The sequence below is a fragment of the Littorina saxatilis genome, linkage group LG17 (genome assembly GCF_037325665.1).
Source record: "Littorina saxatilis isolate snail1 linkage group LG17, US_GU_Lsax_2.0, whole genome shotgun sequence".
NCBI lineage: Eukaryota > Metazoa > Mollusca > Gastropoda > Littorinimorpha > Littorinidae > Littorina > Littorina saxatilis.
The window spans coordinates 35,311,041-35,538,791 of record NC_090261.1 but is presented as its reverse complement, the minus strand read 5'-3'; the positions used below and the strand labels follow the sequence as shown (position 1 = coordinate 35,538,791).

The 227,751-nt window shown below is 41.7% G+C and overlaps 6 protein-coding genes across 9 annotated transcripts; 3 read left to right on the top strand and 3 right to left on the bottom strand.

The window, feature by feature from the left end:
- Positions 1-17,740: 17,740 nt before the first annotated feature.
- On the top strand, positions 17,741-80,929 carry LOC138953544 (cell division control protein 42 homolog). Of its 2 annotated transcripts, none has more exons than XM_070325385.1 (4): positions 17,741-17,978; positions 26,522-27,270; positions 53,510-53,568; positions 75,552-80,929. In XM_070325385.1, exons 2-4 carry the CDS (start codon positions 27,123-27,125, stop codon positions 75,951-75,953), a joined length of 609 nt encoding a protein of 202 aa, XP_070181486.1. In that variant the 5' UTR covers positions 17,741-17,978; positions 26,522-27,122; the 3' UTR covers positions 75,954-80,929. The 2 variants fall into 2 exon arrangements, with proteins under 2 accessions (XP_070181486.1, XP_070181487.1); XM_070325386.1 differs by lacking the exon at positions 17,741-17,978 and adding an exon at positions 19,781-19,881.
- A 16,479-nt stretch (positions 80,930-97,408) lies between these two features.
- On the bottom strand, positions 97,409-155,599 carry LOC138953537 (poly [ADP-ribose] polymerase 1-like). Its single transcript, XM_070325376.1, has 26 exons — positions 155,352-155,599; positions 152,770-152,914; positions 151,742-151,851; positions 148,896-149,035; positions 148,365-148,445; positions 137,689-137,776; positions 136,765-136,881; positions 120,642-120,724; positions 120,109-120,228; positions 119,422-119,520; positions 118,339-118,493; positions 117,964-118,112; positions 117,523-117,589; positions 116,919-116,996; positions 116,474-116,609; positions 115,464-115,662; positions 114,667-114,792; positions 114,066-114,149; positions 113,311-113,556; positions 111,983-112,081; positions 110,315-110,467; positions 109,133-109,260; positions 108,446-108,507; positions 107,651-107,768; positions 99,025-104,814; positions 97,409-98,286 (listed from the first exon to the last, which is right to left on the bottom strand). The coding sequence occupies exons 1-25, from the start codon at positions 155,469-155,471 to the stop codon at positions 104,742-104,744; spliced, it is 2,976 nt and encodes a 991-aa protein (XP_070181477.1). The 5' UTR covers positions 155,472-155,599; the 3' UTR covers positions 97,409-98,286; positions 99,025-104,741.
- On the top strand, positions 155,596-169,541 carry LOC138953543 (protein YIF1B-like). 2 transcript variants are annotated; one of them, XM_070325384.1, is made up of 9 exons: positions 155,596-155,937; positions 159,522-159,659; positions 160,684-160,823; positions 161,413-161,517; positions 162,103-162,181; positions 162,941-162,998; positions 163,484-163,639; positions 164,663-164,756; positions 165,425-169,541. In XM_070325384.1, the coding sequence occupies exons 1-9, from the start codon at positions 155,910-155,912 to the stop codon at positions 165,584-165,586; spliced, it is 960 nt and encodes a 319-aa protein (XP_070181485.1). In that variant the 5' UTR covers positions 155,596-155,909; the 3' UTR covers positions 165,587-169,541. The 2 variants fall into 2 exon arrangements, with proteins under 2 accessions (XP_070181485.1, XP_070181484.1); XM_070325383.1 differs by having other exon boundaries at positions 155,596-155,955.
- Positions 169,542-169,637: 96 nt separating this feature from the next.
- Positions 169,638-210,103, bottom strand: LOC138953542 (vasodilator-stimulated phosphoprotein-like). Of its 2 annotated transcripts, none has more exons than XM_070325381.1 (10): positions 209,656-210,103; positions 206,354-206,519; positions 205,498-205,663; positions 204,832-204,964; positions 194,371-194,423; positions 191,059-191,342; positions 189,282-189,446; positions 187,537-187,664; positions 183,561-183,694; positions 169,638-176,614 (listed from the first exon to the last, which is right to left on the bottom strand). In XM_070325381.1, exons 1-10 carry the CDS (start codon positions 209,658-209,660, stop codon positions 176,586-176,588), a joined length of 1,263 nt encoding a protein of 420 aa, XP_070181482.1. In that variant the 5' UTR covers positions 209,661-210,103; the 3' UTR covers positions 169,638-176,585. The 2 variants fall into 2 exon arrangements, with proteins under 2 accessions (XP_070181482.1, XP_070181483.1); XM_070325382.1 differs by having other exon boundaries at positions 204,832-204,946.
- Positions 210,104-210,277: 174 nt separating this feature from the next.
- LOC138953546 (signal recognition particle 9 kDa protein-like) lies at positions 210,278-217,656 on the top strand. Its single transcript, XM_070325388.1, has 3 exons — positions 210,278-210,481; positions 213,930-213,998; positions 216,527-217,656. The coding sequence occupies exons 1-3, from the start codon at positions 210,410-210,412 to the stop codon at positions 216,620-216,622; spliced, it is 237 nt and encodes a 78-aa protein (XP_070181489.1). The 5' UTR covers positions 210,278-210,409; the 3' UTR covers positions 216,623-217,656.
- A 163-nt stretch (positions 217,657-217,819) lies between these two features.
- On the bottom strand, positions 217,820-225,228 carry LOC138953545 (NPC intracellular cholesterol transporter 2 homolog a-like). Its single transcript, XM_070325387.1, has 4 exons — positions 225,058-225,228; positions 224,587-224,700; positions 223,885-224,060; positions 217,820-219,440 (listed from the first exon to the last, which is right to left on the bottom strand). Exons 1-4 carry the CDS (start codon positions 225,140-225,142, stop codon positions 219,354-219,356), a joined length of 462 nt encoding a protein of 153 aa, XP_070181488.1. The 5' UTR covers positions 225,143-225,228; the 3' UTR covers positions 217,820-219,353.
- Positions 225,229-227,751: the final 2,523 nt, after the last annotated feature.

Genomic DNA, 227,751 nt, shown 5'->3' with positions numbered 1-227,751 from the left:
TATTTCAAATGAACAAATAAATAACAATATATAAAGATTCCGATTCCAGCAAATCATTCAAATAACTAATTACACAGATATACACTTGCGCGGTGTGTGTTAAGCTTCACACCACGTACGACCATGATAACCACTCACATGCAAATACATCTCAAATCCCCAAAGATATTTCCACAAAACTTCATGTCAAGACACACAAAATTCACACTTTTCATCTTAAAAATGTGAAAAATAAACATTAAAAAAACCCGTGATTGCTGAGTTTGACCACTCCGACTCTACATCGTAATTCAAATAAAATTACTTCAATTCTGCAGAACCGCACGGCATGTAACTTTCACACCACATGTAAACGGGGCAAAAAGTTTAACTTTTGTCTAGCGCCTGTGGCTTCGATAGAATTTACAAACACGCGTGATGCACGCACACAGAGACGAACGGACAGCATTTGATTGATTGATTGATTGAGCTCAAGTGCAATGTCATTCAGTTATATTGATAAAAAAGATTTAAAAAAAATACTCTCGCTTTGTCATCGTGCAGTAAAAGTCAACGGGTTAATTGATGGGCTGAAACTGCGTATGTAACACACACACTCGCCCACGCACGCCGCGCACGTAGTTATGGACAGGAAATTCGTCCGTATGATAAACGGACACCGTCTTGAATGCCTTAGATTACAACAAACCATACTAGGAAATATATATTTATTGCAATGAACGAAAGTGTTACTGTATGCTTTGTGAACGAGTCTGACATGAGCCCGAAGACATCAAACTGTTGAAGTTTCTTACCTTAATTTCTTCTCGTGTGAGCTATCAAGTATTGTACACTGTGAGAATTTTGTGCTGAACTTATTTTTCAAATAGAAAAACTCCATTTTGAATTAATTCAACCAAACCTTCCTACCCTGCACAGAAAACACCCAAGTTGTTGGTTTTTGGTGTGTATCCAAATGGAATAACGTTCGTTTTCAATGCAAAAGACTTGACAGATCTGTCGTGGTATGATAATTATGCATGATTGTTTACAAGGAAAGGAAGGTACCTTTCAGTCAAAAACAGACAAAAAGACAGACAGAACTGATGACAGGCAGAGAGAATTGAATTGAATTGAACTTTATTTTACAAGGATTTAGATTTAAGGCTACGCCTTTTCTTACAATCTGTCCTTGGGACGCATAGACACACAATTATATAATAAAAAATAAAAAAATAAATAAAAAATAAAAAAATAAAAATTAAAAATTAAAAAGTTAAAAAGTTAACCAACAATAGGAGGTCGGAAAACGTGATAATAAAGATGACGATGATGATGATGATGACGATAATGATGATGATAATGATGATGATGATGATAAAGATGAGGCATGAAGATCATACATATGTGGTTATTCATAAAATCAAATGCATACTATGCAGGTAATTATATATACAAGCTGGTGGCAATCGAACATGTAGCAATAGAGTAACAAAAATATGTTCAGAATATACAATGCACAGCATATTTTTGACGTAATACTAAGTTTGGTAAGTCAAAAGGCGTTAAACTACTCAGACATTAAGTGGTTTTTTACACATTTTTTAAAACTTTTTAATGACTTTAGGTGCTTAAAGGATGATGGAAGTGAATTCCAAACTGAAGTACCCGAAAAAGCAAGACTGGTCTTATACAGGTCAATTCGTGGAATTGGTGGGATCAAGTTGACCGACCCATATCTGTGGGTAGCTTTATTAAATAATGATGTAATGTAAATCGGCACTTTACCGTGATACAATTTATGCATGAAAATGGCTTTGTTTAACTTGAGATGCTTTTCCAGTGGAAGAAAGTTAAGCATTTTTAATTTCATATCTGTTGAGGCATTATCCTTTACGATGAGTTTGGCCGAGCGACGATAGAGAGAGTCTAACTTTTTCAAGTGGACATCACTGCTGCCATCCCAGAGCGTCGAAACATAATTAATGTGAGGCATTACATGAGCATGGTGGAACATTTCCAGAGTCCTTCTGTCGGTATATAGCTTTAACTTGGATAGGAGGAAAACGTTCTTGGCTACTTTCTTGCAAATATGCTGTATTTGTGCCTGCCACTTGAATTCACAATCAAGAATTACCCCTAAAACGCGATGCTGTTGAACTTGTTCAATTGATTGCGTACCAATAGTAAGATTTAGTTTGAGTGGAGAAATCTGATGTTTTTGTCTGGTTGCAATTACCATACTTTTAGTTTTTATTGGATGGACAAGCATAGCATTAACACTACACCAGTTATTTACATCGTTTAAAGCTGTTTGAAGGGAGGACTCTATTACTGTAACAGACTTTCCACTTGAGTGAAGAGAAGAATCGTCAGCAAAAAAATCACTTCTTACATTACTGTCAGAAATGTGCAGTGGCAGATCATTGATATACAGACAGAACAAGATCGGCCCAAGCACTGACCCTTGAGGCACCCCGCATTTCACAGTCTCCTCAGTAGATATTTTACAGTTTAGGGCAGTATATTGAGATCTGTCCTGTAAATAGGAAGCAAAAAAGTTACACACTGAACTGTTTCTGAGATACAACTGTAATTTCTTCAGTAAAATTGAATGATCAACAAGATCAAACGCTTTTTTAAAGTCGAGAAACACAGCACCACTGATTTCAGATCGGTTTGTTGCAGACAACCAGGTGTCGCATAGCGTGGTAAGGGCGCTGTGACAAGAGTGATTTGTTCGAAAACCAGATTGAAATTGATGGAAAAGGTTTCTGCTTTCTATGTACGCGAGCAAATGTTTGTGAATATGTTTTTCCAATGGTTTGGATAAAATGGGTAATAAGGAAATGGGTCTAAAATTATTTGGGTCGGATAAATTTCCGCCTTTATGGAGTGGAATTACTTTTGCTCTTTTTAGTAAACTAGGTACAGTATTTTGCTTTATGCAGAGATTATACGCATAGGTGAGTGGCTCCACAATATATGGTAGAGCTAATTTGGCCAAGTAAGGAGGAATCTTGTCAGGACCCATGGACTTTTTATTCTCAAGGCCTTCTAGCGCCTTACCTACCTCATGCACTGCTATGTCTGGAATAGTAAAAAAATCGTCCGGTTTACATTTGTCATTGCAAAAATCATGTAATTTTGTGAGAGAGACTTCAAGGTCAGAATCAGGACTGTCGCATTTTGCAGATTCATTTAGCCTATTGGCAAGGGACAAAAAATGGTTATTAAAATCTTCAGGGGAGATGGTTGTGGCAGACCGATTTGAGTTCTGTTTAGATTTACCTAATATGTTATTAACAGCACGCCAAACAGTTGCAATATCTTTCTTGTCCTCGATTAATGTATTAAAGTAATTTGCTTTTGCTTGACGTGTTAATTCTGTCACTTTATTCCTTTGTTTCTTAAAATCAGACTTCATGTTGTTTGCTTTGTAAAAATCACGCAGGGACATGGCTTCTATAATCTGTTCCGTCAACCATGGGGGAAGAGATGGATATTTCACTCTGTGGTGACGTAGTGGGGCATGCTTATCCACTATAGGATAAAATATATCTAAAAGGGCGCCCAACGCTTCGTCAGCAACAACATGATTAAACACAGAGGAAAATGGTGCTAAACTGAGATCAAAGAAGAATTTAGTTTCATCAAACGTTTAAAAGCTTCTATATTCAATAGTTGTATGGCCCTTGTGCACCGGCTTAGGTAACTTGAACGACCAAGAACAAAATAGTGAACAATGGTCACTGATGCTTGAAGGTACAGTTTTCACGTTTGACACCATGGAAATATTATTAGTGTAAATGTGGTCAATCAACGTTGATGTTGTATCAGTCAATCTGGTTGAGGTGTTCACAAGTTGATGGAATCCAAAGAGAGATGTAACTGAGCGCCAGGCTGTCTGGGTTTTATGCAAGTCTATGTTAAAATCACCAAGTAACAAAACATTGCGATTATTACATTTGATGTTATCCATCAAATCAATAAAATCGTCAGACCAAGCTGAATTGGATGCGGGATTTCTATATATACAAAACCGAGGAGAAAAGAATTCGAATTCTTATAAGAAATTTCAAGCCAAAGGCATTCAATACTTTTCACTTCCAGATCAGCCCTGCGCTTAACAAACTTTGCAATGGAATCATGGACATAAACAGCAAGACCAGTATGTTGTACTTCCATACTGTCGCGTCGGATAACAGAATAGTGAGGTATCCGCAACATATCATCACAGATGCGTGAGTCCAGCCTAGTCTCTGAAATCCCAAACAAATGGGTTATGGGAGAATGTTGATTTAATAACACGCAGAGATCAGGAATTTTGTTCAAGAGATGATAAATGTTTAAGTGTCCGATATTCAGTCCTGCGGCTGGAGCTAGTGCCGACATGCTTATAAATGTTAAGAGTACACACAGAAGCAGACACAATCCGCACACACTGGACGTTGTAGAGTGAAAGTTCAAGATTTGCTAGAAAAGGCAAAGTCCTTGTCGTCTACGAATTACACAATAGAGTTCTAAACAATGTGCTACGACGGGTCGATCAGACGATATGGAGAAGTGCTAGAACCGAAGGGAAGGAAACACACTCTTTCCTCAGTGTCCACGTCAGAGAGAGAGAGAGAGAGAGAGAGAAGTCGAAGTCGATTTTTATTGCAACAAACACAATATGTATGTACTGGGGGGAGGGGGGGGGGTTAATAATTCACAAGAATTAAAGTTTTCGCCAACTTGACCGTTCAGAAGCAAAGCTACCGAGAGAAAGAGATAGAGAGAGAGAGCGAGAGAGTGACCCACGTGTTGGCGAGTTCATGTTGGCGAGTTCGTGTGGACGAGAAAAATAGACGTGAAGAACGAAAAGATCAGTCAGTTTTGTAGCTATCTGGGCAGTGCAAATCCTTCAACTTAGCTTCAGTTCTGTCGCTGGAAATAATCACATCCTCGCGTGCACAAAGCAGAACTTTTCAGTCAATTTGTATCAGCCAGCATGCAATCAACCGATCATTTGCAGCGCTTAAAAACTTTTTAAGGGTCCGTTTTTTGTCAGCCACGTGCAACAAAGCATGAAAGCTCGCCTGCCCGGCTTTAACTTTTAAGTCTTGTTTTGTAGAGAGCAGCGCGAATCGGTTGAAAATAGCAGCTTTTCTGGATCTATTCTGTCTTTCTATAATTAGGGTTTTTATACAGACATCGTGATCGAAGGCTTGGTAACACTGAAAGCTCAAACTCATCCTCTGAGACACCGGGGATGCATGCACACGCTGTTAGTCGAGGAACCCCCGATAGCTTAGGCATCTAGCTGTGTATGACTGTGTGGCGAGGGACGTCTCGTGAGCAAAGTTTGTAGCAACTTTGTGTATGCATTTTTTTTGTGCAGCGTTTCACACACACAGACAGACAGACGGACAGACAGAAACTCACTTACACACACACACACACACACACACACACACACTGACACACACACACACACACACACACACACAACGCACTTGTCACGTTTATCTTATAGGGCGGTTTTTATCCAGAAGTAAACGCTCGTGTACAGTAGTATTGACAATTCCCACAGTCTGCAGAGAAAGTATTCCAATTACCTCTGTGCTTTTATGGCTGATTTATATTACTGAGAGAGAAAAATTTTAACTATGTAGGCTACACCTGTAAGAGTAAATAATACCTGTCATATCTGTCAACTTAGCAACGCAGCCATGGAGAGAACATTCGGGTAAGCTTCTATACCCAAACATTGTCTGTACCATGGACCCATAAAAGCAGTGTTGGGTCGATACCAAATACCTATGTTTCCAACGAACACAGAAAAATTGGTGTTCGTACTTTGAGGTTTGAAAGATAATCATGTAAAGCTATACACCTTCCTTCCTTCTAGTCTGGGCTACTTGTGTGGAATATCCAGTACACCAGCACAACAATTCTGTTCTGGAATTAGAGTTCATCATTCCACTTGGGCACATAGCTTAAAATCAACAGCTTGGCTGCTTTTCGTGTCGTCGTCGTCGTCGTTGGTGTTGTTGTTGTTGTTGTTGTTGTTGTATTTTTTTTCTCTTTTTTTTCATATTTTCTTTTTCTTTTGAAGATTGACAGTATCAGCACCAGTCACAATATTTTGGGGGCAAACATTCCAGGGTGAAGGATGTTCTTTCTCTGTATACTAATACAGTTGAACCTGCCCTGGTGACCACCTCATGATAACGACCCCCTGTCAACCAGGACCACCCACAGTGGAGATCAGTGGACCCTGATACGAGTTTCTTTCCATATTATTCACCTATGACGACCACTTTTGTTCGGTTCATTGGGAGGTCGTTATTAACATGTTCGGACTAATATAATAAGACGGATTCTGATGAAGAAAATTAATATGAAGGGACGTTAAAAACAACGCAACCCCCACCCCTCAGCACTACCTACATAGCCGTATCGGTTGAAGGAACGTTTTTAAAAACAGCTCTCTCTCTCTCTCTCTCTCTCTCTCTCTCTCTCTCTCTCTCTCTCTCTCTCTCTCTCTCTCTCTCTCTCTCTCTCTCTCTCTCTCTCTCTCTCTCTCTCTCTCTCTCTCTCTCTCTCTCTCTCTCTCTCTCTCTCGTCAACTCTTCTCTTCAAACAAGTGTGGATGAAATCACTGAGTGGTGCGTTTCTAATGCAATGATCATTCATCCGATTAAAACAAAGAGTATGGTGATAACCACGAGACAAAAACACCAATTAAGTCCTTTACAATTACAACTGTCAGTTGGTTCAACTCAAGTGCAGCAAGTTAGGGAACATAGATTATTGGGTGTTACCATTGATCAAGAGTTGAAATGGCAAACTCATTTGAGTAATATTTGCAAACTAGTATCAAAAAATTTGTACCTGTTATCAAAATTAAGGCATTACGCTGATTCTGCAGCACTCAAAATGTTCTATTACGCCCACATAATGCCTCATATAAACTTCGCATCGACACTTTGGGATAACTGCAGTGATGTTCATTTAAAAAGACTCAATTCCCTGCATCGCCGAGCTGCAAAACTTATTCTGCATGATTTGAATAGGTCCACGGATGATAAACTAAAGCTCTTGAATTTCCTCCCCTTGAAAGATCAGTTGACGTTAAACAAGGCTGTGTTCATGTATAAAATTCTAAATGACGACTGTCCTAAATATTTGCAATCACATTTTCAAACATGCCACAAAAAGATATGGGTCCCAAAAAATCATCCCTCCCATACCTCGCATAGACCTCTACAAATCGAGTTTAGCCTTCTCGGGAGCGTTTCTCTGGAACTCCTTACCCCAACAGATAAGAAATGCAACTTCAGTGAAAATGTTTAAGAGACAGTCTCGTTCACACATCATTCGTGAATGAAATGTCTTGTTCGATTGTTATTTTGTTAAACATTTTGTACTAATGTTAACGGATGTGTAGCTGATCGGAGCAACTTATTCCCAAATGAAAGGTATAACTATGTCAATGTAATTTTGTAATTTTTTTAGTTCTCCTTATGTAATTCCTTAAATGCACATTGTGTTGCATTCTGTACAATGTATTTCTGTATTTTATATGATTGAATTTATATTTGTAATGTGCGTCTGTCTTTATGTGTTGTATAAAGGACAGGTTGGAAGAATAGGCTTTGCCTAAAACCTTTATCCTTTTGTAATAAAGTTCTGAGTCTGAGTCTGAGTCTGAGTCTCTCTCTCTCTCTCTCTCTCTCTCTCTCTCTCTCTCTCTCTCTCTCTCTCTCTCTCTCTCTCTCTCTGTGCCACCCTCTCTCTCTCTCTCGGTGCCACCCTCTCTCTCTCTCTCTCTCTCTCTCTCTCTCTCTCTCTCTCTCTCTCTCTCTCTCTAACAGCACTCCCCCCCCCCCCCCTCACAGCACTAGATATCTACCTATCTAAACATTAAAGTGCAGAGGTGTCGTAGCTGTGAGTATTGTTGATCATAATCTGTTCCTCGTTTCTCAGTATAGCGGAAAAACAGAAACAGACAGAAAATCTTGAAAGAGAAAGATTTCTTTTTAATTTTGTTTCTTGTTTCGCCTACATTAGAGTATCGTTTTAGCTCAACTTATATTTTGTTCGAAATTTAATGACAACTGAACGAAATCCTCTCAGGTGTTGGAAAACATACTGAGAATGAATCGCTGCAAAAGTTGTATTTCACAACTTTTTCTCAAGGCCAGTTTCTTTCTCGGGTTGCAGGTCTAATTAAAGCTCGAACCTGATCCCTCATCGTAGGATGAAGTCTCTATTTTCGGACCCTCTCCGGAGATGTATGAAGGTAAGTGCATGTGTACTATTTTTTGCTGAATCTTTTATTCGCCTTTGGTAACTCTTTGTTGTTGTTTTTCTGTGATCATCTTTCTGCCTTCACTCTTTTTCCCTTCACTGAGAAAAACACACACAACTTGAGTTCTGTTATTTGCGCATTTGTATTACAGAAAATTGTATTTGGTCAGGTTTATTCGCATGTTTTGTGTTCTGTATCTAGCGTCCACCCAAGATTTGTGATTATTTCATAACATCTTGATTCCGTTAGACTATAGATAGATAGATTACAAAACTCTTTATATACTTGTCGTCAGACTCATTGACCTGTTTTAAACGGTAGATAACCCGACTTTCGCTATACCTGTTTTGAACGGTAGATAACCCGACTTTCGCTATACCTGTTTTGAACGGTAGATAACCCGACTTTCGCTATACCTGTTTTGAACGGCAGATAACCCGACTTTCGCTAAACCTATTTGAGTGTCTCGTGCTAATCATTTAGCTCTGATTTCTCAACATGATGGCGCAATAACTGACAAGGCGTGTGCTTAACTGGCTGACATTAATTAGAATGTTTGTGTCTTCATTAATCAGCTCATGACACATCCTGACCTCAGGTCAAAATGAGTTCGGCTCATTCTCTCCCTGACAGGAGAAAATGTCGACTTGTTTTGACCTTAGAACGATGTCTTTATCATAACTGTGAAACCCCGGGAACATACTACTTCCAATTCAGTAGGGGGGCGACTATCCTCAACCCGGCGGGTCCCCAGGTGGCGGATAGGGGAACGTATCTGGGGGCCAGCTGCGAATATAGAATAAGCAGTCCCGGACCAACTAACGGTGTCTCTACCGGGACGGGGTGGGTTGGCAGATGGCACTGACTACCCTATAAATGCCCTACGCGTCCGATGACGGTTACACCATGCGGGTAAGAGCCGCATTAAAAGCTCTAGCCCCGGAGTGGGACCCCCGGTAAGAAATCCCCCATGTGTTCCCAGGGTTAGGTTTTTGAGCCAGGAACTAAGGGCGGGGTAACCCCGAAAGAAACCTAAGGGCTGAAGTCGGAGGATCTGGGCCAACAGGCGCACCTTAACCAACCACAGATCCACGCAAAAACGCAAAATGAAATGTTAACAGCGAACGACAAGAAGAAGATAACTGTGAAGAACAGAACGGAGATCACTGTCGAAGTCGGTCAATCTGCAATCATTTTCGTCTCGCGAACACTGCTCGTGAACAACATATGGGAGATCACTCTGTATTCTGGTTTTGATAGATTCGCGTAGGACTGTCGCGTCCGGTCAGAGAGACAACTGGCGATAGCCGTGGAGCGAGGATTATCAGAATGCTCACGACACGGATGGTTAAAGGGATAGAGTCAGTGTGGTTGCTGCTGTCGTCTGCTAGCTATGGGTTTATACATGGTGTTTGTTCTTATATCAGCACTTACAATGCACCATGAAACACAGCTTTGGGGGACGGGAAAAGATATATTCAAAAAATATATCTAAGAAATAATCACAAATTTCAGACAAGCACACCATAAGAAATCAGCAAATATAGCGCAGACCTTTTAACAACACTCAACGTGTGCCTTTTATTTTATTTTATTTTTTTGTAGCAGTTATATCCTGTATTACATTCATAATTTTTTTTGTACCAGGTTTTGTCATCCTGTTTGTCTTGTATGAAGTTTGGAACTTAAGAAAGTTTGAAGCCGTGCACATGCACCTGTGCTAACCTTGCGTACGGGACTTTTAACTACTTTATTGTCCTGGTCAAGTCAATCATCTGACAGATTACAAAGGTGAATACCCGCTTGGGACTTGAATCACTAAAACGCGCAGAACGTCACTTCTTTTTCATCGAAAAGATCCCATCTGTTGACCTCGTTTGGTGAATTTTTCGTTCGGCGTTTCCGTAACCTCTCTAGCGGCGGACAGCACAAGCCGACAGAGGAGAATATCCGCAGGGCATTTCATCCCTGAGACGCACAAAATGCCACTTCTTTACCACCGGAACCTTGACTGAACAGAAAGATCCTATCTACTGACTCTTTCTTCGTGTACGGGACATCGTTCGGCGTCCCAGCAACTTCTCTCCAGGCCTGGTCAAGTCAAGCCCTGAACAGCTGATAGAGAATAATACCCGCGTGGCATTTAATCCCCGAGACGCACAAAAGGTCACTCCTTTACCACCGGAACCTTGACTGAACAGAACGATCCTATCTGCTGACTCGTTCTTTGTGTAATGAACTTCGTTCGGCGTTCCCGCAACTTCTTTCTAGACCTAGCCAAGCCAAGCCATAAACAGCTGATGGAGGGGAATCCCAGCTGGGTATTTAATCAATAGGACGTGCAAAAGATCCCATCTTAGCCACCAGAATCTTGACTGAAAAGGAAGACTCTATCTGCTGACCTAATATGCGGGACGTCGTTCGGCGTTCTCGTAACTCCTCAAGTCCTGGTGAAGTTGAGCCCCAGACAGCATCCTGAACTCAGGTCAAAATGAGTTCGGCTCATTCTCTCCCTGACAGGATGCCTTGAATTTCCTTGTCTGGCAAGGAAACCGATTTTTTTTTTACTTATTTAGAGCTTTTTATAATGTATTATTAATATTTATAAGCAGATTCGCGATCGTCGATAATGATTTTTCATGGTGTTTTGTAATGTTTAAATTACAAAGGAATTGATATGTAGGACAGTTTCAAGCGAGTTATTTTTCGCGGCTGTATTTACTGTGCAAACAACTCTAAATATGGCAAAAGTGTCACGTGTCGTGATAATCAACCGTTTGGTTTCGGCGCTCACTGGAGCAGACGATTTTTTTCTGTAACCAGTTGACAGTGATGAAACCATTATATTACGGTCTCCTTCCCGGCTGCAGTCCCAAAATTTCGACTTGTTTTGACCTTAGAACGATGTCTTTATCATAACTGTGAAGAACAGAACGGAGATCACTGTCGAAGTCGGCCAATCTGCAATCATTTTCGTCTCGCGAACACTGATCTCAAATTTAGATCAGTGCTCGCGAAAAACATATGTAAACTCTGTATTCGTGTTTTGATAGATTCGCGTAGGACTGTAGCGCCCGGTCAGAGAGATAACTGGCGATAGCCGTTGAGCGATGACTGATCAGACTGCCCCAGACAGATGCTAAAGGGGAATCCCCGCTGGGCATCGCAAACCCTGAAACGTGCAAAATGTCAGTTCCTTACCACACTGACGAACCTCGACAAAAAGAACGACTGTATACAGTGGACAACCTACTTTAAGATTTACAGATTTAAGGCCTTCCCCCTGCCCTCCCCTTTTTAATAAGATCTTTTCTTCAGATTTTCGAAATTTACCTCCATTTTTAGACTCCCTCCTTTTTGAAACCTCATTAGTTTTCTCAGATTAGTGAGAGTCTTAGAAGGGGGTTTCCACTGTACCAGCAATTAGCATTGCATGTAAAGAATCTTACCTGAAAACTGTACGTGGCTTGTGAAAGTGCTGGTTAGAAGGGGGTTTCCACTGTACCAGCAATTAGCATTGCATGTAAAGAATCTTACCTGAAAACTGTACGTGGCTTGTGAGTGCTGGTTAGAAGGGGGTTTCCACTGTACCAGCAATTAGCATTGCATGTAAGGAATCTTACCTGAAAACTGTACGTGGCTTGTGAGTGCTGGTTAGAAGGGGGTTTCCACTGTACCAGCAATTAGCATTGCATGTAAAGAATCTTACCTGAAAACTGTACGTGGCTTGTGAGTGCTGGTTAGAAGGGGGTTTCCACTGTACCAGCAATTAGCATTGCATGTAAAGAATCTTTCCTGAAAACTGTACGTGGCTTGTGAGTGCTGGTTAGAAGGGGGTTTCCACTGTACCAGCAATTAGCATTGCATGTAAAGAATCTTACCTGAAAACTTGGCTTGTGAAAGTGCTGGTAGTACGGTGAAGAAAAATACATGCACTAGGACTACGTCAGCTGTGTCAGTTATTCTCTTCATTTTATCTGCGGCCTGAATTGTATAGTTTCTAACTGGTCAGTCATGACTAGGTCATTGATAGGCGCTAGACCAAAACCGCTGACTTGAAGGAAATTATTAGTTAACAGCATTGTCTATGACAAACGATACTTGAGAAAGCAACGTCAAAATGTTGGTTTTAACCAATCGCCTACACACATGAGGCTTTTCTGTTTTAACGAAGAAAGACACCCCCACCCCCCATCCCCCTCTCATCCCCAAAGAATTTGTATGTGATGTTAGTGTAGTTTACTTTTTTTCTTTTTTTCTTAAACTCAAGAAACACACTCGACACCAAATTATCGGGAAGCATAGCTTATAATATTTTATAAGGTGCATATTTTTGCTTTAAACAGTAAGTACATGGACACAATAGAGCGCTCCTGTTCTTGGAAAAGACAGGTTTGGCAACCTGAGCAATCAACTGTTCAGTCACTGACTGAGTCACACACAAAAAGTAGACAGTCTGGTGTTCGGACAGGTGTACTGAGTCTTGTGTAGTGTAGTGTGCAGGGATGGACGGTAAGTCCCCTTTCCTCCAAAAGCGTGAGCAGGTAGGCGTACGTTGTTCACCTGTCGATTGTCCCTATAATGCACTGTATAGTAGTACTTAGAGGTGGGAACAGCGGAAATGAAACTTGACTCGAATCACGTCGTAACAGTTTGACACATCGTCTAAACATTCAGCCACTGATGCTTTATCATGCTCTTCTCCGCGTATCATTCATTCTTTTATTTCATGTATAGTGTGTACGTGCGGGGGCCGGTGTTTGTGTGTGTGTGTGTGTGTGTGTGTGTGTGTGTGTGTGCGTGTGTGTGTGTGTGTATGTGTGTGTGTGTGTGCTCTCTTCATTTTCTATCAATTTCTCTATGGACATCCTTTATTCTTAAATGTAAATAAAGGTGCAGAAAAGTAGTAAGGAGATCTGAGTTACGGCGCGATGGTGAAAATGAGCACCTGCCGTGTGATGTGAGTGTATCAAAACATTACGGCCTTTGGAATCATGGCATGCACAAACTGGCTCCAGGGTGCGATATGTCGATGATCCAATCATAAACTTTGCCTGCTATTTTTTTCTCTTGTGTCTGCGCGCTTACACACACACACGCACACACACACACACACACACACACACACAATCCAGGGAGAGTGAGAGCGAGAGTGTGTGGCGCGAGCGTGTAAGAGAGAGAGAGAGAGAGTGAGAGAGAGAGAGAAAGAGAGAGAGAGAGAGAGAGAGAGAGAGAGAGAGAGAGAGTGTGTGTGTGTGATGGGGGGGGGAGTTATTGTTTTATTCACATCCCTACAACCAGAGAGGGAGGCATGGAGGAAAAGTAATAGAGAGAGACAGGGACAGAGAGAGTACTGTGTGAATATTAGGCCTACACTTAATTGCCGAATAACTTGAAAGAAAAAAAAAGAAAAAAATAATAATACCTGTAAGTTCATAAAATACTGGAAGATATCATTATGATTCGAGGTCATGTACGTGCATATGTGCACGACGCACACTTTTCACTTTTGCCACACCGTCAAAAGGAGCACCTGAGTACTAGGTTAGAACATTAATACGCTCGTCAGTACCTGCACGAACTCGTGACCCATACCTACTTGACCATCCTGTACTACCAAAGGCCTGGGATACATATGCAGGTAATATGTGACTGTATTTAGGACATGAGGAAATAGCGCGACACGATTGCATGAGGTCACCCGTCAGGTCATAACCGTTGTCTGCACGTAGTGCGTATTTCAACGATTGTTTTGTTTTTTGTATGTTTTTTATTCACCGCCCCACCTTCTTATTTTGTTCTTTCTTTCCTTCTTTCTTTCAGCTTTTTTCTTTCTTTCTTTCTTGTTTTCTTTCTTCCTTTGTTGTGAAGTATTTTTCCTCCTTTCAGTGATGCCTGTTTCCGCTCCGCCCTTTGTGTAGAAGACACACGAAGGAGACGACGGACATTTTCGAAATTCTCTCTAATTTTCTTCCTCGTCTGTTATGTGTCAATAATTAGTATTCAGTATGCATGCGACATGTTCATAAGAGCACATCCGTACGCCAAGTAAACCAATGAAGTCTGAAGTTTCTCTTTCATTCTCTCCAATGCACATCCTTCGAAACAAGCAAGATTTATTTCACTAGGTGATCATTTAGCCCATTTTAACATACCACGTCTCTGTATTACATGTCGCCGTTTTAACATAGGCTACACGTAATTAAAACAAGAGGTGCATTTATTTTGCTTCTTTGAAGATCTGCTTTGCATATTTAACCCAAGTGTTGTCAAACATCAACCAAGTATTTGTAGACATTTAGCACAGTGAACCGGACTTCGACTTCCTTCCCTATTTGAGACGATCAAAGAACTTGAATGAAATCATGTCTCTCATAATTTGTGTGTCTGTAGTCACACTTATCTGGCGGTAGACTTTCCACCCTATCTTGTACGTATAGGAGGAGAAAGTCAGTGACTAAGACTTGAAGAGGGGATGTGTGTGTGGGAAGGGGGGAGGTTAAATAAGGAGGTAGTTTTGTTTGACGAGACCTGGTGACTCGGACACAAAAAATCCTAATCGTGTGTAGTAAATTCGTCCCTCCTAGATTAGTGACATTCCATTTTGGGGACCTATTTAATTACGTTTGACACCAGCGACGTCGATGCGTTCAGTGTCCGTCTGTACTTTTTTTTTAACTCTTGGTGGCTGTTTATTTTTCGGCATATGCTGTTCTGTAACTGGTTCCGTGTCCCTGTATTATTCTGTCTGTTAGTCTGACTGGCTAGCGGGCGCTCTGTCTCTGTCTCTGTCTGTCTCCTCGACTCTCTCTCTCTCTCTCTCTCTCTCTCTCTCTCTCTCTCTCTCTCTCTCTCTCTCTCTCTCTCTCTCTCTCTGCGCGTACGTGAGTGCGTGTCTGTGTGCGTGTCTGTGTGCGTGTCTGTCTGTCTGTCTGTCTGTGCTTGCATGATTCTCTGTGTCTATGTGTGTCTGTGTATTGTCTGAGCGGCATCTATCTAATCTCTAAGCCCCGAGTTCATTTGTAGCCTGCCCGTGAATCAGACCATCTACGCGGAAACTGCATCAATCGTGTTAGCCTACCTTGAGTGTCAGTGATTGTGTGTGCAGCAGCAGCCCGTCAGTGCAACTATAGTGCGCAATAAATCAAATAAAAAGTGGCTTTGTTGTCAAGTTTCTGTTGGCGTTCTGTCACTATAAATCAATAGCCAAATATAAATAAGACAATATCTTTCAAAGAAGAACAATAGCGCAAATACACGCATGAAAACAAAAAAACAGACATTTGTAGGACAATTTTTAACAAGCGCTTGTGAGTTACTTAAGCATTTCGTTAATTGAAACATATCACTATCGCAACGTAATTGGCTCGACAAGTACATGGCCTTGTAGATCAGTGACAGAAGAATATACACACATACCTACAGACAAACAGACGGTCAGACAGACTAATAGACAGAGTGGAAGACAGACAGACAGACACACACACACACACACACACACACACACACACACACACACACACACACACTCTCTCTCTCTCTCACACACACACACACACACACACACACACACACCGTAGTCCGAAAGACACACACACATAGATGCGCGCACGTCACACACGCACACACAAACACGCACATGCACACGCACACACTAACACACACACACACACACACACACACACACACACACACACACACACCCTTACCCGTCCTACCCCCCCCCACACACACACACACACACACATACACATATGAAACAATCAACCTGCGGACATACGTGACTACGTGCTACCCCTTTGTTCCTTGAAAACTGTCACTCGTGATGATCAACGAGTTGCAGGGTACAGGGTTAAATTAAGGAAACCACCCAGCTCGTGCATATGTACATGTAGACCCATACAGGTACATACAGGCTCGCGATTTCACTGCACAGATAGTAACTTCTGTGGACAGAGAGGCCCCCACTGGCAAGACTATATAACAGTACAGAGACGTGACTCGAGGCACAAACTGTCTCACTCACGATTCAGGCAATTGTCCTTTTTTGGCCAAAACATTCCCTTGTCAGGTTCACGAAGAGCAATATAGCTGAACCTGTCTGATACTGCCTTCAATGCTGTGGGGAATATTCTAAAAACGTATGCCTTGAAACAGCTTCTTTTTTTTTTAAAGTCCAGTTATAAAACAGATAGACATTTGTCGCAGTCGCGCTCGGTTGAACCTTCTAGTCAGTTCAGGCAGTTTGGTACTAGACTATCGTTTGTCATTGGGGGAAAACACCCACCTGAAATAATTAGCTGGTGAGGGGGGAGGGGGGGCGGGGTATTTTCACTTGTAATCTTTTAGGAAACTCACAAAAAAATAGGTGACGAAATGCCACAATCATTTTACATCTTTGCCTGTGTGTACTGTGTGTGTCTGTCTGAAATTTCTCGAACTTCATCTCACAGTAACAAAAACAAAATTGCATCAGTTCACTATCTGCAGGTTCCATCTTTAATCACTTTTCTTTCCTTCGGATGAAAAGTCAGCGACAATTAGCGCAATCGTGACACGCGTTTCGTCATCTCTGCGCGAGCCACTGACATCAGCTTCTCAGTATCCGGTCAAGATCAGTACGCCGCTGTTTTACGAGGCTTTGAGCTTGGGGCGGCGTGCGCCGAGCCAGCTGATATTAGCATGTTAAAAACGGTAACAGAATCAAAAGACAGTTACGTGTGACGTCAGTATGTGTATGCATACCAGCGTGTGTTTCATCGCCATTTTTTTCCGAATCGATCAGCTAAAGAAAAGTCGCGGTTAATAGATTTCCTCTTATATCTATACTTTTTAAGATAAACATTTTGTAGTCATCTTGATGGGTCAACAGTGAAGTACTTTTCAGGACAGAACGGTCTTCAAGAACTCTCAGGCAAGACCTATCCATCCTTATGAAACATTCTATGCGGGTTTAAGAAAAGCCTCAACGATGAAATAATCACACATTTGCATACATCCTAACCTGCACAGTCTCATTTACGTAATCTCGGGAATGTGCATACTTGTCACATTATTTACACTTTAACTATGTTTAACTTTCACTGCCACTGATTGAGCACATTTGTCAGTCAGTTGTTCTTTGTTTCCCGGCGAGGTTGCAGTTCCAGAAGAGAAGTAGAAATGCTAACTGTCTGACTTCATAGTCCAACGACTGTTGCAATGCTTGGTTGATCTGGTATGACATTTCATTCTGAACATCAAGCTTACGCCCGGAACACAAATCAACGATAAACACGTCGGCGTCGTCACAACGTTCTGGTTTTTAACTTCCCAAACATGGGGGATTCCCAACCGCCGCTACAAAAGTGTACACGCACTGCAAGCACCACCCCTCCGCATACCTGCTGTTGTGACGTAGGTTTCAATATAAACATTGCCTTACCACCTCCCGCGTGCGCCGTCAGAACGCCTTAGCTTTTCCTCTCCGCCAGTCACTCTCAGGTAATACTCGTGCTTCCAACCGCGTGTGTGTGTGTTTGCTTGTGAAGGACTCAGTCCACAGAGATATATATAGACTAGTCAGTCACTGACCTGTGGTAGTTCAGTGGATTGGTGGACACTGCAGAAATCAGGATTGTGAGTGGAAAGCAGGCTGCAATTGTGGATAAAGAAGGCCACAAACAGGAACAAGAACAGAGGAAAATAACTAAGGAAAAAGGTAAGGAATTAATTAGAAAAGAGACGATAAGACGAGATGAGATAGAATAATTCCTTGTTTAACGATCATAATACGCCCTAAGATAAGGTCGTTTTCAGTATACCTAGTTATCGCATCCATACGAGAGAGGGTAGGAAGACCAAGAAAGAGAGAGATGGATGAAACTGAGAAAATAAAGTATAGGGAAATAATATAAGAAAGGAGAGAAAAACCAAGCAAAAAAGGTAAGATGGAAAGAGACAAGACAGCAATAAAGACAAAGACTGACCAATCAGGATTGCTTTTTGTCAAGCAACAAGCCACTAAGAAAGTAACACGCATGCAGGAAAAAAAAAATGGGTAGCGCCGTATACTGTATGGCAGCTCGCTTTCCCCAGGGAGAAAGCAGCCCGAATTTCTGTGAGGTTACCCTCATGGACTATATAAAAATCTTATCTTATCTTATCTTAAGAAAGAAAATAAAATAAGCAAAGTAAAGACAACGACTGATAAAGAAGAGGAAGAAGAAAAAATCGGATAACTTTTTCGAGCAGCTAACCGCCAATTCCCTTGAGCTACGCGCGTGTGTTGGCATCTCGTCTGCTAGGCTTGCTGAAGAGGGGGGAAAGGCAAAGGGATCAGCTTAAAAGTTCAAGTTGACTCCGATCGAGGACACCAAACATCCACCCACCCATACGGCATACCCACCTGTCCTGTGGAACTAAAAAAATCGACTCCCCCCCCCCCCCCTCCCCCGAAATAATCAACAACAAAAACACCCTCTAAACATTCCCCCAACCCATCATCACCATCATCTACTCTCCCTACACACCCCCCCCCCCCCCACAAAGACGTCCCCCCCCCCCCCCCCCATCATCTTTGTCCCTTGCCCTTTCCACCTCTCCCACTCCCGCCCCCACCCCACCCAATCCCTCCCAATGCCAACCCTATCAACCCCAACCCTAAGCCCCAGCGAAACACACACACACACACACACCCCTCCCTCCCCTCTTCGCCTCCCCGCCACAGAGAAAACCTCACCCGCTTTAGCCACACAAAGCCTGTCTGGTGATCGATGATGAATCCGGAGGACCGATCAGCTGGCTGTTGGAGCGAGTTCTCCACTGTCTTCTGCTCCCATTCACTGTGTTGGGGGAGGCGGGGAGGAGAGATGTTGACGGCCTCTGTACAGTGACTCAGTGACGGAGCCGTTTTGTGAATGAACTGAGAGACACACACAGAAGAGACGAGGTAGGAGAGAAAGTGAGAAAGAGAGACAGACAGACACAGACAAGCAGACAGACAAACACAATCAGAAAGACAGACAAAGGATGCAATAAAGAGCCAAGTAAACTATTGACTGGCGGAACCGTTTTGTGAACTGATGAACCCAGGGAAACAGAGAGAGGGGGGAAGGGGGAGAGAGAAGGTACCCTCCTGTCAAGTGTAGCCAAGTCAAGCTACCGGTTCAACTGACGAGCCGTTTTGTGAATGAAAGGAGACAGGAGAGGGGAGAAGGGGAAAGAAGAGGAACTCCAGACAGTGTAACCAAGCCAAGCTAACTGACTGACGGTGCCGATTTTGTGAATAAATCCACAAGATGGACACGAGCGAGACAATTAGGGAAGTGAGACAAAGACAGACAGATAGACAGAGAGACAGATAGACAAAGAGAGAAAGAGGAAGAGGATTAACGGTCCGCATTATATCGCGTGGCATAGTCATTCACGGACGGAGATGATTCAATCAGCACTGCGGTTTCCGTAGATCGTGTCCGAAACCGCATCGACTAATTGCCTCTGCTTTGCCCAGATTTGGTGTGTGTTAATTGTGCGGCATCCTGCTGCAGTTGTTGTACAGCGATGGAGTCAGTTTTAAGAGCTGATTTTCCGCAAGCGTTGGAGATTTCTAGTTTTTGGCTCACGTAAGTGTAACCTATGTGATGCTAACTTTTGTCTGTCTGTGCGTGTGTATATGTGTGTATGTGTGTGATAGAAACTTTAACATTTGACTGAACTCCGAAATACTAATTTTACCTGGTTATTATCCAAGCAACAGCTTCAAAGTATTGAAGCAATGATCAACATTTCGTCGGCACGTATGTAGTTAAAGTGTGTATCCAAAGAAAACGGGTGGTGGTTTTTTTTTTTTTTTTTTTTTTTGGGGGGGGGGGGGAAACAGGTGACTGGTTTGTGTCGTGTGTGGTATGTAGACCAGGTCAGGGGTCAAGGTTAAGTCAGATCGCGTGAAGGATTGTGGTATAGATATAGTTCTCACCCAGCTGCAGTTCGCCGATTCGGGGAAGACGATTTCACATTGTTCGGTTTCGTAGCCCCAGAAAAATAGATAAAGAAGATACCAAAGGAGATTTCCTACAGGTTGATCTGCACAGCGTGTTTCCAGTGTGTGCGCGAGGAAGCGCTGTCGAAAGCGCAGTGTCGATCTGGTAGTCGTGTCCCCGTAAGTAAGCTACATACAGACAGATCTAGATCTAGTGTCTCCCACTCTTGCACCGTGTCACCTATGCTTACTGTGTGTGTGTATGTGTGACGGAGTGAATGAGTTTGTGTTACTGTTTGTCGATTTCTTACGGGAGCCTTGAAGGCTTCGCCTCTTGTTTTGTTTGGTTCCAGTGAATTCCTGCAGTTCATGGTGTTTCAGCGAAACCCGGGAAGTGACAACTATCCACTTGATTAATTATGACTGTGTTATTTACTGAAAAATTGATTAAGACATCCTGAAAAGACTGATCCGACGAAGTGCTGATAATATCAAACAACATCATTTGTGAAATAATTCATCTTCTCACTCCCGCTGAGAATAACCGAGACTCTTGCAATTATTTCTCTGAAACCATGACTGACGTCGAATGTGACATCCTGCAAAACTCAGAGTCGTCGAACTTCTATATGCGGGACGATTGGTTTCAATACTGAAACAGGCATAGGAAAATCTATGTCACGGTCAGGCTTTGTGCAAACATAAGCAACTGACTATCATGTGAATACGTGCTGAAACTGATATCGGAAAATCTACGTCACGGTTAGGCTAAGTGCTAAAATAAACTGATTTCCACTGGTGTTGTGTCTTGTGAATTAAGTGCTGACACTGACATCTCCATCCTGTGACACTTAGTTGATCAATACAGTTGTAATACTGAATATCAAGGACTATCGCTGCTGAAACGATGCTGAAACGATTCTGAAACGATCGTATGATATATTAAAGTGTGATATCAACGCGTGAAACATGGCTGCCGTGTGCTGACAAAACCGAGTAAGTCCACTGAAGCTAGTTCTGAGATAAACGACTTTTTCTGTTTTATTACATTTCTCAAAAGTGACGATTATCTTGATCAATCTACAGAGATAATAAGATAAATAGCATTATTGTACGTTTACAACCCGAGTTTGATAATGATCTGATGGATGGTTTTTGTTTTGTTGGGCATTTTGTGGACTTACTTGGTTTTGTCACTTTTTTCCATTATATCAGATCTAAAAAATTTGACAGATCTAAGCAAGTGGACTTACTTGGTTTTGTCAAAACATTTGGAAGAAAAAGTAGTGCTTTTTTTGAGGATGAAAGTCGCTTGTTCATTTCAATGCGTTATTCTCTCAGGTGCCAGGAGAAACGTTCCGTATAACTCTCGCTTACTCTATTACACATGTCGTGTGCATAATTATAGAGCGCTTACTTCCCTTTGCTTATTTGATCTCTGAACAACGCTCTGGCTCATTTCGGTACGATTCTCACAGATACTTTCGAAGCGAACCTGTAACAATGTGTGCGTTTGTGTGTTTGTTCTGATTAAAACCAGTCTTGATCTAAGGACTATGTCCAGTCAAGAATAAAAGATGGTTCTTGTGTATGACTGTGTACGTGAGTGTTAGTTTGAGTGCCTTGGAGAATGATGAGCATATCAGATTGCGGCGATTTGCTAAAATACATATTATTCACGTACAATTGTTCAACCTACACAGCATGTTTTTTTGTTCCAGTAATGTTTTGTTGTTGTAAGTTTATGTGGTACGGTTACTACTATAGTTACAGCCTTAAATCACATTATTTGAAATACAAATCAAACACTATTTACCCGGGTTTGATGTCTTAAAAATCGTTTCTTGAAATTGTTATTACGAAATATTTCTGGACATTAAAATGCTAGCACAGGCACGAAAGTGATTTTATTGCAGGTGTCAATGTTTCCTGAATCTATTTATAGATGTGTTACGTTTGACTTGATATTAAGCAATTCAGGTGCCGTGTGGACATGGTACGGAAACATTCACTGTCCCGATTGACGGGTTTTAACAGCGAGGACGCAATTTTTGTAAAGGCGTTTTAGTTCTGCTTCTTCTTCTTCTTTTGCGTTCGTGGGCTGAAACTCCCACGTACACGTGTGCTTTTGCACGAGTGGATTTGTACGTGGATGACCGTTTTTACAAAACCATTTAGGCAGCCATACGCCGTTTTCGGTGAAAGCATGCTGGGTATTTTCGTGTTTCTATAACCCACCGAACTCTGTTTTGGACTGCACAATCTTTTCCGTGCGCACTTGGTCTTGTGCTTGCGTGTACACACGAAGGGTGATAAGGCACCAGCAGGCCTGCACGTAAGTTGACCTGGGATATCGGTAAAATCTTCACCTTAATTACCCGTCAGGTGCGGCCGGGATTCGAACCCACGACCTTCCGCTTTGGTAAGTCTTTTTTTTTCAAAATGATATTTTTTGTCCATCAAAAAGAAAACAAGAGGCGAAGCCTTCAAGGCTCACGTAAGAAATAGACAAACAGTAACACAAACTCAATCACTCCGTCACACATACACACCCACACACACAGTAAGCTTAGGTGACACTGTGCAAGAAAGAGAGACACTAGATCTAGATCTGTCTGTCTGCATGTAGCCTACTTACAGGGACACGACTGCCAAATAGTCTCGGCCCGCTCAAAATAACAATGACTGAGAGTGAGACCACACACACCACGCGAGAGAGAAAGACTACAGGGAGGCATGCCGTCATGATGCATTAATTGACGTCAAACACTTTTGACCGTGACGTAATCTTATGCGAGCTTTATCCATAGTCTTGGATAACCACTCACACATAGACTCGGAAATGTTAAAGTTTCTACCACAGACATACACACGCACAAACACACACACACACGCACACACACACGCACAAACGCACAAACGCACAGACAGACAAAGTTACGATCGCATAGGCTACACTTCGTGAGCCAAAAATCAATGCGCATCTTGTGTGCTAATTTCTACTTTTTAGAGTGCTTAGATAAGCAGATATGAACAAGTAAGTCCACAACCAAAAACAACTTTTTAAGTGTGCATGAATGTTTTGACAAAACCAAGTAAGTCCAAGGGGTTCCCAATTTTCCTATAATGATAGTTTTAAAATTCTTGTCAGACGACCCATACAGAAAATACGTCATTTTAAGTTTAGAACTCACAAATGACGTCATTTAAAGTTTAGAACACACAAATGACCTCTTTCGAAAAGGCGAGACATAATGACGTCACCTTATGACGTTTTATTTTAAACATTTTTCTTCTCTATCTATATATAATACTCCTGACGATCCTTGTCTCTCTCTCTCTCTCTCTCCCTCCCTCTATCCCTCCCTATCTCTCTCTTTTCCTCCCTCCATCTCTCTTTCTATCCCTCCCAACCTCTCTCGCTATCTCTCTCCCTCTCTCTCTCTTCCTCCTTCCCTAATTTCTCTTTCCCTTTATTTCTCTCTCTCCCTCCATCCCCCCCCCCCCCCCTCGACCCTGATTTCTTTCCCCTCTCTCACTCTCTCCCTGTTTAGTCTCTCTCTCTCTCTCTCTCTCTCTCTCTCTCTCTCTCTCTCTCTCTCTCTCTCTCTCTCTCTCTCTCTCTCTCTCTCTCCATCTTGTGCAAATTCGTAATGTTAACGTTATTTTCACTGTTTTGTCATTTATCTTGACAACACTTCTTCTTTAGCAGCCATGCTTGCACCAAAACTAGCACCCCTACTAACAAGTAAAATGCCGCAAGAATATTCGGATTGACTTTGACGTCATACTGGCAAAAACATTGCATTCTGATTGGTTATAGCGTCATAAAGGCTCTTGTGATTGGTGGATGGACTTACTTGGTTTTACCAGCAAATTGACATGTAATTTTTTTGGAGAAAAGTTTGAAGTTGTGGACTTACTTTTCTATATCTCCTTATCTATTTATTTTACAAAGTCAAAATTTACACACAGGCTGCTTCTTGATTTCTTAGTTTTGATGAACAAAAAGATATCATTTTTGGGAAAAAATGGACTTACTCGGTTTTGTCAGCACATGGCAGATGTACTTTAAACAGTTTTTAAGGTGTGGACTTACTTTTTTATATCTCCTTATCTATTTATTTCACAAAGTCACAATTTACACATAAGGTGCGCCTTAATTTCTAAGCTTTGATGAACAAAAAATATCATTTTTGAAAAAAATGGACTTACTCGGTTTTGTCAGCACACGGCAGATGTAAAGAGAAACTTCAGTAATACACGACTAGTTGTGAAAGAAAAAGAAAAACAATGAAAACTGGACTCGCCTTTACACTTTCAGCTGACTCGATACACAAACAAAAATGAACGGTTCGATTGGCCTGAAGGTCTTCTTCGGTGTTGCAAGCATTCGGTAGATCTTTATGTATCGAGTCAGCTAGCTGATAAGGTGAGTTCATTTGTCATTGTAACTGTTTATAAAGAGGAACTAAATCAATGTCTATAATAAGTGAAAGTGACACCTTCTAATTGCGACAGCTTGACACTGACATTCAATAGAAATTAACGTGATCCAGCTAGAGTAATGTAATCACAACACATCCATTAAAATGTGCTGCACTGTAATACATTGAATGTGACAGTTGGTCGAGACACACAGCTGGCGCTATGTTATCGAGCGTCACATTATTGTCGTGCAGAGATCAAAAAGGAGATTGGGTTAATCACGGACATTAATTAAAACACAGAGACATCAACGTCAGTCTTAGTTTTATTCCACTTCCGCGAAATACACAACAATTTGAATATACATGTCCTGTAACTGACAACACACAGCCTTGCACGGAAGACAAAGTTTTCACTGCGGTGTCAGTTTCAAAGAGCAACCGAATTACACAGAAAAGACATAGGAGGTAAAATAAAACAAGACCTACTTTGGAAAGTTAGACTTTTAATGAACGGCGAGTCTCCGACAAAATTGAGCGCGGAAATTGAGATGAGCCGTGGCTTTGATCAGATTAAATTGGATCGGGCTGAGAGAAAACACGTGCCCCAAAACGCTGTCGAAGGATCATTAATTTTTCGTAAAGACGATCGAGTCATTCGAAAGATAGAAGAAAAAGCTTAATTTGCAGTAAGACTTGGCCTCCTTGTTTGAATGTTTTTATCTGTTCTGAAAAGGATGAAGCAGTAATGATCAGCTTTACTGCAGAAATATATAGGCTTACGTACGCTTACGCAACATCGCTTATTTTTCTTACATTGTTTGTTGCACCTTTTTTCAGTGCGTTTAGAAAAACCATGTAATGCTTAAAATTCTTTGACGTTGTTTCCAGTAACTTCGAGCACAATCATGACCTTGACATTTCTTTGTCTTTCAAAGTAGACATGCCTTTTGATATGTTGATATGGGCGGGGATGTAGCTCAGTCAGGGCGGGGATGTAGCTCAGTCAGGGCGGGGATGTAGCTCAGTCAGGGCGGGGATGTAGCTCAGTCAGGGCGGGGATGTAGCTCAGTCGGTAGCGCGCTGGATTTGTATCCAGTTGGCCGCTGTCAGCGTGAGTTCGTCCCCACGTTCGGCGAGAGATTTATTTCTCAGAGTCAACTTTGTGTGCAGACTCTCCTCGGTGTCCGAACACCCCCGTGTGTACACGCAAGCACAAGACCAAGTGCGCACGAAAAAGATCCTGTAATCCATGTCAGAGTTCGGTGGGTTATAGAAACACGAAAATACCCAGCATGCTTCCTCCGAAAACGGCGTATGGCTGCCTAAATGGCGGGGTAAAAAACGGTCATACACGTAAAATTCCACGAACGCAGAAGAAGAAGAAGGATATATATGTTGATATATAACATGTATCCACGCAGAGGCCAACATAAAATTGATATAGACATGCGCATGAATTGAGGTAATCAAACGGATATATAATATCATCCCACGCATGTAAGCTTACATCAGACACTCTTGCTTTGCATTTGTCTCGGAATGTTCTGTGTTGTAAACGTGAGGAATCCTTGGTGAACATTTTGCCTCTAGGTTATTTGCATTTTTGTAGACTGCAGTTCTTCGAGTTCACCTTGACATTTTGGCACTAGACTAAATTTTTCCCCCCCACTCCTAGCGATCAGGACGCAAATCGTTCTTGTCTGTTGTGTCGTGTTACTTTGTGTATGTTTTTTCTTTTTTAATTTACCTTCAACGAACTATACGCCTGATCGACAAAGGCTGTTGCAAATGTGAAGCATTGCAATAACGTGAAATGTAACAACGTGTATTGACGTCTTCGTATTCTTTGTGCAGGTACAGCATTGAAACCTAGAAGAAAAGCTGTCGACTACTGCTTCTACCATGACTGAAGCTGTATTTTGAATGGACTGCGTAAGTGAGAACTCTGGATTTCTTACCAATCACGCTAGTTCTACTTGAATATCTAATGTTTAGGAGACGATAAAAGCAAAGCCGCCAGACGAATTGTTCATTACAACACTGTGGATGACGTCGTGAAGTTATGAGCAAGAAGGAAATAGGAAACGGGCGAAGACAAACAAAAACAAACAAAATTAAAAATCGATAACAGTTACTACTGCTGACTGAGGTCGTGACGAAGATTTTACTGCTGTTGTTCACGTTTAAATCAAACACTGGACTTCGAGGATTTTGAACACTTCCATCAACTAGGACCATTGTGATAGCGAGACCTACGTCATCTAAGGGAACCGTTAACATACTGCCCTTTTACGTCATTTACAAGACGTAAGCTGCGCGGCTGGAAGAAAGGGTCAGCATGTTACACCGCATGCCATGAACACTTGGTGACCTTTTTAACAACAACGACACCGACAACATTCTGAACTGGCTACGTAAACCGTGTGGGAAGAGTGGTAGTGGTTGTGTGCAGACGATGACGATGGTATTACGTGGAGGAGGTTGTGACGTGCGCTGTGTGGTGGTGGGTGATGACGCAGTGGGGAAGACCAGCATGTTAATGGGATACGCAACCAACCGCTACCCGACGCAGCACGTGCCGTCCGTCTTTGACAATTATGCAGGTCAGTTTGGAGTCAACTGTTTAATTTTTTTTAATACAGTATATAAACTGATTATTAATTCTGTTATGACGTCTGTCTGTGTGCTTGACTGCCTCTCTGTCTGTCTGTCTGTCTGTCTGTCTGTCTGTCTCTGTCTCTCTCTGTCTCTCTCTCTGTCTCTCTCTCTCTCTCTCTCTCTCTCTCTATCTATCTTTCCCACCCCCCGATCTATCTCTCTCTCCGTGCCATTTCGATTCTCAGTTGCTTTTACAGCTCAATCACTCGTTCTTTTAGTCGGGAAATCAACACATTACCCACCCATTACTTTCTGCCAGCAGCCCTTCCTTTCGTCTTATACACCTTTATGTCATTCACTGAGAAAACTCTCCGTTTTAATTCAAACAAATTTCGTCCGATACACAATTTAACACCTCAAAGTCTATTCAAGCAGAGCATTTTGATTTAACTGACAAACTCTCTGTTTTGACGAAGATGGACAGCTGCTCTCAAATTTCGTCTGAAACGTCACAACTCTCGCGGTTTCGATTACAAAAAAAATCTGCTCTTAATTCTGTCTGAAATTGTTAATTAAAACCATTCAAGTTCCTTGAAACCCGCATTTACGACTCAAATCAACGGCAGCCGACAGTTTGTCTTGTGCGCTGACGCTTCTCAATGTATCCAATCAGAGACTTACCGCTTTGACTGACTCAAATGAACAGTAACACTCAAATTTCGTCTAATACATCGAGATGTCTAAGATTTAACTGAACGTCAGGCCTCATTTCTAACTATAGCACCATGACGCCTCTCTGTTTATTCAAGCAGAAAAGGCCTACTCGCCGTTTCGACTAGGATAGACAGCAACTCTCAAAATGTGACTGATAAGGTGACAAGGCTCAGTTCATTCAAATAGCAGAAACTCGCGGTTTCCATTTCTTGAATGTCATTTCACTGCTTGAACTGACATCTATCATTCTGCTCTGTTGCCCTAAACCTGACGTTTAAATCGAAGTCGTGTTAGTTTCAAGTTCGCGAGATCTTAAGAGGGAGGGGAGGAGGGAGTAGAGGGGGGGGTGGCGCAGAAAATCCATGAAAGCAGGGGAGAGTGTTTTGCATGAATCAACACACGACATACGCCCACCCTCGAATGACGGAGACCCCAAAATAACCGTCATCGGTTTTCTTGGGTTTTGGGAAATACGTGTAAGGCGACGTTAGCCTACTAGGTGTGTCTGTGTGTGTGAGAGAGAGAGAGAGAGAGAGAGAGAGAGAGAGAGAGAGAGAGAGAGAGAGAGAGAGAGAGAGAGAGAGAGAGAGTTGTCGCATGACAGCAGTGTGTGTGTGTGTGTGTGTGTGTGTGTGAGAGAGAGAGAGAGAGAGAGAGAGAGAGAGAGAGAGAGAGAGAGAGAGAGAGAGAGAGAGAGAGAGAGAGAGAGAGAGAGAGAGAGAGAGACCTAATTGTTATGTACCTGTCATTTCGTTTACCACCTGTGTTTTGAATTTCTCGGGGTTTGTTTAAAGGGTGTGTACTTACTATTCCTTTTCTTTTTGCTGAATGCGGCTCTGACCTTTCGGGGGGGGGGGGGGGTCAAGGGGTCGATGGTGTGTTTTTTGGACGGAATTGGAGAGGGGCGAAGGAGAGGAGCTAACTCTAACACTGAGGGGGAAACGGATAAGCCCAAAAGGTATAGCTTCCGGGCTTTGGCGGCACAGACGCACCTATAGTATTATGTTACAGCTGTTCTCTTTTTCCAGGTATGTGTGTGTTTGTGAACCGAATTTCTTTCATTGTAACGGAACGACTGAAGGAGTGTGCCGGAAAGAAGAGAGGGTAACATTTCATGAGTACCAATACAGGGACAGGTATAGCACCAGTGCTCAGCAGCCTTACCATGCCAATTATTTCAGCCGCAATAGGGCCTTGTTTTCAGTCTCTTTTTTTGAAGAGAGAAGAACGATGGCGCCGAGACTGGCAGATCATGAATCAAAAGTTCCTAGGTATAACTATAATTACCTCCCCTCGTCCCCCTCACGAATACGGAGTATGACTGCCTTAACGGCGAGGGGGGTGGGGCGGGGGGGGGGGGGGGGGGGGGAGTGGACGGCCATACACCGGCCCACTCGCGCAACAACTACAAAAATAACGAACGAGTGTACGTAGGAGTTGCAGCCAAGGAACGCAGAAGAAGAAGAATTACGGTTCAGATAAATTATTAAGTTTATTGTTTGGCGACGTGTTTTTCCATTTCCATTAGTCTAGACGCGTCTGGTTTTTTTCTTGTTGTATTTTTTGTTTTATAATATAATAATAATGGACATTTATTAATCGCCGTTTCTCACAAGAGCTCACGGCGATTTACATATTAATTTCTGCCGTGTGAGATGGAATTTTTTACACAATATATCACGCATTCACATCGGCCAGCAAACCTCAAGCCTATTAGGGCGAGCATTCACATTTCACGGCCTTTATTCCAAGTCACACGGGTATTTGGTGGACATTTTTAGCTATGCCTTTTCAATTTTGCCAGGAAAGACCCTTTTGTCAATCGTGGGATCTTTAACGTGCACACCCCAATGTAGTGTACACGAAGGGACCTCGGTTTTTCGTCTCATCCGAAAGACTAGCACTTGAACCCACCACCTAGGTTAGGAAAGGGGGGAGAAAATTGCGGCCTGACCCAGGCCTGAACACGCAACCTCTCGATTCCGAGCGCAAGTGCGTTACCACTCGGCCACCCAGTCCATAATAATAGTTTTTTACACCTTCACCTGGACGGTTCACGTAGTTGTGTTTAAACACCTTTAGTTTTCCCTGTTATATAAATTTGCAAATTTATTACCTTACCTGTGAGGTGCAAGAAAAGCTAAGATCGGGGGGGGGGGGAGGGGGGGGGACTAGGTCGCTAGGTTCTTGGAATTAAACACTACAGTACTTTAGCAAGTGTTGTGCCTAAACTGATTTTTTTTCTCTGATTCTGTGTGAGATTGAGCAATCATGAGCGATGGGCGTGGGAGGAGTATGTGTGTGTAAGGTGGAGGGGGGGGGAGAGAATACAAGAAGGACCAAGGTCTGAAAACAGGTAGGAGGGCTCCGGAATTTTAACAGGACAGGCAGTTCAGTTTTACATGTTTTGTTCCCAAACTTATCTTTTCTCTCTCCTTGTACGATTGAGCAATCAGCTTAGGCACCGAGGCCGTGAGAACAGGTAGGAAGAAGCGTCGCTAAATGTAGCAAGCAGAGATAACTTCGTTTTTCACCTGTGCTCTATGTTGCCCCTAGGGGTGTGTCTGAGCCGACTTTCTTTCTTCTTGGCGGTTGATTGCAAGGGGAGGTTTTCGTTTGACGGAGTGGGGGATAGGGTGGGAAGAAAATGCCTTTCTGTAGCCGCTGTGTACAGTGGAACACACATTTTAAGACATCCCCCCCCCACACACACACACACCCACACACACACACACATTCTGATAAAATCAGGTCTGAAAAACGAAGGACTCTAATTTTAAATTGGACGTAAATTAACACACACACAAAATTTGTAAAAGGGGCTCTAGAGGGGGGAGGGGTGGGGGGTGGGGGGTGGGGGGGGGGGGAGGAGGGCGTCTTAAATTGGGGGACCTGTAAAGGGAATTCCCCTGTAGATAGAAGTGGTGAAGTGCTCTGCAGCAGCACCTTTCCCGCGGTGGTCGTTAAAACCGAATTGATGCGTGCCTTGTGTAGGGACAGGGATAGAGGGGATGAAATGGTACATTGAGATGTCTCTGTTTTCAGACGAAACAGCTCCCTGTACAGCACAGGCTGCGAAAAAAATTATGTGAGAGAAGCAGAAGGCAAAGTGAAAAGTTCACACACACACACACACTGACACACGCTGGGGACTAACAAACACTTAAATTACAAGCACAGCGGCCACGCACACCGTTTGGCATGCACGATCATCCAAAAGCGCGTACCTAACACGTGAGCTGTCAGTTAAACATGCTTTGTGAAGGCATGCTTATGCAAAACGTTTATATATTTCGAACTCACAGAATGAAACTGAACGCAATGCAACGCAGCAAGACCGTATACTCGTAGCATCGTCAGTCCACCGCTCATGGCAAAGGCAGTGAAATTGACAAGAAGAGCGGGGTAGTAGTTGCGCTGAGAAGGATAGCACGCTTTTCTGTACCTCTCTTCGTTTTAACTTTCTGAGCGTGTTTTCAATCCAAACATATCATATCTATATGTTTTTGGAATCAGGAACCGACAAGGAATAAGATAAAAGTGTTTTTAAATTGATTTGGAACATTTTATTTTGATCATAATTTTTATATTTTTAATTTTCAGAGCTTGTTTCTAATCCAAATATAACATATTTATATGTTTTTGGAATCAGGAAATGATGGTCAAGTAATCTTCGACGAAGCCCGGGGTTCGGTATTGCATTTCAGCTTGGTGGCTTAAAAATTAATTAATGACTTTGGTCATTAAAAATCGGAAAATTGTAAAAAAAAAATAAAAATTTATAAAACGATCCAAATTTACGTTTATCTTATTCTCCATCATTTGCTGATTCCAAAAACATATAAATATGTTATATTCGGATTAAAAACAAGCTCTGAAAATTAAATATATAAAAATTATTATCAAAATTAAATTGTCCAAATCAATTTAAAAACACTTTCATCTTATTCCTTGTCGGTTCCTGATTCCAAAAACATATAGATATGATATGTTTGGATTAAAAACACGCTCAGAAAGTTAAAACAAAGAGAGGTACAGAAAAGCGTGCTATCCTTCTTAGCGCAACTACTACCCCGCTTTTCTTGTCAATTTCACTGCCTTTGCCATGAGCGGTGGCCTGACGATGCTACGAGTAAAATGGCATTGCGTTCAGTTTCATTCTGTGAGTTCGACAGCTACTTGACTAAATATTGTATTTTCGCCTCACGCGACTTGTTCTCTTTTTCTCTCTGACACAACCACATACACGCTCACATGCAACACCCCCCCCACACACACACACACACACACACACACATGTACACTCGCGCGCACAGACATGCTGAAGCAGTTTCTTCCCTGTAAACGCTGATTGCAAGAACAAACAGAAAATTGAACTGACTGAACTTATTCATTTTTGCAGTGGACGCTCTCTCCGTCTCTCTCTCTCTCTCTCAGTCTCTCTCTCTCTCTCTCTCTCTCTCTCTCTCTCTCTCTCTCTCTCTCTCTCTCTCTCTCTCTCTCTCTCTCTCTCTCTCTCTCTCTCTCTTCGAGTGTTGCGTGCGGAAATGGAATTGAAATAATTTACAGTCATCTTATCGCTCTCGTAAGAGGTAAAAGGCCCCTGTGAGAGGGACAATCCGTTTCGCCTGGTTCTTGCGTCTGAGAAGTCGGTCTCTTGCAATAAACACTGATTTATTTTCTTCGAAACAGTTCTAGCTGTCGAACTCACGGAATGAAACTGAACGCACTGTATTTTTTTCACCAAAACAGTACAGCTTCGTCAATCCCCGCGAGAAGGAAATCGCTCACCTCCCACGTTCAAAACGCAGTGATCTGCACACGCCAGAATAGCGCGGTAGCGTATTGTTCTAAGAAGGAAAGCGCGCTTTTCTGTATTCGTGTTAACCTTCTGAGCTTGTTTTGAATACAACCTATCATATCTATATGTTTTTGGAATCAGGAAACGATAAAGAATAAGATGAAATCATTTTTGGATCGATTTCTTACATTTTAATCGTAAGACTAATTAATCTATTTTCGTTAATTGTGATCACATTTTAAGAGTAAACATGACATATGTATATATATATATATTTTAGATTCAGAATGTCATGAAGAATACGATGCAATCAATTTTAAATCTGTTTGCGAAAAATCGATTTTAATGACAACTTTAATGAGCAAACTCATTAATTAATTTGTAAGCCTCCAAGCTGAAATGCAATACCAAAGTCCGGGCGTCGTCGAAGATTACTTGACCAAAATTTCAACCAATTTGGTTTAAAAATGAGAGCGTGACAGTGCCGCCTCAACTTTCACGAAAAGCCGGATATGACGTCATCAAAGACATTTATCCAAAAAATGAAAATAAACGTCTGGGGATATCATACCCAGGAACTCCCATGTAAAATTTCATGAAGATCGGTCTAGTAGTTTTCTTTAAATCGCTCTACACATACACACACACACATACACCACACCCTCGTCTCGATTCCCCCCTCTACGTTAAAACATTTAGTCAAAACTTGACTAAATGTAACAAGTCGCGTAAGGCGAAAATACAACATTTAGTCAAGTAGCTGTCGAACTCACAGAATGAAACTGAACGCAATGCCATTTTTCAGCAAGACCGTATACTCGTAGCATCGTCAGTCCACCGCTCATGGCAAAGGCAGTGAAATTGACAAGAAGAGCGGGGTAGTAGTTGCGCTAAGAAGGATAGCACGCTTTTCTGTACCTCTCTTTGTTTTAACTTTCTGAGCGTGTTTTTAATCCAAACATATCATATCTATATGTTTTTGGAATCAGGAACCGACAAGGAATAAGATGAAAGTGTTTTTAAATTGATTTCGACAATTTAATTTTGATCATAATTTTTATATATTTAATTTTCAGAGCTTGTTTTTAATCCAAATATAACATATTTATATGTTTTTGGAATCAGAAAATGATGGAGAATAAGATGAACGTAAATTTGGATCGTTTTAAAAATTATTTTTTTGGGTACAATTTTCAGATTTTTAATGACCAAAGTCATTAATTAATTTTTAAGCCACCAAGCTGAAATGCAATACCGAAGTCCGGGCTTCGTCGAAGATTGCTTGACCAAAATTTCAATCAATTTGGTTGAAAAATGAGAGCGTGACAGTGCCGCCTCAACTTTCACGAAAAGCCGGATATGACGTCATCAAAGACATTTATCAAAAAAATGAAAAAAACGTTCGGGGATTTCATACCCAGGAACTCTCATGTCAAATTTCATAAAGATCGGTCCAGTAGTTTTCTTTAAATCGCTCTACACACACACACACACACATACACCACACCCTCGTCTCGATTCCCCCCTCTACGTTAAAACATTTAGTCAAAACTTGACTAAATGTAACAAGTCGCGTAAGGCGAAAATACAATATTTAGTCAAGTAGCTGTCGAACTCACAGAATGAAACTGAACGCAATGCCATTTTTCAGCAAGACCGTATACTCGTAGCATCGTCAGTCCACCGCTCATGGCAAAGGCAGTGAAATTGACAAGAAGAGCGGGGTAGTAGTTGCGCTAAGAAGGATAGCACGCTTTTCTGTACCTCTCTTTGTTTTAACTTTCTGAGCGTGTTTTTAATCCAAACATATCATATCTATATGTTTTTGGAATCAGGAACCGACAAGGAATAAGATGAAAGTGTTTTTAAATTGATTTCGACAATTTAATTTTGATCATAATTTTTATATATTTAATTTTCAGAGCTTGTTTTTAATCCGAATATAACATATTTATATGTTTTTGGAATCAGCAAATGATGGAGAATAAGATGAACGTAAATTTGGATCGTTTTATAAATTGTTATTTTTTTTTTACAATTTTCAGATTTTTAATGACCAAAGTCATTAATTAATTTTTAAGCCACCAAGCTGAAATGCAATACCGAAGTCCGGGCTTCGTCGAAGATTACTTGACCAAAATTTCAACCAATTTGGTTGAAAAATGAGGGCGTGACAGTGCCGCCTCAACTTTCACGAAAAGCCGGATATGACGTCATCAAAGACATTTATCAAAAAAATGAAAAAAACGTTCGGGGATTTCATACCCAGGAACTCTCATGTCAAATTTCATAAAGATCGGTCCAGTAGTTTAGTCTGAATCGCTCTACACACACACACACACACACACACACACAGACACACAGACACACGCACATACACCACGACCCTCGTTTCGATTCCCCCTCGATGTTAAAATATTTAGTCAAAACTTGACTAAATATAACAAGTCGCGTAATAATAATAATAATAATGCAAACTTTTATAGCGCTATTCTAGAAAAAATGTCTACTCTTAGCGCTTTACAATACATACATCGACCAAGCATACTATACACGCACAGGCAAAGAAACCGACCAAACATAACCAACAAACTATACATGCACACTGACAGGCAAAGAAAACGACCAAACATACAATACACGCACAGGCAAAGATAACGACCAAACATAAACAAACATACTATGACCAATCATAACCAACATACTATACGCGCGCAGGCAAAGAGAACAATCAGCACATGTAATAATTACTGACAACTAATGATGCAGGCATACAATGACAATCCAATACACAGCCTAGGCACAAGAACCACATAAGGCTACTGTATAAAAACGTGTCAACAATACTATTTACACACACATAAACAGTGCTGACACAAAGCGCAGAAAATATATATACGCGTTATTTTAGGCACTAGGTAGGGGGTGAGGTGGGGCGGGATGGGGTGGGTGGGGGCGTAAGGCGAAAATACAATATTTAGTCAAGTAGCTGTCGAACTCACAGAATGAAACTGAATGCAACGCAACGCAGCAAGACCGTATTCTCGAAGCATCGTCACTCCACCGCCCGTGGCAAAGGCAGTGCCCGTGGAATTGACAAGAAGAGCGGGGTATTCGTTGCGCTGAGAAGGATAGCACGCTTTTCTGTACCTCTCTTCGTTTTAACTTTCTGAGCGTGTTTTTAATCCAAACATATCATATCTATATGTTTTTGGAATCAGGAACCAACAAGGAATAAGATGAAAGTGTTTTTAAATTGATTTCGAAAAAAAAAATTGATAATAATTTTTATATATTTAATTTTCAGAGCTTGTTTTTAATCCGAATATAACATATTTATATGTTTTTGGAATCAGCAAATGATGGAGAATAAGATAAACGTAAATTTGGATCGTTTTATAAATTGTTATTTTTTTTTTTACAATTTTCAGATTTTTAATGACCAAAGTCATTAATTAATTTTTAAACCACCAAGCTGAAATGCAATACCGAAGTCCGGGCTTCGTCGAAGATTACTTGACCAAAATTTCAACCAATTTGGTTGAAAAATGAGGGCGTGACAGTGCCGCCTCAACTTTCACGAAAAGCCGGATATGACGTCATCAAAGACATTTATCAAAAAAATGAAAAAAACGTTCGGGGATTTCATACCCAGGAACTCTCATGTCAAATTTCATAAAGATCGGTCCAGTAGTTTAGTCTGAATCGCTCTACACACACACACACACACACAGACACACACACAGACACACACACAGACACACGCACATACACCACGACCCTCGTTTCGATTCCCCCTCGATGTTAAAATATTTAGTCAAAACTTGACTAAATATAAAAAGGAAGTTTTCCTGTCGATAATCTGCTTGAAACAACGCACACGTTAATATTTTAGAGCTCATCTTTTGGTTGAAATTACATAACTACATCAAGAAAAACGTACATCAGTCAAGTAAGCTGGAGGGTGCGTATAATGTCTGTGTTTATTGTATCTGTCCTGATATTTGACTTCATAACAGGCGTGGTTTCCCCCCCCCCCCCCCTTTCACTTCCAGTCAGTCAAGCAGGACTTTGTGAGTTCTACCCTTGCTCTGCACGTCATTTCTCTTTGAAACAAAAGCAAGCCATTCCTTCTTTTGTAAGGGTTCAACATCGTGGATCTGTTCAGTATTTTCACACAATAAGAGCATCCTTCAACTTAATCACGCATCGAAAATCTACAACCTGGCTGCTTCCTGTATGTGCAGAGTGGGATGTACTCGTATATGTGTTGAATTATTTGTGTAAGTGAAAGCATTACAATTGTGCGACTTTTAAAAATAATTCAGAAAAAAATCCACTCTACACAGATAGCAGCCAGACTGTTGATTTGTGATAAGTGTCCAATTGGAAGAATTCTTATTCCACGTAAAAGTCGGTCTGAACAGATCTGTGGAGGCAAATACGACAGGGCACGCGGACAGGACGGTAATATGTCTTTGTACCTTTCTGTTTGACTACTACCTGCACATACACCAAAACATGCATATCGTTATATAGTTAACGCTGGTTATTGAATCAACAGCCTGTCTACACAGCTGTTGTCAAAATACAATATGCATGTTTTCTTTGGCTCAACACACGCATGCGAATGTTCATCTTTATGTTTTCGTTTCACCTACATCATTGCAGAAATGTTTTGGTTATAACCGTTTTAGCCCCCCCCCCCCCCCCCTCCGGCCTCACACACACACACATTTTAAGTCTCTGACTCGCTTGCTGTCCGTCTATCTCTCCTTGTTGATGGCCGCCCCCGCGGAGTAGTCTTCCTTTTAGAAAATGTGTACTCTGCCTTGCAGATTAGAAGTTTGTGCTGTCGGGGCTGGGTAAGAGAGGGGTTAGAGAGACGAAAGAGGAAACTGGACAGGGAAAAATCACTGCCTGAAGCATTCAATAAAGCCACACAAAAAGAAATTACGACAGGCAGGTTTTCAATTCATACTTTTGCAAAGTATCTGCACAAGCATGTGTGCCTCTGTGAGTATGTGCGTGGCTGCTTTCATGGGGTGCCTGTATCCTCAGAAATTTGAGGATTTTTTTATCTCTCTTTTTCTGACACCGTTGACTTAACGTCATTTTTACAGGACAGGGTTTTTTTCCTTTCAGTTATAAGTTGTAGTAGTTTGACCTTATTGTTTTAGTACAAGTAGAGCTCGTTCACCAGTAGCAAAGACTCGCTCTCAGTCCGTCAGTGTGTCTGAGTGTGTGTGATGGGGGGGGGGGGGGGTGGACCTCTCCCGTGACCGGACACCTGCAATGTACGGACAGGTTTGCACTGGCCCAAGGGTGTCCGTTCATGAGAGGGACTGCTGTAGCAGTAAAACTAGTGTGATACATAAGTAATCAATGTATCCACTTGGCTATATTCACAACAGGGACTTATCACTCTTCTTTGCATGTTTTTAATTTTATGCCTACGTATTTTCAAATACTCAGCAACACATGTAACCCAAATACAACATGTGCCCGTACACTACCGCTTCTTTTATGAAAACATTGCTTCGGCCATGTTGATTTTGATCAACCAATTTTCTTGTCTGTCTCTCTCGCGCTGTCTTTCTCTTTCCCTCTGTGTTTCTTTCTCAGTCTACGGCTCTCTTTCCATCTGTGTACTCACTCTCTCGCTCGCTAGCTCTCTCTAGCTCTCTCTCTCCAACTCACGTGTGCGCGAGCGAAAGCGTGCGTGTGTGTATGTCTGTGTGTCTGTCTGTCTGAGCGTGCGTGCGTGTGAGTATGTGTGTGTCTGTCTGTATTTTGATCTGTATGTCTGTCTGTCTGTCTTTTGATCTGTCTGTCTGTCTGTCTTTTAATCTGTCTGTCTGTGCACGCTTTTGATCTCAGACTCTTCAACAAGCTTGAGTGCAGGAACAATCAGAAGGACTACAGAGCGTGAAAATGTTCTCTCTGTGTTTCAGTTTTTCTTTCATTCGGTAGCTTTACTTTCCATGTCATGTTTGGGCCATGGGGAATTCTCAGATAACATGATCTCCGATATTACTGATCGCGCTTGCAAGGAGTCTTATGCCAGATTTGTTCAGCATTTGCAGCCAGGTTCACTGCGTTTCAGGGGGGAACTGAATGTATACCCTCTCTCTCTCTCTCTCTCTCGCTCTCAGGGAACAGGGATTCCCTGTGTACCATTACATAACCAAAGAGCTACTTCCCCTTGGGATAGGGGAAGCTCTTTGATATAACCGTCATATTTATATATATATTATAACAGCATATAAATCACCTTTTCCAACAACAGATTTGTTTCCAAGATAGACATCTAGGTAATCAGAGAGAGTGGGTTGGACACTAGAAAGAGAATTATAGCATGTCAGTAAGTAAGTGCGCCTGCCCGTCTGTGCCAGTCTGTCTGTCAGTCTTTGTGTCTGTGTTTCGCGGAGAGGGCTGTTTATAGTCACTGGTCGGTGAAGCGTGACACAAAAGTACAGGGACACTGACGGCGTTGTAGCAACTGAAATAGCAAGCAATGAACGTCTCTTCGCATTTCTTTGATCTTTGCACTTCAAAGAAAACAAAATGTACCGACCAGACTAATTAAGAGAACGAGACGGTCTGGACACATAGTATACACGCGGACTGAAGTGGGTTTGACTTAATGGCGCGTGCTATTTCACCGATGTTGTATACGTCCCCCGTCCACCCCCCCTGTCCTCCTCCTCCTCTCTATCCCTCCCTCCCCCTCCCCTCCCTCCCTCCCCCTCCTTTATTGTGGATGGGAGCAGAAGTCAGTTGGTGCAGGCTGTTTATAAGCTGCATGTAATTTAAGAAGTTAAACAGTTCTCTTTGTTCTGTTATATAGTCCACCGTATTACTCGTTTAGTATTTCCCCCAGTTATTGATACTTGAGTGAATGCATGAACGTTTACAAAATTGAATGGTGCACCCTTTTCTGGTTTTGAAAAATCTGCTTGCACATCTGTCCGAGACACGAGACAAGCAAACGCAAAAGAGTTTCAAAGGGAAAGAAACGAAGTAAAAAAAATAAAAGATGGAAATAAACGTTTTGAAGCAAAATGAAAAACTAAAGACAGAAGGGATCAAACAAAGGAAAATAAAGAAAGAAAAGAAGAAGCGATAAACTTGAGAAGGAAGAGAAACAGAAGAAAATAAAGAGCGAACTAAGGACAAATACGGTATAAAAAAGGAAGGGGACACAAAAGTAGAAGAAACATAGCCTACTCCTCAGAAGACAACTTTCTATCTGTTTGCGATTGTTGCACCCACACAGCGCTCGGCCGTACCCCAAAGCTATCATCGATTCCAGGAAATGAAAAATTAGAGCTGTCCAAACAACCGGAACTCCGGTGCCAATGTACACCCCACGGGGGCGCCACATTACACAAAAGGCAGAGTTTGATCACAAGACGATGTGGGCTATCAAGAAAATGATAAGAATACATTACAACCCTGCCACATCCTAACATTTGGGTTGGCAACCGAAATCAAAACACTTTGGTTGCTGTGTTTGTTTGGAGTGATGTTCTCGTCCTCTGACAATAGCACTTGTGAACATACATAAAGGCTCCTAACTTGTTACTGTCCAAAAACAAGCTTTGGAAACGTCAACGATTGTCAACAACATATGTGAAAACAACATTTTATTGACACAAATTCTCTTTTGACTTGTGATAGCTATGTGCATGATGACCTTATAACTCCCAGGCAACAAACAATGTTATTTGCTGAGAATGACTGCCGATTTGGTAGAATATGGATGTAATCGTCAAAAACGCGGATCATTGCACGCGCATTGACATTTTCTGTAGTTATTGAGGGAATTCTTTCTGGAATCGTTTACAATTTGTGTCCACGGAGAAGTCGGAAACTAAAGTACAGAATCGATAATGTGTGCCTATAGTTGTGCCAGGTGTTTCATGACTTCTTCGCCGCTGCTAGGGACGCTTTTGTCAGGCCCACCAGCCATCTGTAAGAACACCACCAACAACCCTCGAGCTCTAGTAGAACAGTACTGAGGAGGCTGGATGGCCAAATGATCACCCCGCGTCTGACAGCCACCAGTCTGATATATATGATCACTGCCACCTTATATGTTTGACTGAGCATAAGAAGTTGTTGGTAGTCTGTGTCGATCATAAAATGTTTCAGACAGTCTCTCTGCAATAACGAGACTCTGTCCATAAGGACTGCTATTGGGACTATATATTGATGTTTTGCAAATCTCTCTCTCTCTCTCTCTCTCTCTCTCTCTCTCTCTCTCTCTCTCTCTCTCTCTCTCTCTCTCTCTCTCTCTCTCTCTCTCTGTATGTCTGTCTTTCGGTCGGTCTCTATTGTTGTGTCTCTGTCGGTCTCTCTCTGTATGTCTGCCTCTCTATCACCCTCTCTCGCTCATTCTGCCTGTCTCTCTGATTCTTGTTTCTGTCTCATCCCCACCCGCGTCTCTCTCTCTCTCTCTCTCTCTCTCTCTCTCTCTCTCTGTCTCTCTCTCTCGCTGTCTGTCTCTCTCTCTCTCTCTCTCTCTCTCTCTCTCTCTCTCTCTCTCTCTTTGTACTTTTTCACTAATTATGTATTCATGTAGTAGTAGTTATTATAGTAGATTTAGTCCCTCTTTAGGGCGAGGGCCAGATGCAAAAAAGTATTCCTATGCTTATTCTGTTACCCTCGTAAAATAAAGAATTGTCAGAATTGTCTTTGTCTGTCGGTCTCTCTATGTCTGCCTGTCTCTCTAATATCTCCCTCTTTCGCTCATTCTCTCTGTCTGTCTGTTTCTGTACCACCCCACTCTCTCTCTCTCTCTCTCTCTCTCTCTCTCTCTCTCTCTCTCTCTCGTCTCTGTCTCTGTTTCTGTACCACCCCACCCTCTCTCTCTCTCTCTCTCTCTCTCTCTCTCTCTCTCTCTCACTCCTCTCTCTCTCTCTCTCTCTCTCTCTCTCTCTCTCTCTCTCTCTCTCTCTCTCTTTTCACTACGACTTGAGTAGGCCTACCCATCGTGCATAGCTTCTGGGCCACCCCACAGACGCTTTTCGTGGGCTCACCCCTGGACTGTCAGACGCCCCGACCCTAAAGCTATAGCAAAAGCCTTGAGGCAGGATGGCCAAATGATCGCCCCGATCGTCCTACGTCTGGAAGCCATGGGCCTGATATATATGTGTACGCGCTACCACAAGTTTTCTGCCCACGTTTCAGACGTCCCACGTTTTCTGAGATTACGTTCAGCTATGGCGGGAGATCAATGCCAAAAGTACAAATTACGCACAATTATGGCGATACTATGTGTTACTGTCGCTCGCGTTTATGAAGTACATTGCCTAACTGCCGATACATTAAAAGGTAATATAATTAACTGTTACAGTTATGGTTTTCAGGCTTCGCTATGCCGCCAGAACGATGCGCTGAAAGCTCTTAATACAAAGTATACGGCGAGCTCACAAACCTACGAAGAACATGTTCTATTTACACATAAAACTGTCTTCACGTGTGATATTTATACTTCTGGCTAACGACTGTTTGCAATTCTCTTTCATTATAACAAATATCGACGTCCTTTTTTTAAATTATCATTTACCTTTGTCACATTTTTCTTTGATTTATGCTTGCGTCTTCCCTGTCATTAACCAAAAAAAGATGTCAGCAATTCATCAGTGTTGTTTCTAATTGCCATTTATAACCCCAAAAAAAATAATCACTGTGATTTTGGTGATGTTGGTCTCATCTTCCCGCCAAATATTAAGTTTTGTCGGCAGTGTTCTTTCAAATTATAAGTTGTGATCTTTGCAATTTTGACTTTTGGCATTAGCTTGTCGTCATTCATGTCTGTCGACATTTCGATTTCGTCACGTTATCTGAATTTACGTTCACTGCATGAAGAATCTAGCAGAGCCGCCGGCTGTTATTGCGAGTGTCACTTTCTGTGTAGACGTCTGCGCAATTTGCACATATTTCCTCTTGTCTGCTTATATTATCGAATTCGTCATTTCGATACGGCAAACACAGCATGATGCTGGAAAACAAGGTTCTCCTTCGCATGGAAAACAAGCTTCAATATGCATGTTTTGCTGAAACATTGTTTGAAGACTGTTTCCTTCTTTTTATATTTAGTCAAGTTTTGACTAAATATTTTAACATCGAGGGGGAATCGAAACGAGGGTCGTGGTGTATGTGCGTGTGTGCGTGTGTGTGTCTGTGTGTGTGTGTGTAGAGCGATTCAGACTAAACTACTGGACCGATCTTTATGAAATTTGACATGAGAGTTCCTGGGTATGAAATCCCCAGACGTTTTTTTCATTTGTTTGATAAATGTCTTTGATGACGTCATATCCGGCTTTTCGTGAAAGTTGAGGCGGCACTGTCACGCCCTCATTTTTCAACCAAATTGGTTGACATTTTGGTCAAGTAATCTTCGACGAAGCCCGGACTTCGGTATTGCATTTCAGCTTGGTGGCTTAAAAATTAATTAATGACTTTGGTCATTAAAAATCTGAAAATTGTAAAAAAAAATAAAAATTTATAAAACGATCCAAATTTACGTTTAACTTATTCTCCATCATTTGCTGATTCCAAAAACATATAAATATGTTATATTCGGATTAAAAACAAGCTCTGAAAATTAAATATATAAAAATTATTATCAAAATTAAATTGTCCAAATCAATTTAAAAACACTTTCATCTTATTCCTTGTCGGTTCCTGATTCCAAAAACATATAGATATGATATGTTTGGATTAAAAACACGCTCAGAAAGTTAAAACAAAGAGAGGTACAGAAAAGCGTGCTATCCTTCTTAGCGCAACTACTACCCCGCTCTTCTTGTCAATTTCACTGCCTTTGCCATGAGCGGTGGACTGACGATGCTACGAGTATACGGTCTTGCTGAAAAATGGCATTGCGTTCAGTTTCATTCTGTGAGTTCAACAGCTACTTGACTAAATATTGTATTTTCGCCTTACGCGACTTGTTGGGATATTGAAATCGCTTTGGATGACTCTCATTACCCCAGAGAAAGTGACATTATGATGAATATATTTTTGTTTCCTGCTTTGCCTGAGATTTGTACAAGTAGTTTCTTGCTCTATTTTGTCTGTGGTGGAATGTCTTGTTGTTGTTTTTTCTTCAAAACTTTCTTTGATAGTGAAATTGCGCCCGATGACTCTCATTGCTCTAGACTAAGGGAGACGAAGCTTGATTTATGTTCGTGTCCTGCTATGTCTGATATCACGTTGTTCAGCAAGTTTCTTACTTTTGCCCGAGGTTTTCTGCATAAGGCGAGGCAAAGATATGCCCCACCCCCCCCCCCCCCTTTTCTCTCAAAGAAATGCTGCACATTGTGTGTAAGAGCTCGCCTCTCTCTCTCTCTCTCTCTCTCTCTCTCTCTCTCTCTCTCTGAAGACTGGTCTGAATCCATCATTCACCCTCTTCATAAAAAAGGGGATATTAACAATCCAGACAATTATAGAGGCATATCATTACTTAATATTTGCAGCAAACTATACAGCTTTATCATAAACAAAAGACTAACTAGCTGGGTAGAATCCAACAACCTATTAAATGAAAGTCAAGCTGGCTTTCGTAAAAAGTACAGTACGACCGATCATATTTTTACTCTATTTGCTATGGTACAAAGACAGTTACTGTCACACAAAAAGCTATACGTTGCTTTTATTGACTTCAAGAAGGCCTTCGACTCAGTAGACCGTACAAAGCTGTGGAAGGTGTTGCAAAGCAAAGGAATAAAAGGTAAAATGTACCAAGCCATACTTAGTATGTACAACGTTGTTAAAGCAAAAGTTAGGGCAGGAGCAGAGGTCACTGACCTTTTCATGTGTCCGAGAGGCCTGAAGCAGGGAGAAATAAATAGTCCAATTTTGTTCTCACTTTTCATTAACGAATTGGCGGACGAAATCAAGCGAAAAGGACGACACGGTATACAACTTATCCCAGATTTTATTGAGATATTGATTCTCATGTTCGCAGATGACGTTATTTTGATTTCCGACACTGTGTGTGGGTTACAGAACCAGATAAACGTGCTATACCAAACTGCTTGTAATCTTGGCTTGACTGTTAATTTAGAAAAATCTAACATAGTTATCTTCAGAAATGGTGGTCACATTGCAGCGATTGAAAAATGGATGTATGGCAATATCGAAATGGAAACTGTGAACATGTATAAATACTTAGGAATTTACTTTTCTACAAGGTTGACATTTTCTCACACGCTGAACGATTTAGCGCTGCGTGCAAGAAAGGGTGTGATTGGTATCTTTAAGGTACTGTGGACTCTAGGTGAAAGATCACCAAACATATTCTATAAACTATTCGACTCCCAGATCCAGCCCATGCTCAATTATGCGGCAGAAGTCTGGGGCCTTGATGCAGACCATTCACCTATCGAAAAGGTGCATCTGTTTGCCCTTAAGAGGTTTCTGAACACAAGCATGAAAACACCAAACACACTTGTGTATGGAGAAACTGGCAGACACCCGTTATTTGTCAACACGTTTGTTAAGTCCATACGATTTTGGTTGCGCATCCTGAAAATGCCTAGTCATCGATTGCCACAAAAAGCTTATAAAATGCTGCTTTATTTACACGAACAAAATAAAAGAACATGGGCGTCATCAGTTTGCTATGTGCTGTACAAATACGGCTTTGACCAAGTTTGGATTCAACAAGGCGTTGGAAATGAAAATGCGTTCATAACGGAATTCAAGAACAGACTAGTCACATTATACAAGCAAGAGTGGATAGAAACAGTACAAAGTAAAGAACGATTCCTTTTCTATAGCACTTTCAAGTCAGCCTTATCTATGTCTTCATACTTAAATGACCTGAAGCACGTCAAAGCAAGAAACTGCCTGATTAGGTTAAGACTTGGTGTCTCGCCACTCAAAGTACATCGATTACGACACACTCGGTCGTCAACTGCTGAAGATTACTTGTGTCCATTCTGCGCAAACGAGACCGAAGATGAAATTCACTTTGTTTTGAAATGTCCAAAATATGCTGGTATTCGCGAGTACTACATACCTGCAAAATATTACAACCGCCCATCAAGCTTTAAACTGGCGCTACTTCTAGCGACACCAAACAGATCAATATTACTTAGACTTGCAACCTTCATCATGAACGCGTTTAAAATACGCAGTGAGTGGGGACAGTGAATATGAGATATTGCACGATCTTGTTTTATGTGTATGCTATTTTTGCTGCTTTCTGTCGATTGCTTAGAAAACAGTAATAAAGTTTTGTCCTTTTTGAAAACGTTAATGTGATGCTATGTATCAGAGATGCAACGATTATGCATATAACTGCTTGCAGATTTGCGTGTGAAAGGGCATGTGAAGGGATAGATGGAGTGATGAATAGATGGATGACGGATGAATGGTTGGACAGTCAGACGGTTGATTAGATGGATGGAGGACAGAGGGACACGAGATGGATAGAAGGATGGATGGATGGATGGCTGGCTGGATGGATGGATGGATGGATGGATGGACGGAAAGAGGACAGAGAGACATGAGTGAAGTGCGACAGAGACTGGATTTTGTGCTGATGCTTACTGTCCTTTTCCAAACGTTTTGCTGTTGTAAATGCCTGTTTCCACAGTCGTCATGTCGACTGTCATTACGATGATGATGATTTATTTTAGTATGATTAATATTACAATGATTATTTTTCATGAAGCATGAATGATGAAAATGTGTACACCCCGAATTGAAATGGGCCCAAGGCCCAATCAATAAACCATCCAGACTCCAGACTCCAGACTCTCTCTCTCTCTCTCTCTCTCTCTCTCTCTCTCTCTCTCTCTCTCTCTCTCTCTCTCTCTCAACAAATCAATCAACCAGTCAATAAATCCATCCATCAATCAGTCAATCAGCTTACATTGTGTCAGGTGTTTTTTTATATCTTTTTCTCTCGACTACGGTCATCTGTGAGACACATCTGATTCTCACCGCCGTTTCTCAGTGTGGCGACACTAACCTCTCAGCAGAGGGCTCCCTCGCATTAACCACGATTCAATGATCAATATTTTAGTCTGATGCAGCTCATTATCCCCGCCCACACTCTCACCTACTTTCTACTTCTCACCGTCTCCAAGAAACAAGTTCAAAAAAGTTTATTTTTCCGCCTTTTTTTAACAGTAATTTTAAGTTGAACGAGTGCTTAAACATGAGTGGTGAAGTAGTCATGATTTGCTCACGTGATGTGGATTGAAAACTGATGAGATGCTTCTTTTGTCTACTCTGTCTACTGTTCGTTAACGTTTTATCCCGAGTTGTTCGTTTAGATTCTTTCTTTTGTTGCTTGATCGTGGCTAATAATGAAGACAATCGAAATTCCTCTCTTATTGTGATTTTAGTTAATGTGTTGTGATTCGTTTGCTGTTTTGAATATGTCGCGTAGTACTTTAAAACGTGTGCCTCCGCCCGTTCTTCAACCCCCACTGCTAACACCTTCACACGCAACAAATCCACGCCCACCCCCCCCCCCCCCCCCCACCCCCCCCTCGTGCTTCCACCAACAGCAACAACAAAACCCCAAAGTTCGCTCATAATTTAGAAGTTATATTTGTTTGCTAATCCTCCACACGCGGGAAAGATCGTGATGGAAAGTACTCTTAGGATACACAATTTGCTGTAGAAACACCGCTGCTTTAATAACAAGCGCATTACCCGTACACGACCGTTCGATGAAGTGAAGTCAATATGTGGCTTCCAGACTCTTAAATGGGTCTTGTGTTGTCTGTCACAAAAACTTTTGAATTACCATTTCACTACTTTTTGTGTGTGTTACAATATCAAACCCAGCTTACTGAGGCGTCATCAGCATACGGGTGAGGAAAAGGAAAGTACTTTAAGGGTACACAAAATGCCAAAGACATAGTTTTACGGCCATTTTGATTGGTGATGTGTATTGCCCCTACACGATCATTCAATAAGTCTTCATTTTGGCTTCCAGACTCTGGGGAAAATGTCTCATTTTGTCTGTCTCAGTAACTTGAACATTTGTTTACAGAGACGTATCCCCATGCTAGCGAGGAAATGCAAAGTATTCTTAGGGTACACACAATGTGAGAAAAACATGGCTGCATTTGTGGGTGAAACGTATCCCCCCTAAAAGGGCGTTCGATAAATTGAAGTCATCGTTTGGCTTCCAGACTATTGCAAATAGTGAAATTTCTCATGTTGCCTCTTTCAGTAATTGAACATTTCAAAGTTTTATTTACGAAGACGCCACCGCATGTGAACAAGGTAATGGAAAGTACGCGTACGGTACATAAAGTACCAAAGAAGCATGGCTATTTTTTTTTCTCGTATTCACGTACACGAAAGTCATCGACCATGTGGCTTCCAGATGCTACTGAGAAGTCACGAGAGTGTACATGTGTTGCGTTGTCAGTCACAGAAACTTTGGTATGATCTAAACATTCTATGTTTTGCCTCGTCCTCTTTTTTTCTTCTAATTGGCTTTAAGGTTGTTGTGTATCCTTGAAACTTGATGATGTCATCGAGTTGAGTTTGGGTTGATGTTCATGATTGTTGTCGTTGAGGTTTTTTGTATTATTTGTTTTATCAATTCATTCTTTTCTTCGTATTTATCGAATATTCGTCTTTTCAAAGATAAGTATTAACTTTTCGAAACTTTACGAGTCATTGTAAATCTTACGCAGTTATACTTAGTAACTTTCTGAAGAGGTGAGGGGGCGGGGGGGGGGGGGGGGGGTTGGGGGGCGCGCAGAAAACGGTGGAATGATGCGAGGTGGCGCGGGTAGCGTTTTATAAGGCCAGTTATCGTTCTTAAAATAGTGGGCAACATCCTTTCATTTCTAGCCTGCCTTTCCGTTGTCGTATTATGACTGCAAAGAGCAACTTGATGCTTTCCTCTTCTGCCGATTAGATTATTCTCAAGGGAGCAGTAAACGTAATGAAAAACCAAGCGTTTCTGTTTTTGTAATTTCTTTACAAGGAAATAACAATCATGTTCTGTTCTACGCCGCCTTGGTGTTCTATAAATTTATGCTTTTTCCTCGTCTCATTCTCTTCCGAATTTTTTCTTTTTTCTTTAGGGGGGGGGGGGGGGGGGGAGGGGAGTTCGGGAACGCATCACTTCACAACTTGACAGTTTCTAGTGTAATATTCACTACCGTTATCAATTTTACTTCCCCGTTTTCTGGGTCTTATCCTCTTCAGTTCCTTTCCTCCTTCTTCAACATCGCTACCACTATCGCTTTCCGGCAGTTGTCGCGATTATTCATTTTCAAAGATGTATTCACATTGCAAAACGTGTGTGTGTGTGTGTGTGTGTGTGTGTGTGTGTTTGTGTGTATGTGTACGCGTGCGTGCGCGTGCGCGCGCGCGTGTGTGTGTGTGTGTGATGTTTTGTTTCTGTTTTCGCAAGGGGTTGAACTTATTCTTGTTTTGCTGGTACATGTACATGTATGCTTCCAGGTTGTTGTTTCTTTCGGTGGCTAGTTCGCTAGACACGTGTTTCGCATGCTTTAGGTTGCATAATGAATGTTTCATCGATTGATTGACTGAATGATTGAGTGAGTGTTCGACTGACTGAGTGATTGACAGATTAATTGGAAGAGTTTTATTATTTGTTATTTACATTATAAACATCTTGTTTAGCTACAAGTACGCGTGTGAAGTAGAATGTGTTCTACAACTGTACGTGCTACATATGAAAAGCAAATCAGCAAGTGCATGAGACCGTATTTCGTATTCATCAGGAAGTTGTGATATGTTGGAAAGATACGTGCCTGAAACATCGTATTTTCAATCCAAGCTGCACAGGGCCGGACTACCGGGGGGGTTATGGGGGTTGCGCAACCCCCCCCCCCTCCCCCCTAGCCTAAACATGTACCTCACTTATTTAAAACATTATTTATTATTGTTTATTTTATGCTGTTTCATGCAAGGAGCGACCATTTTCCTATCTCAGAATATGACCTACCCATCAGCTTCAGGGGGCCCCACAAGGGGCTCTGCCCCTTGACCCCGCTGGCAACATCCCCCTGGACCACCACTGGCAACCCCCCCCCCCCCTCCTCTTAGCCTAGTCCGGCCCTGCTGCATATCAGTTTTTGATAAAGTAAGCAATAAATCACTCTCCCACTGAAACCGGCGACATGTCGCGTGCGATACTTGATTAATTGTGTATGTTTTAAAACACGCAGCGTGGGCAAATGTGCATGTAGGCCTACCGTGACCCCAGCTCCTGACGCAAGCACAAAGTACACAGATCCGCGAAAATAAACATTATGCTTGAGTACTTATCCAAATATCAGATGTGTACATATGTCACACTTATGCAATGAAATTTAAGTTTTGTCAAAACCCCAGAGCGTCTAATAAAAACATAAAGCCGATTGCTGTGGCCTGGCGGATCATTTTCAGGAATAGTGTCCCGGTTACAGGAAGCTGTTGCGACAGATGTACCTTACTTTGCTGTCGAGCAAAACCGTGGCAGTGTGTCAAAAGGCAAGCAAAATCGTTGTCAAAAGCGAACACTTTGACTGTAAAATTCGATTCAGTTCCTTCCGTGAATTTTATTCTTGTGTTCAAGAGAAGTAACTGCATGGCGGACTGTTGACGGATAGAGTTAGTAGACGAATGACAGAAATAACTCTGTCGGGTTGAGCTGTGGAAGAGTTGTATTTCTTGGAAGTGGAGCAAGGTAACTAGGATCTAGGACTGTTTCCGAACTATTTGAGACATGTTCTTGAATGTTACCATCTGTGTTGTGATCAAACACAACTACGAAGGACGCAAACACTTGATATGCAAATAGCAGGTCCCGTTCAGGTCATGAAAATAAAGACAATAATAACGACCTTGACTCGCTCCAGGGTCTCCTACGCTTAATCTGGTGCAAATATGATCGAAGTACAGAATGACACACACTTGTCTGCTGAAGGGGGTTTTAAACGACCGGTTCAACACCTATATATCACGCCCTCGTCGTGTACTGTCATCCATTGAACGCTTTCATGTTGAGTGATGATGAATGATCATGACACTTCGTTTGATTTTCTAATTGCATATATATCTTAATAAAGATAATCAAATTGCGTAGGCTGATCTGAAAATACCAGTTGATTTTTGATATGAGATCCAAAGACGGTTCTAATCAACGACCAACAAACCCGCATGCGCGATAGCTTTCGTCTCGGGTCTTTTGTTCGAGATTGCCGATACTGCGCCCAGATATGTAGATGAGCCTTACACCTCAGAAAGGACATTGAAATTACGGAGACAGGCACCACTTTTAACTTGTATTTAGAATGCCTGTACTAAACTAAACGCAGCATACCTGTATCTGTGAAGCTGACTTGAGCAGCGGGTTACACAAGTTATCGCAGTGTGACCTGTTATTTCACAGTGTTCCCGAAGTTTGCCATGTATCATCACACCCACGCAGTCATGTGTTGTGGCAACGGAGCCGCGCAGTTAAAGGGGAAATCCACCTGAGAATAACTCCAAGGCCTGATCTGAACCAAAATGCATCTAGGTTTAAAAACATACGCTACTGGCTAAGGTTTTCCTTAAACGAAAAATGACGCTCTGGTCGTAATTTGTGTATATTGAAACCTTTGTAGTTGAACCCTATACTTAACTTTGCATTGTCAAATGAAAATGTTTTGTTCTTCGTTTCAAAATTCACTAGAGGAATACAAATCAAGCATTCATGTCGGTTAAAGTTGAAGTAGAAAGTCCCTCCAATGAGAGAATCTCGGGTTGACTTCATCGGCTGTCAAACATCTTAACAATATTAGTTGAAGGAAATCATTACATTACTTTTAATTTGTCGTTGTGAATTTTGGACACAGTTGAACACTTTCAGGAGAAGGATTGTCGCTTTAACTCTCATGACATCAGATTTAAATTCTGACACGTTCCACTATCTCAGTCAGCGTTTGGTTGTGCCGTGCGTGGCAGCATGTCTGCTCAAGTCAGCAAAACAAACTGCGCAGGTCTGATTATCTCCGAGTTTGCTAGCTGAGTACGTTCGAAGCACGACAAAAATGCTGCCCTTTTAAAGGTGCAGTGTAGGCTGTTATTAAAACTATAGGACACCAACACATGCACAGCTTATCGGGAAATAAATGTTGCCTTGTCTTTCCTTGCTAAGGTAAGGTTACAGGTGACTATTCCTTTGTTGATGTGACCCGGTAAAACTGTCCATTAAACTTGATTTCCGAACTGCCTTTCTTGCTTTATTTTCGCAACAGACAATCTAAAGTAACGGAATTTCTCCAATAACTCTGTGGCACGTTGTTCGTTTTACTTGTTTTTGATTTTGTTGTGTTTGTTGTGGGTTTTTTTATGTTGTTGTTGTTGCTGTTGTTGTTTTTGTTGACATCAGACTTCTTATTTTTGAAAAGAGGGTCAAGCCTTGATGTCTCCGTTTGTTTAATTGTTGTTGTATCTTCTTAAATCCCTGGTTCTATGTACAACAGTGCTGCAAGTTAAAAGTGCCCGACCCCTGGGCTTCCTGCGCCAACAGGCAAAAGGCGAGAGCGCTAACCAGTGAACCTGGCTCAGATATAAAACGTCGCAGAACAAAAATGTTTCCGCTAATACAACTACTGTGTACTGACATCTGGTTTAAAGGGGAGAGCGCTAACCACTTCGCCAACGCTATCAGATATAAAACCATTAATGGAGGGGCGCTGGTTCTGTGCGACGCTTAGTTTTCGAGATAGGTGTGACCTGACGAAGAACAGGACGTCACATTCCTAATGAAAACGAATATATTGCAGGTGGAAGCCGATGAGGCTGCATTTCTTCGGGGGGGTGCCCGCAAAAATAGATCTACACGGTTCGAGCGGGACAGTTGAGCCGCTCGGAACATGTTTGCATAATAGAGTGGCTTCCCTTTGTTCTTCTCGTGATAACGTTATTTTGTATGAATACGATTCACTTGCAAAATAAAGTATACGACTTGGTGTTTTAGTGGTAAATGTAGATAGAAATCTGTAATACAGACAAAGCAAACAAATAAACGTGGTTTTTTTCGTGAAAATGTTGCGTTGTGTGGGTGTTTGGGTGGCCACGTGATGTACACAAAGCAAGGACGGACTCTGCTCTGTGCTGTAACACTGGCAAGTTCAAAACACGAGAAAAACGATTTCGTTATGCGGGCAGCCACGGGAGATGTATGTATTTGTCAAATGGTCGTACAATAAGTCTTGTATTTATCATCGTACTCAGGCCCTGTTCTTTTTTTCGTCACACCTAAAACCGTTATTTCTTGTGAGCGGCCCAGCATTACATGCAATAAAATGTTTCCGCTAGTACAATCATTGTCCACTGACATTTTGTTTAGTACACCGATCGATCAGTATAAGAGCACCCGCTGACTTGGCCTTTAGACGAATCTGGACCTTGTGTCGTGCTCAGAGCCCGTCTGAGGGGATGTCATAAAGGCCTGTGACTAATCCGCAATGAATTACTTGCCCGGCTCCTGGGGGATATATGAAGTTAAGACATCTCCGGATTGTCGTTGACTATCGATAGTAAATCTCACATTACGCCTAAAACTGATGGTATCCGTCTGTTCGAGTTCCGATTGCTTTTCTCACAGGAGAAAATGTACCCCTTTCCATGCAACGCTACCCCATCAATCCCTACCCCATCGCCCACGCAACACACCATTCTGTTATGCATTGATTGTCTCTAATTCATGTCTGCCTATGATTTGTGTGTGACAGGTTCAGTCAAGGTTGCAGGCCGGTCGTTACACCTTGAAATCATCGACACACTGGAAGAGGTAAGTCAGCAAGCTGCATGCCACAAAACTGAAGAGTGTACCTCGCACTTAACACAGAAAACAGAAAAGAAAACATCCACATCGCTTCACGCTAAAACTGTTGCGAATTTTGCAGCGTGCAAATAGAGTACGCTTCGAGCACGCAATATCCATTTTATTGCAATAAATGAACTTCGGAAACTCTGTCGGGCTTATTATGGGGATGTGAAAGAGTGAATATTCTTGCTTTTATTGAGGCAAACTTTTCACTCGTGTTCCTTGTCCACATGCTTCAGACACACCCTTTGCTAGTTACTCGCGCATAATATCACGTGGGAAAGTTTGCCTCAATAAAAGCAAGAGAACTCACTCTTTCACAACCCATACTGGCATACAAACCCGACAGAGTTAATTCCGAGCATCGTCTATTTCCGGTCAAACTATGAAAACCAGTTTCATGCAACAAATCTTAATAGTGTATATTGTGCATTTCGGCAGTAACATGTTATAAAACACCGGCACGGTTGGCCTAGTGGTAAAGGCGTCCGCCCCGTGATCGGGAGGTCGTGGGTTCGAACCCCGGCCGGGTCATACCTAAGACTTTAAAATTGGCAATCTAGTGGCTGCTCCGCCTGGCGTCTGGCATTATGGGGTTAGTGCTAGGACTGGTTGGTCCGGTGTCAGAATAATGTGACTGGGTGAGACATGAAGCCTGTGCTGCGACTTCTGTCTTGTGTGTGGCGCACGTTATATGTCACAGCAGCACCGTCCTGATAGGGCCCTTCGTGGTCGGCTGGGCGTTAAGCAAACAAACAAACAAACAAACAAACAAAAATGTTATAAAACAGAGCAGAAAAAAACTGTTCCGAATTTTGGAGCGTGCAAAAAGAGCACGCCACCATCACGCACAAGACATTTTCACGCAATTTCGTGTCAAACTGTGAAGGACGACGCAATAAAACTCAAGCACCCATCACATGCTCTGCCGTGACTGTATGGAAAATCAATAAATCTTATAAACGTGGAAGCTAGGCATTCTGCTATCTCTCTCTCTCTCTCTCTCTCTCTCTCTCTCTCTCTCTCTCTCTCTCTCTCTCTCTCTCTCTCTCTCTCTCTTTGTCCTTTTATTGTCTTTATTTTTATGTCTTAGTTTAGCAGGGACAGATTGTAAGACTAGGCGTGAGCCTAAAATCTCCATCCTTGATTAATAAAGTTCGTTCGTTCGTTCGTTCGTTCTCTCTCTCTCTCTCTCTCTCTCTCTCTCTCTCTCTCTCTCTCTCTCTCTCTCTCTCTCTCTCTCTCTCTTTTCAGAAACTCTTCTACCGTAAATTCCAGCAGGCTCATGTTTCCCATGAGAGCGATTCCCGAAGCTTGAAGTCTTCTTGTTTTTTTCTTGTCCGTCATGCTACCAGGCAAAGAATTTTTCTTTTGCCTTTTTTTCGATTGATTGAACATGACACACACAACACGTTCTTTGAAATGTGTGTTGCCACAAGGCTACTGTTATTCAGCTGCTTGAAAACAGAATGTCCGTGGAATTCGTTTTACTTAAAAATTCTTACAGATGGGTGAAACTTTTTTTCATCGAACTTTAATGGCGTGTCCAACGAGTCTGTCTAATTTAAATGTTACTGTCTTTGTGCGAAGAAGCAATTAATGAATTTGTAGGGTGTAAGTTGTGGGATGGATATGACTTTAAAAATTCTAGAAATCACAGCAGCATCCTACAGAGCTAGTTCCATTGGCCTGATTGTAAGGAATCTGTGTTGGCATCTGGCTTTGTCCCCTAACTTCTTCATGCGTGGAGAAGATATTTCCAAAAATGACAGAAAGCTGTTTGATAAATTACGTTGTCATGAGCCTTGTTGCGGTTCGATTCTTCGCTGGCATATCGACAGCAGACAGCTGGCATCTGAATTCTTGGAAATGAACCTTGAAGGATGGGGGTTGGGATGTGATGGGGGATGGCGTAGTTTGAAGGGGGGCAGGCGGGGAGAGGGATGTGCGCGGAAGCTGAAGGAATATGAAATAACTCTTCTAACTCGGCTTTTTAGAACAGAATGATTGAGCGAATGGAAGTTGGGTTTGGATGGAGGAAATAATTTGGCGTTGAGAGGAATGGTAGAGGAGATTGCAGGCATGTACAATGTGCAGAACAGATTGAATAGATGGGGATGGGAGGGGATGGAGGGGGGGGGGGGGCTCGAGGAGAGAATTTGGCGATGAGAGGGGTGGTAAAGAAGAATGCCGGCATGTAAAAGAACACTTATAATCCTGCTGTGCACAACAGTTTCGAAGGACTGGACTCGAACTGGTAACAGTGGGGAGGGAGAAATGCTAGGAGGGTAGTGAGGGGGGGGGGGGGGTGTTGCAGGGGCGCACAAGAGCTCTCCTAATCCTGCTGTGCAGAACGGATTTCTTTCTTTTGATTCCCGATTGATGCCTTACCGTTTACGTCACGGCTTCGACAGGGGAGGGAATTCTGAGAAGATGAAGGAGAAATAGCAGACGGCGTATGTCAATGGGTTAATTGAGTTTGAAAAACAGGGATTGCTTTATTCCCCGGGGAATCTAAAAGAATAAGCTTTTAAATCGCTGGCAATTCTGAAATGCTCATTCACCGCAAAAATGTAAAAGTTTCACTTCTCTGCTCTGCATCAATTTGTCGTTCGACAGAAGATTAAAGACGACAAAAGGTACCATGGCGATTTATCTTCTCTATTATCCTCCCCCTTCCCTAATCCATGTGGCTGCCTGTCTGTCTGTCTGTCTGTCTGCCTGTCTGCCTGTCTGCCTGCCTGCCTGCCTGTCTGTCTGTCTGTCTGTCTGCCCCCCCCCCCCCCCCCCCTCTCCCTCTCTCTCTCTCTCTCTCTCTCTCTCTCTCTCTCTCTCTCTCTCTCTCTCTCTCTCTCTCTCTCTCTCTCTCTTGTTATAGGGTTGACCCTCATTAGGCGAGGGCCGGATGAATAAAAAGCATTATGTCTGCATGCTTATTCTGTCACACTCGGAAAACAAAGTCAGTTGACTTCGGTTTCCTAGCAGGTGCTCCTCTTGGCCTGCTTATTATACAGGTGTTGTTTGCCAGTGTTGACCAGTTACCTGTAACATTTCTGTCTGTGCAGGTTGAAAACAATAAACACTGGCAAACACTGTTGTTTATAAATAAACAAAGTAAACACACTCGCGATCGACCGACTTTGTTGTTATAATCCAGTTCTGTACCGACAAGTTTGCAGTCCCCCGGAGAAAACATTGCACACCTGTTTCTGTGCGCTGTTCGTTTTGCGTTGTAGTTTTACTGTATCGTACTGATGTTTTTCTATTTGCGTTGCTGTATTTTTGCACAGGCTTATCTATGTGAACAGAGAAAATGACCAACTATACGAACAACTCCAGAGATCTCCGACGGTGTATTTGTTGTTGTTGCTTGTGCTGGGTTTTTTTCATATCTGCTATTGCTGTCGTAGTTGTCGTCTTCTCCTCCTCACACGTCCTCCACCCACAACCCCCAGGCCCACCCCACCCGAGTGCTGGATGTAAATAAGCACCTGTTTGCTAATGCCATTACCCTCGTTAATATAGAATTTGTTCTTGTTCTGCCCCCCTCCCTCCCATCCACACACACTTCTCCTCATCCATCACCGTCTTCCTCTTTCTCCCTTTATCCTTAACCATTCCTCTTTCTTCTACTCCTCCTCCTTCTCATCTTGCTTTTTCTACTTGTTTTGTTTTGTTTTGTTTTTCTTCTTGTTTTCTTAGTATTCTACATTGTAATTAATTTGTCCGCGCAGTGCGGTCCTTGAACTAACAGTGAACTCACAATAAAATAAAACTGGCTATAAAGATCACAGCATTCTCCTGTGCATTAAGTGGCCTTATGACGGCTTCTTCGCACTCGATCGTGACATTTTCAAGGAAAACTTGACAAAGATGCTGGCCAACGCATTTTACGATCGCGTGAAAAGTAGGTCGTCGCAGGGCGTAGATATAGATTCTGAACTCCAATGACAGCGCGCGCGGAAAAAAAGGTTTATATTGGATTTTTTTGTTGTTGAAAATGTCAAACTCCTGACTGCACTGTTGCCATGAAATCATGTTAACGGGAATTTATCTCAGAATGTACGGAGTTTACACAACAAGTTGCGTAAAGCAATATCAAAACATTTAGTCAATCGACCTAATAAACATCAACAAACTGAACTAAAAATTCTCCACGGAGGCTATGTCCTGGCTGACCGAAACGTTTACGAAATTAATTTATAAAAAATACAAAATTCCCACGGTTCATTGACAGCACAGAGGCAGTTAATTTTGGTATGTGACCCGTCTCAGGAAGAGTGATGGTCTTACCCCATGAAAAAAGGCCTGGCCAGATCTAAGAAGGTAAGGCGAACTGTTTTCAAGGGTAGGACTGTGTCTGTAAAAGTTCAGAGTCGCTGTGTTACAACAATAAAACGAAAGATCAGAGTTAATATCGACCTGTTGAATAGGAAATCTGTGGTATTTCACAATCCTTCCGATTTTGTGTTACTGGTGTTGTCTTGAAAAGTAGCATTGTTAGAAGCATTCTCATGTTTTCTGATGCTCTGTTTGCAGCGATAGCAACGGCAAGTATAAGGACAAAGGATTCTCCCGCTGAACGACGTACGTTCAAAAAATAACGTTTGTCAGTAAATACTTTAGCGGTGTTTGGTTTCAGACAGCTATAGACAACCACTTTCTGTATTGCGAAATCCTATGGTTTTTCCCACCCCCAGCCTTAAAGGAACAGCTATAACATCCACATCTCATTAGGAGACCCGAAGGCGTTGATTGGGAGCACAGAAACAATGAGAACGGCATGGTGTTTTTGTGTCGCACACATTTTTAAACTTATAGTTTAAATTGCTCAAACTGTGAAACTTGCACAAACACAAAACATAAACAACCACAATCGAACAGCACACACACACACACACACACACACACACACACACACACACACACACACACACACACACACACACACACATTCCTTCTGAAAATATGTTCACTGTTCGATCAAAGCATTCAATCGCAACATCAGAGAGAAAGTACCCCCGTCAGGTTTGCAGAGACAGACATCTCCGTTTCAATTACTCATGATATTACAATTTTCAACTTCTTTGGTTGTTTTGAGTTAAATGCAATCGAATCCCATTTATTGTTGCGCTTTAGTTTGCTTCCATCGGTTCCTTAATTAACACGTGTCCCCTTTAAACGCGGTGGCTAAAGGGGGAAAGGAACACTTGAACCAAACGAACAGGTGGTTGCTCATGCCAGAACGAAATGGCTGTTTCATCGTCTGACCGTCTCTCAGCGATACAACCTCCAGTGCTGCTATAATCTGATGTGACAGTTTGACATTTAACTTACCAGTCGTTGAACCGGACTTTTTACTTCATTCCCGTCCTCCGTTCCCTTATAACTCTTTCAAGAATCGAAGACAGGTCGAAAACGAACCCGGTTTTTGTTTTGTGTGCGTGTGGGTTTTTTTCTCTCTCTCTCTCTCTCTCTCTCTCTCTCTCTCTCTCTCTCTCTCTCTCTCTCTCTCTCTCTCTCTCTCTCTCTCTCTCTCTCTCTCTCTCTCTCTCTCTCTATTTTACTTTGGGTTTTTTAACACTTTTTTGCCAATGTAATCTGCGCCGGATAAAAAGGTGCTGCGCACTCTAAAGAGGCTGATCCTTACTTATATTTTGTGTGAAGGGTTCATAAGTATTGCTTAACATTTTAGTGCGGGCAAGAAATCGTAAGTACGCAGCACTCATACAGCAGTGTTTGTAAAGAAAGATGTCAGCCATGCACACACACACAGACTCACAGACGCAAACACACACACACACACACACACACACACACGCACGCACGCACGCACACAAACACTGCGTTAAAATGTGCTCCTCCCAAAAAACTGGTGTTACAAGGTGCTGCCCAATAAACCCGCGTACCGCGTCATTGTTGCTCAACCTCTTGTGTCCTTACCACATCAAAGAACACAAGGAGCTAGCACAGGTGTTCTTTGTTGATCGATGATAAACACACTAAGGGCATGTTTAGTTTGTGAAAGGCTGGCACAGGCAAAACGACAAAATGAAGGAACAGATGAAAGCTGGTGAAAGATTTATTGGACGGAAGCAGGTTGTCTGGCAGCGTAAAAAAATCCCGAAAGACTGAAAAGTGAAGGTCGACTGTAGTTTGAAAGAGGCGGTGCTTGTCTCACTGACTAGATAAGCCTTTACCATTCTTCCTGTGTGAATGATCAACTTATAAGAACATCCTTCATTTGGACACATATAAAAAAAAAACTCAATAAGCTGTCCGACTGTGTTTTGTGTGTAGATTCAAAATGTGTTGCTGGCTTAATTTCTCCCAATAGAGTCAGTACTGTAAAACCTCCCTATTCAGACCTAAAACGGGTCTTTTAATGGAGGGAGTCTAAAATGGAGGTAAATCTTGGGAAACAAAGTCTTAAAATGGGGTAAGTCCTAAAACGTGTTTTCTTAAAAAATAAGAGGGGGGGGGAGGGGGGGGGGGGTGCAGGACCACTATTACGAAATTAATTCTGCAAAAAAACAACGAAATAAAAAAAACCACTGTGCACAAAAAATTGCTACACTACAATTCTTTGGGTATGTGTCCAAATATAAGGATATACCCCTGGCCCTAACGCATGTAAAGCCGGGCGGTTCTGTAATAGTTACATTATGCACGGGATGGGCGGTACTTTAAAGTAATTTCGTTTGAAAACAGACTTAGTCTCTCTAACGTTACCTCAGTCTCTGAGCCACAAATACACTATCGTCTTTGTTGATGGTTGATAAACTCGATGAAGGCTAGTTTTTTAAGGGCGGGCACATGTTAACAGACGAAGAGTACAAACCGATGTGAAAGGTGATGAAAGATTTACAGGACGGAAGCCTAAGCTTCCTGGGGGCATACGAGGTGGAATGGTGAGAGAGTGTAAGAAGACAATCGAGTCGCAAATGTAAATGTTGTGAATGTTAGAACAACTTGGCACACGTTGTTCAAAGCCCCTTTTTATTAGTGAGGGTGGTGTGTGGGTGTGCGCGAGCGTGCGTGGGTGTGCGCGAGCGTGTACGTGTGCGGAACAAGTGTTATTCTGTTTTGGATTGCATATGCAGATCGCATACACTTGATCGCTTATCTGTGTACGTATTGTAATCCTTTGTCGCGTGTATTTTTTTCTCTCCTCAAATCGACATTGTGTGTGCAGGCGCTTTAGACAGAATTCAAGAAAGACACCTGCAATTTTTTGTTCTTGTTTCCCTACAGGAAGCTCATGATTACACCAATCGTCAATTACTTTTCAAAAATAGCAGCAGAACAACACGCACAAAGAAAACAATATTAACCCAAAACGACGCCGAGCAAGAAGCAGCAAGACACCTTCCTGAGCATAACACAGACTTTCCCAGGAATTTGGAACTGTTCCAACCAAAGAGCCTCCACGTATATCTGAGTTCATCCGGGCGATTAAAGTGTTTTGAAGCCCCTGAGCTATTTTGGCGTCTAAACTACAGGGAAGCTTGGTTGTGCGAAGTAATGAGCAAGTTATCGTCGGTGTCGTTAAAGGCAGCGAAAGATGATGAGTTATGAGGTCTAAAATTGCCTACTAATGAAAGGCACTCTGTGTTCTTCTGTGCTACGGCGGCCGCGGCAGGTGTTCGAGTTAAATAACGTGTGGAAACTTGGTTATGTTTCGTTAAGGAGTCACCTTACTTTACGTGAAGGAGTAGTGTTATTAGGCTTGTTTTCTACGTGTACAGTATTGTTCTAAGGCCTTGGTCTTCGATTACTGACGCATATTTATTTTATCCGACGCATTGGTATGAACCATGGCCGGTCGACCGTCCGATAGTTTTGACATGCAGGAGGTTGTCTGATAGAACGATTTCAGTTGTTGTAGCCAGGAAACTTAGACCCGCATGACAGAAATAAAGTCCTTTCTCTTTTGTAGAATTAACTTAAGATAACTGTGACAGGGGAGGCTACCGCTCCTTTCACAGCAGACTCTGCACCCGACTTGTTGGCCTTTAAGTCAACACCGGTTGATTGTGGAATTCTCTTTGTGATGAGGTCTGGTGGTTTCCGAGTGTCTGTATGTTCATGGAAACCTTCGGGTTTGCATAACAGTTTTTATAGGGCTAAGAAATTGGCCCTAACATTTTCAATCCTGTTTGATTGCACTTCGCCTCCCGAGGTGATCGTAGTGTTTCGGCACTCGGTTACATCTGGCGCTGCGAGCAGGATGGGACTCGGCATGATATGTTCAAATAATGGCATAATATGACCACTGAACATTTTCGTGCTGTTCCCATTCTGCGAACTTGGGATGGACAGTGGTCCCCCGGTTCGGAACTTCGGGACGAAGTTCATTCAAACGGGGGCGATTGTGACATGGGAGGCTACCGCTCCTTTCACAGCAGACTCATAACTCATAACTCATAACTCATAACATTTTATTGATCCAACAAAGGAAATTAAATTAGTCATCAGCACATATAGGTCATTAATTAATAACTATAAAAGAATAAAAGAAGAAAATTCATAAAACCCATGATATAAAAATACCCTTTTTTCTTGCACACCTGACACACCGACACACCAATACACATGCATACATGCCTACATACATACCTACATACATACATACATACATACATACATACATACATACATACATACATGCATACATTCCATGTTAAAATATAGTTAAGAACATCACAATAATTATATCATTGTTTGGATTAACAGATAAGTTTTTATGTAAATGATGATAACAACAATCCATAATTAACGCTATTGCACTACCAAAGAAGAGACCAACCAAACACATAAAAACCAATAACAGTAATCATCATCAGTTATCGCAGGTATCACAGTAGATTAGCCATCAGGTAGTTAGACTCAATTGGGCAAAATATAGTGTCAACACCATCACAACAAAGCTAGATCTCATTTTCACAGCACTAGTTATGATCAAAGGTCAAACAGTCATCAAATCATATTAAATCTATCACTAAGAGGTACATTTAAAAGGCATCACTGATAGTCTGTGGCCAGGACGATGGCTCGGTTGCTGTTAAAATGTCTCGCAGCTGCAGGAAGAAAAGAACGCACCCGAGTTGTTGGCCTTTAAGTAAACACCGGTGTATTGTGGAATTCTGTTTGTGATGGGGTCTGGTGGTTTCCGATTGTCTGTATGTTCATGGAAACCTTCGGGTTTGCATAACAGTTTTTATAGGGCTAAGAAATTAGCCCTAACATTTTCAATCCTGTTTGATTGCACTTCGCCTCCCGAGGTGATCGTAGTGTTTCGGCACTCGGTTACATAACAATAACAGAAAAAATGTTTTTCTCAACATTTCAAGCAGAAGTTTCGTGTGACACAGTACCGTAAAAGGGTTTTGCGTGTGAGAGCCATTTTCTGTGTATCTCTGTGGTGAGAGCCCGGCTTTCGTGCTTTTGCTAAGCAACTGAAATGCATTGGTCTTCTCTTGCTGAGTATTCAAACGCATCGGCATCCCGACAAAGACTAAAGATATATCAGGGAGGCAGAACAGAACCCACCAACTTACTTGAACACTCCTTCCTGTGACCTGCCCTATCCCCGTTACCCCCCTGGATTTGAACCTATCCTTTGTCCACTTACCTACCCGAACAAACACTCCACACCAAGTCGCACTAAGTCACAAAACCGACACACGAGATTGCAATGAAAGTAAGTTAAATGTTAAACACCCACGCTCCTTAAATAACGTGATACCGCACTCACTACAAGACGGAAATTAATAAGAAATCTGCAAGAAGTCACCTAACGTCCCGATATTTGAAATATCCATCAAATTCAAAGCTTACGTTCAGGAACAGTTGTTTTCTTTATACTCTCGAGAGTGACTCGCTGGCGAGTCAGAATTATGCGGTAACTCTTCTGAAATGTGATTGGAATCTGTTCTCAGTATTATTCTGTTCTGTAAAATTAATCTCTCTCTCTCTCTCTCTCTCTCTCTCTCTCTCTCTCTCTCTCTCTCTCTCTCTCTCTCTCTCTCTCTCTCTCTCGGTGCACCCTCTCTCTCTCTCTCTCTCTCTCTCTCTCTCCCTCCCTCGCTCTCTCTCTCTTACTCTGTCTCCCTCCCTCTCTCTCTCTCTCTCTCTCTCTCTCTCTTTCTCTTTCTCTCTCTCTCTAGCCCTCCCTCCCTCTCTCTCTCTCTCTCTCTCTCTCTCTCTCTCTCTCTCTCTCTCTCTCTCTCTCTCTCTCCGAGAAATAGTGGAGAGGGGCTGCAGCCAGAAGAGGCTGCCAGAAGCAATATTTCTTTCTGAATCTCACCTTTTATAGTGTGGTTTGCGTGATCCTTTTCGCGTGCAGGCAAATGACACGCGCCGAATTTTTCGATTGTCTTTTCCGTTCTGGGACATACTTCTATTATTCATGGTATAGAGGCGCAAATTTGAAGCACCGAGAAATCGAAGCGTTGGTTGTCACTTCAACGTGTGTGTTTTTGTTCGGTACGACAGTGCTGCCAGAACAGTGCATAAAGACGGAAAAATCCAAGCATATAAAACAACGATAGTGGAGTATTTGACAATCAGTTGAACGTAGAAGACCGTTTGGCTGGGGAAATGACAGCCACAGTTTAAATCAATATATAATATTAGAGACAGATACCAAGATTGTAGATATTGTGTTGTTTTGCTGGTTAAACGGACACACTGCTCTCGCAGGGAAACCATCCTCTAATGTCAACGACGAGTGAAGTTAAAGGCACAGTAAGCCTCCCGTAAACCATCACAGATACTGTCAGGCTTTTACACACAGTACAAACACCCTTCCATTTGAACGCTCACCGAACGGGAACATCCTAGGTGCCCTACGTAAAGCTAAAGAGCGAGCAATTTTCAAAGAATTAATTTTGCGGAGAGAGTGTCAGAGACAATCGGACCGTGGTGGGTTTTGGCGCCAGACCTAACTTTTAAAATCTTAATAATAAATTGACAGCTTGTTACACAAACATTCTTAAATCATAAAAGAATTCTTTTTTTATCAAGACAAGATCAGTACAATTCGAAGTTTTGAAAGTTTGAAAAAAGAAAAGCCCGGAAGCAGGGTCACGCAAGGTCGTGGTTCTCGTAGCAGACGACGGTTTATACCTATCGCCAGTTCCTCTGAACAGTCAAAAGCCATCGCTAGAGTTCTTGTGAACCACAGCCGTTTGTTTCGTGCATAGTCAGAGGTACTTAATAACGTGCTATTGCAGATAAGCTCAAAGCGAGTCGCATTCAAATTACTAACCGACGACTACATCGTGAAAAAGGGAAACTGGATCACACGGGTTCACGATGGCTCAGGGGTAAGATAAACCACGCAAAAATAAATTCTTTGAAAATTGCTCGCTCCTTTCGGAGGGCACCCAGGATGTTCCCGTTTGGTGAGCGTTCAAATGGAAGGGTGTTTGTACTGTGTGTAAAAGCCTGACAGTATCTGTGATGGTTTACGGGAGGCTTACTGTGCCTTTAAAGAATGAACCTCACACACACGCAACACCTGGTCCAGTATTTGGACCTAAACGACATTAGGGGGAAAAAGGCAGGGGCAACGTCATCACTTTCTTATGGCGAAGTCTCAGTAATGATGTTTACCGTGTAGAAGAGACAATCACAGCAAGGCTTGCCTCTGGACATCCGTACGGCTCCACGGATTTGGAGTTAATGTTGGGGTGGGGTGGGGTGGGGGCGACTAGGGAGGGCCAAGAGAAAGAGGAATCCAAGATTGACAACAAAACACGAAGGATGAGGGAGGGAGAGAGAGAGAGAGAGAGAGAGAGAGAGAGAGAGAGAGAGAGAGAGAGAGAAAGAGAGAGAGAGAGAGAGAGAGAGAAAAGAGATGGGGAGGGGGGTAGAGGGTGCAGGGAGAATCGGGACCCTAAGGAGGAGTTGTGTTGAGAGCCGATGGGGGTGGGGGTGAGTAGGAAGAGAAAGAGGAAAGAGAGAATGATTGACGAAAAGACAAGAAGAGATAGAAAGCGGGAGGATGTCAATGGAGGTTATGGGAGGAAAGAGAAAAGACAGACGGATGAAGACGCAAAGGATGAGGAGGGAGAAAAAAGAAGAAAAAAGATAACCCCTAGAAGATACGGTGTCAAGAGCTAGAGCGAAGTGGGGTGTTAAGAGCAGGGGGGGGGGGGGGGGTAAGAATGAGCTGACTGTTGCACGAAGATGCGAAGAATGAAGGTGGCCGCACGGTTAGGTGGAAAGACTCCCCGAGGGAACGGGTACCCCTGGTTGGAGGGGGAGGAGGGTTCAGGGAGGAGGCCAAGAAAGGATGGGTGCTGCATGGTGGGAAGGAGAGCTAGGCTGGATCCGGGCGGCACGAGGAGGACAGTGAATGTTGACTTGTTGGCCCTCAAGAAGCTCACAAGTAATGAGGTCTGTCTGGAGCAAAAATCACTGATCGATAGGCGTGAAGAAGCAGAAAAGAGACCAGAGAGAGGCACGGGACGGCGAGACGCACGTGCAGAGTTGCCCTATACCTGTGGGCATTGTGTGACGACCGTCACTTCTTCTGGCACTGCGGCAGAAAAGAGACCAGAGAGAGGCACGGGACGAGACGCACGTGCAGAGTTGCCCTATACCCGTGGGCAATGTGTGACGACTGTCAGCCTGTACTTCTGGCACTGCGGCGTCTTGTTTCGGTCCACGATGTTGTGCTGCTGCCTGTCCGCCCTATTAGCTGAACTTTTCTGCTGCAGTGCTGCAGGGCTAGGGAAGACAGCATATATATCACAGGAGGAAGGGCTCAAGAGGTGATAATGGGGAGGGGTGGAGAATAAGGGGGGGGGGGGGGGCGAGAGAAAGAGATAAAGAAAAGTCTGTTCGCACTGGGAAGGGGGAGGAAGGGGACACAAGACAGGGAGGGGGGGGGGGGGCAGAAAAGGACAGATAGAGACATACAGAGACAAAGACGGTGTGAGAGAGTGAGTCACAAGCACACTTACACACACACACACACATACACACACACACACACACAGATGTGAAGCCGCAACATAATATCCTGTCAGCGAACGAGCAACATAAAACCTTGCCTATGTGAAGCAAAACCTTCCAAAGTTTGAGTTCATGGCCCCTCCACTAGGCTGATTGCGCAAAGAGTCTCCGGGACTGATATGATTTATAACGTCCTCTCAGGTTCAGCTTGGATCAAACGAAACGAGGAAAGTCTGCATGCCACGAGCACAAAAGCCTGGAGGCTAGAATAGACTGAGCCTGTTAGAACAGCGATGAAAGTCTTTTTTTCAGGAGCAAAAGCCTGTAGGCTTGAACACTCGGAATATGCGTGGAATGACAACTTCAAGGATCGAAGCATCAGCAAAAACCTTTGACTGGAATAAAGACTCGACGCCAAATGTCAGTCCCAGTTACTCCTGAAAGGCTGTGGCCAGCCTAGAAGTCCTGATGCGTCTGGTTCCCTATTTTGCAGAACATGGGTCAAAGGTGAAAGTCGGGTCGTGAATACGGAGATGTGAGGGAAACAGGGAGAGAAAGATTAGGGGGTGAGGTACATATTCGTAAGTAAACCGAAAAGGGTCAAATGAAATTGTCTTACAAATAGGAACGAAACTGAAGGAGTCAGTGAGAGAGAGAGGGAGGGGGAGAGAGAGAGAGAGAGAGAGAGAGAGAGAGAGAGAGAGAGAGAGAGAGAGAGAGAGAGAGAGAGAGAGAGGGGAAGGTTACTGGCGGTTCAACAACAGTTATTTGAAAAATCAACATTTTCTGGAACAAATGAATTCACTTCTGGATGTTTTGGTTGAAGAAGCCGAGAATGATGCCTCAGCAATAAACAGATGGGAATTGGCAAAAGTACAGATAAGAAATTTCTGCATTGAATTTGGTAAAAATACAGTCGTGTAATAGGAAAAATGAAGAAATCAGGCTACAAACCCGCCTTAGAGAACTGGAAAGATTATTGATTAATAAGATTGAAAATAATGGGTTGCAAACAGAATTACTAAAATTGAAACAAAAGTTAGAATTATTAGAACTAGAAAAAGCAAGGGGTGCACAGGTTAGAGCTAGGGTGAAGTGGATAGAAGAGGGGGAAAAAAACACAATTTTTTTTTGTAACTTAGAAAAAAGACAAAAGAAGAAAAACATTATGTCACGCCTCAGCACTTTAGCGAGTGAAACAATAACCGACCAGAAATTGATTTTACAAGAACAAAAAGAATATTATACACTTTTGTGTAGTCTGAAAACTGATTCTGAAAATACGGTAAAAGATAGTTTGGATTTTTTGTCGCAAGAATTTGTTCCACGCCTTAGTGAAGAACAGTCACGTTTATGTGAGGGGTTAGTAAATCCCGCAGAAGCAGCCGACGCTCTGTGTAGCATGAAACATGGCTCGGCCCCCGGAGTTGATGGAATTTCTATTGATTTCATGAAAGTATTTTGGAGCAAGATAAGCAGATTGCTTGTTGATTCATTTAATGAATCATTTGAAAGGGAAGAGTTATCATATACGCAAAATCAAGGGGTGATAATATTATTGCATAAAGGAAAAGATTTGGATAGAGAACGATTAAGTAATTGGAGACCAATTACTTTAACTAATACTGATTATAAGATTCTAGCTAAAGTTTTGGCAAGAAGAATGGGTTTAGTAATTAATGAACTAATCAGTGTAGATCAGGTTGGTTACCTAAAAGACAGAAATATATCAACAGTGATTAGAACGATTGACGATGCGGTTAATTACTTTAATGTTAGTGAAAAGGCGGGTTATCTGCTTGCCCTGGATTTTAAAAAAGCTTTCAACAGTATATCAAAGTCACTACTTCTTCATGTTTTTGACAGATTTGGATTTGGATCTAGTTTTAAAAAGTGGGTGGAGATTTTGATAAAAGGTACTACAAGCTGTATAAATCATGGAGGTTGGTTATCGGAGAGTTTTAACGTATTTAGTGGAATTCGACAAGGTTGCCCGTTTTCGCCGTTGGCTTTCGTCTTGGCGGTAGAATTGTTGGCGATTAAGATAAGAAACAGCCCTATAGTTGGAATAATTACACCGAACATGATTAATCAGGTTGGTACGGTCATAAAGATAAAACAAATGGCAGATGATACAACCCTGTTTTTAAAAAACCAAGATGATGCTAACATGGCAATGAACATATTGAACCAATTTAGCAAAGTCTCAGGGCTACAATTAATCTTAGATAAAACGAAAGCTTTGAGAATGGGGAGAGAACCAACGGAACCTAATCTGCCTTTCAACGTTGTTAAGGAGATTAAAATTTTAGGGATTAAATTTAGTAGTTGTAAAATGGCAAAAGACATCGAGGAAAACTGGAAATTCAAAATGGAGAGTCTTGATGCCATGATTAAACAGTGGAGTAAAAGAGATCTCAGTATACAGGGAAAAATAACAGTTATTAAAACGTTTATGACTTCCCCATTTGTGTATATTATGCAGTCTGTTGGTCTTCCAAAGCAAGTTCTCACACAGCTAAACACGAAACTATACAAATTTGTATGGCAAAAACAATATAGTAATAAAAAAGCTTTTGAAAAGATAAAAAGGAAAATTATGGAGTCTGAATATGAGCATGGTGGATTGAAAATGATCAATATGTTTGATATACAGAAAGTGTTTTATTTAAATTGGATTGGACGGTTGCATGAAGCAGGTCGAGAAAATTGGAGTGCAATCCCAAAATGGCACATTCAACAATTAACAGATTTTAATCATTTGGCAAAAATTAATTGCACACAAAAGGAATTACAAGGAATCGAAAAAGTTCAAAATGATTTTTGGAAAGAGGTATTTTTGACATATCTTGATAATAAGAATAAAGTAGGTTTAGAGGAAGTTGACAGAAATGATGTTGATAATCAACTGTTATTTAATAATAGACTGATTCAGTTTAAAGGTAAAGTGTTGGATTTTGTAAAATGGCGCCAGAAAGGTTTTAAGGTTATAAATGATTTGTTGAATGTTGAAAGAAATCAGTTTCTGTTATGTGAAGATGTACAGATCACTCTGCAGCAAAACCCTGCAATAACCTTTTTTGAATACAACGCTGTGATGAATGCAATTCCAAAACAATGGAAAGATTGGATTGTAGACAACCCAGCACATGTAGTTAATGTAGATATGATTGATGATGAATTGAATGTGTTTAAAAGCAAACCCAAGTTAATTAAGTTATATTTAAAGAAAAAACGGAATTATAGCATTGAAAAATCTCATGCAATCGATTTTTGGAAAAGAAAACTAGATTTTGTTTTTGTCGAACAGACGTGGTTGTTGCCACGACAGGTGACAAAAGAAGTGCGCCTGCGTGTGTTGCAATGGAAAATTTGTCACAATTTATATCCCACCAATATTTTATTACATAAAATGAAAGTAAGTCAAACAAAAAACTGTAACGAGTGCCCACATATTTTGGATGTCATGGAACACTTTTTCTATGAGTGTCCACGAATTAGAAGGTTTTGGACTTGTATTGAAAAAATGTTGAACAGTCTGACAGGTCGGGCTTTCTTATTGTCTACTACAGATGTATTATTCGGAATCGAAAAATGTCAGGAATCAGCGTTAATTAACCATGTTTTATTGATAGCAAAAATGTGCATTAGCAAAGTTAAGAAAACTAAATCGCATATTCCATTGGAAATTGTATTTCAACAAGAACTTGCGCTACGAAAGGTTTATCCCCATTGTCCCTAGTTAGATTGTTGTTGAATTAAAAAGTAATTTAATGGAAATTGAAAAAAAAGAAAAAAAAGACCAATGAAGAAGGATATGCTCACCGCCCAAAAAGAAAGAAAAGAAAAAAAAGACGAAAGAGGCAAAAAAGATGGGTTGAAGCAGCCTTGCATGCAACTGAGGTAAAAAAAAAAAAAAAAAAAAAAAAAAGAGAGAGAGAGAGAGACACACACACACACACACACACACACATACACACACACACACACACACACACACACACACACACACACACACACACACACACACACACACACACACACACACACACCCGACAGACAAAGAGACACACACAGAAAGACGGACCAGCAGGCAAACAGAGGGCAGCTTTTTCAGTAAGAAAGAATATCGAATATAATATTCTCTTCCCCTATCCTACATCTTTTTCATTCAATTCAACCCGTTACAGGTAGTTGGTGTTACCTGATGAGCTACGATGTTCATAGATCTTTATTTTGTTTCATTCCTGCTCATTTAATTTACACATGTTTTGCGGGTTTTTTTTTCTTTGTCTGTTTTTTTTCCCAATCATTATTTTATTTCTTCTTCAAAGAAAATGTGTTCTGTTTAATGGCGACATGGCTAGCCATTGCAGTGTTGCACCAGATTTATCCCAGGCTGATCTTGACAGATACAATTTTCTTCGCATATACCCATCATGAAAAGTAAATCAAACAAGAAAACTGACTATAAGGTTACAGCAAGAAAAGACCACAAGAAAAGCAACAGAAAGAAACAAAGAAAGAACGATAGAAAGAACGGAATAAAAACAAGTCGCGTAAGGCGAAATTACTACATTTAGTCAAGCTGTGGAACTCACAGAATGAAACTGAACGCACTGAATTTTTTCACAATGACCGTTGTCCGCCGCTTGTGCAAAACGGAGTGAAACTGACGAGCCTGTTCAGCGCGGTAGTGGTTTCGCTGTGCTGCATAGCACGCTTTTCTGTACCTCTCTTCCTTTGAACTTTCTGAGCGTGTTTCTAATCCAAACATATCATATCTATATGTTTTTGGAATCAGGAACCGACAAGGAATAAGATGAAATTGTTTTTAAATCGATTTCGGAAATTTGATTTTGATAATAATTTTTATATTTTTAATTTTCAGAGCTTGTCTTTAATCCAAATATAACATATTTATATGTTTTTGGAATCAGAAAAGGATGAAGAATAAGATGAACGTAAATTTAGATCGTTTTATAAAAAAATAATTTTAATTACAATTTTCAGATTTTTAATGACCAAAGTCATTAATTAATTTGTACGCCACCAAGCTGAAATGCAATACCGAAGTCCGGCCTTCGTCGAAGATTGCTTGGCCAAAATTTCAATCAATTTGATTGAAAAATGAGGGTGTGACAGTGCCGCCTCAACTTTTACAAAAAGCCGGATATGACGTCATCAAAGACATTTATCGAAAAAAAGAACAAAAGTCCGGGGATATCATACCCAGGAACTCTCATGTCAAATTTCATAAAGATCGGTTTAGTAGTTTACTCTCAATCGCTCTAGATACACACACACACGCACACACACACAGACACACATACACCACGACCCTCGTCTCGATTCCCCCTCTATGTTAAAACATTTAGTCAAAACTTGACTAAATGTAAAAAGGGATGAATGAAAGACAAAACTGAGAAAAAGAGAAGCTGAAACAAAGAAAGAACGATGTTGACAGCGACGAAAGAAATTAAAGAGAGGAGACGGAGGAGTAGAAAATAAGAAAATGGAAGAGGAGGAGGAGGAGGAGGAGGATGAAGAGGAGAGACTATTTAAGGAGCTAAGTAGGAAAGCTTTGCATTCATTTAATTGTTATTTCTTAACCTTTCGGCCATGACTGTGTCAAAGACTGTTTTAATAAACAAAATTAACAAAAAGTAACAAAAATTGTACACAATTTTCTAGGGCATGGGAAAAAGAATAAACACTGTGTCTCCACAGCACAGAAATTATAGGTCAGGGTCATTGTTTTGGACTGTTTCTGTTTCTGTTGCTTGAAATATCTTTATCAGAAGAAAAGCCGGCCACAACGCAAAACATAATAATTATATACATTTGAAACAGCAATACAGTATAGTAGTCATTACTTTCTGAGAGAAGTTAATCAGCTGAATTACAGTTACAAACAATGCATTCAAGTGAGTTTTGGTTTATTTTGATTATTTGTTTTATTGTCGCCCGAGTTATTTTCATCCCTTGGCACTCTTGGTTATTTCCAGCAAAGTGTTCCTAAACTGAGTTTAATAGGCGGGGGGCCATTGTGTTTACGTTACATTAAAGCCTCGGGTTGAAAATAGAATGCATTCATGCTGCTCTGGAAAAAAATTGGAAAATAAAACACTCCACAAACATAAGCAAAGAAAACAACTTACAGGTCTACATACAGCGAGTGCAGTGTTTTAGATCAAAAACGCGCACATGCAAAATGACGCGTATTATCTATTCTGTTCCGCAACAATTCTAGCAGAGAAAAAAAATCTTGACACTCAGGACAATTCACCACAATGACCACGCGAATCATCTGTTCTATTCCATAACAATTCTAGCAGAAGAAAATGCTTCGCAAACAAGACAATTCACCACATGGGCGCAAATCATCTGTTCTGTTTCACAGACATACTTTCAGAACAAAATCCTTCACAAACAAGATAATTCACCACAGCAGAATGACAAAAGCCCCCCCCCCCCCAAAAAAAAAAAAAAAAAAAAGAGATCGTAAAAAACCCAGAACACCGTAAAGCGGTAATTATGCAACAGAAGGGAGACTTTCCGCTCTGTATAAATCTGTTGGTGCAAATGCCAGACCCAGAACACAGACACAAGACACAAATTACTGCAACGAAAAAAAGCGTAAAAAAAGAAGAAGGAGACTATCAGTCCTCCACAAAAGAGACAAAACACCAATTACGGATCGCAGGACGGATGCAAAAACATAAATTCCTTGCGGTAAGGGACAAAAATACACTGGTCACAGTAATGGCGGAAAAGAAGGGGAGAGAAATTTGTTACTGACGTCACTGACAGTCAAGAGGCACCTCGCTAATACGATTTAAAGCTGCCTGTTTCCAATGACTGCAAAAGAAGGGGAAATCATCCTAAAAGTTTTCTTCCGGGTCTGTTGCGGCGTATTTTACAAGTTATTTCGAGTTCTGAGGTTTAAGAAATCAATTCAGCAAAACCAAATGTCCAGACTTGAAACGATGTAGCTACTATCTCTCTCTCTCCCTCTCCTGTGTCTTTTTTGTTGGTGGCGTTTATGATTGCAAGAGGTTTTATGTGCCATATCTGCAATTCAGTGGTCAAGAAACACTTCGCGTATTGCCATTTAATGGACAATTTGTGTTTGCATTACCGTTGGTGTGTGAAGGGGCAGAGGGAGGGGGAGGACACTTTGATTTGCAGCAGTCATTTATGATCTCTCTCACTCCCTCTGTCTCTGCTGTCTCTGTCTGTGTGTGTGTGTGTGTGTGTGTGTGTGTGTGTCTGTCTCTCTCTCTCTCTCTCTCTCTCTCTCTCTTTCTCTCTCTCTCTCTCTCTCTCTCTCTCTCTCTCTCTCTCTCTCTCTCTCTCTCTGAGCACGCACACATATACGCATGTTTGTGAATTATCGAATGATTCCTTTTCAGAATAGATCTGTCCGAACTCTTATTTCAGATTTGTGTTTGTTTGTTTGCTTTTTTTTTGGGGGGGGGGGGGTTGCTTGTTTTGTGGTTCTTTTGTTTGCTTTCGGATGGGCATGCCACATTCTTCGGCCCAATTCTTGTTTTCCCTCTCCAGTATTGTCTCCGCATCTTAAACGGCGACACCGTTAACTAAGCTCCTGTTTTCCAACTCTTTTATCCGACATCCATCGTTTTTGTTTTCACATGCTCAAATGTCCAGACCAACTGGCCAGGAGAAGGTCACAAATACATCAAGGTGTCCTTAAGGTCAAGGAAAGAGCTCGCCATGTCACTTTGAGATGTTTTGATAATCTCTTGTTACGGCCGTAGTTATTCTTGCCCCGGTGTCACGATTTCATCTTTCGCCTGTGTACATATTTCCCCTTCGATATATACTCAAGACTGAAATGTTGTTTCCTGGTAAAATTAAGAAGTGAAATTATTTATGGACGAAAAGCATGTCAGTTTCTTGCATGTGAAGAAAATTGGTGGTGAAATGTAATAGATTTCACCCCCCAAATCGATTTATTCGAAAACGTGTACCGAGTGGTTACGTCCCTTGAGTAAGAAGGGAAACATTTTTAGGATGAATCAAATTTCTAAGTTAAATTAAAAAAAATTGGTTAGACAAATTTGGCCCCATGAATGTAAGGTACACAAGGTCGCTCATCAGTACTATCGAAGGGTGTTTTTTTGTTCAGTGTAGAGTTTATACTAGATCAACGAGGCCGAGAATCGAAATATCACCACGGCGAAAGATGAAAACGTCACACCGGCACTTTTGTTTGTTGGGTTCTTTTTTGCATTCAAATTATACCGGGCGTTCTTGAAATGGTCTTGACATATTTGAAGTCGTTCTTCGGGGTTAGAAATGTGTTCTGCTTTTCTTTTCCAATCTCTTCGTTTATTTGTTTTCATCTCACGTGACATGTTTGTGAAGATAAGATGAGTTGTCAGTTTTGAATGGGTAACTTTTAACAACAGCAGTTTTTTGTCTGAAATTTGGGAAATCAGATACAGTAAACTTACAGGGTAATCTTGAACTTTAGCGTGTTAAATTCATAGCTCAGTATCCAGTGACATTCTTGACTTATTTTTGATACAAGTCCATGTAAGCAAGCCAAAGAACATTTGTCGTGAAATTAATTGACGGATTGAGCTCCAAACTTAAGCATAATTAATTAATTTGGTTGTTCAATCGACGAAAATGCACCGAAAATGGCATACGTTGTCAACCATGGGACATCATTTACACGAAAGAGTTGTCTCCCTTTGCCCGCTCATACGGATAATTCCTTCTTTGACCCATGTAAACGAAATGCATTCGTACAGTTCATCGGAGTTCATTCCGTAACTTCAAAGGGATCTAAAATGACTTGTTATGATTACAAGTGCAGGTTCTACAAATTTGGAGACTTAAATGTCTCTGAATTATGAGCTATGAATTTAACACACTAAAGTTCAAGATTACCACTTACAGATTAAAGTCCTTTGACTAATATTTAGTAACAATGGCTTTGCATTTTTCAGGACGAGAGCCCCTCAATACGGCTCAGCGAGTACCCGGGCACCAACATCTTCGTCGTCTGCTTCTCTGTTGTCCGACCGGAAACGCTCTCGCACGTGGAGGACATCTGGCTTCCGGAAATTCGCGCGCATGCACCACAGACGCCGTTCATTCTCGTAGGAACGCAGGCGGACTTGCGAGATTCGGACGAGATCTGCAACATGCTGAAGGAGAAAGGTCAAGAACCTGTGTCACCAACGCAGGGTTCTGCGGCAGCGCGGAGGATAGGAGCCGCCTGCTACATCGAGTGTTCGCCAGGAGTGGAGAAGAAGCTGAGGAAGATCATCAACTCCGCCATCGCTTCGGTGCTGAAAGTTCAAGACGTCCACCACGCGACACAAGCCAGCATGTGCTCCATTTTGTGATTAAGTGTCTTGTCGAGTGTGAGCCGCGCGGCGTTCTGATTTCCTGAGCCTTGTGAAGTAGTCCCAGCTGGACACGGAGGGCTCTGAGTTGTGTGCGCGGTGTGGTCCCACTGACCGGATACTGGGGTGTGACTGAATGGTAAAGCTTTAATGTGATATCGGCACATTTGTCATCTTGACGTGGTAGACTTGTGCACAGCTCATAACATTTTCTTACTGAGACGCTTTGCTCATTTGTGCATTTTGGCTTCCTACACAAAAGTGAGACCACATGATCGAGTCAGATGCACTGTGATATTTTGTATGCGTGAAAGAAACTTACTCCGGGTGCAAAGTGGGGTCGCTTGACTCATTCGTAAGTCGTGTCACTTACTGTAGGTTTCTGTGAGGCTTCAAACACGGATTACGTACATTATATTCTCTTTTGTTAACATACATACCAAAGAACTGCGACATAAGCTGTGACCAAGGACTACTACTAAGTCCTTCGCTGTGACCCATTCAGCTGAACAGTAAACTTTCTGCCCTAAGCCAAATTGAATGTCATCGCAGTTTAGCTGCATTATATGCGCGTGTTACCATAATACTGTTTGTTTGATAGCAAAAATTGAAAGAGCTGAGAATCAGCATGGCTGGGGAAGGTGTGGGCTGTAATTTATTGGAGTAGTATTCTGGGATGAGACATAAATATCGGCCAGTGGTAAGGGTCAGAGATACACGGGTACTTGACGTTGTCATGAATCCAAAGACTGTACCGACATTTTGGAAAAAGCATCGATTATGCACTCTTCTTTTCTTTCTCTGGTCATCATAACTTAAGCTCAGCGAGGAATAACCTCTACAATACATTCATGAATTCGACGGAACGCAGTCTTCATCTGCATATGTTCCTGTAGAAATGTCATTTCTGGTCATTATAACCTGCGCTCAACCGCAAGTCATTCATGAATTCGATGGAACACAGTCTTCATCTGTATATGTATACGTAGAAGCGCCATTTCTGGTCAGCATAATTTGTGCTCAGCAAGGATTTAAACTCCACATGGCATTTGTGTATGCGACAAAACACAGTCTTCGTCTTCATATGCATATAATTATGTATAAATGAGTTGTCATAGTTACAGAGGGGACCACCGAGTCGAAACTGTCTTCATCGTGTTAAAAACCCACCACTTTCCATCAGTGATGACGTCAGACGGAGTCAGTGGTAAACGCGTTCGTAGAGACAACGTGTAACTAGCATAATCTTAAACGAGCTTGTGTCATTAGTGTGAAGGAAGCTCCGTTGTATCTAATGTAATCTGAAATTGCTCCATGTCTTTAGTCAGCATCAGTTGTATAAAGAGCAGTTAACTTATTTGCACAATATGTACTTCAGCTTTGCCAATATCTGTACATAAAATGTGAAGGATCGCTCAGTAACAATGTACAAAGAGAAGTTAACTTATTTGCACAATATGTACTTTAGCTTTGCCAATATCTGTACATAAAATGTGAAGGATCGCTCAGTAACAATGTACAAAGAGCAGTTAAGTTATTTGTGTGTGAACCTTCAGTATGTGTACGTGAAAATGCGAATGATCCCTAAGTAACAACGCACAAAGAGTAGTTAATTTATTCGCATGTGAACCTTCAGCTAGTTTAACGATGTCTGTATACATGAAAATGCGGAGGATCCCTCAGTAACAATGTACAAAGAGTAGTTAATTTATTCGCATATCTTTTACCTTCAGCTTTGCCAATGTTTTTTACCTTCAGCTTTGCCAATGTTTGTACATAAAGAAAGCGGAGGATCGCTCAGTAACAATGGACAATGAATATATACGCACAAGACTGGTTTCCCTCCGACAGAACAGAAGAGAAAGGCAGGAAGCTTTTCGCTCAGTCCCTGCAAATGTTGTGTACTTGTGTGTGAATTTTCATGCAGATATAAAACATTCCTTTCATGAAAGAATCGTAATCTATCTTTAAAACTTAATTCCCTTTGTTTCTTATATTCATTCATTCCTTTTATGATGATTTTGAGCTGTGTAAAGATCCCCCTATCCCTCTGAGATATATCAGAAAGAAGCCGAAAGCAGTTCAATGTAATGATCGGGAGGATACATTTTATACTTTACCTCTTCCTTGCCATATCATGTAAGCCTACTTGTAAAAGATATCACTTTTTGAACATATAGTAGCCATAAAGAAGAGTTTTTTTGGCTGCAGGTCAACGCTTGAGTTTACCCTCATTATTTTCTACAGTGGTCAGCTGGAACTTTCTGGCTTGTATTTATTTAGATGTCATCTTTTCTTCTTCTTTTTTTTTTTTTAATCGGAATGACACACCTGTGACTGAATATATTCTCCTTGGTGCTACTCCCAAATATAAATCCCTACAGGCTAGACAGAGAGAGGGAGAGAGGGAGAGAGAGAGAGAGAGAGAGAGAGAGAGAGAGAGAGAGAGAGAGAGAGAGAGAGAGAGAGAGAGAGAGAGAGACACACACACACACACACACACACACACACACACACACACACACACACACACACACACACACACACACACACACATTATACGCGCAGACTACTATTACATTTTCAAACCTTGTAACCTCTTGAAATGTGATGCTGATAACCGAGTTTTGAGTTTTGAGCCTAGAATTATGCTTGTAGCTATGCTGCTATTCTTTAATTATTTGTCAGCCTTCACCCCTGAAGATTGTGTTACCTCGTATGTGTGGGGGGAAAACGCGATATGCGTTGACATAATTATGTGCACGCATGCTGCAATAATTTATGTATTTGTGAGCTCCCACAAAAATCAAACAGACAAGCCTTTGTTTTGTTATTCGTATTAAACGTATTTTCTAGTTTTAGACATCGTGTGTGTAATTTCAACCCGACAGGTCTTTCCGTATGTTTGCATACTTTTTTCCATTGCGATTTACATGGCAATTAACAAATATGTGAACGCCTCTATATATAGATCATAGAGAGCATAGTGTTTTGTTTATATTTATTTATGAGGTCTTTATTCAGGCCGCGTTAGCTGAACGGACAATCAGAGGCCGTGGTATCTGTTATGTGGGTTTTTCCCCTGCAAGGTAAGACAGTGTATGTATTATCCAAAGACGGAGCACAGCTTCCTATGTGGCGGGTGATTGAACACACATGTTCTCTTTACGTTGACAAAGACATCTTCTCTGGACCCGCGAGTGTTGAGCGCAAGTTTGCTCAACAAACAACATCACAGTGTCTGTAACTGTTTGTTCGTGTAAACCTTTTTTCTACTTCGCAGCGACGAAGTTCGAAATTCATTTATAATCATCACGCTTCAATCAGCATTTGGCTGTGCATTACTGGCTGCCATGACCTTTTATTTTGGGAAATTAGGGGTAGGAACTTCCACAGGAACGGTATGGCTATGACACCAAATATGCGTTTGTTTCGCTCAGCTATGAAATGAATAAATAAAACTTTGATCTCCATATTGAAGATAGAAATAAAAATATTAAAATAGCATTTATACAAAAAGGGTGTGGGAGGTTACTAGGAGGGCACACGAAATATTTCAAAGAAGATAACAAGAAATCGATTTTCCGTGATTGCCTCGACAGTTCCAAATTAGCACTTTCATGGTTGTTTATAAATCGGAGGTCGGTAATAAAATGCACAATCGACATTTTCCCAAGAAGCTGTATGCTTTTCAGGGAAGTTGTCAAAGAATATGTCAGGCAGCTCTAGAATTCAAAGGATAAGTTGAGGAGGAAGAAGTTGGAGCCGGAAAAGGAAACAGAGAGAGAGAGAGAGAGAGAGAGAGAGAGAGAGAGAGAGAGAGAGAGAGAGTTGAACTGAAACTTCTGGAAATAAATTACCAATCGTATTTTATTCAGTGAAAAAGTTTCAGATTCCGATTTTAAACATATTTTCCAGAAATGTATTGAATTTCACAGCTTCTCATGCAATAGTAATTCTATGGCCTGTCACAGTTTGTGCATTGATGGTTTTCACGGGCACATAAGCAAGTTATGGATATACCCTCGGTGTCAATCCGTCATCCTTCCTGTCCACCCCCTTCCTTCCTCTTCTCTCACTCTACACACACACATCAATCAATCAATATGAGGCTTATATCGCGCGTATTCCGTGGGTACAGTTCTAAGCGCAGGGATTTTTTTTAATTTTTTTTTAATTTTTATTTTATGCAATTTATATCGCGCACATATTCAAGGCGCAGGGATTTATTTATGCCGTGTGAGATGGATTTTTTTTACACAATACATCACGCATTCACATCGGCCAGCAGATCGCAGCCATTTCGGCGCATATCCTACTTTTCACGGCCTATTATTCCAAGTCACACGGGTATTTTGGTGGACATTTTTATCTATGCCTATACAATTTTGCCAGGAAAGACCCTTTTGTCAATCGTGGGATCTTTAACGTGCACACCCCAATGTAGTGTACACGAAGGGACCTCGGTTTTTCGTCTCATCCGAAAGACTAGCACTTGAACCCACCACCTAGGTTAGGAAAAGGGGGAGAAAATTGCTAACGCCCTGACCCAGGGTCGAACTCGCAACCTCTCGCTTTCGAGCGCAAGTGCGTTACCACTCGGCCACCCAGTCCTCATATACACATCCCTTCTTGCAAAAGAGATGAGACTGAAATCATATTTCTCACAGCGAACGACAAGAAGAAGAAGAAAATCACATGCCAACCTCCACCCACCAGATCGCAAAACAGAGAGAGAGAGAGAATTGAATTGAATTGAACTTATTTAACAAGGATTAAGATTTAAGGCTACGCCTTTTCTTACAATCTGTCCTTGGGACGCACAGACACACAAGGATAAAATTGAAAAATTAAAAATTAAAAAGTTTACCAACAAAAGGAGGTCAGAAAACTTCAGCACGTGATGATAAAGATGACGATGATGATGATGATGATGATGATGATGATAATGATGATGATGATGATGATAATGATGATGATGATGATGATGCATGAAGAGCATACATAATTATGTGGTTATTCATAAAATAAAATGCATAATATGCTCTCAGAGAGAGAGAGAGAGAGAGAGAGAGGGGGACGAATAAACAGATCTAGAATCAGAGAGATAGAGAGAAAAGGGTGGGGGGTGGGGGGGGGGGGGGTGGGCAGACTAAAAGGAAACGCACAGGGAGACAGACAGAGAGGATCGAAGAAGAGAAAGATTCTAACAAAGATGAACAAATAGAACAAACAAATCAATCAAATAAACTTGAATAACCGCGCAAATCTCTTATAAATAAATGTCATATCAAGTAAGCTATTTACTCATTTGCCATCTTGGTATATCCACTTTATGTGTGGTATATGTTTCACAGCGATGAAAATTTCTTCATGTTTTTACATTTAGTCAAGTTTTGACTAAATGTTTTAACATAGAGGGGGGAATCGAGACGAGGGTCATGGTGTATGTGTGTGTCTGTCTGTGTGTGTGTGTGTAGAGCGATTCAGACTAAACTACTGGACCGATCTTTATGAAATTTGACATGAGAGTTCCTGGGAATGATATCCCCGGACCTGTTTTTCTTTTTTTCGATAAATGTCTTTGATGACGTCATATCCGGCTTTTTGTAAAAGTTGAGGCGGCACTGTCACACCCTCATTTTTCAATCAAATTGATTGAAATTTTGGCCAAGCAATCTTCGACGAAGGCCGGGGTTTGGTATTGCATTTCAGCTTGGTGGCTTAAAAATTAATTAATGACTTTGGTCATTAAAAATCTGAAAATTGTAATTAAAATTATTTTTTATAAAACGATCCAAATTTACGTTCATCTTATTCTTCATCATTTTCTGATTCCAAAAACATTTACATATGTTATATTCGGATTAAAAACAAGGTCTGAAAATTAAACATATAAAAATTATTATCAAAATCAAATTTCCGAAATCGATTTAAAAACACTTTCATCTTATTCCTTGTCGGTTCCTGATTCCAAAAACATATAGATATGATATGTTTGGATTAAAAACACGCTCAGAAAGTTAAAACGAAGAGAGGTACAGAAAAGCGTGCTATCCTTCTCAGCGCAACTACTACCCCGCTCTTCTTGTCAATTTCACTGCCTTTGTCACGAGCGGTGGACTGACGATGCTACGAGTATACGGTCTTGCTGAAAAATGGCATTGCGTTCAGTTTCATTCTGTGAGTTCGACAGCTTGACTAAATGTTGTATTTTCGCCTTACGCGACTTGTTATATTTCATATGGCCTACGTGGCCTTTAACCAAAGAGAATGCGCTTGAAACATTTACATTTACTGTTCCCAATAACATGTCACAAAGTAATCATAATAATTTAAACTTGTCACGGTATTCACCTTGTACATAACACATTTCATGCGTTCATTAGCTATATAAGAGAGATGCAGTTATCTGAGACAAACCAGACTGCAACCATATCTGTGCACGTGCAATATCGATAAATCATCAGTCATGTGCACGCGCAGCTTTGACGCAGGTTTTTGTGACAAACGATATTGGCTTTTGTTAGTATGACGCAGGTAGGTATTGTAACTTAACACCAGAAATGCACACTAAAATGAACAATGCGCCGTCTTAATGTGACAGCTGATACGACAGTGCTAAACAAAGTGACAGACGCCGTTAATTAAAAGTCGTAGAACAAAAACGCAGCAAAGCTTAACACAACGTGTTTTATGTAATGTGTGACAACGTGTATAATCGCTCAGTTCATACAGCCTTTCACGTTCCACTCAGCACACGGCGAGTTGTATTCAAACTTCATTCAAAACAGGACGAGTTCGATTTTTATACGAACGCTGAATAAAACGCGCGCTTAATGCGCAATGCTGAATGCCGGATGTGGTGCTCAGCGGACCGCAGATCAGTAGTCGCATGCAACTGTTTCATGCGACGGTTGTATGTAGCCAGTTGCGTTAGCTGTGTCGGGTATCTTCAGCTTGATTTGGAGAATCAACAAATTTCAGGTCGTCTTGAGTTTCTGAGTGAAACGCACATTTACACTCATCTCACAAAAGTGATTTCCGTTTCTTCTCGTTCGCCTTTTCAAAAGGCTTTTGTTTCGAGAAAGGAGAGGAGTAACATCTCCCTTCGCACCCACCCACCCCCATCCCAAAACAAACACACAAACAAACAAACATATCTCCTTACCTTAATTTGTCCAACATATCTGAAGCACATGGTGACGTGACGTATTCTGTAATACTTCGGACTCGCTCGCAGCATTATTGGAGGTCACTCGTAAAGCAGCTAAATGGCTGTCCCGGGGGTCTCGTTCCACGACATGCTGCCGGTCATGTACTTAAACTGATGCGGTAAATTCGTTTTGCGCTGCATGCATCCATTTGTTTCAATTATTGTCCCCTGTATTTTGACCGGGACTCTGTGGAAGCCTACACATGTGCATGATGACTCCTGAATGGATGTACAACACGTGTGGTCTTCAGGCGAGACAAATGCAAACTCTGTGATCGTTATACAGACAATACCATCGTTATTTGGGGAAATACTTGGCTGCAAACGCTCAAAAGTGCACGTCAAGTACCTCATTAAACTTGTCACTGTTTCTGTTTATATTCACAAACACTTTTGCTGTTCAGCACCACTAAGGGTAGCCCAGCTTTAAAATGAGTTTGATCGTGTTCTTCAGGCTAGCATGGAGTGCCCCCGGATACTGACTTGTCCATTTTTTGCTGAAACTTTTACCTCTCTAGTTTTACACATACGTTGGTTTACTATCCATCGCCAGTGTAATGTGTAAGATCACTCTTTTCATGACCGCCAACAGTCTGTTGAATCTTTTCTCTGGACATACTAAGTCATTCTCTATTTGATATATCCGTACTTTCTTTGAAACAACTCACTTTAGATGAAGTTGCCGCTTAATTGTCCCTTCACAAAAATACTTTGACAGATGCTACTTCAACTCAATAGGTTAGAACATACATGTGGGCGGGGATGTAGCTCAGTCGGTAGCGCGCTGGATTTGTATCCAGTTGGCCGCTGTCAGCGTGAGTTCGTCCGTTCCCACGTTCGGCGAGAGATTTATTTCTCAGAGTCAACTTTGTGTGCAGACTCTCCTCGGTGTCCGAACACCCCCGTGTGTACACGCAAGCACAAGACCAAGTGCGCACGAAAAAGATCCTGTAATCCATGTCAGAGTTCGGTGGGTTATAGAAACACAAAAATACCCAGCATGCTTCCTCCGAAAACGGCGTATGGCTGCCTAAATGGCGGGGTAAAAAACGGTCATACACGTAAAATTCCACTCGTGCAAAAAAAACCACGAGTGTACGTGGGAGTTTCAGCCCACGAACGCAGAAGAAGAAGAAGAACATACATGTGATGTTTCTCTGCTTTCCTTTTTTCACGAGACTTGAAAAAGCTCACAGACACGCTTGTTAGTAAAATTCTCATGTCTTTTAAATATCCGACATATGGGTTTGTTTCCGCATGATTTGTTCTTCGATAAGATTGTACACTTTCTAAACAGTAGATGGGTTCAGGTGAAATGTTTTAACACATCTCTCGGTGATAAGTGATACAATATTCTGCAAATGTTCTCCAGAATGTGGCTATTCCTTTTCACACAAAATGTGCAAACTCCAGAAGACAAATTATGCCAACCTTCTCTCCCTCAACAAACAAAAGAGTGACATGAAAATAACATTGAATACGGCTGTGGTGCAAGCGTGCTGGTTAGTGCCTAGAAATTGAATTCAATATCGTGGACTTACTTGCTGTAAGAAAAAGTATTGATGTTGGAGAATCAGGGGTTTTTTTCAGTTGATGTAGTTCAACTTAATTGTGTACGGGGGTTGATCTGACATGCCATTGCTCTAATTATGGTGTACACATCAACGTAATAAATCGATCTGAAAGTTAGCAGTTGGAAATATAATGTGTGTATTGAAAACAAAGCTCGTAGATTTGACAGAACATGCCATAAAAAAGCAAACAATAAACAGCAAAATGCGTTTTAAATAAAAAGAATGGTTTCGCTTTGCACACAACGGTACTTGTCTATGTCTGGCACTTGGGACACATTTCCTCCAATGCCTTTGAGAAAATGTGTACATGGTCTCTCTGAAGTGAAATAAGCTAAGTGCGTACCCTTGTTCTCGACTAAAAACGTGAGAAACTCTATCCGGAAAGATATTTGATAGGCTACGGCAAACGCATATATGACATTGGCTTGGGTGTGGTGAAGGTTGGGGTGGTGTTGGATGTCTGCGGCGGTTTTCTAATGCTTGCTACATCTACATAGCATGCATAACGTTGAAGATGCAGTCAGGCCCTGATGGCCACAACCTCTACCAACACACGCACACACACACACACACACGCACACAAAATCCCTGTGCCATGTCATTGTGGACTCCATGTCGTTTGACATTACGTTGCTAATGCGTCCATTCTTTTTTCTTTCGTTGTAAAAAAAAAACAAATCTACTTTAAAACTTTAAAACAAAATGTATTTACTTACTGTCTTTTAGGAATGTAATACCTAGTCGCGCTACCCAGACTTATGATAAAACTGACTGTTTCTTCTCTGTATGCCAAAACCATAATGTTGCCATAGCTCTATCCCCTTTCCTCCCGTGTCTTTTTTCCCCCCCACCCCACCCCTACTCCTTCCCCCACCCAAATGCCTTCTTCCTCTTTCCGAGTCGGTACCACTACTGCCAGTAATTCATGTTTTCCTACCAATCAGCAAGTGCCTTAACACATGTTTCAGCTTAAACGGAAAAACATAGTGTACATGTTTAAAATGAAGTGACGCTTATTTCGAAATGGAGTTAATAGTCGAACTCGTCCCCCCGCGGGTTAGGGGGAAGAATTTACCCGATGCTCCCCAGCATGTCGTAAGAGGCGACTAACGGATTCTGTTTCTCCTTTTACCCTTGTTAAGTGTTTCTTGTATAGAATATAGTCAATGTTTGTAAAGATTTTAGTCAAGCAGTATGTAAGAAATGTTAAGTCCTTTGTACTGGAAACTTGCATTCTCCCAGTAAGGTAATATATTGTACTACGTTGCAAGCCCCTGGAGCAATTTTTGACTCACATGCGAAGCAAAAGTGAGTCTATGTACTCACCCGAGTCGTCCGTCCGTCCGTCCGTCCGTCCGTCCGGCCGGCCGGCCGGCCGGCCGGCCGTCCGGAAAACTTTAACGTTGAATATTTCTTGGACACTATTCAGTCTATCAGTACCAAATTTGGCAAGATGGTGTATGATGACAAGGCCCCAAAAAACATACATAGCATCTTGACCTTGCTTCAAGGTCAAGGTCGCAGGGGCCATAAATGTTGTCTAAAAAACAGCTATTTTTCACATTTTTCCCATTTTCTCTGAAGTTTTTGAGATTGAATACCTCACCTATATATGATATATAGGGCAAAGTAAGCCCCATCTTTTGATACCAGTTTGGTTTACCTTGCTTCAAGGTCAAGGTCACAGGAGCTCTTCAAAGTTGGATTGTATACATATTTTGAAGTGACCTTGACCCTGCACTATGGAAGATAACTGTTTCAAACTTAAAAATTATGTGGGGCACATGTTATGCTTTCATCATGAGACACATTTGGTCACATATGATCAAGGTCAAGGTCACTTTGACCCTTATGAAATGTGACCAAAATAAGGTAGTGAACCACTAAAAGTGACCATATCTCATGGTAGAAAGAGCCAATAAGCACCATTGTACTTCCTATGTCTTGAATTAACAGCTTTGTGTTGCATGACCTTGGATGACCTTGAACTTGGGTCAAGGTCACATGTATTTTGGAAGGAAAAATGTGTAAAGCAGAAGGTCAAGCATGTGAGTCGTATGGGCTTTGCCCTTCTTGTTTTTATTAGTGCTTTTGTGAACAAGAAACAATTAACAAGTGGCTCTATCCCATCTTCCCCCCCCCCCCCCCCCCCTTTCCCCGTCGCGATATAACCTTCGTGGTTGAAAACGACGTTTAACACCTAATAAAGAAAAAGAAAGTCGAACTCGAATCTGCCGGTGAGTATTTTCCCATGCTGATCGATGCGTTGCTTTCATGTTGTCTGTGAGATAAATTGTGTCATTTTAGAAGTAGGGAACAGTGAATAGGTGGAGTCTGGCCTAGCGTCTTTGCCGTTTTAATGTAAGGATTGTGTATGCAGACAATACCGTCGCACTGACGCGTTGTTAATGGTTTTTGTGCCGGAACATCAGTGTCCGTCTGATTAGCTTAGATCGATTTATTTCTGTGAAGAACACCAATATTGTCTTTCAAGAAATGAATAGCCATGTGCTTTTCCTGTTGTGCACAAAATGTTACACGGATATAGTAGAAAAAGAGAATAAACGGTGTCCTATAATGTGTTGTATGTTTTGGGCGCTTGCTTCCAGTGCAATGGTTGTTAGTCAATATTATTGAATACATCTGTGTTGGTTAAAGATGCTAAGAATACCAGCAAGATATTATTGTGTTTAGATTTTTCGAAAGCTTCAGACAAACTGACTTGGAAAAACTGCGAGCTCTTAAATGTGTTTAGCTTTGTTGATAGCTCCGAAGCCTTGTGTGTTTTGTGACCATGTTCAATGAACAATAAGAACAATAAATGATGGAACGACTGAGCTGGGTGCTTAAGAACTAATGACAAGACGGCATTATTGGCCGTTGCATCGATCCAAATAAAGCTGGACTTTTGGACTGAAAATGTACTTGTCTGTGTGCCCGGTGTGTGTGTGTGTGTGTGCGTGTGCAGTGTGTCTGCGTGCGTGTGAAAGAGACAGAGTTTTCTAGGTTCAAGTCTGACTTCATCCCTACCAGGAAACCTCACCAACTCGAACGCTGATGTACAATACAGTCTCTGGCTACAGCAAACCACGGGCCGCATCGGCAAAGCCATGATGACTTGTTGGCACTGAGGAATAGCAGTTCTACAGGAAGCTCCAGCGACAGAAAGGAGGAACTCCACGGAGAAATACAGAAAGGTCACTCTAACTGCGGGCCAACCCACCCAGACATAATGGTCAACCCCCCCCCCCCCCCTCACCCCCCGTATACAACTTCCGACCACGAGGCTATAGAAAGATAGCGTGTGGAGCTGCTGTGATGTGTGGGTGAAAGGTGAGGGGTATGGGGGATGGGAAGTGGAAGGAGTCGACGTGCGAGTGTGTGTGTGTGTGTGTGTGCCCGTGTGTACGTGTGTGTGTGCGTGCGTGTGTGTGTGTCTAGGCAGATATATATGTTGAGAGTTAAAAACACTTATCACTATCCCTCCCTGTTCATTCTTCTTCTTTACGATTCTGTTCCCAATACTTTAATATTTTCACAATAACGTACGTTTTAGGTTCCAAACACACCCCGAGACCCCCCTCCCTCTCTGTGCTTGCAATACAAAATAAACAGCTTATGAAAAACAAGAACTCTTTTCCCCCATTTGGTCGTGACAGGATAAAACTAATCCTCAAAAATACTTCACGCACCCACAGCACCTCACTCATTCACGTATTGTGTATGCCGCGGGTTAGGGGGAAGAATTTACCCGATGCTCCCCAGCATGTCGTAAGAGGCGACTAACGGATTCTGTTTCTCTTTTTACCCTTGTTAAGTGTTTCTTGTATAGAATATAGTCCTTTGTACTGGAAACTTGCATTCTCCCAGTAAGGTAATACATTGTACTACGTTGCAAGCCCCTGGAGCAAATTTTTTATTAGTGCTTTTGTGAACAAGAAACAATTGAAAAGTGGCTCTATCCCATCTCCCCCCTTTCCCCGTCGCGATATAACCTTCGTGGTTGAAAACGACGTTAAACACCAAATAAAGATGCCGCACCACCCAGTGTCCTCACGACTGAAACAGCTAGCAAACTGTTGAGCACGTACTACACCGTCAGCGGTCGATGCTAGGCCCGGGAATAGCTTTCCTCGTATGTGTGGTTGTCCGGACAGAAAGGTCGACCGACCATTGTGGTAGTCAAACGTGGTTGTCTGGACTGAGAGGTCAACCATTGTGGTAACCGTCAAACGTGGTTAGCTACCAGATATTGAAGAGCGTCTGAGTGGCAGCTGAAGGGAGAGCGCTTGTGACTGACGTCCCTTGGTTACTCTCTCTCTCTCTCTCTCTCTCTCTCTCTCTCCGTTCTGACATCGCTTTCTTTGGTTGTATTGACCGTTTTTCCTTGAAGACTTCCTTTACCGACCTGTCTTTGTCTGTGTCTCCCCAGTATCCTTCTCAGTGTCTTTGATTAGGCATTATATTTTCTTCAAGGAAGAAGTTCATAAAGAGATCCGATGACTGACAGTCGCTTTAAACTCAGAATGACTTCGTCTGGACGGGGAACAACTTTACAACACTTCGTCTGGGTCAACTTTGTTCCTTCGATCATCGCATCCTGTCATAAACTTGGCATAGAGTCAGTTATTTCTATGGCTTTCAATGATTATTTCTTTCAGATTAAAAAGCTTTACAAAAACAAAAATATAACACACATGTAACCGTCTCGCACTCATGCAGACAAGGCGGTGTGATGATAGTCCGACTTCGCTTTTTATTCACCATAAGGCATAAAGAATCACATGGAAAAAACCCTGAAACACATGTAAATAAAATAATGTAAACGTGGTGTTCCAGTACAATAAAGTTCTAAGATTGTAAATCAATAAATAATTAAATAGTTTACCTCATTTGATTCACATTAACATTAAAACAAATTACGGCTCTCACAAGTATACATATACATCAAATATTTCATTTAGTTCAGCAACATTGCTTCACTGAGAAATCATAGAAAACGGCATATACGTAAATATTATATGTATACAATGCAACCAATTTACAACATCAACATGTGAATCTGACATGCTGAGAATATGAACTCCATTCTTAAATAAAGAATGTCACACCGCAATAATAAATATCGCATACCTCAAAAATACTGTAGTTGTAGTTATGAGGGTTTCTCACTCCTCAGTCTGGCCAGGGTATAACCTACAAGCATTACATCAATTATTACTATGTGCACATCATATATGTAGACAATGAAATTAAATATCAAACTCAGGTATTACACAAGACAACTCTTTGTTTCCAATAATAAAAATACATCATGTGCCTTCTTTCAGTAGCAATTGAGACTGACATTTCCCTAGACACATTATTCAAATAGAAAGTAACTTATGAACAACATGAATGCCATCAAAAATAAGGAAGCTGGCTCCAAACTAGTTTATGTTTACATTCCTTCTTTTCAACTAAATTCCAAAGCATTCAAACTGAACTAACTAAACTGGCATACCGTTATAATAAAACAATTTCATTCAGCAGTCCTGTCATTCAATTCATTTAAGTCAATCTATTTACTAAAATAAAGCATTCATACTAGCATGATCTCACTTACCAAAACAGCAAAAGGAGTCTTGTACAGACAGGTTCAGGTGGTAACAATGCAATGACACTGACAGGTGTCAGCATACCAAAAAATGCAGTGAGCTTAGTTCACTCAAAAAAAGTAGTCTTCCAAGCCAACATTGGCAACTAAACTGCCAATGAGAGTACAGTTTGCATTAGCCAATAAAAACTTGCCATACAAACAATAGGCACTTCAATGAAGCATATTTTAACAAATAATAAGCAGGCAACTGATTCCTGCACAGGCATATGAAAAGATTATTCTTTTAAAGGACACAAACAAATGAAGTTATAAGTCAAAATATACTGCCTGCCACACACACACACACACACACACACACACACACACACACACACACACACACACACACACACACACACACACAAAACAAGAAAGGTAAGTCTATGGAACATTGAATTATACACAAAACGAAACTTTCACGTCACATGATAGGACCTCTATTGATCTTCAACGGCGTTGGGAGGACAAGATACACCGCAACAGACAAATAACAATGAAGGAGGATCACTAACAGGGGCGGACGAGGGGGGGGGGGTGTTTCTGGGGTTTCCGGAACCCACCCCCCCCCCCCCAGCCACACCAAAAAAAAAATTATGTGTTTTTTGGGGTTGAGTTTCAATTTTTGGGGTATTAATCAGTGACAAAATCTGCTGCCTGAAACTGGTAATGATCATCTTCAGAATGCACCAGATTGCACCATTTTGCATCCTTTTTTTCAAAATTTTCCGGGGGGGCACGCCCCCGGACCCCCCTAGCAAACTTGGCGCTTCGCACCGTCGGCTCGGCGCTTCGCGCCTTCACACCCATATCTTCACAATATACTTTTGGAACCCCCCCCCCCCCCCATAAAATGAACTGATCCGCCCCTGACTAAGGACGTTACTGCATCGAAGATGGCAAGAGTCGAAAAGCTGATCAGACTAAAAACTGCAGCGCACGATGCTCGTGCCGAGACAATGCGGGCTGAAGCTTTCACAGTGTGTTAATTGAATTGCCAGAACAATATGTCAACGACTGTCGGTGGCTCAAAAATGTCATTCGGGCTGCTATAGTCATTACCGGTTCATTGTCACTTTTGTCATGGCGTGTCACGATTCACTTTGCAGTTCTGCCAGTTTTTCCAAGCTAGGTATACATAATAGATGCTTAAATGCACAGTCTTTTCTTGTGTCAACGATTCGGCTCACCATTTCAGAACTGACCAGCTGGCTCTTACATAGGACAACTTCATCTCTCAACTTGGACACATTCCAAAATTCAACACTTACGCTGCTTTCTGTGCTTAATGGAAATTGATCTCAATTCATTCTGCATTTTGGCACTGGTGTCCTTTAAAGAAACTTTTTTTTATTAAAAAAATCCCACTCTGCACAGAGAGCACACCGGCTGTTGATTTGTGTTATGATTATGTCCAGTTGGAGGGATGTTTGTAAATGTAAAGCCTGAACAGATCTTTGGTGGCTGACATGGGAAGGAATGTAAGCCTACCGTTAAGCTATTTTCAACTTTCTGTACTCTCTCTCTCTCTCTACTTTCTCTCTCTTACCCTCTCTCTTTTACTATATCTCTCTCTCTCTCTCTCTCTCTCTCTCTCTCTCTCTCTCTCTCTCTCTCTCTCTCTCTCTCTCTCTCTCTGGGAGCACGCATGTTGTGAAATAGGGAGTCACAGGTACACTTACAAAGAAAATTCGAGCATGCTCTCAGACAGGCTATTAAGATATTTCCACCACCAGTTTTGTAACTCCAGGAAAAAAACCGAAGAATGTGCAGCTCTCAATACATTGCGCAACAGGTAACAGGTAACCTTCAGCGTCTTATTTTCTTTCGTTTACAATATACATAAAAACCTGGTGCGGTGCAAGAACCCGTGATGGAACGAGAATGTGCAAAAGAGGGCTCTGTGATAATTTACAGAAAAAATGAAAAGAAAATAGAGGGCACAAAGACACCCACAAACCTACGAAATTATGAAAAGCAGCTTTGGTCCAAATTAATGTAAACTTGTTTAAACTCATTTGTGAGGTTCGGCGAAGGCAAAGTTTTGAAACGCCCCAAGAACCCAACCTTAATTGATTTAAAACAGTTTTATTCGGCTAATTACAAATAATAATGCCGCATACAATCAATGAAATAAATGGAGCACAACAAGCAAAGCTTATCAACGTGCTCTTAAAAACATTATACTATTTGAGTTGGCGGACAAGTATAACGTATGTCAAAAGGATAGGGGGATTTGTAAAAGGGAACAAGTAGGAATTGTTAACCTTAACTCTTGACAAGTCACAAAGGTTTTTATGATATGTTTGGATTGAAAACACGCTCAGAAAGTTAAAACGAAGAGAGGTACAGAAAAGCGTGCTAACCTTCTCAGCGCAACTACTACCCCGCTCTTCTTGTCAATTTCACTGCCTTTGCCATGAGCGGTGGACTGACGATGCTACGAGTATACGGTCTTGCTGCGTTGCATTGCGTTCAGTTTCATTCTGTGAGTTCGACAGCTACTTGACTAAATGTTGTATTTTCGCCTTACGCGACTTGTTATTATCTTCGGTGACGTGAGACTGGTTCCGCGTGTCTATATAGTTTGCGCGCTTACTTGTCTTCGTTATTTGATCTTGTCACTATAGCGTTCTGGCTTATTAATACATGTATATTCCAGACCAAATACCACTGACAGGCTACACACACACACACATATACTGTGGTCTTAGGCTAGAACAGTTGAGAAAGTGGAGCATCAGCACAAGTATCAGTGGTATTATACCGGTGGATTCCGGAATAAATATTTCTGGAGCTCTCAGAAAGAGCACGAAACAGCTGAGCGAGACAGGAAGCAAATGTTTTGCACGTGCTGTGCGCATCGTTCTGGTATTTTACCCCACTTTTTAACCTATTACCTAGTGATCGACAAGAAGAAGAAGAAGAACCTATTACCTTGCTTCTCTTTTTACAACTATTTCTCTTTATCGTTACTGACTGAGCACAAATGCAGGTTTGTGCTCCATTGTGCACATTAAGCGCTCTTTCTTTCTTCGTTGAGACAGAATTAAAGAGTGAGAGAGAGAGAGAGAGAGAGAGAGAGAGAGAGAGAGAGAGAGAGAGAGAGAGAGAGAGATTAGGAAAAAATGTCCGGTTTTATATGTGAACGGAAACAATTCGTCAGCCGGTCAAATCTGCCGGTTTTAATTGCATTTGATAGGCGGTTTTTTTTTCGTATTCCAACACAAGCAGAAGAAACATTCTTTTATAAGCTTGCGATTCCAGCGATTGCTTGGTGCCAACACCATAGTTTGGCTGCTTGCTGTGACCAAGTGACGGGCAGAGAGAGAGAGAGAGAGAGAGAGAGAGAGACTGAGTTGGGGGGGGGGGGGGGGGCAGGGAGAGAGTGGCAAGGGGGGTGGGGGGGGGGGGCAGAGGCGGAGGGAGAAATGGAGAAGGGAGGGATTGAGAGACAGAGATAGAGTGAACTTTGAACTTTATTTATTTATCGAGGGTAACAGAATAAGCAATGTATACATGCTATTTTTCATCCCGCCCTCGCCCATTGAGGGTAACTCGATTAATAACAAGAAGAAATAGAAGTTTAAGTTAATTACAATACAATTTATAGATAATTAACATGTCAAAAAATTAAAAAGACATTTCAAAATGCATTATGAAAATCAAACAATGATGAATATCATCACAGAATTATTTACTTGTTTCCAAGAGAAACAGCATGTGGAGTTCCTTGAAGGAAGTTTCACTGAATTGCATTTTAATTAAATCAGGATTGGAGTTCTACAATAAGGCGCCAGAATAACAAAGACTTGATTTGTAAAGGTCAATTCTAGGGGTTGGGGTAATTAATTTGTTTAGTTTTCTTGAATTATTCAGTTTGAAATTTGAGGCAATGAATGTAGGTGCATTCTCTGGCATTATTCTATGCACCATTGCACCTTTGTTATAGGTAAATCTTAATTTGATAGGAAGAATCTTTAATTTTTTATAATCAGACGTAGAGAGAGATGCATTGTTTAAAAGAATTAATTTAACAGCTCAAGTGTTTCAAAGTGTTTGCACTTGCAGAGTCCCACACTGTGGACGCTTAATCAATAGTTGATAGAACATAATTATGCCTGAACATATGTGCGTAGGTCCAGAAAGTGTTTAATTTTTGATAACTGATATATTTTTTTAGAAGTATTTTTACAAAGTGTATCTAAATGTTTTGACCAAGACAGATTATTATCAATGGTTATTCCCAAGACTTTATGGTTATCAACTTCAGTTACATCTTGATTTTATATTTGTAGTTTAGGAAATTTTGATGATAGATTTTGTCGTTTTTGTCTAGTGGTTAGAAGCATGCATTTAGTTTTATTTGGGTTCAGTGACATATGGTTTAGTTCTGACCATTCCAGCAATCGATCAATGTTTTCTTGGAGGACTCTTGCTAGCTGACACTTAGATCTTTGTGACTAGAATGAATTGTGGTATCATCTGCAAATAGTTCACACATACATTTAACAAATAATGGTAGGTCATTAAGGTCCCAGTACTGGCTAGATTTTCTTCAAAAATCGTTTTTTTTCGTTGTTGAATGTAAGTGTCATGTCTGCATGCATAAAACATTGAAATTTATTGTGTAGTTTATTTTTTGGGTCTAGGGCACCTCATTCCAGAGATATTTAGGTTCAAAGTAGGTGGAAAGGGCTGGAAATTGCCAAAATTCCTGCGTAAAACACGTGTTTGAGCTTAATTTTACATTTTTGTTTCATGTAGGAAATACGAAGCTACTCCCTCCCAGCAAAGCAAATAATGAACACTCAATTACCTCCCTTCCATTGCAAATGGCTCCCTTCGTGTGTACCGCGTGTTGAGTGTCGTATTTTAGAAAGTTTGAAAGTTTCTGCTTGTGTTTGTGGCCACGATGTCTTGTGATCCAAAGAGACGTGGGAAGAGGGCTCGAAAAAGGACTTTTCATGGAAATAAGTGGACTAAAAAGCCTAAATTGGACTCAGAAGCAACAGAGAATGTGGTGTATGATTCGTGTTCTGACTGGAGATGAACTTGATACCGAATCGAACGTTGTTTTGGATCAAGAGCGAACAGACCAACCCCCCAGTGCCACGCCCACTCAAAGTGAGGTAAAACTGAAAAACTTGTATGATTCTGTGAAAAAGAGCAATAAATGCAGTGATCAGTTTGAGTGTAACAGCAGTGACAGTGATGACAGTCAAGATGAAGAGGATGCTGAGAGGGAGGGATTCCCATACTTGGCAGGGGGTCACTGAGGCTCAACAAAGACTAGGGGTATGTAGATATATCTGTCAAACCATGTTTTGTGGGGTCCGAAAGTTGTCCGAAATCCAGTGTTTTCGTCATTTTTTTCATCATATTTTCTTCAATTTTTAAGATACAGACTTGGGATTTGGCATGCACTGTCTTTGTGATCACTTCTTAGTTTTGTTCTCTGGGTTTGTCTGTATGTCAGTTCACAGTTGAGTAATATTTTTTTATATAGCCATTTTTTACCCCCAAAATTCTGCGTTTTAGGTAATCTGTAGCGGAGAAAATACTGACCTCTAAAGCTTTATCTTAGAACAAAACCAAAATAAAATACTGATGTACATGATATAAAAAACCATTTCTTTGTTCCTATTGTTGGAATCTGAGAAATCTTGTAACAGTATCTCGAAATTTGTCCGTTCCATATTTGGCATTTTGCTCATAAATTATTTTTTATAACAGTTGTGTGCCATTTATGATACTCTCCTTATTTTTTATCAATAATATTGTCATTTATCTACTTTGTGTCAAAAGGGCATAACAATAGAGCAACTAGAAGCTTCACAACAAAAATAAACAAAAATACACCCTCCGCCAGCCAGTACTGGCGCCTTAATATAGATAGAAAATAGTAAAGGACCAAGAATAGAACCTTGTGGAACTCCAAACCTTACTGTTTGTTTACAAGAGTATGATTGATTCAGATAAGTACTTTGCTGTCTGTCTGACAGGAAAGATTTTAAAATGTTAACAGAATCAGTTGCCAATCCATTAATCTCAAGCTTTTTGATAAGGTTGGTTGGTTGGTTTTTGGGGTTTAATGTCTCTTCAGCAGATGCTAGCTGCTATTCGAGACCGTTTTGATAAGGAGTTTATGGTCAATTCGGTAAAAAGCTTTAGCAAAGTCAACAAACAGAGCAGCACAGAACTGGTTATTATTAATGTTGTTTAGCCATTGGTCAACTAAGCTGATCAGCGCTGTTTGACATGACTGATGAGTGTTTTTGCCTAAAACCTGATTGTTTATCATGTATTAATTTGTGGTTCTCAAAGTGCAAAAGAAGTGCTTATTGATATGTTTTTCAAGAGGCTTTGAAAGGATTGATAGAATTGATATTGGTCTGTAATTTGAAGGATTTGTAGTATCTTCCGATTTAAAAAGAGGAATCACTTTAGCCTGTTTGAATTTACTAGAAAAACAGCATTGGTCGATACATATGTTTGCGCCTTGGGTCGCCTGTTGGTGAGACATGTGCGCGTTACAAATATTCGTGTTATTATTATTATAATATGAGTGTGCATGAGTTGTTAATGCGAAAGAATGTGTATGAGTGCGCCTTGAGTCGCCTTGTGGTGAGATATGTGCGCGTTATAAATTCTCGTATTATTATTATTATTAAATGAAAGTCAATGTATCTGTGATTATTGGAGCTGCCATTTTTATAATTTTTGCATCATATATATAGTGAGAGCGAGGGAGGGGACGGGAGACAGAGAGGGGGAGGCAGTGGGAGAGACAGAGAAGGGCAAGGAGAGAGAAATGAGGGGAGGGAGGGAGAGAGTGGGAGAAAAGGGGAGGGCGAGAAAGGGAGGGGGGGGGAGGGAGATAGAAGGGAAGGAAGAGATAGTTGGGATGGAGAGAGATTGGGGTTCTGGGTTGGGATAGTTTGCGTTTGCAAATGACTAATGTGTTTGTTCACGTGTGTGCCAATGTCAAACTACAGGTCAATCCGAACAAAAGCAATGCAAAACGATGTTAATAAATCATAGATTTATTTTTGGACAGTCGTAACAATCAGATGGCAGATTCATTTCACTAACAACAAAATAAAAGCAAACATCCTTCAAATGTGATATAGAAGCGGAACAAAAGAAAACTGTCCACTGGCTCACATACAGCAAACCCTGCAACAGACCATTAAATCAAGAAAGGGTTTGCTTACAACGGCTGCAAGAAATCAACCATTTTTCCCTGCGTGTCACAGATTTATTCCAACGTTTTGGCCAGTTATTCCTTATTATTTTAATTCTTGCTGTTAATGCCTTCTGGTTGGGTGTGACCTTTATCACCGGTAGCTTACTAGTCGCACTATATTACTGTTGATTCAAAATCTCCTGCCTAAGTTCTGCCCAAAACGAAATACATTGCGTGAGCAGCATTTGTTCTGATTAGATCTTTGATTAGGAGGACACAAGTATGGCACAATCTTTACAATCATCAACCCTTAAAGCTGTAAATGCAAACTGTCTTCTCAGTTCAATACATATTATGCTGAGCTCCTCACCCCTATTTTTACGAATCTTGTCCTCGTTTTTTCCTCTGTAAATGAACATAATCAAAGCATGAACTATTTTCACAATACAGTAGACTAGTCACTGCATGTACTGGTTTATCTCAAAAGCATTTATATTGAAAGCACAAGCACAATGATTGTCCCACATTTGAGTTTTGCGCCTTTCTTTCTTTCTTTCTTTACTTTATTTGGTGTTTAACGTCGTTTTCAACCACGAAGGTTATATCGCGACGGGGGAAGGGGGGAGATGGGATAGAGCCACTTGTCAATTGTTTCTTGTTCACAAAAGCACTAATCAAAAATTTGCTCCAGGGGCTTGCAACGTAGTACAATATATTACCTTACTGGGAGAATGCAAGTTTCCAGTACAAAGGACTTAACATTTCCCTTCCATTTCCGGCCCTTTCGTGGGCGTGAACCTACCCGGAGCGGCCAGCTTTCCCATGACTAATGAGTTTTCCTTCTATAATTGACTCCTAATGGCCGTTAACCTGTCTGACGCGGTCAACGGTCACTGATTTTTGCCCTAAGGTGCCCCTCTTACTCGACAGGAGCGGCCACTTAACGGCCACTTGTCACTTTCGCGGGCGAGCGCCTGTGGTGTGTGTGTGTGTGTGTGTGTTGTGTGCACAGACGGCACAGCACGAGCAGACGACATGAATACTTACGCATATGCGCATGCGCAAACTGTAAATACAGACATGCGCATACATGTACATTTACGGCAGTCACTTCCGGATCGATCACAGCTGATGTGAGTTTGAAACACTTGTTTATCTGACACTCAAATACATATATATAATAATCCAAACAACACACATAGAAACATACGAAACAATAGCTTAGCCAGGACGATCGAGTTAAACACGCAAATAATTAAGATGTATAAACGAAAGCAAAACTAACAGAGACAATGAATCGGCGGCTCATGGATGATCGCTTTCTTTTCATGAAAACTTGATCCTGTTTTGGGGTTTTTTTTGGAGGAGGAGGGGGCCTGTAATGGACGGCCACCTGATATTTGCGGTCACCTTTGCAATGACTAATGGGTGACCGGATATTGTAGGTACTACTGTACCTTACTGGGAGAATGCAAGTTTCCAGTACAAAGGACTTAACATTTCTTACATACTGCTTGACTAAAATCTTTACAAAAATTGACTATATTCTATACAAGAAACACTTAACAAGGGTAAAAGGAGAAACAGAATCCGTTAGTCGCCTCTTACGACATGCTGGGGAGCATCGGGCAAATTCTTTCTCGTCCCAACCAATATGGGACTCCCCCTAACCCGCGGGGGTGGGTTTTGCGCCCACCACCTCAGTTCTGGGAATGCAACAACATACATGTATAGTTAAATGCTAGCATCTGAAGACTTTACCACCATAGGCATTTTAGCGCCTATAACGAAAAATTAAACAAAAGCAAAGCAACACGTTCAGCTTTTTAACAAACAAACAACAACAAAAGAAGAAGAAACAAGTCGCGTAAGGCGAAATTACTACATTTAGTCAAGCTGTGGAACTCACAGAATGAAACTGAACGCACTGCATTTTTTCACAATGACCGTAGTCCGCCGCTCGTGCAAAAGGCAGTAAAATTGACGAGCCTGTTTAGCGCGGTAGTGGTTGCGCTGTGCTGCATAGCTCGCTTTTCTGTACCTCTCTTCGTTTTAACTTTCTGAGCGTGTTTTTAATCCAAACATATCATATCTATATGATTTTGGAATCAGGAACCGACAAGGAATAAGATGAAATTGTTTTTAAATCGATTTCCAAAATTTTATTTTAATCATAATTTTTATATTTTTAATTTTCAGAGCTTGTTTTTAATCCGAATATAACATATTTATATGTTTTTGGAATCAGAAAATGATGAAGAATAATATGAACGTAATTTTAGATCGTTTTATAAAAAAAATAATTTTAATTACAATTTTCATATTTTTAATGACCAAAGTGTTTAACCCTTTGACCCTCAGCACCCAGAAGGAAATTTCCCCAAATCTGGGGTACTTCATTAGAAAAATCATATTAATTAATCTAGACCAATCAGATGTAAACAGGATAGTCCTTGTGTACATGTTCATCCATAGGTCCTAAATCAACACTTTCTGCGACCCTATCATGTCTAGCACATTCACCACCACCTCTGCTTTGAACACGACCACCACGACCACGCCCTCTCGGTACTGATGTACTTGTCGAAGGTATATTCTCCTCAGAATAGTCAGAATCAGACTCACCGTTGTCAGGTTGTTCAACATAAACATTGCCTTCTTCGTCGGAACTTTCCTCATCGCTGACATCTCCATTACCACATCAAATATAAAGCGATGAACGTCTTCCACATCATACCTACGCACAAACCTCGACGCCATCTTGGATCACATGAAAAAATCCTGAAGAAAAACCTCAAAATACACACTTTAAAATCGCTTTTCAATAACACATGGAGGCAGCCATTTGTAGTAAACTCACGTGACTGACCATGTGATAAAAGTCATGTGATTTGATCATGTGACTAGCGTGAGGGCTGTATTTAGAACAGTGACCTCACAGCCGCGCGTAGATGCGCGGCTGCTAGCGAAAGGCTTAAGCCTCCAAGCTGAAATGCAATACCAAAGTCCGGCCTTCGTCGAAGATTGCTTGGCCAAAATTTCAATCAATTTTATTGAAAAATGAGGGTGTGACAGTGCCGCCTCAACTTTTACAAAAGCCGGATATGACGTCATCAAAGACATTTATCGAAAAAATGAAAAAAAACGTCTGGGGATATCATACCCAAGAACTCTCATGTAAAATTTCATAAAGATCGGTCCAGTAGTTTACTCTGAATCGCTCTACACACACACACACACACCACGACCCTCGTCTCGATTCCCCCTCTATGTTAAAACATTTAGTCAAAACTTGACTAAATGTAAAAAGAAAGAGTGAGAGGAAAAAAAGAAGAAACCTGCTGTCTGAACCATTGTGAAAATGAATAAAACTAAACAAGGACATCTCACTCAAAAGATTCTTATCAACAACCCCTTCCCCCTCTCTCTATCCCTCAAACAAATCATACACCATTTTCAAGTCATGCCAAACGTTCTAACCCTGTGATCACTCTATTTCAACAGTTGACAAGAATAGCATAATAGCCTCTTCATATTGAACCCAAGAACTTACAAACTCTTTCACTTTCTGACTTTCATGATGTTAAAAAAGAATTAAACTTTTCTGCAAAGCTTAAGCAAGCGGTGGCAATACATCCGACTAAAATCCTTAAAAAGAGCAGAAAAAAAGCATATACTTGTGAGTTGTTCTTTGCTACTGGTCACAAGTGGGAGTCAGCTCACACGGACGCATTTTTTCAATACAGTCCAGGGGAGAAACTGGTCACAAAGCACCCAGTACATGCCAGAGAAATAGGAGAATCGGCACAATCAAAGAAAATACCAAAATCATTCAATAGATATGGAAATATTAAGATTTACTGTGAAAATGCCAGCAAAAATGGCATCCAAAAACGGGAACGCACACTTGGTGCGTCTTTGAAGACTTACCTCCCGTTCTGTGTTGTTGATAATAGTCGTGTTTGTGCTGTTGTTGTTGAAATAGTATCTAATAAAACTGATGCAGTTCTTGAAATGTTGCAAATTATTGTTGTCTTTGTGAAATGCGAGTGTTCTGAGGCGTAATCTGCATACGGCTGATGTCCCACATAGGGTACCCCACTTCGATCAGCGTATCACTCCAAATGAGCTTCATAGCAGAAAAGCAGATACACTACCAACACACTGCATAACAGATCTACAAGTCTGAGCCAGAATCATTGACATTTACTTTCTGTATAAAATATTGCAATCAAATTTGTTCACGATGTCCCACAAATAACGCAGGTTACCCTCGCCTTCGATTCAAAGTAACTCCAATCTGACTTAATTACAATCGAAACGCAGATGACGAACTGATTCACCACAAATTTGTGGTATTTTACACACAAATTTCAACTGTGTTGTTTCGCGATAAACAGCCATAAACAAACAAATGTGGCGCCGTCACGTCGCCTTGGAAGGAATAACGCAGGTGACCAAGGCTTGTTTCCGATACCTGTCTGATTAAAATCATCGTTTTTTCACGAATGACGGCTCTTTGGCAGATCTGGTGAGTTGGAAACTGTCTATGAATGTTTCATTTAATGTCAAATGCGTACATTCTTGTCGATATTGTTACCTTTGGGCTCATAAATTAAGTCAATCGTCGTATTGTCCGAAAGAGACTTTTGTCAGCATAGAACTTACTGTGCTTTGATCATTGACTGAGAAGAATCTTCCGATGACACTAGTTCATTTCACTACGCGACTGCAGATCTGCAAGGAAACTTATGGCAGGGGAAATAAGCTTAACTGAAGACGAATAAGCGGAGTAACTGTTCTTCAACGGATTGCTCTCACTGATCTAAATATTTAGATCTTGTCGTCTGCGTAGTCTTCGGTCGTGTGAAAGTCACATCTATTTCGACTGTGTGCATCGATCCGTGTAGTGAAATGTTGATCTTTGATGATTTGGCAACATAACTTCGCTAAATGTGCTTCGAGTGTATCTCCCCGTTAACCGCATTTGAAAACGTCTTTTAACAAGACCATGTTTCGACAGCCCAGACGGGGAGGATCCTCGATAGCTCACAGGGTATATAATGTTTTCCGCCGTTTTTTTGAAGAATCCTTTCAAATTTGCCATTCCAAAAGTACCCTATGACACGACTCGAGTGGCAAAGAACATTCTCTGCAATTCCTGTCTCAGTCCGTGCAGCCGTTTCGGGTCCTATCGTTAGCATACAAACATACACACAGACACACAAGAACCAGCTTTAAAAGTTAGATTATGTAGGAACCATGTGAACCAGTGATTTTTTCTTATGTACAACAGATACTACAGTATTTCTGCTTTATGAAAAGCAATATTTCAAAAACAAAACTAGAGATTTGAATTTTGACCACTTTTCCCCCTTTCTGTCACCAGTACTGAAGAACAACTCTGGTACAAAAGCTCTATTACATACTGCATATGTATAGACCTAATGGTGTAACATAACAAGAGAAGCATGCACTAATATGTACCACAAGCGTTACATTATAAAAGAATACAATGCTGCAAATAACCATCATCTAAAAGAGAACAACTACTGAATTCTTTCTTTCTTTATTTGGTGTTTAACGTCGTTTTCAACCACGAAGGTTATATCGCGACGGGGGAAGGGGGGAGATTGGATAGAGCCACTTGTCAATTGTTTCTTGTTCACAAAAGCACTAATCAAAAATTTGCTCCAGGGGCTTGCAACGTAGTACAATATATTACCTTACTGGGAGAATGCAAGTTTCCAGTACAAAGGACTTAACATTTCTTACATACTGCTTGACTAAAATCTTTACAAAAATTGACTATATTCTATACAAGAAACACTTAACAAGGGTAAAAGGAGAAACAGAATCCGTTAGTTGCCTCTTACGACATGCTGGGGAGCATCGGGTAAATTCTTTCTCGTCCCAACCAATATGGGACTCCCCCTAACCCGCGGGGGGAAACTACTGAATACCACTACTTTCAGAAACAGAAACTTCATCAGCACAGTGATGCTTTTAGCAGTGATTGTGCCATCAACTTTCATAAACTCTGTAAGAGTCCTGAGCAAAATATTGAAAGGCTCAACTCCTACTCAATCTCAGTATATATGTTCAAAAGAGAAGACGACGGAGAAGAGTTTGCAACTACTAGGTCAATGGTCTATTCCTTCTTCTAACAAGCACTATGCAATATAATATCATACACAAAACTAACCTTACAATTTCCTTTTACAATTTGTTTACAGTGATTCAACCCTGTTAGTCACAAAAGTTTAGAGCATGATTGAGTTATACGTGTTTACAAACATCATTTTTTTTGTCATTCTGTTTAGCACAAACACAGTAACACTTTTTTAGCTCATAAAGGGGGCATTGCCCTGAATAGACGATTTTCGGAAATAACTCTTGTTTTGTATGGGTTGTGAAAAAGTGAATACCCTTGCTTTTTCTCGGGCAAATAAGTTCACGCGTGCTCCTGTCCACGTGTTTCAGACACACCCCTCGCTAGTGATTGGCCCCTCCAATGTTTGTCCGAGTAAAAACAAGGGTATTCACTCTTTCACACCCCCTACAAACCTGAAAGGGTTATTTTCGGAATTTGTCAATTAACCATGTAAAGTTAGCGTCACATACTGAAGGAGCAACTGTTTGAGATTCACCCCAAAGAAATCGTGAACCTCACACAAGGCAAAATTGGATGTACTGCCATAAAGGGAAGGATTTTTACTTCTAAAACAGTGTGTCTTTGGTCAAAATGGCAAAATTATTAGTGTGCCTATCACAAAAGCACATACAAAAATAAAGCAATAACATAGTAGCAAATATGAATATTTTTGTTTGAACAACTGCAGACACACAGCAAAGCATTTGAACACACAAACCCTTCCACGTCTTTTGTGTAAAAATTAATGCATAGATTTGAACAAACCAGAAAAATCAAGAACACAATGAACAAATGCTGATTCACTGAGGAAAAAAGAACCACAATATTACACATTCACTAGAACAACTTTATGAAAACAAATTGTGTCTTCCATCAAGAAATCATTATTATACTGTCAATCTTTCCTTCCGAGACTAAAAATTGGAGAAACAAACGTTTTCATGGAATTCCAATTTTGTTCAATTGTGTGGTTCTCAAAAAAAGCTTGCGTCAGGAAGGGGCAGCAAGAGGACTCGGCAATCACCACTTGAAGTCGAACTTGGTCTTCAGCAGGTACCGGATCTTGATTTGTGCAACATCGTACACAATGTATCTTGGCAATGGTCAAGGAAAGAAAACACTGTATTTGCTTAAGGAGGGGTGGGGGGTTGTTTTGAATAAGGTTGCAAATAAGAATGAAAATAAGGTGAAAAATCTGCCAAAGGAAAGAGAAAGGTTGACAAAACCAGCATAATATTTGAAAACGCTTTCAACAAATGTCACTTTTTGCAAAATATTTCCACAGCTATTGTTCAAAGTTGCTCTATACTAGATTTCTTAAGCACACCGACATCTCTCTCACTCTCTCTCACACACACACTAACACACACTCTTTTTACATTTACCGTATTTGACGGACTACAAGCCGCGACTTTTAAAAAAAAAAAATCGCATTGCGGCTTATAAAAAGATGCGGCTAAAACGTTACCTAAACTTGAATAGCATTCACCTAATGGAAGTCGCCGCGGATTTTCATTTCGCTCGATTAGTGATTACCGGTACTTTATTAGCTCTCTACTCAACTCGGCGCTTTTCTCTTTCTTTCGCGAATCTTCGTTTGTCAATAAGTCGTCGTGACAAGATAGCGTACAGAGAAACACCGAATGTATCAGGATCTCACGCGCGCGAGATTTCGTTTTTTTTGTGTCTCGCGATAGTTGGAGGAGCGAGAGCCGCCATGTTGTGTTTTCGTCTGCTCGAAATGTGCGCAAAAGTCGTAAATCATCCCAAAAAAGCTTATTCTGGGCGGGACTACATGTGTGTGTTGGTTACAAATTGTGTGTGTGATATTTTTCTTCAAACTTTTTCACTTTTCTTCTTTGTTTCACTTGTTTATTCTCGGAGCCGATTTCGCCAAATACCGTACTTTTGTTTGCCTGGTTGTTTTGATTGATTGACATGATCTGATTATATTTTTTTCAACGGCGGCTAATATAGTGACGCGGCCTATACGTGGCTCGTCCCAATTTTTTTGTTAAAAGTCGGGGGTGCGGCTTATAAAACGGTGCGTCTTGTAATCCGTCAATTACGGTAGTCCAGTTTTGACTAAATGTTTTAACATTGACAGGGAATCGAGACAAGGGTGGTGTGTATGTGTGTGTGTGTGTGTGTGTGTGTGTGTGTGTGTGTGTGTGTGTGTGTGTGTGTGTGTGTGTGTGTGTGTGTGTGTGTAAAGCGATTCAGAAAAAACTACTGGACCTGATTTTCATGAAATTTCACATGAGAGTTCCTGGGTATGATATCCCCAGACATTTTTTTTCCATTTTTTTGATAAATGTCTTTTATGACGTCATATCCGGCTTTTTGTGAAAGTTGAGGCAGCACTGTGACACCCTCATTTTTCAACCAAATTGATTGAAATTTGGGTCAAGCAATCTTCGACGCAGTCCGGATTATGGGATTGAATTTCAGCTCGGCAGCGTAAAAATTAGTTAATAAGTTTGCTCATTAAAGTTGTCATTAAAATCGAATTTTCACTAACATATTTAAAAATCATTGCATCATATTCCACAATTTCTCCTGAATTCGAAAATATATACAGTAAAACCTGTCAAATAAGGACACCCTTGGGACAAGACAAAAGTGTCCTTATTCTGCAGGTGTCCTTATTAGACAGGTGCAAGTAAACGGGACAAAGTCAAGTTGAGAGAGAGAGAGAGAGTACTGCACATGTACATTTATAAGAAAAACAGAAGCTGTTTAGATTAAATAACTCAACTCAACTCAAATTTATTAATCCATATGGAAATTATGTTGTAACAATACTCATTTCCAATCAAAAGAATAAGAATGCATACTAAAAAATAGAGAAACATTTAATATTGACTGTTGTAAAACAAGTCTAAAAACTTGTGATAATGCATGTTTCAGCTACTAGGTACTGCCCTGCCTTTGATCTGGCCGCACACACAGATTTTCACTCTGTTAAACTCGGTCACTGACCGGTCACTGACCCCGATGCAGGAAGTGTTTCCTCTCTCAGATATGACAGGGGAACCACCTCTCATGGCAAAAACTGGGTCATTGACCCCTGGGAAGAAGGTCGTGTCTTTTAACAAGGCCACCCAGCTATCACAATGCCTTTGATCTGGCCGCACACATATTTTCACTCAGTTAAAGTCGGTCACTGACCCCGATGCAGGAAGTGTTTCCTCTCTCAGATATGACAGGGGAACCGGTATATGACTTATTATGGACCCAAAATACGTGTTTTACAGTGTAAAGCAGTCCGTGCCGAGACTGACTGTCCGTATTCTGCGAGTGTCCGCTAAGTCCAGTGACCGTATTTGACAGTTTTCACTGTACATATGTCATGTTTACTCTAAAAATGTGCTCAGAATTACAGAAAATAGGTCAAGTAAGTACTGCATTCGCACGCTACACAGAGACGAGCGTGACCCGTCTTGGTCTTTGGCTCTGGTCAGTCAAGAATATCTTATTATGGTCTCGACGATGACTGTTTTTTGGTGTTAATCTGTTACATGTACTTTGATGCCGACAGCTTGACTAAATGTTTTATATTGCTTCACGCGACTTTTTCCCTCTTCTTCTCACAAACACATTAAATTATGCAAAGACACATGCATGTACAGAAGAAACATGTGCACTAGATACATGTGCGAATGAGAGACTGCTTGCACCAGTGATCTGAAAACAGACAAAGAGGTAGTGCATGATACAGAAATAAAGAAAGAAAAACAAGAAACAGAGGGTAAAAACCAGAAAAAGAAAAATACGAGAAGAGCCCCCCCCCCAGCCACACACACATAAAAACAAAACAAAAACAAACAAAGACAGACAGGAAAAGAGAAAGAACGAGTAGAAAAGAAAAGAAGGTTCCATGCAGATGCTATCTTCTCCTCAAATAGTGACTTTTTCTCAAAGGATACTCATTGTACATCAAACTGGAGTAGGGGATCTTTGCTTTGCTGCTGGTTCCCATAGGAACCAGAATACCATCCTTTGTGGTGTAAAAACCGCTTGGGTCTGGGGTCGTCATACCAATACCTGTTGGTACAATAAAACAAAAAACAGTCATTATCAGTCACACAATGCATGCTGATTAAGCAAAAGTAACCCTTGGGTCTGGCGTCATCATGACAATAATACCTGTTGGTACAAAGCAAGGCATGTTCATTTTGCAAAAAGAAGGCATACCATTTACAAACTCCACCAACTAGAATCTGTCTCCATCTGTTTATGGGACCGAACTTCAGCTTTTTGACAGTTGTCAACAATGCACATCTCTGCTTTTAACTCATTGTCTCCCAGGTACGGATATATTCGTACCCACTCATATGGCTCTATCTGACCAGGTACGGATATATCCGCTCAGACGGTTAACTTCAATCGCTTCCTGTAACATCGATCTAACGCCTGCATTCCAGCGTGTTGATACACAGTTAATACACAGTTACTACAATTCTGAGTGACCTGCTGCAGCACAGCTGGTCTCGACCAAAAAAACCTTGGTCAACATAGGCGGGGTAGAAAGTGTTATGGACAAAATTTCAGTGCTCTGTTTTCTCACTGATTCCAGGCACTAGTAAAGACTCCCCCTGGAAAATGTAAATAAAATGGATATTATGAACAGGACAAAAAATTGAAAATCTCATGTCATGATTGTTCACTTTAGCAAACCTTAGACCTGGTGTAAGGAATGTAAGACAAATCAATGCACTTACCCTTTGTGCTGTGTTTTCCCTTGGGAAGTTTTTCGATGTAGCTGGCACCTGTCAGCTCATGCCTGCAAACAACGCCCATTTGAATGTATTCATTTGAAAGAAAGTGAGTTGAGAAGTACATGTTTGTTATCTTCGACCAAACTGTCATCATAACAGATTGAACAATCTTTCAACTCCAATGGATAAATACTACGATTTAAGTACATTCATAAAGGTCAAAACACTTGTTTACTTCCCATGCCAACTATCAAAACACTTGTTTACTTCCTATGCCAACTATCAAAACACTTGTGATTCCTATGCCAACTATCAAAACACTTGTGTACTTCCTATGCCAACTATCAAAACACTTGTGTACTTCCTATGCCAACTATCAAAACACTTGTGTACTTCCTATGCCAACTATCAAAACACTTGTGTACTTCCTATACCAAATGTCAAAACACTTGTGTACTTCCTATGCCAAATGTCAAAACGCATGTGTACTTCCTATGCCAAATGTCAAAACACTTGTGTACTTCCCATGCCAAATGTCAAAACACTTGTGTACTTCCTATGCCAAATATTAAAACACGTGTGTACTTCCTATACCAAATGTCAAAACACTTGTGCACTTCCAATGCTAAACAGAAACACTGTAATGCACACTATGTCACCAAAAACAGAGTAGAATTATTCTAAACTCACATATTGCCCAGGGCAACTTCGCAGAGCAGCAAGACACCAACAGGATCCGACTTGGATGTGCGACAGTAGTTAGCAGATTTGGACACCATGTCTGCGAAGTAGGCTCCCTTGCCGAACATGTAACCAGTCTGAAACAGAAGGCATGTTATAGTTAGATACCCAATGCTGCATACACTGTGAGCTACACATGTAACCAGTCTGAAACAGAAAGCATGTTATAGTTAGATACTCAATGCTGCATACACTGTGAGCTACACATGTAACCAGTCTGAAACAGAAAGCATGTTATAGTTAGATACTCAATGCTGCATACACTGTGAGCTACACATGTAACCAGTCTGAAACAGAAAGCATGTTATAGTCAGATACTCAATGCTGCATACACTGTGAGCTACACATGTAACCAGTCTGAAACAGAAAGCATGTTATAGTTAGATACTCAATGCTGCATACACTGGGAGCTACACATGTAACCAGTCTGAAACAGAAAGCATGTTATAGTTAGATACTCAATGCTGCATACACTGTGAGCTACACATGGCTCTTAAATAGAGAATGAAAACATTTCACCACTTATCAGAATTGTTTCGTCAGAACTGACCCTTCAGATAATTTGCTTTTCCAACACACTCTTCACATTTCTTTCTTTGTTTTCATACTTTTGTTATTCAGTGATGGTCCTTGCACACGGCCCTCATGACTGACATGTGAAAACCTCTGAACACATTATCCCAAAATATTTGACATTATATTTCTTATTTTGTTGAGAAAAAAACAGCTCCTGTTTTTAAAAGACAAATATGTGGTGTGAAAACAATCAAATCTTGTCACAAAAGCAATGCACAACCAAAACTACCCCCCGCCCCCCCCATTCTTTATTAATAACCTAAAGCAAAACCAGGGATGAAAGCTGGTAATTTTCAAGATCAGGAAAGCTGGTTCGCAGTTAAAATGGTCTACTAAATGAAAATTAGTGTATGGATGTATGAGTGTTTCCAAACTAGGACTAATACCAATGGCATGCATGCTAAATGGCGGATTAAATTCTTGTTCTTGTTCTTTTCTTCAGGCGGCGTCTCCTCTTGGGGATTTTGACAATTCAGAAAACCTAACAGGCCATAATGTTTTCAATCACAAATTCTCATTTCCTGATGAGAACAATCCTTTTACTGCTAAACTCACCACAGGCGCTTCAGGCGGAGCGATACGCAGACCCTGTGACAGAATACCGGCGTAGTTAGTGGTGCGAGATCCGTGCCACAGCAGCTGGCGGTTGTGCAGTGCCTTGAACGGCTCAAACCGCTCACTCTCTCCTTCACGGTCAACCTCAAAGATCTGTGGACAGGATGCAAAATGAAGAACAAATACAGTGGAAACCCCAATTTAAGACCTTTGTTTGTTTGTTTGTTTGTTTGCTTAACACCCAGCCGACCACGAAGGGCCATATCAGGGCGGTGCTGCTTTGACATATAACGTGCGCCACACACAAGACAGAAGTCGCAGCACAGGCTTCATGTCTCACCCAGTCACATTATTCTGACACCGGACCAACCAGTCCTAGCACTAACCCCATAATGCCAGACGCCAGGCGGAGCAGCCACTAGATGGCCAATTTTAAAGTCTTAGGTATGACCCGGTCGGGGTTTGAACCCACAACCTCCCGATCACGGGGCGGATGCCTTACCACTAGGCCAACCGTGCCAATTTAAGACCTTCAAATTTCCAAGAAAAGCAGGTATCAAAAGGGAGGAAAATGGAGATAAATTTAGAGATGTTATGAACAGAAAATCTAAGAAAGTAAGGTCTTAAAAAGGGGATAGTCTTAAAATGGGGGGTTCTTAAAATGGGAGGTTCTTAAAATGGGGGGTTCTCAAAAGAGGGGTTCGACGGGCGCAATGGCTTGGTGGTAAGACGCCGGCCTCCAAAGCGGAAGGTCGTGGGTTCGAATCCCGGCCACGCCTGGTGGGTTAAGGTGGAGATTTTTCTGATCTCCCAGGTCAACTTATGTGCAGACCTGCTAGTGCCTTATCCCCCTTCGTGTGTACACGCAAGCACAAGACCAAGTGCGCACGGAAAAGATCCTGTAATCCATGTCAGAGTTCGGTGGGTTATAGAAACACGAAAATACCCAGCATGCTTCCTCCGAAAGCGGCGTATGGCTGCCTAAATGGCGGGGTAAAAACGGTCATACACGTAAACATCCACTCGTGCAAAAACACGAGTGTACGTGAGAGTTTCAGCCCACGAACGCAGAAGAAGAAAAAAGAGGGGTTCCACTGTAGCAAGACAGAACGCATCATAACACAGTGTCAGCTCTGCTGTACCTATAAGATCTATATATGTTTGCAAATGATCATGAAACGCTGATATGAAACACATTAATACACATGGGGCTCTGCAAAGCCTATACGATCTATGGATGATTTGGAAAATGATTATGAACCGGGAATATAGAACACGTCATTAATTCTTGTGGTCAGATTATTTGCATTGCAGGTTGTCTCTCTGGTTTAATGCAGGTTAAAATCAACATGGAGCCTGCTAGTTATTGAGAGAATGGGAACACAGACACTTTCATTTTCTCTTGTGACACAAAATCATTTGACCCTTGTCATACATGGTATTCAGTAAACAACAACAAAACAACATGCATCAAAACTCAAATAAGGAGAGTTACTTGAAGAAAGAGCACACACCTACCTAGCTAACCTCTCATTCCAGTTCTTTTCTGTCATCTGTAGACGAAAATCTAACAGGCCCCACTACAAGCCAGAAAACTGGTGTCTACATCTATAAAGACGCTCAACAGTATGACAGTCAAAACTAAGCAAATAAGTAATCAGGCCTTACATCAAGTACATCCAGACTGTACTGTGTATGTGTGGCAGCGTGTGTGTTCTTGGCGTAATCGCACAGTCGTTTGTAGAGTTCTTCAGACTTGTCCATTGGCTGTGGGGAAAAAAGAAGCAAGTTGTTTGGATCTGCATTCATTTTTAAGCAACTTTTAACACATATATATATATATACATTGATTCCATGCGCCTATGATCCCGCGCGTCACATTGTGACGTAATGTGATATGAATAGAGAGAGAGAGAGAGATAGAGAGAGAGAGAAAGAGAGAGAGAGAGAGAGAGAGAGAGAGAGAGAGAGAGAGAGAGAGAGAGAGAGAGAGAGAGAGAGAGAGAGAGAGAGAGAGAGAGAGAGAGAGAGAGAGAGAGAGAGAGAGAGAGAGAGAGAGAGAGATTTGTTTTGATATTGTCGTCCTAATCTGGAATATTATGAGTGGACTATTTGCGCCTCGATATTTTATTTATGTTCTTACGTTTTATGTTGTTTATTGTAATGCTGTATACACCACACCTAAGTTTCTCCTCGTTGAGATAATAAAGTGTTCTATGTATATGTCAATGTTTAAGTTCATCAGCTCACAAAATGCAGACTAATAATTCCACTCTTGGTAAAAAAAAGCATCTATCATATTTCTTCACTCCACTTTTAACCTGTTCGCTGCCAGAAAATGTTTGTATACAAAGCATTACCTGCATTTATCTGCTTTGACAACTTACAGTGTGCCTTTGACGTATAAATGAATACACCACACACACAAAAATTGTTTGTTGTTTTTCTTCTTCTTCTATTGTTGAGTTAATAAATGTTGTTTTACGCCCTCATGTTACCTCGACTTTAAATGAGATACACAGGTGTATGCCTGTTAAGGCATAACCAGCCACTTGCACTTATGGCAGTTGGAAAAACAGAGATCTTTTATGTGTCACTGTGGTGACACAGGGTAGGGACATGGATACCGTCTGAGTCTGCACATAAAGTTGACCCGTGTCCATCCCGGCCGGGATTCGAACCCATCACCCTAGGATCACAAGTCCAGTGCTCTACCCACTGAGCTACCTGGTCCCCCATACAGTCATCTTCAGTCTAGATCATAGCCTTGTCTCCTCAAAACTCACCTCCAGTTTACAATGCAGTTTCTTGTAGTGACTGCCAACAGAAGACTTTTCCCTCATACAGTCATCTTCAGTCTAGATCATAGCCTTGTCTCCTCAAAACTCACCTCCAGTTTACAATGCAGTTTCTTGTAGTGACTGCCAACAGAAGACTTTTCCCTCATACAAAGTCATCTTCAGTCTAGAACATAGCCTTGTCTCCTCAAAACTCACCTCCAGTTTACAGTGCAGTTTCTTGTAGTGTCCGTCAATGGGATCTTCGCCTTCATCCCCGCCTCTCAGCAGGCTGTAGGCCACCTCGATCTCCAGGAGATTGTCCAGCATCTCCGTCTTCATCCTGATGGCTTCTGCAGTGTCCAGAATTTTCATCTTTCCCATGCCGAAGTCGTGGGGGATCAGTGTGTAGAATCTGTTGGTGGCGTCCACAAACTGTGTCGGTGTGCCCTTCTTATCCACAAGCTGTTCGGATGAAGATGATTGAGAAAATGAAGGAAAAAAAGGGCAAAACTTCTTCCTCCTTCATTTATGGGCACAAACTCCCACGTTTTTTTTACGTGTATGACAGTTTTTACCCCGTCATTTAGGCAGCCATATGCAGCTTTCGGGGGAGAGAAGGTGGAAACAAATAAAAAAGAAAGGGAAAATGCACTCAACAAATCATACATGCTATGTATAAAGCATAATGAAAATGTTTGACATCAGCCCCTTTTTGAAAGCTCAGGAGTATTTGATAAGAACTGGCACTGTTCTTGAAGTACACCTTGGTGAAAGAAAACGCAAATTAAACCTAATTCTCTCTCAGGGGAAACAGATGTTTCTATTATTTGTCACTTTCTCTATTTAGTCATGATAAACATGGTTGTAATCTTATCAAAAGGTAGATTTTAAATGAGACAAGTTAAGCATCAGAAGACTTGAATCTTTCTGTGAAAATAAACACACTCTGTTGCAGTAACTTTAAGCCTTACCCTTTGTAGCTCTGTGAGAATTTTGTAAGCAGATTCAATCTGTCGCTTTGACAACTTTCCAAGAGGCATCTTCTTCATGTCAATCTGAAACAAACAAAAAACAAACCCATAAAAAAATTGCATTACAGAACCAGCACACTCCTAATGCCATGTCACATGCTACTGATCTGATACATTTACTCAAAATCATTTCTATCAGTTTGAGATTGGTATAGATAACAACTGCTGCGGACTGTTGCACAGTATGCATACCCAAGTAACATTGTCTTATCTATTATTTCCTTTTTTCGTTCAGAGAAAAAAATTACTGGCACTTTTGGAATGACAGTTAAGTAGACTAAATACAGACAGAATTGCAGACCAACAAAAAAAGTTACTTTTTCACGTCCAGTTAAAATGTCACCTCCCCTCCCCTCCCCTCAGTTTGTTACTGAACATTGCAACACATCACCCTTTTCAAATATGAACATTAAGAATAAGCCACACATACTTAGCCTCTGCATATTCAGCAAGGCCACTTACTGACTCAAGGTATGAGTTACAACTAAAGACAGCATTGGCCGATAGTAAAACAAAATTTGTTCGCTCCAAAGACCCATACCTCAAACTCCAACATGGCTTTCTTCATCTGGTCGACGTCAAAGATCTTACAGATGAGGTCTTGCAAAGACTTGGGTAGTTTGGACTTCGAACCGGTCATCGACAACTTCTGGATATCATCTTCTTCCTATAATCAAACAAGAAAGAAAGAAATTGGTGTCCCATACATGATGCTGTAACTTTTGAATTTCTATCAAGAGATTTTTAAAAGACTAGCCTCTTGTTTTCTGAATGCTGAGCTTTCCTTATTTGTATTCCAGGATACAAACTGAACTCCGAAATGTTTTCACCATGGAACAAACAATCCCATTTATAACAGCGCTTCTTTGGTCTTCTCTTGACATCTTTGCGGTCTGACCAGAGTCACTATTAATGTAAAGAAGAAACAAGTGCTCAGGTCAATGAGCTAAAACAATATTATTTTATAAAAGTTTGAGACATGACATAATTCACGAACACACATCAACTAAGAGCTAAAAATGTCTTTCAAAACGTATGGACTGTCACTGACAGCCTAAAAGGAGGACTTCTAAACTCTATAAACTTAATCAAACATTTCTTGTCTCAGGGTTACATTTCAACATGTACTGCTTCAAGATTTTCAGCTGATCATGCAGACAACAAAATCACAGACTCCCAACCTGTCCATAATCAATTTGACAACAATAACACTTATACCCCATCTGCCCATAATACAACAAGAACAGTGACACTCCACCTATTCATAATCAATTTGACAATAAAAATGCAGACACCCCATCTTTCCGTAACCAGACAACAAAAACGCTGACACCCCACCTGTCCATAATCAATTTCCAGAGGGTAGAACTTGCTGGGTTTCTTCTTGAAGTCTTTGCGGTCTGCCCAGTCATTGCCAGTCTTCTCCAGGTAGAGTTCTTTGAACTTGTCAATGGCGCTGTTCTTGGACCCGCACCGCTCAACCTTGGTGCCTCCAACCGTGGTTCCCACTCTTCCCCATGATCGGAACAGCCAGTAGCTGTACAGAGAGATTGGACAAGAAGAACAAAGAAGATTAGCGCTTTTTCAGAACTTTTCATTGCCCTCACACCAACACACCCACTAAAAATTGATTTCTGCCAACCCCCTACACCTTTAACTGCCTTGAACTCATTGTCTCCCAGGTACGGATATATCCATACCCACTCATATGGCTCTATCTGACCAGGTACGGATATATCCGCTCAGACTGTTAGCTTCAATTGCTTACTGTAACGTTGATCTAACGCCTACATTCCAGCGTGTTGATACACAGTTACTACAATTCTGAGTGACATGCTGCAGCACAGCTGGTCTCGGCTAAAAAAAACTTGGTCAACATAGGTGGGGTAGAAAGTGAAAAAACAATTTCTGGTTTCTCGCTTGTCCTGTTCTCCAATCTAAAGGTTTAACTGTGAACAACTGACGGGCGCAATGGCCAAGTGGTTAAATCGACAGTGGGTCAAGGGTGGAGATTTTTCCAATCTCCCAGGTCAACTTATGTGCCGACCTGCTAGTGTCTTTTCCACTTCCGTGTGTACACGCAGGCACAAGACCAAGTGAGAACGGTAAAGATTCTGTGATCCATGTCAGAGTTCGGTGGATTATAGAAACATGAAAACACGCAGGACACACCCCTTGAAAGAGGAGTATGACTGCCTTAATGGCGGGGTGAGGGGGTGGTGTGGAACGGTCATACACCTGAAACCCGCTCATGTAAAAACACGTGTACGTGTGATTGCAGCCCATGGATGTAGAAGTTAACAACCTTTAAAGAAAAGAACCCCTTAATGAGGTGTGCAGTCACATACCTGTTGACCTTGTCTCCTTCCAAAGCCTGCAGTTTGTAGAAGGAGTTGGTACCACGGGAGATATCCACCAGTCCCAGCACAGCTGTGAACAGTTCGTCTCCCTTGCCCTGTATCACGTGAGCCGTTTCTGCCAAGCCTGCATGTCACGTGCAAACAGAATTATGTTAGTATGGACAGTTCTTAATGCTTCTTTTTCGACTGGTCCCTATGCTTTTACAAATGCTAAAACATATCAACAGTTTTGTTAACACAGGAGCAGTTCCCAACTAACACCCAAAGCCAGTTTTCTTGTTTCTTCCCAGTCATCTTTCTTGCATTCTTCACATTTTACGATAAGCACAATGATGAGTGACTGGCCCTGCCACAATTCCGAACTCCCCCTTGTTATCTGAGAATGCATCTGATGCAATTAATAACATTCATTAATTGTAATACAGAAGCTCACCTGACTCTGGATCAACTGCAGCACCCCCTTTCACCATCATCTTAATCTTGGCTGGAACACTCTTCGTGAACCGTTCCTCTGAAACATATCACTGCTATATTACCATAAGATAACTAACATGGTGACAGTTCCATCTACAATCATCTTCACCTTGACTGGAAAGCTCTTCGTGAAACATTTCTCTGAAACATATCACTGCTATATTACCATAAGATAACTAACATGGTGACAGTTCCATCTACAATCATCTTCACCTTGACTGGAAAGCTCTTCGTGAAACATTTCTCTGAAACATAACACTATTACATTACCATAAGATCAACTAACATGGTGACAGTTTCATCTACCATCATCTTTATCTTGGCTTGAACGCTCTTCGTGAAACATTCCTCTGAAACATATTCCTGCTACATTGCCATAACTTGATGAGATCAAATAACATGGTGACAATTCCATTTCAATCATCTCCATTCACAACTTTGTTTTTACGGATGCTTTCACAGACACAGTAATTTTTTAAAGACACAATGTGCAGTGATCTACATCAAAGAGCAGACAGACAGACAGACACAGACAGAACGCCGTAATGCATTTTTCTACTTACCATCCTTCTTGGACATTCCACTCTTGGGAGCACTCTTCATTGGACGCTTGCCAACTCTCTTGTCAACCTAAGGTCAGAGAAAAAAAACTCACATCAATGAAACTGTCCTCCAAATTATACACAAAATGGTCACTCTTGGAGCCTTCCAAACACTGGAAAGCCTCCGTGTATCTTTCAATAAGCAGAATGAACCTTGTAAATGGTATAAAACTTTAACAGCCTGGTCCACCATCTAGCTGATTTAGGCTAATAACCACTGTCATATTGTACAGACAAAAGCAGTGTTATGAGATGGAATCAACTGCTTAAAAGTATTCTGCCTTCATCCTTTTTGTAGCAAACACACAAATAACAAACCAAACCAAAAAAAGCCAAAACAAACCTAACAAAAAAAGGTTTGAATTAACCTAGCACACAAAAAATGCAAGGGACACTACTCACATCACCCCCCCAGGAAGCCAGGTTCATGGACTTGATGAGGTCCGCCACACTGTCCCCTTCCTTGACCTTGTCCAGAAACTCTTCCGGAACCACCTGAATGTCAGCCGCCTTCACCTCCTTCATGCCTTTGCTCATCTTGTCAACCTCCGCTGTAAGTAGTTGGAAAAGAGAAAGAGTAAATACAGTGGAACCCACTTTTAACACCTAAAAAAAATCTCGGAAAATCAGGTCCGAAAAAGGAGGGAGTAACACAAAGAATAAGTCCTTTCCTTCACGCCTTTGTAAAGATCCATAAATTCAACAGAGTACACAAAAACAAAAACAAAACAGAACAATTTTACCATACATTCAAAATCTGATTTCAACAGCTCATACCTTTAGTACTGATGCAAGCGGCAGTCTTTGACTCTGGCTTGGAAACCACGACACCGCCCAGGGCATGGATTACCTTGGTCAGCTCACCCTTGGTCTTGCCGGTCTTTCCGACCAGCACAAACCTCAGGTCATCCAGCAGCTTGCTGGTGCTGGGCCTTGAACACAGTGGGAGAAGCAAACGTGACCATTAGGAACACAAAGATATGAACAGTTTGTTTCTGATGACAACGCCTACAGAGGTAAGGACGGTAGGTCAGTTCTTTTGGTGTTGTTTTTGTATTATTGAATTTTTTTTAATTTTATTTACCCAGGCACATGTGGCTCTTTATTAGCAAGAAATTGTGTAAGCTGTGTCCCATGGATGTTAAAGAAAAGTAACTTTCCTGTTAAAGTCTGCAAAATCGAGTTGTTTTTAAAAAATATTTTTAAAACAGTTTTTTGGAAGGGTCTAACAAAATTCTAGAGTCGGTCAGTGAATTGGAAACATTGTGGTGCAATGCGGTACCTGTGGTGAAAGGACACTTTTAGGACCAGCCAAAATTTCCCAATCACTGCAGGTGACCTAGCTGACATGACCAGAATATCTTGGTCAAAATAATAGACAAAGGGACAGGAGAAGGTGTCCTCTTGTTTAAGGTCCACACATTGCAGGTACACTATAGATGCACTCAGAAATACTACCAGTTGCTTGCTGGTGGTAGGCATATGAACACAAGGTGCAGATAAGGCCAAAAAAAAAAATAGGTGTGGTTACGGTAACATAGCCAAAAAATATAGGGTAGGAAGGTAGGCAATCACTTTTTATTTTTTTTTACTTTTTTTTTCTAATGTGTACAAATTAAACCTACTTGACAGGGAAATAAGTGTGCGACTCGGGCGCTATCGCTTTCATTGCGTTTTCTGCACTCGTTTTCTTGTGTTTTTTAAAAAATTTTGACAAATGTAATAAAAAGTTATAGGGTTGGCCCCTAAAAATAGGGTAGGTCGGGTTACCGTAACCACACCTATTTTTTTTTTAGGCCTAAACAGTGAGGAAAATACAACGGTACGGAACACGTTTGATTAGAAACTGTACAGCCTTACCCATCAGTGGAATCCGTGGAAGAGCTGACTGGCCCCACATTGGCTGTGATCGTCACTGTTGGGAACGCACGCTCTCTCTTCACATATTTGTAACTCTTTCTGAAAACAGTAGCAAATACTTTTGAATAATTCAAACACACCATGGTTCACGGGGTACCATTAATACATTCATTATTAGAGTGTCACTGAAGAAGAAAAAATGTCAATAGAAGTGTTTCAATCGCATACTCTAACTCCAAGAAAGAGATTATAAAATCATGACAACAGTGTTTAAACAGCTGACAATAAGAAGATCCCACTGACTCTACAGACCAAGGATACAAGTACATGTACAGGTCGATGCAGAAGCGAGTATAAACAAAGTCATCAGTAAATTTCTAACAACAAGTGATGAAGTCTTCTTCAGATGTAGGACTAGGAGGGAGATGGTAAAGTAAAAACTCACCACTTAACACCAAATCTTGTTTTAACATATTAGACTCTAAAGCTAAGTTACATTCATCTCATATTAATTCTTTGTTTGTCTGTCCACTATAAAGACCATTGGTTCCTTGTACATGTGAATGTTTCGTTTTGTCAAAAATTAAGTGTTCCAATAACCAACAACTCTTTTTTTCATTTCATTTTCAACATGTTAGAGGTAATAATTAATTCAGATTCTGAATGTAGCCTTCCGTGTTGACTTACAGGAATGGCACGTCGTGGAATTCTTTTGGCACTTTGAACGCCTTGCGTTTGGGAACCTTGGTAATGTGCATGCACTTGGTCCACTCTGTTACGTTGCCTGTGCACTTGTAACCCTCAGACCTACAATGAAAAAATTAAAAATGAAACATCTTAACCATGCTCTTGTTACTGAAATATCTTTAGAGTCTTTTTTCCGGCACTACCCATATCACCTTCAACAAAGACTGGTAGAAAATGAATTGAGAGTTCGTCCCATGTAAAAGAAAGAAAGAAAGAAAGAAAGAAAACAAGGAGAAAAAAATGTATCATACAACCTTTTACAGCAATAGTTTTGCTTCAAATAAAATCCTAACTTTGGTTCCCTACTTCCTCCCTTTCTTGAAGTTTTCTTCCTGTTTTGCTTTCCGGTGATTTACATATTTTGGATACTTCCACTACAATCTGAACCCTAAGGTCTCTTGAATTTGATCCAAAGATGTTGGACAGCACTACATCCCACTTTACTAATGTACAACATTTTTTCACAGACTCACGAGTACACAAGCTGTCCATCTTTACATTCAGAGCAGGGGTCAAGGGCACCAAAAGCCAGACAGTCTGCAGCTGCATCCAGCAACTGCAAAAGAATGAATTATGCATTAAGCTGACATGAAGTACACAATCTTCCACTCTCATAGTAATAGCAATTCTAAGGCAGGAGTAGATACTTCTCCTAAAGTGCCCCAGGTGCACTGAAAAATGATAGAATTGTCGTTTAATTGTAACTTCACAAAAAGTAGCTTCATCCCATTTCTTCTTCTTCTTGTCGTTCGCCTTTCCCACTCGAATTCCAGCTCTGGAGATAAAGCTGGTGGTCTTCTGCAGAGCCTCCACTGGTACTTCATCCAAAGATACCATGGGGGACTTACTCAGATTGGAACTGTTGCATGCTATCTTAAACATGAGGCAAAGGTTTTCTCATAAACTTAGCATTAGAAAAATGTATTTTTTACAAGTAAAATGACTATTTCTAAGAATACTCACCTCAATTTAACTAATAGGAGTTACCTTACTTACGAGTGCTAGACTGAGAAGCGTCCTATGTTACCAGTACTAGACTGTAAACAAGGTCGCTAACTCTAGATTTCCGTCGGTATACCATTTAGGGGAGTAGTCTCCCTTTGTCGGTAGTACCTCTCTGCGCATGTGCCAATGCCCATAATCCCCAGTTTCAATTCGAAGCTATTAAGTCAATAGCGGGGTTGGTGGGAGGGTCTCTGGTTAAATTGAGGTGAGTATTCTTAGAAATAGTCATTTTACTTGTAAAAAATACATATTTCTTTCGAATACATCACCTCAATTTAACTAATAGGAGAATAGATAACAGGCTGGAGGGTTGACTTTCGATCGGTAATCTAGTGTCACCTCACCCGACTCAGCCCATTTGTCCGGAATCCCCCCTGTAAAATCGGGGGAAGAAAAGGATAGATCATCGGACTGAGAAGCAAGAAATCCTGAGTCGGGCGAGTGGCAAGTTGCATTGTTGCCACTGTGTCAACTTGCTCCAGAAAGGGACAATCGAAAGAAAGTCCCACCTGTCAATGTAGAGCTGGTTTCTACTCGATGGTCGTTACTATTCCTCTGATCACTTGTCTTTATCAATGTTGGGTTATGGTTATGACTTGCCATTATGCGCCTTGAGCGACCCAACTCCCCAGCAACGTAAAGTTCTGCAGGCGGATCAGGTGAACGACCTAAAAGATGAGGAATGGTCAGAGATAACAATTCCTCTAATACCTTGAACTTATCACCAAGGTGCGTCTCTGCGACTGATCCTCCATTTAAGGGAGATTGACAGAGTTTCCAGAGATCCTGTAGAATTCTGGTCTGAGGCACCACTTTCCATGGTAGGCACAGATACCAGTGTAAATTCAGGCTGACTTAGCTGTTCCTCCTGCGTGACAGGAAGTAAGCGCAAGTGCGCTCAGCAGTACGGTCACTGTCTGCACCTTTCCTGTGCCTGTCTCAACGCATGTGGGGGCTATAAGCCTACCCTTAATGGTTATAGGTACCATTTGTCCTAGAATAGCCAGTGAAAGACAGCCAGCTGTATTGCCTTTACCCAAGGGGAAAACCTGCTTCTTACTTTGAAATTCCACACTTATAGCGTGAGGGGGTCCCCAGTGACCATGGGCATCTCTGAGCCCTTATTGGCTGAATGACCGCTCTTGTCTTACTCAAGAGGGTGCCATGCCTGGCATGCAACTCACTGAGAGGTCCCATTTGTGATTTCAGCAGGACCGTTTTCTGGCTTGATCAGCCAGGTCCTTGATCTAGGTTTTCTGTAAACATGGTTGTAGGTGGCATCTGCTGGGTTGTCTGCCCAGCATAGGTTTTGTGGGTTCTGGGACACTCCAGATTTCTGTAGAGCTCACAAGTTCTTAGATGACTATGCAGTGATGTTCTCCGGCCTATGGCCGAAGGTGCACTATCTTGGGCTGATGCAAAGTTCTGCCCCCTGGTAGTTGAACTCACAAAGATGTCTTATGTTGTGATCTCAGTAGTACTTCTGCCTAGATCACCCAAGTCCATATCTGGATTTTCAGTAGGCGTGGCTGCGAGCGGCAAGTGTTGCATTGTCTGACCAGCATAGCTTTGTGAGCTCTGGGGCACTTCAGCTGTTTGTGGAGCTGAGCTCTAGGGTGACTATGCAAAGTTGTTTTCAGGCCCCTGCCTGAGGCAGGAGGTGTACTCTCTTGGTCTGATGCATAGTTCTGACTTGACAAAGGTCTTAGTCAGCACCCGAGTTGCCACGTTTCTCGCCCAAAAACGACGCGTAGCCGTAGACTGGGAGTGAGTGAGATAGGCTGGTGTGGTATTCCTGGCTCCAGCTAGGATCTCACTGTGTCTCTACCTCAGGCTCTTCGAGCGAGGGAGAAAAGGCTGGTGTGGTATTCCTGGCTCCAGCTAGGATCTCACTGTGTCTCTACCTCAAGCTCTTAGAGTGACACAACTTATACTCACCCAATAACCTTGTGTCACCGTAGACTGGGAGCGAGGGAGATAGCCTTGTGTGGTATTCCTAGCTCCTGCTAGGATCTCACTGTGTCTCTTTCCTCCAGCTCCTTTAGCTTTTGAGTCCAGGCATCTGAGAGTCTACATATGGATGGGATGGACACATTCACCCACTGTCAAAGGTATTGCCGCACTCATTATGCCTTTCGGGGGAGGAATACCTCTAGGTCTTATCTCTGTGGTCCAGGGATCTTAGAGCTCCAGTTGTAAGAGGCAAACGAAGCTTGTCCAATTCAAGGTTCGGTTGGAAGGGGTGGCTGAGCCTTCCCAAATCCAAGTGTGTCTGTGGCCGTACCCAATACCCCTAAAGGTAGAGGAAGCTCTACTTGTTCCAGGAAAATTTGACTCAATGATGGAGGGACGTATGGTTTACCCAGTCCAAGATGTCTGGCAGCACTAATCAATCCGCATGGGCTGAGAGGTCCTCCTTGATCTATGAAATCTGGCCCATGGATCTCATAGTGCGGATGGCTGGCCAGACCTCAGACTATCTCTCAGTGTCCTTCCTGGAAAGTCCATGGAAAAACGGGCGGAGTCACCTCGGGAGACATTCCCTCTTTAGTCAAGTCTGTCCGTCTCTGAAGCATGACGTAGGTTGAGTGCTGTCCCTGTTGAAGGGTTTTGCCTTGACTTGGTTTGTTTGTTTGCTTAACGCCCAGCCGACCACGAAGCGCCATATCAGGGCGGTTCTTGACTTGGTCCAAGGATGATAACCATGAGGTTTAGTAGCCTAAGGACTGCCTGACCCTGGGGTAGGTTGTCTTCCAAAAGCTGCTGATCATCTCAGGGGCACCTGCCCAGTGATCTTAAACGGCCCATCCCTTCTCTAGGACGTCTACTGTCGTCTCTCCTGTTGATGCTTCTGCCAGAGTTGTTACCATTATCAGTCGAGATGTGACCTGTTACAGGTGTCGGACATCCTCTGTTGAGTGTCGACTGTACAATCTGACATTTCTATCATCATCCCCTGGCTGATGCGGGTGTCAGATGACATTCAGGAAGAAGGGGCAACTCTTGCAAGTTGTTACGCTGAGTCCGTCCACAGGTCAAGAAAGCATTCTGAACTTGACGATCTCAGAGCACTTCTTCCCCCGTCTCTGCGTTATCTCCAACAGCTCCCCGCCTTGTGATGTAGCCTGAACATGCTCACCCGTGTTGCCCGACGCTTGTATGGCAAGATTCTTGGGCCTGTTACCCTGTTGAACAAGCTCCACTCCAAGTGTGAGTGATCTTCAGAGTCGTTTCCTCAGGCAAATGTCTTGAGACACTTTGATTCCTCTTATCTTGGTACGCAGTGTCTGTCTTGTAGCTGTGTATCCGAAGGAGACATCTAGAGACCTCAAGAGCTTGCAGTATGCATGGAAACTGATGTGACTACTATACCCTGTTCAGTTGTCCACCGCTGTTTGACTGGTGATCTGTATGCAGATTGCAGGTGCCATCTTGTTACTGGTAGGGCGGCTCCCCGGTGTGAAGGTTGTAGCCTCTAACCATTAGCTCTCCATTCCAGGTGATGAAGATAACTAGGAGGCTCTAGGCATTCTCCTCACACTCCCAGACTTCTGTGTAGCCGGGCACTGCTGAATATGGTCCGGCGTGAAGTGTTGGTCTAGTTCCAAGAGCGTTAAACATTAGGTCTTCCTCAGTCCGTCAGGAGGTGGTAGACAGGCAATGGGGGGCGGGAGCTGTCCTTCCGGTGCTGAAGCATCGCTACAGGCAGTTTGCAGCACTGAATCGAAAATTTTTAATTAAATTTTCATTTGATTAATATACTTACCCGAATCACATGATTAGCATTGACACACTTGGAGATGCCAAGGTCTGATAAAAGCTACCCGTCTAGGTATAAGGGAAGCAACCCCAACTAAAAAAGTGACAGCACCATAGTACTTGCCACACTAGGTTGCCTCCCCTTAGGGTGAACTACGTCACTAATGGTGCCTGGTCACATGATACACAGATCAATCGACTTATAGAATACTAAGAAACTATAAAGCGGGGCAGGCGGGAGGGAATTACCCATGTGATTCGGGTAAGTATATTAATCAAATGAAAATTTAATTAAAAATTTTCGATTAAATTACATATTCTTACTCCGAATCACATGATTAGCAGATAACTCCAACAAGGCGGTGGGTAAGATCAAAAAGTTCAAACTCACTCTAAAGTTCTGGAGCGACATACTCCAGCTGCCACCAAGGCAGTAATGGACCGAGATCCATACTGCCAGGCGGCAGCCAGGTCTCCCTACGAAAACTGATAAAGACAAAAGCCGAGCGCCAGTAAGGTGTGCGCAGGACGTCGTTCAACCTCCTAGACCGTAAAACGGCCGAGGAGGAGGCCCAGGCCCTGGAAAATGAGCTCGGGCCGCGCCTAGGGGAAAAGATAGCAGATAGCTATGCCAAGGCGGAGGGAAAGAAAATCCCTTGCCAAAAACTGGCCCACTGCCAAAAGTCAGGAAAGGACCCGGTGAGAAAGAAAACATCCAACTCACTCTAAAACCCTTGCCAGGAACTGGCCCACTGCCAAATGACAGAAAGAGGACCGAGAACCATCCTGATTGACAGCCGCAATGTCTCTCAGGCAAAAAATGCGAAAGACAACATCAGAGAGCCGGTAAGCTGTGCCCAGCACTTCTTCCAATCTCCTGAACCGTAAAACAGTCCGGAAAGGACCCGAGCCTTGAAGAAACCCGAGCCGAGTAGAGGGAAAGACAAGCTGACCCCCCCCCCCTTTCTATTGGAAGGAAATGCTAACGGCCTGGAAATGCTCCATGAGTGAGAGTCCCACTCAATGAGAAAATCTCAAAAGGAGACGGTCACCGGTCGTCCTCTACCGGTCCCTGCGAAAGCAGAGAGAGGGGTAAAAAGAGGAAGCAGCGACCTAAGGTAGTGCGTAAGCACCGGAAAGCGGAAACCGCCGTGGCCAAAGCTTGATGTGACCAGTGACCCTAAACAAAATGACAAAAAGTCAGTGTTCGCAGAGCAGTCTGCTTGTAGGTAATTGAATGAAACTCAAAAACCTAAACCAGAAAACAAGACTGGGAAGGAAAACGGAAAACCGTGAAGCCAACCAGCCTTAAGCCTCCCTGAACAAGAGTTCTCAGGGAAAAGGCCCGAAGTAAAATTCGCGGCAGACCGAACCCAGAAAGAATTCCTGAGTTTAGCTGAAAAGCCAAACGCGTCTGATTACCTCAGAACCGAGCGTCAGACACGGAAAACAACTGGCAAGCGTCCGTAATAGTTGCAAGTGGTAGAAGGAAGCCTTAACCGGCAACCCAAACCACCGGAAGTCGCCCCGACTCGTCTCATGCCAGGATGAGGGAGAAGAGGGAGACGCAGATTCCAGGGACACGGAGACCGTAGTCGCCCGTGCCAGTCAAGAGACTATTACCCGGGCTAAGGCTGAGAGCCGTAACGCCCGTAGACCGGCCATAAAAGATGCTGGACTAAAAGCCCGCACCCAGAAAACCGGAACATTGACTAGACCTCTGCCGAAAGGAGAGGGTTAGCCAATAAAGCTGAGAAAGTGATAGGCCACAAGAAAGGCTCCTCACCATGCATTGCCAAAACCAATGCAAACTCAGGAAAATCTGAATGTAACTTCCGAGGCCAACTCAAGTAAACCTTAAGTTTGGACGAAACACCAGAACAAGTCCGATCGCTAGAGAAAGACAGAGTCAAACTCGGCGAAAGACCCACTAGGACCGAGTCCATAAGAGCAAACAACAACCACCACCACCAACGGATGGAATGGCTGTTGCACCAGCCGAGGCTAAAAAACCCGGATGCCCTAATAGTATTAGTAATACCGGCTGTTGTTCTAAAAAACACAGACTATGACGTCTGTGAAAGAAAGAACCTCTCCGGATAAACCTGAGCTGAGGACTTAGCCTGAAAGGGCTGAGTCTGCTTTAGGTAGAGCCTGTTTTGCTGCTTCAAAGCTTGAAGAGCAAAAGAAGAGACCTGAAGGTCCCTACAAGTCTTTATCTCCAGGGAGGCCAAGAGGCCAGGGAGGCCTTAGAGGCCAGGAGGCCTTAGAGGCCAGGAGGCCTTAGAGGCCAGGAGGCCTTAGAGGCCAGGAGGCCTTGGAGGCTAAGGGAGGCCTTAGAGGCCAGGAGGCCTTGGAGGCCTGGAGGCCTTAGAGGCCAGGAGGCCTTGGAGGCCTTGGAGGCCTTGGAGGCCTTGGAGGCCTAAGAGGCCAGGGAGGCCAGGGAGGCCTTGGAGGCCAGGAGGCCTTGAAGGCCAGGAGGCCTTGGAGAGACCCATCCACCAAGGGTGAAGAACTAAGGGTGTCTCTCATTGATTCCTCATAAACTAGGAATGGGCGAGGAGACCGCATGAGCATTGTGCAGAGAGGAAGGCCAAGGCCTCCTCTGTTCTAAATTCGCCCTAGCAAAGGTGGAGAAAGCATCCCCTGCGTCCTGCTCTTTACTGAGTGTAAAGGGCGCCAAGGACTCCGTAAAGGAGTGTCTCCGAAATGGAAGCAAGTTCCAAAAGCTGTCTGCCCACTTCCTCAGAGGGGAAGAGAGTCTGCTCAGAGAGCAGGGGACCCGAATCGTTCCCCAAAGAAGAAGTTCCGGCGTGACCGGCAAAGGTGCACGCGGAAGGGCAAAAGACGACAGCAAATTCCGGGACGTCTTGGGCAAAGGTAACTTCCGCTGAGCCGCTAATGTCCCGAAAGAAGAAGCCTGCGCAGGAGAGGTTTACAGACGCTGAGCGGGGGAGGCCCGAGCCTGAAGCCCCTTTTCCGCCAGTCAACGGCCCAACCTCACCCCTGACTAAGAGGAGGATGAGGGGCATCGAAAACCGAAGGCCAGGGAGTGAGGGGATCAGCCGAACCCACCACCAAAGTGTGTGGCAGCTGCTGGCTCGCCTGAGGTCAGAGGCCCGTATGCCCGAAGGGCAAACCGTGTCCAACGTTCCCTGACGATCCAGAGGAAGCTGCAGGAAATGAACCGGAAAATCCGTGCAGAGTCGGAAGGGCAGCTGAAACAGCAGCGCTATGCCAGATCTGTTGCTGCACAGAGTGAGGGCTGAAGCCCAGAAACCCGTAGATATGACCTTGAGTCAAACCGAAAGTGACAGTAGTATGTGCACTCGAGGAATGACCTGTATGACCTTCAGTCAAACCAGAAGTGACAGTAGCCTGTGCACTCAAGGAATGACCTGTATGACCTTGAGTCACCGGGAGTGACAGTAGCCTGTGCACTCGAAGAATGACCTGTATGACCTTGATTCAAACCAGAAGTGACAGTAGCCTGTGCACCCGAGGAATGACCTGTATGACCTTTAGTCGAACCGGAAGTGACAGTAGCCTGTGCACTCGAGGAATGACCTGTATGACCTTTAGTCGAACCGGAAGTGACAGTAGCCTGTGCACTCGAGGAATGACCTGTATGACCTTGAGTCAAACCAGAAGTGACAGTAGCCTGTGCACTCGAGGAATGACCTGTAAGACCTTGATTCACACCGGAAGTGACAGTAGCCTGTGCACCCGAGGAATGACCTGTATGACCTTCAGTCAAACCCGAAGTGGCAGTAGCCTGTGCCCTCAAGGAATGACCTGTATGACCTTGAGTCAAACCAGAAGTGACAGTAGCCTGTGCACTCAAGGAATGACCTGTTTGACCTTAAGTCAAACACCTTTTACTTCCGGCCGGAGCCAGAAGCAGCTGCCGCGGACGACTGCTGACGTAAGTCGAAGCTCGAACCGGACGTGACAGTAGTCTGTGCACTAGCCGGTGAACCTCTTACTTCCGGCCCAAGCTGGAAGCAGCTGTCGCGGACGACTGCTGACGTAAGTCGAAGCTCGAACCGGACGTGACAGTAGTCTGTGCACTAGCCGGTGAACCTCTTACTTCCGGCAAAAGCTGGAAGCAGCTGTCGCGGACGACTGCTGACGTAAGTCGAAGCTCGAACCGGACGTGACAGTAGTCTGTGCACTAGCCGGTGAACCTCTTACTTCCGGCTAAAGCTGGAAGCAGCTGTCGCGGACGACTGCTGACGTAAGTCGAAGCTCTACCGGACGTGACAGTAGCCTGTGCACTAGCCGGTGAACCTCTGCTTCCGGGAACCGGAAGAGCAGCTGCCGTAAACGGCTGCTGCAGACACTAACCTTGCTGTGACCGGATCCCCGGAGGGACATGCACCGTTGCGCTACCGCAAGCGGAAGGCAACAAATGCCGGCCAGGAAGAGGAGAAGAAGGTCCCCGCGGGACCGTCCAGAAAAGTCACGGCGGACAGCAGCCTGGTCCATAGAAGACCCGGAGTCTGAAGGCACAGGCATCAAAAGACACCAAGGAGAGAACGTCGCCTAACCCCCAGGCGGGGGGCAGAGCTGGCGACGATGTCCGCCGCGGCAAAGCCTCGCGAACGAGGGAATCTATTTCTGGAAATAAGCAAAAGATAAGATTAGACCCCAGAGCACTAGACTCTGGAGCCGAAATAGTCGTAAAACGACACTGAAATTCTCTGTATGAGATAATAAAGTATTCGTATTCGTATACGTAAAGCGACAGCCTAGAGGCAAAGACTGAGGCAGAGAGCCTGACGGCCAATCGTCCGTAGCAGAAATAGGCACAGAAAAACGTAAAAAAAATTCTTAAACCTGTGCCAAAACGACAACGATAGAGTTCTTCAAAAGAAGAGGATACTGAGGATTAGAGCTTAGCAGTGCCCAATCCCTAACCCTCAGCCTTAGCTCCCTCTAATTCTCATAGACGGCCATGTTAAGGCCGAGAGAAAAATAAACAAACAACTGAAACTAGCAAAGTCCGAACGGACACAAACATTTCAGAAGCAAGCAAAGAGGGCAGCTAAAACCGGCTTAGGAGCTACCAAAGGCAGCTAAACAACAAGCTATACAAAGAGTTAAGCGTCCGAGTACGGACGAAAATAAGCATAGCAAACAACAACGTGCTAGCGAAAGATGGCGACCAAGAAGGAAGCCACAACCACTGAAAATAGCTAAGTCCGAAAGGACGCAAAAAATGGCAACCAAGGAGGAGCAAACAAGCTAACACAAGCGTTGTAGCCGCCAAAGGCAGCTAAACCATACACTACAAAAGCGTTAAGCGTCCGAGAACGGACGAAAAAACGTCAACATAGCAAACGCCACGTGTTAGCAAAAATGGCGACCAAGAGGAAGCCAACAGCCACTGAGAACTTCAAAGTCTAACAGACGTAAGAAATTCTCAGCAGAAGACAATAACAAGTCAACGAATATAAAGGAAAGATCTCACCAGCTGCAAAGCCAGCAAGAAGACGGGCGCCGAGGCCGGTGGGTGTCAGCAGACACGAAAACAGCCAGAGCAAAGCAAAACACGACCTGTCCTCTCAAGTGATAGAAGTCGATTGATCTGTGTATCATGTGACCAGGCACCATTAGTGACGTAGTTCACCCTAAGGGGAGGCAACCTAGTGTGGCAAGTACTATGGTGCTGTCACTTTTTTAGTTGGGGTTGCTTCCCTTATACCTAGACGGGTAGCTTTTATCAGACCTTGGCATCTCCAAGTGTGTCAATGCTAATCATGTGATTCGGAGTAAGAATATGTAATTTAATACTGGTAGTCAAAATGCATGAAGCCACCATCATGATGGGGAACCCTGGCAAAGATAGTGGTGGGAGGGGCCCAGTCCTGTCAACAGCCGTGTTTCGGGGTCACCTCAAGGGAGAGGTTGCAGACGAGGCTGTAGCTACCTCAGGGAGATTCTACTCATGTTACGCCCAGTGGACATCTTGCCTGACAGCTGGAGGGTCTGTCAAAGCTGTCGCAACGATCCTGGGAGTTATCAGGGCGAAAAGGAAGCCTGTCTCTTCCTGTGCTTACTGGAGGTATTCCCCCAGAGCGCCCGACATTGTCTGTTTGGTAATGTCTACATATATATAAATACATGTCAATATGACTTAATTCCCCCTCGTACTGATAACGGCATGGATGTGCCAAGAGTTTATCCAGTACCTTTCTCATGAGAGTAGCCGCTCTGTCTAGGAGGCATAGTTAATTGTGTGTTGTAACAACATCCGTTTAGCAAATATGTTATATTTTCCATAATATGAAATGATAAACATTGTATCCCTTGTATGAACCTGACTAGAGCCAGTGTTATTTAAGGGCGGCCTCTTATTGTTAGGTCCTGTTGTCTACTTCTGAGAACCTAGTCGTAGGATTAGGTGACAACAGTAGAGATGTGGCCTTGTTAAAGGTCAAAGGCTTAGGTTTTGCCTACGAACCAGGAATAAGTAGAGGCATGACAACATTATAGGAAGCTCCCCTGTGAGTATTATTCAGAGCCTTGCTCGATCTTGCATGTTGTGAAAAAACTCGGCTGAGTGTAATACTCATGTGTTAACAACCAAGTTTATTCATGCCCCTAAGGCATGGTTTCAACTGTATATTATTCATAACATGTCATTCAAGTGTAATGTACATCAATTGTGCACTGGAACAGAACATAAGTATATATGTGTGCCTGTTCTAATTGAATTTGAAGAGCTGTCTCCTGGCACTGTGGTATCAACAGATTTTAGCTGAGTGTAAATCTCAAAGTGTAAACACTTGAGTTTATCCATAAGTTAAATCTTTTACCACTCAGATAGCTGATTTAAACACTCCATGAAAATGGAATTTGTAACATCAACTGACTTCTTTGATACCCTTTGCCAAGAATAAAAGGATTATATCCCAATAAAGATGTCCCATCTGTGTTTGCATACACTTTAATTCTTCCTTGTCAATTTAAAAAAATTTTTATTTTTTTATTTTTTATATATATATATAGATAATGTGTATGTATGCACGCATACAAGTTTACAAGTTAATCAAGTTAAGTTGGCAAGGAAAGTATTCTTTATCCAATTTGAAGAAGTACCACCACGTGGTCTCTGTGAGTCCACCATGATCATCTGATAAAAATACCAAAACCATAATCTGCCAACCGCAGAAAACATCGTTTCCCAGAAACATAGGAGAGAGAATTACTTGCCTTTCTCTGAGAGTAAAGGAAGTTCCCTCCGTAATATTCCCGGAGGCGCATATCTCAATCTCAGTGTTTGGTTTTCTTTCCAAGCGGGCGAGGTTTGTTGTTGTTATTCTTCGATACAACCCGCTTTCAGTTCAATCAGCGTTCAAGCGTACTGCATTCCGTATCTACGCTGCCCGCAAAAGTCATCGCAGTTTGTAATGACCGAAGTATTCATACGCCGTATGTAACATTCGCGGGCGCTCTGTGCCTTCAGTTCAATCAGCGTTCAAGCGTACTGCGTTCCGTATCTACGCTGCCCGCAAAAGTCATCGCAGTTTGTAATGACAGAAGTATTCATACGCCGTATGTAACCTTCGCGGGCGCTCGGTACTTTGTACGCCTAAAAATTCGGATCAGAAATGCGCTTCCGGTCGGGATAACGCGCATGCAGTCGCTGTAGTCGATAAAAAGCTGTTAAAACGCAAAAAACTTCCGGGTAATTTCGAAGTTGAAGGTCTTGTTCGTATTCCTACATTGATGTGTAGGGTGACCTGCCGTTGCTTTCCATTGAAAGCGGCAAGGTAAGTTATCGTTCGCGGAGTTCTATTGCGCCAATGAAACCGGTCCAACCGCTGTAAATATCTGTTCGACATTCGTAACGACTGAGTAAAGAATAGTTGTCGTTCAATTGCATGTTCACTAGTTAAAAAAGACAAGTAACGGAGCCTGTTAGGCTCTGTGTGTCAACAAGGTATCATTGATGATTGAAGTACCTTCTACTTATGACCAAGTAACTTTGTTACATTTTTAAGCCGTTTCACTTTCATTTTCACGGTTCGTTACGTTGTTCAACGTGATGAATCATTGAATGTATACGGGCGTAGTAATCGCCCTTAAAAAGGAAAGCCCAAACCGTGATTGAAGGTGAATGTTGTAGTTCCTGTGAAGGAAGTCTTCTTAGACGGGAAAGGTCTAAATACACGTCTAGCTCCCCGTAGCAAGAAATTGAAACTGGGGATTATGGGCATTGGCACATGCGCAGAGAGGTACTACCGACAAAGGGAGACTACTCCCCTAAATGGTATACCGACGGAAATCTAGAGTTAGCGACCTTGTTTACAGTCTAGTACTGGTAACATAGGACGCTTCTCAGTCTAGCACTCGTAAGTAAGGTAACTCCTATTAGTTAAGGGAAGCTTCTAGCATGAAAATCGACCAAAAATCACTTCAAATTGCTCTTCAGTATGATGCCCAAATAACTTGAATTTATGTGTGTGTGTAGTCCAACTATTGAAGATTACAAACATAAAAGGGAAATTGGCCTCAGGTATTTTATTTAATTTATATAAATATTTTAAAATAGGGTATAAATACGGATTCGCAAAAATTGATGTTTGGCATTTCCCACATAATTTGGTCATGAAAGGTAATACAAACTTAAAATTTTGCATATACAATTCTAAATACATGAACTACATTATCACATAGGATAAAATGTATAACTTGAAATTTAGTCGCAATTTTTAGTAACGGTTTAACGCCAAAAAATCTAAAAAATGAAAATTGGTTTAAAATGATTGCATCAACTAAATCCTATGTGGGATTATAGCTTTATGTGTCCTGAAACACTGTACAAAATTTTATAAGCATATCTGCAAAGGTTCATGAGATATTCAAGAAACGGTCGGTCAAAATAAACTGAAACGCGTTTTGAGAAAACGGTCAAAATGTAAGCTCTTTACTTCAGAAGAGGAGATGCATGCATATATATATCTGTCATGGACAAAAGTTTTTACAGGACATCACATGTGCATGTGTACAACAATCTGTGACTTACCTAGTCTATTCATGAGCCCCAGATAAGTAATATTCCTCCCCATCTACATTCTGTTCAGCGGCATGAAGGGACCGAAGTCGACGTGCAAACTGCACAGCCTCACTTGCTTGGATTTGTCCAGCTGACACTCTGCTTGCATCCACTTTTTTGAGAAATTGTCTTGTCCATGTGCCAGCTTCCATCCCAAGAAGAGGGAAAATATCCAGCCTTCCACATTCTCCATCATTATATACAATAGTTGCGTCCGCTACAGCTAAGCAAAGTCGCTTTCGGCCGACAAAAACAGTCTTCGGACATCTTTGCCAGATGAGATTGTGGAAGCTCTCATTGGTATTCTGAGAGCCCCCATGAAGACATCTTTCCAGCAGGCTATCTTGGGTCAGGGTCACAAAAATTGGACGGATGGCTTCGCACACAAAATCTGGAAAGGCATTTTTGTCTGGATCTCCTCTGCCAGTTTTGGATGGACACCAGGTCCCACAGTTGTCATGTTTTTTATTACGGTGTTGCCAGATGGCCCAAATGTCCTTTTTCATCTGTCCTAAATTGCCAGAATTCTTCCTTATAGCTGCACCAAAATGAGCTTGAATTTTGAGTATTGCTTTTTTTGTCAACCCACCCCCCTTTCCGCCTATGCCTTTGACAGATTTGCCGTTCTTATTGAAAGTTTTGTTTTTTAGTTCATTCACTTTATTCAAAAGTTGGCGACCCATTCTTTTTTGCACATGCCCACAGCATTCTAACTTTTCTATTCTAACTCCCTCATACACAGGTGGCTCAGAATTTTTTAGACAACTATATGTCTTGCTGTCCCCGTCCCCAAGAAAGTTGACATATCTAAGACCATGTAGCTCCTGTGACCTTCTAAAGATCTTCAATGCCCCAGCAGGTTCCATAGCTGCAGCACTCCCCTCGTGGTTTTTGTCACATACATTTCTCTGTCTGTGTTCATCTTTCCAATCCAAAAGTTCTTGTCCTTGTTTCTTTTTCTCTTGTTTTTTACAGCTGTCACAGTGATTAGACAGCACCTCGGTGTCTACAACTTTTGACTTTTTACCATTTACACTGAGCACAGTTACCACTCCATTTTTGCTCTGAAATCCCCGTCTATGATAGGTGCCATCCCCAGATACAGTCACATCATTCCCCTCACAGGCCTCAGAAACCTCATGTGCAGCAACAGATTTGCTGATATCGGCTACTTTTTCTGTGGCCTTCCTGATCTGATTCTTGTGATTGGCCCACGTGCTATTGTTTAGTGAGCATGGTATGTTCATGTTGCCAAGGAATCTCTTAGCAGGTGCTTGGTCCCGACCGATAACAAACATAGAAAGAGGGAACCTTCTATTTACCTCAAAAACTTTGTTACATTTTTTAGATGTAAACAAAGTCATGTTGTGTTGACAACCACACTCGAATTTCAGTTCAGATGCAAGATCTGTCCTCACCTCAGTCACAGAAGAAAGCCGCGCAGCACCGATCGGTCGTTTGCAATCAGGACACAATAATCCGTTGATGAATGTGACTAAAAGTTCACAGTCAACGAATCTAAACCCAGTAAGTTCATCTTGGCTGTCAAAAGGCACAGATTCTTCTTTATTTGTGTCCAATTTTCGCAGTTTGGCACTCGATGCACACAAATGCAGAGGTGCAGACGACGCTTCTTCCTCTCCACGTTTTCTCTTTGCAGGCCGCCGACACTGATCAGGCACATTTTCCACAGTTGAATTGCTTGCATCCAAGGGAAGCCTAGCCAAAACATGTCGATTCCTTGGAGGTGTCTTTGTCTTTTTCTTGTAGCAATCCTTTCTTTTACCCATTGTAAGCTATAAACAAGTTTTGATGGCAAACACACTGACCCAATCGAAAGTAGCGTGGAAGACACAGACAGAGGCTGATTTGACCCACTTCTCAACTGGGTGGGCCGCAGCCGAAGCCCTTTTAGAAGAAGGCTTGTGATTGGTTTGTTTTCAGGTTGGCCTTCTTTGGGCCATTTGCCAAACAACCAATGAAAATCATTGTAATGGAGTTTGTTTGGCGTTTCTAAACGGGGCTAGAAGGGATTTTGCTGTTCATATCCCAGTTTAAATTTTGTTTCTATGTTAGGTAGAAGAGAAGATATGGCCTTTCAATTTTTTTGCATAGTTAATGAGGGGTAGACTGGTGTTGTTTTTAAAACATTTACCTCAGAAATAAAATAAATAAAATATTTAGGGTTGCAGAAATAACTAATACGGTTGATAGGGGGGTTGGAAAGGGTTTATGGAAACAAAATCACATGAAAACTCAAATCACACCAAAAAGCGTTTTTTGTCATTTTTTCATGCTAGAAGCTTCCCTTAAATTGAGGTGATGTATTCGAAAGAAAAACAAACAATCTTTGCACGCGTAGCCCATATCATTAGCTAACTTTAACAGCCATCAACAACAACACAGATACTGTAAAACAGCTTCAAAATTGCTCGTTCAACAGGTCACAATGCATGCAAAGCTGACAAGACAAAGGTTGGTGTTTTATGAGCAGTTTTCTACTCCTAGTCCTACTCACTTCTACACATTTTGAGAAGGTGTGTTCCACTTGCCAGAACAACAAGAGCGCACAATAGTATGCATTTTCTTGTCTTAAAAGTAAAACTGTGTGATTTTAATTTCAATCAAACCATAAAACCTGATGAGGTTATTGAAAAACAAACAACTACTTTCCAAACATCAAATACACAACCCTGCATGTAAAAGAACTTTTCCCTGAACACACACTTTAACTTTTACAGCAAGCAAAACAAAAGATTATAACATACCTTGCTTCCACCAGGGGGTATCTTTTGCTTGTTCAGTTCCAGCAGAACCCTTAGAGCCTCATTTGACACGTCCTTCGACAGCGAATCTCTGATCTTCCAGATAATTTGACTCTGCTCCTGTAACAAAACATGAAATGTTAAATGCTTATGCACGTTAACAAAATGATCACTATAGTGAAACTCTCCTGTTGCTGTTAAAGAGATTTAATAAACAAAGGGAAGTAAGCGCTCTAAATGCAAACGACATGTGTCATCGAGTAAGTGAGTGTTATTGAGAACCAGTCTCCTGAAAGAATAACAAGCATTGAAATGAACACGCAACTTTCATCCTCAAACTTTATTGCTGTTAAGGCTTACTCTGACACTTCCTCCGGTTCTATTCCTCTAATAAGGTTTTAGCTTCTTAGCATTGTATTAGCGATGTTCTTCAAATACATGATACTGATGAATGCTTATCTTATTGAATGTTTATGTTACAGAATGTTTACTTTGAACTGAGAAACAAAGGGACATAAGCATTCTAAATGCTTATGATACGTGCAACGAAAGTGAGAGTCGTGCGGAACCAGGTTATATGAAGTCTTATATCGCGCGCGTATCTCCAGACTCGGACTCAAGGCACAGGGATCTATTTATGCCGTGTGAGATGGAATTTTGTACACAATATATCACGCATTCACATCGACCAGCAGATCGCAGCCATTTCAGCGCATATCCTACTTTTCACGGCCTATTATTCCAAGTCACACGGGTATTTTAGTGGAAATTTTTTATCTATGCCTATATAGTTTTGCCAGGAAAGACCCTTTTGTCAATCGTGGGATCTTTAACGTGCACACCCCAATGTAGATAATAACAAGCATCGAAATGAACAAGTGACTTTCATCCTCAGGAGTTTCTGCCTCATTTGAATAAGATTTTTACCTTTAACAGTTTTTCCTCCTCTGATTCTTCTTTCTTGACCTTCTTACCACCACTAGCATCCTTCGCTTCCGGCGCCTTCCTCTTCTTCCTGCAACAGCAAACATGAGCTACCTGTACTTCACATACGCTATCATCACTTCCTCCCTCCAGTTCTGCATCACGTTTCTCTCTGACCGAGACGTGCAAAAAAAACTGTGATTAAACTCAAAAATCGGCCAATGTGACATTCTACCCTTTCTGTTCATTTCTCAGCCTTTGAAAAACAAAAACAATGTTAATATTACAATACAGTGACTTCATGCAGGTTAATTATTATGCATTCAAAATTCCCAACATTAAGCCTCAAAATACCCATTTGTCTAAGGAAAATACGAAGGGAGATAATTAAAAATTTTAGTAATAAATTTTCATTTGATTAATATACTTACCCAACTCACATATAGCAATTAACCCTAGTTCAGTGCCGGTAACGCTGTACGCATCCCCTTGGTAACCAAGGGAAGCCCCTCTAAAAAAAGAGTGACCAATCCCATAAGGCCATATTAATACATACTTCCGACTTCCGTATGCGCGCGCATACGCCTCCATATGCATCATTCCAAACGAAGCCCAACTCACACCCTTTTTTAGAAACCCACAACCCACAGCGGGGAGGCGGGAGGGAATAAACGATGTGAGTTGGGTAAGTATATTAATCAAATGAAAATTTATTACTAAAATTTTTAATTAAATTACATATCTTACCCAACTCACATATAGCAGATTGCTACTATAGGTGGCGGGTACTCACCCTCTCAAGTACGAAGAACCTGCCCAGCAGCCACCAGAGACGGCAAGGCAGACGAGCCGTCCTGACGACAAGAGGCAACATCCCTCAAGTAGTGGTTAATGAAGATGTCCTCTGATCTCCAATATGCCACCGCAAGAACCTCCGAGAGGCGTCCTGAGCGGAGCACAGCCAAGGACGATGACCATGCCCTAGCCTCATGTGTTCTGGCAGAGGTAAGAGGCAGAATGGCTCTAGCATCCCCCGACTGGGTCTGCCACCACATATAAGCCTGCCTGATTGTCATCGACACCCATCTGGTCAGGGTAACTTTAGAAATGTCTTTACTTCTGACAGTATTGAGTGAAATAAAAAGAAGCTTTTGAGTTTCCGAGCGAAGAGGAGACGTTCTAGACAAGTAACTGCTGAGGGCACGAACCGGACAGTTAAGAGCATCAGGATCTCCTGGAGCCAGCACAGCGCTCAAGGGGGGAATATGAATAACCGGGGAAGCATGACCGGGCTTTTGATTCTTTGCTAAAAAATCCGGCCTAAACTTCAACGAAAAAGAACCATCCTTCTCTAAAGAAATATCACGCGCCAAACCCGACAAAGCGTGCACCTCACTGCCACGACGAGCTGTGGCGAGCAAAACAAGAAACAAAGTTTTCCTCGTAAGCTTAGCCAGACTAGCTAAGTGCAGGGGCTCAAAATCGTCCGATGCCAAAAAACGCAAAACTAAAAACAGATCCCACGCCGGGAGCTGCGTTTTGGACCGAGCTGAAAGAAGGGAAGCGCCCTTTAGCACACTCGCGATCACGCCACTTAAATCAATTTTGCGTCCCAGCTGTCTAAGCGTCGAAGATATAGCAGAACGCCTCACACGCAAGGAAGAAGGCGACCCCCCCCTCCCTGCCAACCAAGATAAATGATTGGCAACTTGCATTGACCTGGGAGAGAGAGGGCTAACACCATTTTCAGCGCACCATTTTGTCCACGCAGACCAGTGCGAGGAATAGACCGACTTCGTCGAATCTCTATGCGCTTGCTGTACCAAATTCAGAGTTGACTCTGAGGCACCCGCCCGGAGCAGAGAGCCTCTGATAGAACCCAGCCGTGAAGCTGCTTCTTCTTCTTCTTGGCGTTCGCAGAGGTTACACAATCAGTCCAGCACTGGTGATAAATGTTGTCGTTTTCTCCAACTCCTGTCGACTGCCGTATAGTTTGGTCTGCAAGGGAGTTGGTGACGGCCACACTTCTTTTCGTTCCTCATCTAGTAAGGGACATCGCTGTAAGATGTGTTCCGCTGTTTGGTCCTCTTGACCGCAGGCACAGGTTGGTGATGGCGCCAGCTTGAACTTTCGGTTCATGTGAGCATTGAGCCTGTTGTGGCCAGTACGCAGCCTGATGAGGTTGACTTGCTGCTCTCTGGACATTGTGTGGTAGTCATCTCTGTTTGTCCTTGGCCTCATCAATGCCTTGATGATTGTCTTCTGCTCACTAAAGCTGACACTGTTTTCAGGTTGGTCTTCCACGGCTCCTTCTTTTGCCAGCTCATCTGCCCTTTCATTTCCTGGTATCCCACAGTGTGCTGGTATCCACTGGAGGACAACTCTTCTGGTTTGTCTGACCATCTGTAATGCTTTGGCCAGCTGTGGGAGTTTGTCGTTCTCTAGGGCCTGAAGGACTGAAAGGGCGTCCGAGAGGAAGACAACTTGGTAGCAAGGGTCTGCGGAGTCCTGAACGAAGGAGGCGGCCTGCATGAGAGCTTCTGCTTCTGCTTTATAGTTTGTGCAGTGTTTGCCAGTGGCAACGCTGGATGTAGCTGTATGTCCCCCAGGGAACTGGATGAGAATGCCTGCACCTCCATTGAGCACGGCGTTAGTTGCTGATCCATCGGTGTATACATGGATCCACGCCTCTTTTGGGTACTGTTCGTCGATCAGGGCTAAGGTGAGTGCCTGTCGAGCTGTGTCATTCTGATCGTCTCCTGAGGTAACATGTGGAACACTGGTGCAGATCTGGATGCCTGGTTTCTCTGTTGCCTTGGGGGTTTCCTCTTCTTCTTGAGTCAGAGGTAGAGTGTTCTGTGGAAGGACTTCCCTGTACTGTCGAGAAAGTCTCTTGCTCTCGTGTACAAAACTGCTCCGTTTAAGCCGGTTCTTGGTGAGGTTGCTCAGTCTGTGCTTCATGGGGTGGTCGGGTAGGCACTTGAGCTTCTCGGCCTGTACCATAGTCTTGGCTTCTCTTCTCTGACAGAGGGGTTGGATGGTGGTAAGCTTCTCCATTTCCTTGATGGGCGTGGATTTCATTGCACCGGTGATGAGTCGGAGGGCCTGGTTTTGCACACGGTCAAGGGTCTGCAGGTTTGTCTTGGCTGAGGTTGACCACGCTGTGGAGCCGTACTCGAGGTGGGGTCTGATTGTTCCCTGGTATACTGTCTTCAGTATCTTCTCGTTCGCTCCCCAGGTGGTACCTGCCAGCTTCCTGAGTATGGCTAGCTTGCGCCGGGCCTTCGTCTCTGCCTGTGCAATGTGTGGTTTCCAGGTCTGCCGTCTATCAAAGGTGACACCAAGGTACGTTGCTTCTTCATCCTCTCTCAGAGGAGTTCCACCAAGCCTAATGGTTCCGGCTTTCTGCTTTGGCGACAGTGTGAATAGGGTGGTGGAAGATTTCTCCTTGTTGATGGAGACGCACCAATCTTCTGCCCATGCGTTCAGCCTATCTGCCGCTTGCTGCATTCTGTAGGTGGCAGTACTTGCGTGCTCCTCCTTGCACCAGATCACAAGGTCGTCTGCGTAGAGAGCAGCTTTGATCCCCTTGGGCATCTCAGACACCAGATCGTCGATGAAGAGAAGGAAGAGTGTGGGGGAGAGGACTCCGCCCTGAGGGACGCCATGACGAAGGAGGAACTTCTTGCTTTTGGTCTGGTCGACGTTAACTCTTGCCCTGCGGTTATAGAGGTAAGAGCGAATCCACTGGTACATGTTGCTGGACACGCCTTTCCTCAGCAGTTTTAGAAGGAGTCCATCTTTCCAGACCTTGTCAAAGGCCTTCTGAAGATCTATCCAGGTGACGAAGACCAGCTTCTGTTCCTGAAAGGCATCTTCAACTTTTTGCGCCAGGTAAGTGACCTGATCTTCAGTGCTGCGGAACTGTCGGAATCCAGCTTGTTCAGGGGCGAGGAGGTTCCTGGATTCCAGGTACCACCTGAGGCGCTCGTTCACAATTCTCTCCAGGGTCTTCACAACACAGCTGGTGAGGCTGATTGGGCGATAGCTGGTGGCCTTCTTTGGATCCTTCCCTTTTTTTAAGATGGGGATCATGATCGCTTCTCGCCAGAGTTGTGGTAGCGATCCTTCTTGCCAGCTGCTGTTGAAGACCTCGAGTAGCTTGTTCTCTGCTGCACTACCAAGGTGGGTTAGCATCTCGTTGGTGATGCCGTCTGGGCCAGGGGACTTCTTCGCCTTTGACTTTTTCAGAGCTGAGTGCAGCTCGTGGAGTGTGAGTGGTTGACTCATGGCGTCCACTGTCGACTGTCTGGCAGGTCTCTCTCTTTTCTCTCTTCTTGCTTCTCTCTGTTTCTCGGGGCTAACATGGAGGTTGCTCTCAGCTGCATAGCTTTCAGCAAATTGGTTGGCAGCATGCTTTCCAGTTAGCACCTTCCCGTTCTCTTCTAATGTGATCTTTCCTCTGCTGGTGTTCTCATCATTCAACTGCTTGGTGAGCCTCCAGAGCTTTCTGCCATCCTTCTCAAGGTTCAGAGAGCTTGTTTTCTCTTGCCAGCTTCTCCGTCTTGCCTGTAGCTTCTTTTTGAGATATTTGGCTTTGGCTTCCTGGAGGCGGATGTTGTTGTTTTGTGACGGGTTGACTTCTGCTTCCCTTCTGGCGTCTGCCAGATCATCATCCAGTTCCTGCAATTCATTGCTCCAGTAGGGCTTATAGTCTCTCCTGGCACCCCTGGGAATGGACTCACGCGCTGCTCTGAGGATGCTCATGTTGAAGTCCTTCGCCACCATGTTGATGTCTCGACCCTCGACTCTGATGTCTTTGGTGAGTTCGCTGGTGCGGTGTCTAAAGAGGAACCAGTTCGCTCTTTTGTAGTTCCACCGTGGGAAGGAAGCTTCAGTGCAGGACTCCATGCCCAGGGTCAAAAAGACTGGCCGATGGTCACTTCCACCTAGCTGTTCTCCGACCTCTCTGCTGGTTAGCTGGTGCATGTCTTCCGTGCAGAAGGCTAGGTCAGGAGTGGATGTAGTGTGCCATCTTCTGGAGTAGAATGTAGGGCAGTCAAAGGGACTGTTCAAAAGGATGAGACCTTTGTCGTCCTGCCAGTTCTCCACCTCTTCTCCTCTCCGATCCAGGTGGTCATATTCCCAACTCTGTGAATGACTGTTGAAGTCACCCACCACGATGAAGTTGGAGGCCTTTGCGGGGATCGTGTCAAGGGCGAGGTGTCTATCATTGGGGCAGTAGAAGTTGACAAGATGGAATTCTGATGTCTTCGTCTGAATTCGAATCACCTGATATTCGGAGTCCTCCATGTGCGTTTCTATCAAACAGGCATTGATGTTGTTCCTGATGAGGGTCAGGATTCCTCCTTTGCTTCGGTCTGTTCTGTCGGACCTAAGGCATTGGTAGCCTCTCACTTTGAAGGACTTTTGGGGTGTCAGGTGCGTCTCCTGAATACAGCAGATGTTGATGTTCTTCTCATGCAGGATATGCTCCAACTCTGTCTTCTTGTTCAGGATACTTTCTGCGTTCCAGTGCATGACCTGAAAAGGTCGCTGCTGACTGGGTTTCTTCCTGGTTGTGGTGGTGCCAGTCACTTTCCTCCCGCGTCCCCTGGCGTGACAAGACAGACGGGAGGGACCTCCAGTAGTTGGGGCTGGGTCCCTTTGAGGCATGGGACCCGACGCTGCTCCACCCTGGGGGGTCCTCAATGGGCGAGCGCCATTTCCATCTGTGCTGGTTGATTGTGTCATCATTTGCGTAAGTGCGTGTACCCGTGGTTTGTTAGAATGCGCCGTGCGGCCCGGGTCCTCCGTCTTCAGCATTCGGGGTTTTCTGTCGGGGTTACCTCACCCTTAGCTCATGGCCCGTACGTCCTACCCTGAGAGCACAGGGGGGAGGATTTTCCGGGATCCCACCCGGAGCCAGTTTGGTCCGCGGCCGCAAGCGGCTGATCTCCATATCTGAAGATCGTTCCCCTATCCGCCACCCGGGGACGCGCTGGGTTGGGGGTGGTCGCCCCACTGAAAATCCCACACTGGGTTAAGAAAGATCAGCCTGTCCCAGCCGTGAAGCTGCAACGCCTGCGGGTCCCCGTGCGGAATGCCCGACCTGGGTTGAACCAGGTCGCCCTTTCGAACACCTAGAGGAATGGGTGGACGAACCGCCATGCGCACCAGATCTGGATACCAATGTTGACTGGGCCACCGCGGGGCCACCAGAACCAACGCTGGCTTTTCTATGTCTGCTTTCCGCACCACCTTGCCTAGCAGGCAAAACGGAGGGAAGGCATAAGCCTGCAGACCCGACCAATCCAGATCCAGCGCATTCACGGCCCAAGCTAGAGGGTCCGGAAACGGAGAGACAAATAAGGGGAGACGAGCCGAGAATCTCGTTGCGAACAGATCGATGGGAGGCTTGTGAACCTGCACCCAAAGACGATCCAGAGCCTGATGGGAGAGAGTCCATTCTGAGTGCAGGACCTTGCTCCCCCTGCTGAGGGAGTCGGCCAGGACATTGAGAGAGCCCCTCAGGTAAACAGCTGACAGCCGAATGTTGTGAGTGCTGCACCAGACCAGTAACCGACACGCGCTGTTCGACAGAACCTGAGAGCGCGAGCCCCCCTGGCGATTTATGTAAGCCGCTACCGTCGTGTTGTCCGTGTGTACCAGAACATGACTGTTTGCCAGCAGAGGCAGAAACGAACGCAGGCCGAGTGCCACAGCCTCCAGCTCCAGAACATTTATGTGCAGAGAGGCCTGACTGGCGTCCCACACCCCTGAAGCAGTCTGGTCTGCCAAATGAGCCCCCCAGCCCGAAAGCGAGGCGTCCGTGAAAAGATTGTTCTCCGGTGCAGGGAGAACAATAGGGACACCCTGTGACACCCAGGGGAGAAGCCATATGCTCGTTGTACGACTGAACCAAGCACCCAACTCGATCAAGCAATTCCAGCCTTGAGTCGCTTGGTCCCACTGCGCTTGGAGCGCTGCTTGAAAGGGCCTCTTGTGGACTCTTCCCAGAGGGACAACAGTGGCCATGGATTCCATCTGCCCTAAAAGGGAAGTCAACTCCCGAGCCGTAGACAGATTCTTTCCGTAAAGAACACGGATAGCCTCCTGCAACTTGTCCACCCTCTTTCGAGCAGGACGGACTGACCAGTTCAGTGTATCGAACTCCATCCCCAGGTACGTGAACTGCTGGGAGGGCACCAACTCCGACTTCACTAGGTTGGCTGTGAAGCCGAGCTGAACCGCTAGACTGAGCACCCTCTGAGTGTGCGTATTGCAAAGGACCTGGTCTTGATGCAGAATCAACCAGTCGTCCAAGTAGGCTCTCAGACGCACACCCTCCTGCCTCACGAGGGCACAGAGCTGACGCACGACCATCGTGAAAATCCAAGGGGAGAGAGACAGACCGAACGGGAGCGCCCGAAACTGAAAGATCCTCTCTCCCCAGCGGAAACGAAGCCATTTTCTGTCTGCCACATGCATCAGCACGTGAAAATAAGCGTCGGTAAGGTCTATAGACGTGACCCAGTCCCCCGGCCGAAGGGCTTCTCTCACTGAGGCAGGCGTTTCCATCGTGAACTTCACGACACGCAGGAACCTGTTCAATGGCGACAAATCCAGAACAGGCCTCCACGCACCCGAGGCTTTGGGTACTACAAACAACCTGCCGTAAAAGCCTGGGGACCTGTGATCGATCACCTCCTCGATCGCGCCTTTTGAAAGGAGTGCAGCGACCTCTCCCTGAATAGCTGCTTTGGCCTCCGCGTCTCGCGGAAACACAAAAGGCGGCGGTATCCTGGACAGCGGTGCCTTCCCGTCTGCCCAGAGAAGACGAAATCCCGAACTGATCACCCCCAAAATCCACTGGCTGGACACCAAACGAATCCAGGCAGCGATGGCCCTGGAGGGGCCGCCCGCCACCACCAAGGTGGGGGCTAACGGGGCGATCTGCTCGGGAAGACATCATTGGGGGTGAGGCTTACGCCCCGACCCCCTAGAACCACCAAACGAACCCCTCTTCTGATAAGGGGCGCCACGCCCCCTGCCTCGAGAAGAGGAGTTCTGGTTCTGACTCTTGCCACCGCCCGAGAACGAAGGCTGAGCCTTGTTCTGCTGCTGAGGCTTACTCTGTGGTTTTTGAAAGCCCTGATGGGCGATCCTGGCAATCGCCAAATCCCTGGCGTCCTGGGTCTCTTTTTGCAACGCATCAAGAGACGAACGACTTATCAGTGAGCCGTCCTCAAAGGGAGAGAACCTCAGACTATCGATAGTTCCCTTGTCCCTGATCTTTGAGCCACTCAGAAAGGCAGCTCTGCGCGAAAGAATCGCATGAGTGTACAGCTTGGCTGAAAGCCCCATTTGCTCACGAGAGACCCTGGCTAAGGTAGCCAACAGCGTTGTAACGTCTTCAGCAGAAGCGTCATAACGAAACTCAAAAGGCTCAAGACTTGACGCAATCGACCTTGACAAAGACCGTTGCAGTGACTCAGAGACCGAGGCCAATTCTAAAAGAGATCTCCCTGTCTCCTCTAGCGCCAACAGAGAGCCCTCCGCGTAGGGCACAGGCCTGTCTTTGCTATAACCGTCTTCCCTGAGAGACGCCAGATCCGGCGTAACAGGCAGAGCCGCTCTAGGAAGAGCAAAAGACTCCACCAAGTCAACAGGCTGCGGCCCCAGCCTGAAATTGCGGAGAGCCGCTGCACCAGGCACCACTTGACCTGTCTGAGCCAGCCACGACGTGGCCGAATCAGGTGCATCCCCATGTTGAACCAACAAAGGCATCGGGGCCACCTGACTATGCGACTGAGAATTCTTCTTCAAAACTTTCGACATCTCATACGCAACAGCGGGCGATTCGAGAAACTTGAAAGAACATTTCTTCTCTTTCGCACTGCGAAAGTCTCCAAGTGCAGAGGGAGGAGGAACCACAAAAGACTTAGATTCCACCACCCCCTCTTCAAAATATCTTGAAGCCGTCTCAGCCGCAGATGCCACTGCATCAGAAAGCCTAAACGGAATCTTGAATTCGGTACCTTCGACTGCTGCGGAAGCACCGTCTTCAGAACAGCCATCCGGCAAAACCATGCCATCCGTCAGCTGGCCCCCTGCTTGACTGCCATAGTCAAACAAAGAGCCAGCCACACTGCCCCCTTCCTGCCCCCCGGGCGGAAGCGAAAGACGCGCACCCGTACCACAATCTAAAGAAGCGGTTGGTTGCGACAAATCTTCCGTTCGCTCTCCAAGGTTCTTGACCGCCACCGACCTGCTGCCAATGCAGTCAGAGCCAGCCTCAGCTTCAGAACTTTCACCCACAAAGCCAGAGCCCGGAGTTACTTTTTCTTGGAAACGCTCTACCCTTTCTCCGGAGAACCCGGATACTTGGGTAGAAGACATACCTTTAATGTGGCGAGAACCACCAGCAGCCGGGCCGCACGCCACCAGAGTAGGCCTGGTACCATCCTGAGACGCATGAACCTCAGCCCGAGTAACAGTGGCCGAAGGCAAAGGGCGAACGTCGGCCAGAGACGACACACCAGCCACACCCGCAGGCAGAGACCGGAACTCCGCCCGCGTGGACGCCACCTCCTCCGCCAAAGACGAGACCTGTGAGCTTAAAGAAAGTAACAGAGACGCCACGTCCACAGACGCAAGGCCGGGAATCACAGACACCGAAGCCGCCTTAGCGGGCTTATCAGCACGAGACAACTTGTCTAAAGTTTTATCAGTGGGCTTATCAGCACGAGACAACTTGTCTAAAGTTTTATCAGTCACATTCGCCGAAGTAGGCATGTCAATCAAAACATCGGTAATCTTTTGCAACGACGGTTCCAGAACCGAAACATGTGCCTGGCCGGGAGCATAAGCTTTCCTAGGCGTTTTCTTAGAAGGCGAAGACTCAGCAGCTACTTGCTTAGACGAGTGCCGCTTCTTGGCGCTATCCGCCATGACCAAAACAACTCACGAAAAATTTTGTAAACAAGAAAATTTTCACAAGTTCAAATTACAGGTCAAAACGCCCACAAACACAAACAAAAAACAAGAACGACCTCACCTCAATATGTAGAGAAGCGAAGACAAGCTAGAAGAAACCAAGAGGTAAATGACCAAGTCCGCAGACGAAGTGTCAAAAGGCTGAACACAGCCAGAGCGTACAAAAACGCGACCAGTCTCACTGCTCGCTGAGTATGGAATGATGCATATGGAGGCGTATGCGCGCGCATACGGAAGTCGGAAGTATGTATTAATATGGCCTTATGGGATTGGTCACTCTTTTTTTAGAGGGGCTTCCCTTGGTTACCAAGGGGATGCGTACAGCGTTACCGGCACTGAACTAGGGTTAATTGCTATATGTGAGTTGGGTAAGATATGTAATTTAATTTACTTAATAAAATGTACCAAACACAAATGAGAAAGCATCGTTCAGCTGTGAGAATAAACACATTGATCAACTTTACAAAACTTTGATAAAAACCCACCATATAGTTTTTTTTATTACAGTCAAACCTGCCAATAACAACCACCGAAGGGACCAACAAAAATGGATTGTTATAGACCGGTGGTCGCCATGGAAAGGGAATTATACTGAAAAAACAACTCCTCAGGGATCCTTTGGGGTGGGCAGAAAGTCGTTATGGAGAGGTCGTCTCCACGGCAGGTTCAACTGTACTTACTTCCCATCTTTCTCTCCCTTGCCCATTTTCTCAATCAGCTCATCCTTGTCTTCTTGCTTCAGGTTCTTGAAGCCAGTGACTCTGAAAAATGGAGACAGATTTAAATTAAATGAATACATTAATTGACATGTTAAGGGATTACTGGGGGATGATGTACAGCTTACGAAAAACAACATCAATAGCAAACACGCACCGATACAGCAGTGACACTAAAATATGTTTGCTGTATCACGCTCCAGTGAAAACACAAACCAAAGAATGGGACTAAATTTAGACCAAATAATCAGATAGACTGCCAAATCAAGACACACAAAAAAAGAAAAGTTCACTGGTATTGATCAAGGCGACTACTACTGCGTACTATGCACATTATTCCAACAAGGTGACTATTTCCACAACGGCGAGCTGTTAATCAAATCAAGCACTTCGCTCATGTTTGAAAAGGCAACATCGACATCATGTGGCGCGGGGAGCTGTTGTCTAATACTGTCTCTGGGTAGTAGCGGGTTAAATTTATAGTTCAAAGCTTACTTGTCTGGGTTGAGGTCAGACGTGAACCCAAGTTCATCTCTCTTGTCCACAAAGCAATCTATATGATGCCAGGCTTCCTGGGGTCCATAAAGCTTGGACCTCACTGAATCGTAGTCCTTCTTGGAGATTCGGACGGCATCCTGAAAAACACCAGTTCAATACATGTACAGTGGAACCCTCTTTTACGACCTTTAGAAATCTGAAAAAACAAGGTCTTAAAAGGGAGTTAGTCTTAAAATAGAGGTAAATTTACAGAAGTTATAATCAGAAAATCTGAAAAAGGAGGGTTTTAAAATGGAGGAAGCCCTAAATTGGAGGGTCTTAAAACAGGGGTTCCTTCTCAAAGTCATCACAGCCAACATATAATCTACATGGAGTCTTTTTCTTTCTAACTTTCATGGCATTCTGAAAGGTGTCTGTCCTAGTGGAAAACACAGTCATGTCCAGTTCAGAGTTATCAACAACACGTGCAATACAAAATAACAGCAAGCAGCAAAACAACAAGATAAATAAAACGGCTGTTGCCTTTCACAAGCGTCGCCACTGCAGCTCAAAAAGGAAACGTCCATATTTGTTCGACTGTACCAGATACATATATATATTTATATATACTGTTCAAAAAAAGAAACGCATAGTTGCTACTTGCCAAATTTGTTTTATTTTTCGAAAAAATTAACAGAAAATCCAATATTTAGATTATTTGTTTGAAATTTGGTATGGACACAGTTGAATGCACACACAGTTCATTTGCATCTTCAAATCAATCAGTCAATCAATACGATTGGGTGCCGAGGCTGTCAAGTCAGTAGGGGGTGTGACTGCCTTGAGCAGCAACAACTGCCCGGCACCTTCTGGGCATGGACTGGATCAGATGCCGGATATCTTGCTGTGGGATGGTGTCCCACTCCTCCTGAAGTGCCTGCAATAGATCGCGGTGATTTGCCGGCGCTTCTTCTCGCCTGCACACACGTCTGTCCAATTCATCCCAGAGGTGTTCTATCGGGTTCATGTCTGGCGACATGGATGGCCAGGGAAGCACCTGGACATGGTGGTCGGTGAGGAACTGGGTGGTGAGTCGTGCTGTGTGCGGGCGAGCGTTGTCCTGCTGGAATATGGCATCCTGGTCAGCCAGAAGAGGAAGGGCGTGTGGGCGCAGAATTTCCTCCACGTATCGCTGGGCAGTTATGCGCCCTTGGACGTGCACCAGGGTGCTCCTTCCAGCGGTATTGATCGCCCCCCACACCATGACGCCTCCACCACCATGAACGGGTGCCTCATCCACACAGTTGGGCGCGTAACGTTCGTTTACTCTCCGGTAGACCCTCCTCCGACCATCATGTCGCTGGAGCAGGAAGTAGGACTCGTCGCTGAACCACACGTGTCTCCAGTGATTCCGGACGGTCCAGCGAAGGTGCTGGTTGCCCCACTGCACTCGGTTCTGGCGATGGCGGCGGGTGAGGACAGCTCCTCTGTGAGGTCTGCGAGCTCTCAAACCAGCTTCATGCAGGCGGTTCCGCACGGTCTGGTCAGATAATCGGTGTGGCCCGGGGAGAGCCTGGACAGAAGATGAGGCCGACAGGAAACGATTCCGGAGGTGGCGGAGCTGTATGAAGCGGTCGTGAGCAGCAGTTGTCGCCCTTGGTCTTCCCGCTCGTGGCAAGTCAGCAACGGAGCCAGTGGCTTGAAACCTGACCCACAGTCTACTGATGGTGCCCTGGGACACGTGGAAGTGCCTGGCGATTGCACTTTGACTTTGGCCTGCTTGTAAACGACCCAATGCAATTTGGCGGTCTTCTCTGCTCAATCGGGCCATCTTTCGTCGCTGAATTGTCGTCTGATTTCTTTGTGGCGAACAATCCGCTTTTATGGGTTTTGGAAGACATGGTGAGAGCTCAATATTCCCCGAGTTTCACGAGATTACACTGAAGCATGACGAGTGGTCATGCCAAATGAGCAATTTTGACATTGTAGCCACTGATAACGCATGCGTCACGTGCAGAGCTCACTTGTGGCAATGGACGAAAGGTCGACGACCAGATAAACATTTTCTGCAGTTTGGTGGATATCCTTGTAGCCATATAACTAAATTAACCAAATATTACAAGCTATGCGTTTCTTTTTTTGAACAGTATATATGTAATACACAAAAAATACATGAAAAACTTTTATTCATCTTTAGTTTAAAGGCACAGTAAGCCTCCCGTAAACCATCACAGATACTGTCAGGCTTTTACATACAGTATAAACACTCTTCCATTTGAACGCTCACCAAACAGGAACATCCTAGGTGCCCTAGGTGATCAGAATTGTACTGATCTTGTCTTGATGAAAAAAGAATTCTTTTATCATTTAAGAATGTTTGTGTAACAAGCTGTCAATTTATTATTTAGACTTTAAAAGTTAGGTCTAGCACCAAAACGCACCACGGTCCAATTGTCTCTGAGCAATCGGCACAAAATTAATTCTTTAAAAATTGCTCGCTCTTTACGTAGGGCACCTAGGATGTTCCCGTTTGGTGAGCGTTCAAATGGAAGGGTGTTTGTACTGTGTGTAAAAGCCTGACAGTATCTGTGATGGTTTACGGGAGGCTTACTGTGCCTTTAAGAGAAGAATATGACTTCCTCGGACAATAGTAGCTATCTCCAGATGACCTAAAATTTTAAAAAATCTTGTGTATAACTAATTTGGTCTCATTCATCTTTAGTTTAAGAGAAGAATCCGAATTCCTCTGACAATAGTATCTCCAGATGACCTAACATTAAAAAAATCATGTGCATAACAAATTTGGTCTAATTCTAAATGGAAAAATACAGAATTACATTAATCTCTTTGTAGTGGTGTCGTACCTTCTCTATTTTTGACTCACAACCTCGGCAGGTGCTGCGACTGGACTTGGCGTACTCCACAGTGAAATCTTTGTAGTAGTCAGGGTCAGCATCACCAGATGCACCGGCCCCTGTTGAATACATTGACATGTAAACCTCAGTGAAAACAATTTAACAATTACAAACATGTATCAGATTTGTTTTATAAATATGCAGAAAATAATACAGTGAAATCTTTGTAGTTGGCAGGGTCTGCATCACATCAAAGAGAAATATGGTGGCATGTAATCCACAGTGAATACAAACATGGCTTTCTTCATGAAAGATTTCAATACAGTACATGTACTCCGAAAAGGCAACATGTACTTTAGCTAAGATGTTAATCTTCTAAAAAATCAAACATAATCTGGAAAATAAATATTAAACTACAAATACAAAAATAATGACACATCCCTCCCTTCCCCCAAAAAATTACATAAAATGTTTCATCAAACAAGTTTTCCTTAATAACAAGAACAGGACACTTATGCTTGCCCCTGTGACCTTGTATTGTGGGGAGCCTGTATCAGTGTATGCCATCCTGTGATTTATGATCTGAGAAACAAGGGGAAGTAAGTGCTCTTAAGGCCAACAAAAAAAATAGGGTAGGAAGGTAGGCAATCACTTTTTTTTTTAAACTTTTTTTTCTAATGTGTACAAATTAAACCTACTTGACAGGGAAATAAGTGTGCGACTCGGGCGCTTTCGCTTTCATTGCGTTTTCTGCACTCGTTTTCTTGTGTGTTTTTTGACAAATGTAATAAAAAGTTACAGGGTCGGCCCCTTAAAATAGGGTAGGTCGGGTTACCGTAACCACACCTATTTTTTTTTTTAGGCCTAATCAATGTACACAACATGTGCTACAAGAGTAGGTGAGAGTTATGCGGAGACAATCCCCTGGCAACTGAGAGAATAACAAGCAATGAAATGAACAAGGGAATTTCTTCTGTGATTTATGAATCTCATAATTGGTTCTTAGTTGGATAACATATATTGCAGTAACAATTTACCTCCAAGATTTTCCTTGACTTTCTGCTGGTCTTCCCAGCGCAGGGAGTGAAACCCATGGATCTCGTCTTCACTCTGAGGACGGCCACGCTTCCAGAAACACTTGAAGTGGAACCAGTTAGGCACTTTCCCGTCAAAGTGGGGAGACTGATAAAAGGGGAAAGAATGTCTTTTTACACAGTAAACAATGATCAGCAGAAATAACACAAACAAACGGGTACCTATAAAGGGCGAAAAGACAACTAAAGACGGCTAAAGACAGCTAAAGACAACTAAAGACGGCTAAAGACAGCTAAAGACAAATAAAGACGGCTAAAGACAGCTAAAGACAACATGAATTATTTCAGAATTTGTGTGTAGCTATTTTTTTTAATGTTTTCCCACCCCTCGATCGTTCTTATTCATTTATTTATTTTGTGTGTGTGAACTCAATAAAAAAAAAGTCTTTTAAATTTGTCATTTTGTTGTTGATTTGAGTGAGTGAGTGATAGTTCACTCAAACCAGAAGGAAAGAAAAAAATGATGGTACAACTTTCAGTTTGGAGTGGAGTGCTCAGTCTGATGACACCTGTTCACTCAAACCAGAAGGAAAGAAAAACAAGTCGCGTAAGGCGAAAATACAACATTTAGTCAAGTAGCTGTCGAACCAGAGACTATAGAGTATACTCTACAGTCTCTGGTCGAACTCACAGAATGAAACTGAACGCAATGCAACGCAGCAAGACCGTATACTCGTAGCATCGTCAGTCCACCGCTCATGGCAAAGGCAGTGAAATTGACAAGAAGAGCGGGGTAGTAGTTGCGCTGAGAAGGATAGCACGCTTTTCTGTACCTCTCTTCGTTTTAACTTTCTGAGCGTGTTTTCAATCCAAACATATCATATCTATATGTTTTTGGAATCAGGAACCGACAAGGAATAAGATGAAAGCGTTTTTAAATTGATTTCGAAAATTTAATTTTGATCATAATTTTTATATTTTTAATTTTCAGAGCTTGTTTTTAATCCAAATATAACATATGTATATGTTTTTGGAATCAGAAAATGATGGAGAATAAGATGAACGTAAATTTGGATCGTTTTATAAAAAAAATAATTTTTTTTACAATTTTCAGATTTTTAATGACCAAAGTCATTAATTAATTTTTAAGCCACCAAGCTGAAATGCAATACCGAAGTCCGGGCTTCCTCGGAGATTACTTGACCAAAATTTCAACCAATTTGGTTGAAAACTGAGAGCGTGACAGTGCCGCCTCAACTTTCACGAAAAGCCGGATATGACGTCATCAAAGACATTTATAAAAAAAAAAAATGAAAAAACGTCTGAGGATATTATACCCAGGAACTCTCATGTCAAATTTCATAAAGATCGGTCCAGTAGTTTAGTCTGAATCGCTCTACACACACACAGACAGACAGACAGACACACATACACCACGACCCTCGTCTCGATTCCCCCCTCTATGTTAAAACATTTAGTCAAAACTTGACTAAATGTAAAAAGCAGAGTGCTCAGTAACCACTGAGTACATCAGCCAACAAGTCCCAGCTTAGTAGGCATTCAGTTCAAATGACCAGCATGGCCAGCAGAAAGAAGAAAAGAGATGATAGAGGCGGGGAAGGAGAAGGAGAAGAAGTGGTCGATTTTGGTTCCCAATGCAGGAGGCCGGAGACAGGTAGCAGGAAACGACATCGGCGTGATCTGTCTGTTGATGATGAGATACTGGACATAAATTATAATGTTGCTTCAGTTGATATTGTTCGTCATCAAACTGCATCGCTATTATTTGAAACATTCTTAGACATTGTTTTTTATCATGTCTGTCGACTCTGAATTCGATTAAAAAAAGCTTGTTTTAGTTGTCTTTAGCCGTCTTTAGTTGTCTTTAGCTGTCTTTAGCCGTCTTTAGTTGTCTTTAGCTGTCTTTAGTTGTCTTTTCGCCCTTTATAGGTACCGCAAACAAACAGAAATTAATAACATCAGTTTTGACTTGCATCAATTAATGATAATAATGAAGCTCCCATACATGGCATGGATGGATCATAGAATAATTCTGTGCTTTCCGTGCTGTATACAAACTTAGTTCGGAACTAGCCTATACTTTCAGTTTCATTTGTGGGCGCTCATGCCCACGCCTGTCAATGTCATGCTGTTTAGTCTTTAAATGTCAAGGTAATCTTGTCTTGTCTTTCCATTACTGCCCACAATCAACAGTAGTGATTATTTCGGCACTTGATGGGATGTTGCGCAAGTCCAATAAAGCAGCGTTTCCAGCATCCAAAAGTCCATTAAGATTCACAGGTTGGGGAGTATGGGGGGGAGGGGACATGAGTCACAGTGGCTGCTGGTTTTAGTGCGAGGCGCGCGACACAAAGGTGTCGACAGTGCGGGCCTCGACGACAGCTGCTGGTAGAGAGTTCCAGTCCTTCACTGTGCTGGGTAGAAAAGCGGCACTCCGATACTGAGTGCATGATGATGTACAAAATAACAAACAGTAACTAGGAAAAACAACTTGGTGTCCACACCATGTCATAACAGCAGATTAGATCTAGGAGCGAACAGAGTGCCTCACTGACTCAGCCTACCTGAACCATCAACGCCAGTCTCAAGGAGTCTTGGGGGATGTTGTCTTTGCAAAGCTTGCACGATGCTCGTCCACTCTTGGCATACTCTGCCTTGAAAGGCAAATCGGTGTGGTCCGACATCTTGTCACCGAAGTGTGCAGCAACAAAAGTGCCAAGGCTGCAGATTTAAGACCAGAATGGAAACTGACGAATGCCTGGAAAGATATAGCTCTAGCCGGTGTGGCGGGAGACGTAAACAGTTTGCACACGACACGTTTCCTGTCACACGATTTCAGTGCTGTCCCTTACTTCAGAACACTTTTTCTGGCAGAAAACACATATAGTTCGGATCTTTTGGGAAGCAAGCGGTACCTGCTACCAGTCTTTTACAAAACAAATACGAATTAAACCAAAAAGTATCTCAAATTGGAAAGCATCTTGTTCATTGCCTACTTTCACTTTCACTGTGGAGTCTTGGGCAAGCCGAAACCACAAATTTGACCGAGACTCGACCGGAAGCAGTATTGGGTTTCGTGCAAACTTCACGGTTCTGGTGGTTTTCGGACTTCAAACTTGATTATGGACACACCGTCCAGTTTTCGACAGCGTAAGTGTGTTCAATCAGGTAAATTCGGCTGTTGTAACACGTGAGACCTGCATGGAGTCTAGTGTTGCTGGTCATTGTTGTCCTGATCAGTCGTTTGCAGTCGTGTCGTCTGTTAGCTTGGAAGACGTGGCATTTGCCTCTTACAAAAAAAGTCTGTCTTGGGTGCTGTGCCGTGAGAGATTAGTTTGCCACACCTTTGCTTTTTGTTGCAGTTACTTTTTATTTTTGTCAGAAAATGAGTTGAATTGTGTTTATATGTGAATTAAGAAGAGCAGTGTTCCTTCTCCTTGCTTCAGACTTGTGCCAAGTTGTGGTTTCATAGGGCTGCTCAGTGTTCATTTCTTTTAATTAACTGAACCACTTTAACTTCTAACAGTAACACCTCATTGCGCTTTGTATGACTAGTTTGAACCTTCTAGTTCTACTAGTTATAGCATCCCCCCAGTCCCCATGAGGGCCCAGTATTTATAATTCTGTTTTGCTACTGCTAGCCCATCAACCTCACCTTATAATTATTTATTAGGGGTATACCTTGGGTGTGTGTTTTTTTTTTAACCTTTACAGGAACTGTCCTTGATAATTGTTTTTTCCTTCTTCTTAGAATATATATGTGTTTTATTATCAAACACACACACACATGCATGCACGCCTGCACACACACAGAAACTGCTGGTACTGATATGCATATGGGTGCGTCTCAGAATCTCGTCCTCTGTTTGTGACATTATCACCAAAAGTAAAATCTTCCCAGAAAACTTTGATAATACTATTTACACACTTCTCAGGGTGTACCTTTTCAGTTTAAACAAGAAAAAATATAACATTGCCTTTAGTTTGCCATATATATTGAGCATTATTTGGACCATGTGTGCAAAATCACCCGTGTAACATGGAAACAATAAAAGACAACAAAACTGCATTTATAAGGCTGAAAACGACTTTTATTCAGTTATTATTGTTGAATCACAAGCCATTATAGAGTTCAATATGAAATGACTACATGCAAACAACAAAATAATGGTTTTTTCAAAGTTCCATGCATTCGTCAAAATTTCAATACAAAAATGAAAATTAATTAATGATATCCTGATCAGAACATGTTGATACATGGCATTCATTCAGTCTTATTGACATTTAACCTTCACAATAGCATATATATATACAAAGATTTGTTGCTCTAAGACAAAATGTTAGAAAGTTATCCCAAAAGAATGCAAAATGGTCACCGATGTAACATGGAAACATCACTTTTGTAACAAAGAAACGGTTATGCTTTTTCCAACAAACTTTACTAAATGAAGCTAATTTTGCAACCAGATTCTTCTTAGGTAAAATGCCAAACACTAAAACAGGAACAGAAAGAAAAAAAGCTGGACAAAATCAAGCAAACTTTGCCCCAAAAAAGAGAAACATTAATGAAAAGTTCATCACCGACGTAACTCGGAAACGTAACTCGGAAATTTAATTTTGATCATAATTTTTATATTTTTAATTTTCAGAGCTTGTTTTTAATCCAAATATAACATATTTATATGTTTTTGGAATCAGGAAATGATGTCAAATAAGAAGAACGTAAATTTGGATCGTTTTATATATAAAAAAAAAATATTACAATTTTCAGATTTGTAATGGCCAAAGTCATTAATTAATTTTTAAGCCACCAAGCTGAAATGCAATATCGCAGTCCGGCCTTCGTCGAAGATTGCTTTACACAAATTTCAATCAATTTAATTGAAAAATGAGGGTGTGACAGTGCCGCCTCAACTTTTACAAAAAGCCGGATATGACGTCATCAAAAGTATTTGTCGAAAAAAACGTCCGGGGATATCATACCCAGGAACTCTCATGTCAAATTTCATAAAGATCGGTCAAGTAGTTTAGTCTGAATCGCTCTACACACACACACGCACAGACAGACAGACACACACACACGCACAGACAGACAGACACACACACACACATACACCACGACCCTCGTTTCGATTCCCCCTCTATGTTAAAACATTTAGTCAAGTTTTGACTAGGTGAAATCGAAAGAAAAACTATTATTAACAAATGTTTAGCCTAATTTTTCACTTCATAAAATATCATAGCAGCAAAAACTCACCTTTTTCTCAAGAACCTTGGGTGTTGATCACTGTCGTAACAAAATCACAGACTTCGGAAACATTCTCGAAATCTTTCTTCGCTGCTGGAAGCTGAACTATTTCTCTCTGTAACTGCGCATGCGTAGTCACCCGCACCTCTAAGTCACTACGCGCAAAATAGTTCTAATCTTTCTTCAAAACTCTGAACATTATTTGCAAAACCGTTCACCATCGTAACTGAATTTTGAAGAAGCATGTCATATTGCGCAACTTTCAACTTAGTTTGCAGATGCAATTTTGAGAAAATAATACTTAAATAACATTTAGCTTAGCGATTTTCTATGCCCTTTCATGTCAAGATCGTGTTGAAGATGAATATGCAAATTCTAAAGTTCAAATTTAGGACTTGTTGCTGTTGCACGCGTGTGGAAACCTATGTTACGACAGTGATGGCAAACTTTCAAGCGATTAATTTCGTTTAAAAAAACAATTCTGTGGACAAAATAACATTTCAACTGTCAAGTACACTTAAACCAAACACACATAACAAGAATAGCAGTCCTTGGACATTCTAAACGATTCTTGTAGTGAGGTGCAAAACTAGTTGATGGTTCATGTCACAGATCAGACCTCCATTTTTCACGCATCCAATCATTTCTTTCGCAAAACAACCTTCATAATAATCATGCAAAATACTCAGTTTTGTTTGTACTATTTCTTTATTCATTTTACTTCTCAAAAATACCAATATCATGATTTAAAATTCAGTATGTTTCAATTGTGGGCTAATTTGATTATGGCACACACAAAAGGTTCAGTTTCTGAGACGCACCCAGGTATATTTGTCCATGTACTGGAAAAAGATCATTTTTGGTCTTCACCTTTGATATTTTGTGTGTTTATTTATGTTTTTAACATGAAGTTTATGTTACAACTTACATGCCCAACTATTTATTGTGTTCCACTTCAAGTGCATATATATGGCTTTATCAGATGTTTAAATTATGCTGTTTTTGATTTTAAAATGTATACTTTAAGTTGGTTTTGGTGTCAAATACCTTCCAAGATCATACATTGATTTTCAGGTGTGTGTGTGTGTGACAATTAATAAAACTCGCAATATTTCTCCTTTGGAACAGTATAATTACAAAACTGGCGATGTTTGATGCTTAAATACCCGTGTGACTTGGAATAATAGGCCGTGAAAAGTAGGCTATGCGCCGAAATGGCTGCGATCTGCTGGCCGATGTGAATGCGTGATGTATTGTGTAAAAAAAAGTTCCATCTCACACGGCATAAATAAATCCCTGCGCCTTAAATATGTGCGCGATATAAATTGCATTAAAAAAAAATTTAAATAAATCCCTGCACTTAGAACTGTACCCACGGAATAAGCGCGATATAAGCCTCATATTGATTGCTTGATAAATGAATGAGCCTGACCAAAGCAATCATTGCAATAAATGAAGGAACTGTCAAGTGCAGCTTCTGTTTCAGCGGGGCAGAAAAAACGAGGGAAAGCGAGTAAGGGAGGAGGAGGTGGTTCCCGCCCCCAGTTGTTTGAAGACACAAGCAATAGCCAGCCTGTGCCGCCACCACAGGGCTATGGAATGAACTATGGACAACCACAGTATGGTAAGTGTTATGTATGATAGTGTATGACTATGACTGTTTTTGTTTGTCAATTAGATTATCTTTTCTCACAAAAGTCATTGTTTGTTTCTGGCTGAGACTGAGTAGTAAAAAGGTGAGGATTTCAGAGAAAAATTCTTAGCACATGTATGCAAGGCTTTTTTCTGTCAACCCATTACAATGTGCATCATGATCAAGTCATTAAAAGTTGCATCATTTTCACTAATATCAAAATATCAATCCATGTAGTTCTCATTTGTGACAGTCACAGTCAAACAAATTGTAGTATAGTCCTAATACTATCTATAGATACTTAGGATTCCTTTCTCATTATATAATGATACAGTAAAAATTCAGCTTTCGGCCAAAAAAAAATATTCCTCTGAATATGAATTCATGCAGTTCGTATTCCGAATATTCGTGATCATCTGACAGTCAAAGTTCAAAAAATGGTAGTACTATAGATGATAGGATTCCTTTGTCATTATATAAACTGATACAAATTCAGCTTTCGACCAAAAAAAAACTTGTGTATAGAATTTTCCTCTATCAATTCATGCAGTTCTCATTTGTGATCATCTTACTGTCACAGTCAAACAAATTGTAGTACAGTACTATCTATATGTAACCGAGTGCCGAAACACTACGATCACCTCGGGAAGCGAAGTGCAATCAAACAGGATTGAAAATGTTAGGGCTAATTTCTTAGCCCTATAAAAACTGTTATGCAAACCCGAAGGTTTCCATGAACATACAGACAATCGGAAACCACCAGACCCTATCACAAACAGAATTCTACAATACACCGGTGTTGACTTTAAAGGCCAACAACTCGGGTGCAGAGTCTGCTGTGAAAGGAGCGGTAGCCTCCCCTGTCACATATAGATTCTTACTCTTAGGATTCCTTTCTCATCATACAAATTGATTCTTCTTCTCCTGCATTCCCAGATACAAATTGATCAAATTAAAAATTCAGCTTTCGACCGTATATCTAGACTAAAGGGGATTGTCTCTCTCTGTGCTACAGGCTACGACCCCTCAGGAGGGTACCCCCCTCAGCAAGGCCAGTATCCAGGACAACAGTTTTTCCAGGACCCGATGGCCAGCATGGCCATGCAGTACGGAACCACCCTGGCTGACCAGGGCAAGGATTATGTGCACAAAAATGTGAGTTTTTTTAACAAAATGTTGAAGTGTTTGGTTTTATAATGCGGTCATGAATTGATAAAGCTGGGTTGCATTGAGGTGGAACTGTAAGTTTGGGTCAAGAAGTATAAAATCATCGTCTCTTGAATATTAGTATTATTGCTTTATGAAATAAGAGTAGCAAATATTTTGTGTGTGACGAAAGGTGATTCGTATAAGCATGCACTTTTCTTGTTGTTACAATGATAGGTGCTCAGAACTAGTATGGGATTTTAGCCATGAAAATAGCCTTGTTATTATTATCCTCTCTTTACAACATTTTTTCACGGGGAGTTAGTGGCAGTTTCCATTTGGGTGTGCTAGGATACAAGAACAAGTTTTGATATTTGCAATCATTTTTGCTGGCAGTTTTCCATTTTGGAGGGTGTTCAGATTAAAGTACAGGTCTTGAACTAATGGAGTACAGTGTAGTTCTGCATTCTAAAGAAAAGGTGAAGAAGGCAATACAAAAGAGAGTTACTGAGAAAATGGTTGGTAATATTTTTTTTTCTAATGTAGGACATTTTTGTCGTTGATGAAAGCTTTTTTCATGGTAATGTCTTCTTTGCAGCTGGAGAAATACGTTGCAACATCAAAACTCAAGTACTACTTTGCAGTCGACACAGCATATGTTGGGAAAAAATTAGGCCTGCTTATCTTCCCTTACACACACTCAGTGAGTACAATTCTTATGAAATATGGCCATGTTTGGGGGCGTTTTCCTCTCAAATTTGTGCTTGTTATAATTATTGTTTGAGTTTGGGTTTTTCCTTGACTGACTAAATATCGTAGACAAAAGCATTACATGTGCCTTTCTTAGATAATTAGAATAGCAGTGACGTTAAGTCCTTTAGCAAGTCATTATTCCCATATCTCCAAAAAAATTGTCAGTTCTGGAATTTTGTCTGTTTGTTTGTTAATTCCACTGGAGCAAAATGTTTTGTGTGTGTGTTTTTGTTGGTTTTTTTTTTCTCTCACTTCCTAACTCATACCCTTCAGCTAAATGTTAGTTGATGATTCTCTCTGTCTTGTTTGTCTGTTTGTTTGTTAATTCCATGTTTGTTAGTTCCATTGAACCAAGAGGTTTTTAGCACTTCTCTTATCATACCCTTTAGCTAATTAACTGATGATTCTCTCTGTCTGAATCATACATTCTGCCAAATTTACTGGAATGATGAACGGCAGAATATGAAAGCTTTAATGATGGAGAGAGTCACTGCTATGCCATGCATGCATAATTTCTTCCCCATGCTTTTTTCAGGACTGGTCAATACAGTACAATCAGGATGACCCCATAGCCCCCAGATATGAGATAAATGCACCTGACCTTTATATACCAGGTAACAACCACTGCATTTTGCCCTGTTGGTTTCTTTTTGTGTTGTTTGTTTTGGCAAAGATGTATTCTCTTGGGAATGCTAGTTCATTTAGCTGTTTGAATCCCTTGTAGATTTGAACCTTTTTTTGTGCAATGAATCACTGTGTTTTTGTTTTGGCAAAGATGTATTCTCTTGGGAATGCTAGTTTATTTAGCTGTTTGAATCCCTTGTAGATTTGAACCTTTTTTTGTGCAATGAATCGCTGTGTTTTTGATAAGAAAGGGTTTGACAAAAAGAAAGAAAACATCAAATGCACAATATTACCTGAATTATGTTCTGTTTTACTGTAGGAATGTAATTTAAAACATTACATCAATAAAGAAAAATGTACCGGTACCTGATGCATTTCCTGCAGGAATATGATGACAGAAATCATGTGTCCTGATTTACTTTGAGTTTGTGTGTGTGATTTATGTGGCAATTTCATCTCTGATACAGTAACAGCTGTTCATAGGTGGTTTCTTTAATTCTGTGAAGAATTTACTTCCAAAATTTGTCAACAGATTGCCTTTGGTTTTGCTTGGGGGTAGTAGGTAGAGCGGGGAAGTGTGCTTGGGGGTGGGGTCAAACTGTGAAAACTTCAGCTTTTTCATTGTTTGAGATTGGCTACAATGATCAGCTGTGACATTGTGAGAAGGGTGGATGATGATACATGTTGTTTAACGCCCTCACGGTTAAACGAGAAGGGTGGTTCATATCAATGTCTTTTGTCTGTTTCAGTCATGGCATTTGTGACATATATACTTGTAGCAGGCGTAGTAATGGGTACACAAGCAAGGTATGTTATTATCATGTGAATTATTTCTTGTTTAAATGTAATATATTCTGATGCTATCCTGCTGCGTGAGAACTTATTTGTTAAAATGTGCTGGGAGCACACCTTGGAGTAGATCAAGGGAAGCAATTCCATCATGTGTCTGTGTCTCTTGAAGCTGGACATAAATTTGCCTGTTCCCTGAGTTCTAAATCCATCACATTTTCTAAAAGTTTGCTTAATTTTCACGACAAAATGATTGATTTATTGTATTTGTGAAACAAGATCAGTCAGTTAATATCTTGAATGACAAAAACGGAAGAAACATACTCCACAGATGAATGATTGTGGAAGTGCACCTTTTTTATGAACACGGTTGAAAACTATGTGTGAATTTCAGTTTGTGTATGTGTGTGAGAGAGAGATGTGTGTGTGCATTTGTGTGTGTTGGAAAAACGTGAAAAAATTGTTACAGGGCATAATATGCAATTTAAACAAACTTGTTTTAGGTTTACCCCAGAACAGCTTGGTATTCAGGCCAGCACAGCCCTGGTGTGGATGATCATCGAGTTGCTTGCCACTCTCTTCAGTTTATACATTATGAACCTGAACGCTAATCTCAACTACACAGACTGCCTGGCGTACTCTGGCTACAAGTTTGTGGGGTACGTTTGCTTTAAGATTGATACGCTGTGGTCCCTCTGTGGTTGTTTTTTTTTTTTTTTTGGGGGGGGGGGGGGAGAGAGAGAGAGAGAGAGAGAGAGAGAAAGAAAAGAAAGTTGTTTTTGTATGTCGAAAAACAAAAGGGATCTTTACCCTTACCAAGACAAAGAGAGCACAATTTCGAGGTTTTTGAGGTTTCTTCAACACCACATTTAGGGACAGGAAAGTGTGGGTTTTTTAAACCAAAACATAGAGGGAAATAACTCCAGTCAAAAGAAAGAAGAAAATTCAGGCAAGGAAGTGGTTATATTTAGCATGTTTTGAAAAAGAGGGAGACTTGAAGATACGGGTAAATATCACAGACGTCATGGAGAAAAAATTGTAGCAGAGCAGATGGCAGAGATGTTAGAACAGAGACTGATAACAGAGATCTTCCCATAACAGAAGTGTTGGGTCCTGAGGTTACGTTCATTTTGCGACTGAATGATGCATAACACATAAGATAACTTATTGTCCATACAATTCAACAATGGATGGAAAAATGTGGTTCGTCTGCTGTTAAAGATATGAAAACAACCAAGAAGTAAAAACATCCGAAGTACTGCAGATTGACACGCATGCCTACACACACACACACACACACACACACACACACACACACACACACAAACCAACAAACAAACAATTTAACATACCCACATATTGAATAAATATAAATGCATGAATGTGCTCAGTCAGTGTGCGTTTGTGAGAAGAGACTGGTATGTGTGATGCTCACAAATCAGGGGATAATTTAGTGTGGGTGGCTCTGAGGGATGAATCGTGAGCTGTGTTTGACTCGGTGCTTGAGTAATGCGACTAACTCATTTATTAGTTTTTGTTTCTTTTGTCATTTATCGTAGATAGTGAGTGGTGCAACTAACTGGTTTAGTTTTTTCAGTTTGTGTTTGACGTCTTTGGCTTATAACAGTATTTTTATAGAAACTCATTCATTCCTTAAATGAAGTTTTTTCTGTCTTTTTCAGGATGATTTTCAGTTTGCTAGCTGGTCTAGCTTTCCAAGGAACAGGATATTACATTGCTTTGCTGTGGTTTGGGGCTGCTCTTTCCTTCTTCATCGTGAGTTCATATCCTTGTACATGTAGTTAACTTGTCAATCGAAGGGTGAACGGATATTCAAAATTGTGAAAAACTAAGATTTATGCACATGGTGAAAAGCTGGAGATTATTCAGTAATTGTGTTTACAGTGGAACCCTCACCCCTCCTTTGAAAAAACCCAAAACCTTAAAAAGGAGAGAGTTTTAAACTAGGGTTAAATTTAGATAGCTTATGTTCAGAATTCCAAGAAAGCAGGGTCTTTTGAAAAAAACAGGGGGGAGGGGTGTCAGTCAGTCTTAAAAAGGCGGGCCTTGAAAGGGGCATTCCACTGCGCAAAGATGAATCAATTGCGTAGATTTAGCACATTAAAATGCCATTTGCGAAGTCAGTCTAGGCACCACCTGGTGATAAAAATTAGATCATGTTCTCCTTCATTTATTACAATTCTTAACTTCATTGAAGATACAGACAAACCTGCCCTGGCAACCACCTCTCAATAAACAACCACCTGCCCACAACAACTACCCTAAAGCATCGTCAAGGATTTTTTGGCTAAATAATTCACCTTTCCATAGTAACCACCACTTGTGGTCAGTCCCTTGAGTGGTCATTATAGACAGGTTTGACTGTAGTTAAAAGTCTTGATTTCTAGTCTGTTCTCATCAGCACGTTTTCATTTTCTGTACAGGTGCGGACACTTCGGCCCAAGGTGTTACCCCACGCCACTAACGACGACGGCTACACAAAAGGCACCAAACGCAGCCTATACCTCATCATCTCAGTCGCGCTCGCCCAGCCAGTGCTAATGTGGTGGCTTACATCTCACATCATGTTCGGCCGATTGTTTTGAGTCGCCAGTCATCAGTGTCGATCGTCACCGGGTTTTTGTGTCTCTAGCCCTGTCGGTGTTCATGTGATGACTCACAGTTTGCATTTGGGTGGAGGCACTGAATGTTTATTGTGCATGTGAAATAATGGTTATTTTTTGGGTGGGGTGATGAGACATGGGGTGTCATCGATTGAACACGTCACGTTTTGTGGGGAATCATTAAGGCAAGCCTCTGTGTCTTCAGACAAATTTCTGGTTAGGTTGAAAAGGTGAAATTTACCTTTTACATATAACCTGTGCATTTCAGATTTTGCATGAGAGTAACATGAAAACCTCTCTTCTGAATGCAACCATCATGAGAGTTAAGTTTTGAATAAAATCATAACAAATCTTGTGAATAATATTTTTGGTCAAGCAGCTAGCCTGATTACGAATCACATTTTGTTTCTGCACAAGATGTTGATCACTTTTTATCTGTGCTAGATCTAACCTGATTAGGGAACAGCTTTTGCATTGTCTATTTATTTTCTTATTGTATTTATTTATTTTTTGTCAACATACAGAATATCATCACCTTCAGTGTAAGTTTGAGTCTCCGAGAGGTTCTTTCTATCTGTTGCACTTTATTGCAGTGCTGATGCTTCTCTAATTGTTAATCTTGTGAAGGGTTGCGTGGTCAACTGAGTGGTAGTTGCTGATACTGTAAATGCAAATAAACCACATGATTTTGACAGGAAAAGTAAAGTTACAAAAGAGCATTGTAGGTAAATGCCAAAGTAACTCAATGTTGTTGATAACTTGAAACGGCCAGTCACTTCATATTTGATTCATAGGTTTTTTTTCCATGGATTGTTTCTAAGTGCAGTAGGCATATATATATATCGTATTTTGAGAAAACGACTTGAAAAAGATTAGCTTGAGATGCTGTTGATGTTTAATGAAAGAACAACACTTTGGCCACAGCAGATCCGTCATTTTCTTCTTCTTTAAACAGAAAGCTTTCTGTTGACTTTGATTTTTATTACTGTGACAATGTTTTTGATGCTGGGAGAAACCCCCCGCAGGTTAGGGGGAAGAATTTACCCGATGCTCCCCAGCATGTCGTAAGAGGCGACTAACGGATTCTGTTTCTCCTTTTACCCTTGTTAAGTGTTTCTTGTATAGAATATAGTCAATGTTTGTAAAGATTTTAGTCAAGCAGTATGTAAGAAATGTTAAGTCCTTTGTACTGGAAACTTGCATTCTCCCAGTAAGGTAATATATTGTACTACGTTGCAAGCCCCTGGAGCAATTTTTGAGTCACTTGAGAAAAAGTGACTATGTAATCGGTCAGTGTTAGTCTGTCCGGCCGGCCGTCCGTAGACACCACCTTAACGTTGGACTTTTCTCGGAAACTATCAAAGCGATCGGGCTCATATTTTGTTTAGTCGTGACCTCCAATGACCTCTACACTTTAACGATGGTTTCGTTGACCTTTGACCTTTTTCAAGGTCACAGGTCAGCGTCAAAGGAAAAATTAGACATTTTATATCTTTGACAAAGTTCATCGGATGTGATTGAAACTTTGTAGGATTATTCTTTACATCAAAGTATTTACATCTGTAGCCTTTTACGAACGTTATCAGAAAAACAAGGGAGATAACTAGCCTTTTCTGTTCGGCAACACACAACTTAACGTTGGGCTTTTCTCGGAAACTATAAAAGTGACCGGGCTCAAATTTTATGTGAACGTGACTCATTGTGTTGTGAATAGCAATTTCTTCCTGTCCATCTGATGCCTCATATAATATTCAGAACTGCGAAAGTGACTCGATCGAGCGTTTGCTCTTCTTGTTTGATTAGTGCTTTTGTGAACAAGAAACAATTAACAAGTGGCTCTATCCCATCTCCCCCCCTTTCCCCGTTGCGATATAACCTTCGTGGTTGAAAACGACGTTAAACACCAAATAAAGAAAGACAGATGCTGGGAGAATAGCAAGTCAAGCACTTTAAGACGTGTTTAATGTGGAATTAAAAGTATGCTTTGTCTCCGGTTATGGTTCTTTAATCTGTTGGAGAAAATGTGTTTATGTACAGAACAAAATTAAAATGAAGAGAATGTGTATGCTTGAGGAATGCTTGAAATTAAGTTACTTGAAAGACAGTGTCATGAAAGCGGACGTATGACATTTTGCTTTCTGTGATTTGTGAATGTATGCTGATTCTCTCCTTTTCTTTTATAACATTTACTAACCCTTGGTTTTTATGAATTTTCCATGATACTTGTAGAGTGATATAGCGTAGCATGTGATCTCTCACCTGTGCTAAGAATAGTCCTTCCGAGTACAAGTCAGGTAAAACTGTAGATCAACTTCTTTAGCGGACGACTGTGCGTCAACATGTCAAGTCAGCGCTTTATTTCACTGTTGTTTGTAACCCCTACTGAAGCAAGTGATTCGACTTGTGACGTGAGTGAATGGTTGAAAACACTAACTATATACATGCAATAATATGGCTGACCAGGGTTTAGTTAATCAAGTTCCTTAGAATAATTTAGGATCTTAGATGTTTATTTTGTGAATGTTCAAATAGCTTTACTGTTTACTCAAAATAACATTACAATATGGGTTAGAATTGCAGTTTTCTGGGAGGACATCTTCCATAATTGTATAATTCAGAAGTTGTGAAACATCTTTGCTTTGGTTTTCCAGACATTTGCTCACAGTTCTGTAACTCGATTATTATGCCAAAGAAACCCATTATGCTCTTATTTTATTTCGTAATCTTTATTTCAGTTTAGCTGCTTGTTGGTTAAAATCACTGGCTTAGTATATCAGTTAAACCTTAAAAAACAAAACGGAGTAAGAGAAACAGAGATTTAGTAAGCCAGTGTAATGTGCATAGTGCAATTTGAGGTTGCATTATGTTTTGAGAGTCATTCGCTTGCTTTATTTTCTGTTCGAATTGGTGATACATGTACTCTTGATGCTTTTCCAACACTGGCAACAGGGTACATATTTTTGTTTCAGTGATGTTTAGTGAAGAAGTAAAACTACATCTCCGTATTTTTGCATGGTTTGTCACCATATTGGAAGCTTTTTGGCTCACATAAGTGTAGCCTATGCGATGCTAACTTTTGTCTATCTGTGCGTGCGTGCGTGCGTATGTATGTATGTCTGTGGTAGAAACTTTAACATTTGACTGAACACCGAAATACTAATTTTACCTGGTTATTATTCAAGCAACAGCTTCAAAGTATTGAAGCAATGATCAACATTTCGTCGGCACGTATGTAGTTAAAGTATGTATCCAAAGAAAACGGGTGGTGGGGGGTTTTGGGGGGGGTAAAAACAGGTGACTGGTTTGTGTCGTGTGTGGTATGTAGACCAGGTCAAGGGGTCAAGGTTAGGTCAGATCGCGTGAAGGATTGTGGTATAGATACAGTTATCACCGAGCTGCAGTTCGCCGATTCGGAGAAGACGATTTCACATTGTTCAGTTTCGTAGCTCCAGAAAAATAGATAAGGAAGATACCAAAGGAGATTTCCTACAGGTTAATCTGCACAGCGTGTTTCCAGTGTCTGCGCGAGGAAGCGCTGTCGAAAGCGCAGTGTCGATCTGTCCATCTGGCAGTCGTGTCCCCGTAAGTAGGCTACAGACAGATCTAGATCTAGTGTCTCGCACTCTTGCACCGTGTCACCTATGCTGTGTGTGTGTATGTGTGACGGAGTGATTGAGTTTGTGTTACTGTTTGTCGATTTCTTACGTGAGCCTTGAAGGCTTCGCCTCTTGTTTTGTGTGTTGTCACTAACTTGCCTTTGAACAAGTGAAGAGAGAGAGCAGACACCACTTGCTAGAGTTGCTTCCCTTTTGTATAGCAGAAGTTTTCAGTTACTGACATGTTTGGCAGAATGGAAGATGAATGCATTGATGCAGTTGTGGCTTTGATATTTTGTGCATGCCTGCTCATATTTAATATGTATGTGTGCTCAGAATGAGTCTTATTTTGTTTGTTTATTTGTGTGTTTGAGGCAAAAATTGTGACCGAGAGCATGGTCAAGTCTATCGGTGTCACAGGCAAACCAGTCACTCGCTTGATTTTCTAATACACAGATTTTATTATGAATGATTAAAGTACAAATACACAATGGCATACATTGCATCGACAATGTACTAGAAGTACAATCTTGCAGGACAACCCATGACAACGTTAACATGTATTGAAAAATTGGTGGTGGTAATATTTCTGTATAATTCATTACAGTGCTTGTGTGTGGATAAATAAGAGAGGGGGGGGGACAGGGGTGGTAGAAGGATCTTGGGCACAAAGTACAACTGGCACGTCAAATTAGGGATGCGCTCCACTGTCACATTTTTTCCACCTGTTAAAGAGTGGTTGGGGTCGAATTTTAAAAAACCAAAGTGGGTAAAGTAAGATGCTGAGCGAAATCTTTACTTGAGGGGGAAAAGGGTCAAGAAACTTTTTAAAACAAAAGATAAAGTGTGTTTGTGAAGGGAGGTGGATGAATTTCAATGGGATGACATGTACATGGGTGCAACCTGGAAAATTCCAAAAACCGGCAAAGCAGGGTTCCTGCAGGGCAGAGCTGATACAATTCAAGGAGTTTTCAAGGACATTTCCAGGACCAAATAAATGCTTTTCAAGGACATGATTTTCCCCAAATTAATGCATTTGACTTTGCTATGACGTTGAAGTTCTGTGTGTGTTCAGCCTTTTCTGCAAAAGCATCTGCGCTTTTGAGCAGGTCAGCCGCACAATCTTCGATCTTTCTTTTCTTTGCTTGGAGAGTCTGAATCTCATCCATGTCAGCCTTTCTTTTTTGCACATGTGTCTCGTTCTTCTTCTTCTCTTTCTCTGCCTCCAAGTACTCAGAGTACCTTTGCCGAGCACTAGGCAACAATTTGGAAAAATCAAGTACTTTTCAATGACTATTTAACAAAACTCTATTTTCAAGCACTTTTCAAGGCCTGGAAAAGGTTTTCCAATTTTCAAGGAGTTTTCCAGGGTTCAAGGACTCTGTACGAACCCTGGGCAAAAGTTGGGGTCCAAGCTTTTTTAGTATTTAAAATGCCAAAAAAAAACTCTCCTGGAACAAAAACATCGGCAGCCGATAAAACCGGCAGCCGGCAGAGTTGCACCCATGCATGTACGTTGGTGAAACCTTGGAAGAACAAAGTTGAACTAAAACTGAGCAGCGTCAGCATTTTTTGTGCAAAATGAAACAAATCAGCTGTACAGTTTCTCTGTCAGAAAATTATCCTCAAAGCAAAGTGGCAGGAACAAAAAAAGAAGCAAAAATTCGTCCTAACAAAATGTACTCAAATCTATACCAGGCTTGAACTTAGCAAAAGCGATAATTATTGGCATGTTAGGATTTTTCAGTGTATCATACAGAGAAAAAAATAAAATCCTGCTTGCAATGGAAAGGGATGAGCAAAGCAAGATTAATTAGGGTCTGTGTATTTTGGCCAGTTTATGAATCAATGGGCAAGAAGTTTAAGTGTTCGTAAAACACGCACAAGTTCATTTACGCTCAATTTTTACAGTGTGTGTGCAAACATCACAAAGAAAGATTAAAGAATTTGATGCTACACTCTTTGATTTAGAACTGATGAAAGAGGGGGGGATTTATGTACAGGTTAATACTTTGGACAATGCAAGCATAGATGAAATGGATGAATGAACAGTAACAAATAAAAATAAAAAAGGTCTTTGAATAGTTTCAAATAAACAGTATCTCCTTCTACCAAGTACAATCCAAAAGACTTTGAAGCACAAGCAAAACAGACCAGACTGTACCCAACACAGAATCATGCACACAACACAGAAGCCAGCTCATATAACAAAAACATTTAAAATCACCGTTATATATTAGCAAATCACATCGTATAGCTATTCCAGCCTTTCTCCCTGCAACGCATTTGCACTTACATTGCACCGTACAGAACTGCATGTTTGCATGTGGTTTGTTCATACTCCCAAATCCCGTAACAGTATTCCAAACCAGGTGTTGGGTTACTCAGTGGGGGAATCAAAAGAAGAAACATTGCTTTTGACAACATATTTTCGAATGTTATATATGAAGTCTTATATCGCGCGCGTATCTTCAGACTTGGACTCAAGGCGCAGGGATCTAATTATACCGTGTGATCTGGAATTTTTTACACAATACATCACGCATTCACATCGACCAGCAGATCGCAGCCATTTCGGCGCATATCCTACTTTTCACGGCCTATTATTCCAAGTCACACGGGTATTTTGGTGGACATTTTTTATCTATGCCAATACAATTTTGCCAGGAAAGACCCTTTTGTCAATCGTGGGATCTTTAACGTGCACACCCCAATGTAGTGTACACGAAGGGACCTCGGTTTTTCGTCTCATCCGAAAGACTAGCACTTGAACCCACCACCTAGGTTAGGAAAGGGGGGAGAAAATTGCGAATGCCCTGACCCAGGGTCGAACTCGCAACCTCTCGCTTCCGAGCGCAAGTGCGTTACCACTCGGCCACCCAGTCCGAATGACAGATAAAAGAGCATACCAGAAGGAATATCTGATTTGATCTCCTCCTGCTCATTATTCATGAAGCTTCAGTCATTCTTCTTCCAGTCCTCTCTCCCCAAAATCTTTGTGTACTTTGAAGAAAATGAGTGTGCTCAACATCGATAAATTTCACCTGTAGTGTAGCAACAGAAATAAAACAAAAGGAAACAAAACTATTCTAGGATCTTTTTCGCTAATTTCAACCACCCATAATGTACTGGTTGTATTTCTGAGCACAAACTACTGCACACATTTTTAGAGTTCCCAGGTCTGTTATGGTTACAGAAATCCTAAACTTCTTGTGAAAATCACCGCATTGGCATGAGAAACCTGGTAACAGATGTGAACCACACGCACCCTGTGAGAACACTGCAACTGGATTCGGTACATTTAGTGCACGTGCCCACCAAGCCAATACCCAAACTCATGAATGCACAAATGGCTATAATACAAAGCATTCAACAAGGACTAGGAAAACCATAAACAAACGAATGAACAATGCACACCAGTTGAGCAACAAAACAGAAAAAGCGGCCGATACTTCTATTTGTGTTAAGACTTTATTGTAAAGCTATCACACGCGAATGCATTTCTTTGACTGGTTATGTGCAGAGAGAAAAAAAAAGTTGAAAAGAAAGCATGGCAGAGAGATATAAAAAGAAAGAGACATTGAGAAAGAGAAATAATGACAGGAAGAGATCTCACATTGAGCAACAATCAGCAATCGCAAAAAAACAAATCTAAAAATAAATGAACAGCAATTGGTCTTAATATAAACCAAAAAGCATACAAACACAAGTCATCAAGTGTAATACTTGAAAATACGCAAATTAAAACAAAAATGCATTCATCAAAACACATCCATGGTCTTCTTCCCATTTGAATCAATCAAAGTGTATAGTAATCCTGATGAACTCTTGATGCAAAAGTACATTTCTCAAAACAAAAAAAGTCTATTCAATCTAAATAATCTGTCGAATACAGCGAACTATGTGTTATCAATCATTGTAAATTTCACTATGTTACACAATATTTATTCTACTTTAAAATCACCTGCTTAAACTACCTGGAAATGAAAAACGCTAAGCAGAAAAATCAAACCAAAATTGGTAAATGCATCACGCGCCTTATTATATATGTACATTATGTGCTATACACAGCCTCAGTCATGCATACTAAATATAATCAAAAAGGAAAGTACCACCTCTTCTCAAACACAAGGTGTGCAAACATGAAAAGTTCGTTTGATTTTGAAAAGCTTGACACCTGGGCCACCTAAACAGGACATACAATAAACAAAAAGTTACAAAAAGACCTGAACTTTTCAAAAGCATTCCCAAAGATGTCAACAAATGCCTTCAAGGTATAAAAAGTACTGGTTATTACAATAATCTTCAGGAATAATTGAGACAGAAAATAGACCCTTTTTAGCAAGTGTTCCAACACAGTTCAGATCACGTTATATCCATCTCGCTGTTGATGAAAATCAGAAAAACACATTGCTTTGTTGCAACAGAGTACAAGATAGCAGTTCCACCCTTAATGCAAGATCAGTGAAAAGATGAATAAAGAAGCTACCAAGTTTCCATTCATACAACATTACATGAACACACAGACATGAGCTAACACACCCACACTGCACACGCACATTGCATTCATTCATACACACACACACTGTTCATTCACTCACTCGCTCACTCTCTTTTATGCTGAAACTGGAAACAGCTGCAACTTATCATCTCAACTCAACTTAAAAGAGAGACTAGCTGACCTTATAATTCCAATACATGTACTACTGTCATCATGAACACTTCAAAATTTCATAGTCGATCTGTAGCAAACTGTATACATTTTTTTTTTAAATAAACAGAAAAAGGAAAACCTTGGTCAAATTAAAATAAACCCGAAAGCTCAAAAACACTTTGATCCCAAATAAAACATGACATCTGATTGGAAGGTAGACAATTCTGAAGAAGACACTATTTAAGCTGGTAATGGTATGGATAGCCTTTATGACATGATTAGCATATCTTGTATTTCTTTTCATAATCAGCATCTCAATGTTTATAAAGACTCAGAAATGATACTTCATGATAAAAACACCATTGTTCATTCAAAGCAAAATACAACTTTAAATCTTTGTTCTTCTAGGGCACAATTAATCTCAAGTATATGTACACACTGACAAAATGTGAACATGAATAATGGTGAACCTGAAATCAATTAATAATAATGATAATAATTTAAAAAAAACACAATTGTCTCATTCTTGATGAGGAATTTTTTTGCATTTCTGTTTGTGTACCTAAACATTGGTGCAAACAAAAGCATACTCAATCTACTACATGTAGTTAACATTTGCACAGTCTCTTAATTTTGTTTGTTTGTACTACATTGCCTATAAGACTGAGAACTACGATCAACATGATTAACTCTACTAACCTGGGGAGGAATTATCAACATGTAGAGTCAGATCTTCTTGCTGCTGGTTAATTTGTACTCCTGCATTCTCTATTCACACCATTCTGCTGGCATGCTAAATCTTGCCTTACATTTTCAACACCCAACAGCGACAAGGTGAATGATGTACACTCTTTCAGTTTCTTTCCTCTTTGGCAGGAAGTATGTCATTTATCATTTTCAATGAATGATCACACTAAACAAACCTGGCTCTAGTTGCTTGCATCTTTGTGAGATGGCCAATGTTTGGAGAAAGTTTTGCACAACAGGCGCACACCTCATGGGTACTTTATGGCCAAACAAACTTGCACCCACTACTGACAAGCAAGCAAGGCTGGCTCTAGTTGCTTGCATCTTTGTGAGATGGCCAATGTTTGGAGAAAGTTTTGCACAACAGGCGCACACCTCATGGGTACTTTATGGCCAAACAAACTTGCATCCACTACTGACAAGCAAGCAAGGCTGGCTCTAGTTGCTTGCATCTTTGTGAGATGACCAATGTTTGGAGAAAGTTTTGCACAACAGGCGCACACCTCATGGGTACTTTATGGCCAAACAAACTTGCACCCACTACTGACAAGCAAGCAAGGCTGGCTCTAGTTGCTTGCATCTTTGTGAGATGGCCAATGTTTGGAGAAAGTTTTGCACAACAGGCGCACACCTCATGGGTACTTTATGGCCAAACAAACTTGCATCCACTACTGACAAGCAAGCAAGGCTGGCTCTAGTTGCTTGCATCTTTGTGAGATGGCCAATGTTTGGAGAAAGTTTTGCACAACAGGCGCACACCTCATGGGTACTTTATGGCCAAACAAACTTGCACCCACTACTGACAAGCAAGCAAGGCCTGGTTATCGTTTCAATGCAGATGTGACAAATATTTAGTATTTATCTGTCTTCTAAAAGCTACTGAACCAAGCCTGCAGATGTAAAATAGGTTATCGTTCTTTCTGCTAAAAGTCACACGCAAAAGATTTCCGAATTACCAGAGATGAATCCTTCCAGATGAAAACAAATGGAAGAATGCAGGTACAGTGGTACCTGCAATGAAAGGACACAAGCCATACATTGCAGGTGGCAACAGGAGGTGTCCTTTCCTGTGAGGTGTCCTGTCATTGGAAGGGCCTTAGATCGCAGGTACCTCTGTAATGTAAACTCTGGCTGAAAAGTTTTGGGAAAGCTCTGTATCATGAATTTGTCATGACCCTCTCTTGGTTCAGATCTTTATTTTCTTCCAGCACACTGCCTGCAAATCGCTAGAATTCAAGCTTCACGCATGGCCACATGCACCAATGAACATTTTTTTTCTCATTTCTACTTCTATTTTTTACTATTTCTACTTCCTTGTCAGTAACTCAGCGAGACACACCTCATCCCTGCTCTCACTGGCTATAACGTCAAAGTGTCAAATGTTTTCACCTGGAGTTCCACAAAAGAGCTTTACACACTCCATGTACCTCGGTTTATCAACACCTCCAAGGCAGAACACACAAAACAAAATCTACTCTACCTATCCCCATACAAAACCATCATAATTCTGATTCCCTTACTCTTTTAATGGTAATTGGTACGGTACATTTCTGCATATATTAGCAACCTCAGAGACCAGCTGCGTGGGAATTACTTCAATGAAGTATCTTAGCACCCTGGTGACCAGCCTAGCTCTCAGCTAATAGATACATGTACTACATACTTAACGTCAAGTCTCAATAACAACAGAGCAAAACCAATAGTGCTGCAGGTGTGTGCATACGTGTATGCGTGTGTGAGCACACAGACATGCATAATGTGCGTGCATGTGTATGCATGCGCGTGTGTGTGAGACCGTGAAGAACCAGGGGGTAGCAGTTCAGATGTGATGATCGCTCCATGTCGTGAATAAATGCTCCGACTCTCTTTTTCTCTGTCAGCTGGAAGAAGTTGCTCTTATGTCTCTTTTTAGAACCGGGTGATGTCCTCCTGTTGAGCCTTCTTGAACTTGAAGTCTGTGCCTTCAGGAAGCCACAATCCCAAGTTATCTGTGGCCTAGCTCCTGTCGTATAGCTGCAACACAAACAAGACATTTGAGCGAAAATAAAATATGGTCAACCCTGTCTATAACAACCACCCAAAGGATCAACCAAAATGTGTCATTATAAACAGCTGGTTGCTATGGAAAGGTGGATTATATACATCAACAAAACCCTTGTTGGGGATCCTTTAAGATTGCTGTTTTGGGCAGAAGGTTGTCATGGAGAGGTGATCGCCAGAGAAGGTTCGACTGTACAGTAGAACCCCCTATTTACGACTTTGGAAAAACCTTGAAAATTAGGTCGTAAAAAGGGGGGGTCTTAAAATGGGGGTTTGAGTTTTTGGCCCGGGCGGTCATGAATTTGGTTGCAGTGTACGTACTGTTATGTACTGTCATGTTTACACACAAACACACAGTTGCAGTTTACTGTCATATCAACACACACACACACACACACCCAAACACATTACAGCAGAACAACTTTAACTCAAATTTCAAAGAAAATTTACTCATGGCGTAATGCTCGCTCCCCGCTGAGTGAAGCACATTTGACATTGTGGCGCAACCAGTAAAATCCGAATGTCCTAACTCGATAGAAAGCATAACGACTTTTCTCCCGAATTATCTTTCCGCTCACATGAATGTTTCTTCGCCTTGCATCGCTAAACTTGTCCCATACACGATCGTTGAGGTTTTAGCACAGGCACCTCTCTTTGCGTACTTTCGCTTCACTGTCCTTCTCGCCATCTCGATAACACTGAGTCCTTATCATTGACGATACACAGGATTTGCGTCTTCCCGACTCCTAAGGAAGTCGCCGCGGATTGCCATTTCGCTCGATTAGCGATTACTTTATTAGCTCTCTACTCAAGAGTCGGCGCTTTTCTCTTTCTTTCGCGAATCTTCGTTTGTCAACAAGTCGTCGTGACAAGATAGCGTACAGAGGAAAACCGGATGTATTAGGATCTCGCGCGTGCGAGATTTCGGGTTTTTTTCTTTCTCACGGTAGTTGCACGAGAGCCGCCATGTTGTGTTTTCGTCTGCTCGACTGAAAATGCGCGAAAGTCGTAATTCATCCCCAAAAGCTCGGTCGTAAGTCGCGTTTTGGGGTGAGTCGTTCACTGGGGGTTCATTATATAGTAGAACGCATCCGTGGTAGAAAAATCAGTCGTAAAAAGGGGGTGGTCGTAAACCGGGGGGTCGTTAAGGGGGAGTACTACTGTACCACCAAGAAGCAAATACAAAAGTGTTTCCATCTATTCTAAACCTGTGTTTTCTAGTATGAGACACAAACAAAAGCAAAGCTAACACAGATTTGAGCAGAATACTTTCTGGATGATCACTAATTTTGGTAATCCTACTTCATCAAATACATAATTTGAGATCAGACAAAAACATAAATAACATTCTTTACAGCAACATGAACTATTTGGAAAGTCAGAAGGAACTTAAAATATTACCCCTTCGTGTCTTTTGCTTGGTATTCTATCAAGAGGTGGTTGCCAGGGCAGGTCTAACAGCATATATATAAGGTCCCCCTTGAGGAGGGTCTGAAGCTCCCAATAGGCTGTCTGTGAAGGGATACCTATTTCTCTCTCTTTCTCTGCTGAGAGATTTTAACACATCTTGGAAGAAAGTCTCTGCTGACTTTCAATTGTTTCTTTCACAATTTTTGATGTTTTATAATGTGGTCACCGTGAAAGTTGCGTCCCCCACAAAGGGACTTTGCTCTGTAACTCTCGGTCCCCCTTGAGGAGGGTCTGATGCTCCCAATAGGCTGTCTGTGAAGGGATACTTATTTCTCTCTCTTTCTCTGCTAAGAGATTTTAACAAATCTCGGATGAAAGTCTCTGCCGACTTTCAATTGTTTCTTTCACAATTTTTGATGTTTTATAATGTGGTCACCGTGAAAGTTGCGTCCCCCACAAAGGGACTTTGCTCTGTAACTCTCGGTCCCCCTTGAGGAGGGTCTGAAGCTCCCAATAGGCTGTCTGTGAAGGGATACTTATTTCTCTCTCTTTCTCTGCTAAGAGATTTTATTACTAATTCAGTGCCCCATATGGCTTTTTGACCAATCAGGACGGATTCTAGGTGACCTGTTAAATGTTATAACGGTCAGGCAGGGACCCTTTTTGTTTATCAAGCTAAAAATTGACAAAACAAATTAAAAATTTAAATCAACAATATCAGCGTGATTTATTCTACAGAATGACACTTCAAATGCTGTCAGATAATACTCTCTTTATCTACAAAAATACCGATAAGCGAGTTTTGTCGGTGGGTGCTTTACGGAACAGCAAGGTACCGCCCATCCTCTGAGTGTGAAATGCCGACCCGCTCACTTGAAATCTAAATGACCTAAGCTCGGAAAATCAAGTGAAATTGCGTCACTCGCGTTACGTCAAATGTATCTTTACGTCATTTCCCATCCGTCTTGAGTCGGTTCTAAATCTGTCGCTCTCTATTCAACAAGAAAAGCGAAGCAACCGAAACGCATGTTGAACATGGTTTATCTTGTGAGATTGTTGTGTGTCAAACGCATTTGATCTGTGAATATTCATCACGTCAGGAGTATTACTCTGATTGGCTGACCCAGGTCACGAGAATTCTTTGACTGACAGGCATAATCAGGTAGGAGCGCTCAAGTTCCAATTTTGGCTGTTCTGTCTAATTCGCGGGGTTGCTTCGAAATTTGTTTTGGTCGAATTAAACGGTAATAAAACCGTTATTTCTAATATGCGGACTGTTAGCAAATGATAACAGTCATGTCTCACAAACGATATCAGCATTCGCCTAAAAGGCTCATGCTTGATATCTTTTTTCTCGACATGCCTGTTATCATTTGCTAACAGTCAGCATATTAGAAATAACTCATATTAACAAATCTCGGAAGAAAGTCTCTGCTGACTTTTAATTGTTTCTTTCACAATTTCTGATGTTATATATGAGCCTTTGCCAAAAGGTGCCATTTCGGACCCATGTATTTTTGGAAAGCAAGTGTAATTAACTGGATTACCCCAACATGTTTACATGTATTGTGCTTTGAAAAAGGGAGTTTGATGAATGCTTTTTTTAATGTTTTGAAGCCTGTTGTTGTTGTGAATGTTAAATAAAAAATAAAATGTTTTAAACATACACCAGAAACGGCCCCGAAAAATTTTGGACATTTTGGTGTCCTCGGGAAATTTTCGATTTTTCATGGTCTGCATCACTTTATCGGTTTTAATCAGCGTATTTCATACAGTCTAAGCATGCAACTCTTAGTAGAATGTGCAACAATCGTAATTAGAACCAGAATTTACCGAAAACCTCGCCCAGTAAATACCCGGTTATTTTCGAAGGCCTCATGTCCGCAGACCAACTTGTTTACAGATTCGATTTTCGCCGGTCTTGGTGCTTTGAATGGCCGCCATTTTGGATGAAAACGATAGTTTCGTGTTCGAGGAAATAAAAGCAGTGTGTTGCATTTGAGTCAGAATTTGCGAAGTTATTGTATCTAGCAGCTAAAAAGAATCGATGGAGTTTAATGTCCGAAAGTAACGTTTGACACATTTTGTTATTTTTGCAATTTTCACAAAGAAGTTTCGCGAGTATTTTTTTCAAAAGCGTGGAAACCACTAGCTTTGCTTCTTTGGCGTTTCCGGTCACCGATTCGATTAAAATCATGGAGACGACGAGCCGTAAAGTTGAGAAAATATTGTACTGTCTGTTCAGGGTAAGGTGTAGATCTATACGTAACGTTTGACACTTTGTAGATCTAATGTTTGACACTTGCCCATAATTCTTCTCCCGACGAATTGAATTAGCTTATATTATCCCATGACCTGCCTCTTTATCTCTGTTAGCTGAGGAGGTGATTATTCTGAATATTCCATCACAACCATATGGATATCCTATGGATATCCCATCACAACCGAGTTTCGATCTCAACTGTCATTGGTCATTGTCTTTGATTTCAGAGTACAATTGAATAATTTATGGAGGTCATCTGCATATTCAGAGTTTACAGATGGACTACTTTTTACAATTAGTCAAGTTTTGACTAAATGTTTTAACGTATAGGGGGGAATCGAGACGAGGGTCGTGGTGTGTGCGTGTGTGTGTGTGTGTGTGTGTGTGTGTGTGTGTGTGTGTAGAGCGATTCAGACTAAACTACTGGACCGATCTTTATGAAATTTGACTTGATAGTTCCTGGGTATGATATCCCCAGACTTTTTTTCTTCATTTTTTCTTATAAATGTCTTTGATGACGTCATATCCGGCTTTTCGTGAAAGTTGAGGCGGCACTGTCACGCTCTCATTTTTCAACCAAATTGGTTGAAATTTTGGTCAAGTAATATTCGACGAAGCCCGGACTTCGGTATTGCATTTCAGCGTGGTGGCTTAAAAATTAATTTATGACTTTGGTCATTAAAACTCTGAAAATTGTAAAAAAAAAAAAAAAGTTTTTATAAAACGATACACATTTACGTTCATCTTATTCTCCATTATTTTCTGATTCCAAAAACATATAAATATGTTATATTTGGATTAAAAACAAGCTCAGAAAATTAAAAATATAAAAATTATTATCAAAATTAAATTTTCGAAATCAATTTAAAAACACTTTCATCTTATTCCTTGTCGGTTCCTGAAGAGAGAGAGAGAGAGAGATAGAGAGAGAGAGAGAGAGAGAGAGAGAGAGAGAGAGAGAGAGAGAGAGAGAGAGAAAGAAAGAAAGAAAGAAAGAGAGAGAGAGAGAGAGAGAGAGAGTGAGAGAGAGAAAGAGAGAGAGAGAGAATGAGAGAGAGAGAGAGAGTTTGTTTGTTTGTTTGCTTAACGCCCAGCCGACCACGAAGGGCGGCCACACACACACACACACACACACACACACACACACACACACACACACACACACACACACACACACACACACACACACACACAAAACCCGACCGACTGAATATGTAAGTGATCCACGTGTGAAAACCAAAACATAACAGCGCGATGACAGCCAACATTTCTATCCCCGACTGACAAACAGTAACACTGCATGCAAACTGACTTGGGTCAACGATCAAACCAGCACGGCCCGAACTGAATTTGTTGCGCTGCCATTATCGTGCGCAATTCTGGTAAAAATATAAACCCGGTATGCCGAATTGAGTATAACGAAAGTCGATGTCATATACATGATACACAAGGATATTTTAAAATGACTTTCAAAATGTAAAAGCAGATAGCAGACCTTTTTATAAGCAATTTGAATGACTGAATGTCTACATACAAGTCGAATGACGCCGTCCATTATGCTGACAAATGGGAACTAGCTATGCGCATGAATTCATTGACATGAATTTCGACTGCGGAGGCTTTTGGCAAGCTGAAAACAGGCACGGGCAGGTTTTAGTGGAAAAAGTAAGTGTTTTTAATGAAAACGTCGGAGTAATGGGATAAATAGCTTACACACTCCGAGTTCTGATTATCTTGCATATTGTGTAACCTATATACAACTGCTTGCTACTTTTGGAGGCAAATTTGATTGAAGAAAAATTCGATCCTCTGTTTTTGTTAATATCCGTGTTACGATTCAGGAGGATACGTTCATATCCGTGCAACGATTTAGGAGGAGACATATATGTCCTTGTAAATATTGTAGCCAAAGCTGAAAAAATGCTTTTGGGTTAGCAGGGGGAAGGAATATTTTCATGAGATTGTTTTAACACCACCCCCCCCCCCCTCCCCAACATAAAAAAAAATCAAAGTTTTTTTTTTTTAAATTTGGATTTTGCTAGGATTTTACGTACAACTAATTAAAAAAATTCGATTTGATTGAGAACCTTGTTCCAGATGTACATAGACATTAGGTTAAAACTGTATTCTAAATGTCTGTTTGAATATTGTAGTTATTTTTGACATTTTCATTGATTTCATGTCCACTGACTCCATGTAACACGTGACAGGTAGAACGCAGATTTGACCTGTTTTGAACATGATGTTACTTTTTTTGTGGTGCTTTGATGTTCCATAATTACCTAATCTTCAAAATATGAATGTATCCTAAAGGTCTATTTAATATCACAGTTGTCATTTATAACATTTTGAATAATTTCATGTCCACTCACACAGTGTAACATGTGACACGTAGAATGCTGTTATGACTTGCTTTTAACATGTTTTGCTATTGTTTCTGTTTTCATATTCCATAAATAACCTAATCTTTAGATTGTAAATGAAAAGTTAGTGTATGTATAACATTCTGGTTGTTATTTCAAATATTATGAATATTTTCATGTCCATCAATATTTTTGTAACACGTGACACCTACAACAACATGTTTAACTAGTTTGAGCAAACTGTAACAACTTTTAGGGATATTTTTAACATGTGTCAGTGTTTCTGTTGAAGTGTTATATTTTATTTTAGGGTTTATACTTCTTGTGGTTACTTAGCAGAAAGTATCAGTTTTGACTTTTATGATGTTTGAGCGTTTTGCGACATTACGTGACACTGCATTCAAGATTTGGCTCCAAATGTACTTTTAAAGACTGATAATGCTTCTGCAGGGTCTGTTTACTAGAAATAAATCATTACCAGTTGTATGAAATGATATTAATGGCTTCTGTGGTCAGTTTTGTTGCACATGTGGCTTTTCTCAAAATTGGCGTTTTATGGCATATTATCAAACCGTACACATTTCCCAAATGCACAAACCATTCTTTTATTACACAAATGTGTTCATCAAAGACTAATGTATCACTTAAAACACCAAAAAAAATCAACTGAAAAGGTTTAGTTTGTCACAAATGTCCAAGCACCCCCCCAGCACCTTTTGGCAAAGCCTCATATATATATGTTTTGGCCTTAGCAGAACCAAAGTGTGATTACTATGCTTACACTCGTAAGGCAATATCTTTTTTTTACAACAACAACAAAATGCTGTGGTAAACTGTAACCATCTTTGCTGCCAACATCATGCTCAAAGCCTCAATCACCCACCATCAATAATCTCCACTTTCATGCGGCCCATTTCTCGACGCATTTCTGTGAGAATTTCCTGTTTCAAGCTTTCAAGGTCACCTCCTCCGTTCACTGGACCGACTGCCTCCTGCCCTGTCAAGGATGGATTTCGTCTGCAGAAAGAAAGAGAAGTTGTTACTCTACAGGTACAAATGTATTATCAGTGATACTTTGGCAGTGTTGATCTGAGGCCGAGGCCTTGGTCACCAACGCATACTTTTTTGATTCAACACATTGGCTGCACAATCATACAATTAAGCGAATGTGTATGAAGTGGTCTGGAAAGTTTCGTACTTTCCCTGTACTAGATAGCAGAGACAACTCTAACCCATCCCAAAAGCCCCTCCACCCTTACCCCTTAACTTCACAGTAGGTTGGCAACTTCCTTTTCATTTTCATAACTTTATTGTCCCATCACAGGGAAAATTTGGGTCACTTCCTCAAAGTGGAAAGCTAGCAGCAACAGAGTCGCGCTACCCATGTGTGTGCGTGTTTAGGTGTAATCAGCCACCTGCACTTATGGCAGAATGACCGAGGTATTTTACGTGCCTGAGTGTTAACATGCGGGTGGAACATGGATACCGTCTCTGAGTTTGCACATATGTTTACACGTGCCCGGCCCGGCCCGGATTCGAACCCGTGACCCTCGTATCACAAGTCCAGTGCTCTACCAACTGAGCTACCAGCCCCCCCCCCCCCCCCCTTTAGCCGACTATGCTGCTCTATAACAAAGATAAATCTGCATATCACAGCATCCCCAGTCCTCTCCTCTAATTAAGCATCACATCAAACCTCCATTCAACCCACTGAACCATGTAATCTTCCCTCTTTTCCACAAAAGCCACAGCAATGGGGAGATAGCTCAGTCGGTAGCGGCGCTGGCTTTGAAACCAGTTGTCGCTATGGGCGTGGGTTTCCTCAGAGTCAACTTGGTGCAGACTCTCCTCGGTTACTGATCATCCTCGAATGCACGCATGTGCATGATAAAGATTCAAAGGTCACAGCAAAAGTCTCAGGCCTTGGAAAGCACGAATACATGCATACAGGGGGGACAAATTGGGTACTATGATTCTGTGGCCGCAAGCTATCCCTGGGATAGCAGCCCGAATTTCGAAGAGGGAATTCCCCAAGGACAATGATATATGTATCGATTGGAGATTGGATTTCCCTTCTTTGAGTCATGTGACGTCAGAGGCCTACAAAACTTTATAATTGGGTGTTTCAGGTTGACCGAAACTTTAAAGGAACTACAAAACACACGTCATGTGTTTGATTGCATGTGTGTGTGCTGTTCAATGTCAAAACAACAACAAAGTCAGTACATGACGTGTGTTTTGTAGTTCCTTTGAAGTTTCGGTCAACCTGAAACGCCCAAATATGAAGCTTATGTGTTTGATTGCATGTGTGTGTGTGCCCGGGCTCGTTCAATCGTCAAAACAACAACAAAGTCATAGTACCTGAAAGGAATTCGATCGATACATAAATGTTATTTGCGTTTTTGACCAAAATATGACATTTTACACAGATCGAGACAGTCATTGTTCACCTCGACCGCTATCGCGGTCTCGGAGAACAATGACTGTCTCGATCTGTGTAAAATGTCATATTTTGGTCAAACACGCAAATAACGTATAATATATATATATCATTGTCCTTGGGGACGACTTGTGTCTGTCTGGGGACGACTTGTGTCTGTGTGTGTGTGTGTGTGTGTGTGTGTGTGTCCGCGATGCACGGCCAAAGTTCTCGATCGATCTTTTTCAAATTTGGAGGCCATATTCAGCTACATCCCGGACACAACCTCATCGATGAGATATTTCAACACGTGCTCTCAGCGCGCAGCGCTGAACCGATTTTGGTTTTTCTCTGGATCCACTCCCAGTAACTCTTCCTCATCTTCTCCAGTGTTTTCAGCATTTATCTCCCTTCCTTCGTGTGGCGTCAATCCATATTCCCGTTACTACTTTTAGAATGTCACTGCACTGTCCAGAACGCTTTCCTTGCACCCGCAAGTTGTCCTTAGTGTAAAAGTGAAAAGGTCGAATCAATTTATAGCCACGCGAAAAATACACTGCCATCTATCTCTATATATTTATAGATATAGATATACATATATATATACGGCTTCTCTGTGTGTGTGTGTGTTTGTGTGGGCAACACCTGTGGATTGTAGAGTTCTGTTTGTGATGTGGTCTGGCGGCTTTGGTGTGTCTGTATGTTCAGGCCTTCCTTCGAGAAGCCATAACAGTTATTCTCAATCCCGTTTGAGTGGACTTCGCCTTCAAAGGTGATTGTGGTGTTTTGGCACTCGATTACATTTGGCGTCGTCGACAGCGATGGGACTCGACATGAAATGTTCAGGCCACTGAATCATTTTCGTGCTGTTCCCATTCCACCTGGGAGGGACCAAAGCTTGGCGGGTCCATGGTTCAGAACTTTGGGGACAAAGTTCGTTCAAAGGGGGTCGAGTGTGACAGGGAGACTACCGTCGCCCTTCACAGCAGACTCTGCAGAGTTGTTCGCCTTAGAAGTTGTGGGCTTTCCTTGCATGTACCCGTAAGTTGTCATCACTGTAAAAGTGCAAAGGTCGAATCTATTTATCGAAAAATCCACTGTCATCTATGTGTGTGTGTGTGTGTGTGTGTGTGTATGTGTGTGTGTGTGTGTGTGTGTGTGTGTGTGAGCATGCAAAACCCACCAACCGGGTTTATGTATATGTTTCACACAGTACCAACTGGGGCAATTTGACAAGTGGGTTCCAAATTTTGAAACCCAGTTGTTTAAACGTCTTTTTTGACGGAAAGAATGTCATAACCATGTTCAAAATGACATTCTTTCCGTAAAATAAAAAAATAAAAACTTTTTTTTTTAACGGAAAGAATGCCATATTCAAGATGATGACACTCTTTCCGTCAAAATTCCGTCCCCTATAGGCTACGAAATAGGTCAAATTTTATGCCTTTTTTAGTGTCAAATTCGTCCATGCCGGAGCGGATACTGCAGTCAGTGCGGTTGTAGTGCAAGCGCACTACAAAGACACTGCGCGCAGTGCCGTTGTAGTCCAAGTGCACTATCGGCTAGGAACCCACTTTGGGGGTTTTGCGTGCGTGTGTGTGTGTGTGTGTGTGTGTGTGTGTGTGGAGGCAACACCTGTGGATTGTAGAGTTCTGTTTGTGATGGGGTCGGGCGGCTTTTGTCTGTCTGTATGTTCTGGCATTTGAGAAGCCATAACAGATAATATAGGGCTTAGAAATAAGCTCTAAAATTCTCAATCCCGTTTGAGAGGACTTCGCCTTCAAAGGTGATTGTGGTGAACCGCCACGCTGTCTGTCTCTGTCTCGCGATTCACCCCGGCAAAGCCGGATATTTCTCTAGTATATATATATACTAGATGATTACCCGCTTCGCCGGGTACCGGCTTCGCCGGGAAGAAGTAGAGCCGAATACCAGGCTGCGCCTGGGACCCGGCTTTGCCGGGTGTACGCCAGCTTTGCCGGCGCACGAAGGAAAGGAGATAAACGCACAAAACACTGGAGACCTTCTAAAAATAGTAACGTGCAGTGACCTTCTAAAAATAGTAACGTAGTAACGGGAATATGGATTGACGCCACACGGAGGAAGGGAGATAATCGCGGCTGAAAACACTGGAGAAGATAAGGAAGAGTTACTGGTAGTGGATCCCGACAACAAAACAACAAAAAAATCCGTTTAGCGCGCACAGCTGAATGAGGTTGTGTCCGGGGTGTAGCTGAATACGGTGTCCAAATTTGAAAAAGATCCACCGAGAACTTTGGCCGTGCATCGCGAACAGACAGACAGACACTAGTCGTATATATATATAGATACCAAATAACAGGTCTCATCCACAAAGTGTATACATACATGAAATTGTCACATTTTTCACAAAAGCCACAAACAGCATCCCGTAAGTATAAATAAATGAAAATAATCTCACTTTCTAACAAGCTTGGGAGACTGTGACTGTGATCCATTAACCTGAGCTGGACTGGGGGTGCTCTGTTTCTCCCACGGCCGTCGCACTTCCGCCGGGGGAGGCGGGCCCGCTGACTGGGGGTCTGAATCCTGGAATATCAACAGTCAGTCAGGTCTAAAAGCAGGAAGTAATTTACTGTCACACTGTTTGTTTTGGGGGATGTCATGGAGTAGACAAACAAGAACAAGTACTTAACTGTCTGCCTTTACAAAACAGAAATTTGCCTTAAGGCCTGCCTCACAATTACAGAACGATATTGCAGAGGGACATATAAAGATTGAACATTAGATTAGACATCGTGTATCGTATTTGAATACAGTGTAAAATATTCCTTCTCCTCTACAAAGAAGTAAAATGATGTATATCATTGTGCACTCTCATACAATCTTTCTCAAAATAACAAGAAAGGAAAACTGTACTTTGTTTATACATTCCTCTGACCAAAAAAAAAAAAAAAAACCCAGAAAGGAGGAAGTGTTTTGTCCATACAAACACTTGTTAGAAACAAGAAGGGCAAAGCCCATACGACTCACATGCTTTACACATTTTTCCTACCAAAATACATGTGACCTTGACCCAGGGTCAAGGTCATCCAAGGTCATGCAACACAAAGCTGTTAATTCAAGACATAGGAAGTACAATGGTGCTTATTGGCTCTTTCTACCATGAGATATGGTCACTTTTAGTGGTTCACTACCTTATTTTGGTCACATTTCATAAGGGTCAAAGTGACCTTGACCTTGATCATATGTGACCAAATGTGTCTCATGATGAAAGCATAACATGTGCCCCACATAATTTTTAAGTTTGAAACAGTTATCTTCCATAGTTCAGGGTCAAGGTCACTTCAAAATATGTATACAATCCAACTTTGAAGAGCTCCTGTGACCTTGACCTTGAAGCAAGGTAAACCAAACTGGTATCAAAAGATGGGGCTTACTTTGCCCTATATATCATATATAGGTGAGGTATTCAATCTCAAAAACTTCAGAGAAAATGGGAAAAATGTGAAAAATAGCTGTTTTTTAGACAACATTTATGGCCCCTGCGACCTTGACCTTGAAGCAAGGTGAAGATGCTATGTATGTTTTTTGGGGCCTTGTCATCATACACCATCTTGCCAAATTTGGTACTGATAGACTGAATAGTGTCCAAGAAATATCCAACGTTAAAGTTTTCCGGACGGCCGGACGGACGGACGTCCGGACGGACGGACGGACGGACGGACGGACGGACGACTCGGGTGAGTACATAGACTCACTTTTGCTTCGCATGTGAGTCAAAAAAGCATCCTCCTATTAAGTATGATTCAGTACTGCACATGAATACTAACAGATTTTTTCACTCTGTCCTTGAACTGTTTCTGTCTCTGGCCGTTTTCACTGTATTGAACTTTAGTACATGTATTAAAAAAGGCAATAATATTCTGAAAACTTTTACCAGAACAATGTTGGTGTGAAAAAGATCATTTCACTCTAAAAAATTAATAACTTCCTTTCTTTCTTATCTTTAACTCCACATTTTAAGCACTTTCAGTTTCATCACAATTTTCTCATCGAACTCTGAAAGAATAGAAATGACAATGTTCAGACTCCATCCCACACATTATATCCTCCTCCTCCCCCCCCCCCCCCCCCCCTCCCCCCGGCATACATACATGCACACCCACTCTCTCCAACTTATTTGGAAATGCATGTCAGCCTTACCTGTCCTGCATTTTCCGCCTTAGCTCGACGAGCAGCGAGTTTCTTCTGCATCTCACTCATCATATCTCCCATGCCGCCCGCCCCACCAGTGCTGCTGCTGCGCCCGATGGTCCCCGTGTCTGACGGCCCTGGACTGGGCATAGGCATGGGCAGGGACTCTTCCACCTGAAAGTCAAAGGACATTCTCCTGTGGTCAGTAGATTCTCAGAGAGACGGAAAGGACATTCACCAATGGTCAGTACTGGGCAGCAAAGCTAAGTGGATTCTCAAAGAAACCCAAAGGACATTCTGCAATGGTCAGTGTATTTTCAAAGAAACCCAAAGTACATACTCCAATGGTCAGTACTCGGCAGCAAAGCTCAGTAGATTCTCAAAGAAACCCCAAGTACATTCTCCAATGGTCAGTACTCGGCAGCAAAGCTCAGTGGATTCTCAAAGAGACCAAAAGAACATTCTCCAATGGTCAGTACTCAGCAGCAAAGCTCAGTGGATTCTCAAAGAGACCAAAAGAACATTCTCCAATGGTCAGTACTCAGCAGCAAGGCTCAGTGGATTCTCAAAGAGACAAAAAGAACATTCTCCGATGGTCAGTACTCGGCAGCAAAGCTCAGTGGATTCTCAAAGAAACCCAAAGGACATTCTCCAATAGTCAGTGGAGAATAAGAAACCCAAAGGACATTCTCCAATGGTCAGTACTGGGCAGCAATGCTCAGTGGATTCTCAAAGCAACTCAAAGTATATTCTCCAATGGTCAGTACTCGGCAGCAAAGCTAAGTAAATTCTCAAATGTCCACTCCCGCAGGGTTCGTTACATACACAAAAATGCAATTTTCTTGTTTCTCTCAATATTCATGTTGGTACACAGAGGAATGATTTCTCAGAGAAATATACAAGACTCCCCTTTCGTGTTGGTACACAGAGACAGAGCCAGATGAACACGAACAACAGACTTTTCCCCTGCCCAGGAGACGCATGACACAGAACTGTTGTAGGAGAACAGTAATAGTATCTCAAAGTGTCAGTGTTGGGCCCAGGAGTTCACTGGAACCTCAACTCTCTACTGATGTAGGAATCAACACATGAACATCAGTTTAAATTCATTTTTCAGAGTATTCAGAACACTGGGTGCACACAGACACAGTCCTCTTCACACATACATAAACAGACAGCTGCTCTAATAGTAATATCCCCTCTTCTACAGAGGGAAACTGCTGACTTTCTGATAATATAGCCTGCACTCACGGAAACAATACTGAAAAAGCTGCAGGAAGTTACAACTTTCATCACAGCTTGTGTCAGAATGCCAGAGCAGATGGGCCAAAAAAATCAAAAGTCCCTCCACACAACAGAACTATAGTTACGTCTGCAATGAAAGGACACTCTCGGGACCAGCCACAAGTGTCCCTAATTTGCAGGTGGCCTGTCATGACAGGTGTACTTTGGTCAAGATAATGGACGAAGGGACAGCATGTGTCCTTTCATGGCAGGTGTCCCCTCATCAGAGTACATGGCAGGTACCACTGCATTGTCAACAGAGTGCCAGGCTGCCGCTAGGAACACACTTCAAAAGTCAAACACGCACTTGCTGGGAACAGCTGATACATTGTCACCAACTTCCTGGTGAAGGTCACACAGCTGCCTGTTATTTTGTTTGCATACAATATAATTTGCACTTGTACATAAACAGGAGAACACTAATGAATAACCTACCAAGAAGTCTTAAAAATAAACGGGTCTTCAAAGTGGGTTTCCACTGTATTACAAAAATGTCATCTACCTTATCTGTACGCCTCAGCTTAGCACCCTGCAAGGCGGCAGCCAGTCCACCAGTGTTTGCACAAGAAGGGCCGCCCACCGAAGCTGGAGGGGGAGGGGGGGCTGCAGGTGGGGGTGCCCCACCTGACGGTGGGGGAGGGGGAGCTGGGGGTGCGGGAGGGGCAGCAGGGGCGGGAGGGGCCGGGGGAGCGGCTGGTGCCGCAGGAGTGGCTGGCGTGGGAGGAGCAGGAGGGGCAGCCTGAGGTTTCGGTGGGCCCATGCTGGCGGGTGTAGGCTCGTACATTCCTGAAATAGGATTGAGTTTTACATCAACAACTCATGTATTTGAGACAATACAAATCAATCTGGGACAAACGTGAAGCATCTGAAACATTGTACACCTGTCACATCTGAAATGCCATATACCTGAAACTTCATACATCTGAAATATCTGAAGCATCTGAAATTTCATATATCTGAAGCATCTGAACCATCCTTCACCAGAGTATAACATCTCATAATCCTGGGTTATCTGAGACATAGTACACTACAGTATCTGCTGACATACACCTGAGCATTGCAAAAGGTCACACACCGGAAGCTGCCAAGACATCATACTCTCCAAGAATCTGAAAGCCATGATGAATTCAGAATGCTGTTGCATGTTATTCTTTTAATATATATGTGCTCAAAAACGGAAAGTTCTGTTTTCCTAACAGACTTTACAGAACAGATCTGAAGTATTTCCAGCAAACAAAGGAGCTTTCTTGTCACCACAAACAAATATAAAATGAAATAAAAGTGAACCAATTTTATATTTTATATTTATAATGCGTGTATGTGTGTACTAGAGGAGTACCCGCTTCGCCGGGTAGCCGGCTTCGCCGGGATGAAATACTTAGAGCCGTACGCCGGCTTTGCCGGGTCCGAACAATGGACCCGCCAAGCTTAGGTCCCTCCCAGATTCGTGGAATGGGAACAGCACGAAAATGATTCAGTGGCCATAATGCCATTCCTGACCATATCGAGTCCCATCCTTGTCGACGAATGTAACCGTGTTAATCACCTTTGGAGGCGAACTCCACTCAAACAGGATTGAGCAATTTAGAGCTTATCTCTAAGCCCTTTTGATCTGTTATGGCTTCTCAAAGGAAGGCCAGTACATACAAATACACAAAAGCCGCCAGACCACATCACAAACAGAACTGAACAATCCACAGGTGTTGCCCACATAGAGAGAGACACACACACACACACACACACAAACACAGAGAAGCCGTATATATAGAGAGATAGATGACAGTGTATTTTTCGCGTGGCTATAAATTGATTCGACCTTTGCACTTTTACAGTGAGGATAATTTACGGGTCCAATTTACGTTCTGGACACTGCGGTGACCTTCTAAAAATAGTAACAGAACGCCGGGAATATCCGAAGATACTATAGTGCACCATACGAAGGAAGGGAGGTAAACGCTGAAAACCTGGAGAAGATAAGGAAGAGTTACTTGTAATGGTGAAATGAACACAAAAACCAAAATCGGTTCAGCGCTGCGCGCTGAGAGCACGTGTTGAAATATCTCATCGATGATATTGTGTCCGGGGTGTAGCTGAATACGGTGTCCAAATTTGAAAAAGATCCACCGAGAACTTTGGCGTTGTGATGTGGTGTAGCGGCTTTGGTGTGTCGGTATGGGGGCCCGGGTAGCTGAGGTGGAACCAAAATCGGTTCAGCGCTGCGCGCTGAGAGCACGTGTTGAAATATCTCATCGATCAGGTTGTGTCCGGGGTCTCTGTGAATAAGCCCACCAAATTTGAAGCAGATCCATTGAGAACTTTGGCCGTGCATCGCGAAGACACAGACACACAGACAGACACAAGTCGTATATATATATATAGATGTGTGTGTCTGTATAGAGCGATTCAGAGATTCTTCTGGACCGATCTTCATAAAACTTGACATGAGAGTTCCTGGGTATGATATCCTGAGACAATTTTTTCTTTTTTTTTAATAAATGTCTCTGATGACGTCATATCCGGCTTTTTGTAAAAGTTGAGGCCGCACTGTCACGCTTTTATTTTTCAACCAAATTGGTTGAAATTTTGGTCAAGTAATCTTCGACGAAGCCCGGACTTTGGTATTGCATTTCAGGTTAGAGGCTTAAAAATTAATTAATGAGTTTGCACATTAAAGTTGTCATTGAAATCGATTTTTCGCAAACATATTTAAAATTGATTGCATTGTATTCCTTATCTTCTCCTGAATTCAAAAATATATAGATATATCATGTTTACTCAAAAAATGTGCTCAGAATGAAAGAAAATAGGTTCAGTAAGTACTACGGACGTGTGCTTCGCGGCGGCGAGCGTAAGCCGTCTTGGTCTTCGGTATGGTTAGCCGTGACTATTTGAATGTAGTCTCGACGATGATTGATTTGTGGTGTTGATCTTGACTAATATCGCTTCACGCGACTTGTTTCCCTCTTTCTTTGTTTATCTCTAGATTCCACTATCTTCTTGGTAAACTTACTGCACGTATTTATGAATCACACAGGTGGGTTTTTTTGTAGAAGGAAATACATGCCAATTAAAATTGATACACCACCACTAGGATGCTATATAAGTACAGGGGACTTCCACTAAATCGCGGTCCACTAAATCCCGAATTCGGCTATATCGCAACGACCTCTTGGACCCCCCAAAAAAACAAGACCAACCTTGAAAAAAACAACTTTTTTTTTGTTATGTGTCTGCCGTTCCGGATTTGCTTTGTGGAGAAGCACGTTTTCTCTTGTTGACTTGTATAGCACACCTCAAACTTCACACCTCATCGCACATCAGTCAAACATGACACCCTTTAGGCAGCATGGTTAGTGGTTGACCATCGTTTATTGTCGGCTGTGCAGTTATGCATGCCGATTTAGGACTTGTCCATTTAATTGCTCTGGTCAGGTGTTTCTACAGCTACAAACCGACACCTAGGCACCCGTTTCTGCTTATTTAGAACAAGAATAGTACAGTTGAACGAGGTGACAAGACTGAGAGAGAGGGAGAGAGAGAGAGAGGGCGGGGGGGGGGGGACAACTGGTGCATATCAACTCCAACTAGAACTAACAGAAGACAGACATGTCCCAACTGACACCCCGGCCTCTCATACAACACCAAAAAAGTATTCATTCAATTCAAATTCTTGTTCACATGTAAAAACCGAGAAATTAAACATAAAAAAATAATAAAGTTTTGCGAATCGGATATATCGCCATCTCAAATCTTTGGACCCGGAAGACCGCGACATAGTGGGAGTCTACTGTATATTGGATGAAGAACTACTCACCACCACCCCCTGACATCTGTCGTCTGTGTGTCTGGTGGTCTTCACGATGTATTCTGCAACACAAAAAGCGCACTTGATGAGACAAAACCACATGGTCACAGGGATTACAGTTACCAGAGTTATCAGATGAAAAAACAAACAATCCCTTATCTCACTTTCCTCAGTATCTCAAAGTAACATGTTGAAGAGTGCAGGTCATTTCTACAAGTGAGTAGTAAAAAAGGGTGATTTCATACTTCATAAGCAGAGAATTTAGCACGTTGACACACCCAGAGATGAAGACTTCTACTCATGAACGGCCCTTCTCAGCAATGGAAAAAGCTCACACAATCTAAATATGTCAGCATTTCCTTTAAGAAAGAGTGCTTATTTAGAGCCGCTTAGGTCAAACACTGTAACTGAATCAGAGGAAAGATTGTGGTACAGTTAACATTCTTGTCATTCAATTTTTAAGGAAAATGCTTGCATCAGTTTTTACTGATATTTACACCACTATCCGAGTAACTATTCTAATGCAAATGTTCAGCAAGGTATTTTGGATTCCTCATTTAGAGATACATGCACCTTCCTTTTCATGTAGACCTTTTTATTTTAATCGCCATAGATCAGCCCACCCCTATACTGAAAAGAGCATCGTTCCACTTGGACACATACCCCGGTACAAACACTCTACAGCCTGGCTGCTTCCTACATAGAGTAAAAACGTCCTTGCAGAATTCAATTTGTAACTTTTTATCAATCTGTTAAACTGGTTCAACTACCGGTACGGTTCACCTAGTGGTAAGGCGTCCGCCCCGTGATCGGGAGGTCGTGGGTTCGAACCCCGGCCGGGTCATACCTAAGACTTTAAAATTGGCATTTTTGTGGCTGCTCCGCCTGGCATCTGGCATTATGGGGTTAGTGCTAGGACTGGTTGGTCCGGTGTCAGAATAATGTGACTGGGTGAGACATGAAGCCTGTGCTGCGACTTCTGTCTTGTGTGTGGCGCACGTTAAATGTCAAAGCAGCACCACCCTGATATGGCCCTTCATGGTCGGCTGGGCAAGCAAACAAACAAACAAAACAAGAAGGGCAAAGCCCATACGACTCACATGCTTGACCTCGACCTTTAGGGTAACTAAACCTAGCAATGACATCATACACTAAGAACTGCTTTACACATTTTTCCTACCAAAATACATGTGACCTTGACCCAAGGTCAAGGTCATCCAAGATCATGCAACACAAAGCTGTTAATTCAAGACATAGGAAGTACAATGGTGCTTATTGGCTCTTTCTACCATGAGATATGGTCACTTTTAGTGGTTCACTATCTTATTTTGGTCACATTTCATAAGGGTCAAAGTGACCTTGACCTTGATCATATGTGACCAAATGTGTCTCATGATGAAAGCATAACATGTGCCCCACATAATTTTTAAGTTTGAAACAGTTATCTTCCATAGTTCAGGGTCAAGGTCACTTCAAAATATGTATACAATCCAACTTTGAAGAGCTCCTGTGACCTTGACCTTGAAGCAAGGTAAACCAAACTGGTATCAAAAGATGGGGCTTACTTTGCCCTATATATCATATGTAGGTGAGGTATTCAATCTCAAAAACTTCAGAGAAAATGGGAAAAATAGCTGTTTTTTAGGCAACATTTATGGCCCCTGCGACCTTGACCTTGAAGCAAGGTCAAGATGCTATGTATGTTTTTTGGGGCCTTGTCATCATACACCATCTTGCCAAATTTGGTACTGATAGACTGAATAGTGTCCAAGAAATATCCAACGTTAAAGTTTTCCGGACGTCCGTACGGACGGACGGACGACTCGGGTGAGTACATAGACTCACTTTTGCTTCGCATGTGAGTCAAAAACTGGTTCAACTAAATATATCCACTCTGCGCAAGAAGCAGACATGCTGTTGCAGATTTGTATGTGTCCAAGTGGAATGATGCTCTTATATCCTTTGTAAAAGCTTGAACATATCTGCAGACTGGTTTACACAATAGTGTCGATGAGAAGGAAGGTATATCTAAAGAACATACTGGCTCTTTCCTTTTTAACTGTCTGTATATTTTACTACAATTTTGTCACCTGTACGAATGTGATAAGTTGCATAGTGCATCACGACTGTCATGCCGTTTAAACCTTTGTTGCATTTTTTTCTTAAACTTTTGATTTTAAGTACTTTAATGTGAAGTACATGTACTACTTCATTGTACATAATTTCTAAAACGAACTTACTAATTTAATTGAGTACGAAACTACTGAATGTTTTATGTACTGGTAAAACCATTCACATATGGCGGATGACCCTTCAAGTAATGACTGATAATGATCATTTTGTGTGACATTTCCTTTTGGGTTTTCAATATTGTCTTCGCACATAGAATGAAACTGGACAGATAGGTTAATAATTTGGTAACAATGTTTCAAACTTAACACGCATTTGGTGACCTTGCTTTTCTCTGTCTTTTCATACACACAGACAAGGCAGCCATCTCAAATGAGAACCAGCGATGTATAAAAAAACAAGAATAATAGACATGCACGTGAAAATACAATGTATAATTTTTATGAGCTGACCCTGATACAAATTCATATATCACACACACCACACCACACCCCCCCCCCCCCCCTTTTCCTCAACACGCACACACAATCGGTTTAGACTGGTTATGGCCCAACCATAACAAGAACAAAACTAAAACTCACACATTATTGCTGAACTGCCGCGTAAGTTTATTCTTTGTTTTGAAAGACATTGCTGTAAACAAATCTCAGTTGCTCCTCTTGGGTCAGAAGATCTGAGCATTAACCCTTTTCCAGATAAAACACCAGAAACCACAATCTCGGTGTGTCCTCAATCAGATCATCCTGAATATTGTTTGACCCTGCTGCCCCATTTTTTAACCATATGCTTTGAAGACTCTGAACTTGGAAAGTACTGTATACTAACACTAATTAGACTGGTCATCAAAACATGTTGACATGTCGTCAAATGTAGTGGGCTTGACCGATAGTGTCCTAGTGGTCTACGTCAATAAAAACCTAGACAGATTGAAGTGTTAGAAGTTTATCCTTCAGTCAGTGCAGTGAGTAATCAATCACGGTCTACAAACTTATGTCACATTGAAATGCTTCGGGGCACCTGCTGAGTGTATTGAAGCTACATGACGTTGATTTCAGGCAGTCAGCCATTGAGTAGTAACTACTGTAATTTGGAAAAGTGAGTGAAACGAGTCTTTCTCGTAGACTTTATTTCATGGGAATAACCTGGGAAAATGTCTATACCCATGCTGGCCCTCCTTTTCAGAGGTAATCATGTGTATCATGTATGTAGCTATGGTTCCAATGAATTAACTGATACAGTAAATATAGTGACAAAGAGCTCTCAGAAGAATTAAAATAAACAAAAGAGGACCAAATATGGATTGGGGAGTAGGAAGACGGGGACAGAGGTGAAGGCATGCGGCTAAGTTTATTATTATATATATACAGGCAATGGTTCATGTTAATGGACGCAACCACTTCATTTACTTAGCCTAACATGTATACATGTATGATACTTTTGTCAAGCAATTATACACTCATAAAATATTGAATTCAAGATGTCAGCAGAGAGAAAGAAAAGGAGAAGGGGAGAAAGAGAGAGAGAGAGAGAGAGAGAGAGAGAGAGAGAGAGAGAGAGAGAGAGAGAGAGAGAGAGAGAGAGAGAGAGAGAGAGAGAGAGAGAGAGAGAGAGAGAGAGAAAGAGGTGGGGATGGTAAAGTTTGGTAGGGCAAAGGACACTAACAGTAGCACAGTGTTGATGACATATTCCTATGACAGTGAAACCTCTCTTTTTTTTTTTTAGACCATTTGTTCTAAATCTAAGACCCCCTCTGTTTCAAGAGCTTTTTTCCCAAGATTTTCTCTTCATAAGTCTGTAAATCTACCTATAATCTAATACTCTCTCTATTATAAGACTTAATTTCCTCAGATTTTGGGAGGTCTTTGAACAGAGGTTTCACTGTATTGCAAACAGGAAGTTCCTTATGGCTGAACTTAGAACAACAAGGACATAGAAATCTGAAGACAAGCAGCCAGTTAGTTCCTTGTCTGAGCAATCTGAATTCACATGCAGACCTATTGAGCTATTCACTCATGGTATTGTGTTGTAGGGTCAGAATCTTTCCTCTTGTTCAAGTGCACTTGTTCTCTTTACGATAGACAAGGAAAAGCTCTTAACATCAGCACAGCTAAAAGAAAGGTTGTTATTGTTAAGAAGTGGTGTGAAATGTGACTTGAATTTCAAATCCAAGAGAATATGTGCTAGAGTTTCAGAAATGACAATGAGTCTCAATTAAGTTAACTAACAACAACGGTTGACCACTAGCAAACTTTTCAAGAGAGCTGTCCTTGTGACGATCATAACTTAAAAGCATAATTATGACTACCTTACAGGGAAGCATTAATGGAAATGTAGTACAAAGACTGACAGAGTGCCTGTCTGGAAGTTTATTTCTTGGGAAGAAAAGAAATCAGACAACACAGATGTTGTATGGACTACTAGCAAAAGTGAAATCCAGGGGCACACTTGAAGTCCCAATCATAACGTAGCAAACTCCCACCACTACTGTTCTTCACATAACACAACTCACATGATAATAAACTATATGTGCTGCATGAAACTGACTCCAATAGCCGCGTCACCACAGTATAAGACATACACAAATATCTGTGTTTCTGTTTCCCTGACCAACACTATTTTTTCCTCCCAACCCTATTACTTTTTTCTCCTTCAAAAAACAACAACAACAAAAAAACAATTAATCAAAGAGGACAAAACTTTATAAAGAAATCTACTCTTCTATGACATCCACGGGACACAGCTTGCACGAGTTACAGCCAATAAAAAGTCACATACGCCTGGTTAAAAAGAAACAAGTCGCGTAAGGCGAAAATACAATATTTAGTCAAGTAGCTGTCGAACTCACAGAATGAAACTGAACGCAACGCAACGCAGCAAGACCGTATACTCGTAGCATCGTCACTCCACCGCCCGTGGCAAAGGCAGTGCCCGTGGAATTGACAAGAAGAGCGGGGTATTCGTTGCGCTGAGAAGGATAGCACGCTTTTCTGTACCTCTCTTCGTTTTAACTTTCTGAGCGTGTTTTTAATCCAAACATATCATATCTATATATTTTTGGAATCAGGAACCAACAAGGAATAAGATGAAAGTGTTTTTAAATTGATTTCGAAAAAAAAAGTTTGATAATAATTTTTATATATTTAATTTTTAGAGCTTGTTTTTAATCCGAATATAACATATTTATATGTTTTTGGAATCAGCAAATGATGGAAAATAAGATAAACGTAAATTTGGATCGTTTTATAAATTTTTATTTTTTTTTTACAATTTTCAGATTTTTAATGACCAAAGTCATTAATTAATTTTTAAGCCACCAAGGTGAAATGCAATACCGAAGTCCGGGCTTCGTCGAAGATTACTTGACCAAAATTTCAACCAATTTGTTTGAAAAATGAGGGCGTGACAGTGCCGCCTCAACTTTCACGAAAAGCCGGATATGACGTCATCAAAGACATTTATCAACAAGTCGCGTAAGGAGAAAATACAATATTTAGTCAAGTAGCTGTCGAACTCACAGAATGAAACTGAACGCAATGCCATTTTTCAGCAAGACCGTATACTCGTAGCATCGTCAGTCCACCGCTCATGGCAAAGGCAGTGAAATTGACAAGAAGAGCGGGGTAGTAGTTGCGCTAAGAAGGATAGCACGCTTTTCTGTCCCTCTCTTTGTTTTAACTTTCTGAGCGTGTTTTTAATCCAAACATATCATATCTATATGTTTTTGGAATCAGGAACCGACAAGGAATAAGATGAAAGTGTTTTTAAATTGATTTCGACAATTTAATTTTGATAATAATTTTTATATATTTAATTTTCAGAGCTTGTTTTTAATCCGAATATAACATATTTATATGTTTTTGGAATCAACAAATGATGGAGAATAAGATGAACGTAAATTTGGATCGTTTTATAAATTTTTATTTTTTTTTTACAATTTTCAGATTTTTAATGACCAAAGTCATTAATTAATTTTTAAGCCACCAAGCTGAAATGCAATACCGAAGTCCGGGCTTCGTCAAAGATTACTTGACCAAATTTTCAACCAATTTGGTTGAAAAATGAGGGCGTGACAGTGCCGCCTCAACTTTCACGAAAAGCCGGATATGACGTCATCAAAGACATTTATCAAAAAAATGAAAAAAACGTATGGGGATTTCATACCCAGGAACTCTCATGTCAAATTTCATAAAGATCGGTCCAGTAGTTTAGTCTGAATCGCTCTACACACACACACAGACAGACAGACAGACAGACAGACACACACACACACACACACACACACACACATACACCACGACCCTCGTCTCGATTCCCCCCTCTACGTTAAAATATTTAGTCAAAACTTGACTAAATATAAAAAAATGAAAAAAACGTTCGGGGATTTCATACCCTGGAACTCTCATGTCAAATTTCATAAAGATCGGTCCAGTAGTTTAGTCTGAATCGCTGTACACACACACACACGCACGCACACACGCACGCACACACGCACGCACACACGCACATACACCACGACCCTCGTTTCGATTCCCCCTCGATGTTAAAATATTTAGTCAAAACTTGACTAAATATAAAAACAACTTTTTTTTAATAAAGTTTTCGACCTACAGACCCTAATTTTGGGGGCCTTGACACTGAAAACCAACATTTTTGTGTGCCTAATCAACCATTCCACAACCTGTTAAGTTATTATTGTCATTGTTCTACTTTTTGTAGACTCTCTTCTTCGGAATATAATCAATCATATTTCTTTTGGGCTGCTTTGCTACACAACTTTTTCACTTAGAATTTTGTGTTCCCATTTATAATTTCTTAGTTTAATTTTTCTGTACCATTTATTAAGGGTTCAGACAACTGTAGCATGATCAAGGTTTTCCAATAGTTCCCCTTGTTGGGTGTTTTAGTAAGCCAGGAAATATGCCAGGAAATAATTTTCTGAATCAGGAATTCCTGCCTTCCCGATGAAAACATTCATCCCTGAACATAAAAACTGCAGTTCCTGAAAGCATTTGAAAATACACATCCCAGGAGGCTGTGGACTAAACAACTCAGTTTTTACGTAGTATTTTAACTTGCTGGGCAGCATCAGGTTTTTTTGTTGTTGTGACTTATTTACTGCAAAATAGTTTGTGCAATGTGCATCTCTTTTCTCCATTCACAAGTGTCAAGTCAACATAGATAAAACTGTTCAGTCAAGTAGTGAATCATAAATTACATAAAAGTCATTGGGAAAATAACTTGGACAAAAAATAAAACAGCAGGTATGCTTCCGCTTGCTTTTCAGATCATGAGATCATATTGACCTCAAACCCAAGCTCTCATTAAAGGTTAATGATGTCACAAAAAGACTGATCACACCTCTCTACACACCTGTCCACTCCCAGTAAATCTGTCCTTGAAGGGTCAACAGCAAGCAAAAAGATGTCTATATTTTCAGATCTAAACTTGACATAGGTATGTAAAATAAGTAACTACCATGGGTAAGGAAAATCAGTTTTAGGAAAGGGACTTGGGTAAAAATGAAAAAGCACACCCCGAAACTGAGAAATGTCTATAACTTGATCAAACAAGAGGCGAAGCCATCAAGGCTCACACAAGAAATCGACAAACAGTAACACAAACTCAATCATTCCGTCACACACACACACACACACACACACACACACACACACACACACACACACACACACACACACACACACACACACACACAGAAAGAGCATAGGTGAAACTGTGCAAGAAAGCGAGACACTAGATCTAGATCTGTCTGTCTGCATGTAGCCTACTTACAAGAACACGACTGCCAACTAGTCTCGGCGCGCTCAAAATAATAATGACCGAGACTTTCAGTACTTCCTTCGCGTGACGTCTAACCCTCTTACGTCATAATGTGACGTCAATGTAATGTGACGTCTTCAAATGTTAGAGTTTCTACCACAGACATACACACGCACAGACGCACGCACGCACGCACAGACAGACAAAGTTACGATCGCATAGGCTACACTTACGTGAGTCAAAAATGGGTTATATCATGTGCTTAGATTGAAAGCAAAAGCAATATTTGGCTAGATCCGCATACTTCCACGTACACTCGTTGGCTTGAGTGGGCTTTTTTTGTGTTGCAAATCCCCCTACCCCCCCCCCCCCTTCCCCCCCCCCCCCTCCCCTCCTAACTAGTTACAAGGGATGCATGCTGGGTGTTTTTGTGTTTATTTATCCCACCAAGTCTGACGTGGATTACAGCATAATAAATGTGTACACTTGGTCTTGTGCTTGCGTGTACACACGAAGGCACCAGCAGATCTGCACATAGTTGGTCTGGAAGATTGGAAAAATATCCACCTTTAAGCCGCCATGCGCCGCCGGGATTCGAACCCCGAACCTTCCACGCGAAAGGCTGAGGTCCGGACCACTAGGCCGCACTTCCGAGATCCTTATACAAATCCAGACCTGGGAACCCCTGTTTTGCACTTGGAGTATTCTCAAACAAACTTGGTGTATTTTCAGAAAAAATGAGCGTACTCCACACAGCATATGAAGTAGAACATCCATGATTAAAGCATGCTTCACACGCGTCCGTCACACCATTGATTAAGTTTACCTATACATTTAAAACAAATGCTTTTTTTCAATGTTTACTGACAACAAGAAGAGCAAACGCTCGATCGAGTCACTTTCGCAGTTCTGAATATTATATGAGGCATCAGATGGACAGGAAGAAATTGCTATTCACAACACAATGAGTCACGTTCACATAAAATTTGAGCCCGGTCACTTTTATAGTTTCCGAGAAAAGCCCAACGTTAAGTTGTGTGTTGCCGAACAGAAAAGGCTAGTTATCTCCCTTGTTTTTCTGATAACGTTCGTAAAAGGCTACAGATGTAAATACTTTGATGTAAAGAATAATCCTACAAAGTTTCAATCCGATGAACTTTGTCAAAGATATAAAATGTCTAATTTTTCCTTTGACGCTGACCTGTGACCTTGAAAAAGGTCAAAGGTCAACGAAACCATCGTTAAAGTGTAGAGGTCATTGGAGGTCACGACTAAACAAAATATGAGCCCGATCGCTTTGATAGTTTCCGAGAAAAGTCCAACGTTAAGGTGGTGTCTACGGACGGCCGGCCGGCCGGCTGGCCGGCTGGCCGGCCGGACAGACTAACACTGACCGATTACATAGAGTCACTTTTTCTCAAGTGACTCAAAAACTGTAATCATGTGTCAAAATACTGGATCGGCTTCGAGATGGGCTTGTGAAGAAAAGTAGTCTAGGAATGTTTCTGGTCGTATTTTTTTTCCCACTGACCGTACTCTAGACAATCATGCGTACAAAATACGGCGAAATCGTATGGGTTCCCAGGTCTGCAAATCCCATTCCTGGAAGTTTGATTGTAGAAGAAATATCTGGCTGATGCTGATGTGTCTCAAGCACAGAGCTTGCTATCAAAGAGCACCACCCACTAAGGAGTATCCCAATCCGACCAATGGCCTGCAAAACAATCTTATGTAAAATGCAATACTAAGCCATTACTCTTTAATTTCCCATCAGTTAAGAATCTGACACTCCCTCAAGAAGAAATACCATAACAAAGGAGCATGTCCAACATGATTTACCACACAGTAAAAATGATTCAACACATTATATTCATAGCGTCAGGTGACAGGCTGCAGAAAAGCCACTGAAAAGATAACCGTAATATAACCAACCACAGACTCTTCCATTGACTTGGATGACCACATACAAGGCACTACATGGATCAAAGACCTGACCTTTCCACCAGTCTGGCCACAAACAAACCATTTATGCTCTTCACCCGACCTTCAACTGACCAAGAAGAAACCTTGACCAATAGGTACTGACCTCCACCTTACCTAAACCATGAACAACCCACCCTGACTCCATCATACCCCCCTCCCCCCCCCCCTCCTTCAAACACAACACAAATAAGCTACTCATCAGAAGCGGATCTATAGCTCAGTCGGTAGCATGTTGGCTTTGTAACCAGTTTGTCGCTTTCAGCATGAGTTTGAACCCAGGTAAGGCAAATATTTTTTCCGTATTTCCCAGAGCCAATGTTCAGCACAGACTCAAGCATAGAGAATCATAGTCATACCACCCTTGTGTGCAAATGCGCACTCAAAGACCAATGCACATGTTCAAGATCCCAAGTTTCCAGCAAAAGTTTAAGGATTCGGAAACTAACAGATACCTAGCACGCATACCTCAAAGACGACGTTATGCTTGCTATGTGGAGGTCGGGCACGAAAACACTCACCACAGGTGACCTTGTAAAAAGTAAAAAGCTTAGGAATTCAGAAAAAGAAGAAGTCACTTACCCATCGATGTCAGGCGGTCCATGTGAACTGTTGATGGCCGCCGGATGAGGATGATTGACCACTGACTGGGCGTACACTGCGGGCTGGGGTGGGGGCGGAGCAGGCGTAGCTGGGGCTGGTGTTCGGTACATGTCTGCAAATGTCACACAGGTTGAGTTCTTTTGGATGAATCAAAATGTCTGTAATACTTTGAGAATTCAAATCCAATACAGTGGAACCCCCTTTTTAAGACCTCCAAAAATCTGAGAAAATAAGGTCTTCAAAAGGAAGGAATCTTAAAATAGGGGTAAATTTACAAAGGCTATGAAGAGAAAGTCTGCGAAAAGAGGGTCTTAAAAGAGAGTGAGTCATAAAAGAGGGGTTCCACTGTACGCACTTTCTTCTACTGAGGTACAGTATTCTAAAGTAAAATAGAAAGAACAAAAACTCTGTTCCAAATCAGGTACATTTTCTGACTCATATCACTCTGTAACACACACATTTTCTTACAGAAAGAAAAAAACGAAAGAAAAACAATAACAAACCACACAAAAAAGACACCTTCAACATCCTGCCGTCAGACTTCCATTCAGTCTATTCGCAATACTCAGTTCTGACACATTACTGAAAATATCTAACACGAATTACGCTTTAAAACTCCAGAACTATCTCCACTTCAAGACTTACTCATGAGAGCGTCCAAAGCAGTCAGCATGGCCTGAGAGAAGTTGTCTGCTTCCTCTCGGCTGGCGAAGTTCAGGCCATAAACTTGACGATTGTCACGCCATTGATGAAAAGTTGGGGTGGCCTGGTTATATTTCAGCCCCTTTAGGATGGCACAGTTTATAACCACCTGCAACAGATAACGTGTGTCGTAAAGGTTCCGTCACTAGCTAGAATTCATTCACAAAAATACTTTTATAATAGTATATATTATATACCAGGGTGGCGCAAAGCAATTAATGCTCAGACCTGAGAAACATCAAGATTCTGAAATCTCCCATGTCGGTTTTTTGTACCGAAATTATTTACTCAGTTACTAACAGTGACAGTTCTTTCTTTCTTTATTTGGTGTTTAACGTCGTTTTCAACCACGAAGGTTAACAGTGACAGTTAGCAAAGCTGTGGTGTGTACATGTATAGTGCAGAATATCACTAAAAATACAACGCTTCAGCTGGAGTTTTGAACTATATGAAAATCGTAAATTTATACAAATCTCATGTTTGTATGCTGTTAATGTGAACATAATTACAAGGTCTATTTCTTAGATTTTGACAATAGATTACCATGGATGTTCACGGAGAGATGATCGTTGTATCAAAGCAAATCACAATCAAATGCAGTAACACAAAAAGTTTGCTTTGAATTTCTGGTCACGTTTTTGTGTGTATCTTTGTGCTTTTACTTCCTGTATTTTCTACATTTAATCAGCATTTTTATTTTAGTTGTAATACTACACAAAATTGGTCTTGTAGTGCATTATTCCGCAACTCACTCAATCTAAGTCAGCATGATACCTGTAAATAGATATACACAGTATACCTCGTGATCTTGCAGTTTGCGGCCAACCACCCTGAATGTGTTGTTGGTGGTGTGATGGTAGATTTGAACTTTGGACAGCCCTTGTGTGTTGCCGCTCGGCACCCATTTCTTGCTCTGGTCGTCGTAGATCATCACAGAGGCCCGTGATGACACAATGGCCACTTCACTGCAAGTGCAAATGATTTTCATTAAAACCTGCTTAATTGAACTGCTAATCATGGTGATGGGAAAAACGGCCATATACCTAAAAGCCCACTAGTGCAAAAAAACAACGAGCATGTGGGAGTTTGCAGCCCTCAAACGCAGAAGAAGAACAGCTAAGGCTATTCATTCTTCTGTATTAAACGATCAAGGAAATCTCTTCAAGTTTTAACCGTCCATTATTCCAAAACAGTACAGGTGCTACTAATTCATATTGTAAATAGTAAAACCACAGATGAGTCAAATTCAGATACATACACTGATCCAAACACAACCAAAAAGCAGGAATAATAAATTCTTGAGAAAACAAGAAGAGCAAACGCTCGATCGAGTCACTTTCGCAGTTCTGAATATTATATGAGGCATCAGATGGACAGGAAGAAATTGCTATTCACAACACAATGAGTCACGTTCACATAAAATTTGAGCCCGGTCACTTTTATAGTTTCCGAGAAAAGCCCAACGTTAAGTTGTGTGTTGCCGAACAGAAAAGGCTAGTTATCTCCCTTGTTTTTCTGATAACGTTCGTAAAAGGCTACAGATGTAAATACTTTGATGTAAAGAATAATCCTACAAAGTTTCAATCACATCCGATGAACTTTGTCAAAGATATAAAATGTCTAATTTTTCCTTTGACGCTGACCTGTGACCTTGAAAAAGGTCAAAGGTCAACGAAACCATCGTTAAAGTGTAGAGGTCATTGGAGGTCACGACTAAACAAAATATGAGCCCGATCGCTTTGATAGTTTCCGAGAAAAGTCCAACGTTAAGGTGGTGTCTACGGACGGCCGGCCGGACGGCCGGCCGGCCGGCCGGCCGGACAGACTAACACTGACCGATTACATAGAGTCACTTTTTCTCAAGTGACTCAAAAATCAAGTTGCTGTGCATAAATAGAACTCTTTATAATCTGAGTGTTCTTAGGGATGTCGTTGGGCATCGGACATCAACCGATTAAAAGGCTCAAATGTCCGATTCACATAGCCACATGGTGGTCAAATGTCCTATTGTTTTCAACTGAGCGCAGTTATTGTCCGATAAGAACTCCATTCCTTCGGACAGCGCGTTATTTGATCATTTTCCTTTCATGATAGAAATCTTGAAAAAGCGAACGAGCGCTTTAGCGTACAGGTGCACTTATTATTTGTGTTAACCCTGATCCATCCACATAGCTCCAGGTAATAACTTTAGGAGGTCAGATGACTTAGTGTGTAAAGTTTTCACGCAAGATTATGACACTTTTTTCCGTAGCAGCAGTGGCCCAGGGGGGTGGGGGCACAATTTTATCGAGGAGCTTGACACTGACAGTCACGATCATTTAATTACACGAACAGATCCTAATTACATGATACATCAGGAAGAAAGCACATTTCTTTATCAGCTCATGTTCGACTGTTGTATGTAAGTTTACAAACAGAGCCTACCAACAAATAAACTCATCCTGCCGAAGGTCATTGATATTAAAGGATTACCTTTGTTAAATTGGAAATCATTGGCACAAACGCAAACAGTACACAAAAACCTGTCACAACACAAGGAAGCATTATGACTATCAAACATGACAGCCTCCTTTACAAGTCATCTTGTTTATAAATCTTTCCAATTGTCACACATCAATACAAACCTAGCTAACGCTAACAGACCTTCATTTGTTTAATAATCAGATTTGTGGTGGTTTTTACATTTAGTCAAGTTTTGACTAAATGTTTTAATATAGAGGGGGAATCGAGACGAGGGTCGTGGTGTATGTGTGTGTGTGTGTGTGTGTGTGTGCGTGTAGCGATTCAGAGTAAACTACTGGACCGATCTTTATGAAATTTTACATGAGAGTTCCTGGGTATGATATCCTCAGACGTTTTTTTCATTTTTTCGATAAATTTCTTTTATGACGTCATATCCGGTTTTTTGTAAAAGTTGAGGCGGCACTGTCACACCTTCATTTTTCATTCAAATTGATAGAAATTTTGGCCAAGCAATCTTCGACGAAGGCCGGACTTCGGTATTGCATTTCAGCATGGAGGCTTAAAAATTAATCAATGACTTTGGTCATTAAAAATCTGAAAATTGTAAATAAAATTATTTATTTATAAAACGATCCAAAATTACTTGTACTTTATTCATCATGTTCTGATTCCAAAAACATATAAATATGTTATATTCGGATTAAAAACAAGCTCTGAACATTAAAAATATAAACATTATGATTAAAATTCAATTTCCGAAATCGTTTTAAAAACAATTTCATCTTATTCCTTGTCGGTTCCTGATTCAAAAAACATATAGATATGATATGTTTGGATTAAAAACACGCTCAGAAAGTTAAAACGAAGAGGTACAGTAAAGCGTGCTATGCAGCACAGCGCAATCGCTACCGCGCTAAAAAGGTTCGTCACTTTCACTGCCTTTTGCACTAGCGGCGGACTACAGTCATTGTGAAAAAATGCAGTGCGTTCAGTTTCATTCGGTGAGTTCCACAGCTTGACTAAATGTAGTTATTTTGCCTTACGCGACTTGTTCTTCTTCTTTTAGTCTTGTTTTGTGTTTTGATAATAAGTAATACTATTAGTATTACTAAATGGTATTATCAAGTAATGCTAATAGTGTGTCATGCGCTCTCATAATCCTTGTTTTAATTCTTCTTCACACTCCTCGGATGCAATATACTCTGTGTATGTGAGAAAGAGACACACACACACACACACACACACACACAGAAACTGAGAAAGTAAGAGAGAGAGAGAGCACACGTGCGAGTCTTCACAGCTAGATGGGGAGAAGGGAGAAGACATCTGGCCCTCCTTTTACTTAACTACTGCCTCTGTAGACATTGCTAGTATGAGTAAACTCTCTCCTAATGAGTAAACTGGCAGCTCCTGTGACTTGTTCAAATAAAAGGCCCATTCACAAACAGAGCAACTCTGTGAACTGAATAGGTTAATGTCAAAACTGACTCAGTAGCTGTGCTTTCAGTTTGCTGGATTTCTAGCTCCTCTGCAACTGCTACAGAGTTATAGTCTAAAGAAAGATGCCTCATGCAAGCAATTAGCACAGTCTAGCATACCTTCCACAGTGACATGTCAATCAATTCTCTTCAAACATACCTCATCTTGGTGGGATTCTGCAGTTGGGGATGATCCAACAAAAAATTCAGTTCTGAAGTTAACCGGCACCTCCTCGGAAGACAGTCGACAAGAACACTGATTGCGGAAGAATCCTGATGATGTACGAATATAGTTAACTACACCAAATGCCACTTGGGTGCACTTAAAACTAGCCCAGGCACTCGAGCTATGTTTACAGTTTGATAACTACTCCCGAACTTCAGTTGCACAAAAAAATGAGGCTAATGTCTTTCCCGTATCTAAACAATGTAAATTACAAGCCGGTAGACCAGGGAGTAGGATTTACTAATTGCGAAGTATCATATACTTCCGCCCGTGATCAAGAAATCTAAATGAACGGTTGTGGTACGTTCGCTAACACAATGAACTACATGGCTGACACATGAATCAGTCATCCCTTCCTTCCTTCCTCGACGCCATGACTTTAATAGCTGCGGACATTGGTCGTCTGCATAATTTGCATAAAAGAAATTTTCTACCAACAAAATACTATTCTTCACGAAAATGTTTTTTAAATGTTGTTGAAATTCAAAGCAAGTACAATTATGACACAATTTTTACTTTGCCGGTGTTCTGTAATTTATTTTGTTGTTCGCTCCGATACACTACCGGAAGTAGAGCGTGGAGAAAAGCGGCCCGAGAAAAGAGACTTCCCAAAGGAGTGTGCAAGAGTTGCAACTTCTGTTGATCTTCGTAGCCTTTTCTTCTAAATTCAAACTTTTCACAAAAAGTCATGACTTACTTCAGTACCTGGGAAGAATTTGCCAAAGCTGCAGAAAGGCTTTACATGAATGATCCAACGAGGGTGAGGGAAAATCATGATGTGCCATATGGTTTCATCTTGATCTTGATCTTGATCTTGATAAATAACGCCAACAGATCCCAAACTTGGGAATGATCGTTGGCGGAAAAATTGGGGAGAGCACTTGGTGTTTTAATCAGCGGTTGGCAGTTTTCCTCTGAATTCGTTGACCGTTGACGACTGGATCGTGTTGTCATCAAGGTTGTTCCAGTCAATAACTGTTCTTGTGAAAAAAAGAGTATCTGTACACTGGTGTTTTAGTAGTCTACACTACACAGTAAAGCACTGGTTGTTATTTCTTCATCTTGTGATATTTGTGACTGTGGCTGATGATGTAAAGTCTTTGTTCACTCGTTGTTTCACTTGTCTTTTTGATTTTTGTTGCTGGAGAAATTTCTCAGGGGGTACTGCGGGGACCAGCCCTCTGACCACTTTGAAAAGAAATGTGAGTCTCTGTTGTTTCCGGCGTTCCTGGAGTGGGGGAAGCTGTAGTCTGCTGAGCATCTCTGAGACACATCCTGGGTTTCGGTCCCTGTAGTTTTGGGTAAGGCCAAAAAAAAAAATTGTCTGTTTCTGGTAACATGGCTAAAAGAAATAGGGTCGGTAGGTAGGGATTTTATTTTTTTTTTTTTTTTTTTATTTTATTTTTTACCCCAAATGTAGACCAATAAAACTAACTTTAAAAATCGCGCAAAGAGACTGGATTCACTATACATAGAGACAAGACACTCAACACATTTACAAATCGTCAGCGGACTTTCGTTTTCACACGTTTTTGTTGTTCATTTTCTCATCCTGTCCTTTACCACCAAAAAAAAATAAAAAAATTTTGAGTTTGGAAAAAAAAAGTTTAGGGTCGGCGCCGAAATTTAGGGTCGGTCGGGTGACCAGAAACAGACAATTTTTTTTTTGTTGGCCTAATAAATCTGGCTGCTCGTCTCTGTACATTTTCCAGGCTGTCTATATATCGCCTTGTTTGTACGGATCCCAGACGAGACAGCTGTACTCCAGGGTTGAGCGGATGAGGGACACATAGGCAGTACGTCTACAGCTTTGGGGGCAGGAACGGAGGTTTCTTCTAAGTAGGCAGAGGGTGGAATTTGCCTTTTTGACGATTTTGTTAATGTGTGTGGTCCAGCTGAGGTCGTCAGTAAAGGTGACGCCTAAGTAGGGGTTGCTATTGACTTTCTCAAGAATGTGGTTGTCCAGGTTATAGAAGAAGCTGGACTTGTTTCTGATGCTGAGGATATAGCATCTGTGATTGGAGATGGAAGCAGGGATGTTGCCACAAATTCATACCGATGGGACAAATGTCCTGAGCTCTTCGGCATCAATAGGACATTTGACTGCTTTCAGAAATGTTAATAGGACATTATAATTTTGTGCAAAACACAAAATCATGTGCACACAGAAATATCAGTATATGCACCAACATTGTGTGCGTATATTGTTTTATTACTTTTGTTTCAAATAGGACACACCCAAAAAAGAAAGAAATTTACAAAAAAGCAACCAAAAACATCAGCACTCTTACTTTGATTGGCAAACAATCTGCATGATTTCCTGGCGGGGCTTTTTATTGACAGATTCGACAAAACAGTTTGCCTATATAGATGGTCTCTTTGCTGTCAAATTCTAACCAACTAGTACTAAACAGCGTTTGTGTGAATTTCCTGCTGTAACGACACCATCTACAAGTGACGAAACTTTACTTTCCGTTATTGTGGAGGTTTCAGCGGCGACACTGTCATTGGCACTGTAATTTTTTTCCAGAATGATGCTAGCAGTGTTTTCCCCTGTTCTTGGCCCTAATGTAGCACACGATGCCGTTCAAACGCCAAACATGTTCAGCTTTTGCTGTTCTTTGGCAGGCTTTAGTTTTTTTCGGTGGCATAATTCACTGCCGTGCGCTTCATCTACAACCGAAAGCAAATTAAAGCAGACGCGAGCCTTGGTCAGTTGGAAATGTCTCCCGTACTCCTAACTTTAGTGTGCTGTAGACGGGTGTACGCAAACGACTCAAACCGCAAACGGTTCGGAAAACGCAAGATCTGCACTGCACAACTTCAGTGCACCTGTACGCGAAAGTGCTCGGTCGCTTTTTGAAGATTTCTATCATGAAAGGAAAATTATCAAATAACGCGCTGTCCCAAGGAATGGATTTCTTATTGGACAATGACCGCGCTCAGTTCAAAACGATAGGACATCTGACCGCCATGCGGCTACGTGAATCGGACATTTGAACCTTTTTATCGGTCTATGTCCGATGTCCGACGCCTAACGACATTCCTGTGGAAGTTGTACTGATTAATTACTTACTGACTATCTCGAATCCATTGGGCCGTATTAACTTTTATCCCATGCTGAATTGTCATGTAATGATTTATAACAATCAGGGGGTACGTTTAACTTTAAATTTCTGGCCATTTGATGAGGTTTATGAAGTTGAACGGTTTTTGAAAACTTTTGTTCTGGCTTGTGGCATAACAGAGTTACTTCTAGTACATGTATACATACATGTGTGTATAATAGTAAGTTATACACGTGTTAGCACGAAGTTTGATGGCAATGCGTTGAGTAGTTACTGAAATGTACCATTTTTTTGTGGAATCTGCTAAAATGGCTTCAAAAACCGTCAAGATAGATGAACAAAACTTATTGTTTTGGAAACAAATTTAGGGTGGGGATGTAGCTCAGTTGGTAGCGCGCTGGATTTGTATCCAGTTGGCCGCTGTCAGCGTGAGTTCGTCCCCACGTTCGGCGAGAGAATTATTTCTCAGAGTCAACTTTGTGTGCAGACTCTCCTCGGTGTCCGAACACCCCCGTGTGTACACGCAAGCACAAGACCAAGTGCACACGAAAAAGATCCTGTAATCCATGTCAGAGTTCGGTGGGTTATAGAAACACGAAAATACCCAGCATGCTTCCTCCGAAAACGGCGTATGGCTGCCTAAATGGCAGGGTAAAAAACGGTCATACAGGTAAAATTCCACTTGTGCAAAAAAAAACACGAGTGTACGTGGGAGTTTCAGCCCACGAACGCAGAAGAAGAAGAAGAAAACAAATTTGATTGTCCTTTCCAATGACATGCAACACTTTTTCTGTTTTAGCTGATTTGACACAGAAAGCATGCTTTTGTTAATTTGATATTGGGGGGTGCCTGTAGTAGGTTCCACTGTATTGACACTACCTATCAATGTGCTGAATATGGTACATGTACTAGGGGGTTATGCCCTTTCCAGTCATATAATTGGTTTTACAATAAACGGCCTCATCACAAACATCTGCACTCAAACACAATTGCCTAGTTTTTTTATGATGGGTAATATAATTATCTTGCCAATGTCAGTATTACACTGTTGATAATTTGATTTTGAATTTCATTGTTAAATTTCTGTGGTCAAATACTGGCGATAATTTAAAATGTCATGGTATAATTTCTCTGTTGCAGTGCCGCTATGTGGTTAAGTACAGACACTGTGATGGAAAGCTTGTGATGAAGATTACTGATAACAAAGTGGTAAGGATCCTTTCTCTTTAATTTTGTTTACATATATCGACGTCGTCCTGGAATTTTGGCGTTACTCATTATTAAGACAGCTTTTCACAATTTCAGCAGAAGGTCAATACTGATTATTGGCTCACGTAAGTGTAGCCTATGCGATCGTAACTTTGTCTGTCTGTGCGTGCGTGCGTGTGTATGTCTGTGGTAGAAACTCTAAACATTTCAAGACGTCACATTACATTGACGTCACATTATGACGTAAGAGGGTTAGACGTCACGCGAAGGAAGTACTGAAAGTCTCAGTCATTATTATTTTGAGCGGGCCGAGACTAGTTGGCAGTCGTGTCCCTGTAAGTAGGCTACATGCAGACAGACAGATCTAGATCTAGTGTCTCGCTTTCTTGCACAGTTTCACCTATGCTCTTTCTGTGTGTGTGTGTGTGTGTGACGGAGTTATTGAGTTTGTGTTACTGTTTGTCGATTTCTTACGTGAGCCTTGATGGCTTCGCCTCTTGTTTTTATTATGAGTATCGAAATAGTGTTTATATTTGTCCCTGGTATGAATACAGGATTGGCCAGACCTGAAGAAAAAAAATGGAAAAAAAAGAACTCCCCACCCGGGCGAGTAACGGCAAGAAAGTGCCAACCCTGCAGAAATGTCACTAGCCCGTTACATACCACACACACACATTATGTCACAGTGATAGTATGAATGACTGTCATGTTTATTTTGCAGATAACAGAAGTTCCTGCATTGTGAAGTATTTCAATGACTTAAAAACTCGATAGGACAACCAAAAGTTGTTTTGCATTTGACCAACATTTTTACTGGCCAGCCAGAAACTTGTTACTACTGTAGCCCCGCGCATTTTTCACTTAGCCCTGGCGGACGATTTGGCCATCCCTGGGATAGAAAGATAGATCAATGTTTAATCATTAATTTTCCATCGTATTTTAGAGAATTTTTCTCATTGAGAATGATTTACTTAGTCTATAGCACAAAAACATCAAATTCAAAATCACCAAGAATCGAGTTACGCCAAATTTCCAGGACGCAACAATATATTCCGTTACTGAATTCAATGTATTGGTATTTAATATCTTTATCAAAGGATGTAGTTTTCAAAGTTGTGAGTTTGACAGATGTGAATGAATCATTTTAATGCATATTTTACAGTTTTGTGTTTTTTTCTCAATTTTTATTTTGTAGAAAAAACATGAATTTAAAAAAAAAAGTTACTCTTTTTGCATTTACTGATTTAGTCAAGTCTTGGCTAAATGTTTTAACATAGATGGGGAATCGAGACGAAGGTGGTGGTGTATGTATGTGTGTGTGTGTGTGTGTGTGTGTGTAGACCGATTCAGAGAAAAGTACAGGACAGATCTTCATGAAATTTCACATGAGAGTTCCTGTGTATGATATCACCAAAAGGGTTTTTCATTTTATCGATAAATGTCTGATGACATCATATCCGCCTTTTTGTGAAGTTGAGGCAGCACTGTCACGCCCTCATTTTTCGATCAAATTGATTGAAATTTTGGTCAAGCAATCTTCGATGAAGTCCGGACTATGGGATTGAATTTCTGCTCGGCAGCGTAAAATTTTGTTAATTATTTTGCTCATTAAAGTTGTCATTAACATCGAATTTTCACTAACAGATTTTAAAGTGATTGCATCGTATTTCTCAATTTCTCCTGAATTCAAAATTAAGACCTACGGGAGGTTTTGCTGGAAGAATCTGAAGTTGATGCATTTAAAGGCACAGTAAGCCTCCCGTAAACCATCACAGATGCTGTTAGGCTTTTACACACAGTACAAACACCCTTTCATTTAAACACTCACCGCTTGAGAACATCCTAGGTGCCCTCCGTAAAGAGCGAGCAATTTTCAAAGAATTTATTTTTGCGTGGTTTATCTTACCCCTGAGCCATTGTGAACCCGTGTGATCCAGTTTCCCTTTTTCACAATGTTGTCGTCAGTTTGTAATTCGCTGTGAACTTATCTGCAATAGCACGTTATTATGTACCTCTGACTATGCACGAAACAAACGGCTGTGGTTCACAAGAACTCTAGTGATGGCTTTTGACTGTTCAGAGGAACTGGCTATAGGCATAAACCGTCATCTGCTACGAGAACCACGACCTTGCGTGACCCTGCTTCCGGGCTTTTCTTTTTTCAAACTTTCAAAACTTCGAATTGTACTGATCTTGTCTTGATGAAAAAAGAATTCTTTTATGATTTAAGAATGTTTGTGTAACAAGCTGTCAATTTATTATTTAGATTTTAAAAGTTAGGTCTAGCGCCCAAACGCACCACGGTCCGATTTTGAGGAGACAATCCGCAAAATTAATTCTTTGAAAATTGCTCACTCTTTACGTAGGGTACCTAGGATGTTCCCGTTCGGTGAGCGTTCAAATGGAAGGGTGTTTGTACTGTGTGTAAAAGCCTGACAGTATCTGTGATGGTTTACAGGAGGCTTACTGTGCCTTTAACTTGTTCGTCACTTTTCCCAATTTTATATTTCAACTTATTCTGTTTTCAGTGTTTGCAGTACAGAACGGAACATGCTCAAGACATCAGGAAAGTTGAGAAACTGACAAGTCAGCTAATGCGACACATGGCTTCAAAAGAAAAGTGATTTTTGCATGTTTTGACAAGTGACTGTGTGTGTATGCATTTGGTGCAGAGATTGTATGCGATGGACTGTATGTACTATTACAAGCAAATGTTTTGATGTGTATGATTGATTGTGAACGTATTTGTGGATACCGGGAATGGTCTTTGTTTGTTTGAACATCTGGGACTATACTCATTTATAGAACTTGCTATTCATCGGGGTGAGTAAGTATGAGTAAATAAAGATGCAGTGTAAATGGGTGAACTTGAGAAATAAAATGAGAACAGAGAGCTGTTTCTGCCTGTGTGGCTGTGAGTTTTTAGTCAATGCTAAGAAATGGAGTGGACAATATAGAAGAAAGTTCTGTGTGCACTTCATACATACCTAAGATTCTTGTTAATTTAGTGTTACATTTTGGAGAGCAAAAAGCCTAGTTTTGAGCTTGACTAAATGACAAAGTACTTTTGTTGAAAATTGTGTATGAAAGCGACATAATCGGTACTAAATAAGGTTGTCCCTAAGTTATACTTTCATGCACTCTTATAAAATGCTGGAATTCAATTTTAGATTTGTTGTCTTTTAAGGGATTCAGTTAATAATGCAGGGTAACGACTGAACAATGGACTGAACAGATTAATCACACTTGTTTCAAAATGTGTCACTTGATTGTGGACATGTTATTACGGATTGGCAATGTCTAAATTTTGCACAAAGAATTATATGAATGCCCGTTTTCATGCTAATCTGAAAAGTGATGACAAGAATCAAGAATACGTGACTGACAATTAATGTTTACTGGACGGATGATGTTGAATGGAAAGCAAAAACAAAAATAACCAACCCAGCTACTTTACTGTTGTACTACACCGATTCGTAAGAATAACAGTAACATATGTCTTTGCTGGTTGCTATGGCTTACTGTTCAGTTTGACAAATTTTCCCAGTGTCTCATAATTGTCAAAAGTGAGTGTGACAAACTTGTGTGGATATTTTTGATTGCTTGGTGTGTGTCTGGGTTCAAACTGACAGAATAAAGTGATTGCTTCAACTTCCAAGTGCTTCGGCTGTGTTTCATTACCTATCACAGACTTGTGTGGCAGGAGTGTGTGTTTGAAGGAGAGGTGTTTGCAAAGGCATCCACTCAATGTCTTGTCTTGTGGAATTTAGGGAAGCCCTAAAACATGGATAATCATGGGCTTCACTCATACTTTTTAACACTTTTTAAGAATCCAAAGAATTTATTATTTCAACAAGTACAAACATTCAGAAAACATCACACAACAAAATCTAGTCATTGACTAGCATGCATCTTTTTAACTGCATTAAAGGCATGAAGCAATGCATTTATTGATTCAGTCAAAACGAGATTGCAAATTTTCTTTCAAGATTGGAGTGGGTGTAATAAAGCAAAACAATTGCATACAAAACGTTCTTGAAGATAAGAAAAAGGGGTTTCTTCTGTTCAATATATGAGATATAAAAACAGGAGATTCAGAATCACACAATGATTTGTAAACTGCTGAAGAGATTGACAGAAATGTCTGAGAACATGATCAGACATTCTACATACATATGTATACATATACGCACACTGCGTTATACAAGAAAACTAGCACATCAAGATGTATGTTCGTGCCTCACATTTTGTACTAAAAGGAATCTAAAAATCAAACAGTACTTTCACACCCAGAGATGCACAGAAGTACCTCAGCCAGGTAAACACATCAATCATGTTCAGGAAGATGCAAGCAACATAGCATTTCAAACCATTACACTGATCAGTGCTCATTTACATGTTTTCTTCACTTCACATGCATGCACAGGTATCAACTATTGCCCTCGCACATACAATGCTGCTTCGTACAGCCAAAAATCATACAGACATGTCGCTGCTCATCATAGTACACAGTGTATTAATAAAGAAGCAGACAAGAATTTCATGTTAAACACCTTACTCAGCGACTCTTGGTGAAGTCTTCCACGGATTGGGTCACACAGATGCTAAATCACACGTCAACCCAAACAAATTAGAAGATGATTTTGCTCATTCTCAAGCTGAAGAGTTTTACTAACTTTTACACCTGGCTTGCATCCAGGGGGAAATTTCAAGGAAAGGTACACCTCCACCCAACATTTTATGCCAGTTTCAATTCACTTTTCATTATCACGAAAAGTGACATAAACAAACTTTACACAATCAGGGCTTGTGTGTAACTTAGTCATCCACTCTTTGACACATTATCTGGAATGCTTGTTGTACACTGCATGGTATAAGATGAATGAGTTGTTAATGTATGAATAGGGAAGTAAATTAGACATCTGTGTATTATCCGTTGCACACTAACAACGGATACCCATTCATGAATCACTTCACTAAGAAACAAAAAAAACACATAAAACCTCTACATTTAAACCTAATACTTTGAGAGAATGTCTCAAGAAGGAATCTTTATTAAGCATTGCGTTAACAATTCATTGGTCTCAAAACTTGTCTGCATCACGCAGTTTGCTCAAATATTCATCAGACATAATCTCAACAAACCACAGATCTAAAATTGTCTGAGAGATTTCTCCACTTCACAAACTCTACCATAACAAAACAGTGATTGCAAAATGTTTCATTTGTGTAAGTTTACAACATTTTCTACTCCAAAGTGAGATTCTTTTTGCATTATTCTTACTGCCCCTGATGGTGGTGCATTTTAACTGATGGTGATGATTATCCAGTGATAACAGGCAGGTCAGTGCTGGTTCAATTTTGGATGATAACAGGGATCGTGATGCAGAAGAGGTCAGCATTGTTGTCATCTTGCACCTCCCATTTCACCACCAGTGAGATCTGTTACAAGGGACAAACAAAGTCAATTTAACATTGGCATGAACATTTGTTGAAATACAGCATTATTAATGAAGAATTGCAGAACCCGCCTGTTTGTCACCAGACCTTTGGTCTCATCTAGTTTCATGTAGTTGTGAAAGAACAATATTCAGACCTGGGAATCCCAGTTTTGCACTTTGGAGTATTCTTAAGCAAACTTGGTGTATCTTCAGAATAATGAGCGTACTCCACGGCGTTTGAACATCCATGATTCAAATATGGTTCACACGCGTCCGTCGCACCGTTACTTAAGCTACCAAAACATTTTAAACAAATGCTTCTTTCAAAAGTGTTTACTGACAAAACCTGTAATCATGTGTAAAAAAACTGAATCAGCTTCAGAATCATTCTGATAAGCATCGCTCCACGGCTATTGCCAGTTGTCTCTCTGACCGGACGCTACAGTCCTACGCAAATCTATCAAAACAAAAATACAGAGTTATCTCCCATATGTTTTTCGCGAGCACTGATCTAAATTTGAGATCAGTGTTCGCGAGACGAAAATGTCGATTGCAGATTGGCCGACTTCGACAGTAATCTCCGTTCTGTTCTTCACAGTTATGATAAAGACCTCGTTCTAAGGTCAAAACAAGTCGAAATGTTGGGACTGCTGTCGGAAGGAGACCGTAATATATGGTTTCATCACTGTCAACTGGTTACAGAAAAAATCGTCTGCTCCAGTGAGCGCCGAAACCAAACGGTTGATTATCACGTGACACTTTTGCCATATCTAGAGTTGTTTGCACAGTAAATACAGCCGCGAAAAATAGCTCGCTTAAAACTGTCTTACATATCAATTCCTTTATAATTTAAAAATTACAAAACACCATGAAAAATCATTATCGACAATCGCGAATCTGCTTATATCAATAATCAGTGTTGCTGCCAGCCTAAGAAGACAATAGGTCATTTGGACCTCCCTAAATAAAAACAATAGGTCCAAATGTCCTGGCTTTAAAAAAACAATAGGTCCACATTGTACCGCCATACCTTTGATACATGCAATGCAAAATAACTTACAGTCCCGAGTTTTAAATCTATCTTTTTACGCAAAAATGACAAAGCCATTGAACAATGATAACACTTTATTGTCTGATTCTCACAGAAATTAGTGTATGGCGCTTATTTGCTGATTTTTGGCAGTACACTTTGCGAGGAGAAAGAGCCTGACATTCCTGGCCTACCCTTTCCAATACAGTGCCCGGTGTGCGAATGTAGGGATCCTGCCTGATCTTCGCATTACCATGCATGCCGTAGTATTATATTGATGAACTTTCCGCTGTTTGCGCCGTTTTCGGTTAACAGGTACACCGGCTGGATCGCGTATTTCCGTAAACGCACCCTTGAGTGTCAATGACGACAAACACGGACTCGGCACCGAGTGCATTTTCACTCATAAGCGAACATGAGCATTTGGATCGGGGTTTGTTTTCCGACTTTGCAACTCCCATTCCATTCATTGCAGACCTTGTCCGCCTTGTACGAATATGTATCGGTCAGTTGACCACCAAAACGTAAAAACTATCGGTCCATCGACCGGACAAGGCTAGGTCCAATGCGTCAAATCAGAAAGGAATGCGTCGGAGACCGAAGACCGAGGCCTAGCAACAACACTGAATAATACATTACAAAAAGCTCTAAATATGTTAAAAAAAAAATCGGTTTCCTTGCCAGACAAGGAAACTCAAGGCATCCTGTCAGGGAGAGAATGAGCCGAACTCATTTTGACCTGAGTTCAGGATGCTTCAGAATGTGCTTGTGAAAAAAGGTAGTCTGGTAATATTTCTCGTCATATTATTGTCTCCACTGACCGTACTCGAAACAATTGTGCGTACAAAATATGGCGAAATCGTATGGGTTCCCAGGACTGAATATTGCATGGATAAAACACTGGACCTTGGACCCAAAAGGGAAGGTTATACTGTATCCACACAAAAACTACCTCAAACAACTATTATAGCATTTCTAACTGCTTTGTATTTTGCTATTGTTCCTACAAAAAATGTACATACCTTACAGTTACAGTGAAATGTCCTACAATGTATCTTGTACCAGCCCCCACCCCCCCCAAACAAATCTTTGGATGAGACAACAAAATCATCTGTATCAATGCTAATTTTTTTTTTTTCACTTTAAAGCAAAAGGAACGTACTTGTAACAGAACTGCTCACATCTGTTTATGTGAATAAACAATGCATATTCTATATATACATGAGGCTTTGCCAAAAGGTGCCATTTCGGACCCATGTGTGTTTGGAAAGCAAGTGTAATTAACTGGATTACCCCAACATGTTTACATGTATTGTGCTTTGAAAAAGGGAGTTTGATGAATGCTTTTTTAATGTTTTGAAGCCTGTTGTTGTGAATGTTAAATAAAAAATTAAATGTTTCAAACATACACCGGAAACGGCCCCGAAAATTTTTGGACATTTTGGTGTCCTCGGGGAATTTTCGATTTTTCATGATCTGCATCACTGTATCGGTTTTAATCAGCGTATTTCATACAGTCTAAGCATGCAACTCTTTGTAGAATGTGCAACAATCGTAATTAGAACCAGAATTTACCGAAAAACTCACCCAGTAAATACCCGTTTTTTTTCGAAGGGCTCATGTCCGCAGACCAACTTGTTTACAGATTCGATTTTCGCCAGTCTTGGTGCTTTGAATGGCCGCCATTTTGGATGAAAACGATAGTTTCGTATTCGAGGAAATAAAAGCAGTGTGTTGCATTTGAGTCAGAATTTGCGAAGTTATTGTATCTAGCAGCTAAAAAGAATCAATGGAGTTAATGTCCGAAAGTAACTTTTGACACATTTTGTTATTTTTGCAATTTTCACAAAGAAGTTTCGCGAGTATTTGATACAAAAGCGTGGAAACCACTAGTTTTGCTTCTATGGCGTTTCCGGTAACCGATTCGATTAAAATCATGGAGACGACGAGCCGTAAAGTTGAGAAAATATTGTACTGTCTGTTCAGGGTAAGGTGTAACGTTTGACACTTTGTAACGTTTGACGCATAATTTGCCCATAATTCTTCTCCCAACGAATTGAATTAGCTTATAATAACTGCTTGCTACTTTTGGAGGCAAATTTGATGGAAGAAAAATACGATCCTTTGTTTTTGTTAATGTCCGTGTTACGATTGAGGAGGATACGTTCATGTCCGTGTAACGATTTAGGAGGAGACATTTATGTCCTTGTAAATATTGTAGCCAAAGCTGAAAAAATGCATTTGGGTTAGCAGGGGATAGGAATATTTTCATGAGATTGTTTTAACACCCCCCCCCCCCCCCCCCCCCCCAACATAAAAAAAATAATTGGGATTATGCTAGGATTTTACGTACAACTAATTAAATTTTTTCGAATTAATTGAGAACCTTATTCCAGATGTACCTAGTCATTAGGTTAAAACTGTATTCTAAATGTCTGTTGAATATTGTAGTTATTTTTGACATTTTGATTGATTTCATGTCCACCGACTCCATGTAACACGTGACAGGTTTTGAACATGTTACTTTTTTTTGTGGTGCTTTGATGTTCCATAATTACCTAATCTTCAAAATATGAATGTATCCTAAAGGTCTATTTAATATTATAGTTGTCATTTATAACATTTTGAATAATTTCATGTCCACTGACAGTGTAACACGTGACACGTAGAATGCTGTTATGACTTGCTTTTAACATGTTTTGCAATTGTTTCTGTTTTCATATTCCAGAAATAACCTAATCTTTAGATTGTAAATGAAAAGTTACTTAGTGTATGTATAACATTCTGGTTGTTATTTCAAATATTATGAATATTTTCATGTGCAACATTTTTTGTAACACGTGACACCTACAACAACATGTTTAACTAGTTTTAGCAAACTTTAATAACTTTTAGGGATATTTTTAACATGTGTCAGTGTTTCTGTTGAAGTGTCATATTTTATTTTAGGGTTTATACTTCTTGTGGTTACTTAGCAGAAAGTATCAGTTTTGACTTTTATGATGTTTGAGCGTCTTGCGACATTACGTGACACTGCATTCAAGATTTGGCTCCAAATGTACTTTTAAAGACTGATAATGCTTCTGCAGGGTCTGTTCACTAGAAATAAATCAACACCAGTTGTATGAAATGATATTAATGGCTTCTGTGGTCAGTTTTGTTGCACATGTGGCTTTTCTCAAAATTGGCGTATCATGGCATATCAAACCGTACACATTTCCCAAATGCACAAACCATTCTTTTATTGCACAAATGTGTTCATCAAAGACTAATGTATCACTTAAAACACCAAAAAAAATCAACTGAAAACGTTTAGTTTGTCACAAATGTCCAAGCACCCCCCCAGCACGTTTTGGCAAAGCCTCACATATCTATATTATATATATATATATATTAATTCAAGCAAGACTCTCACCGAAGGGTAACTGGTTTCGACCTTAATGACAGGGGAGTAGGTGTACTTTTTCCCTTTCTGGATAGGGCAGACTATGTTACTTTTTTTGCAGGCATCGGGGTCGCCCAGGGGGAACTTCACAGGAATGCCAGCAATGATGCCATGCACAACTGATGTCAGCTGTTTGGAATCGTCATCTGTCAACAACATTCACAGCCATTACAATAAATTGTGATTACACATTGAAGCCTGCAGAGTGTAATGCATGGCCTCACTCCTGAGGGCAGGGGGAGGACCATCCTTTCCATGACAATGTCATGGCTTCTGGAAGCTAAAACACTGAGATTCTAACCGAAACACAAACTGAAACATTGTTCTTCGATTATCGATAAATGGTAGTTTCCTGAAGGATTTTTTTCTCCAGAACAATATTTTATTCTCTCAGAGACTCAGGAGGATAGTCGCTGTTCTCAGAAAATCAGGGAACTGCATAGATAGTAGCAATATGATGGTCTTCAGCAGGATCAAAAAGTACTCCGAAAATGGATTTCCGCTGACAGCTTAATTTACAAGTCCACCTCAGGGAGAGTACCAGTAGTCTATTTGCAGAGCTGAATTTATATATAACTTCTAAATAACAAAACTCTTCTATCTTGATATCCATGGCCAGACCTTGGTCTGCATACAGTACACACTCAGCAACGCAACTTAAAAGACACTCACTTGAATCCAAACTAATTTGCAACTGCACCGACGTTCCTTTCTTGAGTATCGCCTGCTTTTCAGCGTTGCACGTCCCGTTGAAGTTGACAGCGTCAACCTTTCCTGTCTTCGAGCCTGTAAAATAAAGTAGATTCTCTTATTCAAAAGCCAATACATGTATATCACGTATTTCTTTCTTTCTTTCTTTCTTTGGTGTTTTAACGTGTTTTCAACCACGAAGGTTATTATATCGCGACGGGGAAAGGGGGGAGATGGGATAGAGCCACTTGTCAATAATTGTTTCTTGTTCACAAAAGCACTAATCAGCTTCCATGCATCCATTTAGCCTTCGTAAATCTTTTATGGCAGATCTTTATCCGGTCTGTCTTGACAAATGTATTAGTCACTAAACTTGAGTTGCACGCCCTCTTCAAAGAATGACTTTTTAGTCTCGTAAAAACAACAACTATTTACTCTTGACTTTCAACTTACCACAGTCTTTGAACACCAAAGAACATGACTGTACTCCCACAAATAAAACCACAAAAACGACAAGAAACGTAGCTGAAGAACCCATGTCGGCAGAAACTGAAGAACGAAGCGAAACTCTCAACTTCCACACTACTTCCCCCTCGCTAGTCGCGTGACAACTAACTGAGGTCACCTGATAATAGGGGACGTAACTCTAAGGTTTCCTCTTCGGTGCACGTGTACCTGATTTACGCAATGGTCGAGTCAGACTTAGAGTGCACTGTGCACCGAATCTTCTTCTACTTTTGGACGTTTCAGTTCCGGTTCTGTCAACCTTAGTTATCGTACCATGCATTTTAAAAACATTCCTGTCGTGTTCTTAAGTCCTTCACTTTTTTCACTGGGTTAATTGTATCTTCGTTGCAATATGTTCAGATTTTTGAAGTCTATGACCTACACTGACCACAAGCGAAGGTATCGTCCACTGGACTACTACTATCACAGAAAGACTCTTTCTGTGATAGTAGTAGTCCAGTGGACGATACCTTCCGCCTGTGCACTGACAAAGAATCCTAGTATCATTGTTTTCATACTCCATCACTCTACCTGTATTGTGTTCATGCCAAATAATGAATAGACGTTGGGCACTTACTCCGAATTTCAATTATATATAGGCCAGACTTAAGGCAATAACTTCCTAGCATTATTGAATACAAGCTGTTTCTTCTAAAAATAACTTGTTAAAAGACCCTCGGCATTGCCGATTGGTGACTGTACATAAGACTATAGAGTACAACAACTTGCTTTCCCCATTTTTACATTTAGTCAAGATTTGACTAAATGTTTTTGTCACGATTTAGTGACATGGATTGAGAAAGGAACACTCTGTGGGGTGCCTTTCTCAAATTTTGATGGAAAGCGCCTGTGCTTTTGGGCAACGGGCTGTGTTTAGCTGACAGAGCACTGGAGAGCATAGCTGAGCAGGGGGATTTCATTTTGCATGGGTTCCACGTGGGTGATTTTTGCTGTCTGGGCAAAATCGGCTGTGACTGAACTGAATATGTGACACGGGGAGTCACGTCACTGATGTTTTCAAGGTCAGTGTTTTGTGGAAGACTTGAAACGTCCCCACTTTAACATAGGCTCGATAGGGAGACGGTACTTGTTCGTCTAAGAGTTGGAGGATTTCAACACGGGGTGATATTTTTGATGTCATCGTGCCTGCTCTGCATTAGTACAGGAGGGCTCATTGAACAAGGGAGGAGTGACCGCCTATCGCCACCTGACTATCTGACGACGAGGTTGTCAGGTGTTTTCTTGGCTGAGCGTTGGAGAACTTCGACGCATAAAGTAATTCAGCGCAAGAGGGGTATGGCAAGAAATTCGTCGACGGACGGAAGCTTATATCAAAGGAAGCGGATTCGCTTAAAGGAGAGCTACCTACATAGGCTGTTGTGGTAATAAATCGTTATTTAACGGTGTTGACGAGTCTGTGTTTGTGGAATGAAATACTCTCTGTTGTTCTTTCCAGGTTAGCGCATAATTTGCTCTTTGTGACGCTAACATAATAATCTGTATATGGTTTTTGCAGATATGGAGAGAAGGAAGGAAAATAGCTGATTTGTTGTTTTAAAAGTTCGTTTGTGCAGGCCACGTGCTCGATGAAATATGTAAAGGTGACATGTTTGAAGGTGGAGGGTTCTTTATTTGGTGTTTAACGTCGTTTTCAACCACGAAGGTTATATCGCGACGGGGAAAGGGGGGAGACGGGATAGAGCCACTTGTCAATTGTTTCTTGTTCACAAAAGCACTAATCAAAAATTTGCTCCAGGGGCTTGCAACGTAGTACAATGTATTACCTTACTGGGAGAATGCAAGTTTCCAGTACAAAGGACTTAACATTTCTTACACACTGCTTGACTAAAATCTTTACAAAAATTGACTATATTCTATACAAGAAACACTTCACAAGGGTAAAAAGAGAAACAGAATCCGTTAGTCGCCTCTTACGACATGCTGGGGAGCATCGGGTAAATTCTTCCCCCTAACCCGCGGGGGGAAGGTGGAGGGTGAAGGGTTGCGTGGAAGGTGGAGGGTGAAGGGTTGCGTGGCATGTTTAGTGCACCGATGCTTTTTGTTGCAGCCTTTTTTCCCTGCTTATCTACGCGGGATTCAGGGGTTCCTACCTATCCATCTACATATCTGCTTAGCTGCGGTGATGCTTTAACCTGGTAACCTGGTGTTCTGGTGATTTGCTGTCGCTGTCGTCGTCCTACCTGCTACATTTCTACTATTTCTGGTAGACTACGGGGAGGACCTTCAGCGACTGAGTGAGGCGCCTGATATCTCCTAATCCCTGCTTCGTTTCCACGCCAGCCGGCACTTCATTCAACGGAGCAGTTGTGGAGATAGACTATTTACGGGTCGCCCACTCAGGGGCAGAAAGCTAAGTGCACCATGTTCATTGCACCCTGTATACCACCTAGTCATCTTTTATATTTATGATTTCATTTGAGTGGTGACAACGTCAGTGGGGTGTGTGACACCTGCATAACTCGCGCTTTTAGGCAGACCAGTTATATTTCCTGTCTATACACGGGATCAGTGTGTTATCATTTTCTGAACTTTAACTGGCATTTTTGTCAGTGACCTATTTTTACGTTTTGAACGTAAAAACATCTTTTACGTTTTGAACGTAAAAACATCTTTTGGTGG

Bases quoted from the DNA above. Each gene is read 5' to 3' on its own strand.
- LOC138953544 (XM_070325385.1), top strand. From the start codon at position 27,123: ATGACGATGGTATTACGTGGAGGAGGTTGTGACGTGCGCTGTGTGGTG. The intron at 27,271-53,509 runs GTCAGTTTGGAG...TGTGTGTGACAG, and splicing joins CGTCTTTGACAATTATGCAG to GTTCAGTCAAGGTTGCAGGC. The intron at 53,569-75,551 runs GTAAGTCAGCAA...TGCATTTTTCAG, and splicing joins TCATCGACACACTGGAAGAG to GACGAGAGCCCCTCAATACG.
- LOC138953537 (XM_070325376.1), bottom strand. From the start codon at position 155,471: ATGTCGGACCACACCGATTTGCCTTTCAAGGCAGAGTATGCCAAGAGT. The intron at 152,915-155,351 runs GTAGGCTGAGTC...CCCTTTTATCAG, and splicing joins GACTGGCGTTGATGGTTCAG to TCTCCCCACTTTGACGGGAA. The intron at 149,036-151,741 runs GTACGACACCAC...GGTGTTTTTCAG, and splicing joins GTGAGTCAAAAATAGAGAAG to GATGCCGTCCGAATCTCCAA.
- LOC138953543 (XM_070325383.1), top strand. From the start codon at position 155,910: ATGGACACACCGTCCAGTTTTCGACAGCGTAAGTGTGTTCAATCAG. The intron at 155,956-159,521 runs GTAAATTCGGCT...CTTCTGTTTCAG, and splicing joins GCGTAAGTGTGTTCAATCAG to CGGGGCAGAAAAAACGAGGG. The intron at 164,757-165,424 runs GTGAGTTCATAT...TTTTCTGTACAG, and splicing joins CTGCTCTTTCCTTCTTCATC to GTGCGGACACTTCGGCCCAA.
- LOC138953542 (XM_070325381.1), bottom strand. The intron at 194,424-204,831 runs GTAAGTGACTTC...TTTGTGTTGCAG, and splicing joins GGACCGCCTGACATCGATGG to AATACATCGTGAAGACCACC. The intron at 176,615-183,560 runs GTGGGTGATTGA...TTTGTGTTGCAG, and splicing joins GAAAGTGGAGATTATTGATG to CTATACGACAGGAGCTAGGC.
- LOC138953546 (XM_070325388.1), top strand. From the start codon at position 210,410: ATGACTTACTTCAGTACCTGGGAAGAATTTGCCAAAGCTGCAGAAAGG. The intron at 210,482-213,929 runs GTGAGGGAAAAT...TCTCTGTTGCAG, and splicing joins ACATGAATGATCCAACGAGG to TGCCGCTATGTGGTTAAGTA. The intron at 213,999-216,526 runs GTAAGGATCCTT...TTCTGTTTTCAG, and splicing joins AGATTACTGATAACAAAGTG to TGTTTGCAGTACAGAACGGA.
- LOC138953545 (XM_070325387.1), bottom strand. From the start codon at position 225,142: ATGGGTTCTTCAGCTACGTTTCTTGTCGTTTTTGTGGTTTTATTTGTG. The intron at 224,061-224,586 runs GTGAGTGTCTTT...TGTTGTTGACAG, and splicing joins GCAAATTAGTTTGGATTCAA to ATGACGATTCCAAACAGCTG. The intron at 219,441-223,884 runs GTGAGAGTCTTG...CCCTTGTAACAG, and splicing joins TCGAAACCAGTTACCCTTCG to ATCTCACTGGTGGTGAAATG.